Genomic DNA, 288,358 nt, shown 5'->3' with positions numbered 1-288,358 from the left:
CACATCTCATAAAAGTTGGGACAGGGTTAACAAAAGGATAGAAAAGTAAGTGGTACTAATGAAAATCAGCTGGAGGGTCGATTTTCTACTAAGTCACATGACTGTATATAAAAAGAGCACATCAGAGCACATAACATCATAAAAAGTTAGATAATCTGGAGAAATTCATGTGCACAAAGGACAAGGCCGACTGTCACTGTTGGATGCTCGAGATTTACAGGCCCTCATGCGTTACTTCATTAAAAACAGGCATGATTCTGTAATGCAAATTACTACATGGGCTCAGGAATACATCCAGAAATCACTGCCTGTGATAACAGTTGGCTGTGCAATCCACAAATACAAGTTAAAGCTGTATCACGCAAAATAGAAGTCATATATCAACACAATCCAGAAATGCCAGCGTCTTCACTGGGCCAAAGCTCATTTAAAATGGACTGAGACAAAATGAAAAACTGTTCTGTGGGCAAATGACTCAAAATTTGAAATTCTTTTTGGAAACCAAGAATACCGTGCCCTGTGGAATCAAAAAGGGAGGGACTGTACAGCTTATTAGTGCACAGTTCAAAAGCCTGCATCTCTGATGGTATGGGGTTGTATTAGTGTCTATGGCATGATCATCTTAGGCCGCCTGCAGACGAGCGGGTCGGATCCGGCAGCGAGAATTCTCGCCGCGGGACCCGACCCGAGCGCCTGCAGGCAGGAGCGCGTACTCACCGGCGCCTGGCGGCCCCGGCTCTTTCATGTGCCGGCTGCCGCGCAGCCGGCGCATGCGCAGACCGGAGCCGGCGGCCGGGTGAGTGCGAGCCCCGCACAAAAATAGGATATGCCGCGGTTTGTTTGCCGCGCGAGATTTCGCGCGGCCAAACCGCGGCCGTCTGCATAGGAGTGCGTATTGTAATGCACTCCTATGCAAACTTTCAGTGGCGGAAATCCTGCGGGAAATACCACCGCGGGATTTCCGCCCGTGTGCAGGCGGCCTTACACTTTTTGAAAGGCACTATCATAATGCTGAGTAGTATATAGGGGTTTTAGAACAACATATGCTCCCATCCAGATGTCTCCTTCAGGAAAGGCCTTGCATATTGCAGCAAGACAATGCTATACTACCTACTGTATCCATCACAACAGCATGGCTTCACAGAAGAAGAGTCCAAGAAGGTTGGGAAATATTGTCCAAGAAGGTTGGGAAATATTGCGAAATGAGATTCTCAAAGAACAATCCCAAAAGTAGGAAGAATGGGAAGCATTTAAAGAGACCAGGATGGATGAACGCAGAACTTATACACATTTTAAAAAGGAAGAAAAATATGTTTATCCTTATGGAAAGAGTGGGGAATGTCTAAAGAATGTAATGGGGTCTGCAGAAACTGTAGGGCAACTGTCAGAAAAGCTATCACTAATAATGAATTGAGGCTTGCAACAGAGGTCAAAAGCAATAAAAAGGGGGTATGTCAAAAGCAAAAGAAAAGTCAAAGATGCTATTGGATGATTACAAGATAAAAATGGTGAATTGGTTAAGAATGATGTTGAGAAGGCTGAACTTTTAAATTCCTATTTTGGATCTGTTTTCTCTCAGAAAGTAGATGGAACATCAACTGATCTTCCCTGTGCTATTAGGGGAATAAAAGAATGTAGGCTATCTATAAGCTAAGAGATGGTGAGGGAACACTTAGCTAACTTAAATGAATTCAAGTCTTAAGGTCCAGATGAATAACATCCTAGGATACCAAAGGAAGCAGCAGAGGTAATTGCTGAACAACTTGCCATAATTTTTGAAAATTCCTGGAGAACCAAAAAAGTCCTAGAAGATTGGAAAAGGGCAAATGTTGTCCCTATCTTCAAAAAAAGGGAAGACGGTGGATCCAGGAAACTACAAGCCTGTGAACCTGACCGGGAAAGATCTTTGAACAAATTATTAAACAGCATGTATGCAAGTACTTGGATAAAAATGCAGTAATTAACCAGAACCAGCATGGGTTTGTAACAAACAAATCATGCCAGACAAATCAATTTTCCTTCTATGACTGGAATACTGTGTCCAGTTCTGGGCACCCCACTTTAAAAAAGACATAGGCAAACTGGAGCAAGTTTAGAGAAGTGTTACCAAGTTGGTGAGCGGTCTGCAAATCATGTCCTATGAGGAATGGTTAAAGGATCTGGGAATGTTTAGCCTTCGAAAAAGAAGGCTGAGAGGAGACTTAATAGCGGTCTACAAATATCTGAAGGGCTGTCACAGTGCAGAGGGATCAGCCCTATTCTCATTTGCACAAGGAAAGACTAAAAGCAATTGGATGAAACTGAAAGGGAGTAGACAAAAATTAGATATTAGAAAAAACTGTCTGACAGTAAGGGTGATCAATGAGTGGAACAGGTTGCCATGGGAGGTGGTGAGTTTTTCTTCAATGAAAGTGTTCAAACGAAGGCTTGACTGACATTTGTCTGCGATGATTTAGTGAATCCTGCACTGAGCAGGAGGTTGGACCCGATGACCCTGGAGGTCCCTTCCAACTCTACCATTCTATGATTGTATGAGTCCGGATGCTGAACATGCCGCCTGCAGTTCATACCTGTCACCAATAGAAAACCTTTGGCGCATTATGAAATGAAAAATTGAGCAAAGGCGACTCAGGACTACTAAGCAACTAGAATCCTACATCAGACAAGAATGGGACGGCATCCCTCTCCCAAAATTCCAGTAATTGGACTTCTCATTTTGCAGATGTTTACAGACTGTTGTAAAGAGAAGACAGAATACTGCACAATGGTAGACATGGCCCTGGCCCAACTTTTGTGAGATGTGTTGCTGCCATCAATTTCTAAATCAGTAAAAAAAAATTTAATGTAATCCAAAAGTATCTCCCTTCCACCTTCTGATATGTGTTTTATGTTCTATTGTGAATAAAAGATGGTTACATGAGATTTCCAAATCATTGTATTATTTTCTTTACATTTATTTACATTTTACACAGCACCCCAACTTTTTTTTATTTGAGTTTGTATATTACAATATAATTTTCTCGTTTAAGACAATAGCAGCTAAAAGATGATTTCAGAGAACACAAAAGTAATAGAAATAAGATAACGTTGTAAGTCGGCGTATCACGGAATCAGAGCAAACCTACAAACTTGTCTATTAGAGATGAGCTAGTATACTCGCTAAAGGCAATTGCTCAAGCGAGCATTGCCTTTAGCGAATATCTCCCCGCTCGAAATGGAAGGTTCAGGTGCTGGCGCAGGTGGGAGGTGAGTAGCGGCTGTCAGCAGGAGGGAGCGGGGAAGGGGGGGGGAGAGGGAGAGAGAGATCTCCCCTCGGTTCCTCCCCGCAGCTCCCTGCCGACACACAAACCTTCCGTCTCAAGCGGGGAGATACTCTCTAAAGGCGATGCTCGCTCAAGCAATTGCCTTTAGCGAGTATACTCGCTCATCTCTATTGTCTATCTGTAGCAGACTTTTTCTTTAGCAAAATCCCTTTTCTCCCTGTACCTTTTCCGCTTTCTTTTTTATGCTTGGTATGTTTTTTTTTTCTTGCTGGGAATTTTTGGTTGCTATGTGCTGAAAGGGGGTAAGGTTTGCTTGTGGAATCATAGAACATGTGACCAAAATGAAATATAGAAATTGCTTTTGCTCTAGGAGAATGACAGACATACTGTACCAAATACAAAATTAACCCAAGCATGAATTATCTATAATTTGGTAAGTGCTTCACCCCCCCCTGCCCCCCCCCCCCCCTCTGAGTAATTACCTTTTAGATTGTGTAATGCCCTGCTATTGGTGTAACTGTAGAAGGGGGAGCCATTCCCCTCTCCCTTTTTGTGGGGTTCCCAGGTGCTCGGATGATTGATGGCTTTGGCCACGCTAAGCTCCGGCCCTCAGTCACACAGGGCTGGGGGAAGCAGAGAGATTAGAGAGCTGTGGTCCAGATTCAGGCCCCAGTAATGATAGTGACCCCCATAGCAGCCCCAGAAGTAATAGGGTCCTCCATAGTGGCCCCAGTAATGATAGTGACCCCCATAGCAGCCCCAGTAGTAATAGAGTCCTCCATAGTGGCCCCAGTAGTAGTAGTGTCCCCCACAATAGTCCCGGTAGTAATAGTGCCCCTATAGTGGCACGGGTAGTAATAGTAGCCCCCCCTATAGTGACCCCAGTAATAATAGTGATCACCATAGTGGTCTCAGTGTAATGTCCTGCTATAGACGCCAAATATAGCAGTGTCACGAAGAAATGAACACTGTAGGTATGGCCAGAGGCCTAGTCCTTGTCACAGTGTAACCAAGTGGTAACAGAGGGGGAATTCTTATGGAAGTATATATGTATATCATGTCGTGACGCCACCTTTGCCACACCGTTATTTCTATGCGGCGGAGTAACAAACACTGGACAAGTGTATCGTACCTCGGGTCCTCAGGAACAGAAGTTGAGGCCCAGTAAAACTTTACTTGAATAAACTTTGCATACAGGTGATTACAGGTAGATTGACGGCAGCAGTTACAGGCAGAAGCTCAGAGGTTGGGAGGAGAAATACACAGGAACAATGCGGCCCTATAGTCCACGTTATCTATATGTCACCGGTCCTGGATATGAAATATACTCAGGAGGAGGCAAAAAGATAAGATCCTCTCCACATACTCTCTGGCAAGAAATCACTTAGAAGAAGGCTTAGGATTAGAGATGAGCGAGCGTACTCGCTAAGGCAAACTACTCAAGCGAATCAAAAGATTCGAGTGCCAGCGGGGAGCAATGGGGGGGGGGGGGATCTCTCTCTCACTATCTCACCCCCGCTCCCCCCGCTCACTCCTGCAACTCACCTCTCTCCCCCGCCGGCACCCGAATCTTTTGAGACGAGCGGGCAGGTACTCACATAAGGCACTACTCGCTCGAGTAGTTTGCCTTAGCGAGTACGCTCGCTCGTCTCTACTTAGGATCCTATTGGCGGACGGCCACACAGGAAAATAAAGCCTGTAGTGTGAACAGGTACCTAGTTGGTGTGAAGTAGGATGTTGGGGGTTGTGCACTCTCTCTTTCTCTGGCATGGACTCACTTCTATTACAACCACTTTACATGCACTACAGGTAGTCGTTCCTCTTCCTCCATCTTCACCAACATGGAAGCTGAAGGTGCTCCCATGCGGCTCTGTGTTAGCTCAGAGCAGCAGATAAGATAGGACCCTGCACCAACACAGATTGAAGAAGACCTCTTCCCGCTCTCAGACACTCACTTTTATCACCTCACTTGTACCACATGACACAGTAGGAAAGATACATTCAGCATGCAGCAGAGCTGACAGGCAATGATTTTAAGGGGGTTAACCCATCAGACACTGCAACTGTGCAACATACATACAGAAAATAGACATGACAGCTTTGCACAGTGCATCCACATAAGACAATACATGTATGACATGTACTGACCTACCCTATAGTTGCTGCAGTATTAATAGTGCCCCCCATAGTGGCTCCAATAGTAATAGTGCCCCCCATAGTGGCTGCAATAGTAATAGTGCCCCCCAAAGTGGCTTCAGTAGTAATAGTGACCTCCATAGTGGCTCCAGTAGTAATAGTGACCCCCATAGTGGCTCCAGTAGTAATACTGTCCACTATATTGGCCCCAATAGTAATATCTTCCCCCCTATTGGCTTATGGCCAGGCAATTCTAGGCATTCTACTCACCCAGCCTGCAGCTCCTGTTCAGCAGCCATTGCTGAGTCTGTGATTGCAGAACTCTCTTTTTGGCATCTGCGTTGCGTACAGGACAGCGGGGGTGAGAGGTCAGCGGTCACAGGCTCTGCACTGCTGCCGCCGGACTGGAACTGCAGGCTGGATAAGAGCCATACCTTCTAGATTGCTGCCAGGCCTGCAGCCACATAAGATGAGGTAGCGGGCCGGATTCAGCCCACGGCCTTGTGTTTGACATGTGTGGTACAAAGGGAAGAGAGAAGCGAGGAGATAGTAGTGGATCAAACACGGCTGTCTACATTGGGTAGAACACTTCATACTCTAAAAGGTGTAAAAAGTTTCTTTTGTGTGCACTGTGCTAGAAAAATTCATATAAGTATCATGCAAAGTAAAAGCGTGCCTCCCTAGTTAGTGTATGAGGCACCTACATTGTGAAGCCATACAGGGCTGGTTTTAGACAAAGTGAGAAACAAATGCAAAAATGCTGTACATTTACAAGGCGGTGTGAAGAGAGTTGCAGCACTGATCTCTAGGGCTTCCAGGTGCGTTGCTAGTGTCTTAAAAGATCAGCACCTCGAACACCAATGCATGTGTCCCATCACACAAGAAATGATTTATGCACATTTAGGGCTTATTCAGATGACCGTATATCGGCTGGGTTTTCACGCCGAGCCGATATACGGTGTCCTTGTCTGAAGAGGGAGGAGGATGGAAGAGCCAGGAGCAGGAACTGAGCTCCCGCCCCCTCTCCACCCCCTGCCACTATTTGCAATGGAAGGAGGTGGGATGGGAGCAGAGCTAAGTTCCTGCCGCTTAGCTCCGCCCCTGCCCACCCTCCCATTGCAAATAGTGGCAAGGGGCGGAGAGAGGGCGGGGAAGGGGGGGAGCTCAGTTCCTGCTCCTGGCTCTTCCATCCTCCCCCCCCCCCCTGCAGACAAAGACACCGTATATCGGCTGGACGTGAAAACCCAGCCGATATACGGTCGTCTGAATAAGCCCTTATGACTAGTTCACAAGAGGGCCATTTTGACGCAAAGTAGGCGCGTCAAAAATCATGCCTATTGGAACCAATTGTTTTTCTATGGGTTCCTTCAAACAAACGCTTTTTTGACACAACTAAAAAGTTCTGCATCTAAAGATAGAATATAGGTGCGTTATGGTAACGCCAACACTTCTATTGCGTCATAAGATAGGTCTTGTCCTATCTTTTGACAGCAAAACGTTGGAAGCTGCATAGACTCCTATGAGAGTCTCAGGGAGCCGGTTGAAAAAGGGAGGGGAGGGAGTTTAACAGCAGCTAGTGCAGCCAAATAATGACAGGCGCCTCTAGTGAGGCATTTAAAGTGATTACAGTAGTATTGCCTGCCGAGGGATTTCAAAGCTGCGGTGTCAGTTCACTGCAAGACGCCGCAGCCAGCCGTGAAAAATCGCAAAGAATTGCCGCAACTGAGACACGGCTATTCTTCGTTCATGCGATTTAGAGCTCTGTTAACCCTGAAACTACTAATGACCACTTGTCAGTGAGTATATATGTGAGTGCTTCTCATGTTCCACCCTTGTTGACGTTTTCGCTCCGCCCCCCAGTGACGTCAATGAAGATCCTACAACATATATAAACTACAGAGACTGACCGACAGAAGAACAACACAGTTAGGGCTCTTGGAAGGGGAAGACAAAAATAGTACAATGAGAATATAACTAAGCCATTATTATCTCAGACACAACTCAGTGGTCCTGACAGAAGACACCGACCTACCGCCACCACAGAGATCTGGTGGACTGAAGGAACTGCAGTGATGTCACTGCTGTCGGAGGAGCTATTGTGTAGTTTGGTAGAAAGTACTGTATGTAGCTTCTTCTCATGCTTCGCCCCCCTGATGACATCATTAATTGCATGCAGATGGGGTTTAGAAAACACAATCCACGTGTAGTGCAAAATTTCCACATGGAGCAACAAGCATGCTGAGGATTTTCTAATCCGCAGCATACTCATTCTTTTGCGGAAATGCTGCAGATTTCAACCTTTCTAATACAAAGGATGAAATTCAATGCCAGTTCACAGCAAAATATGCATGTAACACACACAGATTATTCACCATGGAATTGCCATACCTCCGACCACTGGCGTAACTATAGAGGATGCAGGGGATGCGGTTGCACCCGGGCCCATAAGCCTTAGGGGGCCCATAAGGCCTCTCTTCTCTATATAGAGATCTCAGTAATATGAATAAAGCATTATAGCTGGGGGCCCCATTACAGGTTTTATATTGGGGCCCAGAAGCTTAAAGTTACGCCTCTGCCTCCAACATAGAAACTAGGCCAAGTGACTCAACTATGCAAAAAACATAATGAAGTACCATCAGGGGGCGCCTGATTGGCTCCAAATTTGTTCAGCAGCAGAATAATGACACCAAACATCCTGCAAATGTCATTAAGAACTATCTTCAGTGTAGAGAAGAACAGGAAGTCCTGGAAGTGAGGATATGGCCCCACAGAGCCCTGATCTCATCATCATCCAGCCTGTCTGGAATCACATGAAGAGACAGAAAGGTTTGAGAGAGCCGACATCCACAGAAGATCTGTGGTTAGTTCTCCAAGATGTCTGGAGAACTCCTACTGAGTTCTTTCAAAAACTGTTTGCAAGTGTACCTAGAAGAATTGATGCTGTTGTGAAGGTAAAGGGCGGCCACACTAAATATTGATGTGGTTTACATTTCTCTTTTGTTCATTCATTTTGCATTCTTACTTTGTAGCATGTTTCCAGACCTGCCTAAAATGTAAGGAAAGAATACTTAGGAGCCCTGAGTATTCTTTCCTTACTTCAGTCATAGCAGCAGTCTCATAGGTCTAAGGGCTCCTTCGCACTGGCAAGGACGATATCACCCTCGCAATCAGGGGCGTAACTATAGAGGATGCAGGGGATGCGGTTGCACCCGGGCCCAGGAGCCTTAGGGGGCCCGTAAGGCCTCTCTTCTCCATATAGGGAGCCCAGTACTATGAGTAAAGCATTATAGTTGGGGGCCCTGTTACAAGTTTTGCATCGGGGCCCAGGAGCTTCAAATTACGCCTCTGCTCGCAATCCATGTAAAGCCCCTAGATGCGAGGCCTTTTTATCCGAAAACAGCCTCGCATCCCAGTCGCCGCAGCTGTCACAGCCATGGCAGAGGATCGCAGAGTTCTCCCTTTGTTTTCAATGGGGCCTGCAGTACTGTTTCCTGTCCCCATGAAAAGAAATAGGTGAGATAGCAAAAAGGAAAATATCGCAAATATGAATGGGTTTCATATCTGTGCGCGATTTGTGTGTCTCCCAACACACGAGTCTCGCACAATTTTCACGCCAGTGTGAAGGCCTCCTTAGAGGCATAGAAAGTGGATTTCTTCTTCTCACATGTTACTCTTCAATTTGGTTTCACTCTCTGTTTCTAATAACATGTTTCCCAGAAAATAAGACACTGTCATAATAATTTACCCCAAAAGAGGCACAGGGGCTTATTTTCAGGGTTGTCTTATACTCACCTAGCAGTTGCTGTTCGGGCCGCTCCCTGCGGCGCTCCTGCAGGCTTCAGTGTAGTCCTCACTGCTGATGGAACATCTCTTGCTGGTGACGGGGCATGAATACCCCGCCTCCAGCAAGCAATTGCTCTGATTGGTTCAGGAGCACCACCTCAGCCAATCAAAGCCGGCGCTCGCTGGACCAATCACAGCCTTTCAATGATGTAATTCAATGAATGGCTGTGATTGGTTCATCGAGCGCTGGCTTTGATTGGCTCAGGTGGTGCTCCTGAACCAATCAGAGCAATCGTTAGCAGGAGGTGGGGTATTCAAACCCAGTCACCAACAAGAGATGCTCCGTCAGCATTGATGACTGCACGGAAGCCTGCAAGAGTGCCACAGCCCAACCGGAGGGACCCGAACAGCAACCAGTAGGTAAGTATTGTTTTTGGTCTTTTTCATGTAGTGTAGCTAGGGCTTATTTTTGGTGCAGGGCTTATATTTCAAGCCATGCCTGAAAATCAGCATAGGGCTTATAATGGGGGTAGGCCCTATTTTTGGGGAAACACGGTAGAAACCCCAATACACAATTGAAATCCATATTCTGGGGCCCCCAGGAGCCCGTGCACCATACCATCATGTAGCACATCCATGTCTTCCTATATAAGTACACTACTGTTATATCAATATAGTACACCAATACTCAGATATAGCGCTGGATCAGTTTTTTCCACTACACCCTGTATAAGGGTCTTTTATGAATGTACACTTCACAGTCTACATCTCTGATGTCTTTCTCCCTCTCAGCTGCTCTAGTTGGTCCTTGACCTACCTTTGCCTCCCCGCAGTTTTGCCTGTACATCAGAGCTTCCTGCTGTCCTCCGGGCCGCAATCCAAATTATTGGATTAAAGCTGATTTTTTTTTCTCAATGTTGGATTGTATTTTTCCAACATGTCTTAATGACCATAAAAACGGTCTTCCTGACAGCCCATAATTCACCTTCGTTATCAAAACCTACCAATACCTAACAAGTGTCACATCCAGCCGCTGCCTTCAGTGAAGCGCGCAGCACGCTGATGCAGTGGCGGGACGGCTGACACAAGCAATTACATTTCTTTTTACATCCAATCGCCTAAACCAAAATACATGACATGTATTTAACTGCATGAGACATGTTTACAACACCTTGTAAATCTCACACACTGGACCATTCTGAAGCGCGCGTTAACCCCTTCAGTGCCAGGCATTTTTTCAAGTTTGCACTTTTTTTTTAATCTCTGCATTCCAAATGCCGTAACTTTTTCTTTTGTCCATCAACACCTATGAGGGCTTAATTTGCAGGATGTATTTTTTAATTGTACCATTTATAGTATTTTAAAAGTTTTAACATTTTTATAATTAAAAAAAAAAATAAAAGATATTAAATGTATCATATTTTTCGCTCTATAAGACGCCCCCTCATTTTAAGGCGGAAAATAGGAAAAAAATATTTTCAACTCACACAGGAACAGCGCAGGGGATAGTATCGGGCAATGGAGCAGCAGAGGTCTGAAAAACCGGAGTTCTGTGTCACAGCGGCGCTTGTGTATGGCAGGAGGAAGGGAAGAATCCGATTGGTGGAGGCGGGGGAGCAGCAGCTGATTCCTGCCGGCGCTCATCACCAATCAGCGGTGTGTAAGGGGCGGCAGTGCAGAGGAGAGGCCAGGGATTTGATTTTTTTACAGCATTTACCATGTGGGGTAAGCCATGCTATATCTTTAACACTTTCCCATCCATTGTCTGACCTCTGAAGACATTATGATTTAAGGCTGTACAGCTCCGATGTTGGAAGACGTCCGTCGGGGTTCTCTTACTGTATATTGCCAGCCTCTCTGCTGTCTGAGCCTATCCAACGTGTCACCTCATGCAGTACTGGCTTTAGCCAGCATATAGCACCGTTGTATAACAGCAGAAAAAGAGTAAGCCCCCTAGGAAAACCGGGATACAAATTGGATTGGAAAGGGTTAATAGTTTGGGCTTTTAAAAGCACAGTGATCTAAATTATGCTTATTTTTGAATATTTACTTAGAAAATGTTATTAAGCACGATTTTCAGTTTCTTAGTCCTAATAGGAGACACTAACGTGCAAACGCTTGATCGATTGTATAATGCACTGCAATACTTCTGTACTGCAGTGTATTGTGCTTTTTAGTGTTCGCCTATCAAGCCCTGGTAAGGCTTAATAGGCATCAATACATGGCAGGCCTGGAAAGCTTTACTAGGCCCTGAACTGCTATGACAACATCATGGCAGTTATGAAGGGGAATCCCACCCCGACTAATGGCTTAGATGCTGAGGTCAGCATTGACCATGTCATCTAAGTGGGTGAGATCAATTACCTCCAATTGTGACTGTTGCAGCTGAATATAGAGTGTTCGGCTATTTTGGTCATACCCATTGAAATAAATGGAGCTGCGGATGCACAAGTGTGATCTGCGCCTCATTCAATGACATCACTGTAGCTGGAAGAAGCCCCTTGGAAGTGATGAGAACGGGGAGACAGGACCTTCATTCTTGGGATGGGTGGAGGTCCCAGCAGTTGGACTGCTACCGATCTGTCAGTTTTCACCAAGTAGATGGGTGAAAACATGAAAAAAAGGGACTTTATCACCATTTTTTACTAATTAAAACCAGATAGAGAAACATTTCACATTTTTCTAATCAGTTTTTATTTTCTGATTGTAGAATTTAATTTTTCTGTTGTCTGCACATGGCTATGGGGGGCAGCCATCTTTCCTGAGCTGCATTTAACAGCATTTATAGATATGCTTTACAGCAGGCTCATAAGCCATTCACACAGTGGACAGGAGGGTACCCATTTACTTGTATGGGAGACTGGTCTAGGCATGCTGAGGTTATTTTGCAGGGAGGGGAGTAGAAAGTCACATTTGATCACCTATTGTGAATGGTGGATCCTGTATTATATATACATATAGGTGTCACCTTTCACTGTAATCCTGCCTGTGATGATAACGAGATGACAGCTGAGAAGTTTTCTGTACAGAACAGGAAGTGAGAGACTATTATTAGGCTCAGTTGTCAGTGTGCAGGGAGGAGGAGGAGGTGGGCTGTGACATCACCTCTTGTGAATGGTGGATCCTGTGATATTTACATATAGGTGTTATGTCTCAGAGTAATCCTGTCTGTGATGTTAGTGAGATAACTGCTCTAAAGCTTTCTCCACAGGAAGTATCAGCCTATTATTAGGCTCTGCGCTCAGTGTAACAAATGCAGGATTTTTTTAATTATATATTGTGATCAAAAATGTTAAAAAAAACACCGAAAATTCTTTAAATATGTGTTTAACACAAAAATGTAATTCATATGAGGCCAGAGCCTCGTGTGGCGCAGACTGTTAAGGAAGCAGAAATGCAGTCCTAAGCTCTCGCTTACAAGGTTGTGGGATCAATCCCTGCATGGTTCAGGTAGCCGGCTCAGTAAAAGATTACTGGGAAGGGGAAACCACCCTGAAAAAACGGTCTGCTAAGAAGACGTCACCCGGCACCGGGGAACGATGCAGCTGAAGGACCCCAGAAGTTTATAAAAACCACTTCAGAAAGTCTTCTGCTGCATGAGTCTTCCCAGGGCCCTAGTGAAAAACCTGGTTAAGCAGTATGAGAATTTTGAAATTTCAAGCGGTATCTCCAGTCCCCACCTCTGAGCCCGGATGTATGTATGCAATGTTGTCCTGTTTGCCACCTGAAGCAACAATAAAAGCATTTTTGATGGTAATCCCTTCCTGACCCCTGGATCTGCATTGGGGGACCTGTACCATGCTACACTATAACATCACCCAGCACCTAACATCCAGTTCCCCTACATTTACTTTACTGCAGCTAGGTGGGATCATGGACTGCAGCCACCGTGACACTAGCCTCCTGCAGACACCGTGACACTATCTATCTAGCTATCCTCTATCTAACATGCCCTTTATGGTGTTAATTTATTTCTATCTGCAGTAATAATTATTAAACACAATTCTCAATGATTTAAATCATTAAGTTAGCAAATTAAAAAGCAATTGACCAATTCCGCAGTAATTGCTTTTTTTTACAGCAAGATTCAAGTTACATCAGAAAAAAAATGTCGTTATTAAAGAAAATGTTCAGCCATTGTGTATTTGCCATTAATACCAGTATGATATATGACTTGGCATAAGCAAATATAGGATATGCAAATCTACAGAGAACTGCCAACATGAATGACAATGCACCAAGCCCACAGTACAAACGCTCCTTAGTCACGACACTGACTGATGCTTAGTGCACAACAGGAGAATGCTATTATTATTATTAAATGCGTAGGTGAATGAGCAAGACTATATCGAAAATTGCTCAAATATCAACTCCCTAAGACAACCTGTAATTTCCCTGCTTGCGGGATTGGGTAAATGTTTGAAAACTTTCTGTATGACAAAAAAAAACAATCTAGTGTAATAAAATCAGAAAGAAGACATGGAAGAGGGAGAGGAGGGAGATGCAGCTGCAGATTCCCACTCAGTGTTTCAGCAACACAGCACAAGGGGGAGAGGAGGGGAGATCTATATGGAGACCCGTGATTGGTTCAGAGCACACAGCACAGCTATGACATCACACCGAGGAGAGACCACCCACTGAGTAAGCACAAAGAGAGAAAAGATACAGAGATGAAGAAAACCCAAGATTTATGGCTGAAATAATGTACATCTACAACTGCCCAAGGGAAGGGTTGAGACCTCTTTAACACTGTAAAGGGGGCTTATCATATGCTATGAGCCCCATAAACTAAAGTCCTTGGATGTGATGTTTATACTCATCTGCCTCCTCGTTCCCTCGCTGTCTGCTTGGTGCATTGAGTGGATTCTTCATTTATGCTGTCCATAATGAGAGGACAGTGTGTGACACAATGAAGAGATAAGTCCGCTCAAAGCACCGGGCGGATAGTAAGGGAACTTTAGTTTATGGGGCTACATGACAGGTAACCTTTAATAAAGAGGACCTAACCATTTATAAATGGAATTATGAGCCATTATTCTGCCAGCTAGGCTTAGATCTGGCCAGGTGGGAGTGCCCTTACCTCTCATGGATAGGATGTATCCATAGTATAAAGTTGACCTTGCTACCAAAACTTCTCTTCCTGTTAAGAATTCTCCCCATTCCTGTACCTGCCTTAGAGCTCCAAATATTCAAAAAGAACAAAAAAATACTATTCTTCATCTGGGCACATAAAGACCCCAGAATATCTAAATCCAATATGTATTTGCATAAGAAATTTGAGGGTTTGTCTGTTCCATGTATCCTCAAATATTACAAAGCAGCCGGCTTGGTGCAGATCCCACCCATTTATGCTGGCTCCCTAGCACCGCTATGGGCCTCCATTGAAGCAACTTTATTCTCCCCTCATAAATGGTCTTCCCTACTCTAGACTAAATCCCCCCTCCCTCCTAATTTTAGAAACATTGCACCATTTTCATTTGTCTCTATTTTATTATGGAGACAGGTCAGGTTTAAATTGACCCCCCATTCTATCCCTTCTCCACTCACCCCACTACTCTATAACCATGCACAATTTATATGGTGGTGAACAAACAAACTGACTTCCTTCTACGACTTTCTCATACATGGTAAATTGATCTCAATATCATCTTTTAATAGCCAATATAAACCTCCTCCACAAAAATGGTGGAGAAAGATGCTGGTCTTCCACTATTAGTCCTCCATTATGCCACTATCAGCTGAGGTAAGTTGAACCACATGGAAGCCATATGTAAATTCTGCCCCATACATCCAGGCACCTTATCTCACTTCTATAATATCCTGAATGGAATGTTGCAAGATACAAAGCTTCATGCTCCCTTCATGCTTCAATGGGAGTCAGAGTTACATTCCTCATTGACATTAAACCGTTGGCACCACTGCTGTGAAACCTTAAGTGCAGCAACCTGTAGGGTGACCCCAAGCACAGGGCTTACGTTGAGGAGCTGGGAGGGTAAGATGCTGGCTTGTCACGGCGGCACTTACCATGCTCCCTCCCGGACACCCCCGGAATGGGGATGCCTAATAAACAGGGGAACAGGGGTCATGGTTGTCACGGGTGACGCCACCGTTACCGTACCCCCTGGCAGGGAAATAAATGAGCCATAGACAGTAGTATAGTACCTCAGATCCCCGGGAACGGTCAGGGCCTGGAATAACTTTTACTTGAAGACTAACTATAGCGATACAAGGCACAAATGACAGGCTTGAAAGATGCAGGAATTAGAGAAACTAGAGTACCTCTACTCAGCATGAGCCAAACTTCAGGATGCTTGAGTGGGAACAATAACTGTAGAGTACCTCCGCCAGGCGGTCCCAGACTCTGAGACACGTGGGCGTGAAACAAATAATTGAGTACCTCTGCATTAGGCCTTGAAAGACTGCACTCGCTTGCTACTCACTCTCTCTTCGGGGGCTCACTATATCGTCATTCCTTAACCACGCACTCCAGGAAATCTCTCTTTCTCCTCCATTCTTCCCTACATGAGAGCTGAAGGTGCCCCCATGTAGCTGGCACTGACAGAAACCCAGAAGACATGGACCTCTTTTCGCTCTCAAGCGCTCACCTTTATAGCCTCTCTCATACCACGTGGCAGGATAAAATGGATACATTTACAGACAGTCAGCTCACTTTTGCAGACATTAACTCATCATTTGCTGCAGCTGCAATACACATAATAGAAGGTCAAGAGACTTTTGCACAGAGCATCTACATAAGACATACATGTATGACATTTATGGAGGTGACCAGGATGATGTTCTGGGTCACTACATAAGCAAAAACAGCTGGCAAAGCTCCCTGACTGAGACATCCTTAAAGGTGCTGCACAGAGCTTATCTCGTTCCCGAGAGGCTCCATGCCTTTTACCCCGTGGTCTCCATGTTATGTTTCCGAAGTTGTGATGAGGTGGGGACACACCACCACATTTGGTGGACTTGCCCAATAGCACAGGCTTTAGGGAAAAGGGTATGTCACCTTATAGCCTCTGTTACTGGAAAGAGTCTTGGACTCAACCCCTTTGTCCGATTACTGGGAGACAAAACTGCAGGTATTCGCAACGCCCCCTGCAATACATTACTATGGTAGCATGTATCTCAATAGCACAACAGTGGCGAAAAGCAACTCTCCCATTTGAACCACTCATATCTCGCATGAATAAGACCCTCCTAAACAAAAAACGTACAGCTATACGTCAGGATACAATCACTCAATTGCAAAAGATATGGGATCCTCTAATGACTTTTGTTAATGTTCCAAATCTACATTACTTTGGGAGACTCTAATAGGGAGAAATAATAGGTGAAAGACCCGCAGGTTAATGCTAAGATATAAGTGGATCTGGACCTACATGATTTAAATTTCACAGATTTCGGAGACATTCCGATTTATTTCTTCCTCATACTATATGTAGGGTTAGATTTGATATTCCCTGTAGACAATTTACATTTGCTTGCCCCTTTTCTTTTTGTTGTTACCTCTTCTGTTAAATTGTTACTAGATCTCTGTACTCCACTGAAAAATGGATATATCTCCCTGCGCAGGGTCTTTGCGGCAGAGTGTTGCCACCTTATCAGTTAACCCTTTGTAATCCAATTTTGGATTCAGGGTTTCCTAGGGGGCTTTCTCTTTCTACCGTTATGCAATGGCGCCATCTGCTGGCTAGAGCAAGTACTACAATATGTGACATTCTAGAGACGTCCCCCTCCCACAGAGCAGGCAGTAATCTACAGTAAGAATACCCTGCCGGACGTCTTCTGATATCGGAGCTGTACAGGCTTCAATTATAATGTCTTTAGACGTCAGACAGTGGATGGGAAAGTGCTAAATCCCAATAAATCCTTGTGAAACATAATAAAGAGGATCTGTTTGCTCTCCTGTATTGTCTATTTTAGTAAATACTTGTATTACGCATGAAGTGCCAGTTCTAGAGCACATTTTCTTGGAACTTTGAATTGTGCTGTCCCTCTGTACTTCCAATTGGAAATATATGGATGCATTGACAACTAGGTGGTACCTTTTCCCTTTGCCAATAGGGCCGGTCTCTACACAGTCTGTCTCTGTCCAATTGGTGCTGGCAGTGTCAGACTGTGTAGCGAGACACTCTATTTACATAGTAATGCCTAGTCATCGATTTATTCATACATTTCCAGGAGGAATAACAGAGTTCCAGTGCAGAGCTCAAAGAAAAGATGCTTCAGAATTGTTATGAGATGTAGAATACATGTATTTACTAAAACAGACATAACCGGAGAGCGGACAGGTCCTCTTTCTTTAGGAAATGTACTACATTGAATGGAGCTTTCATTGGGGTGAGGGCCCCCTTTTGAATGTTGTTATGGGGCCCTTTAATTTCCTATGCTAGAATGAAGATCTTGTGGAGTATCGTCCTCACCATAATCAATCTACCTCTTAGTCTCTGCACAACATGCATGCTTTTATCAAGGCTACAGTTCCAGGCTTTTCTGCATTCTCCTCTATATAGTGGATTTTACTGGTATATAGGGGATTATGGTGGTATATAGGGGATTATGGTGGTATATAGGGGATTATGGTGGTATATAACAGTCACATTTTTCTTGTTACATTGCTAAAACTCCTAAGAGGTTCATAAACTTACAAGGCTATACTGAAGACAAGACGCTTTTTCAAGTGTTCAACCATCCACTGGATAGATGTAATCTGATGGATTCATGGGGGTTCGACCTCTGAGACCTGCACCGATCCAGAGAACAGGGGATCCCATTTCCCCATAATTCAGTAGAGCGCTGGCTACGCTTGGGTAACTGCAGCTCCATCATTTCAATGGGGCTGATAGAAATAGATAGGAGCATTGTACTTGGCTATTTCCAGCAATCCCATTGACATTTAAAGGAACAGCACCGTGAATGTGCAACCGACGATCCATTCAATCTCCAGTGAACGTACAGTGCGGAGGAATGGGGAAACGGGAAGCCCCCTTTCTCAGAATCGGTGGGATTCCCAGCAGTATCGGATTTTCTTTGATTAATCAGTTTTCATCTATCCAGTGAGCGGGTGAAAATTTGGAAAAGGGTCCTGTTTCCAAAACACTCCTTAACCCTTTAGTGAAGGAGCTTTTTTGTTTTTTTCCCATTTTCGTTTATCCCTCCTCCCTTTAAAAAAATCGTAACTCCTTTATTTATTCATTGATCTAGCTGTATGAGGGCCTTTTTTATGCGGGACGAGTTGTATTTTTCAATGGTACTGTTTAATGTACCATATAATGTACTGAAAAACTTTTAAAAAATCCTAAGTGGAGAGAAATGGAACAAAAACGACATTCCGACATCTTTCGGTGCGTCCTGTTTCTACGGCGCACAAACTGCAACAAAAATGACCTGATAACTTTATTCTATGGGTCAGTGTGATTGCTACGATACCAAACTTGTATAGTTTTTTTTTTTTTTTTGCTGTGCTACTTTTTTTTTTTAGATATTTAATTTTTTTAAAATTATTTTCTGTCTCCATTTTCTGCGCACAATAACTTAATTTTTTCGTTGTACGAGGGCACATTTTGTGCGGTACGTCCTGTCATTTCCGTTGGTACCATTTTTGAATACATACAACTTTTTGATCACTTTTTATTACATTTTTCTTGGAGACAGGGTGACCAAAAAAGTGCATTTTTGGCGTTCCAAATCCGTATTTTTGCTTTATTATTTAGATTCTTTTATTGTAAATATATTGCAGTATGGCTTAGTTGCCCTTTTAAGCCTTCTTCGGGTATGATTACACGTAGTGGAAATACCCGGTGCGGATTTTGACTTGAAAGCAGCTTTGCTTCTGCAGCTGATTTCAGAAGATACCATGCTGCACCTCGCCTCCGAAATCTTTGTACTCTTAGCGCTTTTTTTATCGGACAGCCAGCGGCCTCTGGTGAGCGCAGCAACACTGGTCAGGTCATTCGGAAATGATCACTGGCACTGCAGTCAATGAAGGCTGACGGATGCCCAGTGAAGGAAGTGCCAAGAGAGTGAAGATTTCGGAAGTGAGGGAGATATCGGCATCCACGGCCTGCCCGCAACTGACCAATGGGACGGCTTCCATGAACCTCAATGGAAGCCGTCCGTCCTTGAACCGCACTAAAATGGAGCATGCTGGGATTTGTTTTCTGGAGCAAAAGGTTCGCAAAACAAACCAATATGCTTTAATTCATGTGCGGACGCCCGTGCTTCCCTATGGGCGGCTTAATTTGCGGATTCCGCAAATTAGGTCCACCCGTGGACATTGGGCCTTAGACTAGGCTCACATGGACAGATTTGAATTGTGAGCTCGCCGATTAGCGCCCGCGCGGGGTTTTGAAAAGTTTGAACTTTTGCCAATTTGCTCGGATGCGTGGGTATGAATTGCAAATTCGACAACCGGAAGTAAAATCGCAAATTCTTTATTTTAGCGCACATTCGATGCGGACTGCCTCCATATGAGAGACGGAAATGCTTGTTTCTTCATAGGAAAATAGATAGAAAAGCCGGAATGCCAGCTGGAAAGGAGCGAGAGATCTTTCTTCTGCGCGGACGATAGGCTGTGCATTGCGTAATCTGCGCAGAAAAGTGATCATATCCTCGATCTTCCGTGACCATTCACCATTACTTCCTGCGATGTATTGCAGGTCTTCCGATGTGGATATCCGCATGCAGAATCCGACCCATTCATGTGAGCCTGGCCTAAGATAGCTTCTAAACCACTACTGCCCCACTTTCTGCTTCTACACCGGCACCATTTCTCCTTGCGCCATGGCTCCTGGGGCCTTAAGGACCTTCCATGAATGATAGTCATATGACCAGTCACGCATGACTCTAGCTTCTCCATACAATAGCTGCACCTAATGATGACATTCCTGGCAGTTCTGTGAGGAGATGGGGTCATTGTCACAGTCCTGGCTGCCCAACATCTTCTGCCTGCAGAACCACCAGCACTTTTGGGCCCCGTATCCCTTGGTCCCAGAAATGATGCCCCACCCAGCTTGACTGAAGAAGAGGTTCTTCCCGAAACGCGTATCCTATGCTGTTTTTTTTTTATATATCTATATACATATAAAGACGAAAGCCCTCACTGACTGAGTCGCCACTAATTCTCCAACTTCCCGATATCGTAGAAACATGAAATTTGGCGCGAGCATAGATTATGTCCAAAATAGGAAAAGTAAAGAGGTCCCAACTCGATTATTCAATTTTAGCGCAAAAGAATTAGCGTCAAAATTTTACGTACATAATCTAAATCTCTCACTTCCCGATGTCATAGAAACTTTAAATTTGGCACGAGCATTGATTATGTCATAAATAGGGAAAGTTAATAGGTCCCAACTGGATTGTTCAATTCTAAGCGCAAAAGAATTAGCGTCCAAATTTTACGTATGGAATCTAATTCTCTCACTTCCCGGTGTCATAGAAACTCAAAATTTGGCACGAGCATTGATTATGTCATAAATAGGAAAAGTTAATGGGTCCCAACTCGATTGTTCAATTCTAAGCGCAAAAGAATTAGCGTCCACATTTTACGTACAAAATCTAATTCTCTCACTTCCTAATGTCATCTATATATATAAAATTGAATGTATGCGTGTATGTCTGTCTGTCTGTGTGTGTGTTTGTCCTTTATGCGCTACTACACCATTCATCCGATCGCCATGAAACTTTGGGAAGTTGTTGAGTACACTCCTGGGAAGATTATAGGCATAGTACAACTATCCTACGATAAATGGCGTGCGTGCGTGCGTCGTCAACAGTTACGCCCCCCCCCACGTAGATCGTTCGATTTCCATCACTGCCACTAATTCTCTCACTTCCCAATGTCGTAGAAACATGAAATTTGGCACGAGCATTGATTATGTCATAAATAGGAAAAGCTAATGGGTCCCAACTCGATTATTCAATTGTAAGCGCCAAAGAATTAGCGTCCAAATTTTACGTACGGAATCTAATTTTCTCGCTTTCCAATGTAATAGAAACGTGAAATTTGGCAGGAGCATTGATTATGTCATAAATAGGAAAAGCTAATGGGTTCCAACTCGGTTATTCAATTCTATGCGCAAAAGAATTAGCGTCCAAATTTTACGTACGGAATGTCATTTTCTCACATAGAAACTTGAAATTTGGCACGAGCATTGAATATGTCACAAATTGGAAACGCTAATGGGCCCCAACTCGATTATTCAATTCTATGCGCCAAAGAATTAGCGTCCAAATTTTACGTACGGAATCGAATTTTCTCGCTTCCCAATGTCATAGAAACGTGAAATTTGGCACAGGCATTGAATATGTCATAAATAGGAAACGCTAGTCGGTCCCAACTCGATTATTCAATTCTATGCGCCAAAGAATTAGCGTCCAAATTTTACGTACGGAATCAAATTTTCTCGCTTTCCAATGTAATAGAAACGTGAAATTTGGCACGAGCATTGATTATGTCATAAATAGGAAAAGTTAATGGGAAGTTGTTGAGTACACTCCTGGGAAGATTACTGGCATAGTACATCTATCCTATGATAGGTGGTGCGCGTGCGAGCGTCATCGACAGTTATGCCCCCCAGACAAAGATTGTTTGATTTCCATCTCAAGCACAAAAGCAAAAGGCATTACGAGCAACGGGATGCGTGTTCAACTACAAAATGATGCATCCGCCGAACGTATCACAAGACAATTCCTGGATATTGAGAATGCTGAGGTAAAATAAAAGCTGTGCTGTGATTGGTTGCTATATATTATACCGCTGAGGTAAAATGAATGCTGCGCTGTGATTCGTTGCTATTTTTTATATTGCTGAGGCAGAATAAAAGTTGCGCTGTGATTGGTTGTTATTTCTCTTACTGCTGACGTAACATGAAAGCTGCGCTGTGATTGGTTGTTATATATTATACTGCTGAGGTAACATATAAGCTGCGCTGTGATTGGGTGTTATATATTATAAAGCTGAGGTAACATGAAAGCTGCGCTGTGATTGGTTGTTATATTTTATACTGCTGAGGTAACATATAAGCTGTCCTGTGATTGGGTGTTATATATTATAAAGCTGAGGTAACATGAAAGCTGCTGTGCTGTGATTGGTTGTTATATATTATACCACTGAGGTAACCTAAAAAAGCTGCGCTGTGATTGCTTGTTATCTAGATATATAAAAATGAATGTATGTCTGTCTGTCTTCGCAGCAACGCGCGACGGGTAAGCTAGTTTTATATAAAGGAAACGTCGCATGGTTGCCTCCACGAGGTGTTTCCTGGGTAACGCAAAGAACTATGCAAAATGGTGAACATATTTTGTTCCCCGTATCTCTAAAGTAACCACGACTTCATAAGATTTTCCGTGTGAACACCACATAAACACCAGTACCAAATTAACTTGGGCGAAGCCGGGTATATCAGCTAGTACTTAATAAAAGAGAAGTTGGATAATACATCCTACCGTCCCACCATCTTTTCTGGAGAGTTGCACCTATCCACCAGTCTTTTCTTTCTATAGCCCTTCACACATCGGCCATGCCCACCTTGGTGGGTTCTCCTGGTTGGCAGCACCTCCAGAGTTCATTCACTCTTCACAGCCCTTCTGAACTCTAGACATTCATCTGGGACCTAAGCCTCCCATGTCATCGGGTTTGTTGCACCCCTCTCCTTTTCTACGCATGCCATTGGGTTTATTCCACCCCTCTATTATTTTAAAGGGGTTGTCTGAATTATTATTTTTTTTTAATAATTCATGCTGCCTATGTATAAAAAATAATATGCAACCCTATACTCACCTCTCCTGGCTCTACCGCAGCTGCAATGTCATCAGGTGCCACTATGACACTGTATTAACAGCCTGCAGCAGTGTATGTATGAGATGTCACATGTTGCTGCAACCAATCACAGACCTCGGTGTCCAACCACTGACGACTTAGATTGGCTGTAGCAGCCTATGTCATACTGTACACAGCTGACAGCAGTCTGTCAACACAGACCTGGCGCTCAGAATGGAGAGATCAATATAGGATTGTTTTTTATTTTTATACATAGGGAGCATTGTTTAAATAAATTTAACTGGGACAACCCCTTAAAGGGACACACAGGGACTACTATTACTTTGTACGCATAGGTGGTATTATTACCTTTTTGGGATATAAAGTGGGCATTATTACTTTGGGGGGGGGGGGCTCGGAGGGGAATTATTACTATGCGGGTCATAAATAGGGTGTTATTGTGTGAGGGCGCAAAGGAGTCACTATTTCTTGTGGTGGTCACTATGGGGGATTTATTACTGTGTGCTAGCACTATTACTTTGTGTGCCACAAGGAAGGACACTTTTACTGTGGCAGGCACTGAGAGGGGCATTGGGGTAATGGCAGGATAGGGAGACTGTACAGAGACATTTTGTAGCTTTAGGAAACCTTCATAGTAGTCTGGGCCATATAGAGAAGAAAAGAGAAAGTAGCTGACACCAATCAGAGAAGGCGTCACCTGTGATCACTGAAGGTAACTGCACTGTAAACACTATCACTGTGTAGAGCTGATATCTGACTTATGTTGATGTTACTGAGACTCAGCCGCTACACTATAGCTAAGCTGTCGTGTTATAAATGTTCTAATTGTATATATCCTAATAAGTGACTAAAATGATATACTATACAAATGGAGAAAATGTAGGACTGTTGCTGCTCTCCTTAGTAGTGGATATCCTGTTACGATCACTATAATATCATTACAGGCAGTCGTGAAAGGGGACCAGCAGAAGACTCTGCGGACTGCAACATCTTCTGTTCATGTGTCCTTAGAGAACACTGAAGAAGAATGGTGATCATGGAAGTACACCATGAAGGAAGCTGCTATCCTCAAAAAAACATTGCAGCTCATTGCTAGAGGTACACAATGGTTTTTTCTCTGTATTGTCTCCAATTGTGTATCTCTAGTAGCGACCTACAATCCACAGATAGAGAGTCGAAGGAGAACAGCAAGGAAACTCATCATACACTACATGAGGATGACCGCCTAAAAACCATATTCCCAGACCCTCCCCTTTAGTGTTACAGCCAACCTCCAAATTTGAGGAGCCTTATAATCAGGAGTGCATTGCCATCTGACACACAAAAAGGAACCTATCCCTGTAAGGTAAGGAGCTGTAAGACCTGCTGACATGTACGGACCGCGGACCGGATACAAATCCCCAACACACAGCAGGACTATAAGATCCCGGGACATTCACTGGCTAACACGGTACCAAACTTTTTTTCTGGAGGTGGCTATACACACAAGGCATTCTAGAAATATTGGGGAACTGAAAGACATTTGCAGGAAGGAATGGACCAAAGTTTTTCTTCAACATTGTGCAAATCTTATTTGCATCTACCGTGTTTCCCAGGAAAAAAAGACACTATCTTATATTAATTTTTTCCCCAAAGGAGGCACAGTGTCTTATTTTTGGGGGTATCTTATACTTGCCTAGCCAGCGGCGTCCCAGTGCCTCGTGCTGGCCTCCGATGCTGCGGCAGGCTGTTGTGTCCTCCGCGCTGACAGCATTTTCTTCCTGGTAACTAACAGGGCTTTGAATACCCTGCCTCCAGCAAGGGAGTGCTGTGATTGGATCACAAGCGTCGCTGGTTCAGCCAATCAGAGCCGGCGCTCGATGAATCAATCACAGCCATTCAGTGATGTAATTCCCTGAATGGCTGTGAATGATCGAGTGCTGGCTCTGATTGGCTGAGCCAGCGGTGCTCTTGATGCAATTACAACACTCGCTCCTGGAGGTGGGGTATTTAAAGCCCCATTACCAGGAAGAGAATGCTGTCAGCACGGAGGACACAGCAGCCTGCTGTAGCGCCGAAAGCCAGCACAAAGCACCAGGATGCCACTAGCAAGGTGAGTATTGCTGTTTTTTTTTATCTCTAGTATAGCTATGGCTTCTTTCAAGCCCCTCACACACCCTCTCCCCCTGAAAATTAGGGTAGGGCTTATTATCGGGGTAGGTCTTACTATCGGGAAACACGGTACAAAAAACACCTGGTGGAGGTTATTGCTGTTAAATGGGAATCTACAGGTGATTCAATTCTAAGATTCACTTATGTTTTCTCCGTGCACTGTGGATGATTATTCAGTGTGCTCAATAAAAGACCTTTAGGCCAAATGCACACGGCCAGGTCGGATTCCGACTGCGAGGTCTTGCGGCTGAATCAGACCCTGTGCCCCAGCGGTGACCCCCGCGTACCTGTCAGTTGTCTTCTTCTCTGTGCTGTGGATGTGCTGTCTAGTGCACCGCCGCACATGCACAGAATGACCACAGGACGGACGACCTCCATTGACTGCAATAGAGGCCGTCCGTGCAAGGCTCGCACTCGAATAGGACATACTGCGATTTTCCCTCCTGCGAGTGGAAAATTGCAGTTGATTTCCGCTTGTGGGCATGGAAAAGCGTTTTGCATAGCGGTATTTATAATAGTGACTTGTGATAATAATCAAACCTCATTATATTAGTAATCAATAGACAATTCCTGGGAGTTCTTGCAACTGTAGCTCCGCAACACCTGAAACTCCGTGTGCTACATCTGCTAAACCCAACCGCATAATATGTGCCCAACGCCCCTCTACTATATCATCAGACAAAGTCATCTCTGCAACATCTGAAGCTCAGCTCTGGCTCCATGTTTTGACACACTCTGGGGATTGATGAGTCAATAGCATTTCTTGGAGAAACATCAAATCTCCTTCATTATAGAAAGAGATTTCCTTAAATTAATGAGGCTAATCAGCAGATTGCGATCAGCAATGTTCCGTGGAGCTGCCATTCACTGCATGGCATCAGAGCTATGAATCTCTATGACACCCTCCGCATTGTACAGCAGAGCGAACCTGTGCCCCCTCCTTCCGCTGTCCTGCAGCACCGTGGAACGCTCCTAACTGCTCTGCGCTGCAGACTGGCACCGGCTACAAGTGCTGCTCTTCTGCTCTCATTGGAATGCAGGACTTTGCTGCAGCAATTTGCAGTAAAACCAATTAGTAGATTTCTTGCATCATCAGTAGATCAGCGCAGTGCTGCCAGAAGGTAACACAGGGCTCTTTAATGGGCCGAGCTGTATATATACTCGTCCTTAATGGAATTTACTATACACCTCCTTCTATTCATCTCTGCTCCAGCAACATGTATTTCACTACAGAAGTAGCAGCACTTAATTATCCTGCTGCACCATAATTCTCTGACAAAGTAGTCGTTTTACCCGCAGTCCTATGTAAAACCACGTTATGATATGTCCTTGCTAAAATATATTATCATCTCTGCATCACCCTGGCAGACTCGGCTCTGCTGTGAAAGATTTTTTGGTTCTCCACCAAATCTCCACACAAGGGCACATTTATCACTGTTAGCTGCTCACATGAATGCTACATATATAATAATGCATGATTTATAAACTATGCCAATCAATATTTATTACCTGGCTTGCACCAGCACTGTGGCATCAAGACGTCACACTTTTGTTGCAAGCGCCAAGAGACGCGACAAATGTATCACTAGGCGTGAATCTTTTAGTATATGTTGCATTTATGCTCGTGCAAGCCTTACTTATTACATATATGCCCCAATATTCTCCAGGCCATCCGCTCAGTACTTATATACGGTAACATGCAACTTAAAGATCATGGATGCAATTTAAGATGTTAGCAGCATGTTTCCTACTCTGCCATATTGTGCCATGATGAATACTCCTACTCAGTGGCTTAATTCATATTGCCATACAGTGCTCTGAGTGCCATGCAGCCTTGACAAATAGTTCCATACATTGTTATGATGAATAGTGCCATACAGTGCCTTGATTAACCCTTTGCAATCCAATTTTGGATTCAGGGTTTCCTAGGGGGCTTTCTCTTTCTGCCATTATACAATGGTGCCATCTGCTGCCTAGAGCCAGTACTGCGGTATGGGACATGCTGGAGAGGCCCCCGACAACAGAGCGGCCAGTGACATACAGTAAGAATACCCTGCCGGACTTTTTCCGACATTGGAGCTATGCAGCCTTCAATCAGAAAGTCTTCAGACGTCAGACAGGGGATTGGAAAGGGTTAATAGTGCCATACAATGCAATGATGAACAGTTCTATACAGTGCCCTTACATTTCCTTGATGACTAATGTCATACAGTGCCATGAGGTATGCGCTATACAGTGCCATTCGATGCCCTGAAAAATAGTGTCCTGTATCTCCTCGGCTAATAGTGCCATATATTGCCTTTATTAATAGCGCCATACAGTGCCTTGATGAATAGTACCAAACAGTGCCTCAATGACTACTGCCATACATTGTCTTAATTAATATTGCAATACATTGTTCTGACTGACTAATGCTATAAATTGCATTAATTAATAGTGACATATCTTGCCTTTGTGAATAGTGCCATATAGTCTCCTGATGAATACTGCCATACAGTGCCCTCATGAATAGTGTCGTACAGTGTGCACACATGCCCAGAACACCTCAACTACTCAGTTGTAGCATCCACAGGATCGGAAATTTATGGCACACTAAGGGTTTCCTAGTGATACAAGAAAGGGTCCAGTTACAATCACTGTGGCTATAGTTACAGAAGGGGTTGTCATCATGAGGCTCTTTAAAGGAAATCAAAGGGTCCTTTTATTTGGAGATATGGCTTGAATGTGCTTATTTTGTCAGAACTAATACTGTACTTGTCAGTGTACCTCATACACAGAGAGCCCGCTCCCCCACTGCATGTAAGAGGGCATCAGAATGAATGTAGCAGATACACAGAGTTCATGTAGGTCTCAATGGGTTGCAGAGCCCCAATGGAAATGAGTAATACACATCTGCTATCCGACAGAATATATCACAAATGGATGCACTCCGCTCACAACTACAGAATGCATTAGAAGACAATACCAGCTCACACTGTGCATGCTGGGAAGTACGTCTCACATAGACAAACTAGACGCATGCATAGGGCATCAAAATAAAATGGGACATCGCTAAACACAATGCATTTTGCTTTTTTTAATCCTGTTTTGCCTTTATCAGTGGGAAAACCCTGTAATATCCCAATTAAAGCAATCCTGTCTAGACCGGGCAATCTCAGGGCCTTGTTCCAAATATCCTTTCTGCAACTGACATATCTCTCCCTACCTGTGTACAGGTAGAGATATGTTACTCATAGACATGGGTGTGGAGGGTACACACCAGCTGCCCATTGGGCACATCAACACGAGCCTTGCAATCTCCTCCAATCATGCAGACTGCTCTGATTACTGAGTCCCTGTTTTTTCCAGGTTCTGCTCTGGTCCAGAGAGGGAAGTCCCAGTCTGGAGATCCCTTTCTGTCATTCATGTCTTAATAGGACATATAGTCCGGAGTTGGGAAATTATATCATTGAGAGATATTTAAAGCATATCCATAGAACCCCCACCCATGGGGAAAACAAGGTCTCATGAGCACTTAATCTATGGAAGCAGGACAAGCTGGCCCATGCAATGTATGACGTTCTCCACTGAAATCTAGGACCTCCGGTCCTGGTGAACAAAGTTGGCTACACCACTTCTCTGACTGCTAGTCTAAGACACTAAACGTTGCTTTGAGTGGCCAGTAATGCTCATGTGAACAGGACTAGCCAGTCAGAGCAGCAAGTAGTCTCTTAGATTACCAATGCAAACTAATACACAATGTGCATCAGGAAGTCAGAGAAGCGGCGCAGCCATCCTTGTTTCTCCAGGACCGGAGGGTCGCATTAAGAAAACATCAAGGGGTTTCCATAACTCCCATAGACTAAGCAAATGCCCAGAATCAGGCAGAGCCGTAATGAGCAGCCTGGTCACATTCCAAGACAGCATTCGTTTTTCCAGATCAAGTAGCTTGTTGAAGTCCCTGTTACTTACAGTATGCTCAATGCCAGGCAGCTGCTGCCTTCCAGTTTCTTCAGTCACCTGCCTGGGGCAGAGACACATGTATTGCTCTCAACTGGGGATACGGGGCTCAGTAGGACTGATTATTTTATTTCCTTACTTAGAATACAAGCAGAAGGCAGCATAATTTTATAATATACTGCAATACACGTGTTAAAGTCACAGGGAACAAATGCCTTATTCATGTCCAGGTACCTGTAGACTATACATCAAAACCTAATTTGGAACTTCCATCTTTGCATTGCACTCCAGTTATACCTGCATGACATATGTGCTTAAGGGCTTCGCCAGACGAATGTATGCGCTAATATGCTCACCGCAACGGAGCGTATTTGCATATGATCAAGGGTTGCCCGCTGGGTCACACCCTTCCCTTTGCTTTTTTAACCTGCCATAGACTTCTATGGCAGCTATCTATGTAATATGTAGAAAGATAATGTAAGGCCCCCTGTCCACAACTGAGGCGGAATATCGCTTCCACCGTGGGGGAGGAGCGCTGACAGGTCTCTGAGGTGAGCCTATCTGATAGATAGGCTCACCGCGGCAATCGCAGCATGCCGCGATTCAAATCCCGCAAGCAGAGAATCACTATGACACCAGTGCTGCGCTTTCCATAGCAACGCAGATCATTGCCCGTGGACAGGCAGCCTAAGTCATATGACAATTCCTGTGTGCTATTGAAGAAAAACTATTGATTTCAGCACGTTTTGCGGGTGTGAGTTTCACGTGCGCAAAAATATGCGTAAACACGTTCGTCCTAATGTAGAGTATGAATACATAGAATACCCCATATGTTCTATGGCTGTGCAGACCCCACAAGTATATACATTATGTACAGGGCTCAAAATGAACCTATTGCTTCCCACTAAGCAGTCTGCTGCATGAATCCTAAATCTATATAAGGGACATGCTCTCCTCAGCACATGGCCCGTATGTCTACTGCAATTTTCTGTACTGTTGGCTGTATGTGTTATACCTCAACATAGAGTGCCTGTATACAGTAGAAAGTATACTCTGAACTCAATCCCAAACACAGACACAGTAAATGTACAAAGCACCTGTTTCTATAGGCGCCCACTGACTACATGTATTATATACTTTACTGTACCTCTTCTTCATTCCACAAAATGGGATACTTTTTGTATACAGTGTTGTAAATATGTTGCTGTTTTCTACAAACAGTATCACATTATACACTAGAAGGTTGTTTCACATCTGCATTGAAGCCTCCGGCAGCAAATACTAGAAGAAAGAGCACTGCATGCCCCTCTTTTTCTTCCGTCCAAAAACTGGGCGGATGGGCAGGCAGAGGGCGGACCCTATTGTAGACAATAGGACCCGCCCAGCGCTGTTCGGTTATGTCCAGAGACGGAACCATTCGGCCACGGGGATTTCCCTTTCCTGCTCCACGAACGCAGCAGGAAAGCAGAATCCCCAGTGCAAGTGTAACCCCTCCCCCTGAGGCGCTTTCACCTCTGCTCCATTTGGTTTTTCCGTTTCTCTGTTCCGTTTTTGGAACCGAAGCTGAATTGAATTTAGATTGATGTTTTTTTCCCCTCAATAAAATGATAGAAAAAATGAAAATGTTTCTATTTGAATCCGTTCTGTTTGACTTCCGTTTTTTTACAGGACCAATAAATGCAGTCTGCAGTGCTTGATCCTGTTAAAAAACGGAAGTCAAACAGAAAGAAATGAAACAGAAACATTTCCGTATTTTTTTTCTATCTTTGATTTCAATGGGAAAAAAGCAGATCCGTTTAAATTCGGCTTAAGGGCTTCTTCCAATGGGCGTGATTTTGGCCCATTATGTGACCGTGACAATCATGGCTGCATAACGGGCCGAAACACAATCATTGGTTTCAATGGTTTCGTTTTCACTAGTAATAATCGTGCTTGTTAATAGTATGGGTGAGAAAAGATAGGACTTGCCCAATCCTTCCCACAGGTAGTTAATACTACGTTCGGGAAAGATAGGGCAGTACTAGAGATGAGCGAGCATACTCGCTAAGGGCAATTACTCAAGTGAGCACTGTCCTTAGCGAGTACCTGCCCGCTCAGAAGAAAAGATTCGGGTGCCGGCGGGGGGCGGCGGGAGAGTGCAGGGGGAACGGCGGGGGAGAGCGCGGGGGGGGGGGGGGGGGGACAGAGGGGAGATCTCTCTCTCCCCCTGCTCACTCCCGCAACTCACCTCTCACCCGCGCCGGCAGCCGAATCTTTTCTCTCGAGCGGGCAGGTACTCGCTAAGGACAATACTCGCTCGAGTAATTGCCCTTAGTGAGTATGCTCGCTCATCTCTAGTCAGTACCCGTCTTCCCGGTGTTTCTTTCAAACAGCCGTCTGTTTTTACCCGAACTTCAATTTCTCTGTTCCAAAAATAGAATAGACAAATGGAAAGGCAAAACGGAGCGCAAAAGCACATGTGAAAGGGGACTGATAGTAATATATCAGAATATGGGTAAGTCCACACTAGCGTTTAGCCTCCATTCAGGGCTTTCATCTCTCTGTCTTGTTCCTGGAGCAGAGAAACGGAAGGAAAGCTGAAATAAACGGTTAATTTTTTTCCCCTTGATTTCAATGGCTTTTCAAAAAACAGCTTTCAGTTTCATTCAGTTCTGTTTTGTTTCAGTGTTTCTTTTTACTAGAGCAAAGAAACATTATCTATCTATCTCATATCTATCTATATCCTATCTATCTATCTATATCTATCTGTCTATCACATATCTATCTATCTATATCTATCTGTCTATCACATATCTATCTATTTATCTATCCATCTATCTCATATCTATCTATCTATCTCATATCTATCTCATATCTATCTATCTCATATCTATCTATCTATCTCATATCTATCTATCTGTCTATCACATATCTATCTATCTATATCTATCAATCTATCTCATATCTATCTATCTATCTGTCTATCACATATCTATCTATCTATATCTATGCATCTATCTCATATCTCTCTATATCTATCTGTCTATCACATATCTATCTATCTCATATCTATCTATCTCTCTATATCAAATCTATCTCTCTAAATATCTCATATCTATATATCTATCTAAAGAACACATTTGAACAGATGGAAGATAAATAGAAAGAATGATATATAGAAGGAAAGACAGACAGATGTGAGGTATAAAGCTCTATCTATGCATCTGACAAACTCATTTGAGATAAATAGATAATTCTATCTATCTATTTCACCCACTGACTGATCCCCCTCATTGCATCCTTAATACTTTATTGGAATTGACCCCCTACACAAGCTCTGTTAATGCATGACACACATATGTCACCCACTGACTGCATTTACACAAGACCTCCCACACAAGCTCAGTTAATGCATTTCAACTTAGTATACTAAATGATTGCACCTTAACCAAAATAACCTCTAAATACAAACACTATCTATAAACCACATAGATCTCAAACACATCTGACCGTATTGCACCTCTATGTCAATCATTATGTACAGCCACTAAGCACAATCCACCATTCACAAGTCCTGCATTCTCCACTATGTCAAGGGCACAATGTGCCAGTCTCCTTGTCTGTAGCTGCCTAAGCAATTGGCAAGTTTACCCCTTCCCCCCTCCTCTTCCATACTCACATAGCTCTTTATACTATGTAAGGACAGGCACTGCATACACATATTCATGTCCCTGCTGTTCTTATACAATGGCAATGCGGCTTCTTCTTCTTTTCAAGTACAATGTGGGTCAGTCAGGTAAGCAATCCACAGTCTATGGCAATTCTTCTGCATTGCAAATCCCACAGCTATCCCATCTTACAGATCCCAGCAATGGTTAATAATATCCCAATTTCAGGGATGTGCTCTGAGCATCAAGCAGTGACTCAGCCATTGACACTAGTGGGTTATTAACGCATCTATGGAGCCCTTCATTCCACTACATCCCATATGCTACACATGCAAAGTTCACATCTCCAGGAATCTGCTGCATCTCCAGACTCAACCCCCCCTCCAAGACATCTCATACCTCCACATTCTCTGCTTCAGCCATCTTCCTCCTCAGGAGCAAGCAGCGGGAGGAGTGCTTAATTCCCATAAGAGCCAGCCAGTTCTTTTCTCTATTTACTATTAATGATGATTTATTGACAAATATATCAAAAAAAGAAGAAGCAGAATGTATTAAAAAAATATCAATTTATTTCCTCCTTATCTTCTCTGGACTTCTTCAGGTCTCACAAAGTTCTTCTCTTCTTCAGGTGTCCACAACTTGCACTTTTTAACTCTTCAGTCAACCAAGGATGGAAAAAATCTATCAAAAATGTCATGACCTGAGGTTCCAGGCTGGTGAGGAACCTTGGTAGGTCACAGCATGGTCTTCTAGCAGTAGGATGAGGATGATGATGACCACCACCTCAAGTTCTCCAGATGTGGCTTGGAATGCACTGCTCTTAGAAATGATGTCTTGCAACTGAGTCAAGTGCTTTTTATTTCTTCTGGGAAAACTTGGTAGGAAACCAAATACTGCTTATTATAAGAGGCTGTATATTACTTCCATGAGCAGAGCCCGGTACAGAAAATTAAATCCTCTTGCAGCAATGATTTTTTTCCCTCCTCTGTCTCCTGTGCTCCTGGTTATGTCTATATCCTCTCAAGAATAAAAACAGTCTCCATGAAGTTTTCTTAATAATCTCCACTTCCTAGTAGTGTAGATGGAGCTGTGCAGATTATAGATAGATTTGTTCTTTCTGGGTCAGCCCATTAACTCTTTAAAGTCACCCTCCTTCTGATTGGAGGGGAGGATGCCTGTAGCCCCTGTGCTTGCTTCCTTATTTGATTGACTTTTTTTCTAATGAAAACTCATATTCACATAAGACAAACTGTTCCTATAGCATAGACTATAGCCAGGGGAGAGAAAGAGGCAGCCACCGGCCACTGCAGAAGTAGCAGAGCTGAGTTTGTCATGTAACTGCATGGGTATATTACACAGTATATAGATAATGCAGTACATTTGCCCATGGTAAAAAGCTTGCAGCTTGCAAAGATATACATATATATATATATATATATATATATATATATATATATATATATATTAGTCTTCAGGGTGGTGCTGATGGTGCCTATATGCTCATTGACAAAAAAAAAATGCACCAACAGGGGGATGTTGGAACCAAATGAAACTTTATATGTGTGAATGTTATGGTGTGTACAATATTAGGGCAAAATAATAAGTTTATTGGGAAAATTTATAATTCAAAGGAGACTCCAGTACCCCGTTGGGCTGCCTCTAGTCTGGATACATGATGTGATATGGAGGCATACTAGCTCCATATGTTATCCTGAGGCACAATTGCCCACAGATGCTGCAATTAGGCATCTAGATCCTGCACACTTGTAAGCTGCCATAGCTGGCATCCCGGCTACTCTAATAAATGCAACAGGAGTTCCAGAACTGAGCTGTTAGTGTCCCTCGTAATACTACTAGGGGTGACTGACTGTCATATATGATGGCTCCCCAGATCACCACACCAGCAGTTGGGGCAGTGTGCCGCTCCACAGTAAAGGCAGGATACTCAAACACGGCCATCGCTGGCTCCCAAACTGAGCTTGGATTCATCGCTAAAGTTGATACAGTTCCAGTTCATAGCAGTCCAAGTTTTTTGTTCACTACCACTGCAAACGAAGGCGATGGTGTTAGAGGTTAATGGCAGGATATGTAATGGTCACCGTGACACCAAATGTCCTTCTGCTAAGAGCCTGGAAATAGTCCGGGCAGAGGCAAGGGTCTGTAATGATGGCGCCACATGTGTCTGGATGGTGGATAACGAAACTGTTGGACCTGCTCGTGTTTGCCAGAAGATCGAATGATCCTCTCTACTGGTGGTCTGACTGGTCTGTCCCGAGCCTGTTTGATTTACAAGTATGTCCTCTTGTAACCACTGCTCCCAACACCTCCTAACAGCTTGGTCAGAATGGCCTGGATAGCAGGCAGTTCATGGAATCGACCATCCTGCTTCTCTCATTCCAATGATGCGCTCCTCCTCAAAGTCTGTTAACTGGGCAAAATGTCTGAGTTCGTTGTAGAAGCGTTTAGTAGTCAACGATGTCTCAACAAGATGTACACTGCACAATAGTAGCCTCTGGGAACCTTTCTATAGGGCAACGGGGGAAGCACTTAAGGCCTCATGCCCACTTTCACGCACGGGTTCCACTACTGAATCCAGCAGTGGAATCCGTGCGTGCCCGCATGGAGAGAGAAAATACATTTTTTTTACCTCTCCGGATCCAGCGTGGCTCTCCTCAGTGCAGGCCGGATCTTCTTTCCTCCACCTGGCAGATATGCTCGGCACGCCAGCAGCTTGCGACGCGCATGCGCCGAGCACACTGTTTTTAAATCTCCTGCTCTACCGCAGATCCGCTGCACAGCACAAAAACAGCTGCGATGGTGCCGTGGATACGGACAGCTTCCACTGACTTCAATGGAGGCCGCAGGAGCTGTCCATGCAGGAGATCCGCAGGAAAATGGAGCACGCTACGATTTCTTCCCGCTCGTGTGCGGGAGCTCAGTTCCTGCTCCTGGCTCTTCCAGCCCCCCCCTCCTGCCCTGCAGAGAGAGACGACGTATATCGGCTCGGCGTGAAAACCGAGCCGATATACGTTCGTGTGAATCCAGCCTAAGCCTGTGAGTCCTGCTTTCTCCACCCCCAGAAAGTGACTGAGAGTTCTTGTACATACTCAAGAAAAGCTGTCAACCACTACCTGTGTGGGTGGGACATATAGGACTCACAGGGGTTCTCTGTCCTGGCATGGGTAAAAGATATGCTAATTAAATTCCTAAATTATCACAGTAGGAGAAAAGTGGATGGGATATATAGAACTCTCATCCACACCATGCCCAAAAAATCTGCAGTCTAAATTGACCCATGGTGCAGATTTTAAGTCAATTTACACTGCAGACTGGTTGCAGATTTGTGGCAGATCCCCCCCATTGCGTTTAATAGGGAAGTCAAAATCTCTAACAAATCCAAAAGGCTGTGGATTCTGCCGCGGATTTCCTGCGAATCCATAGCAGAGTCTACAGGCAGGGACGTTTTACAAGAAAAGCTATAAAATGATATATATTTGCTGATGCAGAATTCCCAGAGGATTTGTGGTGGAAGAACGGATGTATATTTTCGCAGTAAATCTGCCCCTGTGTGAACGTATCCTCAAATAACCTCTTACATGAAAACACTGAATCAAATTATAGAAAACTAGATAGCCCAGAGTTCTGATTCTCCACCGCTATTCTATATTTCCCCTCAAGACATTCTTGGGACGCACATATGAAAACCAATTAACTAGAGATTGGCTTAAAGGGGGATTCCGGTTGTGGAGTGAATTCTAAAAAATTCCAGATATGAAAGGTGTTTATGCGCAGCTGGTGATGGGTATAAATCACGCAGCCATTACCTTTAAGGCTTCTTTCACATGAGCGATTTTTCGCAGCTGTGAGAAAACGTCGCCGGAAAATCGCGACTATGTAAAGCATTGGATTCCAATGCATCCATTTACATGGGTGATTTTTAGCTGCGAGAAAAAAATCGCCACTAAAAGTCGCCAAATTGACGGCAATTTTCACCCATAATTTATCCTGGCAGCGCCAAAAGAAGTGCCATGTCCTATCTTTCGACGAAAATCGCAGGCAGCTCCCATAGATTGCTATAGGAGCTGAAAAGGGAGTTTACTGGCTCTGGAGCTCGTTGCAGAAGACAGCTGGCTTCTATTTAGCTATTAAAGCTAAATAGAGCCATTCTGCCGACCGCCGCTGCAGCGTCCTTTTCACGTGATGCGGCCACATGAATGGACGACGCATCGCTCGTGTGAAGGAGGCATGATGCTGTAATTCATTTTTGATGTTTCCCCACATTGCTATTTTTCAAAACAGTCGCCGCATCTCTGCTGAAACTACATTTATCACAGTTCCCTGTTCTGTACTTTTTTCCCCTGTGCGTCCCCATTAAGCTCTGCCCTGCTATTGGTCAGCAATCCGGTCCAGAGGCGTAACTTGAAGCTTCTGGGCCCCGGTGCAAGATCTGTAACAGGGCCCCCAACTATAATGCTTTATTCATAGTACTGGGCTCCCTATATGGAGAAGAGAGACCTTATGGGCCCCCTAAGGCTCCTGGGCCCGGGTGCAACCGCCCCTGATCCGGTCCCAATAACTGAAGAGTAAAAAAGCTGTTGTTGGACGTTCCTACTGACCAAGCCCAACGGGTAGCGCTGGAATGCCTACAGGTCGTATCCGGGCAAGCTGGGAATAAACAAATCGGAAGTGTCGGGAGAAGGGAATGGGCTACAGACACCAAAGATCCAAAGCGGAACCACATTGCAAATTTTAACAACTTTTGATTAGCATTCGTTTCAGCACAACTTTATGTAAGCAGAAGACCCATTTAACCCCTTAATGACACGGCCCTTTTTTTCCATTTTCGTTTTTTCCTCCACCTTTTAAAAAAATCATAACTCCTTTATTTATCCATCGACGTCGCTGTATGAGGGCTTGTTTTTGCGGGACGAGTTGTATTTTTCAATGGTGCTATTTAAAGTACCATATAATTTACTGAAAAACTTTAAAAAAAAGTCTAAGTGGAGTAAAATGAAAAAAAAACGACATTCCGCCATCCTTCAGGTCTTCTTGTTTCTACGACGCACAAACTGCAACAAAAACGACATGATAACTTTATTCTATGGGTCGGTACGATTACTACGATACCAAACTTGTATAGGTTTTTTTTTACTATACTACTGTTTGTTTTTTTTTCCGAAGACATTTCATTTTTTTCAATTATTTTCTGCGGTCATCTTGTGCGCGCAATACCTTTTTATTTTTCCGTCGATGTAGTTGAGCTAGGGCTCATTTGTTGCGGGATGTCCTGTAGTTTCCGTTAGTACTAATTTGGAATACATACGATTTTTTGATCGCTTTTTATTGCATTTTTTCTGTGAGACAGGGTAACTAAAAAAGTGCATTTCTGGCGTTCTTTATTTTTTTTTCCGAGCGATGTTCACCGTGCAGGGAAAATAATGCACTACTTTGATAGATCAGACTTTTACAGACGCGGCGATACCAGATATGTATTTTTATTTTATGATTTAGATTTTCTTTATTATAGATATGGCAAAAGGGGGGTGATTTAAACTTTTATAACTTTTTATTTTTCCAATTTTTTTTACCTTACTTTTAAGTCCCCCTGGGGGACTACAATATGCGATGCTTTGATCGCTCCTGCAGTATGACGTAATGCTATAGCATTACGTCATACTGCATTCTGACAGGCAGTCTATCAACCAACCGAACGGGGATGGCTTGATAGGCAATCTCTCAAGGCAGCCCTGGGGACTTTCAGAAGGCCCCCGGCAGCCATGACACCTGCACGGCTCCCCCAATCTCACCGCGCGGGACCCCCGAACGATGTTGAATTGACAGTGGCATTTAAAGGGTTAATAGCCGCGAATGGCCGATTGCAGCTATTGCCTGCGGGTGTCAGCTGTAGTAAACAGGTGACGCCTGCGCTGTATGCAGAGAGGTTGCCCCGCGACCTCTCTGCATACATACCCCGACGCTCCAGGATGTAAATGTACATCCTGGAGCTGGAAGGGGTTAAAGCATATGTGTGCCTTATTTATTAAGCATCATTAGATACAGAATTTCCTTATAGCCACCAGATTTTAGTGAAAAAAGTGGGATACCGTCAGTGCAGGGACGCGGGACTATTATTGACAGCTGGAGTTTTTTTGAGGTCATGAGATAACCTCTTTAGGGCGGCTTCACTTGAGCGTATGCGCAAAAATGCTCCCTTAGCACAACGTATTTGCGCAGTGAATGAGGTTGATTTGCGTGTATCTCTGCACATAGTTCTGTACTTTTGCGCACGCAGGGCCAGTACATACAGGCGCCTAATACACCCCTTCTGTGGCTAAAGTAATGGGGTCCAGATGTGCGCAGAACGTGCGATACGGAGTTTAAATCTGCTGCATGTACATTCAGGTTTCGTATTTTCACAGCAAATTTCCCCCGTTTCGAATGCAATGAGTGAAATCTGCAGTCCTTCTGCAACGCAATTCGTAACAAAAGCTTCACTATTTGGTGAGGTTTTGGCTGCTATTAGTGATGAGCGAGCATACTCGCTAAGGGCAATTACTCGAGCGAGCATTGCCCTTAGCAAGTACCTGCCCGCTCGGGAGCAAAGACTCGTCTGATGGCGGCGGGCGGGGAGCGGCGGGGGAAAGCGGGGAGGAACGGAGGGGAGATCTCTCTCTCTCCCCCCTCCCCCGCTCCCCCCTGCTCACTGCCGCAACTCACCTCTCACCCGCGCTGGCACCCGAACCTTTTCTCCCGAGCGGGGAGATACTCGCTAAGGACAATGCTTGATCGAGAAATTGCCCTTAGCGAGTATGCTTGCTCATCTCTAGCTGCTATAGATTTTTAGCAAATACTCCGCGGGCGGCCATACCCCTAGGAGGTCCTATCTTTACCACTTGTGTATAAGCCTTTCCCAACCCGTGACTCCATTGCAGGACTGCAGCGCCCATCATGCCTTATTAGGACATATCAGGCGTTGTAGTTTTGCGCCATCTGGAGACCCACAAATTGAGGATCACTGTCTAAGTACATTATGACTGCTGGGATGCTTAGGACGACCCTTGCACTCATTTAATTCCATTTTTGGTTTATTATGAAGAAGACAAGGTCATTGTCATAATGGGAAGACAAAGTTTGTGCAAAAGCCCTCGCCTCGTTCGCAGCGACACTCCGCTATCTGTGTAGTACAGTCATCATATCGCACAAGAGACAGGGGGTCAGAGGCCGCAGATCTGAGACAATGTCTCCCAGAGCTGAGGTAATATCTCCAAGTCAAAGACGTTTTCTCATTATCTTTGAGTTTGAGATATATTCTTCTTTTTTTTATTATTTACTCCCGGCCTGGAGTGTAATGGATAGTCTGATGTCTGACATGTACAAAAACTAACTCCGTAAGATCTGCAGTATTTCTTAGGCTGCTCCATGATTAACTCCTTTCATACAGCCAGGAATATGGACAGTATTAAATTTACACTGGACCACCAGGGATACTTTCTGTATTCCTGCTGGGCTAGTGCAGTGTCTCCCAAACTTTTCAGCTTTGGGGCACCTCTGGGAAAAAATGTTTACCGGGGGGCAACCCTTCCAAAAAGTAGGTGTGGTCAGGGGCTTGTCAGAACGTATAATTTTACCTCTGATATTGTAGGCACCCGGCAGCCTCTAGTGAGCACAGCACCGCCGGTCACTTCCACATCACCTGACCAGCGCTCAATAGATGCTGCCAGGTGCCCGGTGAAGAAAGCACTGAGAGCACAAAGACCTCAGAGGTGAGAGGAAGTGTAGTACCGTGTTTCCCCGAAAATAAGACAGGGTCTTATATTAATTTTTGCTCCAAAATATTTCTTTTTTACATGTATAGCTGCCTGGACACTATTTAAAAATCATGCTAGGTCTTATTTTCGGGAAAACGGGGTATCTTCTGAATTCAGCTGCAGAAGCGCAGCTGATTTTGAGTCAAAATCCACAGCAATGGTGCAGAATGTCTACAGCGGACATTCTGCAGCAGATCAGCAGCGGAAAGTCTGCCTCAAAACCTGCACCATTTTTGTGCGGAATTCACCCCCTCATTGAGAAGAGGTGGAGTCCACAGCAGAAATGGCGATAGAATTGACATGCTGCGGAATTAAATTCCGCACAGCCGGCCAATTTCCGTGCAGGTTTTTTTTCACAGCTTGTGAACGAGATTTTCAAAATCTCACCCACTTTCCTGCTACTGTAAATGCAGCGGAATTACTGTGCAGTGGGTCTGCATAAAAATTCTGCTGCAAATCTGCCCCATGTGGGCCTAGGCAGCAATTACAAGCACATTCCCCATTGATTTCAATGAGAGGTGCATCAGCAAGGATGAGCGCTGGCCACTAGAGATGAGCGAGCATACTCGGTAAGGCAATATACGCGAGAGAGCATCGCCTTTTTCGAGTACCTGCTGGCTTGTCCCTAAAGATTCGGGGGCGGTGCGGGGCAGTGAGGGGGAGCGGGGAGGAGAGTGAGAGAGATCCCTCTCTCTCTCCCTCCCGATCCCCTCTGCAACCGCCCGCTCACCCCCGCGGCCCCCCTGAATCTTCAGGGATGAGCCAGCAGGTACTCGAAAAAGGCGATGCTCTCTCGCGTATATTGCCTTACCGAGTATGCTCGCTCATCTCTACTGGCCACTACACAAGGGTCGGAACGGAGCTTCCACGCAGACGCTGTTGTAACTTGGTGGAGGCTGCCTGGAAAACTCATTTAATGTCTGCTGAGTGATGCCCAACCTGGGGGTCGCGGTGCCCCTGGCGGGTTCTCGCGATACCCTGGTTGGGAATCACTGGGCTAGTGACTTTAATCTAAGCATTTTCTCTTGGGCAGCAGAATTACTTTTACTAGATCAGAAGACAAGATGCGCACTTCCACAAGTCCACCAGGTAAAATATCTGCATTCTTATTGGGTTAGGGAATGTTCTTGCCAAAAGTTACTAGATCACAAGTCTCACTGTCAGCATGTCCACTTCCACAAGACCACCAGGAAACTGTCATATTCCTAATGGGCTAGTGAGACTTTTCTTTGTATTTTCAATAGGTGAACAGAGACTTTGTTAGCCATTCTACTAGATGGATCACTGTTGGTATGTCCACTTTCACAAGACCACCAGGTGGTGAACTGTCTGTGTCCCTATTAACCTATTGAGGGTACTCTCAGCATTATCATTTGGCAAGCATGAACATTGTTATAATCTTTCTATATGCCAGCCTTTCAACTCCGGACCAGCAGGAGTATGATCAGTATTCCAACTGAACATTTGTTACTCCCAACATTACCACTGGACCACCAGGCTACTGCTGTGGATCATGAGTCACATGTCAGCATTCCCACTACCATGGGACCGTAGGGTTAATACTGGTTAATATTAATTCTAGGCTACTGTTGTCACTTTAACATTACCACTAGACTACCAGGAATAGTGTTAAGATTTCTAGTAGACCATGAAGCACACCGTCAGTATTCCCAATTCCACGGGACCACCAGGGCCGAAGTCAAAATATTTCTAAATAATATGCAAATCTACTGATATAGTTTATGTAATTCCCTAACTGCAATAAAGGCATCTAAAACATCTAATACGCAATTAACTTGTTTTGCTCCATTGTACACAAAAGGTTTCTACGATTAGGAAGTGGTTCGAACTCTATCAACAGACTTCATGCAGCCACATTGAAGGTCCTTCAGCACTTGATCTTTGAGCATTTGACCTTTTAATCAAGCATTAGGATTATGCAATTCTACTAATCTAGATTTATCACAGCATAATGTAGTCACCTGACATTGGATTTTATAATCCTGTATATAATGCATTGCTGAATTTAACTATTTCCTTTCCGAATAAGGATCAGCTTATATTATTTAGAAATGCACAGTTGAACGAAAAGTAAGTGAACGCTTTGGAATTATTCGCAGTTCTGCTTTGTTGACTAATAAAATGTGGCCTGATTACGACACGCCCAAAACTCGCATGAATATTAAATAGGCTCGATATCGACCTTGCCAGCGAGCGTTTACACGCCGAAGCAAGTCTTTTTTTGGGCAAGAATTCCTCCCATCACTTCTGTGAAGTAGAGATCCTCCAGCGTGGCTTTTAGCCGCAAGCCGTGCAATGTCTTCTACTGTCCTGTTGAAAACAATGGGCGAACGTGAAAAGTTAGGACATGCAGCGATTTGTTTCTTTTCACTCATGTATGACTTCATTCAAAAGAATGAAGTTCATATTTATGCGAAATTTGTGAGTCTCAAAACGCACAAATCTCACACGGGTTTCTCAGCCGCGTGAAACCAGCCTAAGGGTGCGTTCACACGAACGTATATCGTGAACGTATCGGCGTGAAAACCGAGCCGATATACGTTGTCCTCGTGTGCAGGGGAGGAGGATGGAAGAGCCAGGAGCAGGAACTGAGCTCCCGCCCCCCTCTCTGCCTCCTCTCCGCCCCTCTGCACGATTCGCAATGGGGAGAGGTGGGGCGGGGCTGCTGCAAATTAGCCCCGCCCCCACCTCTCCCCATTGCAAATAGTGCAGAGGGGCGGAGAGGAGGCAGAGAGGGGGCGGGAGCTCAGTTCCTGCTCCTGGCTCTTCCATCCTCCCCCCACCCTGCAGAGAGAGACGACGTATATCGGCTGGGCGTGAAAACCGAGCCGATATACGGTCGTTTGAATCCACCCTAAGGTTGGGTTCACAAGGGCTGGATTTCCAGCTGAATTCTTGCAGATTGGCCGCACCGAAAATCTGCAAGAACTCAGCTGGAAAACCGCAGCTGCAGGTTTTGGAGCTGCTTCGCCGCATGGCCGTTTCCGCACCTCTTGTCCGCAACAGATTCGATACGGTGTGTGGGCGAGATTTTTGCAAAGTCTTTTCCACTTTGCCTGCTAATCCCGGGATTAGGAGCCGCACTAACTGCAACAAGAATGGCATGATAACTTTATTCTATGGGTCAGTATGGTAATAAATCCAATATATGATAAAGTTGCCGGCTTCTACACCAGATTTCTCCTTTAATTCTTTATTTCAAATGTTCAACATCAAACACGTATTAAGAGACTTGGAAAGACTTTGAGCTTTTAAAAGGCAGCAGAGACTGCAGAAATATGTTAGCTATTTTCTAGCAAGGACTTGCGTCTTTTAATGTGTGTCTGATGTTGAAGATTTGAAATAAAGAATTAAAGGAGAAATCTGGTGTAGAAGCCGGCAACTTTATCATATATTGGATTTATCGTCTACTGCTGCTGAGACATGCAGCCGGCCAAGACTCCACGCAGAGATCTTAAGGGAGTCCCTTTTTGAGGGACAAGGTAGTTGGGATAGAAAAAAATGGTAAATCCGCTATTATTTTGGCCTTTTGTGGCATGCACCATGCGGGGTGCTCCTATTTTACTACTTTTGCGCTGTGAAAGCATGTCTCATAAGACAAAACCTTTGTGTTGCTGTATTCATAACCTCTTTTTATCTTTCCGTCAATGTAGTTGTAGTCATTAGTTGCATCATTTTGTGATACATATCATGTATTGCCAAGCTTTTATCATATTCTTCTAGGGGTGGTGGGATAAAAGGGTAAATGGGGCATGCTTCATTTTTTGCCAGCGCCAGCAGTTTGATCTAAGTACTGAATTATCCATATTACCTCAAGGTTTTGCATAAACTGGGGTCTCTGATCACATGGTGGAATTGATGCTGCCTCCCCATTAAAGGTATCATTCATTTGAATGGGTCGTTAATACGCAGTCATTTTTGCATGTGTGATTCTCAAATCCATGCCGCAAAAAAAAAAAAGTAGTGACATGTCACTAATTGAAATGAATTACTCACGCAGATTTATCATGGCAGCTGTCAATGCAAATCTGCGGCAGAAATGTGAGGCTCAGTCTTGGATTTCGGACGTGGATTATGTTCTGTAGTGGATCGGCATCTGATTTTTTTATCTGATGTGGGAAATGCTGTGAAAACATGGCCCGAGAGCAGGATGTTAACTGGATAAAACAGCTGGCACCAGATAATGTTCGGGGATGGGGACCATGGAGGAAGAAGACGGACCCGAAGCAGCTGCTGCATTGATATATGCAAATGGAAAGATGTCATCCTGCCACTTAACACCGTTACAGGGTTTATCGGAACTAAACGTCCCCAACTTAAAGTCCTCTGGAGGGCGTTCTGCTGCTCCAAATGAGCTGAAATTCAGGCAATGACCACGTAAGACGATGCACTTGCCATTTATGCCAAAAAAAAAAAAATTATTATTTTTTTGGAAAAAAGTTGCTGATAGATGGCGCTGTCACAAGCCAAGTCTATTGTGAGCTGCATTTATCAAGATGTTGTAGCGATTAAAGCTGACTCAGCAGTGGAAAACATACTTTTGCGAATGGAAAGCATAGTTGAAAACCAACATATTGAATATTTGTAGCATATAGCACCACCTATTGGTGACTTTTTTACTAAACTTTTTTTTTTTTTTGAATGCCAAGCACATCCTCTGAATTGGCCGTTTCTGAATTTCTGAGTTGCAAAAGTTTAATTTCACTAATCCTGCTTCGTTGGAAGGGGTTGCTATGCCTGAGTTTATTGGCCATGCGGTGCCTGTGGGATGTGAGAGTTTTCAAAACAAGTGAACCCACTTATTACTTTGGGGGCCCAATGGTGGTTTCACCATCTCCCCAGAGGTCAGTCTGAGCTGGCTCCTATTTTGTACAGTAATGGGTTTGAGTGTAAGGAGGATTCTGTGCAGGCCTATTGTTTATACAAAGGAAATGGTCCTATTGCAACATGGAAACCATCAGCAAGCTGCAGGAGACTGACTTTATTCTATGTCTCCATTTACAGTGCATATTGTTGTTGTGCTGTGAATGCTCTGTAGGACTGTTTACTTTTTTAACACCAGCAACATAATAATTACTTATTTTTATGTTAAATGGACTCGCTGCCATGAATGTATAAATAGGAAGAATTTTTTTTGTTAATGAGTCGAGCTGCTCTGGGCATTTTCAGAAACCATAATTTTATGCAGCATTCGCATATATTTATAGAAAGGCTTATAAAAAGATTCAATTCCCCAAATTCATTAGATTTTCTCCTAATGCTTGTGGACAGGGTCAAGTCAACGGCTACAGAGCCCCTGCGCAAAACATACATGGGGGCTGCTTCAGGAGAAAAGTGAAATTGTGTCGGCAGGTATCAGCGGCTTTCAAGTCTGTCCGATGTCAGAGCCCACCGCATTTAGTCTACTGCTACCCTCGGTAGAGCTGCTTCACAATCTAATAAACACAATGCGGTCAGGAGAAATGGTCAGGAGGAGTATAGAGTCTCATCACTAGACTTTATAAGTCTAAACTAATATTATAGCTTCTTTTCCACAAAAATGCTATTGAAGACTTATCCTCAGGATAGGTCATCAATAGTTGAAATCAATGGGAGCTGCACCTGTAATTACAAGTGCCGGCCACTACACAGGGATCGGAGCAGCAGCTTCTGCTCCGAACCTCAGTGTATACCGGCACTGTTAGCAGGCATCTGATCAGCTGGCCATCCAAGGTCCCGAGCGGGCCCGAGTCGATCAACTATTGATGACCTCTCCTGAGGTGTCAGTTTGCCCTTTCTATATGTCATTTTGCTCACAGCTGTGTTACAAGCCCCTTCCATGCACCGTTTAATGATCTGTCTGCTCTCCTAACATGTCTGTTGTAATAAATGCATGTTTTCCTCTGGATATAACAATTGCAAAACATCTTTTCTTAGAGCTTTAATTTGTACTGTTCCTCTATTGCTCCTCCTGGAAATGTATGAATACACAGCTGGGTATTTCCATGCCCCTTGTCAGATTGTGTCAGGTCCTTCTCAGGAACTCTATCCAGCTTGAGTTATTCTAGAATGTATCTAATGTCCAAGTGATGTGTGTGTATCATGTATGGTGCTTGTACTCATTCCGCTGAGTACCACAACGATGGTGGTGGCAATTCTTTCTCAGCAGTATTCTGGTGGTAGTGACGATCCTGCTGAGCACAAAGATGGTGGTGGTGATTCTGCTGGCGGTGGAAACAATCACACTAAGCAGGATGATGGTGATGGTAACAGTTGCGCTCAGCACGATGCTAGTGGTGGTGATGATCCTGCTGAGCACAAAGCTGGTGGTGGCGATCAAACTTTGCAGTGCGCTGATGATCGTAACAGTGCCACTCAACAGGAATCTGGTGGCGGTGACTACCCTGTTGAACAGGACACTGATGGTAGAGATTATCCTGATTCCGATTAGCACCACTATGATGCGGTGATCGTCCTTGTTCAGCACTACTCTGAAGGTAATGATGATCCTACTGACCATGAAGATGGTTGTTGTGATTCTGCCCCGCAGGACGCTGGTAGTGGAAACAATCCTTCTCAGTAGGATGTTGGTTGTGAATCCTACTAAATACAAAGCCGGTGGTGGTGAGGACATTCTGCAGTACACTGATGGTGGTGGTGATCCCATTAAGCAAGACCTGGTGGTGTTAATCCAGGTTGCACAAGCATCACTAATAGTTTGGTGGTTCCTGCTAGATAATGATAGTAGTATTCCAGCTGAGCAGATTGCTTGCGATGATCCAGCTGAGCGGCTTGCTGGTGGCAGTGATCCAGTTGAGAAGGTTGCTAGTTGTGATCCAGCTGAGCAGTTTGGGGGGCACAGATCTAGTTGAGAAGGTCGCTAGTTGTGATCCAGCTGAGCAGTTTGGGGGGCACAGATCTAGTTGAGAAGGTCGCTAGTTGTGATCCAGCTGAGCAGTTTGAGGGGGCAGGGATCTAGTTGAGAAGGTCGCTGGTTGTGATCCAGCTGAGCAGTTTGCTGGTGGCAGTGATCCAGTTGAGAAGGTCGTTAGTTGTGATCCAGCTGAGCAGTTTGACGGTGGCAGTGATCCCGATGAGAAGGTTGCTAGTTGTGATCCAGCTGAGCAGTTTGAGGGGGCACTGATCCAGTTGAGAAGGCCACTAGTTGTGATCAAGCTGAGCAGCTTGCTGGTGGCAATGATCCAGTTGAGAAAGTCAGTAGTTGTAATCCAGTTTAACGGCTTGCTGGTGGGGGTAATCCTGTTGAGAAGGTCGCTAGTTGTGATCCAGCTGAGCAGCTTGCTGGTGGCAATGATCCAGTAGAGAAGGTCGCTAGTTGTGATCCAGCTGGGCAGGCTGCTGTTATTATGCGGATAGCTGTGACCCGATCTCCTGCTGCAGCACCCTCCTTCCTATCCCTCTGCTCTCTATTGTCTGCTCATCTTCTCCAAAACTCACTAGGTAGCACGCTGTCAGTACGCATGGCTACTGTGCCTGCTAGCTTGGATTCCATAAAGACATTGAGCCTCACTTACTAGAACTGTCTTTGTTGCCCATAGCAACCAATCACAGCACAACTTTCATTTTACCAGAACAGTTTGCAAAATGAAAGCTGAGCTGTGATTGGTTGCTATGGGTCACAATGACAGTCAGTCAGTTTTGAGAGGCCCAGAGAGTCTTTATACCTGTATTGGTAGTTCTGGGAAATTTATAAAATCCTGATGGTCTAGCTCAGCAATTCCCAGCAATGGCACTAAAACTAGTCATGTGCTGTTCTAGTCTATCTGTGCTAAGAATTGATAAGTCGTGCTTTCAGACACTCTAGTTGGAACATCAGCGTTGTATCAGGTTGACAGTGTATGAAGTCCTGGCCCCGGCGAGTCTAGCCACGATGACCAGACCTCATTGGAAGTCACTCTGATCGCTGGACTTTTCCATCCAAGGCCTCATGTCCACCTGCATGCATGGATTCCGTGGCTGGTGACCCTGCGTACCTGTCTGTGTCTTGTCTTTGAAATTGGAGCAGATTGCTCCAATGCCAAATTAGTAATCATGTTAAAAAAAGTTTATGGAAAAAAGCGAGTACCTGCCCGCTCGGAAGAAAGGTTCGGCTGCTGGTGAGTGGTGAGTTGCGGGGGGGGGGGGGGGGGGGGGGGAGAGAGGGAGAGAGATATCTCCCCTCTGTTCCTCCCCGCTCTCCCCCGTCGCTCCCCGCTGGCAGACGAACCTTTTCTTCCAAGCGGGCAGGTACTCGCTAAGGGCAATGCTCGATCGAGTAATTGCCCTTAGCGAGTATGCTCGCTCATCTCTAGTAGGCATGCATAACATGTTGCATGCATCGACTCTGTGCGGCATTAAGTGCTACAGCCGCACGTTTCGATCATCTGCAAATGTCACAACACTTCTGCAGGAGATAAATAAAATAAGGATATTCTTTCAGGATGCCGTCAGTGGTAGCTCGTTTTAGCTAATGGACAGATTTGTTTTACCTTCTATTTGGCAGACGCACTTGGCAGAACAATATGATACAGCTTAATATAGAGGTTGATTCAGCTTCATTTTTCATATCAACCATGTGGCAAAGAAAAGTCAGATTCGCTAAATGTAAAATGTAGATTGAAAATGCTATCCAGAAATGTAAAATTAAAGCAGCTCTCCTGTTTGGTCAGCAGCTTTTTTGTTAAATCGATGGGATCAACTATAAGTTGTAGGGGAATCTGGCAGCAAGTGTTCTATTTCCCTGCAGTGCCCCCACAGGGGAAATCAAGTATTACTTAGTTCCATTAACATCAATGGTCTGTCAGTGTAATGCACAGATGTGGCAGGTAGCATGTGGCAAGGTAGGAGTGATTCATTTTAGCATCACTGTTCTATAGTTTCTGGATGAGGGTCCTCAACTAGACACCCCCAACCCCCTCACACCTTCCCCAATTAAGTCTTCAGATGGGGCATTTGAAAATAGGTTCTATAAATCAGAAAATCCTGCAAAGGGGTTGTGCCATGATAGAAAGTTATCTCCTATCTACAGGATAAGGAATAACTTTCTGATCGTTAGGGTCCAATTGTTCTAATGACCTCTGATCCAGAGAATGAGAGTTCCGTATGAAGAGAGGCGAGGTAGAACACTTGTTCTAATCCTGTGCTCCCCTTGTAATGAATAGTGAGGCAGTACACATGCTAGAGCGGGGGAAAAAAAATGAGGATATTGGCTGTCTTTGATAGCTGACACCCGCTCACAACAGCCATGATCAGCATTGTCAGTCAATTCAGACAGTGGCATTTAAATGCTCCGATCGGAGTTCAGGGGTCCGAAATGGCCACTACGGAATGCGGTTGCAAGGTGCCTTTGAATGATCGTGTTGCAGTGAAGAAATGAAGACAAGTCCATAGAAGTATCAGTAAAACCAAAGGCACACAGTTTACTTAATCCTGAGGACCAAATACAGTGTTCACACTTTTCAGTTAGTAGACAGTAAAATCTTCAATACCTTTTTGAGCATATTAAATGACTTGCATTCCTTCCTTAACCCTCTTCTGAAGTAGGAGCTAGGCCACCAGGCTAAGTTAAGTGGTTGCTGAACTAGGAGGTTGTTTGTGGAGGCATGAGGGGACAGGATAGGATCTCCTGTGGACAAATGTGCAGGGACACATCAAACTCACAGTTGTGGTGTCAGGTCCCTTCTGATTTACAAGCAGAACTTCTCTGATATTTGTCCCTATGGGCAAGGTTGAATAGACTTCTCTCTGTCTTCCTGCTCTCTCCCTTCTGCTGACTCCACAACTGGACTTCCTCCGTGGCTAGGCTCCGGGACTAGACTAGCCTAGCCTAGCCTTCACTACTCTTCACTCCATTTCTTTTTTTTTTTTCTTCTTCACCCACACTCTATCTTTTATACCCTTCCTGTCACCCAATCCTGAGCTGCGGGGAAATCGACTATCCAATCCGTGATCTAGCTATGGTTGACTGACAAGCAACAGATCCGGTTAGGGTGAATTCTGCATAGTCACCTAGTCCTAGGTAGTGAGAACACCAAACGTTAACTCTTTAGTGACCAGTTAAGGCCAATACACATATTTAAACCCAGTTTACCATAACTACACACATACGTATACATTCTGCATGAGGTAACTTATAAAGGTGCTGTGGGATCCCTGCTCTGGGGTACTACACCATTCAGTTGCCATGGCAGGTGAGGGCTTTCTGAAGGCTCCCATGGCTGCCTTTGCAAATTGCCTATGGAGGCATGTCTCTGGCCTGCAAAAAAAGGGGCCCTGACACAGTTATGTCTGCAGAAAAATAAAAAAGTTGTGGCTGTCTGAAGATGGCGGCAGGAAAAAATTTTGGTTTTTTTTTGAAAACTTATTTTATTTTTTAAAAGTTATATAAATTTGGTATCGTAGTAACTATAGATGAGCGAGTATCTCCCCCGCTCGAGACTGCAGGTTCGGGTACCGGCAGCGGGCAGGGAGCTGCGGGGGAGAGCGGGGCGGAGCAGAGGGGAGATCTCTCTCTCCCTCTCTCCCCCCCGCTCCCTCCTGCTGACTGCCGCTACTCACCGCTCCCCCGCGCCGGCACCCGAACCTGCAGTCTCGAGCGGGGGAGATACTCGCTAAAGGCAATGCTCGCCCGAGCAATTGCCTTTAGCGAGTATACTCGCTCATCTCTAGTAGTAACCATACTAACCCACAGAATAAAGTCATCATGTCATTTTTGCTGCGCCGTGTATGCCATAGAAACTAGACTACCCCCCCCCCCCTCCCAAAGATGGCGAAATTGCATTTTTTTTTTTGAGTTATGAAAGTGGGGAGGTAAAACTAAAAGTGAAAAAAACAAAGTCCTCATCCTTAAGGGGTTAAAAAGCTGCAAATTGTCCCTTCCTAATATGCTAAAAATGATATAATACCTACAACGTTGTATATGAACTTCATATTAGATAACTTCATAAGGATATGCTACTGTATATACTGTAACACCACTCACATCATTCCAGGGTACAATGTGGCAGGTAGAGCAGTGATAGAGAGTCACTTTCTATCATTCACAGGAACTGGACCATGTGTAAGTAGAGAACGTGACTCAACAGATCAAACTACCACATACTAACATCCATAGTATAGCTGTAAGACCACAACCATTCTTGTTGGAACACATCCCATTGGCGAGTGGAGTGCTAACATGCAGTTGTCAGTATTTTATACATTTCCAGGAGGAACAACAGAGGAACATACAAATGCAGAATACTTAGAAAAGTTGCTTTAACCTTTCTATTTGATGAAGAAGGCATGTATATATTAAAACAGACATATCAGGAGAAATGTCCAACCCTCTTTACTACTGAATTTCTATGCCTTGTAATGGAAAGGATATGTTTTTAAGATATAAAGAGAAGAACACAGCCACCGGCAATTTCAGTTTTTAGGTATGTTTTTCTCCCAAAAGTATTAAAATAGTCATTTTGGTCAATGTTCTTGAGGGCAGATAGACAGTGTGAATAAAGCATCCTTTTATTACTATGTGCCACATCTCGATGTGATCTATGACATCAGCTGATCGAGCGCTGCTCTTGTCATGGAGAATTTATATTATTTTCAGCACAGCGAAAAAAAAAAAATCTAAATTGCATTAGTCTTGTCGGTCATGTTTTAGAAAACTCCTGATAGAAACCGATTCAAATAATGGATGAATGACAAATTACCGGAGATTTACAGAAGATTTCCACATTAGGTTTCCAGAATGATACGTTTAATTAAGTCTTCTGACAGGAATAGAAAAAGAAATGAAGTATTTTAAAGAGGGGCGTACGAGATTAGAAAAACATGACTGCTTTCTTACATTGATTTGAAGGAATGCTGCCATCCAATAGGTGGCGCTGCAGCGGTATTGTTTTATCTTCCTTATTTGCATATATTACCCAGAGGAGCATGCATGGCCTTGTAAATCTCCTCACGCACCTCCTAGGTGTCTCCACACCCCTTCTGGGTGATTTCCTTGGGGAGAGACGATGCCCCACCCCTCCGACTCACTCACCTACTAGGTGTTCTCCTTAAGACGAAACAACACCTCTTCCGATCCATGCTTTCTTCTCAGAATAGCGTTAGCTCTGTCTACAGGTTGTATCTGGTACTGCAGCTCTGCTTCTTTGAAGATGGGCTATAATACCACACGCAACCCAGGGATAGACTGATTTTTGGAAGAATGCAGTCATGTTTTCTGAATCGCATACAACTCCTTTAAAGGGAAGATGATGAGACTATGAACCCTGGTCCCTTGTCTTAGAAAACCACTAAAGTCAAGGGTGGAGTGAACAATCCCATAGCAGGGCCAATGGTTGACATGGCGCACGAGCGGCATGGGCAAACTACACTGAAGCTACTACTGACGTGGATTAGATGTCTCTCCAATTTTGATCAGTTTAGTGGTGTACCTACCATAGAGGTAGGTCATGCAACCGCTATGGGACCCACACTCTGTGTTTGTGTGAGTTCTCTTATGCACTCCAAGAACATACTGATGGGTAAATTGGCATTTGTGTTTATATGGCTATAGTCTCGATCAGCCATAATGGGAAAGCCACTTGCCCAGTATTTATCACGGTGCGTCAGACATGTCAATGTCACGGTGAGACAGCTGCAACATGGAGATGGGACTGGCGTGGTAACATCAACCTGGCCCATGCAACAGTGCCACTAGCACATGTGCCCTGTCATTGGGAGCTGCTCGCCTTCGAGTCCACATCCATCTGCTGGTATATGGTCTGTGTGGTCGGCAGGAAGTTGTTGTCCCCAGTGAGTCACTATTATAGTATATATATTCCTGAGCCTTCTCTCAAAGGGAACTGGTTATTCCCTTCATGGTGTAGTTCTAGTCTAGTCCACATCCGCTGGGTGCCATCCCTGTTTGAGATAAGGTGTTTATTCTTATTATCTGGTCTGCTAGCTAGTTCTGTTGTTATTATTGATATTTACATTTGACAATAGTCACCCCCCTTGGTCACCGAGGAGTAGTTTAGGTAGCCCTCAGATTCCGGACATGGGGCTGCCCTTGTCAGGGCGATCACCCCACTTTCAGGCAGTGTTTTCCAGTTTTAGTATGATAGGGTGAAAGGGAGATTTCCCTTTCACCATTTTAGTTACATTATATACCATTTTGTTCTCCGAGTTATTACTAGTGTGTATATTTGTCCTGTTGGAAAACTATTGCATCTGATTCACACGAGGGGCTTCAATGTCCGGCTTAGACATGACAGCATCGTATACTATGCTGCGATGCCCAATGGGTTCTAACACTATCATAGGTTTTGAAGACTAGCCTTCTCCGCATGGACAGCAGTTCACTGATCGTTCTTCCTTGGATTACTTTTTATAGGTACTACCACTCTACAAGACCTGCTGTTTTTGAAATGCTCTGAACGGTCATCTAGCCATTCCAATTTGTCTCTTGTCAAAGTGGTTCAGATCCTGATGCTTGCCCAGTTTTACTGCTTCCAACTTCAAGAACTGATTGAAGAACTGAAATACACCAGTACGATTCCTTCATTTATAGATTGGCAGAATTGTTTAGGCTATTGTATGCTATATCTATTTGTTGCTGTATGGTCCTCTCTACACTGGATACTATAAGGTAAGCCATACAGTGAAGTGTCAAAAAATTGTTCCTTGTGAATGAGCACCTATCTACTGGATCTTGGAACCAGTACCTTCTTGTTCTAAGGCTCTGTGGGAATTACAAAGGTTGTCCAGGGAAGTCGAATCCTTACCCTGACCTGTGGGGGATGTCAGAACCTCCATTCCGGCTATGGTTGTGACATCAGGTCCCCTGGTTAGACCCATCTGTCTGTGTACGTGACATCATCGGAGGGGGTTGGCTGTTCTACTCATTTCAATAACTAAGGCAGACCCCTTCTTTTGCCCTGAATCAGCTGTAACAGAGAAGGGGGCTGGCCAAGTTATTAAGAAGAGTCAACCAGCCAGCCTCCTGCAATGACTACAATAGAGTCCATACAATGTGACTCTGTGTTGGAACTGGGCCGGAAGTGGAGGTTCCGACAACGCAGGTCTATGTAAGAATTTCGTCTCCCTGGACAACTCCTTGAAGTCATTTCTAGGAAAATTCCTCTAAAATATGATTTTTGTCTTTTTGTACTAAAATTTTCAACAAAATATTGCCTGAATCATTTCACAGCCGCGCCAAACATAAGGAAATGTATTCAATGAATGTTTTCTCCGCTTTTTCTTACAGAACGGAGCCCAAGGGCAGCAGGAGACCTGTTTTAGTCCATCTATTTTAATGGCAGAGTTAAGAATATCACTTGACACACACACAAAATATTTCTGTTCTGTTTAGTGCTCTTTTTGGTGACGACTCCCTTCCTCTGGAATAAAATATACGGAACGATTCGCTGGCAACATCAGGAGATTCAGCTTAATACTTTGCTTCAGCTTCTGCCTCTGAGCTAGAAGTAACTAATGAAAGCAGTGACCAATGGAGATTATATTGTATTAAAGAAGGAATGCGAATCCATGAAAACATTCTGGGATCCATTCTCCTGATATATAACCTGTGATGTGTGAATAGAGACCTGTAAGGAGGAGCGCTGCGTGGGATGGAGATTGTTGTCTTTATTCTATGCTATGCTATATTGGTCCAGTCTATATAGGTGGAGCTTCGGGGAAAATAGTCTAATGTTTTTAGTAATAAAGATAGTAAAGTAGACTCAACCAGTGTGAGAACACATTGGTGTGTTGCTCACATAGACCTTTAGTGAAGCTATATTAACCCCTTAAGGACCAGGCTGTTTTGTACCTTAAGGACTAGAGATACTCGCTAAGGCACATTACTCGAGCGAGTAGTGCCTTAGCCGAGTATCTCCCCGCTCGTCTCTAAAGATTCGGGGGCCGGCGGCGGGGGAGAGCGGAGAGGAACGGGGGGGGGGGGGGGGGGGGGGGGGAATCTCTCTCTCCCCTACTCCCTGCCGCAACTCACCTGTCACCCGCGCCGGCCCCCGAATCTTTAGAGACGAGCGGGGAGATACTCGGCTAAGGCACTACTCGCTCGAGTAATGTGCCTTAGCAAGTATACTCACTCATCTCTATTAAGGACCAGACACTTTTTAAGGATTTTATCCATGTGGTGGTTTTACTGCCCTATTTTTTTTTCTCTTAAGCTACCAAAATTATCTCTGCTGCATTTTTTATCTGTGAAGTATAGGACTATCTTTTTTCCCTGTCTTTTTTCCCTGTTTTTTTATTATTGCAAGTAAAAAGCTAAAAAAAAAGTTGTTTTTTTAAATTTATAGCTGTTTACTTTTAAAATTTGTATATTTACGCCAAAATAAAATATTCATGTTCTAGGCTTCTTGGGATTTATCTTTGTACCTTCAGCTTGTGATTGGCAGTCATTACATATATAATACAATATGTGTACATGTCTACATTTATATGGACATCTGTCATATCCCTATAAGCAGACCTGATGGAGAAAAACTAATGTCATTTTCAGAATCTATGACTCCAAAAAAGTTCTAACATCTCAGTCACCAAAAATTGTGCTGCCCGCTGTAATTTTGTATAGTTTTGGATTACAGGGTGCATATGATGACGGTTTTGGTTGGCGTTGGCTTTGGGTCATTTTCTTTTTTTATGTATATATTTTTATTTTATTCTCTAATTTCTTTTTCTTTACCTATTTTTGTAATTTTTTTCTACTATCTATGTTCCCCATGACCTCTGGGGGTCATTCACATTGTCTTTTTTTTTCTTAATTTCACACTTTTCCACTGCAAGTGGAAGCCCCAGAGTGCCCCCATAAGAGCCCCAAATACAGGGGAAAACATACCCCGGTAGTGACAATAGTCAGTAATAGAGCTAATCTGGGTCTGCTAGGACCCCACAGCTCTACTGTAACGAGGCACTTGGTGATCACGTGATCGCTGGGTCAGAAAAGCGGAAGTAACACTTCTGCTTTCTCTCTTTAGTACATAGCGGTCATTGAGCACTATGTAGCCTGGAAAGGAGAAGGCAGAAGCAATTAAAAACTACTTCTGCCTTCTCATTCGGGTCCTCGGCTGTGTCTGATAGCTGAGGATCCAACCTGCTCCTGCTTGATTGCAGGAGCAGAAGCTTTAATCCTGAACTGTACTTTTGCTGTTGGCTGGAATTAAAGCCCAGGACCTAGGTCCTTAAGGGGTTAGCTTTTATTGCCAAGCACTTGATGTAGTAGCAGTCAGAGTGAGTCAAAGAGTCCTTGTGAGAGCTTCTGACATTCCACGAGGGTTAGTTGGTGCAGAAGCCATCTTCAGGTGCATACCCTTGGTACATGCACCTTTCCCTTGGAATAAGGATGCAGCAGAGTGACTCAAGTACTGTATATGACTATGCCCAGGAAGCGGGTCTACAACAATTGAAGGGCCAAATAAATCAAGCCTGTGATGGGGGCTATGGGCAACATGTCTGAGACAGCAACAAAGAGAGGCCACCGACCAAGCACCAAGTGACTGGGAAGAATTGTGTTGGGAAATTGAGCTGAGCTGGCAAAACCACTGCTCTATGCATCTTCGACTGAAGAAGATTGATATTCTGTTGCAATGAATACTGCTGAAATACTGAGGTGGTCCGTAAGTGTCCAAACCAGGAAAATAACTCTTCTCAGTTTTGGTTGTTTTGGTTTGACAAGTAAAAAGTTTAAAGAGACCTTCCTTACCTTGCCTCAAGCTCCTTTTTATGCCAACTACACCAAAATGTAAAATGCAGGTGATGGGGAATAAGCAGGGATCTCCTGGAATAAAACACAGAGGGAATGGAAAGTCTATTTAAACTTTTTACTTGCTGGCCAGCAAAATGACTAAAGAAGCTGCCTCGGACTGGGGGGCATGGTGATAGATTGGAAAGGGTAGCGACCAGAGCTTTAGCGGTTGGATTAGAGTAGGAGGAAGAGGCGAAAGGAAAAGAAGAAAGAACAGGGAACGTTGGAAGTACGGAGCGGTTGGAGAAGACGCCGGCCGCCCAAGGGAAGGGGTTCAAAGGATTACGGTGAAATGGAGAGGAGGAAGTCAGATGTTCTTTCGGAAGTCGTCACAGCTAAGGTGTAGGCGGAAGTTTTGCTTTCCATGCCAGCATTTGGATTGAAGAAGGGTGGTTTAGAAGCCCGAGTTTAGCGGGGCTTTACAACGCCTTTCAGAATCAAAGAAATAGGTGTTTTATTTAGGTCAAGCATGGGTAGCGTTAAAATAAAAATATTTGATAAAATTTAGATAAAGTGAAAATGTCTGGAGAGTCTTCATTGTAATAGCAAGAGGTGGGGAGTCACCCCAGTCCAACGCACCAAAATGACCAACACCAGGAGTGAAATCAGTTGCCTGGTCTGGTCACTTAAGAAAGTCCCATTGAACTCCTACTCACGACGGAGAGCCGGGAAATGTATTTTTTATACTCACCCCCTTCTTGGTTCCTGTTCTGTCGCATGGAAGATCGCATGGAAATCTGGCTCCCGTGGACTTGGGAGAGCATGCACCTCGTTATCTTTAGAGGGGAACACTGCGAGAACCAGGGAGTGGATGAGTATAAAAGTTACATCACCCGGCTCCCTGTCACTTCCCCTAACAGCACCATAACTTAATTTATGATGATGCAGAGAATTGACAGGTTCCCTTTAAATGCCGCTGTCAGAGCTGATAGCAGCATTTAAAGGTTTAACAGCCATGATCTAAGTTATCTGTGATCTTGGCTGTCGTGAACAGGTATCACCTGCCATGTATGAAGTGAGCTCGGGATCCAAGCCCGTATATGGCTTTTAGGAAGAGGTTGCATAGCTAACTCAGCCGCCAAGTTAAGTTTGATCTTTTTTACCAGTACATGTGTTCACCTCTTAGTCCATGCGCATTCGGGACCACCCCTAAGGGGAGACGGAGTTTACATTAATGGGCAATTTAAGAAATATTCTCTTTTCACCTTAGCTACAAAATACCTTCAGTTATAGTTCATTATATGGACCCAAACTACAGCACTTGGCAATTGTTAAAGGCCTCTTGACTCTGTAGGATTTTATACAGTCCTCCGATCTGAGAATAACGTCAAGCTGTGACAAAGTTTAATATTATATTCCGTAATGCGCCTTGATCTGCAAGGAAGGTGAGAAGAGAAGCACAAAACAGCTGACTGGAGCTGAATAATGCCGGGTTCATTTAAGAACAGGAGCGCTGGAGCCAGCCGGGATTACTGAACTGCTTAAAACCTTTTAGTGTTATGCATGAATTTAATTAATGATATGGAGTGCTCCAGCGATATTGATATTCTTCTATGCGGTACTGTGTCCCCGGCTGCCAGAAGCTCAAGTAGAGACAATATGTTCATTGTGTTAATGGGGTTTTCCAACCTTGGACTCTTATGATATATCCACAGGATACCCACTTCTAGCTAGATGCTGTAGACCTTAAAAAAGGGGTTTCCGCTACTAATATACTGATGATCTATTCTCAGGATAGGTCATCACTATAAGATCAGTGGCAGTCCACCGCTCGGAAGCCCCGCTACTATGAAATGTATGGACTGTGCCCGATATACATGGAAGTGGTAGCGACGTTCTCCCTAGTTCGTCAGGCCACTTCAGACAACTGATCACAATTCATTACTAACATTACAGGCCATGGGACTCTATGCTATTTATGTATCACAGCTGTTCGTGTTCACTGTAAATGGGCAGTATGCTACACAAAGAGTGTAGACGAGTGTATCACCATAGCATGTCATGGTGGTCACAGTAGCAATTGTTACATATGTACATGAAAAAGAAGGAGCACCATAGAAAAACATCAAAATTGGACTATCTATAATAGTACCCGGTCTTACTACCCACATGCTTGCCTCCAGGACTTCATCAGAGCAGCACTGACCCTATGGAACGCTTTACCCCAAGACATCTGGACAATCCCTGATGCACTAAATTTCAGACGTGCCCTAAAGACTCACCTCTTCAAAGAAGCATATCAACTCTCCTGATTTATCCCCCACTCTCAAATTACACCTACCATGGAGAATTCCTGCCCCTGTACCTCCTGTACTACCCCACCCTGTCCTGATTGAGCTCACCTGTGCTTCGACAGAACTGCAGAATAAGTTGGCGCTATGCAAATAAAGATTATTATTACTACCCAAAAGAGAAGGTTCTGTTGCTTGCTTCCCCCTTATCTTCCTTCCCATAACCTTTGAGACCATTCTCCAATATTATTTGCTAGCAATATATTTCCTTTGGAGAATGGAGTCCAGGACAGGGTTGTGCCATCTAGTAGCAGAGGTCATGAAGCCAACCGGGACTGGGCCCCTTTTCTACAGGGGCCCCATAGTAACAACATGGTCCGTCTTTATCGTATGTGCAACCTTTGTACACATTCAAGTGTCTCATTATATAGAGCATTTTTGAGAATGGTTTGGGTAGGTCAGGCTGGGCTCCCATATTGCGGCACCTAGAGTGAAAAATACATTGATAACCATTATCTGACAGCTGATGGACAAGGGTTAGAGAAGCCAGACCTGTGTCAACGCCTATATACAACCCCAACTCCCAAAAAGTTGGGACACTGTGTAAAATGTAAAGAAATCTGAAGAAAAAAGAATATGGTTATATGAGATTTTGAAATCTCATATAACCATATTTTATTCACAGTAGAACATAGAAGATGGATCAGAAGAGGAAAGGGAGACCTTTCATTTAAAAAAAAAATAGCTCATTTAGAAATTGATGGCAGCAATACATCTCACAAAAGTTGGGCCAGGGCCATGTCTACCACTGTGCAGCATCATCTCTTCTTTTTACAACAGTCTGTGAATGTCTAGGAAGTGAGGAGTCCAATTTCTAGAGTTTTGGAAGAGGAATGCTGTCCCATTCTTGTCTGATGTAGGATTCTACATGCTCAACAGTCCTGGATCTTCTTTGCCAGACTTTTCATTTCATCCTGATCTAAATGTTGTCCATTAGTGAAAGGTCTGGACTGCAGACTTCAGCATCCGGACTCTTCTTCTGGGAAGCCATGCTGTTGTGATGAATGCAGTATGTGGTTTAGCATTGTCCTGCTGCAATATGCAAGGCCTTCCCTGAAAGATGTTGTCTGGATGGGAGCATATGTTCTTCTAAAACCTCTATACTGCCCAGCATTCATGGTGCCTTTCAAGATGTGTAAGCTGCCCATGCCATAGGCACTAATGCAACCCCATACCATGAGAGATGCAGGTGTCTGAACTGTGGACTGATAACAAGCTGGGCGATCCCTCCCCTCTTGAGTCAGCAGGACACGGCGTCCGTAGCTTCCAAAAATAATTTCTAATTTTGATTCATGTGACTACAGAACAGTTTTCCATTTTGCCTCAGCCCGTTTTAAACGAGCCCTGGCCCACAAGAGACACCTGCATAATACAGCATTAAAGGGGTTGTCCCGCGCCGAAACGGGTTTTGTTTTTTTCAAACCCCCCCCCCCCCCCCCGTTCGGCGCGAGACAACCCCGAAGAACAACGGACAGCGCTTACCTGAATCCCCGCGCTCCCGTGACTTCTTACTTACCTGCTGAAGATGGCCGCCGGGATCTTCTCCCTCGGTGGACCGCAGGGCTTCTGTGCGGTCCATTGCCGATTCCAGCCTCCTGATTGGCTGGAATCGGCACGTGACGGGGCGGAGCTACACGGAGCTACACGGAGCCCCATTGAGAAAAGAAGAAGACCCGGACTGCGCAAGCGCGTCTAATTTGGCGATTAGACGCTGAAAATTAGACGGCTCCATGGAAACGAGGACGCTAGCAACGGAGCAGGTAAGTGAAAAACTTCTGATAACTTCTGTATGGCTCATAATTAATGCACAATGTACATTACAAAGTGCATTAATATGGCCATACAGAAGTGTATAGACCCACTTGCTTTCGCGGGACAACCCCTTTAACTTTCAATAGCGGATTGCATGGCGAACTGTGTTCACAGACAATGATTTCTAGAAGTATTTCTGAGCCCCCGCAGTAGTTTGCATTACAGAATCATGCCTGTATTTAATGCAGTGACGCCTGAGTGCCCGTAGATCTCAAGCCTCCAATATTGACCGTCGGCCTTGTCCCTTGTGCGCATGAATTGCTCCAGATTCTCTGAATCTTTTGATGAGATTATGTACTGTAGATAATGAGATACTCAAAGTGTTCACAATATAAAAATTGAGGAAATTTTTTCTGAAACTGGCCCATAGTTTTTAAACAGTTTTTCAAAAATTGGAGGACCTCTAACCATCTTAGTTTCTGAGAGACTCTGCCTCTCTAACATGCTCTTTTTATACACAGTCATGTGACTTAACAGAAAATTGACCCTCCAGCGGTTTTTCATTAGTACTACTTACTTTTCCAGCCTTTCGTTAATCCTGTCCCAACTTTTGTGAGATGTGTTGCTGCCATCAGTTTCTAAATAAGTTAATTTATTTAACTGAAATGGAAAAATGTCTCCCTTTCACCTTCTGAGATGTGTTCTATGGTGAACAAAATATGGTTATATGAGATTTCCAAATCATTGCGTTCTTTTTTTGTAACGCTTATTTACATTTTACACAGCCTCCGAACTTTTTTTTGGAATTGGGGTTGTAGTACTATTACACGGTGCCGCTAATCTTTGCAATTTACATTTAATTGCTGGGATGCACCTGTACTTGCACGTTCTGCCTGACAATTATCTGTAAAACACGAGCGCTAGCGGCTGCCTCCAGCGTTCGTGTAATCATGCCCTTAAGGGTTATCTTCATGAGCAATTAATGTTAATTTTCAAGCTCATTCACAATAGGAAATGTAATTAGAAGCTATTACCCATCGACACATTATGATGTTAAAGTTGTCTGAAGGTGGAGGACCCATTCACTGGCTGTTTGGAAGCCAACTGTTCATCCTACTCAAAATAATATTGGATGAGGAGTTGAAACTGGAGTGTGTGGGCTGCTTATTATTTCGGCATGCATTTCCCCATAATACCTAGGCAATGTCATTTATAGATGCAGCCTTTTCTTTACAGTTATGCTTTATTATATCATTATACAAATATGACTATAAATAACCTGTGAAGTGGCTTCCCATATAACGAATTGGCAATTAGCCTCAATGTGCTGGATGTAAAGTTCACTGCATCCAGTCATTATTGACAGCAATTAAATCCAAATGTAAGCTCCCTTCCTTTGACTTTTCAGCAATGCATCTTTCCTCCTGTACCTGGACGTCCTGGAAGGATCGTATGGACAGCTGGTGAATGACAGTAGTTTAATTAGTGTCACCTTTTAAGCTGATAAGGCTGCATCTAACAGTTCAGGGCCTGGAATTAGAACAGATAAATCCACATTTGTAACACAGTATAAATATTTAGGTCACTGGAGAATAAGGTCAGCAATGTGTATAAGAGTAATGTAAGGCTTCATGCACATGACCCTATTATGGCTCCATTTAAGTATAGAGTTGAGGAAATTTATGGTCCCTTGTTATACTTTAATTTCATACAGAAGCAAATGGAGGTCAGGGATGCGGGCATTGTGCCAGCTTGGTACCTCTTACTCACAAAATAATTCATTCATAAGGTTAAAGTAGGTCCTGGTTAAATACAAGCAAGGCTATGTACGGATCTGTGTCGGAGCCTCCAGTACTGATCCAGTGTAAGATCTTGGATAGGACATTGCCAGCCAACAAGCTCAACTGAGCCCATTAAAGACAATGAGGTGCGTCGGGTGCCATTCAAGTCCGGATATGATGGAGCCAAACAGAGGTAAAAACGCTAGTGTGAAAGAAGCCGAAGACTGTGCATTGTGAAACAATTAAGGAAAACAGTATTCCAGTGAGGCTATCCATAGAAGTTGTGCCCGCATAGCCAAAAACTGTGCAATTAATTATGTACGATGTATTTTGCCCACACTGCATATAGGGAAGCAACAGAGGGACCGAGGTTTCTTCTAGTCAAATAGGTCAAACGTTTATCATATGAATATGCCATAAATGTCTATTGTGTAAGTACATTGGCTGGACACAAGATGACAGAACTGGACTTCACCTATAGCAGTAGCCTTTCCCGGGTACCAAAGATGTGTCTAAGTACTCAGATAGCCCCAGGACTTACAGTAGGGATGAATTAGGTAACAAATGGACAGTAGAGAGAGCAATGAGATGAAGTATGTATCAACACTAGTAAGTCATAAAAATACAAGAACAGGAATTCACCCATAATTGATAGGAACAGAATAGGGATTGGTAATTAGATGACAACACAAACAGATGATGATGATCCTAGTCAGATAATGGAGCAGAAGGGTGATGGTGAACAGATAAAAGATTGATAATAACTGACTAACTTTAGCTTTCCCTAAGTGCTCCCCTAATCTATCCCTGACACTGACCCTAACACCAGACATCACTGACCCTAAGAATCACTAAAGATGTCCTAACGGAAACCCTGTCTGAAACACTAACCCTGAGAAATAATGGAAGGGCACTATGATCCACAAGAAATAAAGCTGAACAGAGTTGAACTAAAAAGCAAGACAATTGTAAATGCAAACAGGAAAAAGCAAAATAACGAAACTACACTGCTAAAGGATAAGGACTGGACTAAAAATACCCATAGGAACAAAACTACACTGACAAGAAACAAAGCTAAACTAGGAACAGACAAGGGATAGTTCAATTTGATGAATATAGCTTACGGTATAACCAGCCACACGTTGTAAAAAAAACAGGATTATTTAAAGAGAGTCTAAGGAGATAAAGGCAGGATTCATATTGTGCTTTGTGAACCCAGCGAATGCTCAGAGGATCCTGTATTGCAGACCCCCGAGTAATGAAGAACAGACATGATGGGGGGAGTAGTGTAGTGCATGAAGAGAAGAATAAAGGGTTGGGAGTTAAGAGGGGGGAAAAACTGAGAGGGTGAGATGACAGTGTAAAAGTATGAGGCCAGCAAGGGGTGGTATCTTTAAGCAATAGCACAGCCAAAAGAAGTTCCCACCCGCCCTGCTGATAGAAGGTCGATATTGGGTTGTTTAGTGGTCGCAGTAGAGGGAGCATGAGGGTTCCCTAAAGGGACATAAAAGAAATTGTTGAGCATAATGTTAAGAAATGGAGGGGTGTACTCTTTAAATTAACGGTTTTCAGCTTTGGAGCAGTACCCAGCCAGTTAGCCAATTTCTGTGGGCAGGGTCACCAGGAAGGGTGAAGCTTTGTGCCCTCAGGCTAGTTGTATCAGGACAGCGGGCAAAAAGCAGGAGTTTTGTCTATAAAACTGTTGCAATGGGCATGACTGCAGAGACTCCTTTTTGTTTGGACTTTAAAATTTTGTAGGTATTGCTTTATATATTTTTATTTTAAACCGTATTTAACGTGTATTTTACATGTTTTTAATTCTCTTTAATAAATAAGGTTGCTGTGGCCTTTACACCACATTAAATGGCTGTGTAGTTGTTTGTGATGTTGAGGAATGAGTGAAAGGTTAGCAGCACTAGTCTACTTTCCCTGTCATGTACTGGGTTCCATTCTCCATGCAAAACACTGCTTAGAGATGGAAGCCAAGATAGAAGCTGGATGGCGTCATAGGGGAGAATATTTTATACTAGTAGATAACCTATCCCAATATGGTGACTGTAATAGAAAATGCATCCACTTAAGGGTAGAGTGTTTGTTCCAGCTGGAACTGGCCTGCGCTACTCTACTGAATGCAGGGCACAGTGGAGTGCATTTGGATGAGATGGCTCCAACCTCCCTGCTTGTTGCTGCCCACATCTTGCTGATCTACGTGGGCATTGACTGTGAGTGTAGCAGAAGCTGCTGACTACTACACTGGTGAGGGTGGGGCGTGGCATTGCTCTCCCTCAACCCCCAATCTCCAGGTGGTGAGTTTGGGCCACAGTATCCTCTACAGTATAAACACTTAGGTGACAAGTCTCTCCCCCTCTATTAGCCCACATATATAAATGGCTTAATGTTCATTTACACGCAAAGTTAATCTTTCAAACGATTGAGAGATTGAAAGTTTTAGTGACCTTTTTGCATATAGTGTTAATGGATGCTAATGTCCATTAACACTTTATCATCTTCATTTGCATGTAAATGAGCATTTAGAAGCTGTTTGGAGAGTCCAGCATGTGACTAATCACACAGCCTGCTGTTCAAACAGCTGCATTGTTCTCCTTGGGGCTGCTGACAGAATACAATGTAATCCCCCGACTCCCGCAGAGAACACAGTATGCGGTCTGTTGAGAGATACTTTATCTCTCTGCGGCTGAACAATGGATTTTAAGTTCACCTTAAAATCATTGTTTAGATGAGAAGTGCATGATGGCCGCGTTTACACGTAACAATTATCACTCATTTCCGGTCGTTTGAATGAATTTTGAGCAATAATCGTTACGTGTAAATGGGCCTTTAGTGTGTCTCACAGTCATCAAACCACAATGATGACAGTATTTCGGTTACCAACCAACTGAGAACTCACTAAGGCACATATATATATATATATATATATATATATATATATATATATATAAATGTGTAGGTATATATATATATATATATATATATATATACGTATAAAGATATATAAATACATATATCTATATACATATATAAATACATATATCTATATACATATACATATCAGATGGAGACCATCCGTCGCTGCCAGTCTTTTTTTGAACAGAGCCTTGCTTGGCTCAGTTCTGATGCCTCCTCCATGGCAGTATGTGAAACATGAAAATATGTTGGAAACATCTGTAGCAATTTTTGAACATAGTATGAAAATGAAGGCTCCATCCAGTCTGTCAATCTTTAGTAACATTTTCCCCGAGGAGATGATGCTATTCTGCTATTTAATATCATACATGGCAGACGAAATGTCTGAGTAAAGGGCACAAATGCTGCTGCTTGTCATAATGGCCTTTAGTGCTGCATGATTGTTTCTGGCATCACATATGTAGTTACATAATATCACTGTAGCTATCAGCAGTGTGTGGTGTCACCGAGTACAGCAGATGCTCCAGTATTGGATGTCACAACATAAGCATGGGAAGAATACTAAAACCGAGTGATCGCTTTCTTGAATTCCATAAACTTCCTTACATCAAGACAATGTGAGCAGACATGTGATCCTGCCTCCTGAGCATAACTATATAAGTGTACAAGGCCTGCAAACATGCTGCCTGAAATACTGTGCTGCTGAGCACCTCGTGGACTCCATTGTCTTCTTTCTAACATAATCATATAGGTTTGAAAGAGAGGAAAAGTAAGAGGAAATTACAAAGCAAAGATTCCATAATAAGAAAAGTGATTCAGGCCTAATTCCCACGGGCGGATTTCCACCGTGTATCATGTAGCAGAAATCCGGGGCATTGCCCCGCAGCTATTAGGTTCTACTGAACCTAATAGCGCAATGCTCACGGTGCGGAATTCCACCGTGGAATAACACGTAATCACCCGCGGCAAATAGTCACCCGCGAAAAAACCGGACCACAGAGAAAAAAAAGGTGTCTATAGGTGTGGCAAAAAACGGTGTAAGAGTTGTATGCATATCTCACATGGAACAACTGAAATAGTTACAGGGGATAAGGAGAAAATCCAGATAAAACAATATCTATCATGTAGAACCAAGTTCGTCATTTATCTGTTGGAGTGCCCCTGTGGCAAACGCTATGTAGGGAGAACTATCAATAACCTAAGTACTAGAATTTCTAGACACAGAAGCAACATCAAAAAAGGTTTTATTAAAGGGGTTGTCTCGAGGAAGCAGTAAAAAATTTTTTTTGCCCAGTCCCCCTTATTAAGCATACATTACTAAGCCCCCCTGTTAATGACTTTTCTAGCTGGTTTGTACTTACAGTTCCAGCGTTTCAGCAACTTATAAAAAGTTTCCCCAAGATGGCCGCCGGCTCTTTTCCCGTCGCTTGCTGTAGCCCGACGTGCACGCTCCCGAGACGCTACCAGCTGTGTCTCCCTGACAACCAGACGCCCCGCAGCTGCCGACCGGACCCCGGGATTGAACGCGGCCGACCAGTCACCCACCGCCAGGCAGCAGGTAACCGGCGCTAGCCCCCGGCTCCCCGCGCTACCCCCCGGCTCCCCGCGCTACCCCCCGGCTTCCCCGCGCTAGCCCCCGGCTCCCCAGCGGTAGGCTCCGGGGCCCAGCGGTAGGCCCCGGCTCCCCAGCGGTAGGCCCCGACTCCCCAGCGGTAGGCCCCGGGGCCCAGCGGTAGGCTCCGGGGGCCCAGCGGTAGGCTCCGGGGCCACAGCGGCAGTCAGTCAGTCACGCGTCACCCCCGTCAGTCCGTCACCCATCACTTACCTGGGCGGCTTGGCTGGGCGGCTCTGCTGGGCTGCTGGGCTGGGCTGGGCTTCTCGGCTGGGCGGCTCCAGTTTCTGCACCTTCCTCTAACAGAGGATGGTAGCAGAATGGCCGCTGCAGCGCGCTCCCGAGAAGATACAGCTCGTCTGCGCATGCGCAGAAGAGCTGTAGCGGCGAGCACACTGAAGCGGCTCGTGCTCAGAGCAGAAGACCGGACTGCGCAAGCGCGTCTAAAAAAGCAAGCCGCCAGTGAATTTAGACGGAGCCATGGAGACGAGGACGCTAGCAACGGAGCAGGTAAGTGAATAACTTCTGTATGGCTCATATTTAATGCACGATGTATATTACAAAGTGCATTAATATGGCCATACAGAAGTGCTGAACCCCACTTGATTTTGACAACCCCTTTAAACATAGTGTCTCTAGGCACTTTAGCATATATCATAGCTGTGATTATTCAGGTTCAAAGGTCACTCGTTAGAGAAAATCGCCATCAGATCAGTAAATAAATTACGCATAAAGGAAATGTTTTGGATTTTCAAACTGGACACACTGATTCCCCATGGACTAAATAAAGTTCTGGAAAAGTTTTAGCTTATTGTTTTAGCTTACATATATATATATATGTGTGTGTGTTTTACTTATGGAAACCATTTATAGGCATTTTATAGTATGTGGATGCTATTTTATTATTGTTTTACCTAATATCATATTTCCCATCTATTAATCCATATATGTTTATATATCTATTTATGTATTTAGTTACATATATGGTAGTCTTTTGCCACATTAGATTTTGCGTATATTTTATGTATAGTATATATATTATCATTATTATTATATTTTAGTCATCCCTCAAATATGTGGGTTCATAGATAGAGGGATCACGGCATCCAGCGCCAATAATATACTGTCATACAGGTTTATCATCCCGTAGATCGAGCCCCTGATGTATGCGTTCCTTTTCTGCAGCCTGCGTTCCACTGGCCTAGCGCCGTGGTGACATCACGGCTTCGCGTCACTGACTTCACCTCCCACACGTGACATCTGACTTCAGCGTCACGACGTCCCGCATAGTGACTGGGACCCGGAAGTCGAATGTTATACCCGGCGCCGCCATGGATACACACGCGTACTGCCGGAAATAGGATTGCGGTCACCAGGAGGAGAGGGATTGGTCCCTGGATAATTGTAAGTCCCACATTTTAGGTTAATATTTGTTTGTCTACATTCATTGTTATGCTTGAAAAAGTCGCAGTTGTGTTGCGACGAAACGCGTTGCATAGTCTATTTTTACTCCTCATTAAAAGGATTTTACAGTTTATCTTCACTACATTTCGTGTTGGGATGGTCCTGTGGAGCGCCTAGTCCTTTTTAGGTTTTTTGTTCTACTATATGAATAGTTGAGCCTCAATTCATCTGGGGTTTCAACAGACTCTGGCTGTCTTCTCCCTATAGGGAGTGGTGGAATACATCCCTCGACTACCAACAGTATATACTACGTGCCTGCCAGGACTTGGAGGTGTTGTGTGGGAAGGCTCTCATTTTTGTTTTTTTTCCCACCCACACCGGGTAAGTCTTTTTTTCATTATCTCTATACACTTGAATGTGAGGGAAAGGAGCGCTGTCCTGATTCTACTTTGTCTCACATGATAGTAAAGGGTATTTATTCATCCAAGTAGAACATCTAAAATGCCAGTGGGGAAAAAAAGGCACATAAAATCAAAAGCATATTGGCTGCAACGCGTTTCAGGGCTACACGGCCACTTTATCAAGCATCAAAGGGGCTGTGTAGCCCCGAAACGCGTTGCAGCCAATATGCTTTTGATTTTATGTGCCTTTTTTTCCCCACTGGCATTTTAGATGTTCTACTTGGATGAATAAATACCCTTTATTTGCACCTCTTAGACCAGGACCTTTCCTTTTTTGATGCAACTCGTCTTCTGGAGAGAGACCTCCCACCAAGAGTAAGCGTCTTTATTCATTTACACTTTACTATCTTGTGAGTATTAGATCATTTTTTACTGTCAAAGAACTGGGGTCCGGGTATGGGAGTCCCTGAAAACTGCCCGCAACCCCTGTTCCTACCTACTTGCCCCCCTAGGCTAAGCCCTAGGGCGACAATTGGGCGACAGTCCCTAGCCTAGCTAGGGAAGCGGGGCAGGACCAAACACAAAGACAAATACCAGGACAAACTAACACAGAATCAGGTCAGACAATCCGGGTCGGCAACTAGAGAGAACGCGATACGAAAGGGTCAGGCAAAGGCAAGTCAATTCCGAAGCAGGAGGGTCAAAAGCTAGGAGATCAATGAGAAAACGTGGGTGCAGCCTGGAAACAAACATACACTGGCATCCTGGAAGGAAACAGACATGTTTAAATGCTGTCAGGACTCCCGCCCCAGCAGCTGATTGGGGCAGGGAGCCTGACAGCAGAAGAGCCCAATCACAGAGGCGCTGGGAAACACCCCTCCAGCCTTGCTGCACAGACAGAGACCAAGGATGCACGACCGGTAGACATGGCAGCAGGGACACAGCCCGGGTAATGGGACCGGCGGTGCAGGCACGGAGGCCCCGAGAGCAGCCGGTCCTGACATTTAATTTGCTATTGTTAAAGATTCCATAATGTAATACACGTGGTTCTTACTGTGGAATGCCTCAGAATCAGAAGGCAGCTTTCAATAAAGTCTTTTGACTCTATTACAAATTCCAACCCAGACAGTTGCAGGCGATCACACCCCTGGTCATGCAGAAGATGGCTGTAGGCCATAGGGATGGCAGCAAAGACGTTGCACAATTCCAAATTTGGGTTGAAGTTCCTCTGGCTTTCACAAAGCGGAGTAGAGCTTGTGGAGTCTTCCCAAGCAGCCACGTCTGGATGGTGAGCAGCACTGTGGTCAGCAAGCCTGAAGCAGGATCTTGTCTACCACTTCTTTGTTCCTTGCTCTATCTCACTCTGACCGCCATTGGCATCACTATGCAATATAAATCTAAGACATCCCGCCATCCTCAGCATCTGTGTCCCTCACCGCGCGACCATTACTACCCAATGACAAAAATAACAAAAACAGCATACAATGGATATAAAACAATTCTTCTTCCTGACCACTAGAGCCCAGGCTCCAGTTTAGAATGATCTTACTAAACACAAAGAAAACAGAAAGAAACAGGACAGCAGCAACAGCCAAATAGAAAATAGGAGGGGTCAGGACATAGAAGCAATACCAGAACTAAGCTCATAACATAAATACAGGAACAGATCCAAATGTCTAACACAAAGAAACCTCAGTACATATATACAATAGCAAAACCAAGCTCATAATATAATTATATCCTCAGAATCAAATTCATAATGTAAATGTAGCACCAGAACCAAACTCATAACATAATTACAGCATGAACCAACATCAGTACATAGATACAATACCAGAACCAAGCTCATGATCTAATTACGGCCCCAGAACTTAGCTCATGAAAACAATAGCAAAATTAAGTAATTGTGATGTGGGGGGCGTTCAGGGGCTGACAGTAGCACAGTAGTACCTTGAAACATCAGAGAAGAGGAGTCAGAGCCAGAAGGAGGATGATTCATGTAGTTTCACAAGGAGCTGTCACACGGAGGAAGAAGATAATCAGGGTGGGTAGACCTAAGGGGAGGAAAGGCGATCGCCCCCAGCCTATATCCACCAGGTTAACCAACCCTACTAGCTGATGGCGGAGTCACATGTAGCTAAGGCCAGCCATTATGCTGACAAGTGCAGATGTTGTCTTTTGCAGAGTTACTTCGCCACAGGAGCCAAGTTAATGATGAAAGATAAGGGAATTCAAGCTTCGAGGGCGAGTGGCCATTGTGATCTCCTCACAAGATGCTCCAGGCTTGTCATTGGTAACTCTTCTATTTGTTACATTTCAACTCACTGTTGTTTATTCCTTAGAAGATCTATGAGAAATCTGTAGCATACAGTCAGTGACGCCTCAGATTGTAACACGCACTGAGGATTATACACTTGAACACTGGGACTTGTGTGTGCAAACTTCCACTCACTGTGGGTATGGCTGGAGGCCTAATTCTTGTCACGGTGTAGCAGAGTGGTTACACGAGGGAAAGTGCTTGTGGAAATATATATATCACGTCGTGACGCCACCGTTCCCACACCATTATTCTATACGGCAGAGTAATAAACACAGAGACTTGTGTATCGTACCTTGCGATTGGTTGAGACCTGGTACACTTTACTTAGATAAACTTGAATATACAGACAGTTACAGGTACATTCAAGGCAGCAGTTACAGGCAAAAGCTCAGATGGGAGGCAGAAATATGCAGGAACAATAAGGCCCTATAGTCCTTGTTATCTATACATCACCGGTCCTGGACATTAAGTATACTCCGGAGGAGGCCAAAGGAGAGACCTCTCCACATACAGTCTGGTAGGAAGTTACTGAAGAAAAGGCTTACCTAAATACACCCCGCACTTTATCCACGTGGGTGTCACAATCACGTACCTCTGTGTGGTGATCCTATCGGCGGAGGCCACACAGGAAAAATAATGCCTGTAGTGTGAACGGGTACCTGGTATAGCAAACTGGGATGTTGGAGGTTGTGCGCTCTCTCTCTCTCTGGACGGGACTCACTCCCATTACATTCATACTTCAAACGTTACGGGTAGTCGTTCCTCCTCCTCCATCTTCACCAACAAGGAAGCTGAAGGTGCTCCCATGCGGCTCTGTGTTACTCCCCGTAGAAAAGAAACATGGAACCCTACTCCAACACAGACTGAAGAAGACAAACCTCTTCCCGCTCTCAGACACTCACATTTATAACCTCACTTGTACCACATGACACAGTAGGAAAGATATATTCAGCAGCAAAACTGAAACATTATTGAAATGTTGGGCCTTGTGTTTGAAAACTGTCATCTCATAGAGGCAGAATATACAGCTGTAAAGGGGCCATTGAAGAAAAGGGACCCAGACCTGGTTGGTCCCATCTCTTTTGGTACATATGGCAAGAACCTGCCCGACTCCTCTCCATGGAGGAAGTGCATTGCTGACAAGCAAGAGGTGGGAAATTGGGGAAGGCAAGCACCAGCTGTGTGGTGCAAGCGTGGTGATTCTAGAACGCATGGTGGAACTGGTGACCTCACAAAGCACTGAATAAACACAGTTTCTTAATCAATGGACAAGGAGACAGCCAACTACAGACTGTGCGGGAATGCCCATCAGACGGTGCACCTCTAATTTGCATATAGCGCATGGCACAAATTCCAGGCTATATCCGGAGATTGGAGACACAGTGAAAAATAATAAAGGGACCAATATGTTCTTCATATCATTGAACATCTGCTAGTGGATCAGTTGGTAGCCCAAAAAGTGCTGACAGTCTTCCTCTAAGCCAGTTCACCCACAACGGATGCAAGGACCTTGATTGGAACCAGCAACGAAGACAAAGTAAAGGAATCCATCATCCATAAAAGTCAGCTTTTATAGAAGTAAATTAAAATCCCATCAGGAATAGAGACAAACAGTTTCTTGACGTGCAACTCTTAGGGCTCATGTCCACTGGCAAAAGAATTAAAATCCGCAGCGGATCACCCGCACGCGGATCCACACCCTATTGGAATGCATTGACCACCCGCGGGTAGATAAATACCCGCGGATGGTCAATAAAAGTGAATTTAAAAAAATTTGGAGCATGAAAAAAAATGGACGTGCTCCATTTAGGTGCAGATCACGCTCCGGATGGTCCCCATAGACCTCTATGGGTGCGGGAGATCCGCTGCGGATTTTAAATGCAAATTATCGGGTGCGGGAGATCCGCTGCGGATTTAAAGGCTTGGAGGTGGGCAAAGTGCCTTGAGGTGTGGCACAGTGGGCAAAACACCTCCAGCGTCGGCCATTTTGGAGTTCAGAAGAGGAGAGCCAAAAAGCAGAACGGCAGCTCTTAATTGTGACACTGGAAAGCTGATAATGCTCATGAAGGACCATCCTTGGATCTGGGATCCCGCCCATGATGATTATAAAGACTGCAACAAGCGTGACATGGCGTGGGAGGTATTGGGCGCGGCCGTAAATACTGAATGGCCATCTTGGACTGTGGACCACAAAAAAAAAAGTGTAAGTATTTGAGCATGGGTGTGTGTGCATGCAGGAGTGCTGTGCATGCGTGTGTGCATGTCAGTGTACATGTGTGTGTGCATGTCAGTGTACATGCGTGTGTGCATGTCAGCGTGTATACGTGTGTGCATGTCAGCATGCATACGTGTGTGCATGTCAGGGAATGCAGAAGACAGCTGGGCCACTCTGTTCTCCATACCCCGCCTGTCTTCAGGCAGCGGGATACAGCTGAAACAATAGTATCAGCTATATCCCACTGTGAATCGCATGCTGAAAGACAATGATGGGTGACGGCTTAAAGAAAACTGCACAAAGTCAGTGCAGTTACACACAACGATTATCGCTCAAAAGACGCTGCATAAAGTTATAACATAAATGACAAGAAGCAGATTTTCAAAAAACAGTTTTTATTAGGACTATTTTTTTTTTTAAATTCCAACCCAAGGAAAAAATGAGGTATTGGTTCATAATATGGTCAAAGTCAGCTAAAAGACAATAGTCACTAGAGCAAATTTTGACCATATTACTTGAGCTCGCAACCCACGTCAAGGGTCCTCATTGTTTTGCAAGTCCCTAACTTAAAAGAAAAAAAAAAAATATCTAAAAAAAATTTGGGCCGGTAAAAAAAACCCAATTTGACGGTTTGGAAAGTCCTGACCTTTAGACTTAACGGATAGAGACTAGCTGCCACGGAACTGCTCCCTGAGAAGTCAGGAAGTAGTCTGCAAAGTGATCTCTAATCCGAAGGCCAGTAGATGCAGGCCTTATCGCTTGATTCTGGTCCACACCGTCAACTGTTGAAGTTGTTGAGTTGTTGGCATTTGACCATCCTCAAACGCCCAACCCGCGTCTTTGCTCCGGCAAAAATTATGCAGAACCACTTCCTCCCCCTCTTCTGTAAATGAGTCATCCTCCACAAATGTGGAGTACAGCAGGCATGAAGTAAGGGCCTTTCTTGTGGCATCAGAAACTGCCATCCTGCTTGGTACAATGCAAAGTAAAATGGCTCCGAGGTGTGGCCCACTGGACTGGACTACTATTTGGGGCTTGGCCAGGGGTTTGGCTTCTTTTTCAGTGGCCTTGCGTTTTTTTTCACGCGCAGATGCAAAAATGCCATCCGCGTGCATACACGCGTGAAAAAAAAAAGCATCCGTGTGTCATCCGCATGCAATAAAATACTATTTTAAGCTCAACCGCACTGCATCCGCAGCTTAAATCCGCGTTACAAATCCAAAGCAGATATGATTTTCCCAGTGGACATGAGGCCTTACTCTCTGTTTTAAGGCCTCATGTCCACGGGGAAAATAAGAATTAAAATCCGCCGCATTTTTCCCGCACGCGGATCCGCGCCTCATAGGGATGTATTGACCACCTGCGGGTAGATAAATACCCACGGACGGTCAATAAAAGTGAATTTAAAAATTTCTGGAGCATGAAAAAAAATGGACATGCTCCATTTTAGTGCGGATCACGCGTGCGGGAGCTCATAGAGCACATAGCTCAATTGATCTCCCGCATGAAAAATAAAAGACAATTACAGTGCATCCGCACTGCATCCGAAGCCCAAATCCGCGTTACAAATCCGCAGCGGATCTGATTTTCCCCGTGGACATGAGGCCTTAGGTGCGGGTCTCCAGCGCGGACGGCTCCTGCAGGCTGGAGACCCGCACAATTGAAGCTGGAGACCCGCTCTATTGAAGCCTATGGAAGCCGTCCAGATCCGCGGGAGACCTAAAATCAGAATATACTCACCTGCTCCGGATCTTCCCTTCTTCGAGGCTTGATCTTCTCTCCTTCGCGGCCGGATCCTTTTTCTTCGGGCCGGCGCATGCGCGCGGCACGAAACCGGCGTGCCGTGCACATCCGCCGGGCCGAAGAAAGAAGATCCAGCCACGACGGAGAGAAGATCAAGCCGCGAAGAAGGGAAGATCCGGAGCGTGCGGAGAGGTGAGTAATTGTTATTTTAATGCCCCCTGTCCGCGGGGCAGGAGGGACCCACTACAGATTCTACATGGAGAATCAGTAGCGGGCCTGATTTTCCCCGTGGACATGAGGCCTAATATTGTATGCTGAAGGGCCGCTTTATTGTGCATCACACAATGAGCCTCCAAAACATGCAGATGGGCACCTTGCTATCATGGTAGTCAGTCTTCCCTATTCATGGCCCCCAAGCCCCATTAAAGGTTTTATCCCAAAATCTAATGTTAACGCTTATGATCGGTGGGGGTCTCACCGAGAACTAGGATCCTGTGTCACCCTCTTCTGTCAGTGCAGGGATGCTTCTCCCACCCACAGTAATGGCACAATGAATCGAGTGATGACCGAGAATGATTGATGTTGCTCCATTCATTTCAATGAAGCTAACAGAAATTGCCAAGAGCTTGAACTGTACCTTGGCTTTCTCCAACAGTGCCAGTGAATAGAGTGGCGCCATGCATGTATGACTGTAGCTCCATTTAGTCTCCTCCTCACTGTGGGGGGTGCAGAAAGCCTACAGTGAGGAGGAGGAAGGGAGGCCGCAAGACCCAAGGCATCAGGACTCGTCAAACCTGGACGAGTGTTGGGGCCCATTGCACTTGGGAGGGCTGACTAACAAGATGCATAAACTTGTCAACACACCCTCCTTCCCTGGTAGTATTGCCACAGCACACCACATTTTGGCAAGAAGGCTTGTAGTTCCGGGAAGGAGCATTTCATCTACAGTGCAGTAGCAGGAAAGTAAATCCTCTGTTCTGAGGTCAGAGAGCAGAGCAACCAGCAGAGTGCAGGAGCTGATGGACAGAAGCAGCTAATTGCTGAGACCTCCTCTCCAACCCAGTCAGTCCTGGATCTGACTCTGGCTCTGCTCCTTCCACTTCTAACCAGTGAGAGAGGCCAGCCACACAGACTGACAAGTGAGACAGAAGCAGCAGCCAGAGTGAATGGCGACCATGACTCATAGGAATGGATGCTTCTCTGCTGTCTACTCACTGATTATATGATAAAGGGACAATATCACTTCTAAGATGCATAGTTTCTTATTAAGAAGCCATGCTGTTTCTCACAAGTGCTGCTGGTGGACCCCTTAGGCCTCATGTCCACGGGGAAAATCAGGCCCGCTACGGATTCTCCATGGAGAATCCGTAGCGGGTCCCTCCTGCCCCGCGTACATGAGCGCTGAAAAGAAGAATTAATAAGAATTAACTTACCTCCAGCGGACCGGGAAGGTCTTCTCTTCTTCACGGCCGGATCTTCTTTCTTCGGCTGGTGGATGAACTCGGCACGTCAGCGGCGTGCCGGGCACATCTGCCGGGCCGAAGCAAGAAGATCTGGCCGTGAAAAGAGAAGACGTGCCCAGTCCGCTGCGGGTAAGTTATTCTTATTTTAGGTCTCCCGCGGATCCGGACGGCTTCCATAGACTTCAATAGAAGCCTGTGGGAGACCCGCACGAAAATGGAGCATGTCACGTTTTTTTTCATGCTCCATTTTTTTAAAATTCCCTTTTATTGACCATCAGCGGGCATTTATCTACCCGCGGGTGGTCAATGCATCCCTATGGGGTGCGGATCCGCGGGCGGGAGAAGAGTTAAAATCCGCTGCGGATTTTAATTCTTCTTTTGCCCGTGGACATGAGGCCTTAAAGCTCTACAGGGTCATAGTACTGGTCACTGTGTATGCAGACTATATCATCTTTCTATTAAGACTGTTCAGATGTGCCCCTTCCCTATCATAGCCTTGCTAAAGGAGCCATGGTCCCCGACACTCCAGTCCTGGAAGAAGCAGCAGCTGTGACATTACGTTTATTGCACATGTAACCACATAGCCAGCCACGGGTTTCAGCAGTTCTGTGCTTTTCAAGGCAGTATCACTGAAGCCTGTGGTTCACAGAAAATTACTTCCTGGTTACAGGATTCATAAATCCCGCCTGCAGGAAGTGATGGCTCTGATTGGTTCTCGAGCGCTGCTCACCCAATCAATGCATCGTTCAATGAACCAATGGAATGGCAGTGATTGGTTCATCCAGCGCTGCATTGATTGGCTGAGCAGCGGTCGAAGAACCAATCACAGCCATCATGTTGTGGAGGCGGGATTTATGAATCGGCCAATCAATGTCATGGCTCAGCCAATTCATAAAATCCCTCCCACAATGCAACGGTTGTGAATTGTTCACCAAGTACTGCATTTTTTTTGGAATGCAGCTAGGGCTTATTTTTGAGGTATGGCTTACATTTTAAGCCTCCCCAAGAATCCCGAAAAATCAGGGTAGGTCTTATTTTCGGGGAAACTGTATAATTTTGGTATCATCGTAATCATACTGATCCGCCGAAAAAAGTTATCATAGAATTTGTGTTTTTCACACTGTCCACCCCTCCCAAAAATAATAAAAGTTAAATATAATATGCACTAGTTTTACGACTGCATGACATACCACAAAAAAGGCCCACGGAGACGCTTTCGCCCAAAGACCCACATTACACTGGGACCCCCATTATCGGGATTGGTGGTGGTCTTATCAGTGAGACCCCACTGTTCATAAAGTAATCTCCTTTTCTCTGGATAGGGGATAACTTTAGATCTTGGGATAACCCCTTAAAACCCCGGGCCCCTCATTATGTTACCCTTTCATCTATCAGCTGCACAGATCTTATTTTTCTTTTATTCATGATGAGATATTTTGCAGACAGGAATCTTTCGCAGACGCTATTAATGCCATTAATGATTCTTAAAATCTGTCGCCGTTTACTCAAGTCTCTAATTAATTATCAAATATTTTAATTTGCAAAAGACTCTCTTTGCACAAAAATGTTTTCATTTGGCCGCTGCTTACTAAATGTGGATGTAAATTTCCCATTATAAATGTAATTAACTTTTTAAACGAGGAAATTCTGAAATCAAACTGATGCCACGCCGGAGATAGCTAGTAGAGGAACACATGCACTATAACAGATGTCTCGTGTACAGAAATAAAGTGTTTTAATCAAATACATGTTGTCCCTGTGAGTCAGGGATCCTGCATTATCAGCTTTCTATTCATCTATGTAGGGGTTTTTTAATTTGAAAATGTTCCATTTTAGTGACTCACACAAATACTAAAAGGTTTATGTTATGCAGAAATTATAGGAACATGAAAATGAGATGTATGTATGGACTGATCTAAATAAGTGCCAAAGATGCATGCGAAACATGTAGATAAATTGGTACGGTGCAACAGCTGCAATCCACATGGGTTTGACAGCGTCAACTCTGGCCCATGTGATTGCAACGCACTTACCCTGTCATTTGGCGCTGGGTGGCGGTTTGACAACATTGCTGGTGTTTGACTGGTCTGTGGGGAGGTGGTTTTCCCAGCCGTCCAATCAACTATTAGGATAGTATATAGATTCTGGCCCCTCCTCTCAGTAATGACAAGTTGTTCTTCCACAATGTCTGCCTAAAGTGACTCCCCAACATCCAGCACTCAAACTTTGCAACAACATAATGGCCTTTTTCAAGGCCTCCAGGCCGAAACGCGTTGTGTAAACTTCGATTGCACATAATAAAAAGTTGAGAAAATACTTCCGCTGCTGCTGGCTTTCATCTCCGTGCGATAAGCTAATCCTGGATTGGGAGGCGCCTGGGCTATAGGCGCCTCCACAGAGTAAGTTCCATCTTTTTTCATCCATATCTATATGCATTACATTGGTGTGAGCGCTGAGGAGTTTTTCTCTTTTTGTCTTGCCATTATATTGTCTCCTTCACTCTGTGAATAGAGTTCCCTCCGGCTGCCGTCTCATCATTGATATGAGATCTCTTTGGAGCACCTAAAGATCCCTGGCTCTATCTGAGAAGATTGACCTTTAACCATAGAATATTCCGCAGGACCACCATAGCATTGACATCCCCACAGTGAGCGCTCTTCTATATATATCCTATATTTGCAACAACATAGATAGATATGAGATAGATAGATAGATAGATAGATAGATATAAGATAGATAGATATATAGATAGATATGAGATATATAGATATATAGATAGATATTAGATAGATAGATAGATAAATAGATATGAGATAGATAAATAGATATGGGATAGATAGATATGGGATAGATAGATATGGGATAGATAGATAGATAATTATGGGATAGATAGATAATTATGGGATAGATAGATATGAGATATATAGATAGATAGATAGATATGAGAGTGATAAATAGATAGATATGGGATAGATAGATATGGGATAGATAGATATGAGATAGATAGATAGATATGAGAGAAATAGATATATAGGAGATAGATAGATATATAAATAGATAGATAGATAGATAGATATGGGATGGATAGATAGATAGATATGAGAGAGATAGATAGATATGAGATATATAAATAGATAGATAGATATGGGATGGATAGATAGATATGGGATAGATAGATATGGGATAGATAGATATGAGATAGATAGATATTAGATAGATAGATATTAGATAGATAGATAGATATTAGATAGATATGAGATATATAAATAGATAGATATGGGATAGATAGATATTAGATAGATAGATAGATAGATAGATAGATAGATAGATAGATAGATATGAGATATATAAATAGATAGATATGGGATAGATAGATATGAGATAGATAAATAGATATGAGATAGATAGATATGGGATAGATAGATAATTAATGGATAGATAGATATGAGAGTGATAAATAGATAGATAAATAGATAGATAGATAGATGTGAGAGATAGATATGAGGCATATAAATAGATAGATATGGGATAGATAGATAGATATGGGATAGATAGATATAAGATAGATATGAGATCGATAGATAGATATGAGAGAGATAGATAGATAGGAGATATATAAATAGATAGATAAATAGATTGATATGAGATAGATAGATATGGGATAGATAGATATGGGATAGATAGATATGGGATAGATAGATAGATATGAGATAGATAGATATAGATAGATAGATGAGAAGTGTCAACTGGAGTCCCATAATATCTGTCACCTCAGTACCACCAGAACCCAATCCCCATAACATTACCAGTCACAGACCCTCCATTCCTTGTGTAGCGATTATGAGTTTGATTCCGCCATTCACAGACTTTGCATATTTGATCCTCAACTATATATTTATTGAAGGGAAATGTTAAAGGGGTATTCCCAAAATTGGCTTTTATCCCCTATCCACAGGATACAAATCTGACCAGTGGGGCTCTCACCGGTGAGACCAATTCCAAGAACAGGGGTCCCATGCTGCCTTCTTCTGCTCTTTTCATTTCAGTACAAGCGCTCAGCTAACTCCAGCGGTCCCACTGAAAATGAAAGTGCAACCGCAAACCATTCATTCTCCCTGTTTTTGGAATAGGTGAAGGTGTCCCCACTGGTTTTGTGATAACCCTTCAAGTTCCATTGTGATGTGGCCCAATTTAAAGGGGAGGTCTGATGAGAGACAATGGTGGGATATCACTAAATTATACTGCCAATATTCTACATACTGAGGTACAACTGTTATGACCCCTGCTGATCACCAAAAGTTGGTGACGGCTGTAGTAAAAAGAGTTGAATAAAGTGTCCCCCCAGCTGTCCAGTATCAATCAGCTGACATTCAGGACACTAGAAAAGCTGAGCTGACATCCTTCCCCCTTACTAGATAGAGATTAGAAGGGTAGATAGATACCAGAGTGACAGATAAAGATATGTGATTAATAGATATGCATTGTTATGTGGAGCTTGTAGTCTGTCAGTCATTTTGTACAGTTTGTAGAAAGAAGGTTTAGATGCCTTTCCGCATATAGGAAAGCGGAGTGCTGTAGGAAGCTGTGAGCAGCAGGCTTCAAAGAGCCTGACACATCTCCCTCAGGGGGTCTTTGATGTCCTACAGCCCCTCTGGAGCCAGAGCCAGCAAATGTTTGTTAGGAAATAAGGAGAGGAAATAGGCTTCACACCTTAGTAGCTCTTTCCCTCCCTTACTGGTCCAAATGGTCCTAACTGACCTGATAACTTTTGGAGGCAAAGTTAACAAAAGAACGTGCCCTTAAGACAAAGGAAAATGTAATTTAAAAACTATGAAAGATCTGTACGCCGCAGCCCGCGGACGAGGATATTTTGTGGAACGTTGCATCCCCGCCAATAAGATGCAGGGATTCCCGCATTTGCACGACACTCAGAAACCGAGGATTGCGTATCTCGGATCAGATGCGTCCAAAACTAATCATGCGTGGGCTCAAAACACACGTAAAATCACAACAGGAAACATCGTTGTCATATTTTCATGGTGGGTCACACCCACACGGAGTTATGAAGGAAATATGTATTTCAGGGAATTATGTGTTCCAAGATGAGCCAACCCCCATGGGGGCTGGAAGGAACTAAAGGGGAGTTACCACCGTGAGGGTTTAAAACTCGCACACAATGTGTGCTCAGCGTCAGCCCCTTGGAGGTCACTATACGTGAGGTCTGGTCCGCAGTTCTGGCGCGACTCCACGCCACAGAATGGTAACTCTCTTCTTTTAATCCCTGTTATTTTACTGTTTGTGATATCATATGTAAGTCTCTTGCCTTTATCTTGTAGCATCATTTTCGTATTTTTTCTGTAAATAAGCACTGCTCTTTTCTTTGAGAATTAAACTTTAAATTAATTAGTGAGCCTCGTCCGTGTTAACACGAAACCATATTCTCCGAAGATTGTATTCAGAAATCGGGTTCCAATTTACCGTAACTAAATTGGTGGTGGCAGCGTTTTGTATGCATATTGTAGAGCTCTGGAGTGCGTTAGAACTGACCAGGTTGGTGATTTGAGTTTCCGCTTCGCATGCGTGCAGAAGTCGGAGAACGCTAAATACAAACCAGCCTGTATTCTAACGACTGCCAGCTTGCAATACTGCAGAGTGTTTGAGGACCAGAGGTGGGATCGATAGGTATCGTCCCTTCCCCTCTCTCCTCTTGTCCAGTGAGGGACAAATTGTTAATAAGTGCAGGGCCAGGTGGGTTGCTGTAGAGTTGTGGCTGTGGCTCATGGTCGCTTTTCAGGAGTCTGGAAAGTTGGGTACCAGTCACTCCACAACCTAAGAGCCTTTCCTTCCTCGCCCTCGCCCTGCGTACGTGACAACGGCGGCACTCAGAAAGTGCCCTGATACTTCATCCCCTGTCATCTTAGCTTGATGGGATCCCTGACGATCAGCTATTGGTGACATAAATCAGCGATAAGCTTTTAATGTAATGTACCGGATGACATTTAGTTGCTAAATGAATAATGAATAATAGTTTATCCTAGGACAGATGTCTACAATTACAGCTGAGGAGAGGGGGATGACCGTGATAGGAAGAGGGGTTTGCAGTGTGTAGGTACTGTTCTGTATTAACCCTATCCAATCCAATTTGCATCCTGGTTTTCCTAGGGGGCTTACTCTTTTTCTGCCATTATACAATGGCGCTATTTGCTGGCTAAAGCCAGTACTGCATGAGGTGACACGTTGGATAGGCTCAAAGAGCAGAGAGGCTGGCAATATACAGTAAGAGAACCCCTTCCAACATCAGAGCTGTACAGTCTTAAATCATAATGTCTTCAGAGGTCAGACAGTGGATTGGAGAGGGTTAATCAAACAGCCCATTGATACAACTGAACATTATGTAATGCTGTATTCTCCCTGTGGAGGCGCTGTGGGGAAATACAACATATAACGTGAGGTTTCCTAATAATTTACAGCCAATTGCTGGCATGATCAGATTATTATCAAGGATTTTCTGTTCTAAGAATTAGGGATTGTCTAAAGTGGAAAAACCCCTTTAAGAAAAATGAATACAATCAAGTGGAAAAGAAATGTAGGCCACATGAACAGAAGATGCCAAGACCTTGTTATATGGTGTCCCTGAACTAATAATAAATCAGGAAGAGACGGCGCTTGTCATCTGCTAATTATCTCGAGGAGCCAAATTGGCACAATGATCCCTTTTCTGCACATTATGAACAAGTGAAAAAATAACTCATTATATTGTATATAGTTCTCTTAATGTAAAATTGCAAAACCCCACAGTTGTATCAGCTGCAGCTTACTGAGGCATCTGTTGTATGGGGAGTGATGTACAGACATTATGCACTGAATGCCACTTTATTAGAGACCCCCATCTAGTAGCACATTGGACCTACTTTGGCCTTCAGAACCCCAGTAGAACGTTGTGCCATAGATTCCACTAGGTGTTGACATTCTTGTGCGGAAGGACTATTGGACAGGAAACCTTGTAGTTACTGTAAATTAGACGGAGGTACTGACATATTCTGACCAGCTGACAGGAAGGGTTCATCGATTCATGCAGCTTGTGCCAAATTCTGACCTTCCATCAGCATGGTGCAACAGAAATCTGGATTCATCTAACCAGGAGATATTTTCCCACTGCTTAGTGACCCAACTTTTGTGTTCTTTTCCAAATGGAGTCGCAGTGTTGTTTGAACTGGTTGTCTGCTGTTATAACCCATCCGTGCTGAGGAATGGCGAGTTGTACAGTGAGCGCTATGTAGAGAATACAGGACCCAGTGACTACATAATCACCACAACCCCCGGCATATCAGAGCTGCAGAGGTAGTAATCCAATCTTCCCTATTTACATAAATTACCCAGAGGAGCATGCATGGCCTTAGAAGTCTCCTTCTAGGTGTCCCCACACCACTTTTGGGTGCTCTCCTTGGGGAGAGACTATACCATTCCCCTACCTACTCACCCCTAGGTGTCTACACGCACATTTTGGGTGCTTTCCTTAGGAAGACATGACATGACGTCCGAAACAAAATGGCAAACTCCTTCCTATACTTTATTTAAATGTAAATATAATCATTTTAAAAATAAAAACTATAGATTTAAACAAAAAGATATATATTTTTTTTGGCTTTTTGTATACATTACTCCTAATTAAAAACATAAAAAAATGAAGAAAAAAAATCAGTGAAAAGGGTATAAAAAAAAATAGCCTATATGTGATGAAAAAAATGCAGCAAAAAGAATTTTGGCGGTCCGGGAAATAAAAATAGGGTCATAAAACCACCACATGGGTAAAATCGCTATGAAGTGTCTGGTCCCTTAAAACCTAAACACTCCGGTCTTTAAGGGGTTAAACAAAAACTAAAGTGAGTGCTATGACACCGAGGATGATATCATTTTTTGGGGGGTTAATGTATTCAGTTCCGCTATTAAAACACAATTTAATTGCTCTCCCCCTGTACACCCCTGGCACATGCCACTTTCCCTTAGGAGCTGTATGCTGGAACATGATATAACAAGGCCGGAATACAGAAGAGCTAAATGGAACAGACACTTACTAAAAATCAGTGTAATAAGTAACGTCTGCTCCATCTCAAAAACAAGCCGTGCCCTTTTAAAGATCCCGCACCCTAAATTATTCATATGTTCTATTCATAATGATCTGGATTATTATTCATTGACTGCTTCCTATTATAAAGGGGTTATATAGTTTGTACAATCCTTTTTATTAGACGGGTCCCGCGAAAATAAGCTGATTGCAAGTTGGCCTGCTGCTGAGACCTCCTGACATCTATAATCTACGGAAGACCCTGGTAGCAAGTGCTCAATTTCCCTACAGCACCACCGCAGGTGTAATTAAGTATTACACCCTGCTCATTGAAATCTATGGGCTTTCCATGTCAGGCTGTATTTACACGGACAAGCGCAATATCAGTCCAAGAAACTCGATATTGATCTGGTAAAATTGAAATTTTTTACCGTGAGTGCGACGCGATTCGTGAGAAAATCGCATCACCGAGCATGCAATTTTCATGCACATCTTTCATCTGTGTGAAAGCCGCATGTTTCAATAGGAAAAATGTAAAAATTGCATGGCACTTGCATGAAACTCGCATGCATGCGTGATGTGATTTTTACCTCACCCATAGCAAATAATGGGTGAGTTTTCAGCAATCCCGCTAAGAAAAGGAACGTTTCAGTTTTTCCATCTTGAATCTTTGCTGCAAGAGCAAAAACATCCATGTAAACTAATCCATTGTAAACGCACAGAACCCGTGTAAATAAGCCCTAAAACAGGCTGATCCTCCAGACCAAGAGTGTCTCCTTGGTAGTTCACTCGCTGCTCAGGTTATTGGTGAAACCCCCCTACTGCTCTGTCCGTAGTGACGGAGCCATGTTTAACCCTTTCCAATCCACTGTCTGACGTCTTCAGACATTCTGATTGAAGGCTGTACAGCTCCGATGTCAGAAGACGACCAGCAGGGTTTTCTTACTGTATATTACTGGCCGCTCTGTTGTCGGGGGCCTCTCCAGCATGTCCCATACCGCAGTACTGGCTCTAGCCAGAAGATGGCTCCATTGTATAATAGCAGAAAGAGAAAGCCCCCCTAGAAAACCCTGAATCCAAAGTGGGACCAAATTAAACCATTAGGGATACGTTTCTTAGTTTTGGGATTCTCAAATATTAATACTACGCACAAGAAAAGATAGAAGTTGCCCTATATTTCTCGCACTTAATTTTTCTACGCGTGAGAAAGATAGGGCAGGACATATTTTCCTGCTTCTTTTTCAAAGTTGTGCACTGTAGTGTGGAGTCTGAATAGTCAAAAAGAGAAAAAAAAACTGTTCACACACTAATACGCTCCGTAGCGGCGAGTGTATTAGCGCATGCGTCCCTCTTTTTAAGCTCTCATATTGATATAGAAATTGTACAGATGTGCTTTTAAATGCCTTATAGATGTCTTATAAACCGTATTGATGTCTAGCCTTGAAGATGGTGGTTAGATAGGGACTTTTCACACGGGGCGGTATAAGCTGCACGAAGCACCACAAGCCGCTGTAAATTGTGCACCAAAATCTACAGGCTTCCTGTGGATTTTGATGGGAAGTTGAGAACAGCTTAAAACCTGCCTGCAATTTTGTGGATTTTGACGTGGAATTCCGCAACCTCGGATTTGACTGCATCCTGTGGCGTAATTCTGACCTGCCTGAAAGGTCCCATAGAGTATAGTATACAGATATGGATGTCACCCCGGTCCAGATCTGGCAAGCGAGCTGTGACATCCTCCTTCTGGACCCCCAGCAATCATCTGTAATCTAGGAGGAAACCGTGAACAATCTCCCTGCAGTGCCTCTACAGGGCAAATGAAACATTACACAGTGCCCATGCAAATGAATGGATTGTCTCTGTGAGGCTTTATTTACACGAGCGTATATCAGCCCCTTTTTCACGCCTGACAGATATGCGTGACCATCTGACGCATTGGTTTCCAATGCATTCGTTCACGTGGGTGAAAATGTGGCATGTAAAAAGGTTGCACCGTAAAAAAATGGACCATACAGATCAAAATACGCGCTGTCGAATATACGGTGGGTAGAAAGAGTGTTCTGGTTCTATCTTTTGACCGATATATGGCAGTGGCTCCCATAGACTCCTATGGGAGCTGGAAAAAAAAAAGAGGGAGGCATTGTAGCAGCACCCAGCATTGGAAGTCATTCTGAGGATTTATGCCGTGCAAGGAATTTCCGGGGTGTGACATTTTTTCGCTAAAAATGTCACAGCCCGTCATGTGAATGGACGAGAAAATGCTAATTAATCTTGGGACTCGATCATGGAAAATCGTCCATTGATGCAAATTTACGGCGTGGACAAGAGAACACAAAAACGTATATGCTCATGTGAAAGAGCCATAAGGCAGGACAGAACAGGTCCTCCAGAGCGAGACATGCTGTTTGCAGTCAGCCTCCACTCTGACCAAAAGATGAGAATTCTGTACAGAGGACCCCTCAGAACACCCTATTAGGGTGTATGAACATAGGTTTCCAAGCAGGATAACCCCTTTAAACAGTAAAAACCATAAATGATTAACATTAATAACAAGCATTTTGCACCTTCTCATCCTTCCTTCTAATAACTGATTTATAGCAAGGTGCTCCACACCACCTGAAGAAAAGCACTTAGCAGCGTGTTCTGTAGGGCTTTATCCAACCTCTAGTGGACTCTATAAAAGCTCTCAGCACCTGTAGGGTTTTCCTGTAGCCAACCAAATCCATTTTGTTTTTCTGTATTGATCCATCGCTGTGTACTTACTGCCTGTTGGCAGGAGTTGATCAGAGCATGAAGTTATTATAGAAGTGCCTTGTTGGCACGGCTTCTGGCTTAAATTAGTTAAGTGGATTTTGCAGGTTACATTAAATCATTCCATTTAACAATGCAGATTGTGTGGAGAAGAAAAGAGGAAAACCCCCGAATATACAGCATGCATATATTCCCCTCTTGTGGCTAGCACAGAAGTTATTATCAGATGAGGGGCATATCTGAGTGAGTATCCATATAGTCAAAATTGTAACTTCAAGCTTCTGTGCCTCAGGGCAAAATGCGATTGTTCTCAGCAAGAGAAACCAAATAATCTTGTAGATATGATGCCTTTTAATGGTTAACAAAAATACATGATGTTATAGTGAGCTTTCGAACCTACTCAGGGTTCTTCCTCAGGCTTATGGAATAGATCTGAAGAAACACGCATTTATATATTGTAGAGGTGCTCTACAGAGAATAGCCTGTAGGGGGGCAACAGGCAGGCATTCTGGTGCATGAGAAAAGGGAAACCGCCCATAGGTGTGGTCAGGAAGTTGGATATAAGGGTACATTCCTGCTACACCCAGGGAGATGTTGGCTGAGAGAGCCAGAGAGGACCAGTGCAGCAGAGCTGACGTGCTGCAGGCTGGTGGCCTAGCAAAGGCCAGAGGTTGATAGGGGTGACCTGACCACCCTAACCTCAACACCCAGGTGGGGGTGTTATATGGACTCTGTTTACATTGTTTGTACTGTAAATAAAGGCTGGCAGGAGCCAGATTAAGAAATGCATCGCTCCTGAGCTGTCACTTTGCGTGTGGCTGTCACTCCGGCTAGAAAGGTGGGCGGTCCGCAGGCAAGTGTACCCCAACTTGCTACAATGAAAAGGCACAGACATGGTGTGATCAATTTGCACATAAATACCAGAACAGGATGAGCCGAGGAGTGAATACTTAATTAGTCCACTGATAAGGATGTGAAAGTTTTATGGTCTCTGAATTGGTGTTAGGGGGTCACCAGGCCAGCGTGTTATCTGTACTATAGACTTATACTTCCCAAATTGCAAAATTTGTAACAGGCTCCCAACCTACCATATTCTGTTACGGTATACTACCCGTGATACGCCAGCCAGGGTGCCCTAGATCTCACCCACAACCCCTGTGCCTGACTACTTGCCTCTACTAACCCCAGGTGGGCAACTGGGCAGCGGTCCCTACTCTAACTAGTACTCTTGCGTACCTGGATGGAAAGGGTAGAATACCAACAGAAAAGGCAGATGTAAATAACCAACATGAACAATACTAAGCAGACTGAGGCAGATGGAAACACCTGGCGGATAATAGCAAGTTCTATATAGCAGGCAAGCTGACAGAAGCAGGAAACCAACAGAGGCAGACTAGCTGACACACTGAGGGAAACCAATAACTGCAGTGATTGCAAGTCTCTGCCCGACCTTTAAACAGAAGCCTCCGCCCAGGGGCGGAGAGAGGGAGACAGCCAACTCCCAACAGAACATAATAAAATGGAGCTTGTGCACAGCCAGCCAGCCGAACAAGCCAGGGGGACGCGCCCTGACTGCGGGACCCCGCGCACCACCGTCCCGGAGGACCAGCAACCGCCGCATGGTAACATGTTCGCTTTATAATACTGGTGTCTTCTGTAGCAGAGTAGCCTTTGACTTCAGGGTTCAGACACCAATGCAACTTCAGTAAGCTCTATAGTTACATTCTTGTAAGGTCGCTTCCACACAACATTTCTACAATACACGCCTGGAGATACAGAACATTTCACAATAATGTCCATGCAGATTTTGATGCAAAATTAAAAATGGCTTAATTCCAGTGATTTTTTTTTTTTTTCTGCAGATCAAGCTGCGTCTTGTGGGGTATATTACGGACATGTTATGCTCATGCCAAAGCATATCAATATTGAGCAAATATCAGTATTTGCAGATGATACACAACTATATAAAGTAAGTAACACAAGAGAGGACAGAATGTGGTTGTAGGTGGATCAGGATAAGTTGGGGGCAGAAAAGTGACAAGTAAGGTTTAACACTGATAAATGTGTGGTTCTGCACATGGGCAGAGGAAGTAGATGTCACCATCACACACTAAATGGGAAACCACTGGGGAACACTGCCATGGAGAAGGACTTGGGGACTTTAGCTAACTGTAAGCTTAACTGGAGCAACCAGTGTCAGGCAGCTGCTGCCAAGGTAAATAGGATCATAAGGTGCATCAAAAGAGGTCTAGTGGCACCTGACGAGAAGATTACTAAGTAATGCTGAGTAACTGAGGCTGCTCTATCTCTCTATAATAAACTCTCTGATCCCCCAATCACTAACTCCAATATAGGCATCTATTCAGCCCATACAAAGAGGATATTAAAAGATACTAAACATCATGGAAAACACTTAAAACTGATATTTATTCTACCCTACTTTGCCAGAGAAAGATTAACACTTAGTAGTGACAACTCTGGGTCACTACACTTACAAAGTCATAATGTCGCCTCTGCGGCCACTCTTACTAACAGTACCCTCTATATGGCCCCACATATACTGCCCCATCTGTGGCCCCACTTAGTTAAAATGCACCCTCTGTGGTCCTGCCTAGTTATCTGCATCCTCTGTGGCCCTTAGTTATATTAGCACCTCTGGGGTCCTACTTAATTATAGTACCTTCTCTGGTGGCCCCTAATTAGTTATACTACCGCCTGTGGCCCCACTTACATACAGTCCTCCCCCATATGACCCTTCATACAACCCCCCATAAAGATATAGCACATGCCCCGTGTCCCCACTAACGTATAGTACCCCCCCCCCCCCATACCAACACCAGGTCCCCACTTCTGAGCCGAGGTTGGCAGTAACGATCTTCTTTCTTCAGCTGTGCAGCATCACCTAAATCAAGAACTGTTGAGCCGAACCTTTTGCTCCCGAGCAGGCAGGTACTCGCTAAGGGCAATGCTCGATCGAGTAATTGCCCTTAGCGAGTATGCTCGCTCATCTCTAGATATGACCAGGCCCCGCTCATGCTATAAGATTCCTTGACAAATGACCCGGGGACCAGAACAACAGTAATTATCACCTATAACATTTTTGTTGCAGTGGAGTTGAAAATAGATGAAAAGTCGGTTGCAGCGGGTGTCCTGGCATAGTCGGCAGTTAGGACTGTTAGGTTTCAGTTTGGAGAATAGGAGTCTCATCTATGCATACGTGTTTCTTCTTTCCACTTTTGCAGTAGCTTAGACCCACCAGAGAAAATTTAAGGACCAATCTGGTGATTTTTTTTCATTCTCTATGAATGTGGCTTACAGTGTTGATTGATGCTGCCTGTACGGCCATCAGGTACCATTGCCAGGACTAAAGGAATCAATACTACAGATTCACAAGGACTGCAGCCAAAAGGACCAGGACTGCTAGAAAGAGAGAAAGGCACGGTTCTGCAACTATTTGCATTAATCATCTCCTTCAGACGTCAAGAGACTTTTCTTTCCCTCTGTGGTACAGAGTATGCCTGGAGAACCGTAAGTTGAGGGCGGTCCTCGGTAAAAACCCGCTTGTATGCACGCCACCAGACTTATGGGACTAGGCAGGTCAGTGGTAATATCACCGGCCAAAGGGTATTATGGAGCTTTGTGATTACCAAAAGTTTTATATCATTCCACTAACATTTAAGCCCCTCCTACTTTTAGTCAGCGTTACTTAGGTTGTCATAGTAACTGCGTAACTTTTTACAAGTGAAAAAACTTCCTATTGCCATTTCATTTTACAAGTTCATATAAAGTTCAAGTAAAATATACATTTTTGTGAGCCTGATGCCCGCACCGTGCCCCGGTTCCTGTGTCACCTGCCCCTACAGCAGCAGGACAACCATGAACAGACAAACCGCCTGTAAAGCCTGTTTAGCTGCACAGGGGTGAAGAGGGGGAGGAGGCCCCTCACCACGATGGCTTCTGTGACTGTTACTCTCCCCCCTTTCCATTGTCACCACCATCACTGCAACAGGTGAAACTTCCTGATCATCACTAATGCTCCTGCCAACAGCTACACCGCATGGCAGCATGTAGAGCAACGTCTGACTCCTCCCCACATCTCCAGTGCTTAGAGCACATACTATATTATATATACTACTAGCTTACCCGTCGCGCGTTGCTGCGAAGACAGACAGACATACATTTGTTTTTATATATCTAGATAACAACTGATAGGGGTCAATCATTATTAATCAATAACCTAACATAAGAAAGATAAGGAAACAGTGTAATAAATGTGACATTAGTTATTTGGTTATATAATGTTATGTATTATATGTAAAACATTCCGGAAGTTGCTAGTAGAATTTGGATATAGAATCATATGTAAAAAGGTATATTCAAGCGTTTATTTGAATATTGATTTTAAAATACTAAATGTATGATTAATTAGATTTTATTCAGTTATCTTACTGAATACCAACTCTGTGCTGACTCCCGAGTAGGTGGCCGAACCAGTTTTGTCTATGTGAAAAGTAGAAACAATGTCCCCTCTTTTGATGTGCAAATTGTTGATGGATCTTTAAGATTACATTCTGTTTAAGTAGGTACTCAGCCAGCCAGGAGACAACCTTTATTATCACATGTAATTGTTTTATGTATAGTTCAAACAGCTTTGTTGATACCTTTTGTTTAAAAGGCTTTTGATTTACAGCCCTATTGTAATCTGTTGGAATGAGGGTTTGGTCAGCAAAAGTAGAATGAAACTAGGTATTGGAAACGCCTTCTTTACAACTTGCATATAAACTAGCAATGTACAACAATAAACAGAATTCATTCTGATTTACTAAGTCTGTGTATAGTGGGTCATTATGGTTCTCAACTATGAGTACTCTATATAATATTTCCTCTTAATTTGGATACAGGCAACATTCGCATTACGGTCTGCGTTCCAGACCCCCCACAGTTTATTTGGCGCCCGACAAGTGGCGCAGAAGCTAACTCCTTACCTGCAGCCGATACCTGACTACACTACCTGCCGACCAGCCGGACGAGAGGCCACGGGACCCCAGATCTACAAAACACCGGTATACGGTAAGCTCTTGACTTGCCACTCAAGCTCTGGGCTCTCCTGACTTCATTCAGTCCTCGTGTCGACAGGGGGTGAGTTGCTGTATGTTATATAGGACGCTTCTGCCTGTTATTTACGGTGTTCTTAGTGACCGTGCTAGACGGAAGAACCCTTGTGTGTATATTGCCATGTTGCCTGTAGTAATTGTTGAAATCTGTACGTTGATAGTCTGTGTCATGTTAGCCATAATTTGCTTTTACTGAGTCTGTTATAATATCACCAGAAGTCCCCTAAACCCCCCCCCTTAAGGAGTCCGTAAAACTATTCCAGGACCAGGGACCAGGGGTCCTTAGTTTACTAGGTGATATCAGGTCCTGTTTACTTAGTGATGAATAGTGGGAAATAAAATAAATAGTTATCCTGCCAGTTTCGGACTTGGCAGAAGGGACCGCCAGATTTATCTGAGGAAAGCCGTATGCATCCTCAATGCTGTGTTACAGTGGTAAATCAAGAGGTAATTCCATAAGAGAAAGGGAAGGGGGAGACGTATGCAGACAAACGTATAAAATATATAGACAGATAGGACTTAGAAAAGCGGGAACCTTTAACTATGGGTTCTGGCAATAGTACGGGAAAAAGCATATGAAAGATATCAGAGACGCCGGTTTAGATAAAGGAACAGACAATATGGGAAACGTACAGGGCAAGCAGTATGCCTATATGGAAATCAGCCAGAGAAATAGTAAAAGACAAAGAAGGCACGTTAGCTGTGGGAAGAAGAATGTAGTAAGGTGTTTAGAATTTTGGGAGTCTTAGACCAGCAAGTTTGGGGAAAAGATTCAGAGATAGTCAAAAGGTTGTATAAAAATATGTTAGACAGATGGATTAAGGCAAGTATAGATATGGCAGTAAGGGGTTATCAGAGAAAGGGAATCCTCTTATAGTTTGTGTCCCTCTGGGACATAAAGTAAGTTCATGCAAAATCTGTGGACAATTATGTGACAAATAACCACTATTGTTTGTCTTGTAGGTCTTGTTGTTATGTAAACTAATCTTTGTTGTACGTTTTAGTCTTCTTCATTTAAGTGTAAGAAAATTATACCCCACTCACATCTGTGGGGGTTCAAAAGAACAATGAAGTATATATACTGTGTGTTTTGTTTTTTTTCCTGAGTGTAAAGTTGATGTAAGCAATTTTAGCTGAAGGTTATAGTAAAGAAAAAAGCAAGTCAATGAGTTAAGGAAAGGTAGAAGGTTTAACAATGAACGGTGATAATAGTTGCTATCTGGAGTGGTGAATATAAGTATGTGGGTGGAAATGGGCATAAGTTGTATTATGTTTGTCATTGGGTAGCCTATTCTGAGCGAATTGTGTAAAAACCGCGGTACTAAGAGTTTTTCTTATCTATACATAATTCACTCATTATTGGAAGTCTGGTGTACAGTAAATACAATCCCAATTTCTACTTCACATATTATCAGTCCGTATAGGAATGAATAAAACCCCCTTAGTGAGTGTGAATTTGCAGTTTTGTAAGGTGGGGGCAAGTGTATTACATTCTGGGTTAATCTTAAATAGTCAGCCCAGGTTATTTACACACAATAGAAGATGGTCACAGGCAGTGGAACCTGTTATACAGCTTTGCTATCTGTCTGGAGAAGTTTCTGTGTTCTATAGAAGATAAGATACATTTCAAAGGGTGGGGAGTACTGGGCTTTAGAAGACCTACTTGTCTTTGCAAAGAAATGTGAATTAAGAATTGGTTATATTTGGCTACACAGGAAGTATGTTGTATTATATATATACTGTTCAATAGCTAAAAATGAAATGAGAAAAGAATTCAAAGCACAGGTATATAATGTTCTCTCATTGTGGGGTCAGTTCCCTCTTCAACCTTCACCCCCTCCTTCATCTCAATTCCAACCGTCTCCTCCCCCCCACCCTATGCCAAGTCATCCACTCCAAGGTCAAACATTGGACTGGAGGGATGGACCTGCTGGCATTGTGGACAACAGAACCCGGATTGGAGAGAGAGCTGCCCTGCTTGCGGAGCTCCTCGGTGCAAACCGGTTATGCCTATGCTCACTAGATCCTAGGCTAGTGGGTGGAAGCATGAGGACAAGAAAGAGATGCGGGGAGCGGAGGGTGATATAGAAGCAGATGTAAAACAGGGAAGGCAGTGGGAACTATAATCTAAAATTATGTGAAAGACTATTGTGGCACAGATTGGGATAAAAATAAACATAAGAGAAGTAGTAGAGACGAGGGAAATAAGCAGGGTTGGGAAGTACCGACACTTTTAGACAAGTGAGGAAGTACTGACACTTAAAAAGTAGTAACTGACATGCAAATGTTTTTGTCTTTATGTGTGTGTATTAATGAAGGGCCCGTATGAGAGTTAGATTGTGTTATATGGTGTATACTGTCCGGTGGCTAGAAACTAAATGAGGCAAGAAAGACCAAACACTGAGCCAGACCACAGGGGGTGGAGCTAGATGATGTAAAAGTAGGTAATGTTTCATCCTTCTTTTGTCTATAAAGGGAGTGGGTGAGGAGCTTGGGCAGTTAGGAAATTTTTTCCCTTCTCAAATTTGATGAGACATTGCAGGCAGGATCAGATTAATAATGAATTTGCTTAAGGAATATCATATTTCAATGTGGATAGATGTTTGTGGATTATTCTGCCTTGTTGTAATTCATGTCTCTGTTATTTGTATTGATATCTTACAAGCCTTATCTGCATCCATCAAATTTTCATTGGATGGATCGATACGGGTTGAGACCTCAAATGACAGTTCAGAGGAGGTTTTGTAAACTAACTGCTCTCTTGGTAGATCTGGCTCATGCATTTGTCTTGATAGCTACTGCAGAAACTCAGCTTTCCGCAGGTCCTGACAAATAGTAAGCCACCTCCAAGACAAACTCCAATTCCTGAGTCATTGCTTAGCACAAGGAACTGGACATCTGACATAGTTGATCCAGGTATTGCAGGTCAGCAATTTCAAAATTTTTAAATTTAATTTTTATATATTTTTTTTTTTTTGCAACAAGGTTCTGATCTATTTTAATAGAATACCAGCTTGATTATCTAGCAGTAATTGGTGCAAGGGGTTTCAGGAATGCCAATTCAGCTGGCAGAAACTGAACCGCTAGAGGTAATGTTTAAAGGGTCACGATGCCTCATGCGCTTCCTTGTGCTGGAAAGTCCTGAAAGCATATTGGGAACCGAAATGATGGGATCCTTGGGATCTTGTATCGAACTTCACTCGTCCGGTGAGGCTCGTATACACCCCAGGTCTGAAAGTCACCCGACCTTCGGTCGGATGGCAGCAGGCCTAGCGACACCTCTCCCTGTCTTCACTCTTAGGCACGCAGAGAAACAAGTTCTTAGTGTCGTTCCTTTGAGCCTTTGGGCTACCAGTCAGACGGACCTCGACAGACTGTCTGTATTTGTTTGTATTTAATTTCAGAGGAAAGCAGTACTGTTGGATAGTGCTGCCACAAGGGGCACAGTATAGCCCAATACCAGTTCACCAGATTCATGAAACTGGTATTAGACGCCTGGCCAATTCGCGAGGGCACCGCCCTCTTGTAATATGTTGATGATTTGTTTTTAATTTACTTTTATGTACTGCTGACACAAATAGTTACCTCAATGCATCACTAAGCCTTTTGTGTTTCCTCCATCAGAGTAGAATGGCTGCAAAGCCAGCAAAGAGAAACTTCTTAGATCACACCATGGTGATCTACACCCCACATGACATACATGGTATCCTGACACAGGTAAGCCGTAGACATCTGTCTCTTGCTAGACGGATCAAAATGGAACTTGCATTTACACTCTTCATCCAATGTCTCATTTCAACGTTGCACCACTTTGAATCCGGCCACCTTATTGCCATTAGGTGACACTGATTCAAATGGGGGAGTAAGTACAGAGGACCAGCTTTTTGCAAATTCTCTGACTGATGAAGAGGAGGCCTTTTGACGCAGAACACCAGCATGATTGTGACAGCTGGGTTCGCACATGTCACTGACAAACCCCTCCTAAACCCCCACCTTGAAATGTTTGTGGATGGATCTAGATACCTGAATGACGAAGGAAGGTTTGTAACAGGTTTTGAAGTAGTCACACTGAATGAGATACTTGTACAAAAACCACTGCCGCCATACATGTCAGCGCAGGAACTGAGGCCTGTACGATTGAAAAATATACCACTACTAATATCTACACTGATTCCAGGCTCGTCTTTGGTACTGCACACGATTATGGACCCATTTGGCGGTCCAGGAGCTTTCTCACGGCACAAGGCAAGCCCATTAAGCTATCATGTTGCCAGGACAGGTGGCCATAATAAAGGTTAAAGCACACACGCAGGGGCAGTCACCAGAGAACAAGGGGATAGGGCAGCCAAGGCTGCAGCTCTCCTGGACAGGACGCAAGACCCCTTGTGCTGTAAGTTGGATCTTGGTCCCACCACTCTTGTTGATTTGGGATTTGGCGTCCTACGGGACGTAGATGATGTACCAGCGGCTGCCTACCCCCACCTCGCCGTCCTAGCTCACGGGAAAGTGCATGCCTCTCGGAATGCCATGGTTTCTGTTATGGACAAGGTATGGTATGCTCCAGGGTTGGACAGGTTGGCGAAGGCATATGTGAAGGCATGTGAAGTGACCACTGTATCCTATTCAGAGATTACAAATCGATTACATCCAGCTTCCCAAATCAGGCAGGTATGAGTACGTCCTTGTGTGCGTGGACCTGTTCAAAGCCACCGCACAATGTACAGTGGCTAAACTTGTGTCAGAACTTGTATGTAGATTTGGGGTACAAGAGACAATTGAGAGTGACAGAGGTACACAATTTACAGGTTAAGTGATGCGAAAGGTGATGTCAGCCCTTGGGGTGGAACAAGCGTTTTACACTCCATACCACCCGCAGAGTTTAACAGAGTTGAAAGAACTAAAATGATATGCTTAAGTTAAAAGAAGTGTTTGGCTCTATGCCAAGATTAGGCCTGTACCATCCACAGGCCCTACAGCAGGGGTGTGATAAGGTTATTGAATATGTACAAGAACTATGTCGTAAACTGAAAATAACACCCGATCTAGTATTTTCCCCAATTCCAGACCCTGACAACCTAGAGGGGACTCCTTTCTTGCCACCTGGAGATTGGGTGGTCACAAAAAGACACGTAGTAAAGGCCTTGGACCCAAGGTTTGACGACCATACCAAGTTCTGTTGTCAACGCCTACTTCTGTAAAAGTGGATACATGCCTCCCACTGCAAGAAAGTTCCCGAGCCAGAGGAAAAGTGATGGGTGGGATCCCGGCGTTGTTTGGGTGGGGGAGGTAATGGACATTTTGATTTTGACTTCTGCATTTGTCTTATTGGACTGTCTTCTTATTGGGAAACACCACTACGAATGATCCACATGGACAAGCGATGGACTGGATGGGCAAATATTTCCCACACGTGTATGCCCAACCTCAGGAGTGGAGAGGACATTTTGCGGACTTGTCTATTATCTGTCCCCACTCCTGTAGAGACTCTTCGAGACATACGCTCAATAGTACACAATGATAGTGATGAAGTAGATGACAATGTTGTTCAGGAAAACACCTTCCTTAATTTATTTGAATATTGTCCCCATTGCGATACCATTGAATATACACATTGGACGAATATAACTCGGTTTTAGGTGAGAAATGTTGCGTTGGCTGAAGAATGTTGTAATTTTACTTGTGACTCTAATGAAATCGGGAAATGCCAACGAATTAAGGCAACAGAAGTAACAACTACTCTGCAATCGTCCGACTAGTATAATCTTATGTGTATATATATATATTGCAATTAAGGTAATAATTTTATGCACAGCTAAATGTACTGAATGCCGATTTTCTACACCCCTTTAAGTGTCTAATATGACGATGACGATATTGATGTTGATAAATCTAAAGATTACTGTATTGTAAACTTGATTGACTTGCAATATTTGATATTATGTCTTCATATCTTGATGGACATAGAGTGCACCATTCCTACCTGGGAACCCAGCACCTATGAGTGACAGTACCAGGAGATAATGGTGGCTCTGATGTCCAAATGGGGGAATGATAGGGGTCAATCATTATTAATCAATAACCTAACATAAGAAAGATAAGGAAACAGTGTAATAAATGTGACATTAGTTATTTGGTTATATAATGTTATGTATTATATGTAAAACATTCCGGAAGTTGCTAGTAGAATTTGGATATAGAATCATATGTAAAAAGGTATATTCAAGCGTTTATTTGAATATTGATTTTAAAATACTAAATGTATGATTAATTAGATTTTATTCAGTTATCTTACTGAATACCAACTCTGTGCTGACTCCCGAGTAGGTGGCCGAACCAGTTTTGTCTATGTGAAAAGTAGAAACAATGTCCCCTCTTTTGATGTGCAAATTGTTGATGGATCTTTAAGATTACATTCTGTTTAAGTAGGTACTCAGCCAGCCAGGAGACAACCTTTATTATCACATGTAATTGTTTTATGTATAGTTCAAACAGCTTTGTTGATACCTTTTGTTTAAAAGGCTTTTGATTTACAGCCCTATTGTAATCTGTTGGAATGAGGGTTTGGTCAGCAAAAGTAGAATGAAACTAGGTATTGGAAACGCCTTCTTTACAACTTGCATATAAACTAGCAATGTACAACAATAAACAGAATTCATTCTGATTTACTAAGTCTGTGTATAGTGGGTCATTATGGTTCTCAACTATGAGTACTCTATATAATATTTCCTCTTAATTTGGATACAGGCAACATTCGCATTACGGTCTGCGTTCCAGACCCCCCACACAACCAATCACAGCGCAGCTTTTTTAGGTTACCTCAGTGGTATAATATATAACAACCAATCACAGCGCAGCTTTCATGTTACCTCAGCTTTATAATATATAACACCCAATCACAGGGCAGCTTATATGTTACCTCAGCAGTATAAAATATAACAACCAATCACACTGCAGCTTTCATGTTACGTCAGCAGTAAGAGAAATAACAACCAATCACAGCGCAACTTTTATTCTGCCTCAGCAATATAAAAAATAGCAACGAATCACAGCGCAGCATTCATTTTACCTCAGCGGTATAATATATAGCAACCAATCACAGCACAGCTTTTATTTTACCTCAGCATTCTCAATATCCAGGAATTGTCTTGTGATACGTTCGGCGGATGCATCATTTTGTAGTTGAACACGCATCCCGTTGCTCGTAATGCCTTTTGCTTTTGTGCTTGAGATGGAAATCAAACGATCTTTGTCTGGGGGGGCATAACTGTCGACGATGCTCGCAGGATAGTTGTACTATGCCAGTAATCTTCCCAGGAGTGTACTTAACAACTTCCCATTAACTTTTCCTATTTATGACATAATCAATGCTCGTGCCAAATTTCAAGTTTCTATTACATCGGGAAGCGAGAAAATTCGATTCCGTATGTAAAATTTGGACGCCAATTGTTTTGCACTTAAAATTGAATAATCGAGTTGGGACACATTAGCTTTTCCTATTTATGACATAATCAATGCTCGTGTCAAATTTCGAGTTTCTATTACATTGGGAAGGGAGAGAATTCGATTCCGTACGTAAAATTTGGCCGCTAATTCTTTTGCGCATAGAATTGAATAATCGAGTTGGGACCCATTAGCTTTTCCTATTTATGACATAATCAATGCTCGTGCCAAATTTCAAGTTTCTATGACATTGGGAAGCAAGAAAATTAGATTCCGTACGTAAAATTTGGATGCTAATTCTTTGGCGCATAGAATTGAATAATCAAGTTGGGACCTAATAACTTTTCCTGTTTATGACATAGTCAATGCTCCTGCCAAATTTCACGTTTCTATTACATTGGGAAGCGAGAGAATTCGATTCCGTACGTAAAATTTGGACGCTAATTCTTTGGCGCATAGAATTGAATAATCGAGTTGGGACCCATTAGCTTTTCCTATTTATGACACAATCAATGCTCGTGCCAAATTTCATGTTTCTACGACATTGGGAAGTGAGAGAATTAGTGGCAGTGATGGAAATCGAACGATCTACGTGGGGGGGGCGTAACTGTCGACGACGCTCGCACACGCGCCATTTATCGTAGGGTAGTTGTACTATGCCTATAATCTTCCCAGGAGTGTACTCAACAACTTCCCAAAGTTTCATGGCGATCGGATGAATGGTGTAGTAGCGCATAAAGGACAAACACACAGACAGACAGACATACACGCATACATTCAATTTTATATATATATAGATAACAGCCCTCTGTGCTCCCAGTGAGAAGGGAACGTGTGCCGGACGGGATAGCTTACCCGTCGCGCGTTGCTGCGAAGACAGACATACATGCATTCGTTTTTATATATAGATGACATCAGGAAGTGAGAGAATTAGATTCCTTACATAAAATTGACATCAGTGATGACATCACAATAGCAGGTGGCTTACTTATTCGATCTACGTGGGGGGGTCGTAACTTTCGACGACGCGCGCGCGCCATTTATCGTAGGATAGTTGTACTATGCCTATAATCTTCCCAGGAGTGTACTCAACAACTTCCCAAAGTTTCACGGCGATCGGATGAATGGTGTAGTAGCGCATAAAGGACAAACAGACACACAGACAGACACGCACGCACACAGACATACATTCATTTTTATATATATAGATATTCGCCGTACATGCCGCTGAGTGGGTACCAGGCAAGAGCAATAGATGATCAGAAAGTCTCATGTGCTAAGGTGCAGGGTGGGGGCTCCATTAATAAATGGTGGCACAGAGGGTATTCATTAATAGGTGGCATAGTGGGGACTTTCTTAATATAAGGGGACTCTATCAATATTAGGGGACACAGAGGGGATTCTATTAACTCCTTAGTGATCAAGCCTCTTTGCACCTTAATGACCAGGCTAAATTTTGGAAATCTGTCATGCGTCACTTTAACAAAGAATAACTTTTTTGCATAAGTAATTCTGACATTATTGGACTTCATTTAGGTGGTAAAAATAGATAGAATTTGTATATACAGATCGTTCGCCTGTAGGGGACTTTCGAGTTACGAATAGAGATGAGCGAACGCGTTCGTCCGAGCTTGATATTCGTGCGAATATTAGGGTGTTCGGGATGTTCGTTATTCGTAACGAACACCATGCGGTGTTCTGGTAAATTAAACTTTCTTCCCTGAGACGTTAGCGCTTTTTTTTGGCCAATATAAAGACAGGGAAGGCATTACAACTTCCCCCTGCAACGTTTAAGCCCTATACCACCCCCCTGCTGTGAGTGGCTGGGGAGATAAGGTGTCACCCGAGTATTGAAATCTGCCCCTCCCGCTGCTCGCTATGGATGCATTCTATATGCGCTCAATGGGGCCAGCGGCAGCAGCGCTGACCCCATTGAGAACATATAGAAGACGATCTTTATGCTGACAGTGGGGGGGGGGGGCACTCTTGCCGCTATTGTGGCTTAATAGTGGGACCTGTGAACTTGAGATGCAGCCCACCATGTAGCCCCTCGCCTGCCCTATCCGTCACTGTGTCATTCCCATCACTTTCCTGAATTGCCCAGATTTTCACACATGAAAACCTTAGCGAGCATCGGCGAAATACAAAAATGTTCCGGTCGCCCATTGACTTCAATGGGGTTCGTTGTTCGAAACGAACCCTCGAGCATCACGGGAAGTTCGTTACGAATAACGAACACCCGAACATTTTGGTGTTCGCTCATCTCTAGTTACGAACTTCGCAAGATACGAACAATCTGTCCTGCACAGTATGGTGTAATGCTATGGCAATACATCATACTGTGCAGGGACCGGGCAGGCTTCTATCAAGACTGTCCGGTCAGATCGCCGGATGCTGTGCGGTTGCTAGGCAGCCGGGAGCCTTTTGAAAGGCCCCAGGGCTGCCTATGCAGGGCGCTGTCCGCTTGATGGGCACTCTGCATAGGCAGCCCTGGACCTTTCAGAAGGCCCCCCAGCTGCCTAGCAACCGCACAACGGCCCGCGATCTTATTGCAGGACACTGTACAGGACCCCTGAACGTTGGGTGCCGGCTGTTTCTTACAGCGGACGACCGGCGGCAGCAGTTCTGACTTAGTATAGGCACTAAGGGGGTCAGGAGTATTTTGACCTCAAAGTTTCTTTTCAGGAATTTAAGCCTTTTAGAGGAGAAAAATTTCATATTTTTGCAACTACGTCATATTAAAGACAGTTTTTTTTTCTCCTGTAGTGCATATTAAAATGTGGTTTTGCACCCCAAAATGAATACCCCTGTTTGTCCTGTATTCTGAAACATTACTATTGTGGCCCTAATATTATGCCTGCATGCACAAGGGGGCCCAAACCAAAAGGAGCAGCCGGTGGCTTTCAGAGCAGACATTTTGCTTAAGGCCTCAGTCAGGCGAGCGGAGATCCGGGGCGTATTTCCGCACGGGAAAAAAAAGCACCGCATGTGTGCGCAAAAATCTGCACCTACCAAAGAAAGAAATATGGGTGGCAATGGACGTGGTCATGCAGATTTGTTTTCCCGCACGCGATCCTTTTTTTTTCCCGTGCAGAAATACATGTGGATCTCCGCACGTCTGTCTGAGCCCTGAAGGCGTCTTAGGCTCCACTGCACACAATGATGGAGAACCCCCACAAATGACCCCATTTTGAAAACTAGACCCCTTAATGAAATCCTCTAGCGGTGTACTGTATATTTTGACCCCACAGTTTTTGAATAAATCTAAGCAAAGCAGAAGGAAAAAGTTATGATTAATTTGAATTTCATTTTTTTTGGCAATTCATTTTTTTTTGTACAGCACACACATGAATGAAAACTTTCACCCCAAAATGGATCCCCCTGTTTGTCCCACGTTCAGAAACATACCCATTGTGACCCTAATCTGCTTACTGGACACATGCATAGGCCGATAATGGAGGGAACACCTGTTGGATTTCAGGGCGCAACTGAATAAATTCAAGGCCCAATTGCTAACTTGAGAAGAAAAAAAATGGACTCCCTAAAAATAATCCCCCCTCCCCCCTTTTTGGCATTCCCTACATCTTAAATAAAAGTAATAATGTAAACTGTGTGGTATGTCGGAAGGCAGGGGAAATTACGGGGGCCTGGTTAGGATGGGCACATAGGGTAATAAAACCGGGTATCCCTCCTCCTCCCATGCTTCCTACAAACCCGACACTTTTTCTGGGAGGGTATTTCGTGACCCCAGTGGTGGGTATGGGGTGTAAAAAGTGTCGCTCTGTGAGGCTTCGTAAGCTTGATGAGGTGCAGTGGTCTCACATAGAAGGCGCTCAACAAGCCGTTCCTGGAACTGCAGGAAGGCGAGCGTTCCCGGGGCTTCTTGTAAATCACGTATTACTGGTAGCGATCTAAATAATGCCGGACTTAGACTGTCGTATGTGGAATCTGCTTGCGGAGGCCCGCAGCAGATCCCAGCTGTGAGCCCGGCTGTGACCCTGCGTACGGCCGCGTAATGTACTGCGCATAACTGCGTACTTACACGGGCGGTCATGCACAGTACACCTTTTTTTGTTTGTATTTCCTGCGCCGTTGCTTAGCGATGACAAGGGCTCCTGCAACCCGTACACAATAGTTGCATATGGGCTGCGGGTATATCCGGGACCATAGAGCATAATCTCCGGGCTCCCCGGCCTTCTGCTCATGCGGCCAACATTTTACGTCTGTCTCACATGCGCAGAAGACAGCGTCAGGTCCTGGAAGGACCAAAACGCAGCGGGACTTCGCGGGGGACAGAGGCGAGTACTTTCAACCCCCCTTATGCATCCGATGACTGAGGGGAGCTGAAACGCTAGCCCCCTAGTGCTCCGCCATGCACTTTCATTCAGTCGCCGATATCTGTTAGATATTGGCGATCAGATGACTATGGATCACAAACCGCAACCCTCAGTGTGTGCTTCAGATACCTACCTACCTCCGGTAGGGTGAGAGCCTGGAGCTGTGACACCCCCCCCCCCGTCCCTGTAGCTTTCTTCCGTCAATTGACAGCCGTGTGGAATAAAGCCCAGCTCGTGAGGCCATCAAGAGGCGTATCGGCGATCACAAAGGGGTTAAAGGGCTTGTATGAGCTTCAGAAAAATTTAATAGAGGACAGAATATTTAAAAAATTGTTTACTTGGCATTTCTATCAGTTTGGTTACATTTCATTCCATTTACATCCCTTTCTAAAGGATCCCTTTAGTATTCCTTTGTTTTTCTTCCTTTCTGTGTATGCTCATTTAAATATGGATCCATTAAAAAGTGCTGGAGTCGGCGCAATTGTGTTTCATGAAAAAATGGGAAGCAGACAGAATGGAACCAAACAGAGTAAGTGAAACTCAGAAAACCCCATCGAAATCCATGGGAAGTAAAACAGAACCATTATTTTCCCTTTTTGCTGCCCCTCTGAGGGAACAGCAGAACAGAAGATAAAAACGCTAATGTGAGTGAGAACTTACTGATTTGGTGAGATTACAGGAGCCATAACATAGCCCATTATCTAGAGGTATAGCAGAGCGGAGCTGCTGTATCAGAGTCCACTTGTTATAATACATATGCTGTCTCTGAAGTATGTGTATATATATGGCTTGAGGTTGAGAAAGGGGCCCAGGCCCATTTTTTGCACAGGGGCCCTCAGTGCTTTGTGTCCACCACTCAGGTCAAATATACATGAGCTCATTTTTTAGTGCTCCCCTTTGCTCACAGCCCGTTTAATAATGCTTGTTCTGTTATGACAAAACTGGCCAGGGTACCGCTAAAACATTGCTAATATAGTACTTCAAAAGATTGGCAGGCATTAGGTCATCAGACAAGGGGAACGGCTGATGACCGGTGTCCTGGCAGACGGACCCAGCTGATCTGCTATTCATGGCTATCCCGAAAATAGGTCATCAATAGTTAGAAGTGGGGCAACCCCTTAGAAATCGAGTCCTGTGAATTCGCAATTGTATTTCCTACTGGCAGAGGCATAGCTAGGAGTTCAAACCTGGGAGTTGGGGGGGCATCCTGAATGGGCTTCAAACCCATATGATGTATGTTTATAACTACAGAGATGCATCAGAATAATAGCAGTTATACTAGGACTGATATTACCCCTGGACAGTGATATATAGTGTACAAGAGCTCTGCAGACCATATAAGTGATTAGAATACAATTACATCCAGTGACTCACAGGTGACATCCACTCTAACTAAAGTGAATCGTTTTCCTTGTCTGGCCCAGACCGCCATGGTAACTTCTTCCAGAAATTACTTGTTTCTGCAAAGTTTTCAACACACACATCATTGGCTCCTCACTTTGAAGAACCCTACCAACCTTTTACCAAACTGCACAGATGCTCCATGCTGCTACAACAATTCCATGCCTGTTGCTGTCCCATCTGGCTCTATTACAGTAGCTGCTGTGTATCACGATGCCTCCAAATACTGTACTTCATAAATAATTTCATAACTATAATTACCCCTCAAAAATAGTGCCATACAGACAGCACCATTGAAAATAGTGCCCACTTACAAATTAATAATGCCCCTTTTTTGCTCTAAAACACAGAAATAAAGTTGCCTCATATGGTAATAATGCTCCCTTGGATGTGATAATGCCTTTGTTATGCATCTTTAGTAGTACTAATGCCTCCTGAGTGCCCCCTTAAAACTATTAATTCCTCCAAGTACCCCCTTAGTAGTAATATTGCCCTCTGAGTGCTCTTTACAAGTGATAATACCCCCAAGAGCCTCTTAGAAGTAATAACGGCCCCGTGAGCATCCCGTAACCCCTTAGGGACACGGCCTATTTTAGCGTTGAGCACGCAATGATTTTTGGGTGATTTGCATCTCCACTTTTCAAAAGCCATAACATAAGGCCGTATGAGGGCTTGTTTTTGCGTAGCGAACTGTAGTTTTTATTGGTACCTTTTCTGGGAGCATATAATGTATTGTAAAACAATATATTTTTTCTGCGGGTCGGTAAAATTACGATGATACCAAAAATATTATTTTTTTAGGTTTTTTTCACTTTTGCGCAACAAAAGCCCTTTTTTCAGAAATTATAATAATTTTTACATTGCTGCATTCAAAGTCCCAGAACCTTTGTTATTTTTCCATGGATGGATATCTGTAAGGGCTTATTTCTATTTGTACTATTTTGGGGTACATATGGCTTTTTTTAATCACTCTTATTGCCTCCATTTATTTACGTTTTTTGCTGCACAGGATTTATAGTGTGCTCAAATTATAGTACAGGTCATTATGGACACAATGATACCATACGTGGGTTTTTTCTTAAATGTTTAATTCTTTAATACAAATAGGAGAATAGGAGGTTTTTTGCATGTTTTTTTTGTTTTTTACACTATTTATGTCCCTGAAGGAGGCCTGAAGCATAGCAGCTATGATCGCTATGGTAAGACATTGCAAGATTTCTGTCCTGCAATGCCTTATTACTTATAATAGTGCCTGTAGCGCCTATATCAGTCATCTTGCTGCAATGGCAACCCGTTGGCCCTCCGCAATTATTTTGCAGGGGTCCAATGACATCACAGAGGGAGCGCCCTCCTTCTGCGAACCCTTTGCATGCCGCAATCTATATAGATTGCGGAATGTAGGGGTTAACAGCAAGGGTCACTGTCCTTATGTACCCCTGCTGTTGCAGCAGGAGGCTGGCTATCGGTAACAGCCGGCTCCCGCTGCTGGATGGCGTGGGCCCACTTCCGATCCCGAGCCATTCACATGGCGTAAGGTTTCGTCCCGTCACGTTAAGTATCACGCTGCCATGACGTGACCTTATGTCCTGTGGCGCTAAGGGATTATGGGGGATTTGGGGTACTAAGATATTCTTCTTTTGCTTGGTATACATCATTTTAACTTTCAAGAATTTTACTACTTTGCGATATAAGAGACTTAAAGGGGTTGTCCCAGTTAAGGAAAACCACAGTCAGTGGGTCCCCAATGCATTAAAATAACAACTCAGCAGTTACTCACCTCTTCCTCATTTGTCCTCCACTGCCAGCTCCATTCTCCATGGTCTGTTTACAGACAGCTGTGACATCTTGTAAACCTGCTGTAGCAGCCGCTATGGCTCTCAGCCATGAGACTAAAGCCATTGGTAGAGGATGAATGGGGGAGCGGAGCGAGGCAAGTAACTGCTGTTTTGTTATTTTAATGCATGAGGGACCCGTTGACTGGAGTTTTCCTTAACTTGGACAACCCCTTTAACATCAAGGCTGGTCCCATGGTAATGGTCCGATGCAAACTAAGGCTCTGTTGACAACTGTGGATCCCTCATACAATGAACACTAGTGGTACCTAATGGATTCTACTGACTTATAATGGGGTCCATCATGTCCCACTGATATGTTCATCATTTTTTGGGAAAACAATTGGTGCTTCATGTATGTCAAATGTTATGGCATCTGTGATAGAAACCTCCAATTAGATGGGAACACACCATGGGTGAAAAAGCTTTGTGCACACAATATGTCAGCTTCCTGGCACGTCACAAGATGAAATAACACACAAGATACGACACCAGGTGTCACTCGCTCAGTGATGTTACCGTATATTCGGGGGGTTTTGGTTGCAGAGGTGTTTATTTTCAAATATTTGTCTACAATAATGCCCTATCCAGGGACGTAGCTAAAGGCTCATGGGCCCGCGTGCAAAAGTTTATCTTGGGGCCCCCCCAACTTCTCTTAACCCCTTAATGCAAAGGCGTAACCTGAAGCTCCTGGGCCCCAATGCAAAGCCTCTAACAGGGCCCCAACTGTAGTGCTTTATTTATAGTACTGGGCTACCTATATGGAGAAGAGAGGCCTTATGGGGCCCATAAGGCTCCTGGGTCGGGGTCAATCACATTCCCTGCATCTCCTATAGATACGCCAGTGGTCCTATCACAATTTAATGGTGCACGGCAGGATGCTGTAGCAACATATGCATGAGGAAAGGGGCCAACAGGAGACTAGAAAAACCCACAATTAAGAAAAGACCAAATTCCCTCTAGCGGAGCATTTTTCTAGTCACTGACACAACATAGAACATATAAAGATTACAATATTAAAAGGCAACTTCCAATCTCAACGTCACTGAAGAATTTGGAAGTACAAGTTTATTACCATCTTTGACACTGTCAAGAGAGGCATCAACATTTCAAAAGACTTCATGGTAGAGAGGAGCATATGGCAGATCTGGAGCAGAGACAACACACAGGCCTGGTGCCCCCCTAACACCAATTTAGAGACTATAAAACGGTCATATCCCTTATCAGTGGACTAATTAAGCATTTGCTCCTCTACTCATCCTGTTCTGGTATTTTTTAAGTGCAAATTAATCACACCATGCCTGAGCCTATATATATCTATATATATAAAATTGAATGTATGTCTGTGTGCGTGCGTGTCTGTCTGTCTGTCTGTTTGTCCTTTATGCGCTACTACACCATTCATCTGATCGCCATGAAACTTTGGGAAGTTGAGTACACTCCTGGGAAGATTATAGGCATAGTACAACTATCCTACGATAAATGGCGCGCGCGCGAGCGTCGTCGAAAGTTACCACCCCCCCACGTAGATCGAATAAGTAAGCCACCTGCTATTGTGATGTCATCACTGATGTCATCAACATCGGACGCCCTTGAACATGCCCCAACATGTTCTATAAAGCTGCATTGTGATGTCATTAAGGCTCTATTATGACACGTACAGCTTGGAACCACTAGAGCACGCCAGCCAATTACCATTGGAGTTGGAAGTGGGTAAACAAGTGCTAGGATATCTTCCTAAGAAGCCACAGCAGCTGGATAAATTGTATGTTCCACCCAACGGCTATTTTATTCAGCCCGCAAGGGGGAAGCAGCGGCCTACAAAATCTCATTCAGGTAGGTAGGTTCAGTTCTTGGAGGTTGGGGAATGCTTATGGGCAAGGCCTTATGTCTCATCCCAACTCGATTATTCAATTCTAAGCGCAAAAGAATTAGCGTCCAAATTTTATGTACGGAATTTAATTCTCTCACTTCCCAATGTCATAGAAACTTGAAATTTGGCAGGAGCATTGATTATGTCATAAATAGGAAAAGTTAATGGGTCCCAACTCGATTATTCAATTCAAAGCGCCAAAGAATTAGCGTTCAAATTTTACGTACGGAATCTAATTCTCTCATTTCCTGATGTCATAGATAGATAGATAGATAGATAGACTGTATGCAATAACCTAGATAGATAGATAGATAGATAGATAGATAGATAGATAGATAGACTGTATGCAATGACACGTACAGCTTGAAACCATAAATACTAGAGCACGCCAGCCATTTACAGTCAGTCTCCATTGGAGTTGGAAGTGGGCAAACATGTACTAGGCTATCTTCCCAAGAAGCCACAGCAGCCGGATAAATTGGATGTTCCACACAACGGCTATTTTATTCAGCCTGCAAGGGGGAAGCAGCGGCCTACAAAACCTCAGTGGTCGCTGCTGCCGTCATCTAGATATATAAAAACGAATGTATGTATGTATGTCTGTCTTCGCAGCAACGCGCGACGGGTATGCTAGTTATATATACTATATTCGCCGTACATGCCGCTGAGTGGCTACCAGGCAAGAGCAATAGATGATCAGGAAGTCTCATGTGCTAAGGTGCAGGGTGGGGGCTCCTTTAATAAATGGTGGCACAGAGGGTATTCATTAATATTAGGTGGCATAGTGGGGACTTTCTTAATATAAGGGGACTCTATCAATATTAGGGGACACAGAGGGGATTCTATTAACTCCTTAGTGATCAAGCCTCTTTGCACCTTAATGACCAGGCCAAATTTTGGAAATCTGTCATGCGTCACTTTAACAAAGAATAACTTTTTTGCATATCCAAGTAATTCTGACATTATTGGACTTCATTTAGGTGGTAAAAATAGATAGAATTTGTGTATACAGATAGTCCCCTACAGGCGAACGTTCGAGTTACGAACTTCGCAAGATGCGAACTATCTGTCCTGCACAGTATGGTGTAATGCTATGGCAATACATCATTCTGTGCAGGGACCGGACAAGCGTCTATCAAGCCTGTCCGGTCAGATCGCCGGACGCTGTGCGGTTGCTAGGCAGCCGGGAGCCCTATGAAAGGCCCCAGGGCTGCCTATGCAGGGCGCTGTCCGCTTGATGGGCACTCTGCATAGGCAGCCCTGGACCTTTCAGAAGGCCCCCCAGCTGCCTAGCAACCGCACAACGGCCCGCGATCTTATTGCAGGACACTGTACGGGACCCCTGAACGTTGGGTGCCGGCTGTTTCTTACAGCGGACGCCCGGTGGCAGCAGTTCTGACTTAGTATAGGCACTAAGGGGGTCAGGAGTATTTTGACCTCAAAGTTTCTTTTCAGGAATTTAAGCCATTTAGAGGAGAAAAAAAATAAAATTTCATATTTTTGCAACTACGTCATATTAAAGACAGTTTTTTTTTTCTCCTGTAGTGCATATTAAAATGTGGTTTTGCACCCCAAAATGAATAGCCCTGTTTGTCCTGTATTCTGAAACATTACTATTATTATGCCTGCATGCACAAGGGGGCCCAAACCAAAAGGAGCAGCCGGTGGCTTTCAGAGCAGACATTTTGCTTAAAGCCTCAGTCAGGTGAGCAGAGATCCGGGGCGTATTTCCGCACGGGAAAAAAAGCACCGCATGTGTGCGCAAAAATCTGCACCTACCAAAGAAGGAACATATGGGTGGCAATGGACGTGGTCATGCAGATTTGTTTTCCCACACGCGATCCTTTTTTTTTCCCGTGCAGAAATACACGCGGATCTCCGCACGTCTGTCTGAGCCCTGAAGGCGTCTTAGGCTCCACTGCACTCAACGATGGAGAACCCCCACAAATGACCCCATTTTGAAAACTAGACCCCTTAATGAAATCCTCTAGCGGTGTACTGTATATTTTGACCCCACAGTTTTTGAATAAATCTAAGCAAAGCAGAAGGAAAAAGTTATGATTAATTTGAATTTCATTTTTTTTGGCAATTCATTTTTTTTTGTACAGCACACACATGAATGAAAACTTTCACCCCAAAATGGATCCCCCTGTTTGTCCCACGTTCAGAAACATACCCATTGTAGCCCCAATCTGCTTACTGGACACATGCATAGGCCGATAATGGAGGGAACACCCGTTGGATTTCAGGGAGCAACTGAATAAATTCAAGGCCCAATTGCTAACTTGTGCAGAAAAAAAATGGACTCCCTAAAAATAATCCCCCCTCCCCCCTTTTTGGCATTCCCTACATCTTAAATAAAAGTAATAATGTAAACTGTGTGGTATGTCGGAAGGCAGGGGTAATTACGGGGGCCTGGTTAGGATGGGCACATAGGGTAATAAAACCGGGTATCCCTCCTCCTCCCATGCTTCCTACAAACCCGACAACACTTTTTCTGGGGGGGTATTTCGTGACCCCAGTGGTGGGTATGGGGTGTAAAAAGTGTCGCTCTGTGAGGCTTCGTAAGCTTGATGAGGTGCGGCGGTCTCACATAGAAGGCGCTCAACAAGCCGTTCCTGGCACTGCAGGAAGGCGAGCGTTCCCGGGGCTTCTTGTAAATCACGTATTACTGGTAGCGATCTAAATAATGCCGGACTTAGACTGTCGTATGTGGTATCTGCTTGTGGAGGCCTGCAGCAGATCCCAGCTGTGAGCCCGGCTGTGACCCTGCGTACGGCTGCGTAATCTACTGCGCATAACTGCGTACTTACACGGGCGGTCATGCACGGTACACCTTTTTGTGTTTGTATTTCCTGCGCCATCGCTTAGCGATGACACGGGCTCCTGCAACCCGTACACAATAGTTGCATATGGGCTGCGGGTATATCCGGGACCATAGAGCATAATCTCTGGGCTCCCCGGCCTTCTGCTCATGCGGCCAACATTTTACGTCTGGCTCACATGCGCAGAAGACAGCGTCAGGTCCTGGAAGGACCAAAACGCAGCGGGACTTCGCGGGGGACAGAGGTGAGTACTTTCAGCCCCCCTCATGCATCCGATGACTGAGGGGAGCTGAAACGCTAGCCCCCTAGTGCTCCGCCATGCACTTTCATTCAGTTGCCGATATCTGTTAGATATCGGCGATCAGATGACTATGGACCGCAAACCGCAACCCTCAGTGTGTGCTTCAGATACCTACCTACCTCCGGTAGGGTGAGAGCCTGGAGCTGTGACACCCCCCGTCCCCGTAGCTTTCTTCCGTCAATTGACAGCCGTGTGGAATAAAGCCCAGCTCGTGAGGCCATCAAGAGGCGTATCGGCGGTCACAAAGGGGTTAAAGGGCTTGTATTAGCTTCAGAAAAATTTAATAGAGGACAGGATATTTAAAAAATTGTTTACTTGGCATTTCTATCAGTTTGGTTACATTTCATTCCATTTACATCCCTTTTTAAAGGATCCCTTTAGTATTCCTTTGTTTTTCTTCCTTTCTGTGTATGCTCATTTAAATATGGATCCATTAAAAAGTGCTGGAGTCGGCGCAATTGTGTTTCATAACAAAAAAATGGAAAGCAGACAGAATGGAACCAAACAGAGTAAGTGAAACTCAGAAAACCCCATAGAAATCCATGGGAAGTAAAACAGAACCATTATTTTCCCTTTTTGCTGGACCTCTGAGGGAATAGCAGAACAGAAGATAAAAACGCTAATGTGAATGAGAACTTACCGATTTGGTGAGATTACAGGAGCCATAACATAGCCCATTATCTAGAGGTAGAGCAGAGCGGAGCTGCTGTATCAGAGTCCGCTTGTTATAATACATATGCTGTCTCTGAGTTATGTGTATATATATGGCTTGAGGTTGGGAATGGGGCCCAGGCCCATTTTTTGCACAGGGGCCCTCAGTGCTTTGTGTCCACCACTCAGGACAAATATACATGAGCTCATTTTTTAGTGCTCCCTTTCGCTCACTGCCCGTTTAATAATGCTTGTTCTGTCATGACAAAACTGGCCAGGGTGCCGCTAAAACATTGCTAATATAGTACTTCATAAGATTGGCAGGCATTAGGTCATCAGACAAGGGGAACGGCTGACGGACCCAGCTGATCTACTATTCATGGCTATCCCGAAAATAGGTCATCAATAGTTAGAAGTGGGGCAACCCCTTAGAAATCGAGTTCAGTGAATTCGCATTTGTATTTCCTACTGGCAGAGGCATAGCTAGGAGTTCAAACCTGGGAGTTGGGGGGGCATCCTGAGTGGGCTTCAAACTCATATGATGTATGTTAATAACTACAGAGATGCATCAGAATCATAGCAGTTACACTAGGACTGCTATTATCCCTGGACAGTGCTATATAGTGTAATACGTAAGAGCTCTGCAGACCATATAAGTGATTAGAATACAATAACATCCAGTGACATCTATGACAGGTGACATTCACTCTAACTGGAGTTAATCATTTTCCTGTGTCTGGCCCAGACCACCATGGTAACTTCTTCCAGCAATTACTTGTTTCTGCAAAGTTTTCAACACACACATCGTCTCCTCACTTTCAAGAACCCTACCAACCAACCTTTTACCAAACTACACAGATGCTCCATGCTGCTACAACAATTCCATGCCTGTTGCTGTCCCATCTGGCTCTATTACAGTAGCTGCTGTGTATCACGATGCCTCCAAATACTGTACTTCATAAATAATTTCATAACTATAATTACCCCTCAAAAATAGTGCCATACAGACAGCACCCTTGAAAATAGTGCCCACTTACAAATAATAATGCCCCTTTTTTGCTCTAACACACAAATAGTCGCCTCATATGGTAATAATGCTCCCTTGGATGTGATAATGCCTCTGTTATGCATCTTTAGTAGTACTAATGCCTCCTGAGTGCCCCCTAAAAACTATTAATTCCTCCAAGTACCCCCTTAGTAGTAATATTGCCCTCTGAGTGCCCTTTACAAGTGATAATACCCCCAAGAGCCTCTTAGAAGTAATAATGGCCGTGAGCAATCCGTAACCCCTTGAGGACACAGCCTATTTTGGCGTTGGGCACGCAATGATTTTTGGGTGACTTGCATCTCCACTTTTCAAAAGCCATAACTGTCGATACGGCCGTATGAGGGCTTGTTTTTGCGTAGTGAACTGTAGTTTTTATTGGTACCCTTTCTGGGTGCATATAATGTATTGGGTCATTCCGTGTCAGTTCAACCAACGCTCCCAGTCGACCATCTCAGATTTCAATGAAACTTTGCACAAAGATAGACCCTGACCCTAAACTAAGATAGCCAGAATATTAGGCTTCAAAGTGCTTTGGTTCACGAGCTACAGGTCTTAATCTAGGGGGTTGTCATGTGATTACAGCGCGCAACCTGAAAAAAACGGCGATTTCAATCCATTGCCAAGCCAGTTCCAATGACTCTAGAGCAATGAAACTTCACACACTAGGAGAACTTCTGGTGCTGAATCCAGCTAAGCTACCCAGACTGCTACTCTTATCATCATTCTGCCACCATTGCATGTCAAAGTAGCTGAAAAATTCTATCGCGCAAAATAAAACTCATATTTTAAGCAGTAATAACTCATAATCAATGCAATCCAACTCAGCTATGAATTTATCAATGTGTACTCCATAGAAATGTTTCTCATTCACATTATGGACCCAAAAGGATGCATAGCTCTTAAGATACAATGAGTCAAAAATGGCAAAAAACACTTTTTAGCTAATTTTTCCCTTTTTCAAAGGCGAAAATCGGAATGTACTCCATTTTTTTTTTTCATTTTTGTTCTATTTGGAAGAGAATTTTTTGCTCTACAAGATTCGATGTTTTTCATTTTGTTCCCAGACCTTCTAGATGGGAAAATATCAATGCCTGTGAAGGTCCTATGCACTCGCGGAGGTCAAATAATAAAATAAGTGTAAGTTTTGCATGGATGTATAATTAGTTTAGAAATCATGAGAAGGTAAATTATTTTTGGAATGAGACAACTTTTTGTGCTCAAGAAACTTATGTGATCAAAAATTGCATGGCGAGTTCAGGTGAGCCACAAGCTTTGGCCTAAGATGGTCAGAATATCATTGAGTGTTGCATAATAATTGTGGTATATTACAGTGATCACTGGGCAGGTCCTGCTGCAACAGCAAGGGTCACTGTCCTTATGTACCCCTGCTGTTGCAGCAGGAGGCTGGCTATCGGTAACAGCCGGCTCCTGCTGCTGGATGGCGTGGGCCCACTTTCGATCCCGAGCCATTCACATGGTGTAAGGTTTCGTCCCGTCGCATTAAGTATCACGCTGCCATGACGTGACCTTATGTCCTGTGGCGTTAAGGGATTATGGGGGGTTTGCGGTACTAAGATATTCTTCTTTTGCTTGGTATACATCATTTTAACTTTCAAGAATTTTACTACTGCGATATAAGATACTTAAAGGGGTTGTCCCAGTTAAGGAAAACCAGTCAGTGGGTCCCCAAATAACAACTCAGCAGTTACTCACCTCTTCCTCGTTTGTCCTCCCCTGCCAGCTCCGTTCTCCGTTGTCTGTTTAGACAGCTGTGACATCTTGTAAACCTGCTGTAGCAGCCGCTATGAGACCAAAGCCATTGGTAGAGGATGAATGGGGGAGCGGAGCGAGGCAAGTAACTGCTGTTTTGTTATTTTAATGCATGAGGGACCCGTTGACTGGAGTTTTCCTTAACTTGGACAACCCCTTTAACATCAAGGCTGGTCCCATGGTAATGGTCCAATGCAAACGAAGGCTCTGTTCACAACTGTGGATCCCTCATACAATGAACACCAGTGGTACCTAATGGATTCTATTGACTTATAATGGGGTCCATCATGTCCCACTGATATGTTCATCATTTTTGGGGAAAAAAATTGGTGCTTCATGTATGTCAAATGTTATGGCATCTGTGATGGAAACCTCCAATTAGATGGGAACACACCATGGGTGAAAAAGCTTTGTGCACACAATATGTCAGCTTCCTGGCACGTCACAAGATGAAATAACACACAAGATACGACACCAGGTGTCACTCGCTCAGTGATGTTACCGTATATTCGGGGGGTTTTGGTTGTAGAGGTGTTTATTTTCAAATATTTGTCTACTATAATGCCCTATCCAGGGACGTAGCTAAAGGCTCATGGGCCCGGGTGCAAAAGTTTATCTTGGGGCCCCCCCAACTTCTCTTAACCCCTTAATGCAAAGGCGTAACCTGAAGTTCCTGGGCCCCAATGCAAAACCTCTAACAGGGCCCCAACTGTAGTGCTTTATTTATAGTACTGGACTCCCTATATGGAGAAGAGAGGCCTTATGGGGCCCATAAGGCTCCTGGGTCGGGGTCAATCACATTTCCTGCATCTCCTATAGATACGCCAGTGGCCCTATCACAATTTAATGGTGCACGGCAGGATGCTGTAGCAACATATGCATGAGGAAAGGGGCCAAGAGGAGACTAGAAAAAGCCACAATTAAAAAAAGACCAAATTCCCTGTAGCGGAGCATTTTTCTAGTCACTGACACAACATAGAACATATAAAGATTACAATATTAAAAGGCAACTTCCAATCTCAACGTCACTGAAGAATTTGGAAGTACAAGTTTATAACCATCTTTGACACTGTCAAGAGAGGCATCAACATTTCAAAAGACTTCATGGTAGAGAGGAGCATATGGCAGATCTGGAGCAGAGACAACACACAGGCCTGGTGCCCCCCTAACACCAATTTAGAGACTATAAAACTGTTATATCCCTTATCAGTGGACTAATTAAGCATTTGTTCCTCTACTCAGCCTGTTCTGGTATTGTTTGAGTGCAATTTAATCACACCATGCCTGAGCCTATATATATATATATATATATATATATATATATATATATATATATATATATAAAATTGAATGTATGTCTGTCTGCGTGCGTGTCTGCGTGTCTGTTTGTCCTTTATGCGCTACTACACCATTCATCTGATCGCCATGAAACTTTGGGACGTTGTTAAGTACACTCCTGGGAAGATTATAGGCATAGTAAAAATATCCTACGATAAATGGCGCGCGCGCGAGCGTCGTCGAAAGTTACACCTCCCCCCCACGTAGATCGAATAAGTAAGCCACCTGCTATTGTGATGTCATCACTGATGTCATCAACATCGGACGCCCTTGAACATGCCCTAACATGTTCTATAAAGCTGCATTGTGATGTCATTAAGGCTCTATTATGACACGTACAGCTTGGAACCACTAGAGCACGCCAGCCAATTACCATTGGAGTTGGAAGTGGGTAAACAAGTGCTAGGATATCTTCCTAAGAAGCCACAGCAGCTGGATAAATTGTATGTTCCACCCAACGGCTATTTTATTCAGCCCGCAAGGGGGAAGCAGCGGCCTACAAAATCTCATTCAGGTAGGTAGGTTCAGTTCTTGGAGGTTGGGGAATGCTTATGGGCAAGGCCTTATGTCTCATCCCAATTTAATTCTCTCACTTCCCAATGTCATAGAAACTTGAAATTTGGCACGAGCATTGATTATGTCATAAATAGGAAAAGTTAATGGGTCCCAACTCGATTATTCAATTCAAAGCGCCAAAGAATTAGCGTTCAAATTTTACGTACGGAATCTAATTCTCTCATTTCCTGATGTCATAGATAGATAGATAGATAGATAGATAGATAGACTGTATGCAATAACTCTGATAGATAGATAGATAGATAGATAGATAGATAGACTGTATGCAATGACACGTACAGCTTGAAACCATAAATACTAGAGCACGCCAGCCATTTACAGTCAGTCTCCATTGGAGTTGGAAGTGGGCAAACATGTACTAGGCTATCTTCCCAAGAAGCCACAGCAGCCGGATAAATTGGATGTTCCACACAACGGCTATTTTATTCAGTCTGCAAGGGGGAAGCAGCGGCCTACAAAACCTCAGTGGTCGCTGCTGCCGTCATCTAGATATATAAAAACGAATGTATGTATGTATGTCTGTCTTCGCAGCAACGCGCGACGGGTACGCTAGTCTATATATATAAAATTGAATGTCTGTCTGCGTGCGTGTCTGCGTGTCTGTTTGTCCTTTATGCGCTACTACACCATTCATCCGATCGCCATGAAACTTTGGGAAGTTGTTAAGTACACTCCTGGGAAGATTATAGGCATAGTACAAATATCCTACGATAAATGGCGCGCGCGCGAGCGTCGTCGAAAGTTACACCCCCCCCCACGTAGATCGAATAAGTAAGCCACCTGCTATTGTGATGTCATCACTGATGTCATCAACATCGGACGCCCTTGAACATGCCCCAACATGTTCTATAAAGCTGCATTGTGATGTCATTAAGGCTGTATTATGACACGTACAGCTTGGAACCACTAGAGCACGCCAGCCAATTACCATTGGAGTTGGAAGTGGGTAAACAAGTACTAGGATATCTTCCTAAGAAGCCACAGCAGCCGGATAAATTGTATGTTCCACCCAACGGCTATTTTATTCAGCCCGCAAGGGGGAAGCAGCGGCCTACAAAATCTCATTCAGGTAGGTAGGTTCAGTTCTTGGAGGTTGGGGAATGCTTATGGGCAAGGCCTTATGTCTCATCCCAACTTAATTCTCTCACTTCCCAATGTCATAGAAACTTGAAATTTGGCACGAGCATTGATTATGTCATAAATAGGAAAAGTTAATGGGTCCCAACTCGATTATTCAATTCAAAGCGCCAAAGAATTAGCGTTCAAATTTTACGTACAGAATCTAATTCTCTCATTTCCTGATGTCATAGATAGATAGATAGATAGATAGACTGTATGCAATAACCCAGATAGATAGATAGATAGATAGATAGATAGATAGATAGATAGATAGATAGATAGACTGTATGCAATGACACGTACAGCTTGAAACCATAAATACTAGAGCACGCCAGCCATTTACAGTCAGTCTCCATTGGAGTTGGAAGTGGGCAAACATGTACTAGGCTATCTTCCCAAGAAGCCACAGCAGCCGGATAAATTGGATGTTCCACACAACGGCTATTTTATTCAGCCTGCAAGGGGGAAGCAACGGCCTACAAAACCTCAGTGGTCGCTGCTGCCGTCATCTAGATATATAAAAACGAATGTATGTATGTATGTCTGTCTTCGCAGCAACGCGTACGCTAGTATATATATATATATATGTATATATAACACACACTTCTTCGGATCTATTCCATTATGCCTGAGGAAGAGGCAAAAGTAGGTCCGAAAGCTCACTATAACATCATGTATTTTTGTTAGCCATTACAAGATATCATATGTACAAGATTACTTGGTTTCTCTTACTGAGAGCAGTTACATTTTGCTCTACTGGCTAACACCATACCAAACCCTTTTCTTTTTTAGAAAAACCCCAGAATGAAAAAGGGGCACAAAGAAAGTAAGGCCGCCTGCACATGGCAGAGCCAGATTCCACATGTGGAATCCCCCTGACCGCGGCTGTCTCCTTTTTCTGTACTGCAGATTATTCTGACGGCTCGTGGTCAGACACGCACAGTACAAATTTTCCCGCATCACTGCTTGGCGATGATGTGGAATCCGTGACCCTTCCGCAACGGAAGCCGTCCACGTGGAACCTGGAGAAAATTAGAGCGTGCTGCGATTTTATACTCCCTGAGCACAATTGATTTCCACTTCTGTGCAGGAAGAATCACTTTTCCATAGCATGCTATGGACGGTATTTGCTGCAGAACCCGGGGGCTGACGCCAGCCTCGGATTCCGCAATGCAAATCTGTCTGTGTGCAGGCGGCCTAAGGACGTGTTCCCGATAGCAGTGTACATGCCGTGTCCTAGTTACAGGTGCAACTATTGAGAGATACACTGAGTGTTCCCGATTTGAGAAAGATAAAGTGGTCAAGCCAAGCTCCTGCCATTGAGAAATACCCAAGATAAATTTGATGACCATAGTGTGTGACTCTGTACACTGACAAGAGTGCAATGGGTATCGATTAGAGCAGTTAATGTGTTAATGAGCGATAATTGGTTACTGGGACAAAACTGAGGTACCGGTGTGAGTTAGTGAAAAAGAAAGCAGAAGGCTGGAGAGGAGAAAAGAGCCAGCGTGACTGTGGAGGTGCCTAAATAGTTCACCCGGATGCCATCAGAGTCAAGCTTATCTTCTCTACGGAGACTGCCTTTTGTTGCAATAACTTTAGGTTGAAGCAAAGAGTGTGGAGAAAGAAGCATTCAGTTCCAGTGTCTAAGCTGATTCCACAACAGCCATGCGACCGGTTGTTCTGGACTCAGTACTTGTCAGTGCATCTGAGGATGGTCCATATGAAGTTGTGTGAGCCTCATCCACCACCAGTGTAGAGCCTGGTACATGAGGTGGTCAGCCTAGAGAGATCCAAGGACTTCAGTGCATCAGAATTCGGATAGTCTAGTGTACAACCAAGAGGGTTCAGACTTTGCCATCAGGACCAGGATAGCTGGGATACCATCAGACCTTTCAACTTATATCAAACCCTATATAGGCCCTAAACTTGCAGTCAGTCAGCATGAGGAGGTGCTATCGAGTTCCCTACCTCTGAGAGCGAGTCCCAAAGTACTCTGGCCCTATGCTGAAGCTGTACTACAATGGCATCCCGCATTTCACTACATAGCTGTCACTTATAGGGGGAGCTTGGGTGTTGTTAATGGGAGCCATCTGTAGCAGTATACTGATTCACCTACAGAAGTGTCTGGTATCTTGCCACTGGTCTCCTGCATCTTGTCATTATGGCCCTGGGTTGAAAACTGTAGGTCTCTCAAAGGACAAGTGTTTATGCTAAATGCCCTTGACCTCAGCCAATGCCAAAATGCCCCAGGCTTTTTAAGAATCCTTCCCAAAGTGCTCTATGTCTGAGCAAGACAATCCTTTTTGGTTTCAGTCAGCTTCGGTATATAGTTTGCTCCTGTTATTTGTGGTTATGACTCAGATTATTTTTCTACACACATCCTCCACTCGACTATTTGACTTTGTTTTTTATCTGCTGTCTTGGTATGTTGCTAAAGGGGACATCTGTAGAGGCAGTAACACTGAGGGGGTTAAAGGTGAAGAACTCACAATCCATTAGACTCCCTGGTTCAGCCGTATGCCATATCCACAAGTGACCTAGTGGGTTCACGTCTCCTGTTACCCATCACTACACTGTGACTAGTCATATTGGGAGCATTATGACCAGTACTGCTATGAGGGTGCTGTGAATCACGCTCTTATTGGGCTCCTGTGGTTTTCACTGTTAGGCTATCATTCTTATTGGTGTTCTGGGGTTTGCCCCATATCCAAAGGTCAACTCTGCTCCACATCATATTCAACTTGGTCAAACTTAAAAGATTAAAGGGGTTTTCGACCCTCTAGGTCATCAGTAGTTGATGGTCGGGGGTCTGCTGCTCGGGACTTGCATCCATCAGCTGATCGTCAGGATTGTCCACATCCGGACAACATCCAGCCCGCTGCACTGGACAGCAGGATGGACGATCGGCTGATTGATAGTGGTCCCAAGTGTCGGCCATCCATCCATCAACTACTGATGACATATACAAGGGATAGGTCATCGGTAAAAAAGAGGGCAGACAACCTTTTTAAAGGGGTTTGCCAAGATACACAACTCCTCCCTGAATGTGGGACCCAAGATGAACATCTGATCGCCCTGAGCCCCACTCTTGCCATTCCCTGCTATCAACTGACTTTGTTGGGGAAGTCACGGCCATCCAAGCATTTCCTCCAAAGAAGAAATGCAGTATTACGGAATGGCCATCCCATAATACAGGGTAGAACATGGTTTACCAGAACCTCGAGAGTGATAGAGGGGGAATCTGAGCGGGGGACCCTGTTCTATGTTGTTCATATGCCCTAATAGGGTATATGAGCCGGGATGCCATTTTGCTACAACCCTTTACAATGCAACTAATGTTTATTATATATTTTTAGAACAAAACACTGGAGGCAAATAGATATTTCCACCAGCAGATGGCAGCAGTCAACTACCATCATGGCTTAACTCTACATGAAAAAGTTGGAGTGCACCCAAGTAAAAGTTCAATTAACCTTCCTCCCGATTCTCTGAAACTATCATAACACAGGATCTGCCTCAGTCAGCCTAATGATGAGACATGATCGTTAAAAGCCGCTGTCTCATGCTTATAAAGCCACTCTCTCTCAGAGGGAAAAAAACCCTACAACATTGATTACATTGTGTTTAGCTCAGTTTTCGCAGAGGACACATAAAATTCTCCTGTTCAACCGTAAACACAACAAGACGGTAAGCGCAGACAACGGCGTGCGAAAGAAACCCACGCTGTGTCCTTTTAATACTGCTTTATAATATGCTTGTTGTGCTTGTACTTGGGGAACTAGTTACATCACTTGGGTTAAAAGTTGGTATTTGCACTGTATATAGATGTAACAGAGCTGAATGTCATTACTGTTTTCTTTGTGCATGATGGTCCGTCTTCCTAAGATGATGCGGTAAGCTTACCTGCAGCCCTATATAAGTGATGGAAGATAGGCTAAGCTCTATTATACTTGTATTTGTAGTGCTGGCAGTTATATATTATGTGAGTGTCTGCAGAAGGTCAGAAGAGATTTCATTAAGGCAAGATGTAAAGTAGATTAAGTGGATCTCTGTTAATTAATAAGGTTATCAATGTGTCTTGTTGTTTTAATGTACTTTGCATAGATTTCCTGTTTTAATGTCACGATGGCAACATGGAAGGATGTAGCAGAGCTGATTTATGATTTAACACTGGGGCTGCAACTTTGTGCACCAACATCGTTTTATAAGTTAATTTAATCTGATGGGTTTACTTGCAGTCCTATGTAAAATCCAAGATAAAACGTTGGTTGAAGTGTATAACTATCTCCTACAATCTCCTGCGATACTAACTATAATGACTCCCCAAAAGTAGTGCCGCATTCAGTACCCCTTCAAATAATAGTGCATTCTTAGTATCCCACACAATGTTATGTAAAATACTCTACACTGGTGTCCCCTCTATACTCTAACATGGTAATAATACCCTTTTCTGTCTGCACATAGTAATAATAGCGACAGTAGTGCCCCTTGAAAGTGATAATGCCCCCTGTGCCTCCTAGAGAGTGCCCTCTTGTGCTCCCTATACATTAATAATGCCCCTTTTGTGCCTAATTTGCCCTGTGAGTGCTTACCTTGAATGTCCCATATAAAGTAATAATGACTGCCTCGAATCTCTTCTTATATAGTAATAATCTTCTCCTCCTTGAGAGCCATCTCTATAATAATATTGTCCACCATGAATGCCACCTTACGTCGTAATATTGCCCTCTTGAGTCTCCCCTTATATATTAATAATGCCCCCATGAATGCTCCCTTATTTAGTCATAATGCCCCTTATATATTTATAATGTCCCCTTATGTAGCTAAAATTCTCATTTATAAAGGAACAATGCTCCCATGAAATGCCCCAGAGGAAAAAAAAAACTGGCACTGGTCCGGCACAGGAGGCAGTGCCGGGCCTACTTGCGATAGGTTCCGTTCCAGGAGCCTGTTTGCAAGTACATTTGTTCGTATGTCCAAACAAATGGTTGTTTGGAGGGGATCACGGGTGGATCCCGCCCCATACAACGTCGGGTGCAGGATAAATTGTTTGCATCTTGTGAAGTTCGTAACTTGAAGGTTTGGAAGTAGGGGACTATTTGTTAGGTTGTGCATCTGGGACCTTTCCGCAACGGAAGCCGTCCACGTGGAACCCAAAGAAAATTAGAGCGTACTTGTTCTACAAGCTTCCTGGTGCACACCTTCACAGGTAGAGGTTTATTGAGCTGGCTGGGTGTGGTATTCATCGCCAGCCAATCCCCTTTACTCTGTAGCATATAAAGACCAGCATCTCTCAGTAGTTGATGCTGGTCATTTTACTGCTTGTATATCACTGTATTGTGCCCACTCAGAGCTGTGGTTACCTGCTTGCCTGTCTGTTTCCCTCGCCTTCCCTAAAGACGGTTTGGACACCTGTAGTCCTTGGCTGGAGCATATGCAGACTCCCTCTTTCCTTCCCCTGACAGGTGCGGCCTCCAGACGTCTCATGTCTCATTTGTGTGTCAGATGGTTGATGCCTGACACAGTTCCCTATGACAGCACGGTGGCTGTCTATCCCCCTGGTGTGAGGGCACTTAGACTTGCTGTAGTATTTCAGCTTCTTGCATGTGAGCTCTGGGTGGGGCTTCTGTTATATACACTATATGTTGTATGTTTGGTGTGAACAGCGACATGTTTGATATGTCTGTGCTGGTTGCTAGACATGTTCTGTATGTTCACTCCTGTTCTGTCTTCAGTGTGTTAGTATAGTGTCACGTCTCTGAGTCTATTTAGTGCATCTCTCCAGCTCTGTAATCAGGGATAGTTAGGTCCCAGGAACGAGTGCAGGCCCGCATCTATCGACGCGATCAGTCTGCCGTGGTAGGCAGGGCCTCTCCCTTGTTCATCATGTATTTAGGGAAAGAGTTCCCATTTAGTATTTGAGTGTTTGCAGGTTTTAAATGGATACACTTGTGCCCCTTCTGTGGAATGGCATTTTCGTGGGCCAAGTGGACCAAACATTTATCTGTAGCAAGCTGGGAGGTATCAGATAAACAAAACCATTAACTATTGTCAGAATATAGTCCATGAAAAAGTGACCTTTTCCAGTTCACTTGATAGAAACTACATTATATGTGAATCTACAATCTTCAGATATTAGTTTATATATCAGGCCAATATAAAATTTAGGATTATTATATAATGTCAGTGTGTTTGCTATATCTGCCAGGTTATCCCATCTACCTCGGTCTGCTTGTATTTTCTGTTGGTTTGTTCATCAGCCCTTCCTGTCGGTATTCTACCCTGTTCCATCTTGGTACGCCAGCGTCCCTCCTTGGTCCCTAGAGAGAGTAGGGATCGCCGCCCAGTTGCCCGCCTGGGGGTAGCCAGGAGTGGAGGCAAGTAGGCAGGGACAGAGGTTACGGGTAAGTTCTAGGGCAACCCGGGCTGGCGTATCATCGGGTAGGATACCGTAACACTAATACTTGGCAATATTACAGTAGAGTGAAAGCATCGTCATCTTAAGAAAATAGTTGTAACTATCTAGGGTGGGAAAGAACTTTGGCACATCTGTCTAGCATCTCTACTTATCACTTCCATGGGATACGGGAGCAGAAAACCCAGCATACTGCTTCTGTTAACATCACGACAGTGCACACAGCGCCTCACCTGGCTTGTGAGGTTGCTAAATGGACCTAGGAGGACTGGCAACATATGGCATAGTCCGATGAGTCACAGTACAAATTATTTTGGGGTGACAGTAGGATTCGCATGTGGCACAAACTCAATAAAGCCATTGACACCAGTTTTCAACTAAAGACTGTGCAGGCTGGTGTGGTTCCATATCGGTGTGGGGTGTGTTCTCACACCTTGGGTTGGGTCCACTTGGCTGCCTAAGTACATTGTTGATTTGTGCCCACTAGGAGACCACTTGCAACCCTTCATGGACTTCATGTACCTGTATAATGATTGGATATTCTAGGTGGATAATACACCACGCTATCATACTTAAGTTGTGCATAATTGGTTTGAGGAGCACTCTGGAGACTTCCTACAAATAGTGTGGTCTGCATGTTCACCCAACATGAGCATTTATGGCATGTGGTGGAGAGGTCTAGTCACACCCAAGATCCTGTATCTACAAATACCACAGAGCTGCGGGTGGATATCCCCCCAGATATCTTCCATCCACTCATGGAATCAAGTCCCATGACTTTTGGAATGTCAATGGATTTACCTGATGCTATGTAGATTACACCTGGCACCATATTCCAGTTTTCACTATTTTTGACCATGTGTCATTTAACCAAACAGGATTTCTGATCAAATCCCCATAAACATCATCATCACTTTAAGAATATGTTGTCAAACCTTAAAACAGCCCTGTTTTATTAACTAAACAATATGAGGGGGGGAAGCTCCCAGCTCATTTTCAGCCCATAAATTGGAAATACTTTAACGCATAACGAAGTTTCCGATCGCCTGCGCTCTCTCTGCTCGAATGTATTTCACCAGGCAGAAAACACTTATTGAGTTCATGACTTATTAAAATTGCAATTTACCATGAGGTGATTTGGAATTGCGCACAGATGTGGTAATTTAAGTCAAAAAGAACTCTGAATTGAATGTGTTTCAACTTCCTTTCGCTGCTTAAAAATAGGTAATTTAGCTGCAGAAGACATGGCAAATGCAGGTCAACAGTGGCTTTATTATCTCCACTGTGTATTAGGAAGACAGATAATTACATAGTCAAAGATTTTGTACAATTCCAATGATCAGGAAGATAAAACACATTGGATTAGTGCACTTCCATTTAATGTGCATTTGACCCCACAGTTGTACAAAACGGGGATCACATTTTTTCAATGCACTACTTGAGTGTAATGCTATTTTTATTTTCTTAGAAAACTTTCTTGGACTGGCCTGCCAGACGACCTTTTAATGGGCCCTGACATAATAATGAACCACATAAGTCCATCAGAAGACCTCATTTGGAGGTGACTTTGGAGTCAATAATTTGCCTTTAGGGTTCAATTCTTATGTAATGATTCACAAATAGTCTATTAGCTCTTATTGATGATATATCCTGCGCAGGGGCGGATTATCGAGAAGATTCCTAGTGGGCTGTCCGTTCTGTCCACACTAGAGACCAGTAGCCTGCCTCCTGTGAGGAAGGGTAATATCTGCCGGAGGGGAGAAAACGGGCCCCATATCTCCAGTAAAAGTTTGTATTTTAGCAGCTCCTAAAGACCACTTTACACAGGGTCATTATCACCTGAATTGTCGCTAGAAAGATAGTTTTTATTGGTGTCACTTTGGGCTACAAATGACTTTTTGATCACTTTTTCTGCTTTTTGGGAAGTAGGAGTAGCAAAAAATAGCAATTCTAGTTTCAATGAGAACTGCACCTGCAATTACGAGTGCCAGCCTCTACATATGGGTCGGAGCAGCGCTTCCACTTTGGCCCCGATGTATCGTGGCGGGCATTGCCTGGTAAACCCCTTTAAGCTTGGAAAAATAGAGATTTTAATTTTAGGCCATATTGCTCAGCACAAGTATAATACAAGTTACATTCTTAAACATTGGAGTAGTGTATTATATTTTTATGCATAGGAGGCAAAGTTATTAGACCCCACCTTCTTGTGTTGCCCCTGCCCTATACCAAGTTATACTCTCCTACAATATGGGGCCACTTTTAGATTTTTTTTCCAGGGCCACAAGTTGCTATACTGCCCCTGACGCTGTGTATACAATGACAGCAATGATTAGGATGAAATTGTGAACATGTACATACTATGGTTCAGTTTATTATTTTACCCCAGACAGCCCTGTTGAAGACACCATAGGAGAATTGTGATCTCTGACCACTGCATGGTAATACTCTACTCAGTACTGTGAAAATTCATAAAGAGACTCGGATACGCTGTATCTTATATACAATGACTTCTTTATTCAAAGTGTTAAACATAGATGTTGTCAGAAATCAGAGCATTAGTCTTAATTCTGGTCCCAATGATGATGGGTCCTGGACTCACGAAGAGTCATAAGTTCAGCACGCAGGAGAGGGAAAACCCCCAGTGGAGGAAACCTCTAGGGAACCATGGCTGATGGACGGCCCTCCCTTGGGCTGTGGAGAACAGATCCGAGCGTGGAACCTGCCTCTTGATGCAGCGGATAACCCACTTCCTTCGTGAGAAATATCCAACTGCCTATTGTCCAGTGAATGTTATGTCCGGTGATGAGCAGCGGATAACTCACTTCTGTGAATATACCCAACTGCGGAAAATCCGGTGAAAGACAAGTCCAGTAGTAAGCAGCGGATAACTCACTTATGTGAATATATATCCAACTGCAGAAAATCCAGTGAGACAAGTCCATTGATGAAAGCAGAAACCAAGGCTGGAATCTGCCTCATATTGAAGTGCAGGTCTTCTGACCTTGACATGGTGGCCACCATGTCATTGACGTGTGGTAGAGTCGTCACCTCCGGCTGTATACCATGTATTTTGTGGTAATACAGCAAGACTTGGGTCCAATACTTGGGAAGTAGAAGACAATCGCCAAGGACGCATGACTTATTCTAATCAGAACGCACCGCTGTAGCCAAAAAAAAGCAGAAAACACCATAAATATCAAGAAACAGAGTGATCATTAACAATGAAGATACAACATCTTCTCATGTGGCGCAGAGTGTGAAGGCAGCAGAAATGCAGTCCTAAACTCTTGCTCACGACATTAAGGTCGTGCGTTCAATCCCCACTTGGTTCAGGTAGCTGGCTAAAGAAAGGCCTTCCATTCTTCTGAGATTGGTAAAATGAGCACCCATCTTGGTGAGGGGTAATATTAAAACCTGGCATACATATATTACCACATGAGAAGATATATTAGGGTGTACCCACTAGCATTTTTCACAGCGTTTTTTTTTTTTTTCAGATGTCAATGGGACTTTCTAATGTTTAATTTGCAACGCACCAAAAACGCAGGTACCATTTACATCTGGGGAAAAAAAATGCTAATGGGTAGTCACCCTTAATTGTGAAAGAAGAATCTTACGTTATTTGAGGTTTGGTTGAGTCCGATGCGAACTATCTCTGGGTCTGCGTTATTTGCTTCTGTTCTTCCTGGAATAAAAGGTGAAAACAATGATCAGACACCAACTTGTACTAACAGCATCCCCACACCCCCAACATTTTTGTTTTACAATCTATTATTAACATCATTAAAGGGGTATTCTGAGGACTGGGAAAATTTGCATAACATTTCCATTCGTTGCCATTATTCCAAAGGTCTATCTAAGTTGTCAGACTGCACTTTAGTACACCTTTCTTTTCGAGCCAGTCCTCCACATTGTTATTTAAAACGGACCAACCATAGAATGCAACAACATCTCCCACAATGCCCCGTTGTCAGCCACAGAGGGGTGCACATTCACAGTTGTGGAAACTGTGTCAACATAACAAAAAATGATGGTACTGAGCATTCCTGACTAATACAACAGCAAAACATACAAGGTAGTACCCCTTTAAGAAAAATCATTCCTGACCAATAAAACAGCAAAACATACTAGGTCATACCCCTTTAAGAAAAATCATTCCTGACCAATAAAACAGCAAAACATACTAGGTCATACCCATTTAAGAAAAATCAAGAGGAAAGTCAGTGGTTACTTACCGGAGCCAACAAATCTGTGGGTTCTAGCCCAGGATCAAGAAACCAGGAATCCCTGGTTGGGTAGAGACAGTAGCTCTGGTGGCGTAGAACATCCTGGTTTCTCTTGGTCGTTATAGGTCAAGGGCAATTTGGCCCATTATGGACTCTACATGTCTTTCTTGTAAGACATGGAGTCACTGATTGACCTTCCTGGGAAATGCAGTAATCCTGCCTTTCTGCAGGCAGGATATAAGATGATCCCTCATCTTCTCGTGATGGTAACTTGCTGTGGGGTCACCATTTGCCAGAAACTCAAAGGCATATGCTATGGCGAATACCCCACAGTCATAAGTGTTTCGCTGCTGATCCACTTGGAGAAATGTAAGGTGTTGGAGAGGCTCATGGACGACTGCACTGTAGATATTCTTAATCTGCTCACAGATGGATAAAGACAGATTGCAGGTCCTGATGCTGTCGGCCACAAGAATTTTGCCATCTTTGTAGCAGGTTGCCAGCCAGTGTGCCCTTTCCTCATCATAGTGGATTTGCACGGCCTGTTTTATTACGCTGTACCCTGGGACAAGAAGAGCAGCAGCGGGCTGCAGGCCATCAAAGTTATAATACTGGCACTGCAGGAGGTCCTGGGCCATGTTGATTATTTGATCGTCCAGCATGCCCTCCTGCCCACTGCTCTTTAGGATTGTTAAATGTTCTGGGGACAGGCTGTTCATGTTCTGCTGCCACCAGAAATTAGGGATCTCTCCTTGCGCTGGTTCCAGGGCCGGGCATCCTAGACCTTCTTTCGGTTCATCAGAACTGGTCTTCAGTGCAGCTGGTGGGAATGTCCCAGGCTGACTGTCCTTGGAGGTTGGTGCTTGTGTTACACTGGCTATTGGAGCATCACCAGAAATCTTCAGAATGTCTTCAATAGGCTGTTCTGGATGAGTCTTTTTAGAAATGCATAGTTTTTTAGCAGGAGGTGAAATGCAGGGAAAGAATGGTTCCATAGCATCACTCTCCCGGGGTCTTTTTCTTGGAACTCTCCCACTTTGTCCTTTGTCTCCCAGGTCTTGTGGCATAGCAGGCCCCTTTTGTGCATCTTGCACAACTTTTGGATCAGCAGGAACATCTCCACTTTCTCGATAGATGACGCGGCCTTTCCGTCTTTTCAGACCAACTGACCCGAAGTAGCTCCTGACCTTTGTCATGATGGTGGACTTCTTGGCCAGAAAGCTGGAATTCCTCATCAGTGTTGTCCACTTTTGGTAGGAATTATTTAATTTGGTCAGAAGGAAAGAACCGATCGAAATGCAGGAGGAGAGAGCCTCCTGCAGCCGATGATTAGCACAACGACGCCTATGAATAATCATAATGTCGTCTATTTGAAGCGTTTTCTTTTGTCTTCTTATAGAAGGTATGTGCATCCAACATAGAGTCACATAAATATGACAAGCTTACTCTGCGCTTAGACCTTATATAGACCTCAGTCATTGTGATGTCATAAAGGGAGGCTCAGTATCATTGTGATGTCATAGTGATGTCATAAAGGGAGTATCATTGTGATGTCATAGTGATGTCATAAAGGGAGGCTCAGTATCATTGTGATGTCATAGAGTGTCATACAGTAGGCCCTGCTTTAGAACATTCCATGTGGACTGTGACATCACAATACGCTACCATGGCAACAAGACCAAATTATTTTAACTCTTTAATGACCTGACGATCTTATGTGTTTATGAAAGAAGATATTTGGATGCTGTTTTTTTTTTTTTTGCAGCAGCAGCTTTTCTGTTTTTAGAGAACCGAGTTTTTTTGTTTTTTTTTACATTTCTGCCCAACAGATAAGAGGACTTTGTATTTGCACCATTTTCACACATAGTTTAGTTAATATGGATTTTAACCCCTTAAGGACATGGCCTTTTTTTGGCTTAAGAACCAAGCCTTATTTTTCAAATCTGATATCTGTCACTTTATGGGGTAATAACTTTTGAATCCTTTTTCTTATTGATGTGATTCTGAGATTGTTTTTTCGTGACATATTGTACTTGATGCTAGTGTAAAAATTGCATCACTAAATTTTGTCCTTATTTATTGAAAATTTGGAAAAATTCACAATTTTCAAACTTTTTCCATAGGCCTACTTTATACTGCAATCATTTTTTAAGTGTTATTTTACTTTTTTCACACTCCACAAAATATATAAATTTAGCAGTAAGTTTTCAAATTCACTAGCGCATTTCAAAAATCTGAATTTTTTAAGGACCAATTCAGTTCTGATGTGGATTTTAAGAGCCTGTATATCAGAAACCCCCCATGAATTGCCCCATTTTAAAATCTGCACACTTCAAAGTATTCAAAATGGCATTTAGGAAGTTTATTAACCCTTTAGATGTTTTACAGGAAAGTGCATGAGAAATTAGAACTGTTCCATTTTTTTTTCTCGCAGCTTTACATACACCATGGTGGCATGACACGCCATCATTATTACACCTGCGTGTGAGTGTACTGCACTCGCGATTCTACGGCCAAAATTCCCACGCTGCTATAGCAACATGCATTGCACAAGCACGATGCCGACACACTTCCCACGCTGAAAGTGCCGAGCAGTGCCCTACAGATATGCAGGAAGGCCAGCAAAGCCATGACACTGCACATGTGCAAGTAATATCTGAAATGGGGAATAAAGAGAAATATAGAGAACCCTAGTATGTTACTCAATACCTGTTTGAACCCATAATAATTATGGTCCCCAAAGCGGCTTAATAGAGCATAGGGAATTTATCAAAGAGTCCGATGCCTAAAAATACAGAAAAGCAAGAAACTATTAAATAGACATAACTTTATCAAAGACATACTACAAGAAAAAAAAACAAAAAACTAAATCAATAAGGTACTGGCTATACCGGGAACAGTATATGCAGAATATTAGCGAAGGCCGCTGTCCAAATTAGGCACCCAAACTGTGTCCAAAGAACCTGAGGGAGAAAGAATAAGAGTAATTAAAAACAACAAATACCTATCACCTCTTGGGTTATCAGATACCGAATCTATAATTTGGAAACGCAACTCATTCACAGTGCTGTTTTGCAACAAAGTGTTTCGCTAGCGGTATATCTGTTCTCTTGGTCCGGATTGTGCTTTTATGCTTAGATATGCGATTCCTACACTCCATCATCGTTTCGCCAATATAAAGCCGTCCGCAAGGACATGTGACAACATAAACTACAAAAGATGTAGTGCAGATAAACCTCTTTAATGGCATACCTCTTGCCTGTCCGTGGGTGCGTGAATGTGCCACCTCTGGTCATGTTATTGCAGCTGGCACAAATGAGACAAGGAAAATTGCCAAATTTCAAAGGTGCCAGACCAGTTAGTCTTATATGTTTCTTGGGAATTCGTGCTGTGTGTACTAATTGGTCCCTGAGGTTTCTTCCAGTAAGGTACGCCATGATAAGCGGTACCCTAAATTCTAATTTTCTGGGCTACCTGTTTATTCGCAGGACCGGAAGAATGTTATTGAAATAACCGCAACTCGTTCTCTGTACCATCCCAGATCATGAAGATGTCATCTATATATCAGGTCCACATGCCGACCTTGCACCAGTGGCCCTATGTATACATATGGGATTCCTCGACGTATGCCATAAACAGATTGTCATACGTCTGTGCCACATTAGTGCCCATAGCTGTTCCATGGCACTGTCTGTAGTAGGTCTCACCATACATAAAGTAGTTACAATTTAGTACCATCTCCAATAGAGTCAGCACAAATGAGATTTTTCTATTACCAGGATCGGTTTTGGTCAAAAAGTAGTTGACTGCCTCTAATCCTTTATTGTGCTGTATATTAGTGTACAGGGACATAACGTCAAAGGACCCCAATGTAGATTCGGGGTGGTATGACGCTGTCCCTGTCACAAATTCCTCTGCACCTTATCAAGGAAACGTGATACGTTACACAAGAGTGACCCCCTACCGGAGACGATAGGTCATTCCAGGGGGTGCTCTACATTTTTGTGGATCTTAGGCAATGTGTAAATTATCGGAGTCATAGGATGGGCAACAAAGAGAGAGAATTTCAGCTTCTGATGAATGCCAGAGACCAGTGCATCACCAAGTAGCAGCATCAAGTCACTCTGCTAACAAGGGGTAGGGTCACCCATTAGTGGCTCATAGGTGTCACAATCCACAAGCTGTGAAAGTAGTTCCCCATGATAGTGGCGGGTGTCCATCACTACCACGGCTCCGCCCTTATCGGCCGCTCGGATAGTGATGGACAAATCCTCGCCCAAAGACTTAAGGGCCATCCTCTCCTGTCTGGACAGATTATATTTGTCCCTATATCTGTACTCATGGTTCCTTAAAGACCGTATGTCATTGGTAACCATAGTGGCAAACGCATCCACACCACAATGGGTACCAGGTGGCTGGAAGGAGCTAGGGTTACGCAAGCCCAGTTCCTGTGATGTAAAATCTGCACATGTGTTTAGGGGTAATGAATCTTCCACCGATTCTGAAACCTGAGAGGCAGAAAAATGCAATTTTTAATTTCAATAGTCAGAAAAACCTACAACAGTCAAGATCACATTTAAACCAGTCCGTGTGTGGGACCGCACACAAGGATAAATCACTGGACAGGACATTAACATCAATATCAGATAGAATTTACTACCAAAGAGTCTGTATTCAGAGCACTCTGTCTCCAACCGGCTCCGGTCCGCATCCCTTGGTGCAGATTTCCTTCTTCTGCAGTGCCTCCTATCGCCCCTTCTGTTCCACTTGTAGGTTGTTGTCTGTTCCACACCCTGGGGGGGGGGAAGTGCTGTCCTAAAAAAAGGAACATTCATAGGCGCAGTGGCATTGGGGGACTCCTCACATAGGTCGGAACTCGCTGAGGTGAAACCAAAGATCGTTCTATGCCTCCTTATACGTTGTTGGTGTCCGGCCTGTCGCACGGGATATTTATGTTGGTTTTTCGTTCTTACTCCCCTTAGTATTTGCCAGTTAAAGATGTGGCCATTTCTATCCCAGTCATTGTAGCAAGACTTGTATAAAAAGTCCCACTTTGACTCGAAGGAATGCTGCCTTTCAGTAGGTGGCACTGTGGAGGATTTATTCCATCTCCCTTATTTGCATATTACCCAGAGGAGCGTGCGTGGCCATTTGAGTCTCCTCACTTATTTATAGTATATAGTTGCTCTCCCTAAGGAGAAAAGAGCGTTTCTGACCCCTATAGTCCTCACTGTCACGATGCCACTTGGACTTGGCCGCTGCCATCTCTGCTTCCCATGGCTGTGTTCCATAGACTTGTGAGTGTTTTCACCTGCTGGGGGAGTGGTTTTAATCTAATGGTATATGTTCATTGGTGCATGTTTGTATTTATTGTGGGACTGGTAGTGATCCCTTCAGCTTGACAAAGACTCCGTAAGGAGTTGAAACGTTGGCTGCATGTATTTTTATTCTGGATCAATAAAGAAGCATCTTTTGTGATGCATTAATTTTACTAAACCATTCGTTGATGCTGCCCTATATATCTTTTTGGACTGCGGTGCTTGCAGACAGAGCCCGTACTGTAAACAGTGCGAACTTGGCTGCTGCACTGTGATTGGTCAGTGAGCGCTTCACTGACCAATCACAGCGATCGTGGGGGAGGGTCCGCTGTGACTGATATCCAGCCCGCAAGTAGTGATTGGCTGTTGACTATGTCAACAGTCATTACTACTGTATTGGCGCGATTGTCAGCGCGGCAACACTTTAATGACATGACATAAGGTTACATCAAGTTGTGGAAAGTATCCCGCTGCCATGACATACCCTTATGTCCTATGGAGGGAAGGGGTTAAGGAGGGATCAGATCTATTTATTATAGGAAACACACAAACCTTTTTTAGAAAGATTTCTAGTGTATATGAAGAGGTTCTGTAGCAGCTGAGGTTAGGTGATGCGGTGTTATAGCACTGGAGATGTATTATATAAGGTTCTGTAGCAACTGAGGTTTTTCTGACAAGGTTTTATAACAGCGGAGGTATATATTCTGAGGTTTTATAGCAGTGGAGGTGTATATAAAGAGGTTCTGTAGCAGCTGAGGTGTATATTGCAAGGTCTTATAGCAGCAGAGTTGTATCTTATGAAGGTCAGCAGCAGCTGAGGAGTATATGAAGAGGTTCTGCAGCAGCTGAGGTTGTGATGAGGTTTAATAGCAGTCAAGGTGCATATGAAGAGGTTCTGTAGCAGTTGAGATGTGGATAATGAGACTCTATAGCAGGGGAGGTATATGTTCAGAGGTTCGTTGTCTCATCAACCAGCCAGACTTGTTTGCGCTTCTTCAGCGTGCGCCTCCCACCGAGTGCTGATTGGCTCGCACCCTTTCTTTAACATTTTGCACAATTCTGTTTCCAATCCCATCTTTGGGGGGGGGGGGGGGGGAGAACTTTGTGTTTTCGGCGTACACAATGCTGCAAAAATGACATGATACCTTTATTCTGTGGGTCAGTACGATCACAACAATACCAAATTTATAGGGTTTTTTTTGCCGTACTACTTTAAAAAAATAAAGTTTTTTTGCAAAGAAATTATCTGTCATCCTCTTCTGACCACCATGACTTTTTTTTTTCATCTATTGTGCATAATAGAGAGAGATCATTTTTTGCAGGATGTCGTGTAGTTAAAGGGGTTGTCCCGCAAAACAAAGTGGGTCTATATACTTCTGTATGGCCATATTAATGCACTTTGTAATATACATCGTGCATTAATTATGAGCCATACCGAAGTTATTCACTTACCTGTTCCGTTGCTGGCGTCCTCGTCTCCATGGTGCCGTCTAATTTTCAGCGTCTAATCGCCCGATTAGACGCGCTTGCGCAGTCCGGTCTTCTCCCTTCTGAATGGGGCCGCTCGTGCCAGAGAGCTGCTCCTCGTAGCTCCGCCCCGTCACGTGTGCCGATTCCAGCCAATCAGGAGGCTGGAATCGGCAATGGACCGCACAGAAGACCTGCGCCCACCGAGGGTGAAGATCCCGGCGGCCATCTTCGCAAGGTAAGTAAGAAGTCACCGGAGCGCGGGGATTCGGGTAAGTACTATCCGTTTTTTTTTTTTAAACCCCTGCATCGGGTTTGTCTCGCGCTGAACGGGGGGGCTATTGAAAAAAAAAAAAACCCGTTTCGGCGCGGGACAACCTTTTTAATTTTGGAATGAATAATTTTTTTATTTTTTTTTTAAATCGATCAATTTTTATTGGTATCACATAAGAGTAGGCAGAGTGAAATAATCGTAGATCATAGCATATTCATCAATAAGTGAACTTAAAGGGGTTGTCCCGCGCCGAAACGGGGTTTTTTTTTTTCAACCCCCCCCCCGTTCGGCGCGAGACAACCCCGATGCAGGGACGTACAGAAAGCTCACCGGAGCGCTTACCTTAATCCCCGCGCTCCGGTGACTTCTATACTTACCTGTGAAGATGGCCGCCGGGATCCTCTGCATCCGTGGACCGCAGCTCTTCTGTGCGGTCCACTGCCGATTCCAGCCTCCTGATTGGCTGGAATCGGCACGTGACGGGGCGGAGCTACACGGAGCTACACGGAGCCCCATAGAGAACAGGAGAAGACCTGGACTGCGCAAGCGCGGCTAATTTGGCCATCGGAGGGCGAAAATTAGTCGGCACCATGGAGACGAGGACGCCAGCAACGGAGCAGGTAAGTATAAAACTTTTTATAACTTCTGTATGGCTCATAATTAATGCACAATGTATATTACAAAGTGCATTAATATGGCCATACAGAAGTGTATAGACCCACTTGCTGCCGCGGGACAACCCCTTTAATGAAAACAAAGGTTTGGTACGGTGTTAGCCAGTAGAGCAGAATGTGACTGTTCCCAGCAAGAGAAACGACGTAATCTTGTGGATATGATACCTTTTAATGGCTAACAAAAATACATGATGTAATAATAGCGAGCTTCCGAACCAACGCAGGGTTCTTCTTCATTTTTAAATGAATTGGATCTGAAGAGGCATGCATATTTATACACACTTATAACATACATAGTTATGACAAGGCACAGATATGGATGGGATTGGTTTGCACTTAAAAGGAATTCTGCAACAGCAAAGAAACTTTTTCCTCTAGAGCTGACCTGACGAGTCTGTAGTTTTCTCCAGGATGCAATTAAAGTCACCACATACAATTAATCTGCCTTTTTCAAGCTTCCGCAATTTCTTAATAGCCTTGTTTAGAAAGCGGGTTTGTGCAGAATTAGAGGAGTATAAATTTGGTAAAGTGAAAGGAACACAGTTTGAAGTCCCCGATGGAACTATAAATCTACCTTTAGGATCTAGATCTAGAGAAGATACCTCTATAGAGTTACAGTATCTCTAATCGCAATCATAGCGCCAGCTTTTTTGCAGAGTGCAGAGGCCAAATATACGTTAGGAAATTTAGTATGCGAGATTTTTGGGCAAGCAAATGCATTAAAATGGGTCTCTTGAACACATAAAATATCTGTCTTATTAGAAAGAGCCTCCTTTCACAAAGATGAGCGTTTGAATGGAGAATTTAGCCCATCAGCGTTTATGGAAAGAAGCTTAACCGCCATACATATAAGAATCGCTAAGATAGAGTGTGGATATTTCCAGATCTCTTCGTACAGCAAAAATGGTAAAAAAAAATTTAACTATTGACGTAAGTTTTAACTGTAGCAACAACATTGCAGAGTCTTAGTGGAATAACAAGTCTGTGAAATAAGTGAGCTTGTCCACTGGAGGGTAGAAAAGTTCCCCTCAACTATTCTGCAATCTGTTTCAGTCCTCAGCGGCCTGGGTCAGTAGCCAAATCATATTTTTCTTGAGCTCTAAGTCTCCTTGTCGGGATTGCGGAAGCTCCAACAATTCGGGCAATTTTTTCCAGATGGAGAGTTGCCTCTTCAAGTTTAGAAAACATATAATTAGTGCCTTCTTTATGCATCAAGAGCTTTGGGTGGAAGCCCCATTTATAGGAAATTTTAGCTTGGCGGAGGGCGCTAGTAACTGCTATGAATTTTTTTCCTTGCCTGCAGAGTAGCTTGCGATAGATCAATTTATGGTTCAAAATGTTTTTATTGGTTTTATCTTGTATACAATAACTTCTTTTATCAAATAAATCAAAATTGTTACTAAGAGAACTGTTGTTGAGCTCTAGTCTTTGATTCTCCTCAAGTGTCCGTGTATCTTCTGTGAACTTCTCCCCGATTACCGGGGTGAGAACCATCGCCTGCGGTTATATACGTAAATCACTCAATCTCTCAAAACCGGAGGGTGGGGGAACATGTAAATAGCATAACTGCTTATCGTACATTTTCACTCTAATTGTATTTAATATAAACCAGCTCAATAGTATATACTTTAGAAAAAGAGAAAAATTTCAATAAAGAACGGAGGTGAAAATAAAAGAGAATTGGGGAAAGAAAGAAAAAGAAAAAAAGGAGAGGGGGGGGTGGAGTGTAGGGGAATATAAGGAGTATGTATAGGGGGGGGGGGAGGGACCGACCTAGTCAGCGTCTGTTTGTGTATATGTGGCTCCCCTACTCTTGGGAGCCCGTGGCAACCAGTTGTTGGCATACCCGAGGTGGCGGGGTGGTTCCATTCACCACCCATGTGATCACCTCCTGTGAGTCTCGGCGCTGGTTCCAGTCGAACCAGACTGATAGATACTTATTATATCTCAGCTCATCTCTAGCACATATTTCTTCTAGATGCCTTATGTTGTCTAGGGCTTCCAGCCACATTATCCGGGAGGGTGGGGATGTAGACTTCCATTTTCTGGGTATTACCTGACGTACTGCTAGGATGAAAAATCTTAATAATGAGTTCTTGGCCTGCGCCAATGATCCAGGAAACATTGACAATAGTGTAAGTTCCGGAGTCAGGTGTATCTGGTTGCCACTGACCCAAGCATATAGGGTACCCACCTCCTGCCATAGAGGGCCTATCAGCGTACATGACCACCATATATGGGTAAGCGTACCTTTTTCTGAGTTACATCTCCAGCAGACATCCGAATGTTGGGGGCAGAATCTGGCCAACCTCTCCGGTGTCCTGTACCATCTCGTTAGGACTTTATAGTTTAGTTCTTGTAATTTGCTTGATATGTTTATTTTAAATGTCAGTATGTATGCTTTCCTCCATGATTCTTCTGTGAGTGTGGTGCCCAGTTCTTGCTCCCATCTCCTTTCTAGGTTCCTCCCCCTATCTTTTGTTTCCTCATCTAGCAAGAATTTGTATAGATCTGAGATTTTTTTGTTCTTCGTCTTATTAAAGACGAATTGATTCTCGAATGGTGTCAATGGGGTGTTTATGTCCTCTAGCTTTCCCAGGGATCTTATGTAGTGGCCCAATTGGTGGTATTGATACCATGCTCCGGTCGGGGGCCCCCCTTGTCCTGACACCTCTCCCAAAGGCCTAAGGCCCTCTGTCCCCAGCATGTCCTGGACCCTCCCTCGGGATCTCTGTAGGGTGTGTGGCTGTCATTAAATCCGTGAGAGGTGAACCTTTGAAAAATAATGGGATGTCCTTGTTGCCTACCAAGGGTGTCATGGGGCCCGGTCTCGCTATTAGCTTTGCTTTCGAAGCCGGACCTATCCATGCCGCTAAGATATTTTCTGTGAATGGTGACAGTCCCATGTTTCTAAAGCCTGAATGTCCCGGTAGCCATAGTAGTCCCTGTCCCTTGTATGGTATTGCCTCCTGCTCCATCGTCACCCACCGTTTCTGGGGGTTCCTTTGTGTTAGATCTAGTACGCGTCTTGCTAAGGTGGCCTTGTAATACAGTGCTATATTCGGGATTCCCATCCCACCCCGCTCCCGGGGGCCGGTGAGAACCCTCCAGTTGCGTCTAGGTTGTCTGCCGCCCCAGATGAAACGCATCATTGTCTTCCTGATCTGATTAAGGAAAGCCCCCGGTAATCGTATCGGTACGGTTTGAAGGGCATACAAGAGCCTGGGAAGGATGTTCATTTTGACCGTGCTAATTCTACCGAACCAGGAAAGGGGTACTGTACGCCATTTTTCCATGTCTTCTAGTTTCGTTAGGAGGGGTTTATAGTTTTTTTTGGAAGAGGTCAGCTATGTCAGGTGTGATTATGATTCCCAGATATTTGATACTGTGCTTGCTCCAGGAGAATGGGAACGCTGGTCTAATGGCTTCTACTTCCTCCTCTGGGATGTTTATATTGAGAATCTCAGATTTACTCAGATTTACTTTAAAGTTTGAGAGTCGGCTAAATTGATGGAATTCTTTTAGGATGTTAGGAAGGGCTATTCTAGGGTTAGTTATGTACATTAGCAAATCATCAGCGTATAATGCAGTTTTTTGTTCCTCGCTATTTGTCTGAACTCCCTGAATATTCTTGTTTGCCCGAAGGGCGTTTGCCAGTGTCTCCATAACAATAATATATAGAAAAGGGGACAGCGGGCAACCCTGACGGGTACCATTTTTAATCTTGAGCTGCTGGGATAGTCTGCCATTAACCCTAATTCTCGCGGATGGGTGTGTGTACAGTGCCATTACCCACCCAAGAAATCTCGGACCTAACCCGATTTGCTTCAGGGCCGCCTCCAGGAACCCCCATCCCACCCTGTCAAACGCTTTTTCCGCGTCGACCGTTAGGAGACAAAGTTGTTCTCTCGAGCTCTGAGCTCTGGACAGGAGTGATAATGTTCTTATTGTATTATCTCCCGCTTCCCTGCCAGGTACGAATCCCACCTGATCTCCATGTATCAGGGTGGGGATGAGGGGCTGGAGGCGAACCGCAAGCATCTTGGAGAATAATTTTGTGTCAACATTCAATAACGAAATTGGCCTATAGCTTCCACATTGAGTAGGGTCTTTCCCGGGTTTGGGTAGAACCGTGATCACCGCCTGTAGGGCCTGTTTCGGGAAAGGGCATTCCCTGGTGATGGCATTAAAGGCATCTAGTATTATGGGGGCCAGTTGGTCGCTAAGTGCTTTAAAAAAGCGAGGCGTAAAGCCATCCGGGCCCGGGCTCTTGCCTATCTTTAGTGAAGATATCGCCTCTTTTAGTTCCTGCAGTGTGAAATCGCCTTCGAGGGCCTGTTGGTCAGAGTCCGATACCGAGTTAGGGGTGTGTGCTGCAATGTATGTTTTCCTCTCTTCAATTTAGTTCTTGCCCCTGTGCTCCCTTGCCTTCCTCTAAATTATATAAATCTTGATAGAACTTTTGAAAGCTCTCCAAGATGCCGGTGTTATGATGTATTAGCCCCTCTCCCGGTTTGTTGATTGCAAATATGTGCGATTGTTGCGTTCTGGGATTTAGGGCCCTCGCTAGTCCCTTGCCGCACTTGTCTCCGAATTCATAGAATCTTCCCCGTAGTTTGTCCCGTTGACAAAGTGAGGCCTGATCTAGTACCCTGAGTATTTCTGTCCGTTTGGAAGATATTTCTGCCGCTATATTATCCGCCGGGTTCGATTTGTTTGCTGTCTCTAGTCTGTCTAGATTTGCTAGTAGTTCTTCTATCTTAGCTGTTCTGATTTTTTTAAGCCTAGCCCCATGCGCGATAAATATGCCTCGTAGGACACACTTGAGTGCCTCCCATTTAATGGGAGCTGGTGTGGGGTCTGTTTCGTGGTTTGCTCTGAAGTCTTCTATTGTCTGTTGTATCTCTTGTTTGCATACCACGTCCTCCAACAGGTTATCATTCAGTCGCCAGTTTAGGGACGTACTATCTCTTCTGCCTGCCCTCAGAGACCCCCAGACCGGAGCATGGTCCGACCAAATAAACTTGCCTATTGTTGAGGAAGGGGACCTGTCTAGTAGCCCATGTGTTATGTATAGATAGTCCAGTCTGTGATAACTGTTGTGTGCGTATGAGTGATAGCTATAGTCTTTCTCCCTTGGGTGTAGTGTTCTCCATAGGTCTATGAGCCTGAGGTTTGCTAGTTCTGATTTGAGTTTGCGTGTGGTTGAAGGGGAGACCCCCGACTTACCCCCTGACGAATCATGTGCTGGATCCATGCTTAGATTAAAGTCGCCTCCGAGGATGATGTTAGATCCGTCTGCGAACTTCGCCAGTGCCCCCAACATTCGGATGCCAAACGGCAACTGACCCTGGTTAGGAAAATAAGCATTTGCCACAGTTAAAACTTCGTTATTCACCAAGATCTTTATAAATATAAATCTTCCTTTTTTATCTATTTCAGAGGATATCAATTTGGGGGGCAGGCTTTTATGGATGGCAATTGAGGTGTCACATGCTTTTTTATTTGGGTGAGGGCTATGGAGCCAGGTGGTGTAGTGACGATGTTTGCATCTGGGTATTTTCGTGTCTTGAAAATGCGTTTCCTGAAAGAGGACTATCATGGTTCTTTTTTTGTGTAGGTGGTCGAGAATTTGTCCTCTCTTAGCTGGCTTGTTCAGCCCCCTTGTATTATAGGAGCAGAAATTTAAGTCAGCCATCTGGTTTTGATTTTGAAAGGCTCGCTTATGGGTCGGTCTGTGGAAGGATGAGGCCTGTTTAGGCTTTTGGTGGTGGGGTAGGGTAGGGGGGTTGGGAAGGAGAATGAGGTTAGGTAGAGAAATAGGAAAAAGAGGAGGTCCGTCTCGCGGACCCTGTGCAGCATTAAGCCGCTGCACGTGCTGAACAGGTGAGCTACTGGCCTGTTAGCTGCCAGTATTTGCACGAAGTGCATTTGGTCACCTGAGGTGGGAGGCGTGAAGGAATGACAGTAGCAAGCTTTGTCTTCCCGCGTCCCCCCCCCCCCCCCCCCCAGGCCTGAGAAGAACTTCTTCTCCAAATATGCAATAGGCCACTATCATAGGCCTTAAGTGCTAACTCTCGAGGCACCAACATCCTCTTTAACTTCAATATGAACTATAACATTAACATAAATGCAACCCGGACTCTTTCTTTTTGTCCACGAACTAGCAGCGGGGATGCATGATCCACATGGGGCTGCCATCATTAAACTGTAACATGTAAAGAGTGTTATGTAACTAAAGGTAGGAAGCTGAAGTATTCACTCCCTGTGTCCTTTTTGTTAGGGGTTATTCCTTCAGGGTCATGGCTTCCAGAGTCAAGTATCCTCCTCCGCTGGCCTCCTTCTCTCGCTTCTGAATTTTGGTTGTACTGTCTGCCACTGTTCCTGGGCGGTGGGGGCCACTACTGTCTGCGTTTCTGGCCAGTCTGGCAGGGATATCATAGGTAAGTTTAAAGTGCCTAGGAAGTTCAGCAGGTCCCCCAGGGTGCGGAACGTGGCCGACTTCCCGTTCCTCCTGGCCGTTAGCGAGAAGGGGAATCCCCATCTGTATGGGATTCCCTGATTCTGTAGGGTTGTTAGGAGCGGTCTCAGGGCCCCCCTCAGCCGCAGGGTATGTCGAGCTAGATCCTGTAAAAGCATTAATGGTCTGCCTTTGTGTTGTAAGTCCCCTTTTTCTCTAGCTTTGCGGAGTATTATGTCCTTTTCTTTGAAATAGTGGATCCTGCAAATAACGTCCCTAGGTCTGTTGGGATACGCTGATTTAGGACCTAGAGCTCTGTGAATATGATCGATCTCAATAGTGCGCTCGGGAGGGTAGTCTATTAACTGTTGAAAAAACGATTGCGCCCATGCCTCTAGGTGTTGCCCTTCTACTTCTTCTAACAGGCCGCGTATGCGCAAATTATTTCTACGGTTCCTGTTTTCCAGGTCGTCAACATGCATTATAATACTTGTGATTTGATCGGCTTGTGCTTGTATTGCCTGACGATGTGTTTCCAAAATGGCCGCCGTGTTCTCCTGTGTCTCCTCCACCTGTAGGATTCTATGGCCTAAGTGCTGCATGTCTGCATGTATCTGCTCCATGACCTGCTTATTAGATGTTTCGAGTCTCTGGAACAGACTGTCCAGCTCTGATTTTGTAGGAATGGCCATTATACGGCTCTTCCATGCCTCCTCTTTATCTTCTGCCTGCTGGGTTTGTATCCCTTTTTTCTTTCTATTTGCAGAGCTCACAGTGTGGGATTCAGGGGTCTGTGGCCATATATGTGGGCTGCCGTTTCCACCTTCTATGGGGTCTATTGCTGAGGGGGAGAGTGTTTTGTGTGGGGTGCATGGGCTGCTGCCCTCACTACTCACGGTTCCCCTGCCTGGGGGGGTTGCCGGCTCTTCCCCCTCCATGTCAGACCCGCTCCTGGAGTTTTCCTTCTTCTCTCCTCTGTCACTCTGCTGGTCCTGTCCCCTTTTCTCTGCTTGCTGCGCTCTGTGCCGCTGCTCCTCACATGCAGGAGCCGGTGCTGGGGCGTCTGTCACCGGCGCTGGGACCTCTGCCTTCGGCGCCCGAACTCTCGCGAGAGCGGGCGCCATCTTGGATTTTACCGGCGCTTCTGCCGGGGCGCCGAGAAACTTCTCCATTGTGCCTTTTCTTCCGCTCGTCGCGGTGCCCGGTGGGCGTGACTGCCTCCTGCTCATGTTGCTGCGTCCCGGGGTAGGTTTTTGCTGCCGCTGGGTGCCTCGGAGCTGCTGGTCGGGTGGATGGCGCGGGAGCTCGCTCTAAGTGCGGCTTACTCCGCCATTAACCGGACACGCCCCCCGCGATAGATCAATTTAGAGATGAATGTCAGAATAAGGAGCAGGCAGTTGGTTTAGTTCGCGAACTGCTTGCATCAAGGTCTCCTTTATGTGGAAAAGTGAATTCTTGCCAGAACATCCCTGGGGGCCGCTTCTGATATAAATTTAGGTTTAGGCAGTCTATCAGTCCTATCAATTATTAAATCCATAGGAGATGTATCCGCTAGAATGGCTTATTAATTGTTGAAGGAATTTTGTGATTCCCGTTGCGGGAATAGATTCAGGGATCCCTCTAAACTTAATGTTGTTGCACAGATTCCTGTCTTCCATGTCTGCTAGGTTAGTTTTCAGGGAACCTACTTCCTTTGATAGGGCGTAATGAGGTCATTGTGAGTGTGTGTCATTTCACCCTTTTTGCCCTTAGCGTGGGTAAGGCTTTCATTAAACTCCTCTAAATTGGATTTTAAAGTAGAGGTCAGACGGTCAAAATTAGCTTGTAATGAATCCCTTAATGCGACCACCACCATCTCCTTCATGAAAACCTCCGTTTCTGTTTTTGCTGATGTGAGCATTAGGGAAATAGTCTCTATCTGTATTCCTGAAAATGACTCTGTTTGTTTGGTCCTCTATTAATTTTTGGCGCTGTTTTAGAGGACTAGCAGAGAAAGAGAGCTGTGACTGACTGTGTATAGAAGAAGCACCATTTTGGACACGCTGTGCTCCTTTATTGATATGGTTGGCTGTAGGGGACCTTCCAGGATTTTATGCTTGCGGGAGAGAGCGCTTTGGGGAGGTATGTAATGAGCTCACCTCGCTTTCCTCCGTCCACTTGGTCCCCAGCGCTTGTGGAGAAAGGGTGTCTGGCGTCAGGGAGTCTTCTTCACTTCCCAACAGGGGGGCTGATAAAGCATGAGCCTCAGGCGCCATATTCTGCGGCCAACCGCGCGCCGAGAAGGTCTCCAGGTATCCTGGTTCAGAGCGGGTGGACTTTCGGCGGGTCATCTCAGGACCGGCAGCATCAGGGAGCCTCAGATAATGTAAGTGACAGCCACTGGGAAAGCTTTGTAGTTACTGGTGAGAGCCTGGTACTCGGAGCACCGAACTATGCGTCAATGCCAGTGCTCAGCTACGCCACGCCCCCTGTATGACTTTGAGATCACTTTATATTACATATTTTCATGGGGACAGGGTCACCAAAAAAGCACAATTCCGGCGTTGCGTATTGGTTTTCTGACAATGTTCTCAGTGCTGGATAAATAATGCACTAATTTGATAAATTGAACTTTTACAGGTGTGTCAGTACCAAATAAGGATTTGTTTATTTTTAGTTAGAAGAAAAGGAAAAGTTTCTTATAAACTTTTATTCTTTATTATTTATAATATTAAAAAGTCACTTATTTGTTTAGTCCCCTTGAACTTGCAGTTGTTTGATTGCTTATACCATATACTAAATTATGTTAGTATTGCAGTTTATGGTATTTCTGCAGGCTCGTCTTAAGTGCAATACATGAATATTTTCTGCAGCGGTCATGAAACGGTTAAAAGGAACCTGTCATATTGCAAAAATGCAGCCCATTCATGTAATGGGTCAGGGGTGTACAACTGCAGGCCTATGATGCTTTTCCATGTGGGCCTAATCTGGACACCATTGGAGAATTGGGCTATCTGACCACTACATGGTAATACTCTATTCAGTTCTGTGAAAATTCATAAACAGACTCAGAGACGCTACATCTTATATACAAAAACTTCTTTATTCAAAGTATTAAATATAGATATTCTCAAAAATCAGAGCCTTAGTCTTAATTCTGGTCCCGATGATGATGATGGGTCCTGGACTCAGAGTCAAAAGTTCAGCACGCAAGAGAGGAAAAGCCCCCAGTGAAGGAAGCCTCTAGGGAACCATGGCTGATAGACGGCCCTCACTTGGGCTGCAGAGGACAGATCCGAGTGTGGAACCTGCCTCCTCATGCAGCGGATAACTCACTTCCTTCGTGAGAAATATCCAACTGCATATTGTCCAGTAAATGTCATGTCCGGTGATGAGCAGCGGATAACTCACTTCTGTTAACATACCCAACTGCGGAAAATCCGGTGAGAGTCAAGTCCATTGATGAGAGCAGAAACCAAAGCTGGAATCTGCCTTGTACTGAAGTGCAGGTCTTCTGATCTTGACATAGTGGCCACTATGTCATTGACGTGCGAGTCATCACCTCTGACCGTATACCATGTATTTTGTGGTAATACAGCAAGATTTGGGTCCAACACTTGCGAAGTAGAAGACAATCGCCCAGGACGCTTGGCTTATTCTAATCAGGACGCACCACTGTATCCAAAATAAGCAGAAAACACTATAAATATCAAGAAACAGAATGATCACTAACAACAATGATATGACATCTCCTAATGTGGTGCAGAGTGTTAAGGTAGCAGAAATGCAGTACTAAACTCTTGCTCAGGACCTGAAGGTCGCAAGTTCAATTCCCACGTGGTTTAGGTAGCTAAAGGCCTTCTATTCTTCTGAGATTGGTAAAATGAGTACCCAGCTTGGTGGGGGGTGATATTACATCTGACAAACATATACTACAAAATGAGAAGATATACTAATTGTGAATGAAGGATCTTACATTATTTGAGGTTTAGTTGAGTCCGATGCAAACTATCTCTGGGTCTGCGTTCGACGGTCTGGAGTTACTTGCTCCTGTTCTTCCTGGAACAAAAGGTGAAAACAATGATCAGACACCAACTTGTACTAACAGCATCCCCACACCCCCAACATTCTTATTTTACAATCTGTTACAATCATTAAAGGGATATTTTAAAGAAAATTTTCAAAATTTATATAACATTTCCTATTGTTGCCATTATTCCAATTGTCTTTCCGAATGTTCCTGATCCACTTGGAGAAATTTCAGGTGTTGAAGTGGCTTATGGACGATTGCACTGTAGATGTTGTTAATCTGCTCACGGATGGATAGAGACAGATTGCAGGTCCTGATGCTGTCGGCCACAAGAATATTGCCATCTTTGTAGCAGGTTGCCAGCCAGTATGCCCTTTCCCCATCATAGTGAATTTGCATGGCCTCTTTTACCACATTATACCCTGGGATGAGAAGAGCAGTAGCGGGCTATAGGCCATCAAAGTTGTAATACTGGCATTGCAGGAGGTCCTGAGCTATGTTGATGATTTTGTCATCCAGCATGCCCTCCTGGCCGCTGCTTTTAAGGATTGTTAAGTATTCTGGAGTTCTGGAGACAGCTTGTTCATGTTCTGCTGTCCCCAGAAACCAGGGAACTCCCTTTGCGGTGGTTCCACGGCCGGGCGTCCTAGACCTTCTTTTGGTTCATCGAAAATGGTCTTCAGTGCAGCTGGTGGGAATGTCCCGGGCTGACTGTCCTTGGAGGTTGGTGCTTGTTTTAGACTGACTATTGGTACATCATGATGCAAACTATCTCTGCGTCTGCGTTTGGCAGTCTGGAGTTACTTGCTCCTGTTCTTTGTTTTCACCTTTTGTTCCAGAATCATCGGACACCAACTTGTACTAATAGCATCCCCACACCCCCACCATTTTTATTTTACAATCAGGATCAGCAGGAACATCTCCACTTTCTCGGCAGATAATGCGGCCTTTACGTCTTTTCAGAACAACTGGCCTGAAGTAGCTCCTGAGCTTTGTCATGATGGTGGACTTCTTGGCCAGAAACCTGGAATTTCCCATCAGTGTTGTCCACTTTCGATAGGAATTATTTAATTTGGTCAGAAGGAAAGAGCCAATTGAAATGCAGGAGGAGAGAGCCTCCTCCAGCCGCTGATCACCACAGCGACGCCTATGAATCATCATAATGGCATTTAAAGGCCTTCTTCTAAAATTGGGAAAATGAGTACCCAGCTTGGTGGGGGGTGATATTACCCCTGACATACATGTACTAAAACATGAGAATATATACTAATTGTGAATAAAGGATCTTACATTAGTTAAGGTTTTGTGGCGTCCGATGCGAACTAGCTCTGGGTCTGCGTTCGACGGTCTGGAGTTACTTGCTCCTGTTTTCCTGGAAGAAAAGCTAAAAACCATGATCAGACACCAACTTGTACTAACGGCATCCCCACACCCCCACCTTTTTTATTTTACAATCTGTTACAATCATTCGAAGGGTAATATCTCTAATAGGTTGCCAGCCAGTGTGCCCTTTCTTCATCATAGTGGATTTGCACGGCCTCTTTTACCACGGTGTACTTGGGGATGAGAAGAGCAGCAGCGGGCTGCAGGCCATCAAAGTTGTAATACTGGCACTGCAGGAGGTCCTGGGCCATGTTGATGATTTTGTCGTCCAGCATGCCCTCCTGGCCGCTGCTTTTAAGGATTGTTAAGTGTTCTGGAGACAGGTTGTTCATGTTCTGCTGCCCACAGAAATCAGGGAACTCCCTTTGCGGTGGTTCCAGGGCCGGGCATTCTAGACCTTCTTTTGGTTCATCGGAAATGGTCTTCAGTGCATTTGGTGGGAATGTCCCGGGCTGACTGTCCTTGGAGTTTGGAGCTTGTTTTAGACTGACTATTGGTGCATCATGATGCAAACTATCTCTGTGTCTGGCAGTCTGGAGTTACTTGCTCCTGTTCTTTCTGGAACAAAAGGTGAAAACAATGATCAGACAATAACTTGTACTAGCAGCATCCCCACACCCCCACCATTTTATTTTACAATCCGGATCAACAGGAACTTCTTCACTTTCTCGATAGATGACGCGGCCTTTACGTCTTTTCAGACCAACTCACCTGAAGTAGCTCCTGACCTTTGTCATGATGGTGGACTTCTTGGCCAGAAACCTGGAGTTTCCAATCAGTGTTGTCCACTTTCGATAGGAATTATTTAATTTGGTCAGAAGCAAAGAGCCAATCGAAATGCAGGAGGAGAGAGCCTCCTCCAGCCGCTGATCACCATGGCGACGCCTATGAATAATCATAATGGCATCTGTTTGAAGCGTTTTCTTTTGTCTTCTTACGGAAGGTATGTGTATCCAACATGGAGTCACATCACTATGAAGTCCCTGTTCTGCGCTTAGACCTTAGGAGAATTGGGCTCTCTGACCACTGCATGGTAATACTCTATTAAGTTCTGTGAACATTCATAAAGAGACTTAGGCTGGAATCTGCCTCGTACTGAAGTGCAGGTCTTCTGATCTTGACATGGTGGCCACCATGTCATTGACGTGCGGTAGAGTCATCACCTCTGGCTGTATACCATGTATTTTGTGGTAATAAAGCAAGACTTGGGTCCAACACTTGGGAAGTAGAAGACAATTGCCAAGGACGCATGACTTATTCTAATCAGGATGCACCACTGTATCTAAAATAAGCAGTAAACACTATAAATATCAAGAAACAGAATGATCACTAATAACAATGATGTCCAGGAAAAGCAATAGGGTTCCCAGCAGCACTGCAGCAATCCTCCAATAGAGCCAGGCTAGAAGTGCAAACGCCAGTAACAGAGCCCAAACCAGGCAGGCTCCAAAAGTGCAATCCACGTGAATAGAATAACTGGCAGCAGTCCAAGATGCAGAAAAATACAAAATCCGTTTATTTTACCCCATAACAAAAAAGAAGCGACGTTTCGGTCAAAAAGACCTTCCTCAAGCTCATACAAACATATGTAAGTGCACACTATATATAGACAAATGTGACATACACAAACCAATAAAATCAATTTGCACACAGATGTACCTCATCCAACGCTGATCACCCCGTCCTCCACGTCCTGGCCGTTGTCCGGCGCACTCTGTGACATCATACCTCAATCGACCAACTTCCTCTGGGTCCGATCACGTGGGTCCCACAGAGCGGTCTCCACTGCGCATGCGCGGGATGTCCGTCAGTGCAAGAGTCGATGCCGGGCTCTATTGTAAGTAGAAATAGGAAAGTCCCGCAGCACATCTAACACATGCACTTCAGTGCAGAGGTTCCAGTCTGTATATGCCAAGCCACCTGTGGGGTCATGAACCAAACCCCAAATAAATGCAATGGTATCCAAGGAGGCGGCAGCATCAACGGTGTAAAGATAGTAAAAAAAGGGTTTTATTGCTCCATAAAATGGCGACGTTTCGACTTAATCTAAGTCTTTTTCAGGAACATCTTCACTTTCTCGATAGATAATGCGGCCTTTACGTCTTTTCAGACCAACTGACCTGAAGTAGCTCCTGAGCTTTGTTATGATGGTGGACTTCTTGGCCAGAAACCTGGAATTTCCCATCAGTGTTGTCCACTTTCGATAGGAATAATTTAATTTGGTCAGAAGGAAAGAGCCAATCGAAATGCAGGAGGAGAGAGCCTCCTCCAGCCGCTGATCACAACGGCGACTCCTATGAATAATCATAATGGCATCTAAAGGCCTTCTTCTAAAATTGGGAAAATGAGTACCCAGCTTGGTGGGGGGTGATATTTCCCCTGACATACATATACTAAAACATGAGAATATATACTAATTGTGAATGAAGGATCTTACGGTTTTGTGGCGTCCGATGCGAACTAGCTCTTGGTCTGCGTTCGACGGTCTGGAGTTACTTGCTCCTGTTCTCCTGGAAGAAAAGGTAAAAACAATGATCAGACACCAACTTGTATAACGGCATCCCCACACGCCCACCATTTTTATTTTACAATATGTTCCAATCATTAAAAGGGTAATATCTCTAATAGGTTGCCAGCCAGTGTGCCCTTTCTTCATCATAGTGGATTTGCACGGCCTCTTTTACCACGGTGCGCTTCGGGATGAGAAGAGCAGCAGCGGGCTGCAGGCCATCAAAGTTGTAATACTGGCACTGCAGGAGGTCCTGGGCCATGTTGATGATTTCGTCGTCCAGCATGCCCTCCTGGCCGCTGCTCTTTAGGATTGTTAAGTGTTCTCGAGACAGGTTGTTCATGTTCTGCTGCCCACAGAAATCAGGGAACTCCCCTTGCGTTGGTTCCAGGGCCGGGCGTCCCAGACCTTCTTTTGGTTCATTGGAAATGGTCTTCAGTGCAGCTGGTGGGAATGTTCCAGGCTTACTGTCCTTGGAGGTTGGTGCTTGTTTTAGACTATTATTGCATCATGATGCAATCTATCTCTTGGTTTGTGTTTGGCGGTCAGGAGTTACTTGCTCCTGTTCTTTCTGGAACAAAAGGTGAAAACAATGATCAGACACCAACTTGCACTAACAGCATCCCCAAACCCCCACCATTCTTATTTTAATATCAGGATCAGCAGGAACATCTCCAGTTTCTCGATAGATGACGCGGCCTTTACGTCTTTTCAGACCAACTGACCTGAAGTAGCTCCTGAGCTTTGTCATGATGGTGGACTTCTTGGCCAGAAACTTGGAATTTCCCATCAGTGTTGTCCACTTTCGATAGAAATTATTCAATTTGGTCAGAAGGAAAGAGCCAATCGAAATGCAGGAGGAGAGAGCCTCCTCCAGGTGCTGATCACCACGGTGACGCCTATGAATAATCATAAAGGCATCTACAGGCCTTCTTCTAAAATTGGTAAAATGAGTACCCAGCTTGGTGGGGGGGTCATATTACCCCTGACATACATATACTAAAACATGAGAATATATACTAATTTGAATGATCTTACATTATTTAAGGTTTTGTGGCGTCCGATGCGGACTATATCTGGGTCTGCGTTCGACGGTCTTTAGTTACTTGCTCCTGTTTTCCTGGAAAAAAAGGTAAAAACAATCTGTTACAATCATTCAAAGGGTAATATCTCTAATAGGTTGCCAGACAGTGTGCCCTTTCTTCATCATAGTGGATTTGCACGGCCTCTTTTACCACGGTGTACTTTGGGATAAGAAGAGCAGCAGCGGGCTGCAGGCCATCAAAGTTGTAATACTGGCATTGCAGGAGGTCCTGGGCCATGTTGATGATTTTGTCGTCCAGCATGCCCTCCTGGTCACTGCTCTTTAGGATTGTTAAGTGTTCTGGAGACAGGTTGTTCATGTTCTGCTGCCCACAGAAATCAGGGAACTCCCCTTGCGGTGGTTCCAGGGCCGGGCGTCCTAGACCTTCTTTTGGTTCATCGGAAATGGTCTTCAGTGCATTTGGTGGGAATGTCCCGGGCTGACTGTCCTTGGAGTTTGGAGCTTGTTTTAGACTGACTATTGGTGCATCATGATGCAAACTATCTCTGCGTCTGGCAGTCTGGAGTTACTTGCTCCTGTTCTTTCTGGAACAAAAGGTGAAAACAATGATCAGACACCAACTTGCACTAACAGCATCCCCAAACCCCCACCATTCTTATTTTAATATCAGGATCAGCAGGAACATCTCCAGTTTCTCGATAGATGACGCGGCCTTTACGTCTTTTCAGACCAACTGACCTGAAGTAGCTCCTGAGCTTTGTCATGATGGTGGACTTCTTGGCCAGAAACTTGGAATTTCCCATCAGTGTTGTCCACTTTCGATAGAAATTATTCAATTTGGTCAGAAGGAAAGAGCCAATCGAAATGCAGGAGGAGAGAGCCTCCTCCAGGTGCTGATCACCACGGTGACGCCTATGAATAATCATAAAGGCATCTACAGGCCTTCTTCTAAAATTGGTAAAATGAGTACCCAGCTTGGTGGGGGGGTCATATTACCCCTGACATACATATACTAAAACATGAGAATATATACTAATTTGAATGATCTTACATTATTTAAGGTTTTGTGGCGTCCGATGCGGACTATATCTGGGTCTGCGTTCGACGGTCTTTAGTTACTTGCTCCTGTTTTCCTGGAAAAAAAGGTAAAAACAATCTGTTACAATCATTCAAAGGGTAATATCTCTAATAGGTTGCCAGACAGTGTGCCCTTTCTTCATCATAGTGGATTTGCACGGCCTCTTTTACCACGGTGTACTTTGGGATAAGAAGAGCAGCAGCGGGCTGCAGGCCATCAAAGTTGTAATACTGGCATTGCAGGAGGTCCTGGGCCATGTTGATGATTTTGTCGTCCAGCATGCCCTCCTGGTCACTGCTCTTTAGGATTGTTAAGTGTTCTGGAGACAGGTTGTTCATGTTCTGCTGCCCACAGAAATCAGGGAACTCCCCTTGCGGTGGTTCCAGGGCCGGGCGTCCTAGACCTTCTTTTGGTTCATCGGAAATGGTCTTCAGTGCATTTGGTGGGAATGTCCCGGGCTGACTGTCCTTGGAGTTTGGAGCTTGTTTTAGACTGACTATTGGTGCATCATGATGCAAACTATCTCTGCGTCTGGCAGTCTGGAGTTACTTGCTCCTGTTCTTTCTGGAACAAAAGGTGAAAACAATGATCAGACACCAACTTGCACTAACAGCATCCCCAAACCCCCACCATTCTTATTTTAATATCAGGATCAGCAGGAACATCTCCAGTTTCTCGATAGATGACGCGGCCTTTACGTCTTTTCAGACCAACTGACCTGAAGTAGCTCCTGAGCTTTGTCATGATGGTGGACTTCTTGGCCAGAAACTTGGAATTTCCCATCAGTGTTGTCCACTTTCGATAGAAATTATTCAATTTGGTCAGAAGGAAAGAGCCAATCGAAATGCAGGAGGAGAGAGCCTCCTCCAGGTGCTGATCACCACGGTGACGCCTATGAATAATCATAAAGGCATCTACAGGCCTTCTTCTAAAATTGGTAAAATGAGTACCCAGCTTGGTGGGGGGGTCATATTACCCCTGACATACATATACTAAAACATGAGAATATATACTAATTTGAATGATCTTACATTATTTAAGGTTTTGTGGCGTCCGATGCGGACTATATCTGGGTCTGCGTTCGACGGTCTTTAGTTACTTGCTCCTGTTTTCCTGGAAAAAAAGGTAAAAACAATCTGTTACAATCATTCAAAGGGTAATATCTCTAATAGGTTGCCAGACAGTGTGCCCTTTCTTCATCATAGTGGATTTGCACGGCCTCTTTTACCACGGTGTACTTTGGGATAAGAAGAGCAGCAGCGGGCTGCAGGCCATCAAAGTTGTAATACTGGCATTGCAGGAGGTCCTGGGCCATGTTGATGATTTTGTCGTCCAGCATGCCCTCCTGGTCACTGCTCTTTAGGATTGTTAAGTGTTCTGGAGACAGGTTGTTCATGTTCTGCTGCCCACAGAAATCAGGGAACTCCCCTTGCGGTGGTTCCAGGGCCGGGCGTCCTAGACCTTCTTTTGGTTCATCGGAAATGGTCTTCAGTGCATTTGGTGGGAATGTCCCGGGCTGACTGTCCTTGGAGTTTGGAGCTTGTTTTAGACTGACTATTGGTGCATCATGATGCAAACTATCTCTGCGTCTGGCAGTCTGGAGTTACTTGCTCCTGTTCTTTCTGGAACAAAAGGTGAAAACAATGATCAGACACCAACTTGTACTAACAGCATCCCCACACCCCCACCATTTTTATTTTACAATCTTTTACAATCATTAAAGGGGTATTCTAAAGAAAATTTTCAAAACTTGTATAAAGTTTCCTATTGTTGCCATTTTTCCAATTGTCTATCCGATCGCTGCTGATCCACTTGGGGAAATTTCAGGTGTTGGAGCGGCTCATGGACGATTGCACGGTAGATGTTGTTAATCTGCTCACAGATGGATAGAGACAGATTGGAGGTCCTGATGCTGTCGGCCACAAGAATATTGCCATCTTTGTAATAGGTTGCCAGCCAGTGTGCCCTTTCTTCATCATAGTGGATTTGCATGACCTCTTTTACCACATTATACCCTGGGATGCGAAGAGCAGCAGCGAGCTACAGGCCATCAAAGTTGTAATACTGGCACTGCAGGAGGTCCTGGGCCATGTTGATGATTTTGTCGTCCAGCATGCCCTCCTGGGCGCTGCTTTTAAGGATTGTTAAGTGTTCTGGAGACAGGTTGTTCATGTTCTGCTGCCCACAGAAATCAGGGAACTCCCTTTGCGGTGGTTCCAGGGCCGGGCGGCCTAGACCTTCTTTTGGTTCATCGGAAATGGTCTTCAGTGCAGCCGGTGGGAATGTTCCGGGCTGACTGTCCTTGGAGGTTGGTGCGTGTTTTAGACTGACTATTGGTGAATCACGATGCAAGCTATCTCTGGGTTTGCGTTTGGCGGTCTGGAGTTACTTCCCCCTGTTCTTTCTGGAACAAAAGGTGAAAACAATGATCAGACAATAACTTGTACTAGCAGCATCCCCACACCCTCACCATTATTATTTTACAATCAGGATCAACAGTAACATCTTCACTTTCTCAATAGATGACGCTGCCTTTACGTCTTTTCAGACCAACTCACCTGAAGTAGCTCCTGACCTTTGTCATGATGGTGGACTTCTTGGCCAGAAACCTGGAGTTTCCAATCAGTGTTGTCCACTTTCGATAGGAATTATTTAATTTGGTCAGAAGGAAAGAGCCAATCGAAATGCAGGAGGAGAGAGCCTCCTCCAGCCGCTGATCACCATGGCGACTCCTATGAATCATCATAATGGCATCTATTTGAAGCGTTTTCTTTTGTCTTCTTACGAAAGGTGTGTATCCAACATGGAGTCACATCACTATGAAGTCCTTGTTCTGCGCTTAGACCTTAGGAGAATTGGGCTCTCTGACCACTGCATGGTAATACTCTATTAAGTTCTGTGAACATTCATAAAGAGACTTAGGCTGGAATCTGCCTCGTACTGAAGTGCAGGTCTTCTGATCTTGACATGGTGGCCACCATGTCATTGACGTGCGGTAGAGTCATCACCTCTGGCTGTATACCATGTATTTTGTGGTAATAAAGCAAGACTTGGGTCCAACACTTGGGAAGTAGAAGACAATTGCCAAGGACGCATGACTTATTCTAATCAGGATGCACCACTGTATCTAAAATAAGCAGAAAACACTATAAATATCAATAAACAGAATGATCACTAACAACAATGATATGACATCTTCTCATGTGATGCAGAGTGTTAAGGTAGCAGAAATGCAGTCTTAAACTCTTGCTCACAACCTGAAGGTCGCAAGTTCAATCCCCACGTGGTTTATATAGCTAAAGGCCTTCTTCTAAAATTGGTAAAATGAGTACCCAGCTTGGTGGGGGATAATATTACTCCTGACATACATATGAGAAGATATACTAATTGTGAATGAAGGATCTTACATTATTTATGGTTTTGTGGAGTCTGATGCGAACTATCTCTGGGTCTTCCGTTCGACGGTCAGGAGTTACTTGCTCCTGTTCTTCCTGGAACAAAAGGTGAAAACAATGATCAGACACCAACTTGCACTAACAGCAACCCCACACCCCCACCATTCTTATTTTACAATCAGGATCAGCAGGAACATCTCCACTTTCTCGATAGATGACCCGGCCTTTACGTCTTTTCAGACCAACTGACCTGAAGTAGCTCCTGAGCTTTGTCATGATGGTGGACTTCTTGGCCAGAAACCTAGAATTTCCCATCAGTGTTGTCCACTTTCGATAGAAATTATTTAATTTGGTCAGAAGGAAAGAGCCAATCGAAATGCAGGAGGAGAGAGCCTCCTCCAGCAGCTGATCACCACGGCGATGCCTATGAATAATCATAATGGCATCTAAAGGCCTTCTTCTAAAATTGGTAAAATGAGTACCCAGCTTGGTGGGGGTGATATTACCCCTGACATACATATACTAAAACATGAGAATATATACTAATTGTGAATGAAGGATCTTACATTATTTAGGGTTTTGTGGTGTCCAATGCGAACTAGCTCTGGGTCTGCGTTCGACGGTCTGGAGTTTCTTGCTCCTGTTTTCCTGGAAGAAAAGGTAAAAACAATGATCAGACACCAACTTGTAATAACAGCATCCCCACACGCCCACCATTTTTGTTTTACAATCTATTACAATCATTAAAGGGGTAATCTCTTTAATAGGTTGCCAGCCAGTGTGCCCTTTCTTCATCATAGTGGATTTGTATGGCCTCTTTTAGCACGGTGTACTTCTAGATGAGAAGAGCAGCGGGCTGCAGGCCATCAAAGTTGTAATACTGGCACTGCAGGAGGTCCTGGGCCATGTTGATGATTTTGTCATCCAGCATGCCCTCCTGGCCGCTGCTTTTAAGGATTAAGTGTTCTGGAGACAGGTTGTTCATGTTCTACTGCCCCCAGAAATCAGGGAACTCCCCTTGCAGTGGTTCCAGGGCTGGGCGTCCTAGACCTTCTTATGGTTCATTGGAAATGGTCTTCAGTGCAGCTAGTGGGAATGTTCCGGGCTGACTGTCCTTGGAGGTTGGTGCTTGTTTTAGACTGACTATCATTGCATCATGATGAAAACTATCTCTGGGTCTGCGTTTGGCAGTCTGGAGTAACTTGCTCCTGTTCTTTTTGGAAGAAAAGGTGAAAACAATGATCAGACACCAACTTGCACTAACAGCATCCCCATACCCCCACCATTCTTATTTTACAATCAGGATCAGCAGGAACATCTCCACTTTCTCGATAGATGACGCGCCCTTTACGTCTTTTCAGAACAACTGACCTGAAGTACCTCCTGAGCTTTGTCATGATGGTGGACTTCTTGGCCAGAAACCTGGAATTTCCCATCAATGTTGTCCACTTTCGATAGGAATTATTTAATTTGGTCAGAAGGAAAGAGCCAATCGAAATGCAGGAAGAGAGAGCCTCCTCCAGCCGCTGATCACCACGGCGACGCCTATGAATAATCATAATGGCATCTAAAGGCCTTCTTCTAAAATTGGTAAAATGAGTGCCCAGCTTGGTGGGGGGTGATATTACCCCTGACATACATATACTAAAACATGAGAATATATACTAATTGTGAATGAAGGATCTTACGGTTTTGTGGCGTCCGATGCGAACTAGCTCTGGGTCTGCGTTCGACGGTCTGGAGTTACTTGCTCCTGTTCTCCTGGAACAAAAGGTGAAAACAATGATCAGACACCAACTTGCACTAACAGCATCCCCACACCCCCACCATTCTTATTTTAATATCAGGATCAGCAGGAACATCTCCAGTTTCTCAATAGATGACGCGGCCTTTACGTCTTTTCAGACCAACTGACCTGAAGTAGCTCCTGAGCTTTGTCATGATGGTGGACTTCTTGGCCAGAAACTTGGAATTTCCCATCAGTGTTGTCCACTTTCGATAGAAATTATTCAATTTGGTCAGAAGGAAAGAGCCAATCGAAATGCAGGAGGAGAGAGCCTCCTCCAGGTGCTGATCACCACGGTGACGCCTATGAATAATCATAAAGGCATCTACAGGCCTTCTTCTAAAATTGGTAAAATGAGTACTCAGCTTGGTGGGGGGTCATATTACCCCTGACATACATATACTAAAACATGAGAATATATACTAATTTGAATGATCTTACATTATTTAAGGTTTTGTGGCGTCCGATGCGGACTATATCTGGGTCTGCGTTCGACGGTCTTTAGTTACTTGCTCCTGTTTTCCTGGAAAAAAAGGTAAAAACAATCTGTTACAATCATTCAAAGGGTAATATCTCTAATAGGTTGCCAGACAGTGTGCCCTTTCTTCATCATAGTGGATTTGCACGGCCTCTTTTACCACGGTGTACTTTGGGATAAGAAGAGCAGCAGCGGGCTGCAGGCCATCAAAGTTGTAATACTGGCATTGCAGGAGGTCCTGGGCCATGTTGATGATTTTGTCGTCCAGCATGCCCTCCTGGTCACTGCTCTTTAGGATTGTTAAGTGTTCTGGAGACAGGTTGTTCATGTTCTGCTGCCCACAGAAATCAGGGAACTCCCCTTGCGGTGGTTCCAGGGCCGGGCGTCCTAGACCTTCTTTTGGTTCATCGGAAATGGTCTTCAGTGCATTTGGTGGGAATGTCCCGGGCTGACTGTCCTTGGAGTTTGGAGCTTGTTTTAGACTGACTATTGGTGCATCATGATGCAAACTATCTCTGCGTCTGGCAGTCTGGAGTTACTTGCTCCTGTTCTTTCTGGAACAAAAGGTGAAAACAATGATCAGACACCAACTTGTACTAACAGCATCCCCACACCCCCACCATTTTTATTTTACAATCTTTTACAATCATTAAAGGGGTATTCTAAAGAAAATTTTCAAAACTTGTATAAAGTTTCCTATTGTTGCCATTTTTCCAATTGTCTATCCGATCGCTGCTGATCCACTTGGGGAAATTTCAGGTGTTGGAGCGGCTCATGGACGATTGCACGGTAGATGTTGTTAATCTGCTCACAGATGGATAGAGACAGATTGGAGGTCCTGATGCTGTCGGCCACAAGAATATTGCCATCTTTGTAATAGGTTGCCAGCCAGTGTGCCCTTTCTTCATCATAGTGGATTTGCATGACCTCTTTTACCACATTATACCCTGGGATGCGAAGAGCAGCAGCGAGCTACAGGCCATCAAAGTTGTAATACTGGCACTGCAGGAGGTCCTGGGCCATGTTGATGATTTTGTCGTCCAGCATGCCCTCCTGGGCGCTGCTTTTAAGGATTGTTAAGTGTTCTGGAGACAGGTTGTTCATGTTCTGCTGCCCACAGAAATCAGGGAACTCCCTTTGCGGTGGTTCCAGGGCTGGGCGGCCTAGACCTTCTTTTGGTTCATCGGAAATGGTCTTCAGTGCAGCCGGTGGGAATGTTCCGGGCTGACTGTCCTTGGAGGTTGGTGCGTGTTTTAGACTGACTATTGGTGAATCACGATGCAAGCTATCTCTGGGTTTGCGTTTGGCGGTCTGGAGTTACTTCCCCCTGTTCTTTCTGGAACAAAAGGTGAAAACAATGATCAGACAATAACTTGTACTAGCAGCATCCCCACACCCTCACCATTATTATTTTACAATCAGGATCAACAGTAACATCTTCACTTTCTCAATAGATGACGCTGCCTTTACGTCTTTTCAGACCAACTCACCTGAAGTAGCTCCTGACCTTTGTCATGATGGTGGACTTCTTGGCCAGAAACCTGGAGTTTCCAATCAGTGTTGTCCACTTTCGATAGGAATTATTTAATTTGGTCAGAAGGAAAGAGCCAATCGAAATGCAGGAGGAGAGAGCCTCCTCCAGCCGCTGATCACCATGGCGACTCCTATGAATCATCATAATGGCATCTATTTGAAGCGTTTTCTTTTGTCTTCTTACGAAAGGTGTGTATCCAACATGGAGTCACATCACTATGAAGTCCCTGTTCTGCGCTTAGACCTTAGGAGAATTGGGCTCTCTGACCACTGCATGGTAATACTCTATTAAGTTCTGTGAACATTCATAAAGAGACTTAGGCTGGAATCTGCCTCGTACTGAAGTGCAGGTCTTCTGATCTTGACATGGTGGCCACCATGTCATTGACGTGCGGTAGAGTCATCACCTCTGGCTGTATACCATGTATTTTGTGGTAATAAAGCAAGACTTGGGTCCAACACTTGGGAAGTAGAAGACAATTGCCAAGGACGCATGACTTATTCTAATCAGGATGCACCACTGTATCTAAAATAAGCAGAAAACACTATAAATATCAATAAACAGAATGATCACTAACAACAATGATATGACATCTTCTCATGTGATGCAGAGTGTTAAGGTAGCAGAAATGCAGTCTTAAACTCTTGCTCACAACCTGAAGGTCGCAAGTTCAATCCCCACATGGTTTATATAGCTAAAGGCCTTCTTCTAAAATTGGTAAAATGAGTACCCAGCTTGGTGGGGGATAATATAACTCCTGACATACATATGAGAAGATATACTAATTGTGAATGAAGGATCTTACATTATTTATGGTTTTGTGGAGTCTGATGCGAACTATCTCTGGGTCTTCCGTTCGACGGTCTGGAGTTACTTGCTCCTGTTCTTCCTGGAACAAAAGGTGAAAACAATGATCAGACACCAACTTGCACTAACAGCAACCCCACACCCCCACCATTCTTATTTTACAATCAGGATCAGCAGGAACATCTCCACTTTCTCGATAGATAGTGCGGCCTTTACGTCTTTTCAGACCAACTGACCTGAAGTAGCTCCTGAGCTTTGTCATGATGGTGGACTTCTTGGCCAGAAACCTAGAATTTCCCATCAGTGTTGTCCACTTTCGATAGAAATTATTTAATTTGGTCAGAAGGAAAGAGCCAATCGAAATGCAGGAGGAGAGAGCCTCCTCCAGCCGCTGATCACCACGGCGATGCCTATGAATAATCATAATGGCATCTAAAGGCCTTCTTCTAAAATTGGTAAAATGAGTACCCAGCTTGGTGGGGGTGATATTACCCCTGACATACATATACTAAAACATGAGAATATATACTAATTGTGAATGAAGGATCTTACATTATTTAGGGTTTTGTGGTGTCCAATGCGAACTAGCTCTGGGTCTGCGTTCGACGGTCTGGAGTTTCTTGCTCCTGTTTTCCTGGAAGAAAAGGTAAAAACAATGATCAGACACCAACTTGTAATAACAGCATCCCCACACGCCCACCATTTTTGTTTTACAATCTATTACAATCATTAAAGGGGTAATCTCTTTAATAGGTTGCCAGCCAGTGTGCCCTTTCTTCATCATAGTGGATTTGTATGGCCTCTTTTAGCACGGTGTACTTCTAGATGAGAAGAGCAGCGGGCTGCAGGCCATCAAAGTTGTAATACTGGCACTGCAGGAGGTCCTGGGCCATGTTGATGATTTTGTCATCCAGCATGCCCTCCTGGCCGCTGCTTTTAAGGATTAAGTGTTCTGGAGACAGGTTGTTCATGTTCTACTGCCCCCAGAAATCAGGGAACTCCCCTTGCAGTGGTTCCAGGGCCGGGCGTCCTAGACCTTCTTATGGTTCATTGGAAATGGTCTTCAGTGCAGCTAGTGGGAATGTTCCGGGCTGACTGTCCTTGGAGGTTGGTGCTTGTTTTAGACTGACTATCATTGCATCATGATGAAAACTATCTCTGGGTCTGCGTTTGGCAGTCTGGAGTAACTTGCTCCTGTTCTTTTTGGAAGAAAAGGTGAAAACAATGATCAGACACCAACTTGCACTAACAGCATCCCCATACCCCCACCATTCTTATTTTACAATCAGGATCAGCAGGAACATCTCCACTTTCTCGATAGATGACGCGCCCTTTACGTCTTTTCAGAACAACTGACCTGAAGTACCTCCTGAGCTTTGTCATGATGGTGGACTTCTTGGCCAGAAACCTGGAATTTCCCATCAATGTTGTCCACTTTCGATAGGAATTATTTAATTTGGTCAGAAGGAAAGAGCCAATCGAAATGCAGGAAGAGAGAGCCTCCTCCAGCCGCTGATCACCACGGCGACGCCTATGAATAATCATAATGGCATCTAAAGGCCTTCTTCTAAAATTGGTAAAATGAGTACCCAGCTTGGTGGGGGGTGATATTACCCCTGACATACATATACTAAAACATGAGAATATATACTAGTTGTGAATGAAGGATCTTACGGTTTTGTGGCGTCCGATGCGAACTAGCTCTGGGTCTGCGTTCGACGGTCTGGAGTTACTTGCTCCTGTTCTCCTGGAAGAAAAGGTAAAAACAATGATCAGACACCAACTTGTATAACGGCATCCCCATACCCCCACCATTTTTATTTTACAATCTGTTCCAATCATTAAAAGGGTAATATCTCTAATAGGTTGCCAGCCAGTGTGCCCTTTCTTCATCATAGTGGATTTGCACGGCCTCTTTTACCACGGTGCGCTTCGGGATGAGAAGAGCAGCAGCGGGCTGCAGGCCATCAAAGTTGTGATACTGGCACTGCAGGAGGCCCTGGGCCATGTTGATGATTTCGTCATCCAGCATGCCCTCCTGGTCACTGCTCTTTAGGATTGTTAAGTGTTCTCGAGACAGGTTGTTCATGTTCTGCTGCCCACAGAAATCAGGGAACTCCCCTTGCGTTGGTTCCAGGGCCGGGCGTCCCAGACCTTCTTTTGGTTCATTGGAAATGGTCTTCAGTGCAGCTGGTGGGAATGTTCCAGGCTTACTGTCCTTGGAGGTTGGTGCTTGTTTTAGACTATTATTGCATCATGATGCAAACTATCTCTTGGTTTGTGTTTGGCGGTCAGGAGTTACTTGCTCCTGTTCTTTCTGGAACAAAAGGTGAAAACAATGATCAGACACCAACTTGCACTAACAGCATCCCCAAACCCCCACCATTCTTATTTTAATATCAGGATCAGCAGGAACATCTCCAGTTTCTCAATAGATGACGCGGCCTTTACGTCTTTTCAGACCAACTGACCTGAAGTAGCTCCTGAGCTTTGTCATGATGGTGGACTTCTTGGCCAGAAACTTGGAATTTCCCATCAGTGTTGTCCACTTTCGATAGAAATTATTCAATTTGGTCAGAAGGAAAGAGCCAATCGAAATGCAGGAGGAGAGAGCCTCCTCCAGGTGCTGATCACCACGGTGACGCCTATAAATAATCATAAAGGCATCTACAGGCCTTCTTCTAAAATTGGTAAAATGAGTACTCAGCTTGGTGGGGGGTCATATTACCCCTGACATACATATACTAAAACATGAGAATATATACTAATTTGAATGATCTTACATTATTTAAGGTTTTGTGGCGTCCGATGCGGACTATATCTGGGTCTGCGTTCGACGGTCTTTAGTTACTTGCTCCTGTTTTCCTGGAAAAAAAGGTAAAAACAATCTGTTACAATCATTCAAAGGGTAATATCTCTAATAGGTTGCCAGACAGTGTGCCCTTTCTTCATCATAGTGGATTTGCACGGCCTCTTTTACCACGGTGTACTTTGGGATAAGAAGAGCAGCAGCGGGCTGCAGGCCATCAAAGTTGTAATACTGGCATTGCAGGAGGTCCTGGGCCATGTTGATGATTTTGTCGTCCAGCATGCCCTCCTGGTCACTGCTCTTTAGGATTGTTAAGTGTTCTGGAGACAGGTTGTTCATGTTCTGCTGCCCACAGAAATCAGGGAACTCCCCTTGCGGTGGTTCCAGGGCCGGGCGTCCTAGACCTTCTTTTGGTTCATCGGAAATGGTCTTCAGTGCATTTGGTGGGAATGTCCCGGGCTGACTGTCCTTGGAGTTTGGAGCTTGTTTTAGACTGACTATTGGTGCATCATGATGCAAACTATCTCTGCGTCTGGCAGTCTGGAGTTACTTGCTCCTGTTCTTTCTGGAACAAAAGGTGAAAACAATGATCAGACACCAACTTGTACTAACAGCATCCCCACACCCCCACCATTTTTATTTTACAATCTTTTACAATCATTAAAGGGGTATTCTAAAGAAAATTTTCAAAACTTGTATAAAGTTTCCTATTGTTGCCATTTTTCCAATTGTCTATCCGATCGCTGCTGATCCACTTGGGGAAATTTCAGGTGTTGGAGCGGCTCATGGACGATTGCACGGTAGATGTTGTTAATCTGCTCACAGATGGATAGAGACAGATTGGAGGTCCTGATGCTGTCGGCCACAAGAATATTGCCATCTTTGTAATAGGTTGCCAGCCAGTGTGCCCTTTCTTCATCATAGTGGATTTGCATGACCTCTTTTACCACATTATACCCTGGGATGCGAAGAGCAGCAGCGAGCTACAGGCCATCAAAGTTGTAATACTGGCACTGCAGGAGGTCCTGGGCCATGTTGATGATTTTGTCGTCCAGCATGCCCTCCTGGGCGCTGCTTTTAAGGATTGTTAAGTGTTCTGGAGACAGGTTGTTCATGTTCTGCTGCCCACAGAAATCAGGGAACTCCCTTTGCGGTGGTTCCAGGGCTGGGCGGCCTAGACCTTCTTTTGGTTCATCGGAAATGGTCTTCAGTGCAGCCGGTGGGAATGTTCCGGGCTGACTGTCCTTGGAGGTTGGTGCGTGTTTTAGACTGACTATTGGTGAATCACGATGCAAGCTATCTCTGGGTTTGCGTTTGGCGGTCTGGAGTTACTTCCCCCTGTTCTTTCTGGAACAAAAGGTGAAAACAATGATCAGACAATAACTTGTACTAGCAGCATCCCCACACCCTCACCATTATTATTTTACAATCAGGATCAACAGTAACATCTTCACTTTCTCAATAGATGACGCTGCCTTTACGTCTTTTCAGACCAACTCACCTGAAGTAGCTCCTGACCTTTGTCATGATGGTGGACTTCTTGGCCAGAAACCTGGAGTTTCCAATCAGTGTTGTCCACTTTCGATAGGAATTATTTAATTTGGTCAGAAGGAAAGAGCCAATCGAAATGCAGGAGGAGAGAGCCTCCTCCAGCCGCTGATCACCATGGCGACTCCTATGAATCATCATAATGGCATCTATTTGAAGCGTTTTCTTTTGTCTTCTTACGAAAGGTGTGTATCCAACATGGAGTCACATCACTATGAAGTCCCTGTTCTGCGCTTAGACCTTAGGAGAATTGGGCTCTCTGACCACTGCATGGTAATACTCTATTAAGTTCTGTGAACATTCATAAAGAGACTTAGGCTGGAATCTGCCTCGTACTGAAGTGCAGGTCTTCTGATCTTGACATGGTGGCCACCATGTCATTGACGTGCGGTAGAGTCATCACCTCTGGCTGTATACCATGTATTTTGTGGTAATAAAGCAAGACTTGGGTCCAACACTTGGGAAGTAGAAGACAATTGCCAAGGACGCATGACTTATTCTAATCAGGATGCACCACTGTATCTAAAATAAGCAGAAAACACTATAAATATCAATAAACAGAATGATCACTAACAACAATGATATGACATCTTCTCATGTGATGCAGAGTGTTAAGGTAGCAGAAATGCAGTCTTAAACTCTTGCTCACAACCTGAAGGTCGCAAGTTCAATCCCCACATGGTTTATATAGCTAAAGGCCTTCTTCTAAAATTGGTAAAATGAGTACCCAGCTTGGTGGGGGATAATATAACTCCTGACATACATATGAGAAGATATACTAATTGTGAATGAAGGATCTTACATTATTTATGGTTTTGTGGAGTCTGATGCGAACTATCTCTGGGTCTTCCGTTCGACGGTCAGGAGTTACTTGCTCCTGTTCTTCCTGGAACAAAAGGTGAAAACAATGATCAGACACCAACTTGCACTAACAGCAACCCCACACCCCCACCATTCTTATTTTACAATCAGGATCAGCAGGAACATCTCCACTTTCTCGATAGATGACCCGGCCTTTACGTCTTTTCAGACCAACTGACCTGAAGTAGCTCCTGAGCTTTGTCATGATGGTGGACTTCTTGGCCAGAAACCTAGAATTTCCCATCAGTGTTGTCCACTTTCGATAGAAATTATTTAATTTGGTCAGAAGGAAAGAGCCAATCGAAATGCAGGAGGAGAGAGCCTCCTCCAGCAGCTGATCACCACGGCGATGCCTATGAATAATCATAATGGCATCTAAAGGCCTTCTTCTAAAATTGGTAAAATGAGTACCCAGCTTGGTGGGGGTGATATTACCCCTGACATACATATACTAAAACATGAGAATATATACTAATTGTGAATGAAGGATCTTACATTATTTAGGGTTTTGTGGTGTCCAATGCGAACTAGCTCTGGGTCTGCGTTCGACGGTCTGGAGTTTCTTGCTCCTGTTTTCCTGGAAGAAAAGGTAAAAACAATGATCAGACACCAACTTGTAATAACAGCATCCCCACACGCCCACCATTTTTGTTTTACAATCTATTACAATCATTAAAGGGGTAATCTCTTTAATAGGTTGCCAGCCAGTGTGCCCTTTCTTCATCATAGTGGATTTGTATGGCCTCTTTTAGCACGGTGTACTTCTAGATGAGAAGAGCAGCGGGCTGCAGGCCATCAAAGTTGTAATACTGGCACTGCAGGAGGTCCTGGGCCATGTTGATGATTTTGTCATCCAGCATGCCCTCCTGGCCGCTGCTTTTAAGGATTAAGTGTTCTGGAGACAGGTTGTTCATGTTCTACTGCCCCCAGAAATCAGGGAACTCCCCTTGCAGTGGTTCCAGGGCTGGGCGTCCTAGACCTTCTTATGGTTCATTGGAAATGGTCTTCAGTGCAGCTAGTGGGAATGTTCCGGGCTGACTGTCCTTGGAGGTTGGTGCTTGTTTTAGACTGACTATCATTGCATCATGATGAAAACTATCTCTGGGTCTGCGTTTGGCAGTCTGGAGTAACTTGCTCCTGTTCTTTTTGGAAGAAAAGGTGAAAACAATGATCAGACACCAACTTGCACTAACAGCATCCCCATACCCCCACCATTCTTATTTTACAATCAGGATCAGCAGGAACATCTCCACTTTCTCGATAGATGACGCGCCCTTTACGTCTTTTCAGAACAACTGACCTGAAGTACCTCCTGAGCTTTGTCATGATGGTGGACTTCTTGGCCAGAAACCTGGAATTTCCCATCAATGTTGTCCACTTTCGATAGGAATTATTTAATTTGGTCAGAAGGAAAGAGCCAATCGAAATGCAGGAAGAGAGAGCCTCCTCCAGCCGCTGATCACCACGGCGACGCCTATGAATAATCATAATGGCATCTAAAGGCCTTCTTCTAAAATTGGTAAAATGAGTACCCAGCTTGGTGGGGGGTGATATTACCCCTGACATACATATACTAAAACATGAGAATATATACTAATTGTGAATGAAGGATCTTACGGTTTTGTGGCGTCCGATGCGAACTAGCTCTGGGTCTGCGTTCGACGGTCTGGAGTTACTTGCTCCTGTTCTCCTGGAACAAAAGGTGAAAACAATGATCAGACACCAACTTGCACTAACAGCATCCCCACACCCCCACCATTCTTATTTTAATATCAGGATCAGCAGGAACATCTCCAGTTTCTCAATAGATGACGCGGCCTTTACGTCTTTTCAGACCAACTGACCTGAAGTAGCTCCTGAGCTTTGTCATGATGGTGGACTTCTTGGCCAGAAACTTGGAATTTCCCATCAGTGTTGTCCACTTTCGATAGAAATTATTCAATTTGGTCAGAAGGAAAGAGCCAATCGAAATGCAGGAGGAGAGAGCCTCCTCCAGGTGCTGATCACCACGGTGACGCCTATGAATAATCATAAAGGCATCTACAGGCCTTCTTCTAAAATTGGTAAAATGAGTACTCAGCTTGGTGGGGGGTCATATTACCCCTGACATACATATACTAAAACATGAGAATATATACTAATTTGAATGATCTTACATTATTTAAGGTTTTGTGGCGTCCGATGCGGACTATATCTGGGTCTGCGTTCGACGGTCTTTAGTTACTTGCTCCTGTTTTCCTGGAAAAAAAGGTAAAAACAATCTGTTACAATCATTCAAAGGGTAATATCTCTAATAGGTTGCCAGACAGTGTGCCCTTTCTTCATCATAGTGGATTTGCACGGCCTCTTTTACCACGGTGTACTTTGGGATAAGAAGAGCAGCAGCGGGCTGCAGGCCATCAAAGTTGTAATACTGGCATTGCAGGAGGTCCTGGGCCATGTTGATGATTTTGTCGTCCAGCATGCCCTCCTGGTCACTGCTCTTTAGGATTGTTAAGTGTTCTGGAGACAGGTTGTTCATGTTCTGCTGCCCACAGAAATCAGGGAACTCCCCTTGCGGTGGTTCCAGGGCCGGGCGTCCTAGACCTTCTTTTGGTTCATCGGAAATGGTCTTCAGTGCATTTGGTGGGAATGTCCCGGGCTGACTGTCCTTGGAGTTTGGAGCTTGTTTTAGACTGACTATTGGTGCATCATGATGCAAACTATCTCTGCGTCTGGCAGTCTGGAGTTACTTGCTCCTGTTCTTTCTGGAACAAAAGGTGAAAACAATGATCAGACACCAACTTGTACTAACAGCATCCCCACACCCCCACCATTTTTATTTTACAATCTTTTACAATCATTAAAGGGGTATTCTAAAGAAAATTTTCAAAACTTGTATAAAGTTTCCTATTGTTGCCATTTTTCCAATTGTCTATCCGATCGCTGCTGATCCACTTGGGGAAATTTCAGGTGTTGGAGCGGCTCATGGACGATTGCACGGTAGATGTTGTTAATCTGCTCACAGATGGATAGAGACAGATTGGAGGTCCTGATGCTGTCGGCCACAAGAATATTGCCATCTTTGTAATAGGTTGCCAGCCAGTGTGCCCTTTCTTCATCATAGTGGATTTGCATGACCTCTTTTACCACATTATACCCTGGGATGCGAAGAGCAGCAGCGAGCTACAGGCCATCAAAGTTGTAATACTGGCACTGCAGGAGGTCCTGGGCCATGTTGATGATTTTGTCGTCCAGCATGCCCTCCTGGGCGCTGCTTTTAAGGATTGTTAAGTGTTCTGGAGACAGGTTGTTCATGTTCTGCTGCCCACAGAAATCAGGGAACTCCCTTTGCGGTGGTTCCAGGGCTGGGCGGCCTAGACCTTCTTTTGGTTCATCGGAAATGGTCTTCAGTGCAGCCGGTGGGAATGTTCCGGGCTGACTGTCCTTGGAGGTGGGTGCGTGTTTTAGACTGACTATTGGTGAATCACGATGCAAGCTATCTCTGGGTTTGCGTTTGGCGGTCTGGAGTTACTTCCCCCTGTTCTTTCTGGAACAAAAGGTGAAAACAATGATCAGACAATAACTTGTACTAGCAGCATCCCCACACCCTCACCATTATTATTTTACAATCAGGATCAACAGTAACATCTTCACTTTCTCAATAGATGACGCTGCCTTTACGTCTTTTCAGACCAACTCACCTGAAGTAGCTCCTGACCTTTGTCATGATGGTGGACTTCTTGGCCAGAAACCTGGAGTTTCCAATCAGTGTTGTCCACTTTCGATAGGAATTATTTAATTTGGTCAGAAGGAAAGAGCCAATCGAAATGCAGGAGGAGAGAGCCTCCTCCAGCCGCTGATCACCATGGCGACTCCTATGAATCATCATAATGGCATCTATTTGAAGCGTTTTCTTTTGTCTTCTTACGAAAGGTGTGTATCCAACATGGAGTCACATCACTATGAAGTCCCTGTTCTGCGCTTAGACCTTAGGAGAATTGGGCTCTCTGACCACTGCATGGTAATACTCTATTAAGTTCTGTGAACATTCATAAAGAGACTTAGGCTGGAATCTGCCTCGTACTGAAGTGCAGGTCTTCTGATCTTGACATGGTGGCCACCATGTCATTGACGTGCGGTAGAGTCATCACCTCTGGCTGTATACCATGTATTTTGTGGTAATAAAGCAAGACTTGGGTCCAACACTTGGGAAGTAGAAGACAATTGCCAAGGACGCATGACTTATTCTAATCAGGATGCACCACTGTATCTAAAATAAGCAGAAAACACTATAAATATCAATAAACAGAATGATCACTAACAACAATGATATGACATCTTCTCATGTGATGCAGAGTGTTAAGGTAGCAGAAATGCAGTCTTAAACTCTTGCTCACAACCTGAAGGTCGCAAGTTCAATCCCCACGTGGTTTATATAGCTAAAGGCCTTCTTCTAAAATTGGTAAAATGAGTACCCAGCTTGGTGGGGGATAATATTACTCCTGACATACATATGAGAAGATATACTAATTGTGAATGAAGGATCTTACATTATTTATGGTTTTGTGGAGTCTGATGCGAACTATCTCTGGGTCTTCCGTTCGACGGTCAGGAGTTACTTGCTCCTGTTCTTCCTGGAACAAAAGGTGAAAACAATGATCAGACACCAACTTGCACTAACAGCAACCCCACACCCCCACCATTCTTATTTTACAATCAGGATCAGCAGGAACATCTCCACTTTCTCGATAGATGACCCGGCCTTTACGTCTTTTCAGACCAACTGACCTGAAGTAGCTCCTGAGCTTTGTCATGATGGTGGACTTCTTGGCCAGAAACCTAGAATTTCCCATCAGTGTTGTCCACTTTCGATAGAAATTATTTAATTTGGTCAGAAGGAAAGAGCCAATCGAAATGCAGGAGGAGAGAGCCTCCTCCAGCAGCTGATCACCACGGCGATGCCTATGAATAATCATAATGGCATCTTAAGGCCTTCTTCTAAAATTGGTAAAATGAGTACCCAGCTTGGTGGGGGTGATATTACCCCTGACATACATATACTAAAACATGAGAATATATACTAATTGTGAATGAAGGATCTTACATTATTTAGGGTTTTGTGGTGTCCAATGCGAACTAGCTCTGGGTCTGCGTTCGACGGTCTGGAGTTTCTTGCTCCTGTTTTCCTGGAAGAAAAGGTAAAAACAATGATCAGACACCAACTTGTAATAACAGCATCCCCACACGCCCACCATTTTTGTTTTACAATCTATTACAATCATTAAAGGGGTAATCTCTTTAATAGGTTGCCAGCCAGTGTGCCCTTTCTTCATCATAGTGGATTTGTATGGCCTCTTTTAGCACGGTGTACTTCTAGATGAGAAGAGCAGCGGGCTGCAGGCCATCAAAGTTGTAATACTGGCACTGCAGGAGGTCCTGGGCCATGTTGATGATTTTGTCATCCAGCATGCCCTCCTGGCCGCTGCTTTTAAGGATTAAGTGTTCTGGAGACAGGTTGTTCATGTTCTACTGCCCCCAGAAATCAGGGAACTCCCCTTGCAGTGGTTCCAGGGCTGGGCGTCCTAGACCTTCTTATGGTTCATTGGAAATGGTCTTCAGTGCAGCTAGTGGGAATGTTCCGGGCTGACTGTCCTTGGAGGTTGGTGCTTGTTTTAGACTGACTATCATTGCATCATGATGAAAACTATCTCTGGGTCTGCGTTTGGCAGTCTGGAGTAACTTGCTCCTGTTCTTTTTGGAAGAAAAGGTGAAAACAATGATCAGACACCAACTTGCACTAACAGCATCCCCATACCCCCACCATTCTTATTTTACAATCAGGATCGCAGGAACATCTCCACTTTCTCGATAGATGACGCGCCCTTTACGTCTTTTCAGAACAACTGACCTGAAGTACCTCCTGAGCTTTGTCATGATGGTGGACTTCTTGGCCAGAAACCTGGAATTTCCCATCAATGTTGTCCACTTTCGATAGGAATTATTTAATTTGGTCAGAAGGAAAGAGCCAATCGAAATGCAGGAAGAGAGAGCCTCCTCCAGCCGCTGATCACCACGGCGACGCCTATGAATAATCATAATGGCATCTAAAGGCCTTCTTCTAAAATTGGTAAAATGAGTACCCAGCTTGGTGGGGGGTGATATTACCCCTGACATACATATACTAAAACATGAGAATATATACTAATTGTGAATGAAGGATCTTACGGTTTTGTGGCGTCCGATGCGAACTAGCTCTGGGTCTGCGTTCGACGGTCTGGAGTTACTTGCTCCTGTTCTCCTGGAACAAAAGGTGAAAACAATGATCAGACACCAACTTGCACTAACAGCATCCCCACACCCCCACCATTCTTATTTTAATATCAGGATCAGCAGGAACATCTCCAGTTTCTCAATAGATGACGCGGCCTTTACGTCTTTTCAGACCAACTGACCTGAAGTAGCTCCTGAGCTTTGTCATGATGGTGGACTTCTTGGCCAGAAACTTGGAATTTCCCATCAGTGTTGTCCACTTTCGATAGAAATTATTCAATTTGGTCAGAAGGAAAGAGCCAATCGAAATGCAGGAGGAGAGAGCCTCCTCCAGGTGCTGATCACCACGGTGACGCCTATGAATAATCATAAAGGCATCTACAGGCCTTCTTCTAAAATTGGTAAAATGAGTACTCAGCTTGGTGGGGGGTCATATTACCCCTGACATACATATACTAAAACATGAGAATATATACTAATTTGAATGATCTTACATTATTTAAGGTTTTGTGGCGTCCGATGCGGACTATATCTGGGTCTGCGTTCGACGGTCTTTAGTTACTTGCTCCTGTTTTCCTGGAAAAAAAGGTAAAAACAATCTGTTACAATCATTCAAAGGGTAATATCTCTAATAGGTTGCCAGACAGTGTGCCCTTTCTTCATCATAGTGGATTTGCACGGCCTCTTTTACCACGGTGTACTTTGGGATAAGAAGAGCAGCAGCGGGCTGCAGGCCATCAAAGTTGTAATACTGGCATTGCAGGAGGTCCTGGGCCATGTTGATGATTTTGTCGTCCAGCATGCCCTCCTGGTCACTGCTCTTTAGGATTGTTAAGTGTTCTGGAGACAGGTTGTTCATGTTCTGCTGCCCACAGAAATCAGGGAACTCCCCTTGCGGTGGTTCCAGGGCCGGGCGTCCTAGACCTTCTTTTGGTTCATCGGAAATGGTCTTCAGTGCATTTGGTGGGAATGTCCCGGGCTGACTGTCCTTGGAGTTTGGAGCTTGTTTTAGACTGACTATTGGTGCATCATGATGCAAACTATCTCTGCGTCTGGCAGTCTGGAGTTACTTGCTCCTGTTCTTTCTGGAACAAAAGGTGAAAACAATGATCAGACACCAACTTGTACTAACAGCATCCCCACACCCCCACCATTTTTATTTTACAATCTTTTACAATCATTAAAGGGGTATTCTAAAGAAAATTTTCAAAACTTGTATAAAGTTTCCTATTGTTGCCATTTTTCCAATTGTCTATCCGATCGCTGCTGATCCACTTGGGGAAATTTCAGGTGTTGGAGCGGCTCATGGACGATTGCACGGTAGATGTTGTTAATCTGCTCACAGATGGATAGAGACAGATTGGAGGTCCTGATGCTGTCGGCCACAAGAATATTGCCATCTTTGTAATAGGTTGCCAGCCAGTGTGCCCTTTCTTCATCATAGTGGATTTGCATGACCTCTTTTACCACATTATACCCTGGGATGCGAAGAGCAGCAGCGAGCTACAGGCCATCAAAGTTGTAATACTGGCACTGCAGGAGGTCCTGGGCCATGTTGATGATTTTGTCGTCCAGCATGCCCTCCTGGGCGCTGCTTTTAAGGATTGTTAAGTGTTCTGGAGACAGGTTGTTCATGTTCTGCTGCCCACAGAAATCAGGGAACTCCCTTTGCGGTGGTTCCAGGGCTGGGCGGCCTAGACCTTCTTTTGGTTCATCGGAAATGGTCTTCAGTGCAGCCGGTGGGAATGTTCCGGGCTGACTGTCCTTGGAGGTTGGTGCGTGTTTTAGACTGACTATTGGTGAATCACGATGCAAGCTATCTCTGGGTTTGCGTTTGGCGGTCTGGAGTTACTTCCCCCTGTTCTTTCTGGAACAAAAGGTGAAAACAATGATCAGACAATAACTTGTACTAGCAGCATCCCCACACCCTCACCATTATTATTTTACAATCAGGATCAACAGTAACATCTTCACTTTCTCAATAGATGACGCTGCCTTTACGTCTTTTCAGACCAACTCACCTGAAGTAGCTCCTGACCTTTGTCATGATGGTGGACTTCTTGGCCAGAAACCTGGAGTTTCCAATCAGTGTTGTCCACTTTCGATAGGAATTATTTAATTTGGTCAGAAGGAAAGAGCCAATCGAAATGCAGGAGGAGAGAGCCTCCTCCAGCCGCTGATCACCATGGCGACTCCTATGAATCATCATAATGGCATCTATTTGAAGCGTTTTCTTTTGTCTTCTTACGAAAGGTGTGTATCCAACATGGAGTCACATCACTATGAAGTCCCTGTTCTGCGCTTAGACCTTAGGAGAATTGGGCTCTCTGACCACTGCATGGTAATACTCTATTAAGTTCTGTGAACATTCATAAAGAGACTTAGGCTGGAATCTGCCTCGTACTGAAGTGCAGGTCTTCTGATCTTGACATGGTGGCCACCATGTCATTGACGTGCGGTAGAGTCATCACCTCTGGCTGTATACCATGTATTTTGTGGTAATAAAGCAAGACTTGGGTCCAACACTTGGGAAGTAGAAGACAATTGCCAAGGACGCATGACTTATTCTAATCAGGATGCACCACTGTATCTAAAATAAGCAGAAAACACTATAAATATCAATAAACAGAATGATCACTAACAACAATGATATGACATCTTCTCATGTGATGCAGAGTGTTAAGGTAGCAGAAATGCAGTCTTAAACTCTTGCTCACAACCTGAAGGTCGCAAGTTCAATCCCCACGTGGTTTATATAGCTAAAGGCCTTCTTCTAAAATTGGTAAAATGAGTACCCAGCTTGGTGGGGGATAATATTACTCCTGACATACATATGAGAAGATATACTAATTGTGAATGAAGGATCTTACATTATTTATGGTTTTTTGGAGTCTGATGCGAACTATCTCTGGGTCTTCCGTTCGACGGTCTGGAGTTACTTGCTCCTGTTCTTCCTGGAACAAAAGGTGAAAACAATGATCAGACACCAACTTGCACTAACAGCAACCCCACACCCCCACCATTCTTATTTTACAATCAGGATCAGCAGGAACATCTCCACTTTCTCGATAGATAATGCGACCTTTACGTCTTTTCAGACCAACTGACCTGAAGTAGCTCCTGAGCTTTGTTATGATGGTGGACTTCTTGGCCAGAAACTTGGAATTTCCAATCAGTGTTGTCCACTTTCGATAGGAATTATTTAATTTGGTCAGAAGGAAAGAGCCAATCGAAATGCAGGAGGAGAGAGCCTCCTCCAGCCGCTGATCACCACGGCGACGCCTATGAATAATCATAATGGCATCTAAAGGCCTTCTTCTAAAATTGGTAAAATGAGTACCCAGCTTGGTGGGGGGTGATATTACCCCTGACATACATATACTAAAACATGAGAATATATACTAGTTGTGAATGAAGGATCTTACGGTTTTGTGGCGTCCGATGCGAACTAGCTCTGGGTCTGCGTTCGACGGTCTGGAGTTACTTGCTCCTGTTCTCCTGGAAGAAAAGGTAAAAACAATGATCAGACACCAACTTGTATAACGGCATCCCCATACCCCCACCATTTTTATTTTACAATCTGTTCCAATCATTAAAAGGGTAATATCTCTAATAGGTTGCCAGCCAGTGTGCCCTTTCTTAATCATAGTGGATTTGCACGGCCTCTTTTACCACGGTGCGCTTCGGGATGAGAAGAGCAGCAGCGGGCTGCAGGCCATCAAAGTTGTAATACTGGCACTGCAGGAGGTCCTGGGCCATGTTGATGATTTCGTCGTCCAGCATGCCCTCCTGGTCACTGCTCTTTAGGATTGTTGTGTTCTCGAGACAGGTTGTTAATGTTCTGCTGCCCACAGAAATCAGGGAACTCCCCTTGCGTTGGTTCCAGGGCCGGGCGTCCCAGACCTTCTTTTGGTTCATTGGAAATGGTCTTCAGTGCAGCTGGTGGGAATGTTCCAGGCTTACTGTCCTTGGAGGTTGGTGCTTGTTTTAGACTATTATTGCATCATGATGCAAACTATCTCTTGGTTTGTGTTTGGCGGTCAGGAGTTACTTGCTCCTGTTCTTTCTGGAACAAAAGGTGAAAACAATGATCAGACACCAACTTGCACTAACAGCATCCCCAAACCCCCACCATTCTTATTTTAATATCAGGATCAGCAGGAACATCTCCAGTTTCTCAATAGATGACGCGGCCTTTACGTCTTTTCAGACCAACTGACCTGAAGTAGCTCCTGAGCTTTGTCATGATGGTGGACTTCTTGGCCAGAAACTTGGAATTTCCCATCAGTGTTGTCCACTTTCGATAGAAATTATTCAATTTGGTCAGAAGGAAAGAGCCAATCGAAATGCAGGAGGAGAGAGCCTCCTCCAGGTGCTGATCACCACGGTGACGCCTATGAATAATCATAAAGGCATCTACAGGCCTTCTTCTAAAATTGGTAAAATGAGTACTCAGCTTGGTGGGGGGTCATATTACCCCTGACATACATATACTAAAACATGAGAATATATACTAATTTGAATGATCTTACATTATTTAAGGTTTTGTGGCGTCCGATGCGGACTATATCTGGGTCTGCGTTCGACGGTCTTTAGTTACTTGCTCCTGTTTTCCTGGAAAAAAAGGTAAAAACAATCTGTTACAATCATTCAAAGGGTAATATCTCTAATAGGTTGCCAGACAGTGTGCCCTTTCTTCATCATAGTGGATTTGCACGGCCTCTTTTACCACGGTGTACTTTGGGATAAGAAGAGCAGCAGCGGGCTGCAGGCCATCAAAGTTGTAATACTGGCATTGCAGGAGGTCCTGGGCCATGTTGATGATTTTGTCGTCCAGCATGCCCTCCTGGTCACTGCTCTTTAGGATTGTTAAGTGTTCTGGAGACAGGTTGTTCATGTTCTGCTGCCCACAGAAATCAAGGAACTCCCCTTGCGGTGGTTCCAGGGCCGGGCGTCCTAGACCTTCTTTTGGTTCATCGGAAATGGTCTTCAGTGCATTTGGTGGGAATGTCCCGGGCTGACTGTCCTTGGAGTTTGGAGCTTGTTTTAGACTGACTATTGGTGCATCATGATGCAAACTATCTCTGCGTCTGGCAGTCTGGAGTTACTTGCTCCTGTTCTTTCTGGAACAAAAGGTGAAAACAATGATCAGACACCAACTTGTACTAACAGCATCCCCACACCCCCACCATTTTTATTTTACAATCTTTTACAATCATTAAAGGGGTATTCTAAAGAAAATTTTCAAAACTTGTATAAAGTTTCCTATTGTTGCCATTTTTCCAATTGTCTATCCGATCGCTGCTGATCCACTTGGGGAAATTTCAGGTGTTGGAGCGGCTCATGGACGATTGCACGGTAGATGTTGTTAATCTGCTCACAGATGGATAGAGACAGATTGGAGGTCCTGATGCTGTCGGCCACAAGAATATTGCCATCTTTGTAATAGGTTGCCAGCCAGTGTGCCCTTTCTTCATCATAGTGGATTTGCATGACCTCTTTTACCACATTATACCCTGGGATGCGAAGAGCAGCAGCGAGCTACAGGCCATCAAAGTTGTAATACTGGCACTGCAGGAGGTCCTGGGCCATGTTGATGATTTTGTCGTCCAGCATGCCCTCCTGGGCGCTGCTTTTAAGGATTGTTAAGTATTCTGGAGACAGGTTGTTCATGTTCTGCTGCCCACAGAAATCAGGGAACTCCCTTTGCGGTGGTTCCAGGGCCGGGCGGCCTAGACCTTCTTTTGGTTCATCGGAAATGGTCTTCAGTGCAGCCGGTGGGAATGTTCCGGGCTGACTGTCCTTGGAGGTTGGTGCGTGTTTTAGACTGACTATTGGTGAATCACGATGCAAGCTATCTCTGGGTTTGCGTTTGGCGGTCTGGAGTTACTTCCCCCTGTTCTTTCTGGAACAAAAGGTGAAAACAATGATCAGACAATAACTTGTACTAGCAGCATCCCCACACCCTCACCATTATTATTTTACAATCAGGATCAACAGTAACATCTTCACTTTCTCAATAGATGACGCTGCCTTTACGTCTTTTCAGATCAACTCACCTGAAGTAGCTCCTGACCTTTGTCATGATGGTGGACTTCTTGGCCAGAAACCTGGAGTTTCCAATCAGTGTTGTCCACTTTCGATAGGAATTATTTAATTTGGTCAGAAGGAAAGAGCCAATCGAAATGCAGGAGGAGAGAGCCTCCTCCAGCCGCTGATCACCATGGCGACTCCTATGAATCATCATAATGGCATCTATTTGAAGCGTTTTCTTTTGTCTTCTTACGAAAGGTGTGTATCCAACATGGAGTCACATCACTATGAAGTCCCTGTTCTGCGCTTAGACCTTAGGAGAATTGGGCTCTCTGACCACTGCATGGTAATACTCTATTAAGTTCTGTGAACATTCATAAAGAGACTTAGGCTGGAATCTGCCTCGTACTGAAGTGCAGGTCTTCTGATCTTGACATGGTGGCCACCATGTCATTGACGTGAGGTAGAGTCATCACCTCTGGCTGTATACCATGTATTTTGTGGTAATAAAGCAAGACTTGGGTCCAACACTTGGGAAGTAGAAGACAATTGCCAAGGACGCATGACTTATTCTAATCAGGATGCACCACTGTATCTAAAATAAGCAGAAAACACTATAAATATCAATAAACAGAATGATCACTAACAACAATGATATGACATCTTCTCATGTGATGCAGAGTGTTAAGGTAGCAGAAATGCAGTCTTAAACTCTTGCTCACAACCTGAAGGTCGCAAGTTCAATCCCCACGTGGTTTATATAGCTAAAGACCTTCTTCTAAAATTGGTAAAATGAGTACCCAGCTTGGTGGGGGATGATATTACTCCTGACATACATATGAGAAGATATACTAATTGTGAATGAAGGATCTTACATTATTTATGGTTTTGTGGAGTCTGATGCGAACTATCTCTGGGTCTTCCGTTCGACGGTCTGGAGTTACTTGCTCCTGTTCTTCCTGGAACAAAAGGTGAAAACAATGATCAGACACCAACTTGCACTAACAGCAACCCCACACCCCCACCATTCTTATTTTACAATCAGGATCAGCAGGAACATCTCCACTTTCTCGATAGATAATGTGGCCTTTACGTCTTTTCAGACCAACTGACCTGAAGTAGCTCCTGAGCTTTGTTATGATGGTGGACTTCTTGGCCAGAAACTTGGAATTTCCCATCAGTGTTGTCCACTTTCGATAGGAATTATTTAATTTTGTCAGAAGGAAAGAGCCAATCGAAATGCAGGAGGAGAGAGCCTCCTCCAGCCGCTGATCACCATGGCGACGCCTATGAATAATCATAATGGCGTCTAAAGGCCTTCTTCTAAAATTGGTAACATCAGTACCCAGCTTGGTGGGGGGTGATATTACCCCTGACATACATATACTAAAACATGAGAATATATACTAATTGTGAATGAAGGATCTTACGGTTTTGTGGCGTCCGATGCGAACTAGCTCTGGGTCTGCGTTCGACGGTCTGGAGTTACTTGCTCCTGTTCTCCTGGAAGAAAAGGTAAAAACAATGATCAGACACCAACTTGTATAACGGCATCCCCACACGCCCACCATTTTTATTTTACAAGCTGTTACAATCATTAAAAGGGTAATATCTCTAATAGGTTGCCAGCCAGTGTGCCCTTTCTTCATCATAGTGGATTTGCACAGCCTCTTTTACCACGGTGTGCTTCGGGATGAGAAGAGCAGCAGCGGGCTGCAGGCCATCAAAGTTGTAATACTGGCACTGCAGGAGGTCCTGGGCCATGTTGATGATTTCGTCATCCAGCATGCCCTCCTGGTCACTGCTCTTTAGGATTGTTAAGTGTTCTCGAGACAGGTTGTTCATGTTCTGCTGCCCACAGAAATCAGGGAACTCCCCTTGCGTTGGTTCCAGGGCCGGGCGTCCCAGACCTTCTTTTGGTTCATTGGAATTGGTCTTCAGTGCAGCTGGTGGGAATGTTCCAGGCTGACTGTCCTTGGAGGTTGGTGCTTGTTTTAGGCTATTATTGCATCATGATGCAATCTATCTCTTGGTTTGTGTTTGGCGGTCAGGAGTTACTTGCTCCTGTTCTTTCTGGAACAAAAGGTGAAAACAATGATCAGACACCAACTTGTACTAACAGCATCCCCAAACCCCCACCATTCTTATTTTAATATCAGGATCAGCAGGAACATCTCCAGTTTCTCGATAGATGACGCGGCCTTTACGTCTTTTCAGACCAACTGACCTGAAGTAGCTCCTGAGCTTTGTCATGATGGTGGACTTCTTGGCCAGAAACTTGGAATTTCCCATCAGTGTTGTCCACTTTTGATAGGAATTATTCAATTTGGTCAGAAGGAAAGAGCCAATCGAAATGCAGGAGGAGAGAGCCTCCTCCAGGTGCTGATCACCACGGCGACGCCTATGAATAATCATAAAGGCATCTACAGGCCTTCTTCTAAAATTGGTAAAATGAGTACCCAGCTTGGTGGGGGGTGATATTACCCCTGACATACATATACTAAAACATGAGAATATATACTAATTGTGAATGAAGGATCTTACAGTTTTGTGGCGTCCGATGCGAACTATCTCTGGGTCTGCGTTCGACGGTCTGCATTTACTTGCTCCTGTTTTCCTGGAAGAAAAGGTAAAAACAATGATCAGACACCAACTTGTACTAACAGCACCCCCACTATTTTTATTTTCCAATCTGTTACAATCATTGAAAGGGTAATATCTCTAATAGCTTGCCAGCCAGTGTGCCCTTTCTTCATCGAAGTGGATTTGCACGGCCTCTTTTACCACGTTGTACCCCGGGATGAGAAGAGCAGCAGCGGGCTGCAGGCCATTAAAGTTGTAATACTGGCACTGCAGGAGGTCCTGGGCCATGTTGATGATTTTGTCGTCCAGCATGCCCTCCTGGCCGCTGCTCTTCAGGATTGTTAAGTGTTCTGGAGACAGGTTGTTCATGTTCTGCTGCCCACAGAAATCAGGGAACTCCCCTTGCGGTGGTTCCAGGGCCGCGCCTCCTGGTCCTTTTGGTTCATCGGAAATGGTCTTCAGTGCAGCAGGTGGGAATGTCCCGGGCTCACTATCCTTGGAGGTTGGTGCTTGTTTTACACTGACTATTGGTGCATCACGATGCAAACTATCTCAGGGTCTGCGTTCGACGGTCTGCAGTTACTTGCTCCTGTTTTCTTGGAAGAAAAGGTAAAAACAATGATCAGACACCAACTTGTATAACGGCATCCCCACACCCCCACCATTTTTATTTTACAATCTATTACAATCATTAAAAGGGTAATATCTCTAATAGGTTGCCAGCCAGTGTGCCCTTTCTTCATCATAGTGGATTTGCATGGCCTCTTTTACCACGTTGTACCCCGGGATGAGAAGAGCAGCAGCGGGCTGCAGGCCATCAAAGTTGTAATACTGGCACTGCAGGAGGTCCTGGGCCATGTTGAGGATTTTGTCGTCCAGCATGCCCTCCTGGCCGCTGCTCTTCAGGATTGTTAAGTGTTCTCGAGACAGGTTGTTCATGTTCTGCTGCCCACAGAAATCAGGGAACTCCCCTTGCGGTGGTTCCAGGGCCGGGCATCCTAGACCTTCTTTTGGTTTATCGGAAATTGTCTTCAGTGCAGCTGGTGGGAATGTCCCGGGCTGACTGTCCTTGGAGGTTGGTGCTTGTTTTAGACTATTATTGCATCATGATGCAATCTATCTCTTGGTTTGTGTTTGGCGGTCAGGAGTTACTTGCTCCTGTTCTTTCTGGAACAAAAGGTGAAAACAATGATCAGACACCAACTTGCACTAACCGCATCCCCATAACCCCACCATTCTTATTTTAATATCAGGATCAGCAGGAACATCTCCAGTTTCTCGATAGATGACGCGGCCTTTACGTCTTTTCAGACCAACTGACCTGAAGTAGCTCCTGAGCTTTGTCATGATGGTGGACTTCTTGGCCAGAAACCTGGAATTTCCCATCAGTGTTGTCCACTTTCGATAGGAATTATTCAATTTGGTCAGAAGGAAAGAGCCAATCGAAATGCAGGAGGGGAGAGCCTCCTCCAGGTGCTGATCACCACGGCGACGCCTATGAATAATCATAATGGCATCTAAAGGCCTTCTTCTAAAATTGGTAAAATGAGTACCCAGCTTAGTGGGGGGTCATATTACCCCTGACATACATATACTAAAACATGAGAATATATACTAATTGTGAATGAAGGATCTTACATTATTTAAGGTTTTGTGGCGTCCAATGCGAACTAGCTCTGGGTCTGCGTTCGACGGTCTGGAGTTACTTGCTCCTGTTTTCCTGGAAGAAAAGGTAAAAACAATTAACAGACCCCAACTTTTACTAACGGCATCCCCACACCCCCAACAGTTTTATTTTACAACCTGTTACAATCATTAAAGGGGTAATATCTTTAATAGGTTGCCAGCCAGTGTGCCCTTTCTTCATCATAGTGGATTTGCACGGCCTCTTTTACCACGTTGTACCCCGGGATGAGGAGAGCAGCAGGCCATCAAAGTTGTAATACTGGCACAGCAGGAGGTCCTGGGCCATGTTGATGATTTTGTCGTCCAGCATGCCCTCCTGGCCGCTGCTTTTAAGGATTACGTGTTCTGGAGACAGGTTGTTCATGTTCTGCTGCCCCCAGAAATCAGGGAACTCCCCTTGCGGTGGTTCCAGGGCCGGGCGTCCCAGACCTTCTTATGGTTCATCGGAAATGGTCTTCAGTGCAGCTAGTTGGAATGTTCTGGGCTGACTGTCCTTGGAGGTTGGTGCTTGTCTTAGACTGACTATCATTGCATCATGATGCAATCTATCTCTTGGTTTGTGTTTGACGGTCTTGCAGTTACTTGCTCCTGTTCTTTTTGGAAGAAAAGGTGAAAACAATGATCAGACACCAACTTGCACTAACAGCATCCCCACACCCCCACCATTCTTATTTTACAATGAGGATCAGCAGGAACATCTCCACTTTCTCGATAGATGACGCGGCCTGTACGTCTTTTCAGACCAACTGACCTGAAGTAGCTCCTGACCTTTGTCATGATGGTGGACTTCTTGGCCAGAAACCTGGAATTTCCCATCAGTGTTGTCCACTTTCGATAGGAATTATTTAATTTGGTCAGAAGGAAAGAGCCAATCGAAATGCAGGAGGAGAGAGCCTCCTCCAGCCGCTGATCACCACGGCGACACCTATGAATAATCATAAAAAATTTTTTTTATACTTTTCTGCCCCAGCAGATATGAGAACTTTGTTTTTGCAGCGTTTTAACACATTGAGTTAGTTTAGATAACATGGATTTTAAGGAGGGATCAGATCTATTTATTATTGGATAGTATTTTAAATATTATTTATTATTAGAAACACACAAATCCTTTAAAAATGATTTCTCGTATATATGAAGAGGTTCTGTAGCAGCTGAGGTAATGTGATGCTGTTTTATAGCAGTGGAGATGTATTATATAATGTTCTGTAGCAACTGAGGTCTTTCTGACAAGGTTTTATAGCAGCTGAGGTGTATATGAAGAGGCTCTGCAGCAGCTGAGATGTATATAAAGAGGCTCTGTAGCAGCTGAGGTAATGTGATGCGGTTCTGCAGCAGCTGAGGTGTATATGAAGATGTTCTGTAGCAGCTGAGGTTATGTAATGAGGTTTTATAGCAATCAAGTTGTATATGAAGAGGTTCTGTAGCAGCTGTTTTATAGCACTGGAGATGTATTATATAAGCTTCGGTAGCAACTGATGTATTTTTGACAAGGTTTTATAGCAGCTGAGGTGCATATGAAGAGGTTCTGTGGCAGCTGAGGTGTATATGAAGAAGTTCTGCAGCATCTGAGGTATACAGGAAGAGGTTCTGTAGCATCTGAGGTAATGTGATGTGGTTCTGCAGCAGCTGAGGTGTATATGAAGAGGTTCTGTAGCAACTGAGGTGTATAAGAAGAGGTTCTGTAGCAGCTGAGGTTATGTAATTAGGTTTTATAGCAATCAAGTTGTATATGAAGAGGTTCTGTAGCAGCTGTTTTATAGCACTGGAGATGTATTATATAAGGTTCGGTAGCAACTGATGTATTTTTGACAAGGTTTTATAGCAGCTGAGGTGCATATGAAGAGGTTCTGTAGCAGCTGAGGTGTATATGAAGAAGTTTTATAGCACAATTTTCACACAGTAAGTTTAGTTTATATGGATTTGAAGGAGGGATCAGATCTATGTATTATAGGAAACACACGTGCTTTTTTGAAAGATTTCTAGTGTATATGAAGAGATTCTGTAGCAACTGAGGTCTTTCTGACAACGTTTTATAGCAGCTGAGGTGTATATAATGAGGTTCTGCAGCAGCTGAGGTGTATATAATGAGGTTCTGCAGCAGCTGAGGTGCATATAATGAGGTTCTGCAGCAGCTGAGGTGTATATGAAGAGGTTCTGCAGCAGCTGAGATGTATATGAAGAGGTTCTGCAGCAGCTGAGGTGTATATGAAGAGGTTCTGCAGCAGCTGAGGTGTATATGAAGAGGTTCTGCAACAGCTGAGGTGTACATGATAAGGTTCTGCAGCAGCTGAGGTGTACATGATGAGGTTCTGCAGCAGCTGAGGTGTACATGATGAGGTTCTGCAGCAGCTGAGGTGTACATGATGAGGTTCTGCAGCAGCTGAGATGTATATGAAGAGGTTCTGCAGCAGCTGAGATGTATGTGAAGAGGTTCTGCAGCAGCTGAGGTGTATAGGAAGAGGTTCTGCAGCAGCTGAGGTGTATATGAAGAGGTTCTGCAGCAGCTGAGGTGTATATGAAGAGGTTCTGCAGCAGCTGAGGTGTATATGAAGTGGTTCTGCAGCAGCTGAGGTGTATATGAAGAGGTTCTGTAACAGCTGAGATGTGAATGAGACTCTATAGCAGGGGAGCTGTACGTTTAGAGGTTCGTTGCCTCTCAGCGACTGGCCAGAGCTTGTTTGCGCTTGTTCAGCGTGCACCTCCCACCGAGCGCTGATTGGCTCGCACCTTTTTTACCATTTTGCACAATTCTGTTTCCAATGCCATCTTTGGGAGGGAGGGGGGGGGGGGGGGCTTTGTGTTTACAGCGTATACAATGATGCAAAAATGAGAACTTTATTCTGTGGTTCAGGACGATCACAATACCAAATTTATAGAGTTGTTTTTTTTGCCGTAAAACTAAATTTATTTGCAAAAAAAATTATTATCTGTCACCCTCTTCTGACCACCATGACTTCTTTTTTTTTTCCCACCTATTATACATGGTCGTGCGAGGGCTCATTATCTGCAAGATGTTATGTCGTTTCTATTGGTACAATTTTGGAGTGTATATGACTTTTTGATCACTTTTCATTACATATTTTCATGGAGACAGGGTCACCAAAAAAGCACAATTCCGGCGTTACATATTGGTTTTCTGACAATGTTTTCAGTGCTGGATGTATAGTACACTACTTCGATAGACTGGACTCTTATGGATGTGTCAATACCAAATATGGATTTTTTTATTTTTTTTTTAATTAGAAGAAAAGGAATAGTTTTTGTTATAAACTTTTATTATATAGAATAATAAAGTCCCTTTTTTTAGCCCCCTTGAACTTATACCATACAATATGTTAGTATTGCGGTTTATGGTATTTCTGCAAGCTTGTCCTAAAAGGTGGAATACATGACTGATTTGCCGCACGGTCACCTGACTTCCTGTGATGGCAGCTATTACAAAAAAATGGTCTGCATGGCTAGATCCTGGACAGTGACATAGGGGCATGTATAGCTCAGTCTATTATTTTACCCCAGACAGCCCTATTGGAGGGTTGGCTGGTAAGCGGACAACCCTTTTAATGCAAATATGAAGGGATCCTTACTATAGGGTACAATTTACAGTATGAGTTCTTGCCTAGTGGCACCATCCTACCTCAGTAGACCCCTACTTTTCCGGTTATAGCCCTCTTGTGGGGTGCAGCACTGTTGTGTGAGAAAGCTAAGGCTTTAAAGTCTAGAATAACAATTTAGAAGGTCTCTTCTTGAAATAACCTTCTGTTTAGTCTATGGGTTGACAACAAGAAAGTCTTGCATCAGTTCTTGGATATATCGATCAGGCTGATGAATTATATATCAGCCTAAATGGTCTTTAGATAATTCTCTTCCATCAAGCTACAATCTGAAACCATTTTTAGGTAAAATGCCAGAATTAAGTCCATTATTCATAAGATATTTATCTCCTGTAAAGACTTGAAAACATAGTCATCCTATTATCCTGCAATGTTGATCCAGAATAATCCCTGGATCACCGACCCTTCTGAAGTAACTAGTGACTATAACATGTAATATTGTATCACTCAAGAAAGGCATCCAGGCCACTTTAGAACTTTTTTTAATGAGTTCGCCATTACCACATCCTCCAGTTCCATAGTCTCACTGCTCTTACAGTAAAGAACCCCCTTCTATGTTGGTGTAAAAACCTTCTTTTCCCTAGACCAGTGTTTCCCAACTTCAGTCTTCAGGGACCCCCAAACAGGTCATGTTTTTAGGATATCCTATAGTAAGAACACCTGTGTCAATGTCTGAGGCACCGACAATAATTACATCACCTGTGCAATACTGAGGAAATCCTGAAAACATGACCCATTGGTGTGCCTTGAGGACCGGAGTTGGGAAACATTGACCTAGATGTAGAGTATCATGCCCCATAGGCCATCAATTTTAGATCAGTGAGGGTCTGCTGCTTGAGACCTCCCCTGATCAGCTGTTTGAAGAGGCAATAGAGCTTGGGTGAGAGCTGAAGCCTCTTTATTACATACCAGGCCCAGCACAATATATTTTGTAGCACCTTTGCCTGGCATAGCAGCTCAATCTCATTAATTTGAATAGGAGTGAGATGCTATAATGTCAGGTGATGAAGGAATGTGACGGTACTGGTATAAAGGGCTACCCTGAAGGGTCAAACTGAGAAATACAGCATAAAATGCACTAAATTATCGTGTGCGCCAAAATTTGTACCACATTCCGGTGCAGTGAAACTGAGCATGCTGGCTTTCTGGTATAGTATTAATTGGCTGAGGCTTCCAATTAAAAAGGGACAATGTTTGCTGTGCAATAGTGCAGGGACTGTGACGGTAAGCAGAGGGGCTGCTGTTAGAGAAGGGGTACAATAATCTGCAATGAGAAAAAAAATGGCAGCGGGAGCCTGCACGTCTGGTTGGGAGCGGTGGCCTGGAGGACAGCAGGTGACACTAGGCAAGGTGACTTTCTTATTCCAGCAGAGAGTGGCCACACTACAGACTCAACCTGCTGGAAGCCACTGGAGTGCAACGAGGATCTAACGAAAAAGTAAGAGTCGTCCTCTTGACCCATGACCAGCTTGGTGATAGCGCCGACTCCCACATAACAAACTGTAAGTGAGAGTGGCCTCAATACCAACTCTAAGCATGCCTACCGTTAGAAACACGGTTAATGGACAAAAGCCCTGTTGCACAGGAGGATAGCAGACCAAAGGACTTAATAGACCATCTGGATAATAGCAGAGTGTTAACTCTTCTCAAGATAAGCTGTGTATAAAGTTATGTGATTTATGTGCTTTGAACAGCAGTATTAAACATGTTCTGACATTAGTATTTTGGATTGTGCAAAAAGAATTAACAACTCTAAGATTTAGGTAGCCGCGGCAGGTAAATCTACAGTAAATGTTAATTATTTGCTTGTTAATATATTATCTGTTTGCATTTTGCTGTTCCTAAGTAAATATTGCATATTTTTGCTACTCCTTCTGCTGCATCATATTCTGAATCTGTGTCGCCATACCACCACCTGGCCTCTTGATGCAGCTAATTAGCATCAGCTGGATATTGAAAAAACCTATTTATGATGTGCATACCTCTGTGATAGCAGCTGATTGGTGGTTCCATATAATGTGGCTTTAGAACCAATTGATGGCATTTACTGGTAACACTGTACTGTGTAAAGGTGAAACAATCAGCTATGGAGTCCGGCGCCCTCCAACAGTTGCATTATAATGCTTTGATATTGAGATGAAAAAAAATGTTAATTTCTTAAAGAGCAACTAAACTTTTAGCAAACGTTTGACATATAGTAACTTGTCAGAAGTTCTGATCAGTGGGGTCCAGATGCTGAGATCTTCAGAGATCCCTGAAATGAAGGGACAGAAGCGCTCAATGAAATGCTGTGCACAATTGGGTCTTTTTGGCTCTCCCAAGAGCGGTGTATAGACTCAGTAGAAAGTCTCTCAGCTCAATGATCACCATCAGCGAGAAACGGCGCTCACCTGAACATGTCTGCCATTGTGTTTTAGTGAATGGTAAGGTCCAAGCACCTGGACCCCCACCGATTACAACTTTTGACACATAACTATCATGCTAGAAGTTTTCTAAAAGTTAGGTTATCCTTTAAAGAGCCCCTCCGATGATTATTAATCATTCATTATGTAGCTATTTCCTGCGTACGTGTCCGGCATCTTCTGTGAGCGCTGCGGATGTGCCCATTGGCACTCCGTCGCACATGTGCAGTAGGTGCCAACGCTTGGCAATGATGCATATCCTGCGATACTTCCGCAGTGCTCACTGGGGAAGTGCCGCAGGACGGACGACTTCCATTGACTTCAATGAAAGCCATGTGTGCATAGCCCGCACAAAATCGCAGCATGCTTCTGCTTCGATTTCTTCTATGTGAGCGGAAAAACACAATCGATTTCCAGTCGTGGAGATGAAATGGCGTTTTGCCATTGAATGCTGTGGAGTCCAGAGGTGGACGCCCGCCGTGGACTCCGCAATGCAGATCTGCCCGGCCTATCTGAGACTCCTGGTTTCTTTCTCCTCAGATAATCATATGATCTCAATTCTGACCAGCTCAGATTTAGGCTATGGGTAGGGACCCATTCCAGACAAAGACTAAAAATACAAAAAGTGGAGAACTAAAGAAAAATGGGGGTAGTAGTCCTTATGTATATTGTCTAGAAGTAGTCGGTGGTGCAATGTCTAGAAGATATCATGACAGCAGGGTCCCCCTATCAGTTCTGAGAGAATTGAGAATCAGATATATATCCTGCAGAGGGGAAAATGGAAAAAAAATGCACGATACATGTCATTCAGTACTGTGCAAAAGTTTTAGGCAGGTGTGGAAAGAATGCTTTCAAAAATAGAAGTGTTAATGTTTTATTTTTGTCAATTAAGAAAATACAAAGGGAATGAAAAAGTGTGAATGAACCTAATTCTTCTAGCTGCACTTGCTCAAAGTCAAGGATTGTGTAGGATTATAGTATGGTGTATAATTATGCAATTATACCAAACATCATCATTTTCATATGTAGGTTGAAACACAGTCATTAACTGCTACAGAAACAACAAAAAATGAGTGAGGAACAGCCAAACTCTGCTACAAAGGTGAGGTTGTGGAAGACAGGTTCATGTTACAGGTCATACACCACGGCAAGACTGAGAAACTAGACACAGCATAGTTATACTGCATCAGCAAGGCGACTTACATTAGTAGTGTTATTTCATCTTATTCTGAAAAGTTAGGTAGGTCTTTAGTAATGAAATTCTAGCTGCTACCAATCACCACTAGGGGGAGCTTACTGTAGACTGTGTTATTATTGTTTGCCAGTATATTGTAAGCTCCTTCACTCCCCTTAGTGGTGAATGCAGGTACCCAAATTATCCCATTTAAGTCTAGCATTTGGATCTATCACAAGAGTAGCTATAAAGGTATATTAGAGAATCAATCTGCACAGAATTTGGAGCTTGTAAGACAAGCTGATAAAAGGCAGGCATTGGCTTTAATGTATTATTTGTCTTGGTAGATACGGGATAATTTCTGGCTCACTTTTGCTATTTACTCTGCAGAGAACGGAAAATCAATGACTTACTAAATGTAAATATTCTCCATGAAGCATTTATAAGGAAAGCCGAGCGGTTAGTAAGTTATTGACTGTTTATTTTTAGAGTCTGCGGAGATGGGGCACGATCTGGATGAGGAGAAGGATGACAGGGGCACCGTCTGTGTCAAATATTTGTTGTTTCTATTCAATTTCTTCTTTTGGGTAAGTTCATCCTTGAATAATTGGATTGAATTGTGATGATTCTGCTAATTAATAGTTTGGGAATCTCATTTGAATGGAAAATACTGTATAAAATGTAACATTTTTCAATTCAACACCAGTCTCTACGGATATTCTGTATTCTATTGATTCAATGCAGCTAAACTAATAAGTCAAGTAACTTTACAAATGGGCTTTATTAAAAAGCTTCTATTGTTTTGTGTATACAGCTCCTATATAGACTAATTTGTCTCCATGGCAACAGACTACAAACATATCCTAAATAGTCTAATCCTACTTGTATTTGGTATGAATAGCCACTTAATGACACTGAATGGCCACTTTATTAGAGCCCTCGGCCCTTTCACAATCATAGTTTTCCTCTATGGAAATTAGACTTGTAACCCTGGGAAAATCAATCGATCTAAGCGACTTCCTACAAGGCCCGGTCATTGATTTTAGACTAACTGGGGCCAGGATCTCGTATACAGCCAACCTTGTGGGGGTTTCTCGTGTAACCGTTTGGAGAGTATACCAACAATGATGTGATTAAGGAAAATATATAACAAGGGCATGCTGTGGATGTAAACAACTCATCAATAAAAGGGGTCAGAGGAGGATGTCAAGAATCATTTTGACAGACAGGTGGGTCACAGTCAAGCCGAATTAAATGCTGTTGCCTGGACTAATGTGTATGAATGCACACCTTGTCATTCCTTAGCACAGATGGGCTTTAACAGAAGACGATCATTTCCAGCACCACTGCTGTCTGAAAGAAGCAGAAAGGCAAGACTCAAGTATGCAAGAGTGCAAAAAGTCTATCACTGAAAAACTTCTTAATTTTTGTTGCACATGCTGATAAGGGGGGCAGAATTTGGTAAAAGCATCGTGATTCGATGAACCTTCGATGAACATGTCAGTACCTCCATCTATTTTACGGCAATTGCAGGCAGATCCTGTCTGCATGGGCCAATAATCGTACAGCACAATTTCAACTCCTAGTGTACACATGTCAAACATAAGACCTGTAGGCCTAATCTAGCCCACTGCCATATTTTATGTGGCCTGTCAGCCGTGTATCAAACCTTAAAGGAGACTTCAGGCAGCACCCACCCAAATGCACTGGTGACGGAAGAAAGCGCTGCTCCGACCCCTGCGTAGTGGCCGGCACATGTAATTGCAGGCATAGCTCTCATTGAAATTAATGGAACTTCAGCCTGCAATTACAAGCACAGCTACCAATGATTTCAAACCACTATGGGGGTCACTATTACTACTGGGGTCATCTATGGGAGTCACTATTACTGCTGTGGCCACTATAGGGGTCAGTATTACCGCTGGGGCCACTATGGTGGTTCCTATTAGGGCTTGCTCACATGGGTTTAGGCGCATTTTTGTTGCAAAGATATACTGCATATTTGCGAGACCAAAACCCCCCCCTGCGTAATTCTGCTGCTTTTTATGCTTTTATGTGCGTAAATACACTGCGCATTTGTACACACAAAAGAGAACACAGACAGGCTCACTGAAATAGTGTGCAAATACACAGTAAATACCCAGGTTCCCTGTATTCAATGAGTATTTGCGCCCGCCCATTTACTTCAATAGCCTATTGCAGTCCGTAATATGCACCAATATAGGTCATGCCACATTTTTTTACGTGATTGCGCATGGCGTGAAAAAATACGCTGATGTGAATGAACCCATTGAAATCAACAGGTTCTATTCACTGCGTATTACAGGTACAAAAATTGCATGCATAATACACTGCGCAAATATGCTTCTGTGAACGAGCCCTTACTATACAATTACAATTGGCCCTTTGAAGGCAACCATAAGGGCTCCCACCCACTAGCGTTTTTTTACTGCGAAATTCGCAGCGTTTTTTTTTTCCTGCAGGGGTCTTTGGGCTATGGGAGTTGTAAAGCTAAAATCGCGATTGCGCAAAATCGCGATTTCGCGGTAAATCGCGATTTTGCGCGATCGCGATTTTAGCTTTACAAGTCCCATAGACCCCATGTAGAAAAAAAAAACGTGCGAATTTCGCAGTGAAAAAAAACGCTAGTGGGTGGGAGCCCTTAGGCTGATGTGGCCCTCAATGAAAGTCAGTTAGACACCGCTGCCCTAGTGGAATCTATGCCACAAGGAAATTCTGCGGTGAAACAGGAGGACGGTACGTGATGGCGCGGCAGGGACAAAGATTTTTTTTTTTCAAAAATGAACTTTGCTGAACAAAACCAGAATTTCTACGTTTACGCTCCATCTTTAACTTTTGTCATCAATTCTCATAAAGCAACAGTAAACAACTATTTACTAAAAACCAAAACATTGCTTACATCACTTTCAAGTGGAAGAAGACAAATGGCTACGTGAGCCTCTCCCAGCTATACTCTAGCCATAATGGCAGTGACCAGCAAAACCGGCCAATCCAAGCCATTCAGCCCCTTACATGCTGCGGTCACCCATCGGAACCCCGCTATGTAATTGTAATATTCTGATGGGCTGCTATGGTACCTGGAGGCTTGAAGGTGACTTCTGGGTCTGCCATCTACAGTGGCCTATGAGAGTCAGTTGGGCTTCATCGGCTGTATAATACACTGCAATGCTCAAGTTTTGTAGTTAGAGATGAGCGAGCACCAAAATGCTCGGGTGCTCGTTGCTCGAGTCGAACTTTTCGTAATGCTCGGGTGCTCGTTTCGAGTAACGAACCCCATTGAAGTCAATGGGAGACTCGAACATTTTTCAAGGTGACCGATGCTCCGCATGGGGGTGGTTGTGTGAATCACCTGAAAACATCAGAAAGTCATGGAAACACCACAGAAACGAATAGGGAACGACAGGGGCAGCATGCATGGGTGCATCTGAGGCTCCCAGGTCCCACTATTAAGCCAAATTTTGGGCAAGAGCCTCGCAGTCACCCCCCTAACAATTCACATGGACAGACCATAAGCAGCAAGGCACACGCACTGGCACATCTTAGGTAAGCACCACACTAGCTGCAACGAAGGACAATCACTGCCTGTGGGTGACACCGCTGCCTCTTCTGCTGGGTTACATGCCCCCCCCCCCCCGCGCATGAGCCTGCGTCCACAGCGCACACTAAATTTTCCCTTCCCAGCATTCAGCTGCCCCCATGCCACACGCTCGCTTGATAGCCACACCACCCTCATGCCTATTTGTAAGTGTGTCTTGGAGGAGGGGGAACCAGAGAAACACACTGCAGAGGGTTGGCAGGGCCTGGCAGCGACCCTCTCTGAAATTGTGGGCGATAGCCCATAATGCTGATGAGAATTGCTGATAAATTAACGCACAATCATAATTCCAATCCCGTGCCACCTCCGTCACAAAATTGTCAGGAGCCGCAAACATGGGCATGAAGGGGTCTCAGATGCCAGTACTTCTACACATCTCCACAATGCAGCAGCGCATAGTAACATCAAAGATTGGCTTGAAGCAGGAGGTGTCGCAAAAGTAGCCTCCACAGGTATACAGTGACCCTGTGAATGTCTCATTAAATCAGTTACGCTTCCTGTGAATGCTCCAATCCAGTATCTCGGATAACTGTGGTAAGTTGTAACACGAGAGATAATACATGCCAACCAGTGCTGACCCCCAGGGATGCGTGCGTTTAACCCACCTAAACCAATCCGGCTGTTTACCACTCAGGGCATTATAGGTCAGAGGACATCCAAAAACAGGCAGTGTATAAGAAGTTGACCTGTTATACAGCCAGGATACTTGTGAAAGCCTAGTGCGCACTACTAGGCACAACAAACGTGGGAATAAAGCAGATTAAGATGCTAGTACTGCTGTGAACGCCTCAGTTACGCTTCTTTTGATTGGTCCAAACCAGTGTCTCAGATATTTGTGGTAACACGAGAGCAAATACATGTCGACCAGTGCTGATCCCCAGACCAAAGGAGGAGGTGGCATAATAAGTCCGGGAAACCGTGACCAAGGTAGGATCCGCAATCCTCTGTGTGGGAATCACGTGAGCGGGCCCAGGGTCAGACTCGGTCCCAGCCTCCACCTGGTTGACCCAATATGCCTTCAGTTACAGTTCCTTTCATCGCTCCAAAGATTGGATGAACCACAAAGAAATTCCACTGCCAAACCTGGCACAGTTGCAACCCGCCCAGGACCTTGGCCTCTTCCCACACAATCCACAATCGTGGGCATAAAGCTGATTCAGATGCTAGTACTTCCAAGCATCAGCAAAATTCAGCAACCCTTTCTAAAATGGAAGATTTCTTTTAAGCAGGAGGTGTTCCCAGAGTTGTCACCACAGCAATACAGTGACCCTGTGAAAGTCTCATTAAATCGGTTACGGTTCCCTTGATCACTCCATTGACAGCATGAAGTATGAAGAAATTAAAGTGGCCAAACATGGCAGAGTTGCACCCCGCCCAGGACCTTGGCCTCTGCCCACACCCTGAACGGACGCGGGCATAATGCGGACTCCAATGCTAGTACTTCCAAGCATCAGCAAAATTCAGAAACCCTTTCTAAAATGGAAGATTTCTTTTAGGCAGGAGGTGTTCCCAAAGTGTCACCACAGCAATACAGTTACCCTGAGAAAGTCTCATTAAATCAGTTACGGTTCCCTTGATCGCTTCAAAGACTGCATAAACCGTGAAGAAATTGGCGTGGGCAAAGCAGGACAATTCATTCTGTGTATGTGTCAGATAGCTGAACATCGCTATAGCTGCCATCATGTTGCAGAAAGCCTCCGTTTCTACTAGCCTGTATAGCAGCATCTCCAGGCTGAGTAGTTTTAGCGGTATGCACGTTTAAAGATTGTGCATCCGTATTCCGCTTTCGTTCCAACGATTGGGTTAGCAACAGCTGACCGCTGCACTGGGACACATTAGTGGAGGCGGTGGAGGCAGTGGAGGACCGTGGAGCTGTGGTTGTGGGTGCAGGCCGAGGCGCTCGTGCCTGCATCCTGGGAGGGGGATTGCATCTCTGTGCCAGGTTGTGACAGTGGGAAAGAGGCAATGGAGGCAATGGTGAATGGCCTTCGTTCCACCTCGTGGGGTGCTTAGCCATCATATGCCTGTGCATGCTGGTGGCGGTCAGGCTGGTAGTGATGGCTCCCTGGCTGATCTTGGTGCGGCACAGGTTGCATACCACTGTTTGTCGGTCATCCGCGCTCTCACTAAAAAACATCCACAGCTTCAAACACCTAGCCCTCTGCACAAAGGCATGCCGCGAGGGGGTGCTGTGGGGAACAGTCGGGGGATTATTTGCTCTGGCCCTGTTTCTCCCCCTCGCCACCCCACTGTCTCTTCTAACCTGTTCTGCTGCAGCACTTGCCTCCCACTCTGAAGCCCTGTCTTTAGTAGGCTTTGCAAGCCAGGTGGGGACAGTCACCTCATCGTCCACCAGCTCTTCCTCTGACTCCTCAGTCTGTTCCTCCCTTAGACTTACTGCCCTAACAACCACCTCGCCGACAGACAACTGTCTCATCCTCAACATCCACAAATAGCTTTTGAGATAGTAATTCGAAGTCCCCACCCTCATCACCCTGAGTCTGTGAAAGTTCCACATTTTCGGCATCAGTCACGACAAACTCCTCACGTGGCTGTATAACCATTTTTTCAGACTCAGGGCAGGGACCCAAGAAGAGTTCTTGGGTGTATGCCTGTTCATCATAATCTCTCCTTTTCCTCGAGTGACCAGGCTAAGAGGAAGGAGGAGCAGACTGAGGATTCAGAGGTGCATTCCCTTGGGTGGCGTGAGTGGACTGCGTGGAAGACTGGGTGTTGGATAAAGTAGTGGAGGCGTTATTTGCTATCCACGTCAGCACCTGATCGCACTGCTGTGCTTTTAATAATGGTCTACCATACGGACCTGCAAAATGTGACATGAAGCCGGGGGGGGGTGGAGATACGCGGCGCTCTACCAATCCCTCAGCAGCAGGCTGTTTCACCACGCCCAGGACCTCGGCCCTTGCCAACACCCTCATTGGGATGCCCACGTCCATGTCCTTGGCCTCGACCCATACCCCTATTCTTCATCATGTAGGATAAAGGATAGAGCAGGGCCAGAAAAAATTTAATCAGTGCATACCGCTGATTCCTGGGCCTAATTCACCGCCCACAGAGACTGGTAGATTTGAAAGACTCTGAGCAAGGCCAGAATAAATTTAACCAGTGTATAGCTCTCATAACTAGGGATAATTCACTGCCCACAGAGACTTGTAGATTTGAGAAACTCTGAAAAAAGGCCAGAAAATATTTAACCAGTGCATACCGCTGAGACGTAGGCCTAAATCACCGCCCACAGAGACTTGTAAATTTGAGAGACTCTGAGCAAGGCCAGAAAAAAATGTAATCAGTGTAAAGCGCTGAGATCTAGGCCTAATTCACCGCACACAGAGACTGGTAGATTTGAGAAAATGTGAACAAGGCCAGAACAAAGTTAACCAGTGTACAGCGCTGAGAAATAGGGCTCATTCACCGCGCACAGAGAGACCTTTAGACTTGAGAGGCGCTGAGCAAGGCCAGAAATAATTAACCCACTGTATACCGCAGATACCTAGCCCTAATTCACCGCACACAGACTTGTAGATATGAGAGTCTGTATGCAGGGGCAGAAAAAATGTAACCAGCGCGTAGCGATAAGACCTAGGGCTTATTCACCACACACAGAGACTGGTAGATTTTAGAGGCTCTGAGCAAGGCCAGAAAAAATGTAACCAGCCTGTAGCACTGAGATCTAGGCCCAGAACAAATTTAGCCAGTGCATAGGGCTGAGAAATAGGGATCATTCACTGCACACAGAGACTGGTAGATTTGAGAGACGCTGAGCAAGGCCAGAAATAATTAATCCACTGTATATCGCTGATACCCAGCCCTAATTCACCGCACACAGAGACTTTTAGACTTGATAGACTGAGCAAGGCCAGGAAAAATGTAACCAGTGTGCAGCGCTGAGATCTAGGGCTTATTCACCGCACACAGAGACTGGTAGACTTAAGGAAATGTGAACAAGGCCAGAACAAAGTTAACCAGTGTGCAGCGCTGAGATCTAGGGCTAATTCACCGCACACAGAGACTTGTAGATTTGAGAAACTATGAACAGGGCCAGAACAAATTTAACGAGTGTATAACGGAGGAGAAATAGGGCTTATTCACCGCACACACATACTTGTAGATTTGAGAGACGCTGAGCTGCGCCAGAAATAATTAACGCACTGTATACCGCAGATACCTAGCCCTGATTCACCGCACACAGACTTGTAGATATGAGAGGCTGTATTCAGGGGCAGAAAAAATGTAACCAGCGTGTAGCACTGATCTAGGGCTTATTCACCGCACACAGAGACTTTTAGACTTGATAGACTCTGAGCAAGGCCAGAAAAAATGTAACCAGTGTGCAGCGCTGGGATCTAGGGCTCATTCGCCGCACACAGAGACTTTTAATTTAGAGAAGCGCTGAGCTGCACCAGAAATTAACCCACTGTATACCGCAGATACCTAGCTCTTATTCACCGCCCACAGACTTGTAGATATGAGAGGCTGTATGCAGGGGCAGGAAAAATGTAACCAGCGTATAGCGCAGAAAAATAGGGCTCATTCACCGCGCACAGAGACTTGTAGACTTGAGAGGCTCTGAGCTGCGCCAGAAATAATTAACCCACTGTATATCACAGATACCCAGCCCTAATTCACCGCACACCGACTTTTAGACTTTATAGACTCTGAGCAAGGCCAGGAAAAATGTAACCAGTGTGCAGCGCTGGGATCTGGGGCTCATTCACCGCACACAGACTTTTAGACTTGAGAGGCGCTGGGCTGCGGCAGAAATAATTAACGCACTGTATAGCACTGGTAGATACACTGAAAACAGCCCCCACACGCGGGTATATAGCGTACACCAACACACGTGGGCAGAATATAGCTGGGATGCTTGAAAAAAAATTGGTGCACTACTGGTCCCAGCCAGCCTAAATGATGATGCACACAATGAGAGGAGTAGTCCTAAGAAGGACTGCTGGGTTCTTGTAGTCAGGATCCCTACACTAACGCTTTCCCTATCGCTGCAGCTCTATCCCTAAACTCTGCCAGCATGAATCAGAGGCGAGCCGCAGGGAGTCTGAGTGCTGGATGAGGGGGAGTCACTTCAGGCAGACATTGTGGGGGAGCCAGTTGTCTTTACTGGAACCACATGTGTGGATTCACAGAGAGATCAACATAAAATGGTGGACTGTACAGAGACAGGAAGAAGGGAGGGGAAAACCAGAGAGTATACAGCAGTACAGCCCAAACAATTCAATACAAGAAAGACTATGTAGGAGTATTAGTGACAGCGCCATCTGCTGTCCTGTTAGTAAACTGCAGTCCTTCCAGCAATATACATAATGAGCTGAAGCTGTTGTATCTCCAACAAATGTATGGAGCTGTCTGCTTCCTGCAGCAAAACAACTACCGTGTTTCACCGAAAATAAGACCCTGTCTTATATTAATTTTTGAGAAATCCCGTCCACATGGCTGGCGAACCCTGGGATTAGCAGCTGCAGGCAGATTTGCGGCGGCAAAATTCCGGGAGGAATTTCCACCACAAATCTGCCCTGTGGGAACTCAGCCTTAAACTGAGCTATTTGAACACATACGCAGTGAACACCCCCCACTAGGGGTCCAGACGCTTGTCGTTCTAAGGCCTCATTAACATGGCTGTTTTTACGCAGCTATTGGAACTGCATTGTAAGCATTAAATCCAATGCATTCAGTCACATGAGCCATTTTTGGTTGCATAAAATAATCGCGTTATCAAAACAAGAAAACAGCGACCGTTGTTAGCGCAAATTCACAGCCCCCAGAGAATGGTATATAGATTACGCTCTGAGCTGGCACAAAAAAATTTTCCTAGTGTGTATACTGGTGGTACATAGCGCAAATTCACAGCTGCCAGACACTGGTATATAGATTACACTCAGAGCAGGCCCGGAAAGATTTAAAACAGTGCATACTGTTAGAAAGAGTTTTCTAGTGTGTATACTGTTATATAGCGCAAATTTATAGCCGCCAGAAACTGGTATATAGATAACACTCTTAGCAGGCCCAGAAAGAGATTTCTAGTGTGTATACTGTTAGTAGATGGCGCAAAGTCACAGCCCCCAGACACTGGTATATAGATCACGCTCTCAGCAGGTCCAGAAAGATTTTTCTAGTGTGTATACTGTTGGTAGAGAGTGTAAAATCACAACCCCTACAGACTGGTATATAGATTACGCTCTGAGCGGGTACAGCAAGATTTTTCTATAGTGTATACTGTTAGTAGATGGCGCATATTCACAGCCCCCAGAAACTGGTATATAGATTACGCTCTGAGTAGGGCACAAAAATGTTTCTAGTGTGTATACTGTTGTTAGATAGCGTATATTCACAGCCCCAACACACGGGTACATCGCGGACGCTTTGAGCCTCCCAAAAAACTATAAAAAAAAAGAGAAATGATAGGAGTTCTGTTACTTCCGACGTACACCCCTGGCAGTACACTGCATAAAACCGCTAACAGTGGGCAGAATAGCTTCTGGGCTCATAGGACAATTGCAGTTTGCAGTATGTATAGTGCTTCCAGTATGTATAGTGCTGTGCGGTGCTTATGGGTTCACACTTGGAGCGGTTTGCTGCACATGTAGCTGTTTTGCTGCAGGAAGCAGAGAGCTCTGTACATTGCACAGTGGCCTGGATTGGTTCCATTCACTTCAGTAGGACTCAGCCTGCAGTACCAACCCCGGCCACTGCACAATGTGGAGTTTGAGTGCTGGATGAGGGGGAGTCACGTTAGGCAGACATTGTGGGGGAGCCAGTTGTCTTTTCTGGAACCACATGTGTGGATTCACAGAGAGATCAACATAAAATGGTGGACTGTACACAGACAGGAAGAAGGGAGGGGAAAACCAGAGAGTATACAGCAGTACAGCCCAAACATACCAGAAAGACTATGTAGAAAATTAGTGACATCGCCATCTACTGTCCTGTTAGTAAACTGCAGTCCTTCCAGTAATATACATAATGAGCTGAAGCTGTTGTATCTCCAACAAATATATGGAGCTGCCTGCTTCCTGCAGCAAAACAACTACTGTGTTTCACTGAAAATAAGACCCTGTCTTATATTAATTTTTGATAAATCTCGTCCACATGGCTGGGTCACCCTGGGATTAGCATCCACAGGTGGATTTGCCGCGGCAAAATTCAGAAAGGAATTTTCGCCGCAAATCTGCCCTGTGTGAACCCAGCCTTAAACTGAGCTTTTTGAACATGTAAGCAGTGAACACCCCCCAGTAGGGGTCCAGACACTTGCCGTTCTAAGGCCTCATTAACATGGCTGTTTTTACGCAGCTATTGGAACTGCATTAAATCCAATGCATTCATTCACATGAGCGATTTCTGGTTGCATAAAATAATCGCGTTGTCAAAACAAGAAATCAGCGACCGTTTTCGGTCGTTGATTTTTCTTGCTGTGTAAAAAGATAGGTTTTGATCTTGATCTATCTTTTGCCAAAAAACACTGAAAACTCCCATAGATTCCTACGGGAGCAGAAAACAAAAGGGGGGGGGGGGAGTTTACCTGCGTCCGGCGTTCGAAATAGAACACAGCGGCCGCTACTGAAACTATTCGAGGTAATTCCGAGGATTGCTCCCTAACCGAAGAATTTCCGTGCTGCAGCGTATTTTTCCCGCGGTCCATCCATGGAATGGATGAAGAATCGCTAATTAAGCTTGGGGCTCGATCGTGGCTATTCTTCATTGTTGCGATTTTCTGCTGCAATGCGGCCAGCATGAAAACGCATTAGCTCGTGTGATTGAGGACTAAGAGGTATTCTGCCTCAGAAAAGTATCTCATATCCACAGTTGCACAAGCGTACGATGACAGTTCGTTTGTTCGCTCGTTCGCACAGTTTATACAGGCAGATAAATCTTTTACATTTCGTTCGCTCGTTTAGTTGTTCACATTGCCTCTACTAGTGAATGTGAATGACTAAACGATTGCTGCTGCTACTGGGGCCACTATGGGAGTCACTTACTATCAGGGCCAATATGGGGGTCACTATTACTGCTGGGGCTATCTATGAGGGTACTGTTACTACTGCAGCCACTATGGGGGGTGACTATTACTACTGGAGCAATATATGGGGGTCATTATTACAGCTGGGGCCACTATGCATAATACACTGCGTAAATATGCTTCTGTGAATGAGCCCCTACTATACAATTACAATCGGCCCTTTGAAGGCAACCACGAAAGTATATGCACTCCAAAGCGATGGCAATAAAAAAAAATACAACTTGTCCTACAAACCTATGTCGGCAGAATAATTTAAAAGTTATGGCTTTAGAAATGTCAAGATGAAAAAAATGTGAAAAATAAGCTGAAACGGGTTTTGGTAGTAAGGGAAAAAAATATGCAACTGGTCCCGCAAAAAGACACAAGCTCTCATACAACTATGTCGATGGGAAAACCAAAAAGGTACGGCTGTTGGAAGTTGTGGGTAAGAAGTGCAAATAAAAATGATTGGATGTGACTTCATGGAGGCCAAGACGTTGTTTGCCCTCTTTACACTGATCACCTACCCTCTAGACAGGTTATCAGTAGTTGATGAACGGGGGTCTGCCACTCAGGATCCCCATTCATCAGCTGATCATCCGAACTACTGGCCAGTGGAGCGGGTCAGGCATTGCCATCAGCGGACAGCGGAGGAAGTCCCGGCGCCGGCTTCACTCCCATTGAAATCAAGAGAAGAGCCGCTACAGCAGAGGCGTAACTTATAGCTTCTGGGCCCCAATGCAAAAGCTGTAACAGGGCCCCAGCTATAATGCTTTATTCATAGTACTGGGCTCCCTATATGGAGAAGAGAGGCGATATGGGCCCTCTAAGGGTCTTGGACCAGGGTACAACCACATTATAGTTACACCCCGGCGCTACAGCACCTCCTGCTCCTCTACTGGTCCGCACTCGATGTGGCATAATGGCCCATAAAGAATCAGGAAGTGCCATGGCAATATGGCGCTTGCACTGATTTCAATGGGAGTGAAGCCGCTGCTGGCACTTCCTGTAGTGACCACTGACAACAACGTCCGGTTACGCTACATCTACGGGGACCTCCTGGGTGGTCGCACTGCCAACTGCTGAACACATGAGCACATTTTCACTGTATTTCGACAGGATATGATGTGCACAAAGATTTAACGTTGAGTATTACTATCCATCACTGCACGGCTTTCCGGGGTCTTCGCGCCTCGGGCCTAAGGTGAAGTCTAGAATTTTCTTCTCTGTCCTCTCTAATTGGGTTATCTTTGTGTGCTCAGTGATACATTACTGTGAAAGTACCCGGTCAGCTCACACGTCCCATGTAGATGCATATTTAATATGCTTTGTGAAAGATACACCCTGAGGGAATCTGCAAATGGGGCTGATTGTAAACCGCACGAACCAGAAGCCTGATCTCTCTCCTCGTAAGATTCTCCTAAGGACATTTTTTTCTTAATAGATTGAGTTATAAAGGTTGGAATTATTACGGCTGAATAATTCTAATATGTAAAACCTTCAGCGGAAATCGCAGCATTTTTCTTGCACTTGGTAATGGAGATGCGGGGCTAGTTACTTAAGACTGCGGCAAGGAAAACAGTTTATTTTGTAGCTGCTGTTCTGACCTACTTTAACTGGGATTCGGTTCAACTCATTAATTATTCGTCGAGTAGTTATGCTAATTTTCGACATATGTATGGCAATATTAGCAGCTGATTAGGAACAGTTCTAGAATGACTCCGCTAAGTAATCACTCAAGATATGGTAGAAATGTTGGTCTGCATTAGCGGGAGTTAAGTGTCATCTTCTCATATATATTTTAGTAAATTCCCTGAAAATAAGACATACCCTGAAAATAAGACATATTAGCATGATTTTCCAGAATTTTTGAGGATGAAAAATGATTTTTCAGGCTTTTTGAGGATGCTTGAAATATAAGCCCTACTCCAAAATTAGGTCCTGCTAACAGTTAATTCAATAATTCAGTTAAGTCAATTTAAATAGTGTCCAGGCAGCTACACATGTAAAATAGTTAGACCTTTTTGAACAAAAATTAATATAAGACACTGTTTTATTTTCGGGGAAACAGTACTAGCATTCCACATGAACACAAAACAATTGTCTCAGAGCAAAAAGTTTGCCGTTCCTCTGTTATTCCTCTTGGAAATGTATGACTACATTAAAGGCTGGGTGTTACCATTCCCCATTGTTACCATCGTGGCTGGGCTTCGCTACCCAGCCACCAGCTAGTAGAGAGGGCAACAGGCGAATGTAAGCTGGAGTGATTGTCTTCCTTTGGTTCGTCCAAGAAGACGATCCTCTTCCCTCATGCAGCAGCTTCTTGTGGAGCTACATGAATCATCATCTCCTGGTTTTGTTACCTTCCCTGTTATGTTCCAAGGCGCCACTGACAATTGCTTAGCTCTGCTACTGTATTTAGGTTATGAACTTGATTCTGGTGCCTTAATTATGTAACACGCTTGGACTTGGTACTCTTTTTATATTATTAGCTTTGTTCTGGTCTTGGAATTATGTTCTGTGCTTGGCCCTTGGGCTGTAATTATGGACTGCCATTAGTTGGGCTGTATTTATACGAGACTGAACTTGGTTCTGGTGCGGTATTGATTTACTAAGCTTGGTTCTAGTGTTATATTCATGTTGGGAGCTTGTTTGTATCTATGTACTGAGGTTGGTTTGTGCTGTATTTATGTTATGAGCTTGGTTCTGGTGTTTTTTTATATGTTATGAGCTTGGTTCTGGTGTTTTTTATATGTTATGTGCTTACTATTAACTGTCCCAACAAATTCCAAAAAACGATCAGCTTTACAAGTGCTGTATTTATAGTATTAGCTTTGTTCTGGTCCGGGATTTATGTAATGGTCTTGGTCCTGGTGTTTTATTTATTTTATGAGCTTGGTTCTGGTGCTGTATTTAGGAACAGAGTTTGCAATTGCAGCCATCCTGAAATGTAGTATTACAAGATGGCTATTTATATGAATGGCCATCCTGTAATTCCAGATCTGACTGGACAGAATCCACTCTTACCAAGGAGCACCCAACTTTATGTTGCCATAGGGGATGCCATCTTATCACATCCCCTTTAAGGAGAATTATTAAATAAAACACAACACAAGATCGGACCCTCTTTTGACAGACTGATCAACAGCATATGCACCCGGTTGATTAATCTGATGCACACCGCCCCGGTGAAGAGACTTGTGCACCTTCTCCATAGTGCACCAGCCATAATATATCTTACTAAGGCTGGCTGTCCACGGGTAGTGCGATATACCACCGCGGATTTCCGCCAGAGGGGAGCATTATGTCACCGCGATTTTCCACGCAATTTTCATTATGATAGGTTCATCGCAGCATGCAAGCAAGCGTAAAATCGCCGCGATTTTACACTCGTGTACATTGGGCTGCACTTTACATTCATTGCGTTACCTGCATGCGGATTATCGCCGCGGGTAACGCAGGGAAATATCACCCATGGATAGGAGGCCTAACCCAAAGTTTTCAAGATTTCTGCTTGCTGTCTTTCGATTGGAAGCTTCATTGTTTGGGGATGAAAACCTGTCCTCTGAGGCACACGCCAGAGAGAAATGCGCACGTATTACACGCCCCTGAGTACGTTTTGCGCTCATATATTTTACAAAAACATGAGCAAATCCGTCCGTGTAAAGAAGCCCTCCAGGCGATTGGCTGGGAAATGTGCTGCCTTACTATCAGTATATTGATTTAGGATATGCGCAATCATTTTTAATTATTTTTCTCTTCGCAGATCGGTGGCGCTGCAGCCATTGCTATGGGACTATGGACTTTATTGGAGAAGAGCAGTTACATCGCCTTCCTAGCGAACAGTACGCTTTCGGTGTCGGCTTATATTCTCATTTTCGCTGGCAGTGTGGTCATGGTCACCGGTTTTCTTGGATGCTGTTCTTTGATTCGAGAACATAAAACCTGCCTTTCAATAGTAAGTAGGACCGTCAGCGCTGTGCTTATGATCGCCGTGCTGCAGCTGCTGCTCATCTTCTTACTTTTTTCTATCAACTCGTAGGACAATTGCAGTTTCCCGTATGTATAGTGCTGTGCGGTGCTTATGGGTTCACACTTAGAGGGGTTTGCTTCACATGAAGCTGTTTTGCTGCAGGAAGCAGAGAGCTCTGTACATTGCACAGTGGCCTGGATTGGTTCCATTCACTTCTATAGGACTCAGCCTGCAGTACCAACCCCAGCCACTGCACAATGGTGGTGCAGAGTTTGAGTGCTGGATGAGGGGGAGTCACGTTAGGCAGACATTGTGGGGGAGCCAGTTGTCTTTACTGGAACCACATGTGTGGATTCATAGAGAGATCAACATAAAATGGTGGACTGTACACAGACAGGAAGAAGGGAGGGGAAACCAGAGAGTATACAGCAGTACAGCCCAAACAATTCAATACCAGAAAGACTATGTAGAAGTATTAGTGACAGCGCCATCTACTGTCCTGCTAGTAAACTGCAGTCCAACAATATAAATAATGAGCTGAAGCTGTTGTATCTCCAACAAATGTATGGAGCTGTCCGCTTCCTGCAGCAAAACAACTACCGCGTTTAATAGAACCTAATAGCTGCGGGCAACGCAGCGTATTACGCGGTGGAAATCCGTCCGTCGGAAGGAGCCCTAAGACCCTGTCTTATATTAATTTTTGCCCCAAAAGAGGTGCTAGGTCTTATTTTAGGGGCGGTCTTATTATACTTACATAGCAGGCTTCGTCCAGGTCCCTCCCGCTGCTCTTAAGAGCTCCGATGCACTTTTTTCACTCCTTGGTTGCCCACAGACAATCACTTTCTGGTTACGGGATTTGAGCGCTGCATTGATGTAGTAGGCCTTGTTTTTGGGAAAACAGGGTAGGATTGGGACAACCATTTTAATATCCGTATTGTATCAATTTTATTGTGATACAGGTTATTAAATCCTCTTTCTTGAGGATATTCTCATTTCAGACATTTAAACGGAGCTATTTGAACACGTAAGCAGTCAACTCCCACTACTAGGGGGCCAGGCACTTGCCATTCTAAGGCCACATTAACATGGGAGTTATAGGAGCTGCATTCCTTCACATGAGCGATTTTCGGTCGCATGAAATAATCGTGCCGTCAAAACAAGAAATCAGCGATTCCTATGGGAGCTGAAAACAAAAGGGAGGGGGAGGGAGTTTACCTGCGCCCGGCGCTCGAAATAGAAGATGGCTGCTGCTACTGAAACTATTAGAAGTTTTTCTGAGGATTTCTGCTGACCGAAGAATTTCCGTGCTGCAACGTATTTTTCCCGCGGTCCATCCGTATGAATGGATGAGAAATCACTAATTAAGCTTGGGGCTCGATCATGGCTATGCTTAATTGTTGCGACTTTCGTCTGAAATGCGGCCAGCGTGAAAACGCATTAGCTCGTGTGATTGAGGCCTAAGGGGTATCTTGTTTAAGAAAAGTATCTGATATACACAGGATATACCATAAATGTCAGATATAATTGATGTCTTAAATAGTTTTATGCCTTTAAGTAGTTGTACACAAGGTTAAAAAACATGGCTGCCATTCACGCAGAAACATGTCCTAGAATGTAAGGCTTTGCTCACATCTGAAAGGGACCTTCGGCACAGATCCGGAGTAAATCCTAGATAAAGCAGCTCAGCATGCTGCACTATTTCATCCGGGTGAATGCAACGTGACACGGCAGATCCAATTATAGTGAATTGGTTCAGTCTGGCCTCCTTCCAATGTGGCGCGGGTCACATCGTGTTTACACTGAAGGATCATTGTTCAAATTCACACAATCCATCGGTTTTTCGAATGATTATAATCGTTCCATATAAAAGGGTCGTAAGGAGAGATCTGAGGGAGGGGCTGAGCCTAATACTATACTTTTTGTTCCTGCCATGCTATATGGATGACAGCCATATCTTTTCACTTCCTGTACAAGGGGTTTTCTAGGACTTTTACTATTGATTAGATATGAGCGAACATGCTCGGCCACGCCCCTTTTTCACCCGAATACCACGATTTTCGAGTACTTCACTACTCGGGTGAAAAGTACTCGGGTGCGCCAGGGGGCGGGGAGAGGCGTGGCGGCGTGGGGGGTAGCAGCGGGGAACAGGGGGAGCCCTCTCTCTCTCCCTCTCCCCCCCACTCCCCGCTGCAACCCCCCGCGCCGCCACGGCGACCCCCGAATTTTTTCGCCCGAGTACGGAAGTACTCGAAAATCGCGGTATTCGGGCGAAAAAGGGGCGTGGCCGAGCACGTTCGCTCATCTCTACTATTGATGATCTATCCTTAGGATTGTTGATCGGCGCCGGCCCACCACTTGGGATCAGCTGATTGCCAAGCCTGCTGTCAGTGTGAACAGAGCTGGAAGCAGATAGCGCTGTCCGTATTGCAGTGCTGTGGATTGGTGCTGCAGGCATGGGAGTTGTGCCTGTAGCACCAAACCGGGCCACTGCAATATCGGCAGCGCAATCTGCTTCCAGCGCTGTCTGCACTGACAATCAGCTGATCTCAAGCAGTGGACCCTTGCCAATCAACTACTGACGACTTATCCTGAGGATAGGTCATCAATAGTAAAAGTGCCGCACAACCCCTTTAACCCCTACATAGAGCGGCTTCTCCTAGTAGGCTCTGTCCCTGGCCTGAGTCGGCCCTCTGGGTTCCATTAGTAACTTTTATTTTAAAAAACTATACATGCATATAAAAAGCTATTAACCCTTTCCAATCCACTGTCTGACGTCTAAAGACATTCTGATTGAAGGCTGTACAGCTCCGATGTTAGAAGATGTCCAGTAGGGTATTCTTACTGTATATTACTGGCCGCTCTGTTGTCGGGGGACCTCTCCAGCATGTCACATACTGCAGTACTTGCTCTAGCCAGCAGATGGCGTCATTGTATAATGGCAGAAAGAGAAAGCCCCCTAGGAAACCCTGAATCCAAAATTGGATTGCGAAGGGTTAAATCTAGAGATGAGCGAACGTGTTCTTCCGAGCTTGATATTCGTGCGAATATTAGGGTGTTCGGGATGTTCGTTATTCGTAACGAACACCATGCGGTGTTCTGGTTATTTTCACTTCCTTCCCTGAGACGTTAGCGCGCTTTTCTGGCCAATTGAAAGACAGGGAAGGCATTACAACTTCCCCCTGTGACGTTCAAGCCCTATACCACCCCCCTGCTGTGAGTGGCTGGGAAGATCAGGTGTCACCCGAACATAAAAGTCGGCCACTCCCGCGGTTCGCCTCAGATGCGGTGTGAGTTAGATGAGGGACAGTGCTGTTTGTACCGGAGCTGCTGTAGGGAAAGAATTGGTAGTTAGTGTAGGCTTCAAGACCCCCCAAAGGTCCTTATTAGGGCCACTGATAGCTGTGTGTTGGCTGCTGTTAGCAGTGGCAATTTTTTTTTTCTCAAAATCGCCTCTGCAGACCGTTGCACCTGGCATTAGGGACAGAAGTGCTGAATAGGCAGGGAGAGTGTTAGGAGTGAGTGTAGCCTTCAAGAACCTCAACGGTCCTTTCTAGGGCCATATTTATCCGTGTGCAGTACTGTGCTGGCTGCTGTTAGCTGTGCTGCATTTTTTTTTGCTTCTCAAAATCGCCTCTGCAGACCATTGCACCCTCCATTGATACTGCAGGGAAAGAATTGTATAGGCAGGGCCACAACACAGTTATTATTCATAGAATATACGCAGTGCTGCCTTTTGCTTTCCTTAATTGGGAAATAAAATACCTGCTCTGCCACAGTTAATAACTCTGCTACCCTCACGTTCTGTGACACATTAGCAGGGACACAGCACAGTTATTAAACTTCTCATGTTCATAGAATATACGCAGTGCTGCCTTTTGGTGCCAAAAAACGGAAAATAATTCTATTTGTCCGGCCTCTGTCCGTCCTAAGGGCGGTGGACACGTGTCGGCTGCGTGTGACACCTTTAAAAATCATACGCACCCAGCTACGTTTTACTCCTGGCTTCGCCATTTGCTTTCCTTAATTGGGAAAAAAAATACCTGCTCTGCCACAGTTAATAACTCTGCTACCCTCACGTTCTGTGACACATTAGCAGGGACACAGCACAGTTATTAAACTTCTCATGTTCATAGAATATACGCAGTGCTGCCTTTTGGTGCCAAAAAACGGAAAATAATTCTATTTGTCCGGCCTCTGTCCGTCCTAAGGGCGGTGGACACGTGTCGGCTGCGTGTGACACCTTTAAAAATCATACGCACCCAGCTACGTTTTACTCCTGGCTTCGCCATTTGCTTTCCTTAATTGGGAAAAAAAATACCTGCTCTGCCACAGTTAATAACTCTGCTACCCTCACGTTCTGTGACACATTAGCAGGAAAACAGCACAGTTATTAAAGGAGATGTCCCGCGCCGAAACGGGTTGTTTTTTTTTTTAACCCCCCCCCCGTTCGGCGCGAGACAACCCCGATGCAGGGGTTAAAAAAACCACCCGCACAGCGCTTACCTGAATCCCGGCGGTCCGGCGTCTTCATACTCACCTGCTGAAGATGGCCGCCGGGATCTTCTACCTTCGTGGACCGCAGCTCTTCTGTGCGGTCCACTGCCGATTCCAGCCTCCTGATTGGCTGGAATCGGCACGTGACGGGGCGGAGCTACACGGAGCCGCTCTCTGGCACGAGCGGCTCCATAGAAGACTGCTGAAGACCCGGACTGCGCAAGCGCGGCTAATTTGGCCATCGGAGGCCAAAAATTAGTCGGCTCCATGGAGACGAGGACGCTAGCAACGGAGCAGGTAAGTATAAAACTTTTTATAACTTCTGTATGGCTCATAATTAATGCACAATGTACATTACAAAGTGCATTATTATGGCCATACAGAAGTGTATAGACCCACTTGCTGCCTCGGGACATCTCCTTTAAACTTAGATTATTCATTCACTAGAGGCAGTGGGGCCTTTCGTTTTCAAAAAAGGGAAAAAATTATATTTGGCCTGCAGTCTTGCGCCAATTTATTTCCTGCCTGTGAAATCAAATCACTGGTAATACAGCATGCTGAGGGGTAGGGGTAGGCCTAGAGGACGTGGACGCGGCCGAGGACGCGGAGGGCCAAGTCAGGGTGTGGGCACAGGCCAAGCTCCTGATCCAGGTGTGTCTGCCTGGATGGCAGAAAGTGCTTCGAGCAACCTATCGTCTACCCGCAGTTCTGCGCCGTCCACTGCTGCCAATCCGAATCCTCTGTCTGCTGCTCCTCCTTCCTCCCAGCCTCCTCACTCCACTACAATAACACCTGCTCAGGAGCGGGAGCACTCCCAGGAACTGTTCTCGGGCCCCTGCTTAGATTGGGCAGCAGCGGTTCCTCTCCCACCAGAGGAGTTTATCGTCACTGATGCCCAACCATTCGAAAGTTCCCGGGGTCCGGGGGAAGAGGCTGGGGACTTCCGCCAACTGTCTCAACAACTTTCTGTGGGTGAGGAGGACGATGACGATCAGACACAGTTGTCTTGCAGTGAGGTAGTAGTAAGGGCAGTAAGTCCGAGGGAGCAGCGCACAGAGGATTCGGAGGAAGAGCAGCAGGACGATGAGGTGACTGACCCCACCTGGTGTGCAACGCTTACTCAGGAGGACAGGTCTTCAGAGGGGGAGTCAAGGGCATCAGCAGGGCAGGTTGCAAGAGGCAGTGCGGTGGCCAGGGGTAGAGGCAGGGCCAGACCGAATAATCCACCAACTGTTTCCCAAAGGGCCCCCTCGCGCCATGCCACCCTGCAGAGGCCGAGGTGCTCTAAGGTCTGGCAGTTTTTCACAGAGACGCCTGACGACCGACGAACAGTGGTGTGCAACCTTTGTCGCGCAAAGCTCAGCCGGGGAGCCAACACCAACAGCCTCACCACCACCACCATGCGCAGACATATGATGGCCAAGCACCCCGCAAGGTGGGACGAAGGCCGTTCAGCGCCTCCGGTTTGCACCCCTGCCTCTCCCCCTGTGCCCCAACCTGCCACTGAGATGCAACCCCCCTCTCAGGACACAGGCACTACCGTCTCCTGGCCTGCACCCACACCCTCACCTCCGCTGTCCTCGGCTCCATCCAGCAGTGTAGTTCAGCGCACCGTCCAGCCGTCGCTTGCGCAACTGTTGGAGCGCAAGCGCAAGTACGCCGCCACGCACCCGCACGCTCAAACGTTAACCGTCCGCATAGCAAAATTCATCAGCCTTGAGATGCTGCCGTATAGGGTTGTGGAAACGGAGTCCTTCAAAAGTATCATGGAGGCGGCGGCCCCGCGCTACTCAGTTCCCAGTCGCCACTACTTTTCCCGATGTGCCGTCCCAGCCCTGCACGACCACGTCTCCCGCAACATTGTACGCGCCCTCACCAACGCGGTTACTGCCACGGTCCACTTAACTACGGACACGTGGACAAGCACAGGCGGGCAGGGCCACTACATCTCCCTGACGGCACATTGGGTGAATTTAGTGGAGGCTGGGACAGAGTCAGAGCCTGGGACCGCTCATGTCCTACCCACCCCCAGAATTGCGGGCCCCAGCTCGGTGGTGGTATCTGCGGAGGTGTATGCTTCCTCCACTAAAGCACCCTCCTCCTCCTCCTCCTCCTCCTCTGTCTCGCAATCAAGATGTGTTAGCAGCAGCATGTCGCCAGCAGTCGGTGTCGCGCGGTGTGGCAGCACAGCGGTGGGCAAGCGTCAGCAGGCCGTGCTGAAACTACTCAGCTTAGGCGATAAGAGGCACACGGCCCACGAACTGCTGCAGGGTCTGACACAGCAGACCGACCGCTGGCTTGCGCCGCTGAGCCTCCAACCGGGCATGGTCGTGTGTGACAACGGCCGTAACCTGGTGGCGGCTCTGCAGCTCGGCAGCCTCACGCACGTGCCATGCCTGGCCCACGTCTTTAATTTGGTGGTTCAGCGCTTTCTGAAAAGCTACCCACGCTTGTCAGACCTGCTCGTAAAGGCGCGCCGGCTCTGCGCACATTTTCGCAAGTCCCACACGGACGCTGCCACCCTGCGCACCCTGCAACATCACTTTAAGCTGCCAGTGCACCGACTGCTGTGCGACGTGCCCACACGGTGGAACTCTACGCTCCACATGTTGGCCAGGCTCTATGAACAACGTAGAGCTATAGTCGAATACCAACTCCAACATGGGCGGCGCAGTGGGAGTCAGCCTTCTCAATTCCTTTCAGAAGAGTGGGCCTGGTTGGCAGACATCTGCCATGTCCTTGGTAATTTTGAGGAGTCTACCCAGGTGGTGAGCGGCGATGCTACAATCATTAGCGTCACCATTCCTCTGCTATGCATCTTGAGAAATTCCCTGCAAACCATAAAGGCAGCTGCTTTGCGCTCGGAAACGGGGGCGGGGGAAGACAGTATGCCGCTGGATAGTCAGGGCACCCTCCTGTCTATTTCTCAGCGCGTACAGGAGGAGGAGGAGCATGAGGAGGATGAGGAGGAGGGGGAAGAGACAGCTTGGGCCGCTGCTGACGGTACACCGGCTGATTGCCTGTCATCCTTTCAGCGTGTATGGCCTGAGGAGGAGGAGGAGGAGGAGGAGGAGGAGGAGGAGGATCCTGAAAGTGATCTTCCTAGTGAAGACAGCCATGTGTTGCGTACAGGTACCCTGGCACACATGGCTGACTTCATGTTAGGATGCCTTTCTCGTGACCCTCGCGTTGCACGCATTCTGGCCACGACGGATTACTGGGTGTACACACTGCTCGATCCACGGTATAAGGAGAACCTGCCCACTCTGATTCCCGAAGAGGAAAGGGGTTCGAGAGTGTTGCTATACCACAGGACCCTTGCGGACAAGCTGATAGTAAAATTCCCAGCCGACAGCGCTAGTGGCAGAAGGCGCAGTACCGAGGGCAAGGTAGCAGGGGATGTGCGTAGATCGAGCAGCATGTACATCCCAGGCAGTGCAACAGTCTTTAAGGGCCTGGCCAGCTTTATGGCTCCCCACCAAGACTGTGTCACCGCTCCCCAGTCACGGCTGAGTCGGCGGGAGCACTGTAAAAGGATGGTGAGGGAGTACGTAGCGGATCGCACGACCATCCTTGGTGACGCCTCTGCCCCCTACAACTACTGGGTGTCGAAGCTGGACACGTGGCCTGAACTAGCGCTGTATGCCCTGGAGGTGCTTGCTTGTCCTGCGGCTAGCGTCTTGTCGGAGAGGGTGTTTAGTGCGGCTGGGGGAATCATCACAGATAAGCGTAGCCGCTTGTCAACCGACAGTGCCGACAGGCTAACACTCATCAAGATGAACAAAGGCTGGATTTCCCCAGACTTCTGTTCTCCACCAGCGGACAGCAGCAATACGTAAGCAATACGTAGGCTGCACCCGCGGATGGAAGCTAAGTTCTCTCTCACCATCCAAAACGGGGACATTTCTGCTTCATCAATCTGTGTCTAATATTCCTCCTCCTCCTCCTGCTCCTCCTCCAATTTTTATAAGTTTCAATGCGCTTAAAAGCATTGGAACTTTAACTTGAACTAATTTTTCGTTACACTGGGCTGCCTCCAGGCCTAGTTACCACTTAAGCCACATTAACCAAAGCGATTCACCTGCCATCTTGGTTGGGCATGGCCAATTTTTACTGAGGTACATTAGTACTGTTGGTACACCAAATTTTTGGGGCCCTCACCTACAGTGTAATCATAGCAATTTGTATGTTCTTCGCCTGCACTCATGGTACAGAAAGGTGTGTGGGGTTGGCCTACACTTTAGCTACATAAATGTAACTTGGGCCTTGGCTATACTAAGGCTACTGAAATGGAACTAAGACTGCGCTCCCGCTATACTGCTGCTTCGGAATTGTTACTGGGGCCTGTCTTGAGTGCTACTATTGCTGACATGGAACGAAGACTGCGCTCCCGCTATACTGCTGCTTCGGAATTGTTACTGGGGCCTGTCTTGAGTGCTACTATTGCTGACATGGAACGAAGACTGCGCTCCCGCTATACTGCTGCTTCGGAATTGTTACTGGGGCCTGTCTTGAGTGCTACTATTGCTGACATGGAACGAAGACTGCGCTCCCGCTATACTGCTGCTTCGGAATTGTTACTGGGGCCTGTCTTGAGTGCTACTATTGCTGACATGGAACGAAGACTGCGCTCCTCCTATAATGCTGCTAGTGATATGTTAGTGGGGCCTGTCCTAATGCTACGGCTGAAATGTTACGAATTCTGGCCTCTGCCTATACCGCTGCTAATGGTATGTCTCTGGGGTGTGGAAACAGAGGCTTCCCAAAGACATGATGGCGGCGAGGCCATTTCCCACCAACGCGGTTACTGTAAAGGTGCATATAACCACGGACACGTGGAGAGGACACGTAGTGCCTCAAAAACATCCCCCTCCTCCTCCAACAGGGAAAACATTCTTGGCAAATGTCTTTGCATTGGTTCGTCTGGTGGCAGTCCAAGAATTTCACCTTTACCGACACAACGAGAGCCCCCACACCATCCCCCCGCCACGGCCCACTTAATCCTGGCCGCATTCCGAAAACCAACAAAATACAACCGTGCTACTAGGTCCGCAGTCACCACCACATTACCACCAACGCGGTTACTGTTAAGGTGCATATAACCACGGACACGTGGAGAGGACACGTAGTGCCTCAAAAACATCCCCCTCCTCCTCCAACAGGGAAAACATTCTTGGCAAATGTCTTTGCATTGGTTCGTCTGGTGGCAGTCCAAGAATTTCACCTTTACCGACACAACGAGAGCCCCCACACCATCCCCCCGCCACGGCCCACTTAATCCTGGCCGCATTCCGAAAACCAACAAAATACAACCGTGCTACTAGGTCCGCAGTCACCACCACATTACCACCAGCGCGGTTACTGTAAAGGTGCATATAACCACGGACACGTGGAGAGGACACGTAGTGCCTCAAAAACATCCCCCTCCTCCTCCAACAGGGAAAACATTCTTGGCAAATGTCTTTGCATTGGTTCGTCTGGTGGCAGTCCAAGAATTTCACCTTTACCGACACAACGAGAGCCCCCACACCATCCCCCCGCCACGGCCCACTTAATCCTGGCCGCATTCCGAAAACCAACAAAATACAACCGTGCTACTAGGTCCGCAGTCACCACCACATTACCACCAACGCGGTTACTGTAAAGGTGCATATAACCACGGACACGTGGAGAGGACACGTAGTGCCTCAAAAACATCCCCCTCCTCCTCCAACAGGGAAAACATTCTTGGCAAATGTCTTTGCATTGGTTCGTCTGGTGGCAGTCCAAGAATTTCACCTTTACCGACACAACAAGAGAGCCCCCACACCATCCCCCCGCCACGGCCCACTTAATCCTGGCCGCATTCCGAAAACCAACAAAATACAACCGTGCTACTAGGTCCGCAGTCACCACCACATTACCACCAACGCGGTTACTGTAAAGGTGCATATAACCACGGACACGTGGAGAGGACACGTAGTGCCTCAAAAACATCCCCCTCCTCCTCCAACAGGGAAAACATTCTTGGCAAATGTCTTTGCATTGGTTCGTCTGGTGGCAGTCCAAGAATTTCACCTTTACCGACACAACGAGAGCCCCCACACCATCCCCCCGCCACGGCCCACTTAATCCTGGCCGCATTCCGAAAACCAACAAAATACAACCGTGCTACTAGGTCCTCAGTCACCACCACATTACCACCAACGCGGTTACTGTTAAGGTACATATTACCAGTCTGACTGGGGCATGCAGACACCTTGACAGAATGAATAGTGTGTGGCACATAGGTTCCCCATTGCTATGCCCACGTGTGCAGCTCCTGATGGCGGTGGCACAGGATTCTATTTCTCATTGCTTCTGTACAGCATTGTGGGCTATCGCCCCGCCCCTTTTAAAGAGGGCCGCTGCCTAGCCATGCCAACCCTCTGCAGTGTGTGCCTGCGGTTCCTCCTCATGGCAGACGCACTTCTAAATAGACATGAGTGTGGCGTGGCATGAGGGCAGCTGAAGGCTGCGCAGGGACACTTTGGTGTGCGCTGTGGGGGGGAGGGGGGGCGGTTGGGCAGCATGTAACCCAGGAGAAGTGGCAGTGGAGTGTCATCCAGGCAGTGATTGTGCTTTGTTGTAGCTAGTGTGGTGCTTAGCAAAGGTATGCCATGCTAATGAGGGCTTTTCAGAAGTAAAAGTTGTTGGGAGGGGGGGGGGGCCCACTCTTGCCGGTATTGTGGCTTAATAGTGGGACCTGTGAACTTAGGATGCAGCCCAACATGTAGCCCCTCGCCTGCCCTATCCGTTTCTGTGTCATTCCCATCACTTTCTTGAATTGCCCAGATTTTCACACAGGAAAACTTTAGCGAGCATCGGCGAAATACAAAAATGCTCTGGTCGCCCATTGACTTCAATGGGGTTCGTTGTTCGAAACGAACCCTCGAGCATCGCGGGAAGTTCGTTCCGAATAACGAACACCCGAACATTTTGGTGTTCGCTCATCTCTAGTTAAATCCCATCAGATTACAACCCCCATCATCTCAAAACATGAAGAATTACCATAACACTGGGTAGAGATTTAGAATTTTTGGGCAACAGATTTTTGTTTTCCTCGCCTTGTATATAGTTGGCACAAGTAGGAAATGGATCTCTTCACGGTCAGGACGTTCAGAATCATCTTATTCCTTAGAGCGGACAGTCGTGTCCCGGTCTAATTATACAGCGGCTACAGAGACAAATGATTGTGCCCGGCTGTGATATAGTTCTGGAATAAGTCTGGTCAGCAATTCTTGTTTATTACAGGGCCAAATAAAAAATCTTTAGCTCATTCCTATGACACATCTAATCTGGAAGCCCTGCTGCTGCCATCTCCCATCCTGACCCTGGAGAGGAGACCTCCATCACCGGTGGTAGATTAATACCGGCCGCACATTTGCTGTACATATAATTTAGAACAACAATCACTCTTATAAACTATTCCAGTGATGTATACGGTGTCACTAGAGGGACCTTATGCCGTGAAAACTGTGTAAATGTAGCATCTGCTCATAGCAGGAGCTAGGCTTTGTATACCAGGGGCAGAAATGTAGTTCGCTGCCCTAGATCTTCATTTAAATACCCCAGTAGTCTGCACTCTTTTCCATGGATGACCTATCTTCTGGACAGGTCCTCAGTAGAGATGAGCGAGTATACTCACTAAGGCACATTACTCGAGCGAGTAGTGCCTTAGCCGAGTATCTCCCCGCTCGTCTCTAAAGATTCGGTGGCCGGCGCCGGTGACAGGTGAGTTGCAGGGGGGAGCGGGGGGGGGGGGGGGGGGGAAGAGGGAGAGAGAGATCTCCCCTCCGTTCCTCCCCGCTCTCCCCCGCCGCTCCCCGCCGGCCCCCGAATCTTTAGAGACGAGCGGGGAGATACTCGGCTAAGGCACTACTCGCTCGAGTAATGTGCCTTAGCGAGTATACTCGCTCATCTCTAGTCCTCAGTTATTAACAGAAGGGGGTCCGCCACTCAGGACCCCGTCTATTAGCTGATTGTCTGGCTCAGTGTAGTAGACTGGATGTTGAGATCAGTGATCAGAACAAGAAGTGGGAGCACTGACTTTACTCCCATTGAAATCAATGGCAGAGCCACGCAGCTACGGCACTTCTTGCGTCTCCGCTGGTCAGGATGTCACATCCAGTCCTAAGCCCGGGATCTTCTGCTCTAAACACTCAATAATCTAAATAACGACACTGCGCCTTATTTTAGATTAAAATTGCCGCGGCATTTATTTCTTTAAACTGTTTAAACCAAACTTTCGATAAATAATCAAATTTATACCAACTGTGTAGACGTTGCCCTGGAAGCTCCGGTCTACTAATAAAACACTCACAAACTCAAGTCCATGCCCAACCGCAGGAGGTAGGCGGCAACCCCATTTAACCCCTTAAGGGCACGGCCTATTTTGGGCTTAAAGGGGTTGTCCCGCGAAAGCAAGTGGGGTTCAGCACTTCTGTATGGCCATATTAATGCACTTTGTAATGTACATTGTGCATTAAATATGAGCCATACAGAAGATATTCACTTACCTCTTCCATTGCTAGCGTCCTCGTCTCCATGGTGCCGTCTAATTTTCAGCGTCTAATCGCCGGATTAGACGCGCTTGCGCAGTCCGGTCTTCTTCTTTTCTGAATGGGGCCGCTCGTGCCGGAGAGCGGCTCCTCGTAGCTCCGCCCCATCACGTGCTGATTCCAGCCAATCAGGAGGCTGGAATCGGCAATGGACCGCACAGAAGACCTGCGGTCCACCGAGGGTGAAGATCCCGGCGGCCATCTTCGCAAGGTAAGTAAGAAGTCACCGGAGCGCGGGAATTCAGGTAAGCACTATCCGGTTTTTTTTTTTTAACCCCTGCATCGGGTTTGTCCCGCGCCGAACGGGGGGGCTATTGAAAAAAACAAAACCCGTTTCGGCGCGGGACAACCCCTTTTAAGGACGCAATGGTTTTTGGCGGATTTTCATCTCCATTTTTCAAAAGCCATAACTTTTTTACTTTTCCGTGGACGCGGCCGTATAAGGGCTTGTTTTTTGCGTGTCCAACTGTAGTTTTTATCGGTGCCATTTTTGGGTACATAGACTATATTGTAAAACTTTTATTATTTTTTGTATGATAACAGGGAGAGAAAACGCATCCATTCAGCCATAGATTTTTAGGGGTTTTTTTTACAGCGTTAATCATGCAGGATAAACGACACAATCCATTTTTTCTGCGGGTCGGTACGGTTACAACGATACCAAAATTCTTATAGTTTTTGTAGGGTTTTCCACTTTTCTGCAATAAAAACCCTTTTTTTTGGAAATCCCTTTTTTTTTCTAAATCGCTGCATTTCAAGTCCTGTAACTTTTTTATTCTTTAATGTACGGAGCTCTGTGGGGGCTTATTTTTTGCAAGACGAGTTGTAGTTTTTATTGGCACCATTTTGAGGTACATACAGCTTTTTTGATCACGTTTATTGCGTTTTTTGGGAGGCAAAATGCTAAAAATTTGCATTTTGCCTCTGTTTTTTAGCGTTTTTATAACGCTTTTTGCCGTGCAGACTAAAAAGCATGTGCAACTTATTGTATGCGTCGTTACGGACGCGACGATACCAAATATGTGGGATTTTATTGTTTGTTTTACCTTTTTTATGCTAACATGAGAAAAAGCACCTACAAAGGGGTTTTTTTTTACATTTTTTTCTTTACATTTTTCTTTTTTGTACATTTTTATTATCTTTTTTTACACTATTTGTGTCCGTCTGGGGTACTTTCACCATGGCACCAATGATCGCTGTGATAAGGCATTGTAGGACTTCTCTCCTGCAATGCCTTATGGCTTATACAGCGATCACAGGCACTGGCAATACAGGACGCCGGTATTCGGCATCCTGTTGCCATGGCAACCAGCCGGGCTCTCCGCGATTATATTGCGAGAGCCCGGCAACTTCACAGAGGGAGCGCGCTCCCACTGTGAACCCTTCCCATTCCGCGATCTACATAGATCGCGGCAGGAAATGGGTTAACAGCGGGGGTCACATCTCCGATGCACCCCTGCTGTTGCAGCGGGGGGCCGGCTATTAGTGACAGCCGGCTCCCGCTGCTGGATAGCACGAGATCGCTTATGATCTCGCGCTATCCACAGGACGTAAGTTTACGCCCTGTTGCGGACAATCCAAGGTAGCTGACAGGAATGTGAATCCTGCCCTGTCAGCGATGTCTTAAATCAACTCCTTCTGTCCCCTTGACAGCCAATCAGCATCCTGTTGCTGTGGGGGAGCATAGATACTTCATCACGGCTTGTTCCCGCCAAAACGCACAACCAGAGACTCCTCTGCCTCCTTCTCCTTAGATACAGCCTGTTTTCAGCATCTCTTCTCTTGTCGTACCCGTAAAACTAGAGACAACATTAAAACCCCCTTCCCCTTTTCTCAGACACTCTTAACCCTTACACACCCAGGTCTCGCTCATATCCCATGAGGCTTCAGGACCTAAGCGCCCTTCAGCCATACAGGAGTGGAGGAGCGGTGTGGCTCTCCTATTGATTCCATTGGGAGTGATATTGGCGCTGCCACTTCCTCATTGTCAGCTGATGACAACGTCCGGCCCGCTGCACAGGACAGAGAGCCGGCCGATCAACTGATCGGTCGGGTCCGGAGCGGCGTATTCCATCCATCAACTACTGATGACCTATCCAGAGGAAAGGTAATCAGTGGAAAAGAGGGGCAGAAAACCCCTTTAGGCGTAAAGGATTTGTTGGCGCCCCCCATCTGGCATCCAGCATCGGAGCATGTATGGTCAGCTCCCCTAATCTGAATAACTAATATTATAGTAATTATTTGTAATAGCAATTATTATAAAATAATAGTTACTTTAATAGTTAACCCTTTAGCCACTAAGTGATGTGTATATTCCTTGCAAGCGAAAGCGAATTACTGCATGTCACAGTGATGCACTTTGCAATGATCTTGTGGGTACAGCCGCTGCACCCTTGAGATTAGTGGCAGTAGCGAGCTGCCATAACGGCCAGGATTGTTGGTAATTCTGATCTTGGCAGGTTTATTCACCATGGCACCTATGGAGTAGGGTGTTTTAGTGCCTCGCTATAAGATTGTAGGGTGCTGAGTTAGCAGGGCCTAACAAAATCCCCCATGTCTTCCACCGATGACAGTTGGAGGCAGAGGCATGGTAAGAGGTATACCCAGAGGAGTAACTTGAAGCTCCTGGGCCCCAATGCAAAAACTGTAACAGGGCCCCCAACTATAAAGCTTTATTCATATTACTAGGCTTACTATATGGAGAAGTTAGGCCTTATGGGCCCCAGGGGCGTAACTATAGAGGATGTAGGGGATGCGGTTGCACCCGGGCCCAGGAGCCTTAGGGGGCCCATAAGGCCTCTCTTCTCCTTATAGGGAACTCGGTACTATAAGTAAAGCATTATAGTTCAGGGCCCTGTTTCAAGTTTTGCATCGGGACCCGGGAGCTTCAAGTTACGCCTCTGATGGGCCCCCTAAGGCCTCATGTCCACGGGGAAAATCGGGCCCGCTACGGATTCTACATGTAGAATCTGCAGCGGGTCCCTCCTGCCCCGCGGACATGAGCACTGAAAAGAAAAATAAATGACAATAAACTCACCTCCCATCCGCTCCGTTTCTTCTCTTCGCTGCGGCGTCATCTTCTCTCGTCGCGGCCGGATCTTCATTCTTCGGCTCGGCGGATGTGCACGATGACGTCGGTGACGTGCCCCGCGCATGCGCCGGGCCGAAGCAAAATGATCCGGCCGCGGCTGAGAGAGGATGGCGCGGCGCCGAAGAGAAGAAACGGAGCGGGTAAGTAAAATGTGATTTTTGTGTCCCGCGGATCCGGACGGCTTCCATAGGCTTCAATAGAAGCCCGCGGGAGCCGTCCCCGCGGGAGACCCGCATGAAAATGGAGCATGGTCCAGATTTTTTCATGCTCCATTTTTTTTTAAATCACTTTTATTGACGATCCGCGGGTATTTATCTACCCGCGGGTGGTCAATGCATCCCTATGGGGTGCGGATCCGCGCACGGGAGAAGAGTTAAAATCCGCTGCGGATTTTAATTCTTCTTTTCCCCGTGGACATGAGCCCTAAGGCTTCTGGGCCCGGGTGCAACCGCATCCCCTGCATCTTCTATAGTTACGCCCATGGGTATACCAAGAAAAGGTTACAAAACTCGTAAATTTTTGTGCAAGTCTCACTCGTCTTTTGGGTCTCATTTGCAAATTTTCTTAAATGCGGGTGGTCCTTAGAAAAATGGGTTAGGGCCTCACATGCCCATAAAATTAACTATAGCTTACACCAAACCTTGCATAAATGATAACCAAACCTGGCATCTATGCCAGCTTGTAACTGGTGCAACTCTCAGTATTATACATGGACTGGGGCCCCCAGGCAATCTAAGGCACTGGCTGGACTTGCCAATGTTTAAGTGTACAAACAGGTTGCAGCACCCTTCCTGAGCAGTGGCATAGCAATAGGGGTCCCAATTGTGGGGCTCACAAGCTTAAGGGCCTCCTAAGGATAGATCATCAATAGTAAAAGTCCCAGAGAACTCCTTTAAGGGCTTATTTAGATGACCGTATATCGGCTGGGTTTTCACGCCCAGCCAATATACGACGTCCTTGTCTGCAGGGGGAGGAGGATAGAAGAGCCAGGAGCAGGAACTGAGCTCCCGCCCCCTCTCCGCCCCTTGCCACCATTTTCAATAGGAGGGGGTGGGATGGGGGTGGAGATAAGTAATGACGCTTAGCTCCGCCCCTTCCATTGCAAATAGTGGCAAGGGGTGGGAGCTCAGTTCCTGCTCCTGGCTCTTCCATCCTCCCCCCACCCTCCCTGCAGACAAGGACACTGTATATCAGCTCGGCGTGAAAACCCAGCCGATATACGGTCGTCTAAATAAGCCCTAAGTTTGTTTTCCAGCTGTGTTTCCCAATTAGGATTCTGTTCCACTCTCGGTGCTACAAAAGAAGTTTGGTACCAAAAACAGTACCCAAAACTGGTGGATCAGAGGGCTGGCAGAGAAAAACAACTGCAGATAATATACCCCCCTGCCTCTTTTAATCTGGGACAGAATTTTGTGCTGAAACGGGAGCGTTGCTTTAATATGTCAAATTCACGTTTTTTGGCTCCCTTTATGTGGCGAATTCTCATGATCTATAATTAAGGCCAGCAGCTGCTATCCAGAAATTACACATTTAAATGAATTCAGTCACATAGACAGATAACTCTGAAATGGAGAGATGTTGGATGTTAAGATTGTATCCAACTATAAAGCTCATTTGGAAAGAAATAAAAAGAGCTCATGATGTAGTGACGATTGTGCTCAATCTAACTATAATAAACGGGATAGAAAAAAACTACATTATGCGGCTTGTTGCCTTCTTTTATATTTTCGTAAGCAGATTAGTGATAAAAAAGAATGTATATACTTCTGGTTAGAAAGAATAAGGGGAGAAAAATGGGTTGTCCAGTTGTAAGCTATTGATAGCGCAACCTTAGGATAGGTCATCAATGGTAGATTGCTGGACCAGTATGCTCATGCACTGACTGATTTGTGCAGGAAGCAGACAGCTCCGTTCCCACTGCAGTGGCCAGGCATGGTATTGCAGGCCAGTTTTCCATTGAAATGAATGAGAACGTTGCCTGTAATACCAAGTCTTGTCACTAGAGTGGGAACAGAGCTGTCTGCTTCCTGCAGAAAACAGCTCATTGCACAAGTGCACTGGCCTGGGGGGTAGGTCCTGGGCGCTGGACCACTGCAATCTACTACTGATGATCTATCCTGAGGAGCCAACACAGATACTATGTAACCGGACAATGTATGTACATGAAAGGAGAGATCCAAATAATGTGGCTTATAGCCTGACAGATAGTCCGCCGCCGCAGCAGGACTCAAGCCATCAGTTCACACGTGACTCGGATGCATCGTATGAAATCCAAATGAGAGATTTCAGCACAGTGTAGAACCATAAAAGTAGGATTTATCAGTAGCGCTACAGAAAAGCGTTTCATCCTCCCATAGCATATGAAAGGATATTGTCCTGTGCGTGGTCAGTCCTAATCTGCATTCACTTTATCTTCTTTTGCTCTATCTCGGCATATCTCCTGCCCATAATAAGCTATTTCAGACTTGTTCAAAGCTAACCACACAGAAAATGAGAAAGGCACCGCTAGTTTTATAGAGAAAGTAGGGCATTGAGAACAGAGCGATGCAAATTCCCGTTCTCAAAATAGTGCTGCACAGATCTGCCACTTAACCCCGACGAGAACCAACAGCACATATCATTCCTGAGCAAATGGCTTTAGGCGTCTGTCCACATTTAGCAGGTAGAGTTTGTTACTGAGAGGTCTAATTTTGGAAAGTTCCATCTGCTTTGTATAGTCACAACTTCAAAAAGTTTCACAGATCTTCAGATGCTTAAACTGACTGTAAAAAAAGATGAAATGACTAAGAAGTAAAAGAGAAAGTTCTCTTGGAAACGTCCTTGCCCAATATTGGAGGAGTTTTCCAGGAGTAAGACATTGACGGTTTGTAGTAGGGATAGGAGGTGTAGGACTGGGGTGCTGGGTCCACCAGTAGAGATGAGCGAGCATACTCGCTAAGGACAATTACTCGATCGAGCATTGTCCTTAGCGAGTACCTGCTCGCTCGGAAGAAAAGGTTCGGCTGCCGGCGCGGGTGAGAAGTGAGTTGCGGCAGTGAGCAGGGGGAAGCGGGGGGAGAGAGGGAGAGAGAGATCTCCCCTCCGTTCCTCCCCGCTCTCCCCCGCCGCTCCCCGCCCTCCGCCGGCAGCGGAACCTTTTCTTCCCAGCGAGCAGGTACTCGCTAAGGGCAATGCTCGATCGAGTAATTGTCCTTAGCGAGTATGCTCGCTCATCTCTATCCACCAGTAAACTTCCTACTCGGAGCCCACTCTACATGGAGAATGCAGTGACTGCTAAGGGGTATAAAGATGAGATCATACAGACTGATGTTTAACTGCTGCACGGATTTGCAGATTAACCCTTTCCAATCCAATTTCTATCCTGGTTTTCCTAGGGGGCTTACTCTCTTTCTGCTGTGATACAACAGCGCTATATGCTGGCTAAAGCCAGTACTGCATGAGGTGACACATTGGATAAGCTCCGACAGCAGAGAGGCTGGCAATATATAGTAAGAGAACCCCGACGTACATCTTCCAACATTGGAGCTGTACAACCTTAAATCATAATGTCTTTAGATGTCAGACAGTGGATTGGAAAGGGTTAACAGCAATTGTACCCATATAACCATGTGTCCATTAGCAGTCAATTTGAAAACCGTGCCATTTTATGGCAAAACCAAATGTCAGAGTGGTTTACTTTTGGCCTCACCCTTATGAAGGGATGGCAGGAATTTGGAAATGAATTTATATTAATATTATCTAGCAGGAAGGAGGGGGCACATACTTTTTTTCAGTAGTAGCTGCCATCTGGCCTTTGCCTGGAATGTCTCTGTCCAGGAGGTCCTCTCAGTAGTCTGTGGCATGGCTCTTGCCTTGGATCAGTGCCCCCTTCAGGTAGAGCTAGGCATATGTGTTCACACAGACCCCCGTGCAGTCAGTACAAAAAGCCTAACCATTAATGGCTTCTTCTACAATAGTTTTCTCCTGGAAAACATCTACGACAAACTTTTTTTTTATAATTTGGAACACCTAGAAGCTGCCCTAACAGAAAAATGTATCTGCAATACTGATGAAGGGTTAAAAAAGTGCAGTAATGCTTTTTGAACTCCCTCTCCCTTTGCATTAGTGCACTATTTTCAAGTATGGTATTTGCCTCGGGCATCCAAAAGGAGTCGTCCACTTTTGGACAATCCGTTCTTCTTGTCCTGAAGTTGTTGTCACGGTTCGACGGTGTTGTGGTATGTGGAAGCGGATTAGTCACTCTGCTCCTATGCAGGTTTCTGGTTGACACATTTTGTGTGAGAGTTGCCTGCTACTGCAGCGTCCCATAGGGTGACCCTGGACACATGGCATACGCTGAGGAGCTGGGAGGGCAAGATGCTGGCTTGTCACGGCGGCACTTACCAAGCTCGGCCACAGCAGCGCTGGGCCTCTTCCGGACACCCCGGCATGGGGATGCCCAATAAACAGGAATACAGGTGAAGGGGTTGTCACGGGTGACGCCACTGTTCTGACACCCACTGGCATGAACATCATCGAGGAAATAAACGAGCCACAGACAGTAATAGAGTACCTCATGGTCAGGGCTTGGAATAACTTTACTGGACCATAACTTCAAACGATACAAGGCAAAAATCAGCAGTATTCCAAGTGCAGGCAAAATATATATATATATATATATACACAGACTTAATGATGACTACCTCCACACAGCGATCACAGACTTCAGGACGCCCGTGTGTGTGACAACTGTAGACGTGTACCTCCACCCCGCAGTCCCAGACTTCAGGATGCTCGGGCGTGAATAGTTAGAGTAGAAGAGAGAGTTCGGGCTCACACTCACTTGTGATAGTGTTTTTTCGAGGCTGCGTTTTTTTGTATGACATTGAAATGCATTGAGTATAATGTAGCTGTGCTCATTTGCGATGTTTTCACGTCTGCGGGGTTGCGTTTTTTTCTCGCATGCTAAGGTCCTATTTTTTTGCCATCTGCTATTTTCTTCTCGCCCATATAAGTCATCGCATAACGCGTGCAAGAATACGATGCAATGGTGCTATATTCTCAAGGAAACAGCAGTACGTCAGCAGTGCGGAGGAAGATTCGACAAAAGCAAAACCATAAAAAAACAAGAGAGGCATTATATACTCCTACCATGCAATGCGAGTTTTCAGAAAACAAAAACGCAGCACAATTGCACAAAAACCGCAAGTTTGCACCTGCAATATTGCAGCGATTTTTTTTTTTTTTGATTCCCCCCCCCCCCCCCCCTCCCCCTTGCAAAAACGCTATCCCAAGTGAGCGTGAGCCCTTGCACTGGGCCTTGCGAAGGTCTTACTCATTGCTCACTCTCTCTATTGGGGGCTCACTTCAACTCCATGACAAAGACAAGCACTCCGGGAAATATCTCCTCTTCCATGCTTCACTACATGAAGGTGAAGGTGCCCCCATGTAGCTGGACCTACCGACTACCACTCCAGAAGACATGGAACTCTTTTCCTGCTCTCAAACACTCACATTTACACCCTCTCTCATACCATGTGACAGGATAGAATGGATACATTTACAGACAGTCAGCTCACACTTTGCAGACATTTAACCCATTACACACTGCAGCTGTGCAATACACATAACAGAATGACAAGACAGTTCTGAACAGAGCATCTACATAAGAAGTGACATGTATGACATTATGAAGGGGGCCAGGAATAGATGTACTGGGCCACTACACTACTATCTGTATACGTATAGTTGCATGTTTGCCTTTCCCTCAGAGTCCCCTACCTCTAAAAGAGGTTATATTAAGGGTGGTTTCTTCTCTGGTCTACCTATCAACAGGTAGGGAGGGCTTTATATTCCTACTCCTCCCTTAGCTCATTGCTGTTTATTGCAGTTCAGTTGGTCGTGGTGGTTGGAGTGGTGTGCAAGTCGTCCTGGAGTTAGCTGTGTCTTTCCATTAAGTTGCGGTTTATTTCCCTCACTTTGGGTTATTCGTATACTGGTTCAGTCTTCTCCTGTACTCCCTCTTAGAGTCATGCAGCAGGTTGAGAGGTGTGCAGCAGGTTCGCACTTAAATAGGGCTTATACCGCAGCATTGTGTTTCCCATTTGTCCGGCGTTAACACAGTCTTGCGTCTGTCCTGGACGCGGTGTGCAGTGCACTTCTCCTTGTACGTGACAGTTATCCCACCACAAATACTCCCGGCATCTAGTTGTAATTTGTTCAATTTCCCTACAGCGCCATCACAGGGGAAGAGAAGTATAACACCATTTCCATGAAAAAAATTTACAAGTTGTCTATGAATGCATGGCAGAATCCATGTTACCAGTTGCCGTTCTTTCTCCCCTTTCTGCCACCAATTTGCTTATTTTGGGGGCTTTTCTTTATTGATAGTCTAAAGCTGCCATAGCCATGTTGGAAGAATGTAGAGGGGTCCCAGAAAGTAGTAGATTGGCAGTGGAGCGAGGAGAAATGACAGCAAAAGCAATATAACTCGCTCCTCTGGTCCAGGGACAATTTTTTAGAGTCACTTTAAAGTTTCTAGATTTTAAAACAAATGTCAAAAAAGCGAAAGCCAAATATGATTGTCTATTCTATAGACCCGGAGGGTATATACCAATGTGTAGGGGATTATGGGATCCCTGCAAAGTCTCCACCTTCAGGAGAGGAGGATTTTCTATAGCCCTGTGGGACTATTTTGTGTAGGTTTACGAATTGTTGATAAATTGTAAGTAGGTAGAGAGAGAATAAAAGGAATAGTAACTGCTCAATATGCTTTGTATTGTGCGCAGAACATATTTACAGAGGGACAAACGCTGAGAACAAAGCCGCCTATAATACCACATGCCACTCAAGGACAAGTTCCCGTTGCTGAGATTAATGCTGTATATTGGTTTTATTCATAGAAACACAGGTTAAAAAAATATCAGAAACCTTCTTCTCTGTAGATATTGTAATCTGATTAATTTGTATTGCCAACCCTGAAAAAGTGTGTTCATATGAAAGCAAAGTGCTGGCACCAGGGGCGTAACTATAGAGGATGCAGGGGATGCAGTTGCACCCGGGCCCAGGAGCCTTAGGGGACCCATAGGGCTTCTATTCTCCATATAGGGAGCCCAGTACTATGAATAAAGCATTATAGTTGGGGCCCTGTTACAGGTTTTGCATTGGGGCCAAGAGCTTCAAGTTACGCCTCTGGCTGGCACCAGGGGTATAACTATAGTGCATACAGAGGGGGGGGGGGGTTGCCCGCGGGTCCTCCAAACTTAGCGGGCCCATAAGGTCTTTTTTTCCCATATGAGGCTACTAGTACTATAAATAAAGCATATACGTTATTTTTCACTTTATAAGACACACTTTTCTTCCTCCCAAAGCGGGGGAAAAAAACGCTGCATCTTATAAAGCAAATGTGCTGAAATTCGTTGCATCGACATTTTTTCGCACAATCACAAGTTTAAATGCGCAATCGCGCTAACTAAATTACGGTTACGCAAAAAAACTTGCAATTACGCAAACAAATGTGCGATCACTTACCAGTTTTGTCTCTTCCCCACTGACGCCCATACGTGCCGTTGATTGGTGATGAACGTCGGTGGGAACTGCTGCTGCTTCCCTGCCTCCACCAATCGGCCTTTCCCCTTCCGCTATGACACGGAGCTCCGCTGTTTCAGACCTCTGCTGCGCCTTCTGCTCCGTCGCCTTGTACTATTCCCTGGCACTATCCCTGGGTGAGTTCAAAATATTTTTTCCTTATTTCCCGCTCTAATACAGGGGTGCGTCTTATCATCCGGTGCGTCCTATAAAGCGAAAAACATGGTAGGTAAGGGGCCTTGTTACAGATTTTGCATAGGGCGCAGCAACTTCAAATTACCAGAGTCTTCTCCCTAAGGATAAAGTGACCCATATGTCTATAGTGGCCAAACACATGCCTGCAGATGGTTGTCTTTTCCTTATGGTTTGGCTTATATTCGTAGCCACTTTGCAAGACTTGATAAAAGCATTTAAAGGGGTTGTCTCGCGGCAGCAAGTGGGGTTATACACTTCTGTATGGCCATATTAATGCACTTTGTAATGTACATCGTGCATTAAATATGAGCCATACAGAAGTTATTCACTAACCTGCTCCGTTGCTAGCGTCCCCGTCTCCATGGATCCATCTAATTCTGATGTCTTCTTGCTTTTTTAGACGCGCTTGCGCTGTGCGGTCTTCTCCCCTTCTCCTACGTCCAGGCACGAGCGGCGTTCTGGCTCCGCCCCTTCTACGCGTCATCGCGTAGCTCCGCCCCATCACGTGTGCCGATTCCAGCCAATCAGGAGGCTAGAATCGGCAATGGACCGCACAGAGCCCACGGTGCACCATGGGAAGGGACCCGAGGTGCATCGTGGGTGAAGATCCCGGCGGCCATCTTGGTGAAGGAAGAAGAAAGAAGGAAGACGTCGCAGAGCGGGGATTCGGGTAAGTAATATGTTGTGTTTTTTTTAACACATCCCTTGTGGTTGTCCTGCGCCGAACGGGGGGCCTATGGAAAAAAAAAACAACGTTTCAGCGCGAGACAACCCCTTTAACTTATAGGGTTGCAATCCAATAGGTGGCACTAGAGAGGCAGCTTTCTTCCTCTAGTATGAGAGCTTATTTGCATACCTTTTCCCAGAAAGCATTGCCTGCCCTATAGGACTTTCCATGCCAACCTAGCAGTCTCCACAAGGAGAAACATTATCCCTAAACTAACCTAGTAACAGTTTGAATTTAAGTCTCAGTAATACAGCGATACAATTAAAAGCAAGATTCACGACGATCAAAGAGTCATGGTGCAGTAGAGTCAGCTAGTATGCCCTGTGTAATTGTAAAAGGGACATACTCAAAAGGCAAGTCAGTCAACCAGAGAGATATCCACAAAAGTCTAATTTATCAGGGTCTTACCTCTGTTGCTCCCACCTATCCTGATAGAATTCTAGAATGGTAGAGTTTGAAGGGACCTCCAGGGTCATCGGGTACAACCCCCTGCTCAATGTAGAATCAGTAAATCATCCCAGACAGATGACTGTTCCCAGGTGCGTAACTATAGAGGGTGCAGGGGATGCAGTTGCACCCGGGCCCAGGAGCCTCAGGGGGCCCATAAGGCCTCTCCTCTCCATACAGGGAGCCCAGTACTATGAATAAAGCATTACAGTTGGGGGCCCTGTTACAGGTTTTGCATTGGGGCCTAGAAGCTTCAAGTTACGCCTCTGGTTCAAGCCTTTGTTTGAAGACTTCCATTGAAGGAGAACTCTCCACCTCCCGTGGCAACCTGTTCCACTCATTGATCCCCCTCACTGTCAGAGTGTATTTTCTAATATCTAATCTGATAATAATCCTCAGCCTCTTTTTTCACTTCCAGCCTTGTATAGTAAAATTGTATAACAGACTACCCATTCTCCTGGAAGGTGGGAGTCCCTGTCATGCCAGATAAAGACCTTAATTTTTCTATAGTTCACTGCAATACCCTATAGATGTGGTACATCTGCGAATCTATATGCGAATATGTCATTCATTCCCTGAAGTGCCCCTAACAGGTCATGCTTTTAGGATTTCACAGATGATATCATTATAGTATTGCCATGGGCGTTCCCTGTAGCATATCCTCAAATCATGATTTGCTTAAAGCCTTGTCCCAGATTAGAAAGACATAACTGTGTTATTCCAGAATCAGCATCACTCTTGGCTTGGGGCTGCATCTGCTGCTGCAGCTCGTGAATGGAGCCTCGTTGCAGACCGTCTATGGATAAGAGTGGTGCTGTAGCTCCTAGGTAAAATTTCTGACCATGTAAACAGGTATACTCCACAGATCTCTGTAGTTTAACCAGAGATCTGCTGCTATGCTTTGGTTGACCTTCAGGGGCGCTGTAGAAAAAGCGAACACAAATATCACATCTCAGTGTCTGCATTTCTTCGATCCTGAGCCGTAGTATACTTCGTTTATTCTGTTATTTGCTGTTTCTATTGCTTTACAATTAATTCGGTTAGACGACAATGTGATTTATGAATACCGAAGAAACCTTCTATGACAACAGGCCTTAAAATTAATTGATTTCCTAATTACTCAGAAAAAAAACAGGAGTGACAATAATGTCTGTAAATTGAACCTCTAATTATATTAGATAAAATTCACATTAAAGGGAACACTGATTCCCCAGGAGCGTACACTTACCGAAAATCTTAATAATCTCCAATTCCTAATCGCATAGAATCTTATCAAGGGGCTCGTTCCCCAGACTAAGAGCGATCTGTTTTTGGAAGCTTCTAATATTGGAAGCTGTTCTAGTGACATACAATCCTTTTACAGCAATTAGCAGATTAAAATAATAAAAAATAGAAGAAATTGCAAAAGTTAATATAGGGGAATAGTATTATTTTTAGGATTTGCATGCAACTTTCCAATAGTTCATCTGCTGTTAACTATAGCTTAACCAGTGGTTGTCTGGGACAGAATGCCCCTTTACAGGAGCGAATACATGGGAGTTTCCAAGTGTATATATGTAAAGGTAAAGTCCCCTGGTGCAAGTACCAAGTCATGACTGACCCTTAGGGTAACGTCATATCTTGGCAGACTGTTTTTGCGGGGTGGTTTGCCTTTGCGTTCCCCAATCATCTTTAAGCCCCTGCCCCAGAAAGCTAGGTACTCATTTTACTGACCTCAAAAGGATGGAAGGCTGAGTCAACCTTGAGCTACCTGAACCATATATACATATATATAAATAGAAATGTGTAATTGTTACGGACAGCGATTCTGGAACCACTGTGTCAACCAACCGGTTTGACTTTGGGCTAATCCTAAGGACGTTATTATGACGGTCCCCCGGTATTCACCCTTTAACCCCTGTACAGGGATCTAGATTTTGCTGTGGGAAACCGAGCAGTCTGTTACCTTTTGGCAGCTGGCCACGGGAGTCAGAGGCACTGATGCGAAGCACCGTGAAACAGGCCGGACTATAAACAGAAACCAGTGTAGAGTAGGAGCAGGCAAAGAACAAATGTCCAGGTAAAAGCTCAGGGATCAGAGCAGACACAGAAGTCAGACAGAGGAGACCTTTGCCGGGTGACTGAGGCAAACTTACACCAACACTTAAGCAAAGGAGGACGATCCCCAGCTCACTTAAATAGGAGGGCAATAGCCTATTACCCTGCAGCTGTACTGTGAGCACTGAGGAGGATTAACTCCTGCAGTGCTGATGGAAATTAGAAGCTGAGGGTCCGTTCATTCAGGAGGAGCAAACGGACGACCGGAATTGCAAGTGGGCAACAGACACAGGTAGCAGGCCTAACAGTAAAACAAGATCATGGGCATGAGCCCTTATAATCACCGAACCCTTCTAGCAAAAATAGATTGTGCAGAGTGGAAAACACTTTTAAGCTGTGGCAACTGGCATAACCAAAGGGGATGCAGGGGATGCGGTTGCTCCCGGGCCCAGGAGCCATAGAGGGCCCATAAGGTCTCTCTTCTCCATATAGGGTGCCCAGTACTATTAATAAAGCATTATATTTGGGGGCCCTGTAACAGCTCTTAATTTGAGGCCCAGGAGTTTCACGTTACGGCTCTGCTTTAAGGGGTTAAGAGAAGTTGGGGGGCCCAAGATAAACTTTTGCACTCGGGCCCATGAGCCTTTAGCTACGTCCCTGGCTTTGGCCATAGACTTCAACTAGCATATAGGGTGATGGACTGCATTTTTGACCAATACCACCACAATCATTTGCAAGCACATCCAACAAGTAGTATAAAGCCTTTCTTACTAGTAGTCTGCTGCATCTGGCTCATCTTATATTCTCAGCCAGCATATATGAGACACAAAAGGAGGTAAAACAAAAAGACAAATACACGGAATATAATTGCATGTTCCTGTGTCATGTTGTCAGTCTGAGTACAGTTATTCCTTTCTTGTAGATTTCTATACAGAATCTCCTTTCATGATTAACCATGCACAGTGTGCTAAGTATACCGCCAGCAATACTTTTATCCCTGCAGGGGGTTCTGCAATAAGCCCGTTCTTTGCTTCTTTGAAGGTGAATCCTACTGTTAAAGTCTGATCCCACTCATTTTCTTACCGGGCTTCCAAGAATTCATATTTCCTTCTGAGATGTTAAACAGCGCACAGCATTAAACCCATAGAAATCAATCCCTTAAGTGTCCATTATTAGTTTTGATTGATTAATATATATGCAACCCCTTACAGTTAAGGCTAGACATCGGCCCATTCATATTGTTCTATGACATCTCTATGACATGGTCAGAATCTGACCCAGCAATTAAACCTGCTCGGTCGGTGAATGTGTATTTAACAGTGATTCATTTTGCAGTTTTGATACTACATTTATATTAAGAGCTGTATTGAAAATTCAGCTGTATCAACTCAAACCTCACAACATGTACCCCAGATCTGTAGAGATGCTTTTGTAGCCTTTTCAAGCTTCATACATCTCTAAAACACGTCTTATGAAAGTTGCTTGCATTGAGGCATGGTTCACACTAAGCAATCTTCCTTGAGGAGAACAGTTTTTGTCAGTGACCAGGCTTGGTGTGCCTATATTTAATGGGAAAAGCACCTGTGAAACCCACACTGCCAATCTCAGCTCCTTAAAGGTGTTGGCCAAAATATAAAGTCATGCCCTGTGGATAGGGAATAGCTTTATGATCACGAGGTCCAACCACTGGAACTCCCACCGATCCCGAGAATAGATATTCAATTGGTCCTTGACTGAATAGAGCAGAGATTGTGTAGGTGCGCCATGGCTCCATTTACTTCAACAACGCCACTGAAGATTGCTGAAAGTGTTTGAACTCGGTAATCTCTGGCACTGAGGTGAATAGAGTAGTGATGTGCCTGCGGAAACTCTGCTCTAGCCACTCAGGGACCAAACAGATTCCCGTTAACGGTATCGGTGAGAGTTCCAACAGTCAGACCCTCACCGATCATTAAGTTATCCCTTATCCTGCAGATAGGAGTCATTGTTATAAAGGCTTGTATAAAGAGTCTGACATTGACTTGCTGACTTCCTATAGGTGGCACTGCATTGTATTGTTCCATCTTCCTTATTTTCTCTATGGGAGAATGTGTGCACAGAGCAGACTGAAAAGAGTCACACTGCTTGGGTGCGTGGACTTCAGGGGGACACAGTGCAGGAACAGTTCTCCCCGTGACCTTTGCACCCCATAACTAAATTTATGGACCTTTTGACATGTTTCCTTTACCGCATTGGATTTCTGCAACTAACAGAGGTGTAACTTGAAGTTCCGGGGCCCCCAATGTAAAATCTGTAACAGTCCCGACCTGCCATGTGCCAGCTATAATACTGGTGTTTTCCTATTTGGAGTTTTTGGACCCCCTTGTTGACCAGAGCAGCCTGCGATTGCTACCTCTGCCCCCTCTATGGACTCGCTTCTTCATGGACAGTCATCGCTCTCACTTTGAAATGACTTCATATTCTAATCACAGTGGATCGTGTGTGCAGCGTACAGTATATTTTACAAGCAGACACACATGATGCCGTCCTTATGCTTCTGCATTGATATCGTTGAGGATTTCAGCTCCGCACGTCCTCCAGAAGAGGAGATAATATGCTGCTCATGACATCTCTGATCTGCACCATCTGTCCCACCGCCTGATACAACTAACTACTAATTATATGTACAGTTTAGAAATTCAGCTTTGAAATGCAAATATTTGGAGGGTTTTAATAAGGAGACTCCAGCTTATCCTAAAGTCAGGACGATGAACACATTTCCATGGTGTAAAGCTCTGAAGTATTCTGCCCTAGCGAAAACCACCATGTGTGGGCTTCATACTGGACTCAATGGTATGATCTGATTCTCATAGACATTGGTCCAATCCACTAGATGCGACAAGGCTTCATATATGGAGCTACAATTCAGAATGCATGTGGAAACAGCCTAAAAGAGTTCACCAGTTTGGACAGCGCCACTACAGGAGAAATGAAGCATTACATAATGCCCATTCGAATCAATGGGTTTTTCAGGTAATACATGGATGTGTTGGGTCCTCCAGAACAAGAGATGCTCTTTGTTGTTGCACTCATCTCTGGCTAATACATGAAGACGTCTAATGCAGACCCTCTCTTTTAAGGAAAATGGTTCAATAGGGTTTTGCAAAGAGGATATTTAAACTAGATAATCCCATAAATGGTGGCCTCACTAAAGACCACCTTTCAAATAGGAACCACCTAATGGGATCAGTATGTAATGAAGAGCAAGCGACAATTTCAATGAGGCAGTGGTTGTATGAAAGTATTAACCCTTTCCAATCCATTGTCTGACGTCTAAAGACATTCTGATTGAAGGCTGTACAGCTCCGATGTTGAAAGACGTCCGGCAGGTTAATTTTACTGTAGATTGCTGGCCGCTCTGTTGTTGGGGTCTCTTCAGCATGTCACATAGCACAGTACTGGCTATAGCCAGCAGATGGCGCCATTGTATAACAGCAGAAAGAGCAAGCCACCTAGGAAAACCCTGAAGCAAAAATTGGATTGCAAAGAGCTAAGATTAGAGATGAGCGAGAATACTCGCTAAGGACAATTACTCGATCGAGCATTGTCCTTAGCGAGTACTTGCCTACTCGGAAGAAACAATTCGGCTGCTGGCGCGGGTGAGAGGTGAGTTGCGGTGGTGAGCAGGGGGACCGGGGGGAGAGAGGGAGAGAGAGATCTCCCCGCTCTCCCCCGCCGCTCCCCCACCGCCAGCAGCCGAACCTTTTCTTCCGAGCGGGCAGGTACTCGCTAAGGACAATGCTCGATCGAATAATTGCCCTTAGCGAGTTTGCTCGCTCATCTCTAGTTAAGATGATTTTTGTGTTACACTTGTCATTCATGGGTTAATACAACTTTAAGCCTGAAACTTTTAAAGCCGCACAGACCTGCCTGAGCTATTCTTGGTAGTAACATTCCCTAAAGACCATATCTATGAGCCTTCTGTGGCACAGAGTGTTAAGGCAGCAGAAATGCAGTCCTAAGCTCTCACTCATGACCTGAAGTTTGCAGATTCAATCCCTGCATGGTTCAGGTAGCCGGCTCAAGGCTGACCCATCCTTCCGAGGTTGGTAAAATGAGTGACTCAGCTTGCTGAGAAGTAAAAAAATGATTGTAGAAGGCAATGGCAAACCACCCCACCACCTGCGTAGAAAAATGTCCCCTTATCCAAGGAGTCATGACCTACTAAAGACCATGTTTAGGCATTGTATCCACATTCTTTCACTCCTATCAGTGAAAGTGATGTAATCATCACATAATTTATCCATTCGTAAGTGTTAGACTTTTGTAGAATTTGTTACCTTTTACAGCATCTAGGTGTAACCTTAACTAGACACCTGCTTTGCATGATATAAAGCTCAATGGGCTGGGCTCGTTAGAAAGAGATGGTGACTTCACACAGTTGATATCTCTTGTTTTTTTTTTTTCTCTGATGATCATCTTTAATTAATTTGGACACATGAGAGAACTCAGATCCCGGTAGCCTTATTACTAAATCTAAATTTAAAGAAGTACTCCAACAGTTGCAATAAACTGTATAATTTTGTATATATGTACAACTCAAAAGAAAGACTGGCCCTATATATATGATACAAATGGAGTTTAACAGTCTTTGTATACCGCAATGTAAGGATATAGCAATAGTTTCTAGTAAAGTCTCTGGCTTAGCTAATCAACAGTAATCTCAGTCACTTCTTACACCTGGTTCCCTTGCTCTGTTAGACTGACTTTTTTTCATCGTTGACACCTGTGGTATAAGGCCAGTCTTTCTCTTGAGTTGGCAACCCCAAGTTAACAGTTTAAGGCCTCATGTCCATGGGGAAAATTAGACCCGCTACGGATTCTACATGGAGAATCCGTAGCGAGTCCTTCCTGCCGCGCGGACATGAGCGCTTAAAATAAGAATTAACTTACCCACAGCGGACCGGGCAGATCTTCTCTTCTTCACCGCCGGATCTTCTTTCTTCGGCCGGCGGATGTGCTCGGCATGCCGGCTGCGTGCCGCGCGCATGCGCCGGGCACATTCGCCGGGCCGAAGAAAGAAGATCCGGCCGTGAAGAAGAGAAGACCTGCCCGGTCCGCTGCGGGTAAGTTATTCTTATTTTATTTCTCCCGCGGATCTAGACGGCTTCCATAGGCTCGGGAGACCTGCACGAAAATGGAGCATGTCCATTTTTTTTCATGCTCCATTTTTTTTTTTATTCCCTTTTATTGACCATCCGCGGGTATTTATCTACCCGCGGGTGGTCAATGCATCCCTATGGGATGCGGATCCGCATGCAGGTGATCCGCTGCCGATTTAAAATCCTATTTTGCCCGTGGACATGAGGCCTAAGACCCCATTCAGAGCAAACTGACAGCTTTCTAAACTATCCAGCATGAAATATAATGCAGATCTATGGAAAGAAGCAGTGTTTTAACTGGTGCCTACCCCTTGGCGGTGCATTAAAGTAACATAACACCACCTGCTAGAAAGTAGCATGGGTAAAAATGTCACTGGTTGCTGTCATCTGTGTCTTTACTGTAGCTAAGGAAGCAGCAAGTGTGGCAGTGCAACATGCATTGTAATGCAGAATATTGCAGATAGAATTTAACAGTCTGCTGCAACTTAGAATATGATGAAATCTCTGGTAAATCCACTTGGGTGTATGACAAAAATCTGAGTGTCAGTTACTTCTTACATCAGGTGCCCTTGCTCTGTTAGACTCACATTGTTATCACTGTTGAAACCTCTGGTATAGGGCCATTCCTTGTTTCTGCTAACCCCAAAATAATAGTGTAAGCTATTCAGCATTAATTCTAATGCACATTTATAAAATAGTAGCAGTGTTTTAACTGGTCCTTACACATGGAGTTGCATTACAGCAACACAGCACCATCTATTAGATGTGTAATAAAATTAGATGGGTGACCATATCACTTAAGCAGTGGTTATAATCATTGGTGCCTTTACTGTAGATTAGGCAGCACCAAGTATGGCAGTGCAACATGCATTACAATGCATAGTATTGCAGACAGAATTTCACAGTCTCTGTATACTGCCATTTAAAATATGACAAAGTCTCTGACAAATCCACTTGAATATATGACAATAATCTTAATGTCAGTCACTTCTTACACCAGGTGACCTTACTCTGTTAGACTCATGCTGTCTTTTATTGCTGATTAAAGCTCTGGTGTAAGGCCAGCTTGAGTTGCTGCTCTGTTTCAAGGCTGTCTCTATCTCTGTGTGACTAGGCTGGTAAGTGGTTGGCTTCTCCTTCTTAATAGTAGCCTATGAATACTGCAGTCAATCTTTGGTGGTGAGATTACTCAAACACACAAAACATTCTCCCAACAACTGTACTTCTTGACTCTCTTACTACATAAAGTGTCATCTTTGCCTGTCAGGCTGAAACTCCTTCCCCATCCATCTAGAATAGGCTTCTGGTGCCCTCTGTTGTGCAAAACATGTATGCCTGATCTAAGCATTGTGACAGTGTCTGTGTCGTACAGGTGCAACGGAAAGCCAACTTAATCTGTTATGTTTAATATTCCACATAGTAGATCAAGATAATTGACACAAGTAAGGAATACTAAGTGGACGTCATATGTAACTTTACAAATGTTTTCCTTCTCTTGCAGTATTTGGCTATTCTAATCTCAGTTTATACAGCAGAACTTGCAGCAGGTGTCCTTTCCTACATGTACTATGAAACTGTAAGTACTATCTTATATGAAGTTACTTATTTTATATTGTGCAATCAAAACAGGAGGACTATAAGATCTTCTGACCAAATAACAGGACTTCACCATTACGGACCATTGAGGTGTAGCAGAGGACAGCCGTCTGCAAACAAGACTTAAAAAGATATCCCCAGCCCAGCATTTCATGGCTGAGATGGGAAACCCTCGGCTGTGTCTCAACCTCCTCACTACGTGATACGGAAATGGCCAAGACAGCAGCGTTACGCATATTCCATAACTCCCATTGAAGTCAAAGGGAGTAAGGGAAAGAGTAGCACAGCGCGCTACACTGTTTCCGTAACACAAGAGTTACGGAAACTGTAGTGCAGAGTGTTAGTATGCAGTCCTAAGCTCTCACTCACGACCTGAAGGTTGGGGGTTCAATCCCTGGCTCCAGGTCAACTCATCCTTCCGAGCTTGGTAAAATGAGTACCCAGCTTGCTGGGGGGGGGGGGGGGTAACAAACAAATTACCTGAAAGTGCTGCGGAATACGTTGGTGCTGTACAAATAACAGGTTTATTTCCTCCCCTTCAGAGTGCATTCACACCAGCAAGAGTGAGTCAGGCCCAAGAACATTCTCTGTCACAGTCATGCAAGACTTGCGTGAAAGTGAGAATAGATGAGACTTCATCAGTAATCGGTTCCGACAACTTATAAGTGACCTGATTTCACCTGCGAATGTGTAAAATTGGGAATGATAGAACAAGTAATGGGTGAGACAATATCAAGTTGCTGCGACTCCTTAACCCCTTCCACACCAAAGACTTCATCTTGGCATTATCATTTTCTCTTCCCGGCCTTGTAAGAGCCGTAACGTTCCTACTTCTCCATCAGCGTAGGAGGGCTTGTTTTTTGCAAGATAAAGGCAGCTTCACACAAGCATATGCGCAAATCTGCTCGCCGCAGTGCAGCGTATTTGTGTGTGAACGAAGTTTGGAGAGGACTATAATCAGTCTGATACCGCGTGTAATTTTTGCGCTCGCAATGCCAGTTCACATGCGTGTGTGACACACCTTTAATGCCTTTTTTTAGGCTGCCTGCACACAGCCAGATTTGCATTGCGGAATCCGGGGCCGGCGTCCGTATCTGGATTCCGCCGCAAATACCTGCCATTTACATGCTATGCAAAAGTGCTTTTTCCTGCCCACGAGTGGAAATCAATTGTGATTTTTCCGCTCGCAGGGGAAAAATTGCAGCATGCTCTATTTTAGCGCGGTCTACGCATGGACAGCGTTGCAAAAGGGTCGCGGGATCTGCGTCATTGCCTAGCGACAGTGCGGGAGATTCAGTACTACGCATGTCCGATGGCTCGCCGGCTGGAACACCCGCAGTACAGATGGCCGTCTGCACTGACAGGTATGCGGCGTTCACCAGCCGGGCACAGGGGTGGATTCTCTTGCAGTATCCGACCCGCTCATGTGCAGGCGACCTTACGCCTATTAAGGGCCAGCTGTGTCCTTTTCCCTTTTGTGTTTTCAAACCTTCTATGACACATTCACTTGCAGGAAAGTTGAGCAGGTCATATGTTTTTGCACGTGCATGAAATGCGTGCAAAAACATTTTTGGGAATTAACCCAATGGGTTGTATTCCCTGTATTTAGTGCGTGCAGAAACGAGCGCAAACACGCTCACGTGAAGAAGCCCTGAGTTATGTTTCGGGCGCCATTTAGGGCTCAGTCACACGATCGTATGCCTAAAAATCATTTTACGCAGTGAAGGATTTTTCACGACCGTTTTAGTGCATTTGACTGTACATTTTGTGCTGTCGGGGACCGTTCACATTGGCGCCAGATACGCCCACGCAGTGATTTAATTGGCTGTGCAACCTAATTAGTACCAGATGTGTTCAATTTCCTGTGAAATTGCACGGTGTAACGTGTAGTTATGCAGGTATTGGGTACACATTTGCACTTCCAGCACAGAATCCTATGGGGTCTTTGGTGCGCAAATGTGTACAAAGATAGAGCATGTTGCGCTTTTTTTCCGCTCGCATTTTCATGAAAAAGCGCATATTGTAGGAAACCCCATTGACATCAGTAAAAAACCCTTTATTTAAAAAAATTGCTTTTTGCCGCCACATTCTGGCATCCATAGCTTCTTAATTTTTCTACAAATGGGGCCGTGTGGGGCTTGGTTTTTGCAGAGCAAGATAGAGTTTTTATTGGTACTATTTTTGGGGCGTACATGTAACTTTTTGATTTACAGGGATAGCGACAAGGTACTCAAAAAAATTGTTCACCATGTAGGAGAGATGATGCAATGATGCCATGACCAGGACAGACTGTAAAGAATGGAGCTTCTAATTGAATGACAGCAAGCAGTGATCTTGCAAACAGTGAGGAAGTCACGGAGAAAGTCTATTTAAAAATGTATCACCTAGGCCTCCCACACATTTCCCATATGGGCTGCGCCTGAGGGGCTCAGTTACAACTCGCATCGGACAGCACACGGATATCTGTCCATGCGCTGTCCGATTTATCATGCATTGGTATGTCCTATCTTTATTTTCTGGTGCGGACAGGAATAGGACATGCAATGCGTGTTTTCACGTAGGATGATGAAAACATCCATTTGCACAGCCTCATAGGCTATAAAGGGGCCGTGTGCTGTCCTTGGATTAAGGGCGGTTTCATACAGCCGTATGCACAACTAACCTTGCCGGTACGGAGCGTAACTGCACATGAACGGCTTCTTTTACCTCTTCTTATAGTACAGGAGTTTGGAAAAAGTAGCAAGAAGATAAGTCCTGTCCTATCTTTGGGCGGGCATGGAGGCTCTAGTACCCTGTTGTACCCCCTCTAGCTTGGATACAAGATGTGATACTGGCGGGCATGGAGGCTCTAGTACCCTGTTGTACCGCCTCTAGCTTGGATACAAGATGTGATACGGGCAGGCATGGAGGCTCTAGTACCCTGTTGAGCCATCTCCAGCTTGGATACAAGATGTGATATAGGTGGGCATGGAGGCTCTAGTACCCTTTTGGGTCACCTCTAGCTTGGATACAATATGTGATACAGAAGGGCATGGAGGCTCTAGTACCCTGTTGTACTGCCTCTAACTTGGATACAAGATGTGATACAGGCGGGCATGGAGGCTCTAGTACCCTGTTGTACCCCCTTTAGCTTGGATACGAGATGTGATACAGGCGGGCATGGAGGCTCCAGTACCCTGTTGTACCATCCCTAGCTTGTATATAACATGGAATATGGACAGATATGGAACCTCTGGTACCCTGTTGTACTGCCTGTAGCTTGGATACAAGATGTGATACAGGGGGCATGGAGGCTCCAGTACCCTGTTGTACCGCCTCTAGCTTGGATACAAGATGTGATACGGGCAGGCATGGAGGCTCTAGTACCCTGTTGTACCGCCTCTAGCTTGGATACAAGATGTGATACAGGGGGCATGGAGGCTCTAGTACCCTGTTGTACCGCCTGTACCTTGGATACAAGATGTGATACAGGGGGCATGGAGGCTCCAGTACCCTGTTGTACCGCCTCTAGCTTGGATACAAGATGTGATACAGGGGGCATGGAGGCTCTAGTACCCTGTTGTACCGCCTCTAGCTTGGATACAAGATGTGATACGAGCGGGCATGGAGGCATACAGGTTCCATATGGTATCCTATGGCATATCAGTCTACATTTGCTGTAACTCAGTCTCTAAATCAAGCAGACTCGTAGTCTGTTGAAGTTGGCGTCCCAGATTGTCCCATACATGTTCTATTGGTGATAAATCTGGTGAGCGGGCAGCTCTACTAAATTTCCTCCCCCTCTCTGCCCCTTGACGTCTGACGGCAAAAGGAGGGGATGGGGCAGGAGATTAGCACACCAACTCTGAGGGGGAGGGAGTTTAGCAGAGCTAAACTCTCTCCCCCAGCCCAATGGTATTCCAGGCTGCGGCATATATAATGGGTGTTAAAATGGGAGGAACGGCTGCTTCTTGTTCATGGTATTTTTGGCCACAACGCGGACGGCCGAAAATCGCAGCGCCCATGTGAAGGAGCCCTCACTATGTAAGTAGCCTCTGAGAACCTTTTATAGGCCATGGGTGGAACCACTTTTAGGGCCTCAGGTGACAAGACCGTCCATCTAATCACATCAGAGCTGTAATCATTTTCATATCTGCCTGAGATGGAACTGAATGCCGAGTGCTGCAAAAAAATTACAACTCCTTCTAGGGGCGCTATTTTTTAAAATAAAGAGTGCTTCTGAATGTGCTGTGTCTGTACATATGAGACAGCACATAGACTGGTGTCCGATGCGAGTAGCACCCAAGTCTCTTGGGCGCAACTCACAATTATGGTAGTGTGCCACTAGCCGAAGGAGACAGACGCAAACTGTAGATTGTGTATATTCCATACAACCCTTCACCAATACCAGCTAAACGGCCCATATTTTTTTTAGAATTGTCCCACAAAAAGCTCAAAGACGAGTTGTATATGCAATTTTGCCCCAACATGGGCATTTTTAGGTATTTTTAATGAACATTCCTGGATGGATCAACGGTTGGAGATTAAAGGTATCCTACAAATGGGGGATATGTTGGGAGATAACGCTTGCTTTACCCCTTACTGATTCTGTGGAGGGAGATCACAGCACACAACCATCAGCAATGTAAAACCTTTGTAAAGGGGTTGTGCCAAGATGTACAACCCCTCCAAGAATGCGGAGCCCAGAGAAAACAGCTGATCACCCAGTTCTGACCTTGGCAACCCCAGCAATTAGCTGATTTTGCCTCAGGCAGCCGCAGCCAGCCACACATTTCTCCTACAGGGGAAATGTGGTACTACAGGCGGTTCATACGAATGGGGATCCTGCAGATGACCTCCCTCTAACTGAATGGCTCTCCATTCTAGGTCATAGAGAGAATTGGGAATGGGGGCCCCGCTCTATGACATTCATATGCCTAATAGACATATGCACAGGGATTTAGCTCTTGGCAGCACCCACTTACGGCAGACAAGTCTTGAATGGGGTCTATTGAGTCTTTGACAAAAATAATGACTACACTTATGTTTTTGCTTTGACTAGATAAGTGAAGAACTTAAAGAAAGTCTCAACGAAACCATCGTGCATACCTATGGACAACCGGGGATGACAGACATCACCTATGCCATAGATCACCTACAGCAGGATGTAAGCCTCCATAATACCAGGACCTCTGGGCCCCCTCAGTCTGGGTGTGACTGTTACTTTTGTACCCCCATACCTGCATCCCTGCTATAACTCTGGTATTGACTCACTTTTTGGGATACTGAGCCAAATGAATGTGTCCCATGAAACGTATGTGCCTCCCAAAATGTATGTGCCCCCCCAAAAGTGTGTGCTCCCCCGACAAGTATTACTGCTAGTTGAACAGTAATGGTCTTTCGAATGATTGGCCTTCTTTTCTGTATCCTGAAGTTTAGGTGTTGTGGCAGCACAAGTTATGAAGACTGGAGCTACAGCCTATACATCAATACAAGCGAGTACAGCGGGCATAGAAAGGTGCCCGATAGCTGCTGCAAAACTATGACGTTAACCTGTGGAGAGCGGGACCACCCCTCAAATATATATAAGGTAGAGGTAAGAGCTGACCTGGGGCTTCTTCACCCTTATTTCATTGGACATGCTTAATTGCTGGTAAGATGTAGTAAGACCTGGTCAGGGCTGAAGATGGGCGGCTGGGGGAATTGCGGCTCCCCAAAATTCAGATGCTTGAATGGGAGCTTAGATGAGGCTCCTGTCACTTGCATCCAGCCCAACATCCTGCTGTGTGATGACTTTATCACACCCCACCGCTCAAAGCCCAGACAGGAAGAACTTGCTAGGGTCTGAAGATCTAGATTAAACGGGGAAGGCGGATAGTGATCAATGGGAAGGACCCCTTGCATGGCCGCTATTTCTAGATGTTTTTGCTTTTGGTAGTAATGTGTGGTCTGGATCTCAGAGGACTGGGGGCAGCATCGTGCTGGCCTCACCATACGCGGACCACTAGAAATGAGCGAACCTACTCGTCCACGCCCCTTTTCCGCCCGAGTACCGCGATTTTCGAGTACTTCCGTACTCGGGCGAAAAGATTCGGGGAGTGCCGTGGGTGAGTGGGGGTTTGCAGCGGGGAGTGGGGGGGAGAGGGAGAGAGAGAGGGCTCCCCCCTGTTCCCCTCTGCTACCCCCCGCGCCGCCACGCCTACCCCCGCCCCCCGAATCTTTTCACCCGAGCACTGAAGTACTCGAAAATAGCGGTACTCGATCGAGTAATTACTCGAAACGAGTAGGTTCGCTCATCTCTACGGGCCACCTAAAGTGACAGCTCTCTCCCTGTTTGTGTATAGGGGGACAGCGGTCACTATAGACGATGGAAGCGGGAAGAAGCCGGCAAAGTGTCATCCCTGTGACCGTTTATGCTGAAGCAGTGCAACATTTCAGGGCAAGATATATATATATATACTGGGTTCTTGGCGCCCATGGCTGAGGCAGCATGAACCTGATGACAGGTTTCCTTAAATAGCGTTCCATGCGATATAAGACCATGTGACCTACTGTAACTGTGATTATCGCTGCCTCTCTTCACAGGGGGGATGCATTGATATACTGGAGGAGTTTATACAGAAGCACCTGTTGCTCATTGGAGCCGTTTCTATAGGCATCGCCTGCTTTCAGGTAGGTCATGCTTGGGAAAATAATTTGTATGGCAGCCGATTGGATGATATTCGTATAACAGCTAATTCTCCTGCTCTGTACTGCAGGCTTTCATCTCAATAGGTCCCAAATTCTCTGCTGATTTCATATAATACAAGTTGTGGTCAGCCGGATGCAGCGCTGTATCTCAGTATAGTGGCCTATAGTGAAATTACAATAATGTACTTGAATAGGAAGACATGGATGCCCTACAGGATTGTATGGTGCACGGGCCCCTGGGGGCCACGGAACATGGATTTCAGTTTTATGATGTGGCCCCGGTAAGAGATAGAAAGTTAAACCAAATTGCAAAGTTTAGGAGTAGCAGGTGAGAAGCAGAAATCAACTTTGGCCTCATGTCCACGGGCACACACGGTTTCCAAGTGTGGAATCCCGCAGCAGTTTCCACCTGTGCCAGCAGCCATGAGGTTTAAAAAGACCTTTTACTCACCTGTCCAGCTGCTGTGCAGGTCTTCTCCATCACGAACGGGTCTTCTTTCTTCTGTACGGTGGATGCGCTCGGTACGCCGGGCGACGTGCCGCCCGCATGTGCCGTGCTTTCTTTTTTTTTTTAATCTCCTGCTTTCTTGCGGATCCGCGGCACAGCCGGCTTCCATTGACTTCAATAGGAGCCGTCCATGCAGGAAACCGCAAAAAATCCCGTACGAGCGATTCACACGCCGTGAAAAAATGACATCCACAGGTATTTAATTACCTGCAGATGCCCAATTAATGTCTATGGGCATATTGAACTGCAGATCATCCACGCGGGTGACCCACAGGGATTGGGCAATTCAATTTGTCCCGTGGACATGAGGCCTTAAGCATCCCGTGGGACTAGTGCTATGACTGGAGTAAGGAAAGTGTGCTTGAAGGGACCTCCTTCTGCTACGGTACATGTATGGAGCTGATGGACAGTGCAGTCCAGGACTGACAACATCATTGCGGGGCTGCGTTAGTGACCGGCGAAACACCAATTCAGTGAAGATGCAATGCAAAATATTAGTAAGAGCACCAACCAATCAGAAGACAGCGCAATATTTAGTATGAAAATGTGGGTTTGAATTTGGCACAATCACCTCGTCGGATCTGTGTTTATTCCTGGGACTCCCAACGCGGATCAGTACCTGAATCTCCTACATGCGATGCTGGAGGACTTCCTGGATGATCTGCCCCTACCAGGGGCGTAACTAAAGGCTCAGGGGCCCTGATGCAACACGAGATCCGGGGCCCCCCCTCTATCTGTATCTGTACCCGTACCCATACCTAAACCATGCTGCACAGAGGCATAACTTGAAGCTTCTGGGCCCCAATGCAAAACCTGTAACAGGGCCCCCAACTATAATGCTTTATTCATAGTACTGGGCTCCCTATATGGAGAAGAGAGGCCTTATGGGCCCCCTAAGGCTCCTGAGCCCGGGTGCAACCACATCCCCTGCACCCTCTATAGTTACGCCCCTGGCCCCTACCGTAGCAAAAGGTGGGCACTTCCAGTACACTTTCCTTACTTCAGTCATAGCGTGGTCTCACAGGGCATAGGGACGCAGGAAGAAGATTTCTGCTTTTCACATGCTACTCCTCAAGTTTGCGATTGGGTTTTCGTCTCTATCTCTTAGGCCACAATGCAAAAATTGCAATCCATGTTCCAGGGACCCGTGCGCAATACTATTGTGTAGCGCATTCATGCCTTCCTAGTCAAGTACACTATTGTTCTTTCAACATGGCACACCAATATTGAGATATAGCGCTGGATCCGTCTTTTTCACCACACCCTCTACTATATATATAAAATATTACAGACGCCCATCTAATAGCACTTTGGACCTTCTTTGGTCATCTGCTGTTATAGCTAATCCATACTAAAGAATGATGAGTTCTGCATTTGGACATGTTAGTTGGAGCACCAGTGGTGTATTCAGCTTTACTTTGCACCACCTGTTTGTCAAAATGATTCTTGACATCCTCCTCTGACCCCTTTCATCAATGAGTTGCTGGATATTTTTCCTTGATCACACCAATCTGTATCCATACCGCTGTGTGAGAAAATATCACAAGGTTGGCCTTACATTACTTGGGACCGAGCTCACCCTGAATATTGTATCCACCGGATGACTCTCTTGTCGAGGGCGGAGGTGTTTCTATCTCTGCGGAGCGCTGACACGTGATACGCTCTCATGCCATGAAAATATTAGGTAATTTTTCTATTGTGACACCCAGACTCCTCTTCGTGTTACAACTTGACCTTTCCTAAAACAATTCATTTTACATCTTCAATCAAATTATATTAAATTGCCCCTTGATCTCGCTGCTTCTCAATTGATTCTAAATCACAAGTGATAACAATTCATCAGTTGTTGAGTAGAATTGAAATTTTTCATAAATTGATATTTTAAAGAATTTAATGACAATATCGCCATCTGGTGGACAAATTGTAATACTACAGCCTGAACGTTACTTTACTTCAGTACAGTCTAAGGGAGTTTGGTATGATCGCAGTTGCGCTGCAAGTAGGAATCACAGCTGCAGCCCCTTCGTTCTCAAGAACGGTTGAGGTTGGAGAGGTGTGCATATGTGATAACATATCCTAGTGATGTGCCATTACGATATGAGATGGGAATACTTGTGTCGCATTGTCCGCAGTGGAAAACCCACAATGAATCTACAAAATCCACTTGTATTACTGTACAGGCACATTAGCCATGGATTTTCGTGCACATTAGCCACGGATTTCCCTCCCTTATTTGAAATGGTTAAATTCTGTATTGGGAATTGACATCCTGAAGATTTGACATCCGCCCCGTCAGACATCTGCATACAGATAGTCCCCTACTTGCGAACGTTCGAGTTCCTAGGGGGCTTTCTCTTTCTGCCATTATACAATAGTGCCATCTGCTGGCTAGAGCCAGTACTGCAGTATAGGACATGCCGGAGAGGCCCCTGACACCAGAGCAGCTAGTAATATACAGTAAGAATACCCTGCCGGACGTCTTCCGACATCGGCGCTGTACAGCCTTCAATCAGAATGTCTGAAGACGTCAGACAGTGGATCGGCAAGGGTTAAGCCTGTCCGGTCAGTTGCTAAGCAGCCGGGAGCTTTCTGAAAGGCCCTAGTGCTGCTGCCTATCAAGCCGTGCGCTTGATGGGCACTCTGCAAGGCCCCCGGCTGCCTAGCAACCACACAGCGTCCCGCGATCCTATCACGGGACGCTGTACGGGCCCCCTGAACGTCGGGTGCCGGCTGTTTCTTAGAGCGGGCACCCGGCGGCAGCAGTTCCGACGTGCCGCGCCGCTCGTCAGAACTGCTAACACTTTAAATACCGTCCGAACTGCTGCCGCTGGGTGCCCGCTGTAAGAACAGCCGGCACCCGACGTTGTATGGAGCGGGATCCACCCGCGATCCCGCTCCATACAACCATTTGTTCGGACATACGAACAAATGTACTTGCGAACAGAGTCCTGGAACGGAACCTGTTCGCAAGTAGGGGACCATCTGTAGTTTACGCCTCATGTTGGAAAGTCTCATGTAGATAGGCCATTACCTGCTAGTCTGCGGGGGTCCGACTGATCCTGAGATTTCAGCCCCAGGATGTCCTGATATGGGGACAGCTGCTCCATTCAACTCAATGGAAGCACTGGAGACGCTGCTGCTGTCTTCGGCAGTCCCCCTGAAGTGAATGGAGTGGGGGCACGCTTGTGCGACCTCTGTTGTCCACATGTGAGGACATGCTGGGGCTGAGATCTTGGGATCTTAGGATGGTTAGGCCCTCATGATCAGCAAGCTATTCCATGTGGATAGAGGAAGAACGACTCCCACCAATCACATTCAGAGTAAAAGTAGAACTACGGGCCAGAATCGCCCATTCAACTCAATTGGTACGTTACAAAAAATGGAATGCACTCGCATGGCGTGTATGTACGCTGCGTGTTTTTGTTCCACACCTACTGATTTGAATGGGCATGAACAAGGATAACATTCTGACGATACTCGTACGTTAATGGCTTGTTCAGACGCCTGAGAATAGAACACATTGACAGGAGCGGGTTTGCGCAAATATTTTGCGTGAATGAAAAAAAAGTAGAACTCACCACCTCCTGTGGCAACCTGTTCCACTCATTGATCACCCTCACCGTCTAATATCTAATTTGTGTCTCCTCCCTTTCAGTTTCGTCCCATTTTGCGCATACACTCATGTGAAGAAGCCTTAACAAAAACTGAACAAATATTGATGTAAATCCCACATTCAGGGCCCCTTAACTCAAGCGCATGCGCCTAACCGCAAGCCTCAGCACAACACATTTGCACTATGAAAGAGGCAGATTTGTGCAGAAGCACATTTTACTGTACTTTTTTGCGCACACAGGACAGTTTTTTTGCGCATAGAACACTTCCATGTAGCAATTTATACAACTTTTTAGCCTACTGAGGTCCAGATGTGTTGTATTTCCACGGAATGGCACAGCATACAGTGCATTTGTGCGCATATTAAGTGCACCTTTACCCACCTCTCATAGACCGCTATCGGGGTCCTTCTGTGCGCAAATGCACTCAAAGTAGAGCATGCTGTCTTTTCCACGCATGTGGAATGCACACACAAAAAAGTGAAGTGAGAATAAACCCATTGAAATCAATGGGGTCTATTCTCTGTGTATTGCACATTTTGCATATACAAGTACATTAGTGTGAAGGGGTCCTCACAGGGAAATCGGTCAGTTTGTCACTGACCAAAATTGCATTCATCCATGTGAATATTACTATTACACTACATCACATGCGTCAAACACAAGGCCCGCTGCCTCATTTCCTGTGGCCCACGGTGTGCCGACAGTCGCTCACCACTCTAACGATTACCAGCTGGGGTGCCTCAGCTCCCCACCGGTAATCGCGCTGTTACCGCTGATCCCGGTGCACACTCTGACGTCAGTGTGCACTCGGGGATCAGCGCGAGCAGAGGGGGAGCGGCGCTGACAGTAGGGAGGAGGTAAGTATATGGGTTGGGGGGGAACTATTATTACTGAGGGGGGACGTTAATGTTGGCTGCTTGGGTGGGGGGTGTTAATGGTGGCTGCTGCCGGGAGGGTTAATGGTGGTGGCTGCTGCTGGAAGGGGGGGGGGGGGTTATGGTGGCTGCTGCTGGGAGGGGGGGGGGGTTATGGTGGCTGCTGCTGGGAGGGGGGGGGGTTTATGGTGGCTGCTGCTGGGGGGGGGGGTTATGGTGGCTGCTGCTGGGGGGGGTTATGGTGGCTGCTGCTGGGGGGGGTTAACGGTCGCTGCTGCTGGGGGGGGGGGGTTAATGGTGGCTGCTGCTGGGTGGGAAGGGGGTTAATGGAGGCTTCTGCTGGGTGGGGGTGGGTTAATATTGCTGCTGCTGGGGGGGTTAATATTACTGGCAGGGATAATATTATTGCTGAGGGGGATAATATTGCTGTGGGGTTATTATTTCTGAGGGGGTTAATATTACTGTGGGGGTCGCTATTACTACTGGGCCCACTGTGCGGGTCGCTATACTACAGGGCCCACTGTGAGGGTTGCTATTACTACTGGGCCCACTGTGCGGGTCGCTATTACTACTGGGCCCACTGTAGGGGTGGCTATTACTACTGAGCCCACTGTGGGGGTCGCTTTTACTACTGGGCCCACTGTGGGGGGTGCTATTACTACTGGGCCCACTGTGGGGGGTGCTATTACTACTGGGCCCACTGTGGGGTACCCTGTTACTACTGGGCCCACTGTGGGGGGTGCTATTACTACTGGGCCCACTGTGCGGGTCGCTATTACTACTGGGCCCACTGTGGGGTACCCTGTTACTACTGGGCCCACTATAGGGGTCACACGAGCGTAGTCCTTTTTCGGTCGCACAAGTACACTGCGTATTTGCGCAATCAAAAATCGCTTATGCCGGCATATTTGGGCACGCAAAAAGGAACGCAGATGGGCCCACTGAAATATGCAGCGAATACATCGGTTTCCTGCGCATTCACCACATATTTGCGCGGCCCATTCACTCCAATGGCCTATCGGGGTGCGCAGTACGCAACCAAATAGGTCATGCTGTGTGAAAATATCCATCATGTGAATAAACTCAGTGACATCATTGGCTTCTATTCACTGTATATTATGTACAAAAATACGCTGGTGTGAACGAGCCCTTACTATACTGTCTTACAATCGGCCCTTTGAAGGTCACCATAAGCCCGATGTGGCCCTCGGTGAAAATGAGTTGAAGGTGTTGTAGAACTGCATTTTGAGTTGCGTTTCCAAGCCTCCAGATTTGCTAATAAGGTAATTTGCTCACTCGGTCAGATGGGACTTCTCACTGTTGATGGACTGTTCTATTTTCCTCTGTTGTCAGCTGGCGGGAGTGATGCTGAGTGCCTGCTTCCTGCACATCCTCTACAAGGAAGAAAAAGAGGCCTACAATGCCATATAAGCAACCAAACACCCGCTGTACATACTGGTTTTTGGACTTCATGAAAATTTACGAAGAACTAGTGACCTATAAGCACAACAGACGCTGAAAAACCGATTGCTGAAAATTGCTTCTCACAGCTGAGAGTTCGTTACAATCGCATCACGCAATTCTCTCAGCGGCACAAATCTCTTTCCTGTCCTGCTAGTTACAATGTATCAGTGCAGGTAAAAAGTATCAATTTGGAGTTCTGTCTGTTTAGTTCACATAGAATTCCGTAGGCTAGATACATGTAGCAAACGCTCCACTGTGAATACTACAGTATTCAGGCTTCTGTTCACTGACAGCAAGCGCTAATACAATTGATGAAGAATTGAAAACACAATAGAAAGTTGAGATGAAACTTTTACTTTTTGTTCTCTCCATGATCTGAGTGCTCAAATTAAAGAGGTTGTGCAGCGCCCTGTCTGACATCTGCATGGAGAGACCCTACTGGGCAGGATAGTTGCTGAGGCAACTGTTCAATATCTGGCAGGTATTGTGTAGATGTCCTATTCCTATGGAGCCTGCAGCAACGCCTCTCTCTACCCTATGCCACATCAGGTGGAAGAGAGAGGGGCTGCCCAGCCCCTTTAAGTAAAATAGTACTTTAGCCTTCCTTGGTCTCCATTGCAGCCTGAACAGTGGTGCAGGTCTCCACTGCAGCAAGAAGTCTACAAGCAAGGGGTAAAACAGCCTTCTAAGTACTGCAAACTCTTCAGATCTCATTGGGTTTGGACTCTTGTCATCTTCTCAGCCAACCAGCCTTAGTGAGGGGTGCAGTATGTTCCTTGGGCTCTCAGCATATGTATATACAGTAGCAATCAAATGTATTCAACTCCCATTGCTAATTCAGTTTATTTGCCAAGTTTACAAACTTTCAACTGTTTGCAAAAAAACCAATCAAACAAGAATACTAATATAACAAGCGCAACGCAAAACACCACTTTTAGGCCTCATGTCCATGGCATAATTCTAATTTTAAATCCGCAGCGTTTCTCCTGCACGTGGATCCGCGCCCCATAGGGATGCATTGGACACCCGCAGGTAGTTAAATACCTGCGGATGTCATTTTTCCCATCAGGCGCGGATCCGCGTGCAGGAAAAAAAATGGACATGCTCCATTTTCATGCGGGTCTCTCCCGCGGGGACGGCTCTCGCAGGCTTCTATTGAAGCCTATGGAACCTGTCCGGATTCGCGGGAGACCCGTACCAGAATTAAACTCACCTGCTCCGGACGATGCGGTTCTTTCCTTCTTTGGGGACGGATCTTGTTTCTTCGGCCCGGCGGATGTGCCTGGCGCATGCGCGGCGTGCCAAGCACATCCGCCGGGCCGAAGAAAAGAAGATCCGGCCGTGAAGGAAGGGAAGATCCGCATCGTCCGGAGCAGGTGAGTTTAATTGATTTTTAGGCCTCATGTCCGCGGGGCAGGAGGGACCCGCTGCGAATTCTACATGAAGAATCCGCGGCGGGCCTGATTTTCCCCGTGGACATGAGGCCTTAAGGGGACACCGTCACCATAGAGCAGAACCATATATTTAGTTGAGGTGCTTTTTGGGCAGATGGGAAGGGGGGGATTTTTTTTATACTTAGCTACTCCCCTATTGTCTGAAAATCTGCCCCTCTACAGACCACTGTGCATGCACTTCCATAATCTTCTATGGCAGGGAGAGCGCACACAACGGTCTGAAAAGAGTCAATTTGTCAGACTACGCAAGAGGAGGCTACAGGATCAGGTGAGGATAAAAAACACATCCCCCCCCTGGTCCACTCACCGCACCGAACAGCAGTCTAACTTGGTTTATGGTGCTACTCCATGGTAACAGTGTCCCTTTCATGATTACTGCAGTCTCTGAGTTACTCAAACCCTTCTTGACAAGCATCTATAGTACTTGGTAGGTCAGGTGAGAGGCTATGATGTAGGTGTGGAAGGATGTAGTTTTGACTTCGGAAGTTCCAGGGGTGCCCCTACCATGAGGTGTCCAGAGCATGATGCCTTCTGCAGGACCTTAGAGGGCCACCAGTTGTCACTTGGCTGGCAGGTATTCTTTACTAGCCACACAAGAAAGGTGCGCTCACCAAGGCTGTAGCTCTGGTCCATCAGCGGCCGCCAATGCTGTGACCCCTGACCTCTTTCTGCACACAGATGCCGGTTTGTACGTAGCGCAGACTCCGGGGAAGAAGTCAGGGGTTACTGCATGTGATGCCAGCGTGGCAGTCATCGGCAGACCGGAGGTGCAGGCTGGGTGAGTGAATTGCTTGTTGGGTTACTGCTGGGTTAGAGGCCAATAGCAGGTGACACTATTACTACTGGAGCCACTAACGAGATCACTGTTACTACTAGAGCCACTAACGAGATCACTATTACTACTGGGGCCACTATGGGAGTCACTATTACTACTGGGGCCACTAACGAGATCACTGTTACTACTGGAGCCACTAACGAGATCACTATTACTACTGGGGCCACTATGGGAATCACTATTACTACTGGGGCCACTATGGGAGTCAGTATTACTACTGGGGCCACTATGGAGGTCACTATTACTACTGGAGTCACTATGGGGGTCACTATTACTACTGGGGCCAATAACAGAGTCACTATTACTACTGGGGTTACTAAGGGGGTCATGAAGGGAATCCTATTACTATTGGGACCACTAAGGAAGACACTATTTGGCCCACTACTGGCCCAATCTCAAAATGTTTGTGACTTATTTATATAGTTTGAGCACATTGGAGTTGACTTTTTTTGTGCTTGTGGTTCAGTAGAGGTGTATGTCTTGAAGGTCGACCATGAAGACCTTCATCATTTAGTATGAACCTTACTGTGCAAACAGAAAACTCAGAGCTGCTGCCACCAGATCTTGCTGCAGGGTTTTTGACCACCTGCTTCCGCAAGAATCTGGTGGCAGTCGGTGATAGCTCCCTCTATCTACCACGTCCAGGTAGTCTAGCCAGTGTTCCTTTAACCTTGAACTCGTGAGCTATGCTTCCAACTCTATCTATAGGAACATGCAGTGCTTTCGCTATCTTTCTGTATCCATTTCTTTATCTGTGCAAGGCAATGATCTCTTCTCCAAACTTTTTGGACCACTCTCTTGACTTAGGCACGGTCAACAAGGACCTTGCCAATTTAGGTATTTGGTGTGTTATATCTCAAGCACACCTGATGCAACAAATGAAGCCCTTGATTAGTTGCATCAGGTGTGCTTGAGACAACACCTGATTTGCAGATCTGTGCTCTGAATAAGTTTGTGATTACTGTAGTTATTAAAAGTAGCATTTTTGTTGAATTTAGAAAAAACACTTGTTATATTACTTCTGTTGAGGTGGAATACAGTGACAGACCTCATTTCTAGAACAGCTGGATAACACTCAATAAAGTCACCATTATGGCTGTGTAGCCCCTGAATGGCAAATATGTCTTGTTTTATATTACTGCATCTACCGCTTCCATATTGTTGAATTATGCCATTGACATATTTGCCATTCAGGAGAATAGGAAAGCTGGGTTATCACCCCTTGGGAGCTGTAATAGTAGACATTTTAAACATTTAATCGGTTACTGCGTTCATTTTATATGTATATGATGCTGTATGTAAATGGTCGTTCTCTCTATATGCACAATGCATGTGATACTGTATATACTTGTTATGGAAAATAAAGTAATAAAAGGCAGATTTATCCGGCCTCAGAGGAAAAATCTAAATGGAATCCGCTACTCAATCCCAAGTCGAGGAATATGCCATTGCTTTTTTGATGAGCCTATTCTTCAATTAAATAATTATTAAGTCACAAGAATACATTAAGGAGAGGGGGCACTAGAGCAAAGGCGAAAACTGTCCCCCATTATGGTACTCAAGACACATACACATGTTTTTTATTTCCTCTTCTACACTCTTTTTCGAGCCCTCTAGCCAACTCTCCTTTACTTCTATCAGGTCCTTATGCCACACTAGTAAAATAATTGGTAATACTTCGCTTCATTCACACAACCTGCGGCATCTTCATCATGTGCATCTCAATGAATCCTCCTCCCTGGTCTTGTCTCCTCCAATCTGGCACCTCTGTTCATAAGAAGGCGACAGGGTCAGGGAGGAGGATTCACTGAGATAAAGATGCCATGCGGAGGAACTAAGGGGAATCAGAGGTGATGTGAGGGGATCCGAGAGGATCATGCAACGAGGAGGATGTGAGGGATATATTGAAAGTAAGAAAAAAACAGCTGCCAGGGTCCAGGGACATACAGAGAGTAGGTGGTGGGGCATAAGGGGGCCACCATAGGCTTCAGAAGTCCACTAAAGGGGCACCATGGGCTTTCTGGGGCCACTAAGGAGGAATTATAGCTTTTTGGGGCACAAAAAGGATTGTATAGGGGGCACTGAGAGAGGCAGAAGTAGGAGTAGGATGGTGAGTGTGTGTGCAGAGATGATTTATAAAAAGTCATCATGGCGGTCTGGGCCCAGATGGAGAAGAGAAAGCAGGCAACTCCAGTCCGAGAAGACATTGCCTGTGATCACTGGAAGTAACTGCATTGTAATCATTAGCACTGTGCAGAGCTGATATCTACTATATGGTGAGTGATTTATATGTTTACAGGGAACAACTATCGCTGAAGGTTACTCGTTTGAGCGATTTTTTTTTGGCCATTAGTTGTCCCCTATGAGGCCACCCTTTGCCTTGTATACAGGATATAGTACATTGCACTGAAGAAAAGGATCTGTTCACATCTGCAGTCTTCGTCACAGAATTTGCATTCCTGACATTTCCCATTATTGGGGTCTGCCAGACCCCGGATCCGTCACAAGCTCTGCCTCCCATTATAAAAAGGAATCACGATGCTGATGTGACCAGAACCTAATAAATAGTGTTAGTATAGATGAAGGATTTTTTTTCCTGAAGTTGCTATGCACAATTGTGCCACAAGGGGTCCTCAGTGTCCTCCTGCATAGATTTAGGAACATAGTAACTGTCAGGAAAAAAGTCCTGCAAACCCTGACAAATGACACAAGGTGACAACATCTCCGGTGAACAAAAAAGAGGAGCGCACGCCACCGCCACCTTCCTTGTCCTTATTTACGTCTAGCAGAGCTGCATTGCGCCTAGGTAATTCCTGAACACGTAGCGTCGGAGTAATGTAACTCGTGACATCTTTTCTGCTTAATAAGAAGACTCCAGTCTTAAAAAAAAAAGGAACAAAGTGCCCTCAATGTGACAAAGAGACAAGCAGCGGCTGAAAGAGATAGGAAATTAATTATTAGTATAAGGCAGAACAGGTCAGAGAAGCAACCAATTAAGGTGAAACCGTAGAAAATACGGAATCTATTATCTAGGGTAACATTGTGAAGATGCGACAGATTTGACACTACGGTCCTCATCATGGTAGGCCGGCGGTAGATCGTATGACATGTAATTACACAGAGTTTATCCTCCTGTCGGCATTATTGGGTATTCCAGTGAAGCTCTGCAGGGCGCATTCAGACGAGCGCATCTGATTTTGGGCCGTCAAAAAAGGATTGATCTTAATTAGAGATGAGCAAGTATACTTGCTAAGGCACATTACTAGAGCGAGTAGTGCCTTAGCCGAGTATCTCCCCGCTCGTCTCTAAAGATTCCCCCCCCCCCCCCCCCGCTGCCCCCCGAATCTTTAGCGGGGAGATACTCGGCTAAGGCACTACTCACTCGAGTAATGTGCCTTAGCGAGTATACTCGCTCATCCCTAATCTTAATCCATGTGCTGTTGCTTTCTAGTGTGTTGCCTGTGGCGTTTTTTTTACTCCCTTGTGTCCTCCTTTTTCTTCTCATGTGCACAAAAAAAATGGACGGTGTTTCGAGTTTGCTAAGTACTGACCAGTGGAAAATGAAGCTCCCATAGATGTTCTCTGTCTGTGGTCCGTTTTTTTATGCATACCCATTGACTCAAATGGCTGACGATTGTCTGAGAAGTTGGACCAGAAGCAACATGTTGCAATTTTTTTTTGCAGTCCATATAAAAAACGTATGACGATTGCTTGCGTGAATAAAGACTAAATATGACTTTATAGTTGGCAAATGTAACATTTGGCATCTTTGGAATCTAGTATCAGTGTTTTTCACAATTTTTCAGCTCTAAGGGCTTCTACAGATGGACCTATGCGCAAATATGCTTGTCTCAGCCAACGTATATCCGCAATGAGCGAGGTTGATTTGCACGGGTGTCTGCGCATGGAACTGTCCTTTTTTGCGCACACGGATTTAGCACCAGTCAGTGGGGCAAATAATCATGTAGTCGCCCGACGTGGTTCCTTTGGTGAAGACTGCAACAAGCTGCTGTTCATGGATATATCATTTATTAAACATGTCCCTACGTATCGCTGGATGATGGTTAGATGATACAGGGCTGGCCTTTGGGGTGTGTGACCAGGGCATCACTCCAGTAAGACGAAGGGGCCGCCAAAAGTCCGGCAGGTGGACTGGTTATCTGCCGGGTCGGACAGTTTCCCAGAGGGCCAAAGGTGAAACTGCACTGGTAATACTGGCCCTCTATTATCAGTGCAGTTTCCGAGCCTAGAATGGATGAAGGCCCTGTGAGTACATCAGTCACATGACCATCACAGGTCCTTCATCCTGTAGATGAGCCTATAGAACGAGTAAGCGGGACAATGCCAGTGTCAGTGGGGCAAGGATGATTAGGGGTTCAAGTACTGCAGTCTGTGGGGGAGGGGTGGGAAGGAAGGGGATATAGTGCCGATGACAGTGGGGGAGGTGTACAATGTTGCTGCCATTGGAGCTATGCTGTCATGTTTGGGGCAAATGGAAAATATTAATTTGTGCCGTACTGCGGTATTCAGCCGAGATGGAAAACCATTGCTAGAATTACCGTCCACCCGGCCGGGCCGGGCATTCTAGATGGGAACACCCCTTTAAGCTGCACTGTGGTAGTTGTTTGGCACTGCTCGGGTGACATTTTGTGCGCCGTGATGGTATTTGGTGTTGATGGGGTGACATTTGTTGTAGCACTGTGGTATTCTTAACACCTAGAGGCTAGGAGTATGGCTCTGCGGGTGTAATATGGGTGCTGCATGATGGTATTGGGCACTATGAGGTAGTATGAGGGTCCGGTGAGGGCCTGTCATCATCAAGGATTGCCTGGTGAGACCAACACAGATCAGACTTTTATCACCTATGCCATGGATAGGTGATAAAAGTCTCTAATGAGACAACGCCTTTAATTGGAGCCATGTAGGGGGTCTTGTTTTTTAAAGGGGGCTCACAAGGAGTCTTTTAATAATTGGGGCTATTGAGGGGGTTACTGTTAATAAGTGGGACCACAGCTGATGTATTATTATTGTGGGGGCACAGAACACTTTAATAGAGGTTGCAGCAGAAGAATGGGAAGAGAGTGCAGAGGCGAAGAAGACGTCTGGAAGACGTCTCATTGGCAGTCGGGGCCCAGAGGGAAGACCGAATATGGATGACTCCATAAAGAGAGAACATCACCTGTGGCCACTGGAGGTACCTGCACTGTAATCACTATCACTGTGTACAGCCAGTATTTTAGTACATTATATGGTAACTATTTAGAAGTATACGGAGGTGGAGTCTCTGTATTTAGTTCTGCTGCATTATACTTGCGTTTTACAACGCGCTCATGTGAGCCCGACCTTAGTGTATTGGCGCAGCCTCTCAACCAATCAGCTCTATGCTGCTGGGAGGACCCAAAAGTTTAAAAAAGAACCCTGCTTAGTTCCAGAACTTTTGGTTAGGAGGGACACTAGGTATAGCACGAAGTGTATGCAGCAGGTTAAGGGCTCATTCACACGGGCAATTCACACTCATTCACAAAAGTCGCAATCATGTGTAACATTGGACTCCAATGCATTAATTCACATGGGCGATTTTCCAGTGCGTGAAAAAATCGCACCATTACGACGTCAAATTGGCAACTATTTTCGTTTACAGATTTTTCACGCAGCGTCAGAAGATAGGTCTTGTTCTATCTTTTGCCAAAATTTGCTAAAAAGCTCCCATAAACTCCTATGGGAGCTGAATAAAAAGGGAGGGTGAGGGAGTTTACCAGCATTCGGAAACTAAGACAGCCGGCTCTATTTAGGCATTCTAAGTCATTACGAGGATTTCTGCTGACTGAAGGGATTCCACGCTGCGGCGTATTTTTCTCGCGATACGCCCGTGTGAATGGATGAGAAAACACAATGTATGGAAATGACCTGTATGGACAGTCACCTTATTTACCTGAAGCTGCAATAAAAGTCAGTTTTTCTGTTAACCCCTTTCTGACTCCTGCAGCTGCTATCCATCAGGGGACCTGTACCACGCTACACCACAACGCTGTCCCCTGGAGCAGAGACCAACATATAACATCAAGTCCCCCCTTAGATTACTGTAGTGCAACCAGGTGTAGGCTATGGACTGACACCAGCTACAGTGTCTAGAATAGGTATTAAACGCAATGGGAACTTTGCCTGTAATACCAAGCCTGGCCACTACAGAGGGAACGGAGCTATCTGTTTCCTGCGAAAATTAAGTTATTGAACAAGTGCGCCAGTCTGACATACAGCTGATCGGTGTGAATCCTGGGCGTCAGACCTCCATCAATCTATGAGTGATGCCTTCTCCTGCATATAGTCAATCAATAGTTTACAACTAGACAACCGCTTTAAATAAAAATAAAAATATTTGAAATAAATATATCTTAAAGATTGATAGAAAGTTAGCGGGAAAGACTTGTATGTACTAAGATGTATACGTCTCTTAGTACATTTGTTGCAGGCATGGCCAGTCCATGGGACACATTCTAGTAAATCTCCCAGGCCATGAGAGGCCACACCCCCTTTGGTTACAGCCAGACCACTTTTTAAAAAAATAGCAAGCAGAGTGCACAAAGTTCAGTAAGTCCTGTCCCCAATTCGACAAAAATGTGCAACTTTTTAATACCAGAATTCTGGCACAAGTAGATTAAAAAAATTCCGCCATAGTTTCCTCCTTCAACAAAGACCTAGGGGGCGCCATTACAAACGATTTACAAACACTATTGTACTGAGTTCTTCAATACCTAATTGCGCAACCAAAGTCTTTCCGCAAGCTGCGTCTAATGGCCGTCATCAGGACTTTCTCTTGTCGGTGACGATCCGGTTCCCGGCGCTGTGCAGCGGATAATACTTCACCTGTAGGGAGAGCTGTGAGATCTTAGAATTCTCCTTGGCCGCGTCTGGTGGAACTGCAATTTCGACATGAACAATTGTGTCGGCTTCTTAAGATAAATTGTTCCTAATTACGTTCTAGGTTTTCACGTGTGTTGACATCACATCTCCCGACTAAATATATCAACTGATTATTCTTTCCCTTCTCAATGTGGGTTCATGAAAGGAGCACAATGACGGAATTATGTGTAATTTGCTAACCCCATCACCCCACCTCTAATTATTTCGAGAGATTGATCTCATAGAGCTTCTGCTTAGGAGAAAGAACAATTACAACTGAAGGTTTGAGTGCTCTGGTTGCCTTTATTATGGTTCTTGTATTGTGTAAAGCTTTTCATTCTGTCTAAGTACCTAAAATGCTATATAAAAATATGTAATTACAGCAAAAATATTCCCGGAATAGATGGAGAGCGTATGCGGAAGAAACGTTGTCCGGATGGCGGAGTTCTTATCCATTTTTATCATATAGTTGTGTTAGAATTTACAGCAGATACCTTGTGACAAATTTATCATAAATTAAGTTGCACAGTGTCGTCAAACCTTCCCACCTATCCCTAGTGTTCTTAATTATACTACATGCCCAGATTTTGCTCTACACTCATCCCCTCCACACATGGGAAGCTTTTAGTGAAGGCCAACTGGCCAACCTACCATATGCCCGTAGTAGAGTTCATCCACCTCCTTTAGCTCCTCTCCAGGCTCCAGTCCTCAACTCTCTTATAGACTAAATAGTCACTTTATTAGAGCATATGGCTCTTACACAATTCAGGCTTCCTTGTATGGACCGGTGACCCCGGAGTAAGTGATCCGTGGATCTGTTTCAGTCTGAATCCACATTAGAATTACAAAATCCAATGATCTGAATGAGCCCTGGTCATTGGTGCTCACCAGGATTTCACTGCCAACCTTGTGGGGTTTTCTCATTTAGAGATGTGGAGAGTACACCGAGAATGGTGAAATAGAAGGTAACAGAGGAAATGCAAGGAGACCACTTCAACGAACAATTGTAATACTATATGAGGGAAGGTAAAGTCCCCTGGTGCAAGCCATGGGTAACATCACATCGTAACGTTTTCTTGGCAGACTGTTTTTGTCGGGTGGTTTGCTTTTACCCCAGCAAGCTGGGTATTCATTTTAACAAGGATGAAGGCTGAGTCAACCTTGAGCTGGCTACCTGAACCATTCGGGGATTGAACTCGCAAGCTTCAGGTCATGTGCGAGAGCTTAGGACTGCATTCCTGCTGCTTTAACACTCTGTGCCACTCAAGACACCTCCATGCTGTATGAAGGATCCATCAAAAAGTAGTATCAACTATGTGCGAGAAAGATAGGGCAGAGCCTATCTTCACACTTTTTTTCAAACTCGTGCGCAATAGCGCAGAGTTTGAATAGTCTGAAAAAATAAAAACAAGCCAGTTCATGCTTCGTATTAGCACTTGTGTCCATGTGATTTTGTCCTCAGAGTGCAGATAATTTTCGACTCGCCCTCTTACATTCAATTGTCTAGCAAGTTGTCACATATAATGGAATATGACTATAGGATCAGACTACATGGGGCTTGTTTGTAGTCTGTTACCATGGAGACACACAGCTCTGCTTAGGTGCTGTAGAAAGAAAACGATAGGACATTTTTACTCAAAACCTATTGAGAGACTACTTAACTTTTCATTTAGATGCACTGAATCATAAATAAGAAACAAACTGTTGTTAAGGCAAACAGTCCTTATGGGTTCGAATAAAAATATCTAAACATGGAATAATCTTATCTTCTCCACCCCGGGCCATATACATATACGTACAATATCATTTCTGTGAATGAGGTGGGGTGGGAGGTTATAGAGCCAATCATTGATCTCTTAGTAAGGTGGTGAAATACAACATCTGGCGTCATGCCTGACTGCCCTCCAGGGGTCTATTAACTGGTCAGGTAGAATATAGCACCCCCCTGGAGACCTAATACTTAAATACAGTTGCCTGGTATCATAAATGGTTTACAAGGTAAAGAATCCATGTTCTTTAATAAGTCATTTTCCATGTGGTAGAAGCCGTCTCCTTCTTTTTTCCAATTTCTGAGTCATTATTTTGTTCCACACAAATTACTTTTATTTTATCGTTGACTTTTCTATTTCCACCGTGAAACTTTCAGCCTGGATGAGGTGGAGGGCAGTAAATTACTGTAACACTTGATTGTTAGCGGCTATCATTATTTTCTTACCATAGGATTGATGTCACTATATGAGTGTAACAGACGGCTCGTAACTTTAGAACTTTCTCTCTTCTCACAAGAAAACAAAATGTTCAGAAAATAAGAGTAAATAAGTTGTAAACGTTTGTGTCTTCATCTCTTCTTATTCCTACAGTAGATTCAATATTAAACTTGTGTTAATGAAGATAAATATATTTATACATCTATCTATCTATATCCCATCTCATATCTATCTATCCATCTATCTAATATCTCATATCTATCTATCTATCTATCTATCTATCTATCTATCTATCTATCTATCCATCTATCTAATATCTCATATCTATCTATCTATCTATCTATTTATCTATCTCATATCTATCTATCTCATATCTATCTATCTCATATCTATCTATCTATCTATCTATCTATCTAATATCTCATATCTATCTATCTATCTATTTATCTATCTCATATCTATCTATGTCATATCTATCTATCTCATATCTATCTATCCATCTATCTAATATCTCATTTCTATCTATCTATCTTTCTTATATCTATCTATCTATCTATTTCATATCTATCTATCTCATATCTATCTATCCATCTATCTAATATCTCATTTCTATCTATCTATCTATCTATCTATCTATCTATCTTTCTTATATCTATCTATCTTTCTTATATCTATCTATCTCATATCTATCTAGCTATCTCTCTCATATCTATCTATCTCATATCTATCTATCTCATATCTATCTATCCATCTATCTATCTATCTCATATCTATCTCTCTATCCATCTATCTAATATCTCATATCTATCTATCTATCTATCTATCTATCTATCTATCTATCTATCTATCTCATATCTATCTCTCTATCCATCTATCTAATATCTCATATCTATCTATCTAACTATCTCATATTTATATATCTATCTATCTCATATCTATCTATATATCTATCTCATATCTATCTATCTCCTATCTATATATCTATCTCATATCTATCTCCTATATATCTATCTCATATCTATCTATCTCCTATCTATATATCTATCTATCTCATATCTATCTATTCATCTATCTAATATCTTATATCTATCTATCTATCTATCTATCTATCTATCTATTTATCTCATATCTATCTGATCTATGTATCTCATATCTGTCTATTTATCACATATCTATCTATCTCTCATTTCTTCTTATTCATACAGTAGATTCAATATTAAACTTGTGTTAATGAAGATAAATGTATTTATACATCTATCTATCTATATCCCATCTCATATCTATCTATCCATCTATCTAATATCTCATATCTATCTATCTATCTATCTATCTATCTATCTATCTATCTATCTATCTATCTCATATCTATCTATCTATCTCATATCTATCTATCTATCTCATATCTATCTATCTATCTATCTATCTCATATCTATCTATCTATCTATCTCATATCTATCTATCGCATATCTATCTATCTCATATCTATCTATCGCATATCTATCTATCAATCTATCTAATATCTCATTTCTATCTATCTATCTTTCTTATATCTATCTATCTTTCTTATATCTATCTATCTTTCTTATATCTATCTATCTATCTATCTATCTATCTCATATCTATCTATCCAACTATCTAATATCTCATATCTATCTATCTCATATCTATCTATCTCATATCTATCTATCCAACTATCTAATATCTCTTATCTATCTATCTATCTATCTATCTATCTATCTCATATCTATCTATTCATCTATCTAATATCTTATATCTATCTATCTATCCCATATCTATCTATCTATCTATCTATCTATCTATCTATCTATTTATTTATCTCATATCTGTCTATTTATCACATATCTATCTATCACTCTAACTACCTCATATCTATTTATCTATCTATCTTATATCCATATATCTATCTCATATCTGTCTATGTACAGTATCTCCTATCTATCTATCTATCTATCTATCTATCTCATATCTATCTATCAATCTCATATCTATCTATCTCTCTAACTACCTCATATCTATTTATCTATGTATCTTATATCCATATATCTATCTCATATCTATCTATCTATCTATCTCATATCTATCTATCAATCTCATATTAACTATCTATCTAATATCTGTCTATCTATCTCATATCTATCTATCTATCCATATATCTATCTCATATCTATCTATCTATCTCATATCTATCCATCTCATATCTATCTATCTATCCATCTCATATCTATCCATCTCATATCTATCTATCTATCCATCTCATATCCATCTATCTATCTATCTCATATCTATCTATCTCATATCTATCTATCTCATATCTATCTATCTATCTATCCATCCATCTCATATCTATCTATCTATCTATCTATCCATCCATCCATCCATCCATCTCATATCTATCTATCCATCCATCCATCTCATATCTATCTATCCATCCATCCATCTCATATCTATCTATCCATCCATCCATCTCATATCTATCTATCCATCCATCCATCTCATATCTATCCATCCATCCATCCATCTCATATCTATCTATCCATCCATCCATCTCATATCTATCTATCTATCCATCCATCTCATATCTATCTATCTATCTATCTATCTATCCATCCATCTCATATCTATCTATCTATCCATCCATCTCATATCTATCTATCTATCCATCCATCTCATATCTATCTATCTATCCATCCATCTCATATCTATCTATCTATCCATTCATCTCATATCTATCTATCTATCTATCCATCCATCTCATATCTATCTATCTATCTATCTATCTATCTATCTCTCACATCTATCTATCTACCTATCTAGCTCAGATCTATCTCACATCTATCTATCTACTGTATCTCACAATGAGAGCCATGTGAAATTATGTACAGGAGATGCCACATAGTGCTGGATACAGTTTACAGCTCTGTACCAGGCTCAGCTTTATCCCCTATATATTGAGAAATTAATCAGCACAGGGTTTTGGATTCTCTGAATGATTTCACTAGGATGTACTGAATCAGGTGAGAATCAGCAGTTCTTTGTTGAGGTCTTCAAAAGAAGATGCTTGAATTGTATTTCCTGAGCCCGCGCCATCACAGCACCATAATAGCATACCTCCCACCTTTTGAACAATAAAAAGAGTGGCAACCGTAGTTTCACACTATACTTACCGCGGCAAATTTTTGGAGTGGCCACGTCACTTTTTCTCAAAGTCATATTTCTCTTAATAATGCCCTGCAGTGCCCCCTCACAGTAATCATAATAATGCCACTCATCACCTGTTTAGTAAAGATGCTCCATTTAATAATGCCCCATTGCCCCTCATGGCCGAAATTTAATAATTATGCCTCTCATGACCCTGTTCAGTAATACCTCCCCATTTAATAACATGACTAGAGATGAGCGAGCGTACTCGGCCACACCCCTTTTTCGCCTGAGCGCCGCGATTTTCGAGTACTTCCGTACTCGGGCGAAAAAATTCGGGGGGCGCCGTGGGTGAGTGGGGGGATGCAGGGGAAAGTGGGGGGGAGAGGGAGAGAGAGAGGGCTCCCCCCTGTTCCCCGCTGCTACCCCCCGCTCCACCACGCCTCCCCCCGCCCCCCCTGCGCCCCCCGAATCTTTTCACCCGAGTACTGAAGTACTCGAAAATCGCGGTGCTCGATCTAGTAATTACTCGAAACGAGTAAGTTCGCTCATCTCTTTAAACATGACCCATTGCCCCTCGTGCCCCATTTATTAATAATGCCCCTCATGCGGTATTTAGTAGTAATGCCTCGCATTTAACCCCTTAAGGACGCCCCCTTTTTTCTTTTCAGCTCCGTTTTCTCCTCCCACTTTTAAAAAATCATAACTTTTTTATTTAGCCATGAACGTCGCTGTCTGAGGGCTTGGTTTTTTTGTGGGACGCATTGTATTTGTCAATGGTACTATATAATGTACCATATAATGTAATAGAAAACTTTTTAAAAATTCTAAGTTGAGTGAAAAGGAAGAAACAATCTGCCATCTTTGGGTGGGTTGAGTCTTGCTACGATACCAAAGTTATATAGTGGGGTTTTTTTGCTAAAACAAAATAAAATGCAGCCATAACTTTTTACATTTTCCGTCAACATAGTTGTGCGAGGGCTTGTTTTTTGCTGGACGTCCTATAGTTTCTATTGGAGCACATATGACTTTTTCATAGTTTTTTATTACATTTATTTTTTCTTGGGGACGAGTGACCAAAAAAGAGCAATTCTGAGGTTGTGTTTTTTATTTTTTGATGACATTCACCGTGAAGGGTAAATAATGTGTTACTTTGATACATGGGCATTATGGTTGCAGCGATACCAATTATGTTTTGGGCGTTTTTTTTTTTACATTATTTTTATTATAAATTTTTATTTTTTATTTATTTATTTTTTTTCAATAATCAATAAAACTTTTTAAAAATGGTTATTACTTTTTTTTTAGTCCCCATCGGGGACTTGAACTTGCAATGGTTTGATCGCTCCTGCAGCATGATGTAATACCATAGTTATACCATAGAATTACATGATACCACAATCTGACAGGCAATATGCAATGACAGATCTGGGGGCTATATCAATCTCATCGCAGGGGGCCGTTTGGGACCCCCAAACTCTGATCAGGGCATTGTGGGCGGGTGTCAGCTGTAAGAAACAGCAAACATCCTCATACAAACTCCAAACCTACATGATGTAACTATACATCATGGAGCATTAAGGGGATTATAATAATGCCCCGTCATAGCCCAGTCTATTCATTATGCCATTCATTTCCCATTTATTAATAATGCTCCTCAATTTAGTAATAATTGCCCCTCATGGCTTATTTAATAACAATGCTGCACTTGGACCCATTTATTAAACATGCCGCCATTTAATAATAATAATGTCCCTCTTGGCAAAATCATTTTAATAATGCCCCTCAAGCCCTGTTTATGAAGAACGCCCCTCATATTCAACTTAATGGCGTCATAATGGCCCGAACATGTCAACATGTCCAAACTGTGGCCCGAGCATGTCAGCTGCACCTCAAGAATATCGCAAGAATCCGCCCTTTTCTCACTGTGGACACTCTAAGAAACAATCACTGTCGCCCTCATCCACTCTCAACTCACTTATTACAATTCGCTGCTGATCGGCCTCCCCCGCGCCAGACTCTCCCACCTTCAATCTATCCTGAATGCGGCACCCAGGCTCATCTTCCTCTCCAGCCACTACTTGGCACCTCTGCCCTGTGCCGGTCACTGCACTGGCTGCCCGTCAAATATAGAATTCAATACAAACTCGCTATCCTCATCCATAAAGTTCTCCATAGCACCGTGCCTCCCCACATTGCCTCCCTCATCTCAATCCACCACCCAGCCCTCGCCCTCTGCTCCGCTAACAAAATCAGACTGAGTACCCCTTTAATTCGAACTTCTCATTCCCGCCTCCAAGACTTCTCCAGAGCAGCACCAGTCCTCTGGAACGCACTACGAAAAACTATCCGGGCAATTACTGACACACAAAAGGCGTGCTCTAAAAGCGCACCTCTTCAGGGGGTCATACCATATTCCCTAAACCAAACCCCTCTGTACTCCACCTAATAACATGCTCTCTGTCCTACAGAGTGCAATCCATGCTAACCGTAATCAACCGCCCCCTGCAGACATACTGATTGAGCCACCAAATGGCTGACTATTGTCTATGTGTATAGCATCCCTCACTCTCCACCTTGCCATATCATGCACATCTCCAGCCCCTTTACCTTCTCTATTACCCCATTACTTGTAGTATGTAAACTCGTTAGAGCAGGACCGTCATCCCTACTTTTTACATCAACTGATTACTATGTAACCGTGGTTTTTGTATTTTTGTACTTTTGTCTTTCTGTATTCCCCCTGTCTATGTAAGCGCTGCGTAATATATGTGGGCGCTATATAAATAAAGATTATTATTATAATGGCCTATCTATTAATAATGCTGCATTTGGCCCAATTTATTAATAATGCCTAACTTGGCCGCTTTTTTTAAATTAATGACCCAGGCCCTGTTTAATAAAAATGCCCCCATGTAATAATAATGCCCCACTTGGCCCCATTTATTAATCATGACCCCGATGCCCCATTTTATTAAAAAAATGCCTATTTGTAGCAAAGAAAATAAAAAACAACTGCACTCACTTACTTTATTCTTGCCGCACTCGGCCATTACAGTCCGCGCAGCTGGTCACCAGTGTGCTTCTGGGATCAAGCAGCAATGTGTTTTCATGTGATCTGTCTACCCAGAAGCAAGGTGGGGCCAATCGTCATGGACTGCGGAGATCGGGAGTGGGAAGTACCCATGTAGGTGAGTCTAGAACTGTCCCGCAGAATCTGGGTTGGTTGGGAGGCATGTATAATAGTATGGCAGCTTGCGTTATGTATACCAGAACCACACAATTCTATTACAATGCATGGTGTAAAGGGGTTAGAATCCATCCTGATCATGTCCAACTGACGCAGGTGAAGCAGAGTGACGGGTAGTATTATGGCGCGGCAGAATGGAGATGGAGGCAGAATACAATTTTTTTAATAAAAGACCAGCTTTACTGCATTATGATTGGCTTTTTCTCTCCATAGGAGGGCACTGGCACTTTAACCCTTTTCAATCCACTGTCTGACGTCTGAAGACATTATGATTTAAGGATGTACAGCTCCGATGTTGGAAGACGTCCGTCGGGCTTCTCTTACTGTATATTGCCAGCCTCTCTGTCGTCGAAGCCTATCCACTCTGTTACCACATGCAGTACTGGCTTTAGCCAGCAGATAGCGCCATTGTATAATGTCAGAAAAAGAGTAAGCCCCCTAGGAAAACCAAGATACAAATTGGATTGGAAAGGGTTAAACGTTACATAATATCAATCGGAAGTTTACATTTACGAATATTTAACCCCTTAAGGACCAGGCTGTTTTGTACCTTAAGGACCAGAGACTTTTTAGGGATTTTAACCATGTGGCGGTTTTACAGCTCTATTTTTTTTCCTTTAGCTACCAAAATTATTTTTGCTGCGTTTTTTTTCCCGTGACATATAGGACTATTTTTTTATATCTTTTTCACTGACTTTTTTTCCCGTTTTTTAGTTTTATTAAAAAAAGCTTTTTATTTTATTAAAAAAGCTTTAAAAAAATCGGGTTTTTTTACATTTATAATGTTTTTTTAAATTATTTTTATATTTACACTAAAATAATATGGGAATGGGTTCCTCTATTTGTTTTGGACATTTTGATATATAGTATGTATGGTTTTGGTTTACAGGGCGCATACGGCGACGGTTTTTGTTGGCGTCTGCTTTGTGTTATTCTCTTTTTTATGTATGTATTGTTGTTTTATTCTGTTGTTTTGTCTTACTGATGTATGTAATTATGTTTTTTACTATCTGTGTCCCCCATGACGTCATACAAGACTTCTGGGGAACATTCACATATTTTTTTCCCTTTATTTAACACTTTCCCACTGTAGCTAGGGCGTCCATAGGAGCCCTAGTTACAGGGGAAAGCAACCTCTGTGGTGACATTAGTCACCTGCAGAGCTGCCAGGGTCTAGTCTGACCCTCCAGCTCTGCAGTAGCAGGGAATCCCGGGAGGTCACATGACCCCTCGAGGCTCCCGTAGTGAAAGAACATCTTACTTTCACTTTCCCCATACAGTGCTCATTGAGCACTGTATACCGGGTCAGCAGAAGGCAGGAAGGGTTAAAAACCCCTCCTGCCTTCTGCTGCGGGTTATCAGTTGTCACTAACAGCTGATAACCCCTTCCTGCCTCTGACTGATTGCAGAGCAGGAGACTTAGAGCACTGCCGTAATTTTACTATCGGCGGTGCTCTAAGCCCAGGACCAGCCGCCGTAAATTTACTGTGGCTGGTCCTAAACGGGTTAAATAACAATCTCTATACTACATTCCCAGAGCTTTGCGGCATGCAGATTCAATGCATCATAAGTGCAGGGTACATCTTCTTCACTCCTGGTGGAGCAATTTAATCACTTCACCCTTCATTGTAGTACTCATATTACATTCTCGACGGTCTGTTGCATGACTAACATCACAGCCAACCGCACTGTGGAGTACACCACCAATTTTAGAGTCCCGCGTTACAGCAGACTCAACACACCGTAATGCTAAACAACATCTCCATCACAGATCTACTATCTTCGTGCCTTGTCATTCCTAGTACAATACACATTACATCCTGCATCATCACTTTGCATACTAGTTCTACCACACGCGGCGTCACTCACTAACTAATAAAGGTAACCGATAACTATAGTCACTGAGTAACAACTTAGCATCACAGTCCCTTCTGGACAGATACTTCCTTAGTCGCATCCATCAGTCCATCATTGTCCCAGATGTGCGTTCATAAACAGTCGTTGGACTGATCTTATATGTCTGGCCACTTTGTCACATCTGGGTCCACGGCGATGTCATCTTCATTGCTCCCCTGTAGAAAGTAAGACTCCCTTTCCTTCCATACAGCTAGTTTTTATCAGCCCCTGGTCATTGGGACCTATCAACATCTCTGTTCGCCTCCTCCAGGGCAGCTCTCCCAGCATCTTGGTCACCATTCTCAACAGCCACCACGACGTACTTTGCAGCCTGCGGCTCCACACTGCTGCTGGGCTTTATCACTGCTCTACCGTGGAGTTGCATTAGTCTCCTACGATGTGGTGGCAATATCTCCTACACTGCGTCGCAGGGCGTCTAGCACAGCCCAAGCTTTTGGGATAGTGGGTAAGGCCAGGGATGTAGCTAAAGGCTCAGGGGCCCGGGTGCAAAAGTTTATCTTGGGGCCCCCGCAACTTTTCTTAACTGAGAGGCATAACTTGAAGCTCCTGGGCCCCAATGCAAAACCTGTAACAGGGCCCCCAACTATAATGCCTAATTCATAGTACTGGGCTCCCTATATGAAGCAGAGAGGCCTTATGGGCCCCCTAAGGCTCCTGGGCCTGGGTGCAACTGCATCCCCTATAGTTACGCCAGTGGGTAGGGCTTAGATGTGGTCTAGACTCGTCCTGTACACTGTCCCTACTGGGGACTGATCCTCACAGTGCTGATGTGCTAGTCGCTTCAGCATTCTCATCAATAGGGGGCGAAACGCCCTCCCCACACAGTCTCGATTGAGGCTACAAAGAAATGGCCTGGCAGCCGCTCTCTATCTCTCCTTCCCAGCCAGGGGAGGGTAGCCTCTGGCACACCACTACAGCACTCACCAGACCCGCGCTGGCAAGTGCCAGCCTCCTCTTTCGCTACTCCCACTCCAATGGACTGACTGCTCTGAACACTAAGGGGGTGCAGGGCACCGCTCACCCCCCTTACATAGGTATATAGAGAGCTCTGTTACAATTTGTTTTACAAACTAGCCCTACTCTTGTCTATCAGTATTGTAACTCAGTCCTATTCAAGTCAATGGGGTTCAACTGTAATACCAGGTATGGCCTGTTGGCAATTGTGGCGCTGTTTCTGGAGAAAACAAAAAGTTTGATCTATTTCAAAGAAGCTCTGGATGCAAAACCACCGCTGTTTTCTGGCTGCGATACAGTAACCTTCAGAGTTGTTCATCGCATGGTGTTGCGGCCATGCTTAACAGCGGATGTTAAACATCTGTACTCATCAGGTCAGGTGACAGCATAACCTTAACCTCAGGGACGTGTAGACTCAGACTTACTTATTTGTCCCCTGAGCTGAGACTATATTTGCAGACTGTATTGTAACACACTGCATTGATCCGCATAGTATATATGTATCTGCATTCTGAAAAATAAAAGTTTATTGACGCACTATATAATAAAAGTATAACTGGGAATATTACGATACGACATCTGGAAAGAGAAAAATGCCACCCAAACACTGGCCATAAAATGATTATGTGCGGGTCACGTGTTCCAATGTAACGAGGCTAAAATGTTAGATGAAGCATGCACGCCATTTCCTCAGAGTATAGAGTAACCAATGTGGAAAAATCTCTGTTCGGAGAATTTATTTTCTGCCTTAATTTAATAAAAAGAGATGACAAGTCAGTAAATTATGTCGTACAACGCAGGAATCCAGACCGCCGCTTCCAAGCTTCTGTGGAACTGCAAGTTTGATCAGAATTTCAGACTTGAAAAATGCATAATTTAAAGGAGATTTTAACTAAAATATTAAAATTGGCCATATATTAGTGAATTAGAAGTTTGAGCAGTCACCAAAGTTTAGTCACTGTATTTTGTTTACTTACAGAAATATTGGTATTTTTCTATTTGGTTCATGGCAGACATTTTGCAAAGAGTGGGAACAGGAAGTGCCGCCTTATTGGTTGTTTCTTTTGAATTAGCTCAGCAGTAATCTGTTGACAGATTGTGATGGATCCTAGCGACTCATTGCAAAATGTTGAAAGTCTTTACACAGAGATCCCCGTAATGGTGGTTGCAGAATTGTGTTACTTTAAGAAGGAACTGAAGAAGTTGGAGGAGGGACTTTTTATGGACTAGGTGACTGGACACATAAAAACTCCATGCAGATGTTGCTCTTAGTCAGGACACAAGTACTACAAGGTAGAAGTGCTAACCACTGAGCCACCTTGCTCAGGAATCCTTTCTCTATGACTTCCATATGCCCAAATAATACAATTTTGAGAGGAACTGCTCTTTAACCTCTTCCTGATATCTGCCATACATGTACAATAAAAGTCGGAATGGAGTGTACCGTGTAAGAGAGGGAGGGATGCCCCGCTCTCCCCTCTTACCAAAGTGGCTTCCAGCACTAAGCCCCACCTGCTGCTCGGGACTCTGCAAGGGGAAAAACTGACAGGGCGCTCGAAGCGCCATAATAACTCCCGCCTCGTGTATGGCGTGATTGTTGGGCAGAGAACCCAGAGAAGGGACCCTCCGTGTATGTAGAGCTGAAACTTCTTGCACTATTTGGGAGAGAGCGCAGGGACTTGTAAGTTGAATGGAGCTGCTGCTGTAGTGCTGTACGGAAGGTGAGCACAAGGACTTCCTGCTCCGCACTGTATGATGGCTGGGGTTGAGGCACCTGATGCTGCTGCTGAGAAGAGAGGCGCAGAAGTAGCTACTTTGAGGACGCTGGGGCCACTGAGTTGAGAACTAGAGGCTATCAGGGTCTGCGAAGGAACTGCTCTAGATAAGGTGACCAGACGTCCCGCTTTGGGACCCTGTGTCCCGCTTTCCGCCAGGACCCCAGCGGGACAGCCATTTGTCCCAATTTCAGGATATTTGTCCCGCTTTGGGATATCTGGTCACCGAGAAAGTGATTACCAGCAGGGGCGCCGCAGCTTTCTAGCTGGTAATTACTTTGCGGCACCGCAGCCGCATGCACACACTGATGGCAGTGTGTGCATCCGGGATCTTCCTTTCCTCCTCCCCTAACCTCTTCTCTTTAGTTCTACAGGAGAAGAGGTCAGAGGAGGAGGCACTGCACACACTTCCACCTGCAGCAGCATTGAGAAGAGAAACAGCAGGACTCGGAGACAAGGAGGAGGGTAAGTATTTGGGTTTCGGGGGGGGGGGGGTGTACTATTAGTACTGGAATTACTCTGCGGGTCACTGTTACTACTGGGGGTTGATATAGGGAACACTATTATAGCGTCCCCTATATCAGCCCCAATAGTAATAGTATTAGCACTGAGGCTATAGTGGGGATCACTATTACTACTGAGGCCACTGTGGGGGACACTGTTACTACACAGTCCACTATGGGGGACGATATTACTACAGAGGCCACTGTGGGGGTCACTATTACTACAGAGTCTACTGTGGGGGTCACCATTACTACTGAGGGCCACTCTGGGGGTGACTATTACTACTGAGGGCCACTGTGGGGGTCACTATTTTTACTGAGGGCCACTATGGGGGACACTATTATTACTGGGGGACACTTATTACTAGGGACGATATAGGGGGCACTATTACTACTGGGGTCAATATAGGGGACACTATTAATACTCGGGCTGATACAGGGGACATTATTACTACTAGGGACACTGTGGGGGACACTATTATTACTGGCTCCACTCTGCACCTGACAGCATACCTCTAGCTGACTTAGCATATGTTTACACATGGCGGAAATGCTGTGGAATGTCTGCAGCAGAAATTTCCCCTGCAAATTCCACTGCATTTCTGCATCCAAAAAAAGTCAAAGTTTGTACCAGTTCCCAGCGACCTGGTCAGGTGCAGTGGTGCTGGTCAGGTGATGCTGGCCAGGTGAGGCCACTACAGGTTGCTGTGAAGTGGAAGTCGGGGAGGGCTGACAGCAGTAAACCTACGGAGGAGGTGAGGGGGAGCGTCGTATAGTGTGAAATCAGCTGCGGAAACACGGCTGATTTCCAGTTACAATCCGCACCAATGGTACAGATTTTGACTGGTTGTTTTTGGATGCGGAAATTGCTCCCTGGCTTTTTTGAAATGGCCTGCACTTTTTATAACGATGGAGATAAAATCATAAGTCGTGATAAGCCCCACCCACTGACCACACCCCTCTGTCCCACTTTGACCCTGGGAAAATCTGGTAACCTTACTATAGAGGATACCACAGTCTGCAGAAGGGAGAGTCAATGCGGCAGTTCAAAACCAGGAGGATGACTGGACAACGATCCAGATTTCTTGAAGAATGCTTCTGACTCCAGATTAGCTAGAATCAGTCAAAGTCAATACTACTGTTGAAGAATTTTTAAAGAAGTACACCTAGATCAGGTAAAATTGTTAGTAAGAGTCACAAGTGACTTAGCCAAGAGATCTGAATCCAGTTAATGGTGATGGGGTTCTGGGTTCCAGCCACCCAACACCGTAATTTTATTGGAAGGATTATACAAATGTCACATATGCAAAATATATGGTTATATACATTTTTGGCTACAAGATGATTTTCTCAAGCTAAGATATCATTTTTGGCGTAAACACATTGGAATTTGCAAAAGTCATGAAAACAGAACAATTAAAGGATAACCCCTCCACACTCAGTAATTCTAGCTGCATCCTGATACCATTTCTAAGATAAATTGGCAAATAATTGTGTCTCCACATTCTGGGAAAGTACAAGATTACTAAGTGTTTCATGGTTCATGGACGGGGCATGGTATCCTTTCTGAACACCTTATAGGGATCATCAGAATGAACCAATTTCCATGAACCAAACAAAATTTCATTCACACTACCACACAACAGAAGTGAGGCCAGCTTCAAATTGACTGTAAGTGGGTGTAGTGGCCCAGAGTTAGTGGGGCCCCTCCATAAAGTTGAACGTGTTGTGCAATAGTGTCTTCTATGTGTATGCATTTGATGTGTATTGCACCTCTGCATCACTGAATGGGTTAATGTCTGGGTTATGTCTGAGAAATGCATCTTGTTTTGTGTGTCATGTGACCTCGTGATTTATATGTGTTTGCAAGGCAGATGCAAGGAGAGTCCAGTCTAGTCTAGGAGGTTACTTGCAAGAGTGAGCGTGAGAATAGGAGTTTGTGAGAGTCTGCCCACACACAGCCCCTGCCCTATCGGCTTGTGTGTCTCGGTTTGGAAAAAGCTGAGTGATTCCCTGATGTGCGGCCCGGGATTACTCCATCTGGGATGTACCGGTGCTACCACTAAGTACCGGGTAAGAAGAGGAATTCTTTGCCATGTTCTGGCACAATAAGCGTAAGAGTGTAGTGGTAGAGAGTTGAAGAGAGCAGAAGAAAGAGAGTCACGGGGAGCGGGATCACAGAGATAACTCGACTATGGATAGTTCGGATTGCCCCGTGTATCCTCCCTGTCACACCACCTTCTCCTGCTGTATCTGTGCCAAGTTACAGTAAGCAGACAGTACCAACCGTTCCTGGTTTGTCCATAAAGTTTATCCCTGTGTGGCATCACGGGTGGCAAGAAGACTACGGGTAACCTCCGAGTACTGTTCCCTGTGACCTCTCCCAGTAGTGGCTTGGACGAGTCCCGTACAACCCACAGGGGAGGAGATGGTAATGCCACCATGACAAGGCCCTTATATATATTCTCCCCATCTCCTCGGCTGTGGGCCCACACCTCGGACGCTGTATGTGCATACCACTGGGGACATGGCATTGGCCAGCAGGCCTGCTGCAGATCAGTAAAGAGACATTAGGGCGGGATCAGACTATTTATTACAATTTTACATACCTGGGAGAATTCTAAGCTATGCATGTAATAGTGCTGATAATGAAATTGCCATATCGCCATATGCTGTTGTTATACCGGTCCCGGTATCTTTACAATTCTCCTTTGAAGTTTTCCCACGCTGTATTAAAAGTAGCGGAAAAGAGTCAGATGACACGCCAGGCACGCTCCACGATTTTGACGGGTAAAGGCAGGTAAAGTCCCTTGGTGCAATCACCGAGTCGTGACTGACTCCTAGGTTGATGGCACATTGTGATGTTTTCTTGGCAGACTGTTTTTGCCGTTGCCTTCCCCAGTCATCTTTACCCCCAGCAAGCTGGGTGCTCATTGTACCAACCTCGGAAGGATGGAAGGCCGAGTCAACCTTGAGCCGGCTACCTGAACCATGCAGGGATTCTGATGGACAGGCATATTAATTTTCTACCCTTTGAGGAAATCCTGCGCAGGTGCTGTGTCACAGGATGCTGGAGCTTGTGTGCCAATATCCCCCTTTACCTGCACTTACTTCATGTACTAAATGTGCATGCGCGTTCTCGGCCATTACTTGCAGGGTATTCTGACATCAGACGCTGTCTAGCTACTGAACCAAAGGCGCATGCCCTTTCACGGCCACTTGCAGGGTCACCTGTCCATCCATTTAGGTGCATGCGCATGGAGCTTAGGGGACGGTCAGCGTCTGATGTCGGGTTACCTGTGAGTAATGGGCGAGAGAGCACATATGCATTCAGCACATTAGGTGAACTCAAGTGAAGGTGGACGTTGGCACGCAAGCACGGGCATCCTTTGGCACAGCGTCTGCACGGGGTTTCATTAGAGGATAGAAAATTATTATACCGTCGGGAATGGGGGTGGCCTGGTGCGGCTGTGCAGGGAAAATCTATTCCTTTTTGCCTAATTTTAATACAGCGTGGGAAAACTTCCAAAGAGGATTGTAAAGGTATCGGGCACAGATAACCGTATACAGCAATATGGTAATCCAATTATCAGCACTATTACATGCATAACTTGGGCTGCGTAAGAAAAGCCTGCTGGCCAGGTCCCTTTAATTACAGTAATAGGAGTCAAGCCTGGGAGCTCAGAGATTCAGTTATTGGAGTCTGTTAAAATTGCGTTCCTGATTCAATGCATCGCGAGACATGAAATGTTAATCTATAAACTATGAACTGTGCATTACGTTACACAAGGTGTATTTCTATTCCACAGAACTGATCCTCGGTCTGTGTTATTGATACTGTTTGCTGATATTTTGTCTTATTGTGCAGTATTATTGATCCCAGCTGTAGCTAGTGATAGGAAATCTATGATAAAAGTCAACACGCTTCTTATTTAATATTACCCTTTTTTTTTGGTTTTGCGAATAAATATTTCATTCTTTTGTAACTTCATCTGCAGCATCGCATCCTACATCTGTGTCACAATACTGATCCCTGTGACAATAGAGTGAGCTGCAGCAGATGAAAGTGAAAATATCCCCATCTAGGCCACGCTACCCCTTAGAGGCTGCAGTCAATGTTAATTGCAGCATCCAAGTGGTTGGACAGATGGACTCCTCTGCCAAGCGATCACTGCCTTTCCACCCACTTTGGAAAGTTATACTAGCATGAAAGCATAGGCCCAATGCACTGCTAAAGTATTGCAGTGTACAGTACAAGTGATCAAGCGATAACATGGCTAAGTCACCTTGTGGGTTTAACCCTTTCCAATCCACTGTCTGACCTCTGAAGACATTATGATTTAAGGCTGTACAGCTCAGATGTTGGAAGAAGTCCGTCAGGGTTCTCTTACTGTATATTGCCAGCCTCTGTGCTGTCGGAGCCTATCCAACGTGACACCTCATGCAGTACTGGCTTTAGCCAGCATATAGCGCCATTGTATAACGGCAGAAAAAGAGTAAGCCCCCTAGGAAAACCAGGAAACAAATCGGATTGGAAAGGGTTAAAGAAAAAGTAAAACAATTTAATACCATAAAAAAAGAACATAAAGTTGTATGTACCCCAACCTGATATAAAAAAAATGTACAGCTCACCCCACAAAATAGAACCCTGCCACTTCTCCAACAATAGAAATATAACAAAGTTATGGCTTTCAGAATACAAAGTCACAAATAACATTATTTCTAAAAATGTGTTTTTTTCTTAAAAGTACTAAAACGTGAAAAATCTACATAAATTTGGAATTGTTGTATGTGTACTGACCCACAGATTGAAGTGAACATCTTATTTTTACCACTCAGTCGGCACCATAAAAAGTAAACTCAGAAACCAACGGCAGAATTGAATTTTTTTTTTCAGTTTCACTCCATTTACATTTTTGAAGTTTTTATATACATTGTATGGTAAATTTTTTTTTTTGTATCAATTCTTTATTCAAAGATTTTTTCAAAACAATAGCAATAACTGGACCCTAGACATTTGCGGGTCTTGTACAGTACATTTTAAAGACAGTGTTTATTTTAAGTCTGTTATCCGCAGGGTCTCTCGGTTCTTTCTAAATACCATTGCCTAACGTGCGGCTAGTCATCATACATGAAACATATAACACGGGGTACGGGGGTAGGGTCGGAGGGGTAGGGCTGGGGGGGTGGGGGTAGTAGTGGTACCTCCAGATTTACCTCTCAATGGAAGGTTCTTGTAAACTCCGAACTCCATCTCCAGGTGTCTCCGGGATCTGTTATTTCTGTTGCCTACATTGATAGTTCCTCATGGGCGTCTCTCCCTCTCAATGTCCCTCAACGTCCGGGGTACTCCACTCCGATACGGCAGGGCGAGAAACCCTCGACTCTGGCCTGGAAGCCCTTTATAGGGCAGGGGGGGGGGGAGTTGCTCCTTCCAGAAGCCCCGGGGGGGGGGGGGGGGGGGGACAGGTCTCTTCCCACTGAGGTGGGTTGCTAATTCTCAGGGCTTAGGTAATGCGCTTCCACAACTCCCAGTCCTTAATGACTTTCTCATGGGTATTCCTCTTCCAACTAGTGAGTTCCTCCAGATTATAAATCATATCGACCTTTTCTTTCCATTGGGCTGCCGTGGGGGGTATTTTTTGCAACCACATGGCCCGGATAAGTGCTTTCGCCGTGTCTATGAGTAGGGCGATCAGTTTTATCTTTTAGGGGGTGAAAGTGGGATGATGGTTTCCACAAAAAGATTATCTCCGGTGACAGTTGAAAGTTAGTCCTGATGTTTTTTATAGAGTGTTCAATCTCTCTCCAGAATGGGGCGATGGTCGGGCAGTCCCACCATATATGTCGGTATGAGCCGGCTTCGGCTTCACATCGCCAACATCTATCGTGAGTGGCTACCTTATGTACGAACAGCCACTGCGGTGTTCTGTACCATCTGACGAGGGCTTTATATTGGCATTCTTGTAATAATACGCACGGCGAGAGGCCAAAGGCCAGTTTCAAAATAAGTTTTGTGTCCTCTGAGGATAAGGAGATTTTTAGCTCTCCCTCCCATGAGGTGCTTTGTATGGTAAATTATGCAAGAATCCAGCCCTCATACGGCGGGCTGACGGGAAGATGCAAAAGTTATGGCAGTTGGAATGCGGGAATGAAACCATAACAATGGGGGAAGAAAAACAAAAAGTGCCTGCGATGGGAAGGGGTTAAGATCATTTATTCTACATCTTTTTCTATGAAAGTCCCAGCCTGTATTAAAAGTTTTGATCATCTTTTAGCATGACTCTTCTTAATTGATGCTTTGAAAACACTTCTTGAAGTCTTCATTGAAATGACAAATCCCTGCACTCCCAGATTACCCCGAGGTACACAGTGTTTGAAATGACTTCATGCCTTTTCTACAGCTGCACTGACTCCAGTATTCCTGTATGTATAGCGAGCTGCGGAGCCGTCATCCCCGAGCTCGGCTCCACCACTAACATATGTATATTTGGTGAGTACAATCACGCTTCAAACAAACATGACAGACTCCAGCTGTCTTATCACACTCTTTCTCTTCGTTCTTCGGGAAAATAAAGTCAACCGTGTCACCCAAAGGACAAAAATACAGTCATGTTATTTTATATTATAAGTGGTGATTATATATGAAAAGTTAAGGGACATCTATGGTCAAAAATCTAAACTATTCTATTCTGAGGACTTTTTATCCTATGTCAGCCATTCGTCCTTTTCACCTCTTCTTCTTCTAGTAGCTTGTTCCCGGGAGTAAATTTATACCAGCTGTCTCACAAGGCTGGTATTTCCATTTCAGTCTGTTGTACTATATAACTTCTAGGCAGCACGCTCGCTGTGTTCAGGTTATGTTAGACTCGAATGTTTCCTTCACTTCCGAGTCAATCCCTGCACCTCCAAACTTCTCCACAATCTGTCCTTTTTTAAGGTACCTTTACACAGGATTGATAGTTCTTCAAGTGAATGTAGGCAGAGCTGGTTGGGGTCATTTTGGCCCGCCGTCTCCATTCACAGTAAACAGGAGTCCTTTGAGATTGAGCGCCTCCTGTTTACACTGAGCGAGACACCGCTTTGTGACAACTGAGTGAATTTTCATATACACATGGGCCAACAGCTGCCTGAAATCGCTAATGTGAGGGATTATTTGGTCTTCTATTTGCCTGTGTATAGCACCTTTTACCCTGGAAACAGCTAAAACTCTTATTTTTGCCCTCATTTATTTATGTTTCGATTTGTGAAATTCATTGCTAATCATCTCCTCACTAACTCTTTCCTCTCCGATCTATCCTGAATGCAGCAGCCAGACTCAACTTTCTGCCCTACACTAATGCCTCCACCAGTCACTGCACTGGCTGTCTGTCCTCTATGCATTTATACTCCTCACTCTCCTCCATAGAGCTCTCCACAGTGCTGCACCACCCTACATCTCCCTCATCTTTGTCTACCACCCTACCCATGCTCTCCATTCTGTCAATGGTTTAAAACTAACAGCCTCTATAATCTAAACCTCCCAGTTCAATCTCCAAAACCTTCCTCTGTATTACCCCAGACAATCTAGTTAACTTCCAAGATCCTCAGTTTTGAGAAAGGCCTAAAATGCATCTCTTTAGGTTGGCTTATCACATTTGCTAATCTAATTCTTCTCCGTCTACCCCTATTTGCATTATATCTTAGAACCTGAATTCTTTATCCAACAGTAACCCACATACTCCTTGCACTCAAAGACACTTCGAACACTACCTTTGTGAACATCATAAAACCCTGTTTTGGATTCCCTTCTGGCATTCTGAGCTGAGCATACACTAAAGATCCCATTGGCAATAAGTGGTCGAAATCTGTCATGATGGTAAAGAAATATCACAAGTATCTGGCCAGTCTTAGAAAAAAGGGTCTTCTATTCTGGCTCTTGTGGTCGCTTATTCATTTGATTGGGTAGCATGTAATGCAATATTTTTCCTGCAGGTGCAGCAGAGGAAATATGTGGCCACTTGCAGTGAAGAATGTAAACAGAAATCAGGGGCCCCAGAGCAGGACTCAGAATTGGGTCCCCTGACTAAAAAAAGAACCAAAAGGGCAAAAAAATTAAACAAAAAAAAAAAGAATAAAATTATATATATATTATAAGCAGTATATCTATAAAACAACTTTTATGGCATGACAGTCTCAGATATGGCTGCTCAGCTTTACGATACCTTTAAATAATGCAGTCAATAAATAATAGTCATATTCTAGTTCTGTTTAGTGATTGATCACAGTGCAATTACCACCAGGTATCACAGGTATCATATTCTCTGATTGGTGAAATCCCTTTTCTCCCTATTCTGCTGTTATCCCCAAGGCCCCTCTCAGTACCCCAATAGTAAAAGTGTCTTTGCTGTGGCCCCACAAACTACTGCTATAATGCACACTCTATACCTCTCAAATTTAAAAGTGACCCTTCTTCTAGAAAAGTAACAGTGCTAGCTCCGTTATCTTTCAAGGTAGCAGTGCCCCCTCAGAAGCCCTGCAAAGTAATAGTGCCTCCTCTGTGATCTCACAAAGTAATAATGCCCCCTCAGAGGCCCTACAAAGTTATAGTGCCCCCTCTGTGATCTTACAAAGTAACAGTACCCCCTCAGAGGCCCTACAAAGTAATAGTGCCTCCTCTTTGATCTCACAAGGTAACAATGCCCCCTCAGAGGCCCTACAAAGTAATAGTGCCTCCTCTGTGATCTCACAAAGTAACAATGCCCCCTCAGAGGCCCCACAAAGTTATAGTGCCCCCTCTATGATCTTACAAAACAACAGTGTCCCCTCAGAGGCCCTACAAAGTTATAGTGCCCCCTCTATGATCTTACAAAACAACAGTGTCCCCGCAGAGGCCCTACAAAGTTATAGTGCCCCCTCTATGATCTTACAAAACAACAGTGTCCCCTCAGAGGCCCTACAAAGTTATAGTGCCCCCTCTATGATCTTACAAAACAACAGTGTCCCTTCAGAGGCCCTACAAAGTTATAGTGCCCCCTCTATGATCTTACAAAATAACAGTGTCCCCTCAGAGGCCCTACAAAGTTATAGTGCCCCCTCTATGATCTTACAAAGTAACAGTGTCTCCTCGGAGACCCTACAGAGTTATAGTGCCCCCTCTATGATCTTACAAAGTAACAGTATCCCCTCAGAGGCCCTACAAAGTTATAGTGCCCCCTCTATGATCTTACAAAGTAACATCACCCCCTCAGAGGCCCTACAAAGTTATAGTGCCCCCTCTATGATCTTACAAAGTAACAGCGCCCCCTCAAAGGCCTTACAAAGTGACAGTGCCCTCTGTTACACAAAATAAAAGTACCCCTTCCTTGAACTTCCAAAGTTCACCCTTTGTGATCACAAAAACCAATAGCACCCTCTAGCCCTATAAAGAAAAAATGCCTCCTCTGTACCCCCTGCGGTCCACGGTAGATCCCCATTCCCCCAAAAATCCAGCCAGCAGAAGAAAAATCTTCATGACTTATAGTAATGCCAGATAATCGCATGCCATGCAGCTCTGCCCTGTCAAACTACAGTCAGTGCATATGCTGCAGAGCAGGAGATGGGGAGGAATCAGGCTATGCTCTACAAGAAGCTGCACAGTGCCCAATAGTACTATGAGTTCTGCAAATCGGTTGTGGGGCATTGGACAGCACCAAGATTGGGACATTTAGGCCCGGGCCCCATAGCAGCTGTATAGTGTGCAACAATGATAGAGCTAATCACCAGTGGTTTCGTAAGCCAGACCCTCATAGTTCAGCGAATCAGCAGGGCAGCTGTTATATTAGATCTTACATAAGACATTTTACTTGTCTGATACTTTGGTTATTATCTCTGCATGTTAAGAAGGCTAATTGAATGTCAAATCATCCCTTCTTAAGAAGCTAAGACTCCTGTTGCTTCTACCTTGAAAGTGAGATCAAAAGCTTCTTTCCAGCAACAGATCAAACATTTCTAGGGATTTATACTGATCCATCCTAAACAAACAGAACAATTTCTACCACCTACATGACTAAGCTGGTGAACAATCTACATCTGGCCATGTCAACTACAGTGAAGCTGCTTTTAAGCCTCTAAAACCTGGTTTTTTTACCATTTGTTAGGTACGGATATTTAGTGCAAATTAGTTCTTACATTTTTAGGGTCATTTAAATAGAACTTGTCCTTTTCAAAATGTTGTCTTACCTGTAGGCAGTATTTCATAGAGCAGGCGGAGCTGATAAGATTGATATATGGTTTTGCGGGAAGAGATGCCACGGGGCATTTTTGGCTCCTCCCAGTAGCTGAAGACCGCTTCATCCTAAGAGGCTCTTCACACAGGCGTGCTTTAGTCCATGATTATCATGGCCGCATAAAGGGATGAAACAAAGCTATTGATTTCAATGGTTTCGCTTTCATTAGTGATTCTCTCTCCCATTAGTAGTATGGTCGAGAAAATATAGGACTTGCCCTATCTTTCCCGCACATAGTCAATACTACACGTGGGAAAGATAGTGCAGGACCTATATTCCCGCTGTCTTTTGAATAGCCCGATTCATACACAACTACTCTCTATAGCGGCAGTTTTTGCCCATTGTCTGTCACTGCAGGAGCTTAGCTGTTAACAAAGCTTGTTGGATGTGCAATGGTCCGCTGAATGTACCAGGCGGCAGGGAGGCCTCTCCTTGTCACGTGACGCCAACACTCCAATTGGACCCTAATGAATATCATGGTGGTGAAATAACTGAGCCGAGTCCACTAATACTTAGAAATCTGGGAGTGTGCAGATTTATTTAGTTTCCTGATGAACAAGTATACAGATACAAGACTTTGAAAATGGTACACCGTGCAGTGGACCGGGCAGACAATTGAACAAATGAAGGTACAACAATGTTGGATTTATTCAGGGCTGGCTTCAACGCTCTCTCCTCAATTTGACTGAATTCTAGAGAATTTTTACTGTAGCTGTGCTGACTTGCTATGACTCACTGTTTGCAGCAGGGTGACCTCGGAAAGATCCACTCCTTCTCCAGTGGAATGAACAGGGAACAGGTTTGCACCTCGATTGACCTCACAGGAAAACATGTAGATTAGTTTCTGCGCGTGTACAACTATCTTCCGACACGGCTGACTGCAGCTTCTCCTCTCTCACGTCTGGCTGAGTCTGCCTAACTGCTCACTGACTCCTCCTTTTATCTCTTCTGTTCCATCTCCCACACTTTCTGGACTCCTCCCACACTTGCATGGGGACTAGTGTGTTGTGTTCCCACCCTTGGAACTCTGCACCAGTGACTTTCAGCCAATAGGGCTGCAGCTGACATCAGGCTAAGGAGAGAAGAGGAGAAACAGGGTCTCTCCCACAGACGGCA

At 44.7% G+C, this 288,358-nt stretch overlaps 2 protein-coding genes across 3 annotated transcripts in view; one reads left to right on the top strand and one right to left on the bottom strand.

The window, feature by feature from the left end:
* Positions 1-5,722, bottom strand: part of LOC136610345 (protein arginine N-methyltransferase 8) — a 142,939-nt gene extending 137,217 nt beyond the window's left edge. The window contains exon 1 of the mRNA XM_066589578.1: positions 5,670-5,722. The gene's annotated coding sequence lies outside the window, so the exon portion shown is untranslated. The remainder of the gene's footprint in view (positions 1-5,669) is intronic.
* Positions 5,723-123,236: 117,514 nt separating this feature from the next.
* Positions 123,237-254,288, top strand: LOC136610341 (tetraspanin-11-like). 2 transcript variants are annotated; one of them, XM_066589572.1, is made up of 8 exons: positions 123,237-123,295; positions 191,915-192,012; positions 206,831-207,022; positions 240,816-240,890; positions 245,952-246,056; positions 246,324-246,485; positions 247,475-247,561; positions 253,930-254,288. In XM_066589572.1, exons 2-8 carry the CDS (start codon positions 191,926-191,928, stop codon positions 254,005-254,007), a joined length of 786 nt encoding a protein of 261 aa, XP_066445669.1. In that variant the 5' UTR covers positions 123,237-123,295; positions 191,915-191,925; the 3' UTR covers positions 254,008-254,288. The 2 variants fall into 2 exon arrangements, with proteins under 2 accessions (XP_066445669.1, XP_066445670.1); XM_066589573.1 differs by lacking the exon at positions 123,237-123,295 and adding an exon at positions 185,798-185,839.
* Positions 254,289-288,358: the final 34,070 nt, after the last annotated feature.

Source organism: Eleutherodactylus coqui, chromosome 2, assembly GCF_035609145.1.
Source record: "Eleutherodactylus coqui strain aEleCoq1 chromosome 2, aEleCoq1.hap1, whole genome shotgun sequence".
NCBI lineage: Eukaryota > Metazoa > Chordata > Amphibia > Anura > Eleutherodactylidae > Eleutherodactylus > Eleutherodactylus coqui.
This window is presented reverse-complemented; position numbering and strand designations above follow the sequence as displayed.

Excerpts from the sequence above, each read along its gene's own strand:
- LOC136610341 (XM_066589572.1), top strand. The coding sequence starts at position 191,926 with ATGGGGCACGATCTGGATGAGGAGAAGGATGACAGGGGCACCGTCTGT. Across the intron at positions 240,891-245,951 it reads CCTACATGTACTATGAAACT|ATAAGTGAAGAACTTAAAGA; the intron begins GTAAGTACTATC and ends TGCTTTGACTAG. Across the intron at positions 246,057-246,323 it reads TAGATCACCTACAGCAGGAT|TTTAGGTGTTGTGGCAGCAC; the intron begins GTAAGCCTCCAT and ends TGTATCCTGAAG.